Source organism: Megascapheus bottae, chromosome 8, assembly GCF_031878675.1.
Source record: "Megascapheus bottae isolate mThoBot1 chromosome 8, mThoBot2.hap1, whole genome shotgun sequence".
NCBI lineage: Eukaryota > Metazoa > Chordata > Mammalia > Rodentia > Geomyidae > Megascapheus > Megascapheus bottae.
Window position 1 is genome coordinate 31,750,810 of NC_143516.1, and position 274,115 is coordinate 32,024,924.

Sequence of the window (274,115 nt, forward strand, 5' to 3'; positions counted from 1 at the left end):
CATATTTTAAATCCTCTCAGCCACATGTGAAAAAAGACAAAAATACTTAAAATGACTATAGTCAAAATGCTCATGTTTCCTCAGGGTCTGTTCATCCAGGGGCATATCCTGGGATACAGCAGACAACTGTAAGAGTTCAAGCTAAGATATACCTAGCAACAGAGCCACTTAGCCAACACAGTTGTTTGGTTAACCTGAATACCATAAGGTCACAGAAGTCCCTGATGTGACACCTGGACAAGGATGCTTCATACTTGACTTCTGAGAACTTACGCAAGTTGTTTTTGCTGAGGTTACACAACTCAGCACCAGGTAAGCATGAGGGAAATCTGGCTTAGCACATAGCCCAAAGGCCCTAAGTAGAAAGTAGGGAATTGTTTGAGTCAAGGTAACCAAGACATCATACTAAATCAACTATGAAGAAAAAAAGCCCTGAGGGAGACTAAAATTCTGTATGAAGGGTGAGGAATAGGTGAACATCAGACACAGAAGGTCAAGCTGGGAGCCAGAAGGGGCCTAGACTCATATGACAAGGAAATAGAAGAAATGAAGGAACGCAGGAGAAACTGGAAAGGGAAACATAGGGTTGGGAGGTAGAAAGGAGGTAGGAAAGATAGAAAGAATTGTTGGACCAATGATAGAAAAAAAGATACTTTGTCTTGAGGAGAAAATAAAAAGAACATGACATCTTTCTTATTCATATTCCAATGTCTCGAATAATTGAGAATTGAGGAATTTAGTTGTTCAAGTCTGAATTATATATGCATCTCTTGTATACTCTTAACTCACACTAAGTACAGTACTGACAGAACATAATGAAATTTCTTTATTAGATATGTGATATAAAAATAGAGCACAATGTTGTACCCGAATTCCTAGAACCCCGAAAAGACCACCAGAGGCCACAGTCGAAGCTAAAAAGCAAGGGTCGTTTATTTACGAGTCTAGACTCGGGCCTCTGCGTACTCATAGCCGGCAACGCTGGAAGGCCCTGAGCAAGAACTTTACACAGCTTTTATAGGGGAATTACAATTACCTGATTGGCTATTTGATAACTCAAACCACTGGTCGAATCAGAGCTCAGGTGTCTAATCACTGAGCACCAAGCTGTTACCACCTGGGGTTCAGGTACATGGGCCCTAATCAAGGGGGAAGAGGGTCATTCCCAGAACATGGGACAATCTTAGCACAACAACCCTGGGCCAGGAGTTTGGCCTAGTGGTAAGAGTGCTTGCCTAGTATGCCTGAAGACCAAGGTTCAATTGCTGAGCACCACATACATGGAAAAAGCCAGAAATCGTGCTGTGGCTCAAGTTGCAGAGTGCTAGCCTTGAGGAAAAACCCAAGGATAGTGCTCAGGCCCCTGAGTTGAAGCCCCAGGACTGGCAAAAAAAAAAAAAAAATAGAACACCCCAATTTGATTTTAATAAGACTAATCTATTAAATATGGGTACCAAACAGTTCATGGTTGAAATAATCTAAACAGGGTATCAAGTTGACATGAGAAAAAGAGAAGGATGATCAAATAGAAGGAAAGAGAGAAGAAAGCATTATAGACACGGCAGAATACAGACAGAAAAAAATCAGAATAGGAAACTATCTCATGCCATTCTAGCTGAATTTTTGACTTCAAAAACCGTATCTCAATATTATTTTTTAGAAGCAAGTATTTCATTAGAAGCAAGTGTTTGGGGGTCTTCACAAAATCATGGTGAAGTCCCATGGTTTTCCAAATTTTCATGTCTTCATCAAATTAAGATTACATTGTCAATTACAATTACATTGTGTTAGAGCCTTTCAGGCTTCCAAGGAAAAGCGGGCACATTATAGATCAATAGTTATAATGCCAGATCTCCTAGATTTAAAAACCAAATTAGTACCCCCCAAAGGGAGTAACCCCACTCACTCATGTAACTCCAATAACTGTTACAGCTTCTTTGCATCTCTACAGCCTTTTGCATGGAAATTACTTTCTCCCTCTAAGCCTATAAGGCCTCCATTTCCTCATGGCTTCCATCTCTTTCTGGATTCTTATCTAATCCAAACCCTTCATGTCTATCCTGATACTCTGCATTCAGACTCTCAAGAGAGAGCCACTGCTTGGATTAGAGAGACACTATCCAGAAAGAACATTCTGTTGCTGGGTTTGTCTTCTAAGACACACTCAAGATCAATGTCCCCACCTCCAGATGATGCCTTTAGATCAATTTTTGTCCATTATCTGTGGAACAAATCATGAGTAATTGCCTGCAATAAATTTCCTTAGGAGAAGCAATGGCCAGCCAGAGACTCTGAACATGATGTCCTCTGTCTTGCAGAATGAATAAGCTCTTCAACTAGAAGGAAGCAACTAGTGTAGAATCTTAGCTGTGCTCAACAGCTATAATGAGTTATAGCAAAGGAATACTGCTTGGAATTATGCATTCTCTGTACTATCCATTTTTCAAATGGTACACACCAAACTTGATTAATAACAATCTTAATAAATAGCAGGAGGCAAAATAAAATGAGATAAAATGGTGTGGTTGGCTCTATATGCACAAGAACATAAGCAAGAATGAATAATGAATGAAGAGAAAATGTGGGCTAACATAAGGAAGGCAAGGAGTAAGAACAGTAGGCAAAAAATATACGCCAAGAATTAATAGATCCAGGGAAAACTAAAGAAGAAAACCCGAGGGACAAATGTGGCAAAGAAAAATACTTGACCCAAAAGTTACAGAAGAATGGGCTCACTGCATGAGGCCAGATACCAAGACATCATGATTTTCCTATTGCTACCTTTGTGCTTCACCAACCTCAGAGTCAAACTGGAGTAATATGAGTCACATCCCTTACCCAGGCACTTCTCAGTCTTTTATCCATTGCTGCTTTTCCCAGCTGAGTCCATTTCTCTTACAGAAGAATGTCTCATTAGGCATGTGTTAATTAGGGGGGAAGCATGTTAACCTCTTACTTCTTTGCAATACTCAGGGATCAAGGACATGCTAGACATAGCTTCAGGTATAAGAAAAGGTACAGGGGCTGGGAGTTTGGCCTAGTGGTAGAGTGCTTGCCTAGCATGCATGAAGACCCCTGGATGGATTCCTCAGTGCCACATACATAGAAAAAGCGAGAAGGGGTGCTGTGGCTCAGGTGGTAGAGCTCTAGCCTTGAGAAAGCCCAAAGACAGTGCTCAGGCCCTGACTGAAAAAAAGTCAGAATAGGAAACTATTTCATGCCATGACCGGCAAAAAAAAAAAAAAAGATACAACACAAAAGCTTTCTTTGACCTTTACTTTCTGATTCACCACCTTGTCCCTTCAGGCCTTTTCAAATCTGGCATAACCAGATACTCTTATCAGCCACCTTCAAAATGAAAGCATCCAATACAGTCGTAGGAGTTCAGTGGTCCTAATTAGAATAAGGGTGGGGTGCTCAACAGGCACTTCCTTAAGAAAAGATTTTACACAGTATCACTTCAAGAATTTACTGATCCAACCTCTAAAAATAAAGAGATTTAATCTTTTTACTATAGTTTTCCCCCAAAATGTCTGAGTAACTATATTTAGTGAATGGGCAACTTGACCTTATCTTTATCTCACCTCTACAAGAGGCATAGATAAGAAGTATCTCAGTTGGAGTTCATCGAAGCACAAAATTATGAGAATCTATTTGAAAAACCATGAAAGCAAAGAAGTGATTGGGGAATGGCTGAAGGGGTAGAGCCCCTGCCTAGCAAGCCCAAGGCTCCATTTTCAAACCCTCCTATATGAAAAGTTGCTTGATGGCCGGGAGTTTGGCCTAGTGGTAGAGTGCTTGCCCAGTATGCATGAAGACCTGGGCTCGATTCCTCAGTACCACATACATAGAAAAAACCCAGAAGTGGTGCTGAGGCTCAAGTGGTAGAGCTCTAGCCTTGAGAAGGTTCAAGGACAGTGCTCAGGACTAGCAAAAAAAAATGTTGCTTGATGAACTGGGGGTTTTATTTCCACCCTAGTATAAGAAGAGCTGATAAAAGAGTCTCAGCAGTGTGGGTGTTCATAGTAACATCTAAATCTGTGATTTTCCTCCACAGCAGATGCCAGCAGCTGTCTGAAGGCTAGGCAGCTGAGTTCTAAATCTAATACTCACCTCCAACCCAAACACTCTGGGCAGGTCCTGATATAGTGCAGGATTTAAGGTTTGCATTGCTGCCATACTTATAAGAGAGGGTGTTCTTTTCTGGCTTATAATAACATACCAAGACATTCTGAAATCTTTTGCAATACATTCTTCTGCCTTTGATAAGGTATATCTTATCCCTATAAATACAACATACTCTGTCCTAGTTCCAATATGCCCAAGAGGTTAAAAAAATTGTTTAATTGGGTATTTGAAATCGGATAGGGAAGGGGGAAATCAAGATGAGTGGGGGGAGGGAAATGGGGACCATGACATGAGAGAGGGTATCAATATTTGTGAAGTAATGTACCTTCTATCTGGTGAATATAATGTAACCCTTCTATTCATTAGAATAAAAATATATGAAAAAATTGTGCATATTGATTACAAAAGTAACACAGAAAGGTTTATGATCAAAATTATGCTAATTGATTATAGCAAGAAACAAAGCCCTTGCCTGTTCTTCCTACCTTCAGTTCACATTCAAATCAACAGAGCAGAAATCAGACTGAAAGTCATCCTCCAAACACAAATAACATTTTGGTAGAATTCCTTTTGCCTCTTCTCTGTATGTTTTAAAAATGCAACTGCACTGTAACTTACTAACAATCTCGAGCACTTCACTTTTTATTTATTTTTTTAGAATCCTTGGATAACCTTCTATAATCATTTGCATCTAATTTTTATTCATCTTTCCTTGCTAATCTTTAGTTTCTCTCAATAATAACATTCATAAATATATGGCTTGTACAACTCAATTTTGCCTCAATTTTGAAGTTCCTCCAAATGAAACCACACTTTTGTGGGGTTTTGGGGGGTTTTTTTTGTTGTTTTTTTTTTTGTGTGTGTGAGATTCACACACATGATACGTTTTACTCTAATCCGTCCCTTAGGCACAGCTTCATAGTATTTCAACATTCAAAGAACTGCAATTAATGATCCATTCTATTGTTGTTGGGAATATGGGTGGTCTTCAGCTCTTTGCTATGATAGGCAATCCCTTTTTTTTTCTTTTTTTGGCCAATCCTGAGGCTTGATCTTAGGGCCTGGACACAGTCCCTGAGATTATTTTGCTCAAGGCTAGAGCTCTATCACTTGCCCCACAGCACCTTTCCAGCCTTTTCTATTTATATGCTACTGAGGAATAGAACCCAAGGCTTAATGCATGCCAGGCAAGTACTCTACTAATAATCCACATTCTCAGACAGGTAATGTCTTTATGAATATGCTTACATGTATCTTCTTTTGTACATAAGAACATTTTATCATAATATTAACATATTCATGGTTCAGTCCTTGGACCCACAACCTTATTCATATTCATTCTTCTGGATGAGTGCTCTAACATCCAACATAATAGGTTTAAGTATTTATGATCAGTAGGTCACTAATTTCCTCATTTCATTTTGAACTAATAACTCCTTTGAAGAAAGAAAACAAAGAAGCAAACAAAACCAAGTAAAAAAAAATCAAATTCTATGAAGAAACATGCTTATGAGCTCAAGGCCCCAACATTTTTTGGAAGTCTAACAAAAATCTTGGAGTGAAATGTGGATAAACCTTTGCCTCTTGGGGAAAAAAAAAGTCTAACATGATTGTTCTGTAATAGTTAAAAAGTGGAGAAGTTTTTTGTTTGGGGTTTTCTTGGTTGGTTGTGGGACTTGAATTCTGGTCCTGGACACTGTCCCTGAGCTCTTACCCCTTGAGCTACAGTCCCACTCCAGGTTTTCTAGTAGTTAACTGGAGCTTACAGTCTCATGGTCTTTAGTGTCTGGCCTGGCTCTAAACTGCGATCCTCAGAGTTCAGCCTCCTGAGTAGCCACCATGCCTGACTAAAAAACCTGGAGAAATTTTGAGATGTATGTTAGAAAAAGCTAAGACTGACATAAAGTGAATTGTTGGTAGAAATATTGACATTATAGGTGATCTTGGTAAGAGATTAGAAACAAAAGAGGATATATAAATCATCACCAGAAAAACATTGGAAATATGGATGCAAGAGCATTTAGCTCAGGTCTTAAGTAGGTATCATTTTTGAGTGATACTTGCTTGTTGTACATGGTTATTACATTGAATCTCTTTTATATGTAATTTCTTCAGTTACTTTCATGAAGTAATGTCCAATTTTATCAAAATAATTTTCAGTATCTATGAAGTTGGACATTTGTTCTTGTCAATATAGTGTCTCACTTCTATTGATTTCTATATATTTAAATATCCTGGCATCCTGAGGGTGCCTCCCATTTGATTATAGTAAATAATCTTTTTTTTCTTTATTTTATTGTTGGGATAATGTACAGAGGGGTTACGGTTACATTTGTCGGGTAGTAAGTACATTACTTCTTGAAAATTGATACCCCTTCTCATGTTTTTGTCCCTCTTTCCCTTTTCTCACCCCCTCCCAATCAACTTGTTTTCCCCCTTTCCTTCCCTGTTTCAAAAAAACAAATAAACATACATACAATATACCAAGTAACAAAGTCAGATACAGTAACAACATGAGATTAACCATAAGGGCAAAAACAAAAAAAAGAGAGAGAAGAGAAATAGTACATTAAGAGCAACAATCACACAAGATACACCTCTTGTTTCCATACCCTAGAGTTCATTTTATTTATTCTTCTCCTATATGACCTTATATACATACATTTTGAGCTATTGTAATCCTCTGCTAGGTGAGTCCTAAGTTTGTACTACTGATTATGACAAATGAGCCTATGTTTCTTTGGGTCTGACTTACTTCACTTAATAGAATTTTTTCCCAAGTCAGTAAATAATCTTTTTAATGTATTTTTGGATCCAATTGGCAAGTTTTGCCTCTGTGTTTATCAAGGATATGAGCTTTGTCTGGTTTGGATATCAGAGTAATTCATGTTGACCTTCTAGGGTGGCTTTGGAGGAATCCTTTCCCCTCCAATTTGACATATTTAAGTTGAACTAGTATTAGTTCTTCTTTAATGTCCAACAGAATTAGAAATAAACCTAGCTGGTCCTGGGATTTTAATGGGAGACAATTTATTACTAAGTCATCTAATTGTTATCACTTTGTTCAAACTTTTTTCTTCAAGAGTCACTCTGTAATTCATGTGTATCCAGGAATATGCTCAATTTTCCCTAGTTTATCAAATACGATGGCATATAATTCTCCACAACAATCCCCAATGATTTTTTCCATCTCTGTAATATCAATTGCAATGCATGCTTTTTTTATAGTTGTTATTATATATTTTAGTCCTCATTCTTGTTTTCTTAGTCTATGTAGGGGCTTTTCAATTTTATCTTTTTAAAGAGACACTTCTTTTGTATTTTCTTTGTTATCAATTTTATTTCTTCTCTAATCTATATCATGTCTTCCCTTTTACCACTTTAGGATTTGGTTTATTCTTTTCCATTTTTTAATTCTTTGAGGTACAGTGAGTGGTTATTTATTTAAGATCTTTCTGTTCTTTTTATGTTAGTGTTGAATGATAATAAACTTTTTTCCTTGTATTCCTTTTGTGGGATAAATACAGATAAATTTTGGTATGCAGTACTTCTGTTTTCATTTTTCAAACGAATGCTTTGATTTCTTGTTTAATTTCTTTCTTAATCCATTACTGTCCTAAAGAAAGTTGTTTAATTTCATATGATTGTATGGCTTTCGAAGATTTTCCTGGTATTGATTTTTAGTTTCATCGCATGGCAATCAAAATTTTAAACAAATGTCAACAAATCTGCCCACTGAGAAATTCGGTATTCATTCCAGTCTTCTTAGACTGGAATATTCCAGACTTTGCTTGCATCTGTCTTCTTAATTACTGCAAGCAGTCTGCCTGCTCTGCTTGTTTTCTCTGACTAGTGGACACTTCTGCACTAAATAGCACCCAAAGTCTAAGTTCGATATGCCTTTTCTGTTTCAGCATTAGAGGTTTCTCCAAACTCAGAGTTTTTGCCAGCCAGAATGACTCAAAACAACACTCATAGTATTTCAAGAATGATCCACTATACTGTAGTTGGGCAGCTGTTGCCAGAGTGTCTTACCCAACCCTGTGATCCTTTTCCTGAGATTGTATGTGTCCAGAGGCCTCATCTACAGATACTGGCCGGTGATCACAGAGTACAAGATTCCGTGTGACTTGAAGGCCTTACCATGGCAAAATTAGTTCCAAGCTCCTAGGAAATTTCTTAGCAAACATTTTTCTCCACTTCTTTGTGAATATTTGTTCTCTGTTATATTGTCTGGGGTGGGGAGACAATCGGATGAGCAGACCTTGGCTGGCAATAACATCCATACTCATAACCCACAACCTATTAAGACTAGTGTACCACTGGGGCAGGACCAGAGCCCAAGTTGCTATGGGTTGATTGATGCTGAGGTAAATGCATGACTTGAGACCACTGGGGATGTTTACTAGGATATAAGTCCATTCATGGTTACTCTCCTGACACCAGATAAAGTTCAAAGGCTTATGAACAGCAACTAGCCTAGGGAGTTTAGTATAAATTTCTGATTATTTGTTCATGTATACAGGAATACAGTTGGTCTTTGTAGTAATTTGTATCCTACAACCTCATTAAACTCACTTCTTGGTCCTCATTTTTTGTAGACTTCATAGGATTTATTTTCTCTATAAGGTTCCATCCTCTCTATATTTTTTTAAAAGCTCTCTTTTTCTTCTTTTCAGATCTGAGTATTTTATTTGATTTTTTTAGATTATTGTTTGCCTAGAATTGGCAGTAAAGTATTGAATACAAATGAATTGTAAAAGCAAAAGCATTTGTCCTGTGGGTGGAGCACAAACACTTATCACTTAACGTAGGATGTTAGCAAAATTCTTGATGAAATTTCTCTATGTAGCAATGTGAGGTTATTTCCTTTTCCTGATGTATTGAAAATTTTTATTTATAAAAATGGATGTTAAATTTTGTCAAATGGGGGGTTGTACCTTTTGAGATGATTGTGTGAATTTCACTTTCATTTTATTCTCTTATGGAAAATAAATATTTATATCTCCAAAAAAACCCTGTAACTACTAGTATGATTTTGTTTGGTCATAAGACCTATGAAGAGGTAATATGTTACTGGAATTCCTGAGGGTGTGTCTTTATCAAACAAGGCTGGTGCCCTTCAAGGAAGAAATACAAGTCACACTCTGAGATAATATGACACAATGGGAGGGGAACCATTTGGAAGACAAAAGAAATGCTTCAAGAGACCCTGTCATATTCTTGATCTTGGATTTCCCGGCCTCTAGGACTGTGAGAAATAAATTTCTGTTATTAAACTGTCCAATCCATGCTATTTTGTTATGGCCACCAGAAACTACTAATAGTCTATTAATACACTGACTTGGATTCAATTTATTGTGTTACAATTTCTTGAACCTTTGCATGCACCAGCTGGCCATGATGAATTTTATTTGTTGTTTGACTAAATTGGCTAATGTGTTGCTAAGAATATTTTTACTTTTATGGGCAGATACTGGTTTCTAATTTTCTCCTCTTACAATATTTTTGTCTGGTTTTTGGTATCCAAATAATAATATCCTCAACAATATTATGGAAACTTTTGTAGAGAAATTACATTATTTTCTTCTTAAACTACTTTAAACTAGTGAAAACATCTGGGGCTGGAATTTTCTTTGTGGAAAAACTTACAATGTAATTTCACTTTTTGAATAAATTCTGAGGCATTCAGGTTATCTGTTTCTTTCTGTGTGATCCATGGTAGTGTGTATCTTTCAAGGAATTTGAACATTTGTCTAAACATTCAACTGTGTTAGCATCAGTATTAACTGTAAAATATAGATACAAATATAATTGTAATTCACCTTTTATGAGATTGCTAAGGATGTATATTCTACTGCTATTGATTAAAATATTTTATGTCAATTGGCTTATATTGGCTGGTGTCATTCTGGTCTTTTATGCACTTTCAAATTTTTATCCTATCAGTTTTTGAATAAGCAGTAAACATCTTCCTAACTACAGTAGAAGCTTATTCATTTCTTTTTACAATACTAATAGTTTTTGTATACACACTTTGAAGTTCTCAATGAGATACAATATTACTGAGAAATGATTTTTATCTCTCATGATAGTCCTTGCCCTCAAATCTACTTTATTTGAACCAATATACCCAATCCAGGTTTCTTTTCAATATTGTTGTATTTTTAGATGTCAAGTAGAATATTTGTAAATCACACATAATCAGGTTATTTCCCCTCATTTATTCTGTTGATCTTTGCTTCATGGTTGAGATATTTAGGCCATTTACATTTAAAGTTATTGATGTGGTTCAGTGTAAACCTATCTTGTTGCTATTCATATTTTTTCATTATTGTCTTCTTTTGAATTCTTTATTCCATTTGCTCTTCTTTGTTGGCTTATTTTCTGAAATTTTTATTTTTATTTCTGTAATTATCAATGATTTATAGGATCTATCTATAAATTATTACATCAAATAACACACTGCTACTTAACATATGGTATGATAATATGCTTACCATATGTTATGGCAATATACTTTATTTATCTCTATGTTTGAACTAATATATGTTAGTGTTCTTATGTCATATTTTACATGTATCATAAATCAAAAATATATAGTATTCTTTTCAATATGTGTAAACATAAAATAACAAAATATTTTTCTGATGGCCACATAGTTATCATTTCTAGTACTCTTTTCATTTATCTATATAAATACAAGTTTTTAGCCAATATAATTTTTCTATTGTGGGATGGCTTCTGTTACAAATATACATGAAACTGTGTTTTTCATTCATAAAACTCTCCAATAACTTTTAATAATCACATATCCTGCTAGATTCTATGTAATCAAGTCTGATGATCCCTTTCTGGCTTCAATTCTTCATCATTTATACATCAGCTCTTCATTAAGCATATTAGCTTTCTCCTAAGTACATACTCCTACCAAAGCTTTTATACTTGCAATATCCTTTATCTGGGCAGCCCTTTGATGTTCTACTGTCATATTTAATGGAAATCTCTTCTTACACAATATTTCATTTAAGGTCATACACACATACAAACGCTCACACACCCACACCCCCCCCACACACACGCACTCACACACATATCTTATGATTTACATATTTTATCTTGCTTCATTTCTTTCCAGAGCACTTAATACTACTTGAAATTATATCTTTGTTGATTGTGTATTATCTTTTTCAGAAAGAAAACTACCTTCTAATAAGTACCCAAGTTTATTTTGATAGCCATCGTTATCCTACATTAAACAAATTCTGAAATAAATGATCCAGAGTAGATTAGATTCTGGAAATAATTCAAGAGTAATCACAACTAACCTATTCTAAAAGAGCAGTTCCTTTTTTTTTTATTAAGCTAACTGAATTAGCTTTGCATTCCAAAGCTATAATTAAGGCCCTGCCTTGGGGCAATAAAGGGCAAAGAACAAAGGACAAGAAAGGTTCTTTTCTTCATAATTACTCCTTCATCCTTCCTTAGGCCTCTCATTTGTTGGATATATAAAGATACTAAAAAAGAGGAAGGGGAAAGGAGAATTAAGTGTTCTGTTTCCAGGGTGAAAAAAAGCTACCTCTTTTTTTTTTCTTCAATCATCATGACCCAATATGTCCAAGCAGATTTTAGAGTTTAAGGAATTGGAGATGGATAAAGTCTATAGAGCGACTCCATTTTTGACTACGCAAAATGTTTATCCACTCAAAAAAAATCACTATAGTTGTCAGGTGTTCAGAAATGACCAGAAACTTGCTTATTGGAACAGCACCAAGTTTCATTGTGAACAGCATCTTCTTTCATTTTTCCACACACTCAGCACCTTGCTAAGAAAAATGAATCTAATTGAAAATGACATAATTAGTCCCTAATCTGCAATTAATGCATTTAACTTACATTGTTTTCAGTCACTATTTTCCGTGACTTACAGAGGTGAATTTATATGAATTTTGTCTAACGCAAACAACTTCTTCTTTCATATTTTTCACCCTCTGCAGAATGTTCATACTTAATACTAGAGGAGGAACTGCTTAGTAAATTTGAGGTAGGATACCATAAGCAAAATTATTTTCTAATTTTCTTCTGCCACATTACAGTCTCACAATTTATGTACTTCAAGAATAACATGAAAATTAACTTCAGGAAATAAATATACCCCTCTAATATTAGAATACATAATTTCTTTAAGATGAAGTACTGCTATGTTACCCAGACTGGTTTTGAACTTTGAACCTCCTAACAGCCTTCCAAAGTAGATAGGATTACAAGGAGGACTGTGACAAGCTCAGTTTTTTCTCCCTATGCTGTAGGTCTATGATTAAGAATTCAAAAAAGTTTGTCTACTTGTATAAAATTACCTAAGACCATCCCTTTGCAATCTGCAATTTCCTCATATTATTCTGAAGATGAAAAGAAGTAATTTATGCGAAATAATAACAACCATTTAACAAATGTACTACTAATTGATAATTTATCATATTCAACTTACTTAGACTTAAATTATCCAGAATATCACAAAATGGTTCTCCAGACAACTTTCCAATTTTCACAAACTCAGATGAAGATAAAAGACAAGTCATTAATCTACAACTGAAAATTTGGTTGTGGTTTTAGAAGTAATTATTTCTTTTATTTTCTCATTTTATTCTATGATGATAGTGATGAAAGATATCTTTCATTCATCTAACAAGTATGAATTGAGAATCAGTTATAAAACAAGTTCTGGAATATAACAGTGAACAGCACTGACCGTTCTCTATCCTTCTTGAACTTGTGAAAGGTTAAATAAATGCTTGACTTAGAACTAGTGAATCATAAGGGGAAATGAATAAAACAAGCCGGTCTTTAAGTGCTAATCTGGTGAGAAAGATTATTTTAAAGAAATAGGATGGTTCTATTCTTTATCTACATACACAAGATGTCATTACTTTAGAGATTCTGACATTTTGAGCAGTTAAAATTCAAACTGAGTGAGGCACAGGGAACTCACATATATAATCCTAGCTGGTCAGGAGGCTGAGACCTGAGGATTATTGTTGAAAGTCAAGGCCAAGTCCTGGGCAGGAAAGTCAGTGAGACTCTTATTTTCAATTAACCACCAGAAAACTAAAGTGGAGCATTGTCTTAAAGTAGTAGAGTGCTGTTAAATTGGAAGAAAAAAAAAAAAAGAAGAAGAGCTCAGGGACAGCACATAGGCCCTGAGTTGAAGTCCCACAACCAAAAAATAAAAATTCAAACTTATGTAGGTGGATATCATCTTAAGAAATAGCTAGATTGTGAAGTTTAAATTATCTTGGGAAGTGCTTTAAGTTACCTTTGACCCTAAAAATATTAAGTATGTATTATTGTATTTTTTTTTTCCTGATACTGGAGTTTGAACTCAAAGTTTTGTGTTTGTTAAGTAAGTGTTCTACTGTTTGAGCCACATTTCTAGTACTTTTTGCTCTTGTTATTTTTATGTTTCACTTTTTAACATTTTTTATTAGGATAAAATAATTGTACAGAGGAGTTTTATTGTGGTAGTGATTACATGAGTGTAATATACTATAGTTAGTTCATCCCATTTGTATTAATCTTTGTTGGCCCATCTCCTTTTTGTTCCATCCTTCTCTCATCTCATCCCTCATCCTTCATCTTTTTTAAAACAGTTTTGGTAGGTTTCATTATACTATTTTTGCAAATGTATTTAATGAACTTCCATGATATTCTCTGTATCATCCTGTTCTTTCCCGCCCCCTTCACCCTTTATAGCATTTGTTTTCTAAGTCTGGATTCCACATATGAGCAAAATTTTATTTTTGTGAGTTTGACTTACCTTGCTTAACATAACATTTTCCAGTTCTGCCCATTTTCCTACAAACAGTATTTTATTCCTTTTGGCTGAAATACTTCTTTGTGTATATTTTCATTCTCCATTCATTTGTTGCTGGGCACCAGGGCGGCTCCATATCTTAACAACTACAGATAGTGCTACTGTAAACATGGGTGTGTCCCTACATCTCTTGTATATTGCTTTACATTCCTTTGGCTAATAGGCCTGTGAGTTCCATAGCAGCACATATGCTGATTTTTCAAGAAATTAAAAAATAGATCTTGCTTTTTGCCCAGGATAGTCTGAATCATGATCTTAATATTCATGTTCTGCTTTCTAGTGTGACTAGGATGACAAATATCCACTACAATTTTCAGCTCTTTTCTTTCTCCAATGGAGATGATGTTTCACAACCCTTTTGCCTGTCCTGTCCAGGAATGGCGATCTTTCCCATTTTAGCCTCCTGTGTGCTAGGATTATAGGCATAAACCACCGGGAACTACCTGATATATATCATAATATTGATTTGACCTTTTTTAAATTTGATTTTTTAGAGGGGTTAATCATGACGTTTTTGTGTATGTGTGTAACGTACTTTAATTATAACTGATTCTTGTACTTTTGGAAAATAACAAAGATTAAATAACTCACCTATGTTTGTTGTTTTAGGAAATGACTTAACTGTAAAAATAAAATAGTGACCTTTCCCATATGATTTACATAACTCTTCCAGATGCTTCTCTATTTACCTATGATGAAAGCAGACTCAGATACTCTTGACCTCATAAATTATTAGCTAAACTGCTTATTCCATTGAGTGATGGGAACAAAATGTTTGCTAACCAAATTTTGATTAAGGCTAGCTTTTTCCCCAAGGTCCCTAAGGTTTGGCTCTTCACCAACTTGAGGAGCCACATAGCCCTCTTAGATAGCCCCTGCAGAGCACAAACGTTTCTTACAAGCAAAACATTCTCTGAAGTAATGAAAGATCACATTCTCATTCTGTCTCTCTTCCCATGGGCCCTCATACAGTCTTTCTAGCCTTATTTACTTCTCTCTGGAAGAGAAAAGCCAAACCTATGAGCCTGGCTCTTTGCTCACTTTTTCCCAATATTGTTACAGTCTTTTATAAGGGAGTGTCTCTTTATTCAACTGCAATTTCCTATTTGTCACTGTCCCCTGAAAACCAAGCTAGTACCTCTGAGTAAGTGAAATACAATCGATTGGTTATTGCGTTTAAAGGGTTAATGCCTCCTCAGCTACTCAACAGATAAAATATTTGCTTGGCCAATTGGAACCAAAAATATGCACTTTCAAACACTGCAATCACAGAGCAAGATGTTCACATTGTGAGAGCTTGAGGACCAAAGTATTCGTCATAAGAGTTTTCTGTCTCAAGCTCAGGTGAAAATACATGCTCACTGAGAGGAAAAGCTGTTACAAACACTGTCATGACTTTCCTGATGGCTTTCCTCCATTCCTTTTGCTTCCCTTTGTGGTCCTAGACACATATCATTGAATTAAGTTATACCAAGCATAAGAGTGACACATCTTCTTTACATGCCGAAACTCTACAAAAGGAAGGGAAACGAAAAGGGAGAAAAATATAATAAAATCTCATCTATCTGGAATCCTTAGAGGATGTGACATTTTGAAATGTTGAAGATTTGCTCACTTAAATCTCTTTATAGAAATCTCTCTGAATTTCATTACATATATACTACTGCTCTCTTAAAGTGCTCTAAGTATAACTTAACCTTTTCTTGGATGAGACATAACTGTTCTTGTTTTTAAAGTAATGTGTGCTGTAATGCAAAGCAATAATGACTGCTTGGCCTATGGTAGTACAGAGTGCTGCATTATGTGTGCTCTCTTTTTCTTTTTCTCATGCCTACTGTCCCATTCTTCTTGCACAATTCCAAAGTTTTTTTTTCTTTTTTATTGTAATTAATTGAGGGGTTACAATTATATTTGCCAGATAGAAAGTGCATTACTTCTCACACATTGGTACCCCTTCTCATATTTTTGTCCAAAATGTTTTTATTGCATCTTCCTATAATAGGAACTCCTCTACTTCTCAATGCTGCTTTTTTATATAGGTGTTAGATGTGGTGGTGGGAGGGGAAGGTAGGGATAGAGATTTCTACTTCTACAATTTTCTTGAACGTCCTGTCTGAGACAGGACTTCAGAATTATTATTTCAGAATTGAAATACTGTCTCTGGTTAAGTTGCATTGCCTTTAGTGTTTTTTAGTTTGTTGCTCTTACTGTCAGGGCTCTCTTTATTTCAGGACTACAGCTATATTCCAAATTTTGAAAAGTAAAATATACTTATTTAGTGATGGGGATATGTCCTGAGAAATAGATTGGTAGGTAGTTTAGTTCTGTGCAAGCTTTATAAAGGTACTTACCTAAATGAAAGATAAAGGTAGTCACTCAATTTGGATTTTTGATGTAATCTTTGTTCTTTTCTATCAGTATTAGTAATTTAACTCAGGACTTCATGTACAACCACTTGTTCCTCATCCCCAGCCTTGGTTGTAATCTTGATGTATGATGTGAGAAGATGCCACTGGTATAAGATAGAATATTAATTTTACAGTAAAAATTAGTTTTATATAAGTACTCTAAAATAATAGTAAGAGAATACTATACTAAGTACATAAACCAGTAGCATAGTTATTTGACGTACCTACACGTGTTCAAGTGTTATGTACTACAGTGTTATATTATACTTTTATACCTTTGATATTACAAGACAGTGTTAGCTCCAGCCTCTCACCACTACAAACATGTGAGTAAAATGTGTTATGCTGAGATACACAATGGTGATGGGAATTTTCCAACTCTACTGTACCTTTCAGAACAATCACAGTATGTGTGCTCTGCTGTTGACTGGAACTTCATCACTGTGTAAACAAATGGTCTTTGTGTTCAAATGCTTTGTTAAATGCAAATTTTGTATTTGGAAGGCTAGGCTTGGATGATGCGCCCAGATGGTGTATGTGTATCTCACCGGAGAGCCAGTTTGCTGCCAACATGATAGCTGGTGAGAAAGGCTGAAGTTCCATCTCTCCCAGTCATATAGAGACAGATGCCAGAGTGACTGATTCACATAACCATTACAGCTCAAAGAAGTGTTTTCATAACCAAGAGCAGTGATCCTCAAAGTTTGAAATGCAAAGTATGGACATAGACTTACTGCATCTGAAACTGGAGGGGAGACAGACATGGAAGTAAAGAATTCTGATGTCTGTTTTCATCAGCCTTCCTGGGGATTTTAAAGAACCAGTGGTCTTGAGCATTTATTAAATATAAACATTTCTAGATCCTGTCTCTGGAAGTTCTGGTGTATTAGATGTATATTAGAGCTCTGCAATCTGTATTTACCCACCCTTCTTGATGAATCTTCTATAAAGAAAAAGTTGGAAACAGTCCTATGGCCCTATTGTTTAAACTTCTGACGCTATCACCTCACCTTTAATTAGCCCCAGTATTGGAAACACTACTATAAACTATCCCTACTTCTGTTAATTCAATAAGTCTCCAGTCAGCATTTATGTGAGCTAGGCATAAGCTTAAACATCTGCAATCCAGCCTCTATGGCAGTCGTAGATGCTAGTAATGCCTGGCCTCTATAAAGAATGTTGTATTCTACCAAGAGTTCTTGAACTCTCATTTAGCTATACTCATACTTGAAACTACAGAGAGACCAAAATGTGCCTCTAGAGACATAGCCAATTTGGTATGCAAAATGCAAAGTTTAGTTTTAATTGGTCACAACTACGGTACATATAACCTTTGCTATAGCAAGAATAAAACCCAGCATTCTTTTTTTTTTCCCTAAGCCATATTGGCCGAGTTAATGTCCTCTCACTCATGCATGCAAATCCTCACACCTTGGCCTAGTATGCGGTTACTAATTACCACATCATAACTACACAATGGATTCTTGAAATGTATTGTCCTCACTGTCAAGGTTTTTTTTTTAATGTTTCCTAAGGCCAGTCACAGTGGTTCAGGAGATAAACATCTAGAAGACCATGGATAGAAACTGGCCCAGATAGAATGTTGAGGTGATCATCTCAATCAAGAGCTGGACAGTACATACTTGTAATTCCAGCTGCGTGCAAGGCATAGATGGGAAAATCATAGTCTGGGGGTAGATTTTGCATTTAGAAAAGAATTGAGTGGGGAAGGAGGAAAAAAAGTCCATGTCAATAAGAAATTTTAGGGCAGAGAAGTGATGATAATGTCTTGGATTTCAGTGTTGGAGTTGATAAGGAAGATCTAAAGAAAAGACAGGTTCACAGGATATTTAGAAGGGAAAACCAATTAAATTTCATGATGAATTAGATGTGAACTTGAGAGAAAAAAAAAAACCTCAGAGATGTCATCTAGGGTTTTAGATTGTTCAGCAAAAGCAAATCAAAAACAAAACTGTATGAGCCACTAAAACTTCGTAGAAAAAGACCAAGATTAGGAAAGAATCTTAACTTCTGTAGCTATTAGGATGCAAGGAATATAAATTAACTGCCTAAAAGCATAAAACTGGAGGAGCAAAACTAAGAAGAGATTAGCAAATGGAAAAACTCCAAAACACAAAGCTCAGAAACCAGGTTAGGAACTCAAGTAGTTCCAAAAATTGAAAAAAATAGAAAGTAAAGAAGTACCTGTAACAGAAAATGCTCTGATTCTTCAGTGTGAAGGTGATTCCACATCTCCACAGTTACTCTTTCCAGTCCTAGGTGTGCCTTCTGCTGCAGTAGTTCTGGGGTTCTGGCCAGACTGTTTGTCACTCGTTGTGGCAAAATTGTCTCTCAAGACATGGGCAGAAAGAAATACTTTTGATGGTATTGAGATGTCTTCTGGAGAAAAAATGACTATATTTATGTGCTTACATTTTGTACTCAACGCATTAACTGAGACCTAAAAGTTTTGACATATTCCCAGATGTTTTTTTTCATCCTCTAGAAATTCAAAATTAGATTTTTCTCACTCTCAGCATCCATCTATTTGCTATTGCCACACTTCAATTCAGCACAATGTAAGTAGCACTTATATGAAGTTTCTTTTTAAAAAAAAATCAGTTGTGAAAAAGTAATCAGTGAAGAATTTGGACGAGGACAAAGTGAAAGACCTTTCCCAAATAAGCATCCCTCATAGAATCATCAACATTTCTTAAAAAGAATCATCTGTCTAGCATACCAAACCCACAGGAGCACAGGAACAATATTGGTATCAGAGCTTTGAATAAATGTTGAACATCTTTCTCCTTTGTATTACTTATGAGGCAAAGAAACTATTAGAAAAATTTCATTTCTTTTGCTTAGACTGGCCACTTGGCATTGGTAAAAATGAGGAATAGGCTCTTCTTGATTCAGTAAGAGAAAACTGAGCCTTTCCTTTCACCAAGACTGGAAAACTTCTCCAAAACAGAAATGGGAGTGCTGGAAAAATGCGAAGAAGCAAATGACCATAGAGAAATTGAAACTGAGATGTCTGGACCTGAGGCAGGGCTCCAATGATAGATAACCTAGATAACAAGCCTAAGGCCTTGGAACTCAATGCCAGTTCCACCCCTGCAAAAAAAAAAATGAGATAGACACACACACACACACACACACAAAGCAAAAGAAGAACATATCTTCTATATATGCACTGTATGAATCAATGGGTGAAAACAGCATTAGTTATAAAGACAGTGACAGCTGAGAAGATGTGAATTTCCAGGGCTGCATCTTTAGGAAATGGCCACATTTAAAAGTCAGGAACAGAATAAATAGATATAAAATAAGAATCATTGTTGAAACAGCAGAGCTGTTGAAAATCAAGATGTTGTTGGGCCACTGAAATCAAGGGAAGAAAAAGAGTAACAAACATTGCTGAATACTGTTGAGAGGGGAAATTTAATGAAGATTAAAGAGTATCTCAGGAATTTACAACTGGAAGCTTGAGAACGTGCGAAGCTTGGGAATCAGAGCTATTTCAATTGAGTGACAGGGCCAGGAGCTGTATTAGAGTAGATCAAAAGATAAGAAATTGTGGAGAGCTGGTATCCATAAGAACTATTTGGAAAAATGTAGGAAATGTAGCAGCAAAGAGAGAGGACAGGGCTGTACCTGAGGAACAGGTTTGTTTCATTTTAGTTGAAACTTCATTGCATTTAAAATCAAAAGGAGAAAGTCAGAAGGCAAGACTACATACACACAAGAAAAACAAATAATGGTTATTGTAATATTACAGAGCAGGTGAGACTTTGGAAAGCATAGCATGGGTGGTACCATTAGCCTCAGTCGGGAGGGTGCAACTCTTCTAGTGGAACAAGATGTGAGAAGAGAGGAGAATGCTATCCTCCACTCTGTGGAATGTAAAGAGGACCTATATTGAGGGCAAAGGTGCTAGGATGGGGTGTTTGAAGCTTGCTTAGGATTTTGACATTTTGGGCTAGGCCATTCTAAAGTTTATGGTCCTTATTCATTACATGTCAGTTGCCCACCCCCTCAACTTATGATTGTGGAAATTGGCTGTAGGCATTGGGAAATACGGCCACAGTGTGAAGAGCCTACTTGTCACAAAGGAGAATCACTAGACTAGACGTTGTAAAGAAAATGTAAACAGTCTGAAAATGTTGTGCACAGCAGAAAGGAAAATGGAGCAAATAGCCCCAGTAAGCTAGCCAGGCGGTGGTGGCTGGGTTGAGGGTGGAGAGAAATCCTGGTAGAATCAATCTGCCATGTTGTACTTTTTCCATTGAGGCCTTGCTGCCAGGGTGATACTAAAAAGTAGATGCATGTGTTCCTTTGGGATGGAGGTTCTGCCAAAGAAATGTGAACAAAAAGAGAAAAGGAGACATTGGCAAGAAGTTTGTTCAAATTGCTGAGATGTTAGCTGAAATTATGAACCCAAAATCTAAGGAGGATAGATGTAGAGATTTAAAAACAAAAACACAATTTATTGAAAACAACAGTGAGATAACTTTAAAGGCTAGAAATGAAGCTGTGATCAAACCTGTTTGAGATACTACAACATACACAAAACAAACCTATTTCAAAAATAAGTATATATCATCCCTTTTCACTGAGTGAAGAAAATAGGAATAAAGAGAAAATAGTATATTCCCTTTATGTTTGTAGCCTAATTTCAACTAATTGTTTCTACAGCACGCAGTTTCCCATTAACAAGGCTTGAAAAGGGCTGCAAAGAACTTTTGATCCTTACGTTTCAGATTTCCACATCCTTTCTTTGCTGTAGGTAATTTAAAGGAGTATGGTTTTTGTGAACTGATAGGAGTCTGCTTTTATTTAAGGATTGGGCAACTAACACCTCCTATGAGATTACTGGAAGTCAGTGCCTAGTCGTTATTTTTTGAGGGGGGGAAACAAAGACAGTACTGTTCAAGAAGAAATTGGCACATCTGTTTTGAGATATGGGAAGAACTAATGACCCAGTGTCTTCTAACAAGATATATTCCTGTGGAGAGCAAAACAAAAGTATTTCATATAAAATATGAAATATTTGGCCGGGAGTTTGGCCTAGTGGTAGAGTGCTTGCCTAGCATGCATGAAGACCTGGGTTCGATTCCTTAGTACCACATACATAGAAAAAGCCAGAAGTGGTGCTGAGGCTCAAGTGGTAAGAGTTCTAGCCTTGAGAAGAATCCAAGGACAGTCCTCAGGCCCTGAGCTTAAGCTCAAGACTGGAAAAAAAAATGAAATATCCCTGAGCTTAAGCTCAAGACTGGAAAAAAAAATGAAATATTTTTCATTTAAAATAAAAAGGATATGGGCGGGAAAACTGGAAGTGACATTGTCCAAAAAGAAATGTACTTGTTACTTCATGCATATAACTGCAACCCCTCTGTACCTTACCTTTATAATGACAATTTAATTTTTTAAAAGAAGGACTAATAATACAATTCCTCTAAAGACCAATTATTGTTGTATAAGCCAAACCTGAATATTTAGTTATGTTACATTTACTTGTTTAATCACTGTATGTTAGTTTAAGTGATGTTCTGTGACTGTTTCTGAATCAAGAATAACTAAGTTTCTTATTTTTCCTTAATATTTCTTTACCTCAGTTTTAATGAAAATGTTTTCTGAAATATTTCTCTATACTAAGAAAAATAAATGACCATCTTGTAAATGATTTGGCACTAGGGGAAAGTAAAAAAAATATGATCACAAGAATCAGAAGAACCTCTTTTATTTCCCACTGGTTACAACTTGTTTTAAAAATGAGAGCATTTAGAATTTTCACAAAAGCATTACACATCCCCATCTGCTTTCAAGGTCAGGCAGGAAAAAGAGCTATTACTCACTACAAATAGGATTTTCCCCCTTGTTTTATTTATTTTTTTTAATATGAGGAGAGGTAATTCAGAAATAATGTTTATTTGAATATACTGAAAAACAGCATAACATTTCTATTTAAACTTCCAATGTTTTCTTTTTGCTGGCCTATATATTTAATTTTTTAATAATATTTATAGCTTCTATTTATGATTAAAATATAAAGGAATAAAAAAGTCAAAAGGTAAAAATTCAGAAGAAGACAAATTTAATGTAAGAAATGAACACTATATAAAGACAGAAAAAATTAAAATTTCTCAGGAATCCCAGGCATTATTTACTGAAAGCTTGTAAGATGAATGTTTTTAGTTTGATAGGATTAACTGAGAATAGAAGTCAAATATACATTGGGCTACACATTTGACAATCTAACCTGTTAAATAATTCATGATTCCTTTTTGGAAAACAGTAATGAATTCTTTAAAATATTATAAAAATTCTAGTTAAGGAACTGGAAGATATATGAACACCAATTTTATCCATTTGGCCTACTGTTATTGTAGTGGGATTCTGAAGCTAAATTCTCCAAGGAATAATAAACATTGACTAATGGTAAATAGTATTTACCTTAACAACAATTCATTCTCATGCTTTATTGTAGACCATCTAGTACACATTGGGTATCTATTTTTTTTTTAAATTTTCTTCTTTACTTTCCTTCCTATCCTTCTACCTTCCTTCCTTTTCCTTCTTTCTTCCTTTCTTTAAGTCTATTGTACAAAATCTCATTGTGATGTTACCATACAAGCATATAACATAATGTACTTGGATCAAATTCATGTCTTTTATCACTTTTGTCACAATTTTAATTGTCTATATTTTCTATTTTCACACATGCATATAAACTATATTCACATCCCCTTTACCCTCTCCTTCTGCCCTTCCCCCTTCTTACTGCTTTCCCTCAAAACAAAAGGTCTCCTCCCTTTCTTTCAATCTTCACAACTTTTTTTAGTTACAAGTAGTCCCCAGCATTTCACAGAAGAAGAAATTAAGGCTGAGTGCTTACTCCAAGGGTGTCATAGCTAGTGTTAAAAATAGGTCTTCTAGTTCACTTCCCTGCATCGTTTTGTCTAAGTCTAAAAGCTGCTGCCAGAAATAAGTGGAGTTCTACTGGAAACATCACAGTTACTATAGCACAGTGAGGTAGAATTACTTAACAGTAATTTTCCATATTGAAAATATGGATAGTATCACTTACCTATGCTTTCCTTAATAGGAGCAAGCATACAATATGGAAATGATTCATAGCTTTAAAATATTCCCTCAGGAATAAAAAAGGGAAAAAATATTCCCTTGGTTTGATTCTTCCAAAAAAAGTATTATTGCTTAAGCTGAAAAGCTGTGGCATTTTCTTCTGCTTAAAAAAAAAGATTTTGGTTTTATACTTTTTTTACTTATTACTTTTGTACTTTTAATATTTAATAATGCTATTTAATATGATGTCAACTTAATTTTATTACTTTTATATTTCTTCCAGTCTAAGATATTCTATAGTATGGGAGAAAAGTTCTTATAAGCAGAATGTTTTTGTAATAGTTTTATTGAAGTACAGTTCAAACATCATAAAACCACTGAAAGTATACAATGCAACATAATAGTTATGTTTAAATAGTCACCACTCTTCCCACCCACCACACAAAGGAAAACATATTCTCTTAGCAGTGACCCTCCACTTTTTCATCACTTCATCTAAAGACTGTCTATAGAAGTACATATTCAAGACATTGCATACTAATACATCATGCCCTATCATGGTCTTCTGTGATTGGCATCTTTAATTTAGTATAGTACTTTCAAGACTTGTCCATGCTATAGGATGTGTCTGTATGGCATTCTATTCTTTCTTGCCGAATACTTTTTCACATATAGTTTATTTACTCATTCATCAATCGGTGGATATTTGTGTTGTACCACTTGGCTATTATGAATGATGATAATGTGAGCTTCTCAGGACTAATTTACATATACATTCTCTCCTATCCCCCCCCCCGTTTTAGATATATCTCTATAAGTAGAAATTTTAGATCATATGGTAACTCACATTTATTCTTTGAGGAACTGCTTTCCAAAGCAGCTGCACCATTTTACATTTCTTCCAACAGTGAATTAGGTGAAAAACACTTTCAAAGGAGTAAAATACTGATACTACACATATTTAGTAAATTGTCCCTAATGGAACAGTATATCTTGTTGGTAACTGCAGAGTTTCACAAGCTTAAACTCCTTTACTTCCTTCCACAAATTCTACAAACATCTATTTCAAAAAATAAATTAGCTCTAGGATTATTTATTATTTTTTATACTGTCTGTTTAATTTTAGGCACAATGTTACTTTTTTTTTTTTTTTGTGGGTCACGGGGCTTGAACTCAGCCTGAGTGCTGGCCTTGAGCTCTTCAGCTCAAGACTACCGCCCTACCCCTGGGCCAGGACATTGTCCCTAAGCTCTTCAGCTCAAGGCTACAGCCCTATCCTTGAGCCAAGCCCCACCTCCCACAGTCTAGAGGTTAACTGGAGATAAGAGTTTCAGGTCCTTTTGTGCCTGGGCTAGCTTTGAACCGCGATCCTCATATTTCAGCCTCCTGAGTAGTTAGGATTACAGGAGTGAGCCACCATGCCCTGCTAATGTTACTTTCTTGATCAAGACTGGATTTTAATATTTAGAATGTTACACGGAGGGGATTTGATTTTTTCCTGTCATTTTTCATTTGATTTTTTAAAATTTTCATTACTGATAAAGATATGATAACATCATAATAGTAGATACTATTAAAATATTTAATGTTTGGAGGAATAATAATGTCAGAGAATGTTCAGAAATTGTTTCTAATTTAAGAGCCAGATTCAGCCTCTCAAATATATCACATTTGAAGCTGAGGAATTTATATAAACTGTATACAAGACATTGTCATTTCTAGCCAATTAAATCTAATCTCATTCCTATAGTTCAGACCAGTCTTGAGTATAGCAAATGAACAGACCATCATCCAAACATTTTGCAGACATAATTTGTTCTGGTAAGTCTCTTCAACACACAGATATTCTACCTCTGTCTTTTAGTGAATCTTTATATTATAAGGGAGTATTCTAAATGAACTTGAAAAATAAGTACAATAGATGAAGAACCATAAGTGAATTCCTGTCCATCTACAGAGACCTAGGACTAAGACAAAATTAGGTCCTCAAGATAAGGAACACATCACAGGTGGTACAGTGCATCACAGTGCATTTATTTTGCCATAAAATCAAAAAGCCAAGAGATGTCCTGCCATTATTATAGCTTCTCCGAAATAGGAACAAGCACATGTGATTTTATTTCACTCTACTTCATGAAAAAAATCTCAATGTAGGGAGAATAATATCATATATATATATATATACACACACACGTATATATCTGAGTTTGTTTTGTCTGGAAAAGCATCTGATTGTTTATAAGACAGAATGGAGAGAAAAAGTATTTCCTAAAGAAAAAGCTATTTCCTTTAAAAGTATACCTAATATATTTTAGAAGAAAAACTAAAGGAGGAAAATTGTATCTTTCTCTGTTCATAGAAAAAAGTTTCTTTCTTTGATTCATTCTATTGCAATAGCATATTCTCAAGTAATAAAATCCGAACATTTTATATACACAGGGCCACAGGGGTGGCCATTTGAATTTTCTGTACAGCTTTTTGACCCATGCTCTTGATTTCTTAAATCTTCAAACAGTGAGCCTTAATGTCATTCTCACTCTGAGACTTTGCCATTCACATTAAGAACTGTTAGGCTGCTTAATTGGGAAACTTTTCGGTCTGATATAGTGGGAAGAACCAGTGTAGAACCTCACCCTACTAAACCTGAGCTGTTCCAACCTGCCAATTCCCTGTCCTCTAGTAGATATTACTCAGATGACAGAAGTTGAAAAGTGAAAACTATTACATAGTCCTCTCTCTCTCTCTCTCTCTCTCTCTCTCTCTCTCTCTCTCTCTCTCTCTCTCTCTCTCTCTCCCCCTCCCCCCCTCCCTTCCTCTCTCTCTCTCTCTCCCTCTCTTTTCAGCACTTTTCTGGGTCTTCTTTAAGAATCCTATAGAGACTATTTTTTCACCACTCCCTGAACAACTTTACTTTAGCAGGATTTAAATTGTTTGAGTGTGAGAAGCACAAGTTATACCATTTAGTCTAAGAATCACAACAATGTTGCAAGTGAACAATGAGAATCATAAAAGAGGATGGGTGATTTTTGTCAATCATGACTACACAGCCAAGGGCAAGTATGTCCAAGATAATCAAACTTGCTCAGATGCCTTGGGACAACCACTTCCGGGCTATGTCCTTCCATCCTTTAATTGTATTTTTTAAAAAGAAAAACACGAAGCAATTTGCAATAATAAGTCATAAGCAAGCCACTAGCGATGTTCCTCAAAGAAAAGAAAAGGCTACACGGTGAAGGAAAACTATAACACAGTGACCATGAAAGCTGATCATAGAAACTTTCTGAAACTGTCATCTTACCTCTTCCAAATAAAATTTTGTCTTCAACTCCAACCTCTCAGATAAATAAAATGCTTTCTAGTCAACTGTGATTTTGATTACTAACATTATAGCGTTTTCCCAATCTTTGAGACAAGCAAGTAAAAGAAACCAGTTATAACCCTGTTTGTATGCGCAAAAAGTTCTGAAAAGCCAACTCACAAATACTTATGGAATACAATGCTATAAGTTGAAGATTGCTGATAATTTGTAAAATGAATAGTCAGTACAAAACTTTATCTTCCCACAGGACCCTGGCAGAGACAAAGGGAACAGGAGCATTCAGACCTATTGTGTCCCTTTTCCTCCCAAAATGTGACCTGAGTTTTAGGAAAATAATCTGCTGCTCTTCTAGCACTTCCAAAGTAAACTGAAGAGAGGTAAAAAAATAAGGAGGACATTGACAGGATTGTAGACTCCAACTTGAGTCCTAACCTCACTGGTAGCAGCTTTTAAAACTTCAGTTGAGCAGGGTCATGCTGCAATCCTAGCTAATCAGGAGATTGACATCTGAGAATAGCAGTTCAAAGCTAGACCGGGCACTAAAGACTGTGATAACCTTATTATCTCCAATTAACCACTAGAAAACCAGAAGTGGTGCTGTTGCTCAGCCTTCAGCTGAAGAGCGCAGGGACAGCACCCAGGCCCAGAGTTCAAGCCTGACGACCAACTAAAAAAAACAAACAAACAAACTTCAGTTGATCTTATCTAAACTCTGTATAAATTTCAGTTGCTCACTGAAGTATTGAAATTTAAAGATTAATGTTCACATTCATTTTCTGCATATTACATCTTATTTTCATCGTTAATTATGTGGCATTGAGATTTGAACTCAAGGCCTTGTACCACTCATCCAAGTCTGCACATTACAATGTTTAAAACTGAAGCAAAAATGTATTCTTACCTAGCATGTGACAGTAACTAAATGTTCTAGCTACATGCCAGTAGTTCACTCCTAGTAACTGTAGCTACTCAGGAGGTTGAGATCTGAGGATTGTGGTTTGAAGTCAGACTAGGCAAGTAAGTTCATGATACTCTTATCTCCATTAAAAAGCAAAATCTAGAAATGGAAGTTGTGGCTCAAGTGGTAGAATGCTAGCCTTAACCATCAAAGCTCAGGCCTAGCCCCCAGGCCCTGAGTTAATCTCCAATCCCCAGTACCAGTACAACAATAAAAAAAAAATCAATAGGAAGCTATTTATCAGAAAGCTAACTTTTTAGAAAATTTCAGTGATTATGTATTTTATTTCTTTAACAGAATTACTGCTTATTTTTAAACCATAAAACAAAAATCTGTAAAAAATCTTCACAAAAAGTACTTTTAGAAACTGCCTAGGAAATGTTTTTGTGCTCTAATTTTTGACACCTTATTATTTTTACAGAATTAATTCACTAGTTTTTAATGAAATTTTGCTATTTTCCCTTTGTAACCCTGCTCAAAACTGTTATGTCATTTTAAACATGTATATGCAGAAGTTAAACATATCCACTGTTGGGCTGGGAGTTTGGCCTAGTGGTTAAAGTGCTTGCCTAGCATGCATGAAGACCCGGGTTCGATTCCTCGGTACCACATACATAGAAAAAAAGCCGGAAGTGGTGCTGAGGCTTAAGTGGTAGAGCTCTAGCCTTGAGAAAGTCCAAGGACAGTGCTCAGGCCCTGAGCTCAAGCCCAGGACTGGCAAAAAAAAAAAAAAAAAAAAAAACCATACATATCCACTGTTAAGCATTTAGAAAAAAGTGATATCCAAGCAACCAAATAAATTGAATATTTCATTTCACTTTTGGAATGCAACTATATATATATATTTATATATACACACATATATACACATATACACATTCAACCATATAGATATGTACACACACACACACACACATATATATATAAATATATATATATATTTGCCAGTCGGGTATGGAACTCAGGTCCTTGGACTTTCTCAAGGCTAGAGCTCTACCATTTGAGCCATAGCTCCATCTGACTTTTTCTATATATGGGGTACCAAGGAATTGAACCCAGGTCTTGGTGCATGCTAGGCAAGCACGATACCACTAGGCCATAATCCCAGCCCCTACGACCATCTTTTTTTAATGACTTCATGCTAAAGATTTTGTGGAGACAAAAATACCAATAAAATCCTGGGTGCGTGGCTTACTCCTGTAATCCTAGCTACTCAGGAGGCTGAGATCTGAGGATTGTGGTTTAAATCCAACCCTGGTACTAAAGTCCATGAGACTGATCTCCAGTTAACCACCAGAAAACTGGAACTGGTAGCTGTGGCTCAAAGTGGTGGAGTACTAACCTTGAGTTGAATTGCTCAGGGGCAGTGCCCAAGCCCAGAGTTCAAGCCCCATGACTGACCAAGAAAAAAAAAATCTATAAATTATCAGAGAAATAAGTATTGGAAAAAGGTCATTGGGGTAACAATTACAAATAACTTGCAAAATGTGCAATATTTCAGAAGCACTGTCTGACTTAGGGAGACAAGAAGAGAGATTAAGAAAATTAATATTACCAAGTTCAACTTTACATTACAATGTTCATCATGAAAAAGTAACGCTTTTATCACAATTATTGTATTCATGAATGCTTCTTCAGGTAGATAAGCCTGAGAGTCTGGACTGGAAAGATAGAGTTAAGATTTTATAATTTATGAAAACCAAAATCATGTACCTTTATTTTTTAAAGGTTATCTCACGGGCCAGGGCCAGGAGTTTGGCCTAGTGGTAGAGTGCTTGCCTTGCATGAACGAAGACCCAGGTTCAACTCCTCTGTATCACATACATACAAAAAGCCAGAAGTGGTCCTGAGGCTCAAATGGTAAAGCTCTAGCCTTGAGAAAGTTCACAGTCAGTGCTCAGGCCCTGAGCTCAAGTGCAGGACCAGCCAAAAAAAAAAAAATTATCTCAGGGTAAAATATGTTTTTCTAACAGTAATATGAAATGTTTAGTGGCACTCCATTGAAGTGTACAATAAAACCCAGTTTCACTTGCTTCTTGGTCTCACCTCCCCCTCATCATCCATACAGGGCTTTGTGTGTTTATCATAGAGAGATTCGCATAGTTAAGAAGGTTTGATAGATTTGTCTCTTAAAATTACTTCTCCATGATTTTAAATTTCTCTAGCTAAATATGGGCAGTCTCATAGCTCCCATTCAACCTCACATAGATAGGCATCCTTGAGTACGCATCTACAATCCTCACCAAAGCTAATTTCTTATAAAATAAATTGTTAAAACCAGGCATCATGCACAATACACTTTAATTTTATTACAACGAGGTAGTAAGAAAAGAATACTAAAATTAGCTTGATAAGGTGAACCCAATCAAAAAATACCATCTTTCTAAGAGATTTCAAAATAATACAGCAAAAGAGAAGTCACCATTAAATATACTTTGAGTATTTCCACTACAGGCAATAGCTTAAACGCTGAAACAGGTTTTGCAACAAACTTAAAGAATTAGGTTGTAACTTACCTTCATCACCAATTTAACATGTACTTTAAGTGGGTTATTTTTACGGTTCCAGAATACACAGTACTAGTAACTTTAAAAGTTTATAAAGTATTTCTGAGTCTATAATACTCCCATCTTTAAAATACATTTTAATTAAAAAATAATTTTAGAATGATTTACATTTTTAAAAAGTAATGGTTTAGTAATTGACTTCCTAGGTAATTAGCCCCGATTTGTATGTGATGGAGCGATTCAATTTTAAGAGCGCTGTTGGAAAAAAAAAAAAACTTTCACAGACTAAGCTGCACCCTACCAATGGAGTTCAAAACAGAATTTACCTTTCCGTCATTAAAAAAAAAAATCATTACTGTTTTCTTTTCATTCCTAAATTTATTACCCTGCTTGGATATACTGCACTCTTCTGGACATAGAATTTCATAGCAGGTTATCAGAAATAACCAGAAAACAGCCAGCTACATCTGACCATAATTCCCTAGTAACAAGAACTTTTTGGCTCCTTTTACCCAAAGCCCATACACCACACCTAATAAGGAAAGGCTGAAGTCTCAGTTTCCCACTTGGTGCGCTCTTTTCTCACACTGCCTAATACCTGGAAACAACCGGATCATCGTGAAGTCACCTGCCTACAAGGTTCCGGCCATTCCCTTTGACCCAGGGCAAGATGCAGAAAGTCCCAGTACAACCACGTTCCCGGAGCCCAGTGACAGGGAGAACAGGGCAAGCCACCACACAACTGCTCCCCCCCCCCCCCATGCCAAAGGCCGGTCAACGCTTGGCTCTCCGCAGAGTCCCGGGGATGGAGCAACAGGAGAAGGAAGAAACCATCTATCCCTCGTCCACCCCCCCCCCACTCCCCCGCCACCTCACTCCCCACCGGGTCTCCGAGTCCTTCCTGCCTCCGTGATCCGCGGGGGCCTGCCTGTCGATGTCATGAGAGGTGGAGCCAGTCTCCCTGGCATTCTTGGCGCTATCCTCTACCGTAAGCCTGCCGGGAACAAGCCTCTCCATTGGATCGCTGCAAGTAGTCGGCTCCAAGACTTTAATATCCAGAGTCCAATTTATTGCTTGAAGCTCGGTCAGCATTTTAAAAACAAAACAAACAAACAAAAAACACCAAAAAAAAAAAACCCTACCAACAAGTCTCTTCTTCTTTGAATGGAAAATTTCTCCAACTGCGACGAGGTAAATACGTTTCGGAAGCGCGTGTGTGTGTGTGGGGAAGGGGCAGGGGGGTGCCACAACTTCTTTTTTTTTTTTCTTGTGTTCTGAAGGGGTGGAGGGCCGGGGAGGCGTCGGTGCAGAGTGTCCAAGCTCTCCCCCGATTCATGGAAACCTCCGAGGAGCTCCCAAGATCTGGGGATCACGGATCATCCGTGATCTGGGGTTGTTCCTGAGCACCGGGGGGAGGGGGTGGATCCTGACATTGGGTTCAGGAAGAAAAAAAAAAGGTAAAAGTAACCGGAGAAAACGTGCGTTTCGGAAGGACCGGGTATCACGCGGTCCCGGCCTTCACCCGACCCTTCCCAGGAGGCTCCGACCGCGAGGCGCGCGGGTCCGAGACAGCCGGGTCAGCCCACTCCAGAGGTCCCCGAGGTCGGTCCGGGGTAAACTCCCCGACCCCGTCCGCTTCCCCTCTGCCCAGTGTCTCCGCCAAGGCATCACAGCCCCACTCACCGCGGCTTCTGCCCCGCCATGCCACGCAGCACCGCACCACGCGCCCGGGGACCCGCGACCTCCCTGCCCCGTCCCCCCCCCATCCCGGCGGCCAGGCCCCCGCGAGGCTGCGCTTCCCGTAAACTCCCCGCCCCGCGCGGCCCCCACCCCGCCTCGGCTCCACCCCCGCGGGACCCTGGGCGCTGAAACATTGGCCCGGCCGAGCTGTCACTCTCCGGATGCGTCACCGCCCCCGTTTCCGACCGCCCTGAGACCGGCAGTGCTATTAGAGCTCGCGGGGCCGCTGAGGAGGTTATTGTGCCATCCGGCTCGCCACCGCTGCCTACTCGCCCGCGGGTCGGCGCGCTCGCCCACCTGAGCCGCGGTCGGGGGGCTGCGGGGCCACGCGCGCTCAGCCGCCACCTGAAAGGGAGAGAGGCAGCGAAGGGGAGGAGGGGTCCTCGGCTCGGAGATGGGGAACGGGCGAAGTTGACAAGCCCTCCACCCTCCCACCCGCGCCGCGCTCTTCCTGCCCCCGAGGTGCGCTGCCCTTCCCGGAGGTGTCCGCGCGCGGTCCTGGCCCGAGCGTGCGCGGGACACCCCGCCCCTCCCCGGGACTCGAAAACTTCGCCCCAAGTCCAACGTGGGCTCGGAGGGCGGTGCCGAGAGCCGGACTCCCGGACTCTCGGTGCCCGGGGCTGAGGCGGCGAGGGGCGGGCTGTCCCGGGGGCTCGCCCAGGCCATGGGAGGGCGGAGACCCGCTGGAAACTTTTATCATCCTCCTCGTCATTACGACGCGTGACTGTTTTTTTTTTTTCCTCTCCCGCAGGGGCCGCAGCCGGCTGTGTGTCGCGCGTGCCTGTGGGCCAAGAGAGCCACCACGGTGAGGAGGTCCGGAGGGGAGCTGTTTACCCCGGGAAGACCCGCAGCCCAGCCCAGCGGGTTGGGCGGCCTGGATGCGCAGGACCCGGCCCCGCAGCCGCTGACGCCCGGCGGCGGCGGCGAAGTTTGGCTGCTGAGCGGCTCGGCTCCGGGCCACTGGACAGCCGGCCACCCCGCGGCCGAGGCGGCGGGAGCGATGCCCGTCGGGGGCCTGTTGCCGCTGTTCAGCAGCCCCGGGGGCGGCGGCCTGGGCGGGGGGCTCGGGGGAGGCGGCGGCGGCAGGAAAGGGTCGGGCCCCGCCGCCTTCCGCCTGACGGAGAAGTTCGTGCTGCTGCTGGTGTTCAGCGCCTTCATCACGCTCTGCTTCGGGGCGATCTTCTTCCTGCCCGACTCCTCCAAGCTGCTCAGCGGGGTCCTGTTCCACTCCAGTCCTGCCTTGCCTCCCGCCGCCGACCGCAAGCCCGGGCCCGGGGCGCGCGCCGAGGACGCCGAGGAGGGGCGGATCTGGCACCGCGAGGAAGGCGCACCGGGGGACCCAGTGGTCTCCCTCCAGGACAACTTGGCCAGGATCCGCGAGAACCATGAGCGGGCTCTCAGGGAAGCCAAGGAGACCCTACAGAAGCTGCCCGAGGAGATCCAGAGAGACATCCTGCTGGAGAAGGAGAAGGTGGCCCAGGACCAGGACCAGCAGCGGGACCGGGAACAGTTCGGGGGGCTGCCAAAGGTGGACTTCCAGCCCCCCATAGGGGTGGAGAATAGGGAGCCCGCCGACGCCGCCATCTGTGAGAAGAGGGCAAAGATCAAAGAGGTGAGTGCGCCCTGCCAGGCTTCATACCTGTGGGTGCTGGTTTTCAGGGAGGAGAGTCACATCTGTGAAACTGCTTCAAGACCACAACCTCCTTGTAATGCAGGAAAGACGGAGGTGCCCCTCTCCCACCAGGTACTATGCCAGCTTCCCCACCCCCCTCTTTTCCCCCATCAGTATAGATGTGGCTAATGAAGATCCGAGGGTGAAACCCCTTGTCTTTAACTTCAAGGGCTTAAAAACCATATGTGATAGGTGTGAATACACGAAGAGGTAATACACTAGCCCCTTTCACTGGCTGCTGCAGGGTTAAATGGTTCCTGAGAGCAGTAACAAGGAAGGGACTCAACAAGCTCCACCCCCCCTCACCCCCCAAACTCTTGGGGTGGCTTAAAAACGAAGCTGTATTGTGAACACAAACATCAATCATGCATGATGTAAAGGTTCTATCAGCAAGCCTGTGAACCCAGCGTTCAGTCATGTGGCCCCATTCTGCCAGGTGTTATTGTGAGTGTACTTATAAACTGTGAAGGTGAAACTTGAGAACTTCCCATCATAAGACGGATACTATGATTTTTTTTAAATGAAGATTCTTTTTTTTTTTTTTGAAATCTCGTATTTCTAGTGCAATCAGAAAGAGGGTATTCCTGTGCAGCAACAGGTTTGCCTTCACAGCAGGACGATAACAAAGTTAATCTAGGGCAAACATGGACTTTGATAAGTCCTCTGTAATTTCTTTCTGGTTATTTTCAGTAATACTTGTAACATGTGATTAGTTCATGACCAGCTTAGAACTGAAAGGGACCTTGAAAATCCTTTTCGGCTGTCATTTCAAATATGAAAGTTAAAGGGCCTTGCACTCCAGAGCAAGTTAGGGATCTTGAACCAGGAAGCCTGGCTTTCCCCCAGTCACCTGTCAGCTGGCTGTCTGTGGACATACCTCCTTCCAGGGCTGCTCCCCAGTGTGAAACTGTGCCAGCCTGGGTTTTACCCAGAATCTCGAGCTGTAGGAATTTTATTAAAAGCATGTTGTTCCAAATCTGATTCCATTTTCTAAAATACATTATGAATAGAAATAATGTTTTTTTAGCTACTTTTAAAAGTAATTACACTGAGTCTGATATTTTTGTTTTGCTATCCGGGTCAGTAAGCTGGAAAGGACGCATCCAGATCAGATTTGCAGGGAATAAACAGAACATTGAGGCTACCCGGAGGTACTTAGCTTACGTGGCTGCAGTATGGATTGTCACGTGATTTGTAACTTTAACATAAGGCCAGATGGATTTAGTTTTTGCTGTAATGCGTGCATGTTGGCTTTCTTCCACATACCCTAGGAAGATATCTTCATCTTCAGCTATACAGCTTCCTTTAATGGTCCTTTAGCCTTTCTGCTTCCTTGAGACTATTCCTGAAGCATAGAACTCTCCCAGACTTGGAGGGGGAAAAGACAGGGAGGAGGGTGGGAAGGGGTTTGGGTTCCACTCTTGTGAACTTCTCACTAGTAGTTTCCTTTCTCAATGAAATCTTGTCAGCACTACCAGATCTGGAGGATTGAACCAAACTGCATTTCTTTCCAAATATCCTTCCATACTCACTTTAGGCTCATTATCCAACCTAGAAATTAAGCATAACTAATCTAGACCTACCAATGTTTCCTTTAAATTTGAACAGTGTAATTGTTCAAAGCATGTCTTTCAATTTGTATAGGCTGCTGGGTAGTGCAAACTGCACTTGTTTGAGAGAGATTTTGAACCCTGAAGATGCACGGATGTTACAAAGCTTCTGACAGTGACCATTAATGATTTAAAGTGCACTAAGAACAGAAGCAGCAAGGCAGTGGAAGTCCATTCAGGACATTAACAGTGTGCATGTCCATCCTTATTAGATCCACCTTATCTGTGTCTCTGAATCAAAAGAATTTAATTTACCGTGCAAAGGAAATTTATGTAGCCTCTGATACAAGTGTATTGCCAACATCTTAGCCTTTACATGTTTTGCAACTTCTCAGTGTTGCAGAAAGTGGTGGAACTAAAATGTGTCTTTTAGAAAATTCAGTGTTATTGTGAGTACCCAAAAGAGCCAGCATAATTAGCTTCAGTAGTTAAGCAGGGGCCTGTGGGAAGAAATGGGTTATGATTTCTGTCAATTCAAGCAGACAGTTCTTTGTAAACCAAAGGAAGTAACTTATACTTTGCTGACAGATGAGGCATTTGGTTTTTCTTAGAAAGAGTGGTTGCCCATTGTGAATAAAGCATCTACTATAGCTTCATGCACATATTCATCTTCAGGTGTCACAATGGGTTCCTTGCTGTGGACCAAGGATCTTAACCTGGGTTTCGTTAGTTCGTGTGTGTGTATTTTCTAGCGCTCTTTATTCTAAAGTTATTTTATTGTAAAGGTGACATACAGTTATGTCAGTAATATGGTCGTGAGTACATTTCTTCTTGAACAGTGTTATCCCCTCCCTCATTTCTCCTATTTCCCCCACACACTCCCTCACCCCCCCAAGTTGTAAAGTTCATTTCCAATATCATATCTAGTGAGTACCACTGTCCTACCATTTCTGTGATTTCCCTTCCCTTTCCCAAATCAGATAAGCATATATACAAGACAAAGGGTACAGAAAACAGAAGCCATGACAACAGGGAATAAACCAAAGGAACAGAAAGAAAAAAGAAGTAACTGCATACAGGACACACACGCACCCCTCTTGTTTCCATTTCTTGGAGATCATTTTGATAAGCATCATTTTATATAGTTATATGCACAAAGCTATTGAGCTATTTTGATCCTCTACTAAAAGTATCCTGGACATATTATAGTTATCACAAATGAAGGAAACCATACATCCTATGTTTCTTTGGGTCTGGCTTGCTTCACTTAATACAATTTTCTTTACCATACCTGAAGGCACCAATATGTTTATAGTTAAAATTTAAAATATAAAGAGGACTTCAAACTTTTGTTTTATAACTTTGGTTCAAAAACACTTAATACTGTTTTTCATAATGCTGATGTAATTATTCGTGTTGTTGGTGCTGTAGTATATTTGTAATAAATTTGTGTCTTCGGGAGATAGTCTGTTAATTAGAATAGGACATTGCCTGAAGTCCTTCACAAAAAGGTACTGTAATTTCCACTACAAATTTGATGGATGGTAAATCTTGGATATAAAATTTCCTCACTCTGCTATTGTAGAAATACTATAAATACATTTAGTTTGTAATTCCCCAGAAATTTATAAAACAAAGTTCATGTTTATTTCCATGAATTTGATCTTGAAATTATACTAAAGTTGTCCTTAGCTTAAAAAAAAACTGTTAGGATAATGAAGGACAGAAGTTAAAATAGCACCATAGAATTCCTAGAAAAGTCATTCCTTTCCTCTGTGCTTCTTTAAAAAGTTAAATAGTGGCTAGGAGTGTGGCCTACTGTATGCAGGAAGATCTGGATTCCATTTCTTAGTACCTCATAAACAGAAAAATCCAGAAGTGGTACTGTGGCTCAAGTGACAGAGCTCTAGCCTTGAGCAAAAGTACTCAGGACTGTGTCCAGGCCCTGAGTTCAAGCCACAGGACTGTCAAAAAAAAAAAAAAAGTAGTTTTGTTTGTTTGTTTGTTTGTTTTTAAAGTGGGTGTAGTGAACACACTGGGTCTGCCATGTCCTTTAGTATTAGAGCCCTAATCCAATTTAGAAGATACACATGTTTTGCCCATTTCCTGGAAATATGGCAAATTCTGATTAATCCAGGCTGAATTCATGTTGACCCTTCTCAGTTCCCACTGACATGAGAAGAGGTGGCCATTGTGGAGGCTGTCAGCTTTGTCTTTGTCCTGTCAGGTCTTAGGACCTTTTCGGCTTGTGGAGTCACATATGTCCTTCTAAGTTTCTCAAAAGAAGATTTTGGTTTTAAAAAAAAAGTTTCCCAGGCCTGGAGCTTGAACTCAGGGCGGGGCACTGTCCTTGAACTTTTGTGCTGAAATCTAGTGCTCTACCACTTGAGCCTCAGCTCCATAATGCCACTTCCAGCTTTTTGCTGGTTCTTTGGAGGTCAGAGGCTCATGGATTTTCTTGCCCGTGATGGCTTTGAACTGCCTTCCTCAGACTTCAGCCTCCTGAGTAGCTAGGGTTGGTATGAGCCATTGGTGCCCAGCTACATTTTTATTTCAGACTTATTTGTGATAATCATAGATTTAAAGAAAGATTCCATATTGATGACGAATGGTTAAAATATATTTTATTACAATTTACACTAGCTCTAATTAATATTAATGGTTTACTCTTCTGGTAGAGGTCAGGCTGGGGGTGCGGGGGAGGTTGTTGTAATCCACCTTGACAGACCAAAGGAAACAGATTACCGATATGGGTAGTTCTGTTGTAGAAAATAGTATTTACGGACTTATAAAAGCAACAACTGGAAGTTTTGGCTTAAGAAGCTGGAACTCCTTCAGATTGGTTGTTTCCCCTGCTCTGCTGTGAATCACTGTGTTCACAGTGCTCAGGGCAGACTTCTCACTGGGGGCTCAGGGGCCTCCCTTAGAGCAGGAAGACTGTGAAGTGTTTGTAAAGGGTTTTCTTCAACACACAGATGAGTATATTACCTATGTACTACTTATTTCATAAGCTGTGGTGGTATATTCGTTTACTAAAGTGAGTTTTAAGTCTGTGTCTCAAGGCAGAGGAAAGGAATATTAAGAGCAGTGTGGAAGATGAAGACATAAGTGGGTGGTGTAGAGTAGAGTTGCACGGGAGTCAGCTAAGACCCCCATCCCCGTGGTGTGCCTTTGAAATTCTTTGTACCCTATTTTATAGACATGTATGTTTTTGTCATAGATGAGTTTTATTTTTTCAGAAGAGGAGCCATATCCAGATGCTAGTAGCTCATACCTGTACTCCTCAGTACTCAGAAGACTGAAATCTGAGAATTGCTATTTAGAACAAGTCCTTGATAATTCTTATCTCCAGTTAACCAGCCCCCACAAAGCTGAAGTGGAGTAGTGGCTCAAATTGTAAAGTGCCAGCATTGAGCAAAAAAGCTGAGGGACAATATTCAGTCCTTCATTTCAAGTCCCCTAGGTCTGACAGGAAAGGTGGAGGGGGCAGGGAGGAGAGAAAACGAAGAAAGAAGAAAAGAGCAGTCACTATGGGCTCCCAAGATCCGGTGACATGACTGGTAAAATGGCTTAAGTAGATAAAAATGAAAAGCAACCAATGTCTTGGAGTTCAAATGAAGGTACTCTTTCTTTGGGGAAAATAAGTTCTGAATTTACCCTCAGTGTTCTTAGTCTAGTACCTCACTTGGGATTTAGTCACTCAACCACATATAACACAGCTTATTCAGTGTGCAGTAAAGACAACCAAGACACTAAAAACATTTGTCTGGAAATCACCTCACCAGTTAGTATGAGAGCTGGGTTGAAAGCAGAAGTCCCATCCGTGAATGACCCTCATACTCAACTTGCCTCCTACATAAAATTGCAAAGCATATTAATCGAAAGTTCATGTTCCTTATTGACAAGCCCTAATGTAAGATGAGTACAAAACATATGTGATGTAATTCTCAATTGTTACACATTGAACCTCATGTTGGTTTTTAAATTAATTGTGATTAGTTTTTAAAACTCTCTCTACTGGCACGATTTAGCAAGCTACTTATTTTTTAAAACCACCCAGGGAAAGTTTGATGTGACTTTTTTTTTTCTCTTATGAAGATCTCTGCAGGAAATAGAGACATTTGTAATCATCAATTGCACATTCTTTATGAAGAAAAGTGGGTAAAAGGAAAAGGGAAATATAAAATGGCTTCTGTGCCTGGAGAAGAAAGTATAATAATTTGGAAGAGTTCTTTCAAGGTATAAACATTATGTCCTCTTCTATCACTGTATTGTGGAGAAATGGAAGAATTAACCACTGTTTTTTTGTGACTACATACCCTTAAAAATCACACAATGAGCCATGCTCTTCACTCCAGTAGGTCCTGGGGAGTTTTAAGTTTCCTTGTCAGTCTCTGTCCCATCCATTTGGAGCAAAATTAGCTGGGTGTGAATCTGTCCTCCCTGAGCACTATCTCTGTGGCCTTCCATATATTGCTTAATCTCTCAGAGCTTCAGTTTTCTCAGATGTAAAATATTGCCCACAGTGTCAGTTCCTACATGTTAAGGCATTTAGAAAGGCTTCAGGCATTCAGTGGTTATACATAAAATACTATTTGTCTTATGTGTTTCTGGTCACTACCTAGACACCAAGCATAGAGTACATTGTTCCTATACTGTTTGATAACCCAGGGAAGTGCATAATGAAGTCTGTCAAAAGGCATTTATAAAAATAGATAAAATTCTATTTTGATGCTTACAGAGAAGCATTTATAGTTCATCAGCATGAGCTCTGTAGATAGCTATTGTTTTTATTGTGCTTCAATTAAGGATGGTTTTCTTAGATTTTTACCAAATTGGCCCAAACCATAGCTGTCATTAAAATTATACATTTGGGCCGGGAGTTTGGCCTAGTGGTAGAGTGCTTGCCCATCATGCACGAAGACCTGGGTTCGACTCCTCGGTACCACATACTTAGAAAAAAGCTGGAAGTGGTGCTGAGGCTCAAGTGGTAGAGCTCTAGCTTTAAGAAAGTCCAAGGACAGTGCTCAGGCTCTGAGCTCAAGTCCAGGACTGGCAAAAAAAAAAATTATACATTTGACTGCATATACTTCTTTAGCTTCTTTACTTTAAAATATGTATGAAACAATTTGTTTTTTGACAGCCAAATGTTCTAGTTCCTGAAGTACCATCTTTGAGTAGTTATAGTCAAGTTATCTCTTTAAGCATTGAAATTCTTCCTCCCAAGTATGGAGGAAGGAGGGAGGAAAGGACTAGGTGTGGAAGATGAATTTTAACCTGTTTTTTCTTTGGAGGAATGTTTTTAAAAAGTGAGATGGTTTTTAGACTTGGTAAAACTTATAGAGTTAGTATATATTCTATAATCACATAACAGCCTACCACCTGATGGTCAGTGCTCATATTAAAATGTCATATTTTATAGCTCTTGGTATTGTTTTGAGAATTTTATGTTAAATTCAGATGCATTAGGATATCAGGACCAGAAGTACCTCCAAGACTCTTCAGACTGGTACTTACCTTACATATGAGGAATAAAGTATGACCCTGTGAGCTGTAGTTGTGCAACATACAACTGAAGGAACAGTGCTATATGCTGCATAGCACCCCCCATCTCTGATTGGCCTGTGATGATCTTGACTCTAATGGAATGTGCTTTGGAGACTGACTGGCTGAACCTACTCCACTTAGTTCTGAATAGCAAGCCAAGAGCCAGCAGCCCTCCTGAGAACATCCTCCTGCTGAGAATATCCTAGCTTGGGAAGGTATTGTCTATTAAAGCAAGACTGACAGAGTAGTTCACTAGGAAGCATGTGGTGTCTCTACCCCCACAGGGGCTTGATAAAGATTCCTGTGATCATTATGTACTTGAAAGAAAACCAAAGGAGATTAATGCTTAAGAGCATTTAGGAATCATGGCCCTCCTTTTGGTCAGGGGAACTGCACAGTTGCTTTAGGTATACATCAGAGAGCCCAGCCATCCTGCACAGAATCCAGACAGAGATGATAAAATTAAAGAGCACATGCAGCCTTTGCATTTACTTGAGTTTTGAAACCAGACTGAATGGCATTCTTGCCCCCACTTCCTCTCTTCCAGTGCATTTGTTTCTGTGGCTCATAAATTGCTCAAAAATCCTGGTGCTTGATTATTTGTTCTGCTTTTCCATCCTGCACACATGCACTCAGATGATAATGTACTAACTTCCTTTTGTATTTTAACATATGTCTATGTGGGTCTATTAGATTGTGACATCTTCAGGCCCTCCCTGAAGGGTGCTTAGTGCCAGAAGTTGGTGTGAGAAAGGGGGGCACAAGGATGAGAAGAAACGTAAGGACAGACAGTTGGCTCTGAGAGGGTGCCTGGCACATAGCAGTGTTGCATCACTGCCAGATACGTACATGCGCTAGGGTTTATGGAAAAGGATGTGGAAATAATTGTGAATTGCTGTGGTTGAGACATAAAATCAACACATCCAAAGACTAGGAGCTATTGATGGAATCTCCACATCTGCCTGATCTTTACTCATTAAATGGCCTTTTCCAGGACCCCTGAGACCACTTGATCCTCAGGGACACAAAGATCTCATACAGGAAGTGGCAATTCTACTTCCCTGTCCTATGTTTGGGAAATGGCTATCTGACCCCAGTTCCTCTTTCTTGGGAATTTATATGTAGACGCTACAAAAAAGGATGCACACTTTATGTCTATGTGCATACAACAGGACAAACTCATGAAATGACTAATGTAACACAGTGTGCACAATATCTCAGAATCTCATTTTCAGTTGCATGAAATTTCACCCTTTCATGGACATGTAGCTTCTTGAAGGCTGATGTGAAAAGTTTATCATTAAAGCTGCTTACATGTCTGTCATTCCTCCTACTCGGGAGGTAGTGACTGGAGGATCAGGGTTCAAGGTCAGCCTAGGCAATGTGGCTCAAGTGGTAGTGCACCGGTCTAATAATACTGAGATGCCAAATTCAAACCCCAGTATAGGCAAAGTAGAAAACAAAGGGTGCTCAGCTGATAAGATTGTACTTTGAGATTTGTGTTAGCAACGGAGAAAATAGATTAATAAAGAAGCTAGGATCTTCCATTGTTTTTATCTATTTATTGGTATTAATTTTTTAGTTGAACAAAGAGGTTTCAATTCTGCAAGTCAAGTCATAAATACAGTGCATCTTCCATCATTCTCCCACATCTTTCATTGGGTTTCAGTATTTTAAACTGTTTCCAACCTTGGAAATACAACTTTGAAAGTACTGAAGAGAAAAAAAGAAAAAACTATTTTCTCATTCCTGTTTCTCAATCACAGGTTAGGACAGCAACTGCTCCTCTTCTTCAGCACCTTTGTTTTTTTTCTATAATTGTAACCATACTATGTACATATGGTTTTTTTCATTATCTTTTACTTTGTTATTTTATGATATAAAACCGAGGCATAATCCATTTCCTTGACCCAGAGCATTTAGACTTTTTTTTTGAGGGGAGGTACTGAACCCACAATCTCAAGCTTACTAGACAGACATCGTGGCTTAAGCCATGATGCCCCAGGTACTTTTTGCTTGATATTTTTTATTTTGTTTTTCCCTTCAGGTTAGGTTATATGCTTTTGCCCAGGCCAGACTTACATCACAGTCCTCTTATCTTTGGGTCCCAAGCACACAGTTGTGTGCTGTCATTTCAAGTTTGTTTGTTGAAATGAGAGTCTTCCTCAGGCTGACTTGAACCAAAATCTTTTCTTTCTACTTTCCCAGAAGCTGGGGCTTGTTTTATTTTTATATATGCAAGATTAAGTTAAACACCTGGGTCTAGTAAATTTATCTCACTTTTTATTGCTTTACTGCAATTTAAAGTTACTCTTAAATTCCTAGAAGGGAAAATGAGTAGGCTAGAGTATCCTAAGTGTATCTTGATGTATACATTTCCAAAAATCATTTATATTTCCAGCTGTGATGCTGAGGGTTTATGAATTTCACAGGTAGAAACAGTGTCTTGTATTTTTAATCTGCATGGCCTTGATTAACATTTTCTCTTGGGTTGTTTGCCTATTTGTATTTATTTTCTTTTGAGTTGCATGGTTTTAAAAGAACAGGATTGAGGAGAAGGCAGAGCACAGAAGCTTAGGGAATGAAATACCAGAAAAGATATATCCAGCAAGTGGGCTGGACAGATTCACATGAACTTCTGGGGGAGGCAAAATCTTGAAGACAACAGATAGATTTTCATTAAGTAATTAAGTAATATTTATTTATTTATTTTTAAAATATATTTTTATTGTAATTAATAGAAGGGTTACATTATATTCACCAGATAGAAGGTGCATTACTTCACAAACATACAACAATTTATTTCTTTACTCGTTAGACAACCAAAAATCTATTGTGCTCTCTTACCAAGGAACTCCAGGGTCCTGTATTCTCCCAGCTAAGACCAGACAGCATCTGCAGGACACAGTTTTAACCCCTCTGTGACCTGGGAAGACCTTCTTTAGATCATTGTTGTGTTTTATAATTGTAGTTGAAGGTTAAAAATACTCCAAATAGAATTTCAGATATGATTTTAATGATGCCAGACCATGGAAAGTCTTATAAAGCCGAATTCCTGTATGTTAGAGACCATCAGTGATTTGAATTGAAGAAATATGCATTTTTGTTTAAGGTATCTTATTTTATTTATTGCTAGTCCTGGGGCTTGAACTTCAGTGCCTGAGCACTGTCCTTGAGCTTTCTCAAGGCTAGAGCTCTACCAGTTGAGCCACAGCACCTCTTCTGGCTTTATCTATGTTTGTGGTACTGATGAATTGAACCTGGGTCTTCATGCTCTACCACTGGGCCAAACTCCCTAGGGTTTTTTTTGTTTTGTTTTGTTTTTGTTTTTGTTTTCATGGGGCTTGAACTCTTGGGTGTGGGTGCTGTCCCTGAGCTCTTCAGCTCAAGGCTACCATCCTACGCCTTGGGCCACAACCCCACTTCCCATTTCCTAATGGTTAATTGGAGTCTCATGTTCTTTAGTGCCTGGGCTGGCTTTGAACCATGATCCTCAGATCTCAGCCTCCCGAGTAACTAGGATTACAGGTATGGGCCTCTGTGCCCAGTTTCTTGTTTTTAAGTAAACTAAAAATCTAAGTTTTTGTGCAGTTTGAGTTCTTTCTGTTTTTACTTTGGACCAACATCTTCAAACCAAGTATTTTAGCCATGATTTTTAGGATAGTTAAGAACTACACATATGAAAATATATTGCTCTTCTGACCTTGGATCATTCATAAAAATCTGCCAAATGCCAGATTTTAAATTTGGCTTTGAGACTGTGTTAACATGATGAATAACGATTGACATAAATGTACTATATTATTTTATAAATTGTGGTTTGAGAAGATGATAATTTTAGAATATTTAAGATGCTGCTCTCTGAGGCTACTTATTTTTTTTTTTTTAGTCAATTGCAGGTTTTCAGCTCATAATTAGAATGCCTGGGCAGTCCATTTTGTGATTTAAGGCATTAGTAGCCCAAGTCAGCAATTTTATAGGCAGTAAAGGAGGCTTTATGTGTTAAAAAATGATATTTTCGAATTGGTGCTTGTTCAATAAGTTGTATACATTCACTCAATGAAACATTTTGGCGAGTCTTCCTCTTGGGATTACTTAACATAGAATACGTAATGAAGAACTCGGGAGCTTGGATGATAGGATTGAGGAGAATAAAAATGAAGCTGATTTATTAACTACTGTTGAAATCTGCATTAGCAGAGTGAATAAAATTATATTTATTAGGTATTCTATGAGTAATAAGATAAAGGCATATAGAATAGGATAGAAGTACTTATTTTTGTCTCCAAGACTACAGAATTTCTGTGACACAGGCTTTTTTGTCACTGTCAGTCTCTTCAAGACCTATCATACTGAAATCAAGAAAAGAGCTTTCCTTATTCATTCATATATCCACCAGGCTGGCTAGTTTTGGTCTTTGCCCAAAATAGGGCCTACTATTTGTTAGGTACCTATGCTGCTTTTAAGTAGACATACCAGGAATTTAACAGGTTGAGTGACTTCCTTTTTAGAGATAATGTTTTCCCAGCTTGCTAGGCTAGCACTTTCCCACTTGAGACATACTTCCAGCCCTGGCTTTTGCTTGACACTTAGAAGATTTTTGTCTAGCAAACTTTTATGCTCAGGCTGGCCTAGAACATTAATCTTCCCAGTGTCAGCTTCCTCAGTAGGTAGAATTACCAAGCTTGAGCTGCCAGTGTCCAGTTTAAACAGTCATGTATTCTGAAAGGGTATCCACTCACCTTTGAAGATTGCTTCATACATATATATTCATGGGCTACAAACCTTTTTAAGGATACTTGATTTTTTTTTAACAGCCAGAAATCTTAAGAATCTATCTAGTGACTAAAAAGAATAATGAATGTAGAAAATGACCTTTTCCATTTTTAAAGTTATTTTTCACAATGATTTATAAAATGAAAACTGTATTTATATGGCTTGTAAACTGGCTGTGGAAGTAGTTCTTTTGAGCAAATTTAACATTGCTGGAATAAAGGTAGATAATTGTGAAATTCCTTTAAAGGTCAACACTTCCTTGAATAAAAAAAGTTCAGTTCTGTTAAAAAGTCAATCTGCCTTGTGTTTATACGCACCATTTTATTTTGTAGGTGTGTGATTTTGAAATTAGATAAAGTCTATTTCTGTTCATTTGTTACCTGGAGTATTGGACTATAGTTAATAGGAGTTTTCATTTTTCCCATATTTCACTTTTATATATAACACACCTAATTAAAGTTTTCTTACCTTTTTTTTTCCCTTAACATTCCAGCAATTATTTTTGAAACAACAGTTCCACATGGAGACGAAAAATCTTGGGTTAGGCATTATTTTCCAGGGTGTCCTAAATGAGTTAGGTGTGATAGGTTGAGAATAAAGGAAAACCTCACTATTTTGTTTCCCATATTAATGTGTCTTCTGAAATTGCTGTCTCATATAAATAATCCTGTGGCAAAGACTCTGGATTTTATGCATCTTGAAAACAGTCCCTTTCCAAACCATTCTGCAGATTACTGTTAATTAATTAAACCTTCCTAAAAATATAACTTCTGTTCTGTTGCCCAACTCAGGGTTTTACTGACTGTACAGCTCAGCAGTTCAGCTCTATGTACACATCACAATTATTGGAGGGCATATTTAAGAAAAAAAAAGATTACATGCTCCACCCTGGAGGTTCTTACATAGTAGGTCTGGTGGCTCCAGAAGTTGCTTTATATGCTTATTCCTCTTTTCTTCTTTCTTTTGATAATACTATAGTTTGAAATCAGGGCCTCTTGCTTCCAGCTGGTGCTATACCACTTGACCCAGAGAGTCTCTAGCCTTGCTTTTTTGCTTGTTAATTGGAGACAGTCTCCAGTTAATTGGGCTGGTTTAAAACCACTAGTCTAATCTCAGCCTCCTGAATAGCTAGGATTATAGTCCTGAGCCACCAGTGTCTGACTCACAAGTTTTTTTTTGTTTTTGTTTTTTTGTTTGTCAGTCCTAGGCTTTTAGCTCAGGGCCTGAGCACTGTCCTTGGGCTTTCTCAAAGCTAGAGCTCTACCACTGGAGCCACAGCACTACTTCTAGCTTTTCTATGTATGTGGTACCAAGGAATTTGAACCTGTGTCTTTATGCATGCTAGGCAAGCACTCTACTACTAGGCCAAACACCTGGCCCCCACAAGTTGTATTTTTAACATACTCAGGTAATGCTGATACAGCAGGTCCAGTGATCTGTTGGAAGGACATTGCTGTAGAAGAAGTCACAATTCCTTAGCCTGAAATCCATCACTTTCAGCACATCTGCCCCATTTACTTCTTGGGTCACATGTCCTATTACCTTCAGGAAAGATCTGTGATCGGCTGGACTTCTACTTACTGTCTCCAAAACACAGGATTTAGGATTTTGCCATGTTTACTTCATCCTTCTTAAAAGCAGTATCCTCTTGCGTGCACAAAATTTGTGTTCTCAGGAAATCTCTATATTCTCTACATTCTCTGAGTTCTACCGTGATCTTTCTTCTCCAAGGTCTCATGCCATTTTTAAAGTTTGTCTTTGTTTATAATTTCAAGGGCCTATGTGTCACCTTCCTGTGGATTCCAAATGGAGACACATTTTTCTGTCTCATAGGTTCAGGGTCCCTAATTTGACAGCAGGATGTGATTCATCTTACATGTAACCAAAACATAGAAAAACTTAAGTATACAGCCAAATTTTTTTCACATTCTAGTTAGGCTATGATACCATATGGCAGAGTAGAAACACTTGTGAGTTCTCCTTTCCATTCCAGTGAAATGAAGTTAATAATTCTCATTTTTTCAAAGCTATTATATGCACATACAGTAGAAAATATGTGAGACTCTCTCAGCACAATGCCTGGCTTGTGGCATTATTTAATAATATCACTTGTTTATTAGCAGCTAGGAACTGGTAGGAGTAATAAGCTTGAACTTTTATTAAGAAAAAGTGCTGGTAAGTAAACTGGACACAGGAAGGTATTTCCAAGAAAGAATGGGAAGTTTTGACTACAGCATTGCTTCATTGGCCCATGTCTTGTCTTTTCCATTGTTACTTGGCTCTTGCCAAAATCCTGCTTCCTGTGTCAGGAAAGCGAGTGTTATTTGCCTTTTTCAGTTGTTTTCCTACTAATGTGACACTCATCCTTAGGAAAACTAGAGAGAGGGTGTGGAAGAAGCAGTCTACTATGCATTCATCAGTGTCCAGTTATCTTTAACCCCCCTGGCCTGGTGCTACACAAGCATTGACTGTCATTGAGGACAGGAAAGAAAACAGAAAGGTAAAGTCTAGAGAAACACCTTGAGGGCATTGGAAGAACGATTTTGTGAACTGAAAAACTAAAAGTGTTTCTGTTATATGTATAAATTTAGCTCAATTATGAGGCATATGGTGCTTTCATTTTAGGACGTATCTACAGCCTTTGTGATGATATACATTGGATTTTGGAGTTGCCACAGCTTCAACTGTGTTGGCAGCAGAGATTCTTGCTGCATTTAAAACAAGATTTGAAGAGTGAAATGGAAAACTATGTTAATAATTTGTTCTTGGTTGCTTTTAATCTGCTCTTTATTAACTTTGTACTTTATGCTTGGAGGATTAGATTTGGAAACAGAATATCAGCTGATGTTCTTCAAGCTTACTTTTTTCCATTGGAACACTATATACTTAAAGACTTTCTGAAAACATTTTGGCTAACTTCAGCCTTAACATAAGAAATGATGTCTAAGCTGGGATCATGCCTGTAATCCGAACTGCTCAGTAGCCTGAGATCTGAAGAGAGCCAATGAGGCTCTTTATCTACAATTATCTACCCCCCCCCAAAAAAAAAGCCAGAAGTAGAACTATTGGTTACGTGGTAGAGAACTAGCCTTGAGGAAAAGAAAAGAAAAACACCTGGCAGTGTGCAGAACCTGAATTCAATCTTAGCACTAGCAAACACACAGAGAAAGCACTAGCAAACACACAGAGAAAGCACTAGCAAACACACAGAGAAGCATTTGAATTCTTGAGAGTTGAGCTTAAATAGCTGAAAAGTTTTTACTCTGACATTTTTTTTCCACTTTGAAATTACTTTATAATTCAAAGCAGATATTGTTTAATAAAAATGGATTAATAAAGAGAAGCAAAGGTTTTCTTTTCTGGGCACAAGTGGTGTACTTTGATTTCCTTTATTCCAGTTTTATTTAATTCCCCAGATCTATATTTTTCAGTCTTAGAATTTAGAATCTGCTTGCTTGTAGTTGTTGTCATAAAGAAAATAAAAGCTGAAATAAAAGGATATGCCTAGTTCCCTTGCTTTGTTAAGTCTTACTAGAATTGATTATTTTTCTTTTTGTTAAAGAGAGTTCTGTTTCAAGATATATCTTTATATTGTATATCTGGAAACATGGAAATATAGATATCTGTATTTTACTCAACTGTAGCATACTACAGTGAATGGAAATATGGTGATTTAAAAGCAGTTGCTTAGGGGAAGAGGGATAGGTCATCACTTATTTTTTTCATATATTTTTCATTGTAATTAATAGAAGGGTCACATTATATTTGCCAGATAGAAGGTGCATTACTTCACAAACATTGATACCCTTTCTCATGTCTTGGTCCCCATTTCCCTCCTCCCATCCCCACCCCTCATCTTGTTTTCCCCCCTTCCCTGTCCTATTTCAAATAACCAAATACTCATCTCTTTTGCTGTCACTTGGTTAACTCATACTGTTACTTGCTTTTCTTTGTAATATTCCAATGAACTGTATGAGCTTGAGAGTCTGGAATTCCATGTGTTTGCTTCTGTGGTAGTAGTTCTCCACCCACCTGTGATCAGGAGAATTACACTCTAGGTTTTCTTAAGGAAAACAGTAAGAATTCAGACATTTAGAAGGAATTTCTTTGAGGGCTAAGAAGAAGCTTGAGAAACCATATACCACGTATTGCTCTGAATTAACCAGTTGTGGATTTCTTGTTAGGAAAACAACTCGATATAGGTATTCTTTTTCCTTTGCTGGTCATGAGGCTTGAACTCAGGGCCTGGGCACTGTCCTTGAGCTCTTTCCCTCAAGGCTAGTGCTCTATAGCATTAAGCCACAGGGCCACTTCCGGTTTTTGAGTTAAGATTAATTGGTGGTGAGTCTCATGGGGACATTTCTGCCCAGCCTGTCTTTGAAGCTTGATCCTCAGCTCTCAGCCTTCTGAGTAGGTAGGAGTACAGGCATGAGCCACTGGTACCCAGCATGGTTGTAGATATTCTTGATAAATGAAAGTTTTGATATGAATTTGTACTTTTGACTGATATGCCGAATATGTACGAATAATTAGGTATTAATTTTTGTGTTCACACTGTAGCTTAATTTAGAACAAGCTTATTTCTTTTCATTTTATTTTCCTGTTTGTTTAATCCCATCCCATTCTTTTGTGTTTTCTCCCAGAGAGAGGGGGGAGGGAAGGAAGGAAAAAGAGGTGGGGGGGAAGAGAGAGAAAGAGAGAGAGACTGTAAGATTGCTAATGACACAAAAGTAACAGACTAGTAGACCTGGGATTATATGCATTATTTATGTCAGATCACTAGTCATTTTACCAATCAAGAATTGACTACAGTTATCAACAGGAACTGGACAGCACTCTGGCTTCCAGGAACCTCAAGAGGGAATTCCAGGCATTAAGACTTGCACAAAGACAGATTACCTTTCCCTTGACCTGCTGGGCACTTTCTGCATTTTAGAATTCCTGAGAGAGAGAGCTGTCTAGCTACATGATTGGTTAGCATATTGGTGGGCCTCTGGCTCTCCACAGAGTTGCTCAAAAGTCATCTCAGGAAGCAGTGCCTTTGATTAATTTGAAATCTCACGTAGCACTCTGATGTCGCTTGTGTTCCCCCAAAACACTGGGCGATTTTTGCAAAGGAACTTTTAGCAGATGATAGGAAGGTGGCAAAAAACCTGGCATGGGGGTGGGGAGGGGTGGAATAGATTTCCATCTCAAGATGGAAGTCCTTCATGCTGGATTCCCTTGCAGATGCCAGGGGACACAAGCACTTTAATTGCCATAAAAGACAGTGTCTGCTATGTGTAGTATATGCTAATGTTTCATTTTTATACAAGAAGACCCCAACATAGATATTTCTCTTTTAAGCAGAATTTTACCTTAATATTCAAAACATAAATATTACTTCTGGACTGACTCTTAGACCTCAGATTTTAATTTGGAGATATAATTGATTGAAGGTCCTAAAAATTATAGTAATACCTGATGCTTTTCTCTCCTTTTTCTCTAGGTTTAAAATAGAGACAGCTGGTAAGACCACATATGTAATAAAAAGTACAAAAGGGCAGCTTCTCAGCTATGTGTTACAATATACTGTTTCTCTTAATATAGTTTTCTTTCTTGTTTCTTTAACTGGTTTTCTGTGTAGTTTGAGTTATATATATGAAAACAACCAATCGCTAGATTTTTTTTTTATTGTAATGTGTAAAGGGGTTACAATTTTATTTGCCAGATAGTAGGTGCATTACTTCTCACACATTGATACCCCTTCTCATGTTTTTGTCCCCATGTGGCTAGATTTTTAATATCTCATTTTTGCATAGATTTTTCTTCCTTTTTTCTCTTCCTTTCCTTTCCATTCCGTTCCCGTTCCCTTTCCCTTTCCTTTTCCCTTTCCCTTCCCTTTTCCCTTCCATTTCCTTTCTTTCTCTCTCCTCTCCCTCTCCCTCTCCCTCTCTCTCTCCCTTTCACTCTCCCTCTCCTTCTTTCTTTCTTTCTGTCAGTCCTGGGCTTGAGCTCAGGGCCTGAGCACTGTCCTTGGGCTTTCTCAAGGCTAGAGCCACAGTACCACTTAAACCACAGCACCACTTCTGACATTTTGTATGTATATAATACTGAGAAATCGAACCCTGGTGTTCGTGCATGCTAAGCAAGCACTCTACCATTAGGCCAAATTTCCATCCCTGATTTTTTTCCTTTTATTGACAATTTTGATTCTAGACCTGAAGAACAATATTCAAGCAAGTACAGCAGGCTTTTCCTTGAGTGTTTTCTTGTTTGGCATTATACTAACCATTTGGCATGTAGTGTTTAATTTTAAGAAAAGCACTGTGAGTTTGAGCATATCTCTCCCATCTTACACATAGGAAATGAAGATGGAAAAGGGTCAAGTGAATTGGCCCAGGTCACATAGCTTCTTTGTGGCCTCACCTGGCTTCTGAACCTGAGGCCATGCATCCATGCATCCTCCTCAGTACTGACCTCTGCAGCTCGCCTCAGCATCCTCCAGGGTATTGCCAACCTTTTTTTTTTTTTTTTTTTTTTTTTTTTTGTGGGTCATTGGGCTTGAACTTGGCCTGGGTGCTGTCCCTGAGCTCTACAACTTAAGGCTACAGCCTGACCCCTGGGCCTGGGCATTGTCCCTGAGCTCTTCAGCTCAAGACTACCACCCTACCCTTGAGCCAAGCCTCACTTCCCCTTCCCTCAAGGTTAGTTGGAGATAAGAGTCTCAGGTCCTTTTGTGCCCCAAGCTGGCTTTGAATCCTCAGATCTCAGCCTCCTGAGTAGCTGGAATTACAGGAATTAGTCACCACGCCCAGCTGTATTGCCAACTTTGAGTAAAGAACTGTGTCTTCTCTTGGAGTCACTCCTCTGCCTGGTAAGGACAGAAGGGAAGCCTGGCAATGAAGGTTGGCACTGTTTTTATCCCAGCTTGTGCCAAACACCACACTTTAATTAGGAAAGTAAAATCTCTGTTAAGGTTGTCTGGAAAAGCCTCTCTTCCAGAGTAATAAGGTGTTGAATATCAAGTATTTTGTTTATTAGTTCATATTCATATGTACTTGCATAGAAAATGGGTGGGTATATGTGTATATAATTATTAAAATAATGCTTTAAGCATTAATAAAAGTAATTGGGAAGTGTGGAAACTTGTTTAAATCAGAGTGAAGGGAATAATTAAGGAACTGAAAGAAACTAAACCTAGATTTAGTACTTTCTCTCCCCCAGAGCGTCCATAAAGTATGACCATGTTAGAAACAAAATTCAAAATTTAACTTCAAGGGAGGTATGTTATCCAAAACAGTTCTGTGAGTTTCATAGATTGTTAGTGACTCAATACTTAAGTTTTTGTATAAAAGGACTGAGGATGTGACTCAGTGAATGCAATGTGCTTGCCTGCTGTTTGTGTGACCTTAGGTTCAATCCCAAGCACTGTAAAAATATGTATGTGTGGGGGGGGGTTGTAAATAAGTGACAAGAAAGTCTATATCTTAGTGTTCCTAAGAAACACATTTAGATATGATAACTTTTCAATGTGTACAAAAGTTAATGTAGTAATCATTATAGCAAGTGATTTTTAAGAACTTAATACAATTTTGCTTTGATACATCAGATTAAGAATCATTTCCATTAATGCTTCTACAAATATTAACAAGTGGCACTGTGTACACTGGAGAGTCAGCAGTTAAGCAAGACAGATGTAACCACTGCCACCATTGAGTCTGAAGGGTGAAAGTGAAGGGTGCAAGGGCAGGGGAATTTCAAGGCTGCTGTAGGAATGTTTGCTGGGACAGTTAAGTGAGATATAGAAAAACTCCATGTATGATACTCTGACAGATTTGAGGGATTTGGTTTCAGAAAGAAGTGAAGAATTAAAGAGCCCTGAGAGAGAATGGATTTTACTAGTGACAGTACAAGAGGGAGGAAGGGTAAAGGACAGGGAATGCAGAGGCCCTGAGGGGTAGCCAAGGTAAGAGCCATGGGGTACAGCTGAGAATACTGCTGTATGAAATGGGCCATGTCAGGGAGGCAGAGCAGGGATGCTACCAGGTCTTCAGAGGCTCTCCTGATATCATAGAGAGACTTGTGGAGTGGAGTTAGAGGGAAATCATACTGAATTTTCTTAAGACTTAATATTGAGGACATATTAGAATGCTTAGCAGTGACTAAATGAGAGGTGATGATGCCTCAATGTACAATAGAGTAGCAGAGATGGAAAAAATAACCAAATCCTTGTGTAATTAAAAAAATAAGTACTTAAAGTAAGGAAGGGAATACAGTGAAAGAAAGATGCTAGATTTCTCGGTCTAAGCAAGAGTTTAAGTGATGAACAGGGTCCTAGATGAAGCAAAGGATATAGAGGTCATGATATAGGGTACAATGTATGAGAGGAGAAGGATGTTTAAATGGAGAATGTCTCTGACAGACACTAGTCTACAATACTTCAGAGATGGTTGGACAGGAGAGGCCAGTGTTGAGACCATCTGGTTGAGAAAGCAGACAAGACCCTTGTGGGATGGAATGTCTCGTTAGATGAGACAGCAGCCTGGAGGCCTGAGGAACATCGGCATCAAGTCAGACAGGTGCCAGAGGAGGAAAAATCAGGGACCCAGAAAGAGAACTAGTAGAGTGTGGTACCCTGGAGCATTTTCAGATTTTTAATAATTTAAGGAGTGAAATTCAGCAGTGTCAACTGATGCATGAGGCAAGTTAAGACTGAGAGCTGTCCTTTAGATTTGGTAAGGAGCACACTGAAGGTGACGCCAATTGGGACAGATTCGACAGAGTAGCTGGGCACGTTGCAGTGTAGCTCCAAAGCACAGAGAACCCTTGCAAGAAGGTCAGTCCTCTGTGGATGGGACTGGAGGGATGGGGGTGGTAGCCAGAGGTAACGAGGAGACTTAGAAGAGTGGCGAAGGTATGCAGGGCCTTGCTGAGCTCACAGTTCAGGAGTAGCCATGGAGTTGAGATGGCACCCTCTGCTCACTAGTTTGACTTTTCTTTGTAATGGGATTCAGCCATTCTGCTACATCTGAAGAAAGCAGACAAGTAAATTGACTTCACCTTGGCATTATACGAGGTATTTGGAACATAGGGAAAGCACATAATTTCCCAGTGCTTTTTAGAGAATGCAACCTTTGTAAGAATGTAAATCCATTCAGTTTTTGCTAAACAAGAAGACCAGAAATGTGTATTGTAAATTTTAAAGTTGGAGGGAACAGGGACAACTCTTCATGTCAGGAAGTGTGTAGGAGCCCTTATAGGTCCTGGAATGACAAACCTCAAACCAAATCTTTGTCTCTAGACATGGCTGCCTTATTCTTTCCTCTGCGCACACACTCTATGAATTAACCCTAGAGTTTACATGACCAATGAGTTTAAGCACTAATAGAGTTTCTAATAAGCTCCATTCCTAGAATGGAGAATCTGACCCAACTTTAGTCAGGTATCTAATCAGCCATGGCCATGTGCTAGAGTATCAACTTCTGCTATAGTGTCACCATGGCCCAGGGGAGGGCTCCTCCCAACATCTCTGCTGCATCCAGACATCTGATTTGCTGCATGTGTCTTATGGAAAATTTCTCTGGCCCCACTTGTTAGTGGGTTTGTGCTATTTTTACTACAGAAAATTCTGCCCTCTTGAAATGATCACTCACCAGCAATTAGCATGGTCATATTGTTCCATCACTTGTGTTATAAACATGCTTGCAAAATACCAGTTTGGGAACCAAACTTGCCCTGAGATGCCCATCACTTAACAGCCTATAATGTGATAAAGTCACACCCATACCCCCATTGTGGTGGGAGAGATTATCCCAACTATCTAATTTATCTTTTGAAATCCTGCCAATCTGTCAAGACTAGATTTAAACCTTATTAGTTTCATATATTTTTACCTATTCTTTTTTTCTGCCAGCACGAAATCACTTCTTTGTGTTTTTTTTTATGACTCTTGCTTTTAAATCTTTGTATTTTTTTCTTTTCTACTGTTCAAGGCAGCACATATAAAAGGAATAAGATGAAAAAAACTCAAGGCTTTGCCACTTATTAGCAGTCTAACCCTGTGTATGTTCACAGGGCTTTGAGCTTCTCTCTCATCTATAAAACTGATGATAATGCCTACCTTCATGGCCATTGAAAGTAGGAGCCTGTAGGTGAATTGATGCCAGAGTATTTGTATGTTACGAAACTTAGGAACGTATTGATGATTTAAGGGACCAGTTCATGAGTTTGAAAGACCAGCCTTCTAAGCCCTTTTCTGCCATTGTAGTAATTCATGGAAAGGCAGTAGGAAATTACTTATCTTGAGCATGTTTTGTGGTGTGGGTTTTCTGTCACTGTGGCAACAATTTACCACAAACACACTGGATAAAAACAATATAAATTGCTCTCTTACATAGATCAGAAAAGGAGTGGGTTCGTTGGTTTCTCCTAAAGCTAAAGAGCAACATGCCAGCTAGCCTGGGCTCTAAGCTTGAGGTTCCCATGGAGAATCTGCTTGCAAACTCATTTACACTTTGATAGAAAGAGGGGCGGGGAGAGAGGAGAATGTTTAGCATCTCTCTTTTTTTTTTTTTTTTTTTTTTTTTGCCAGTCCTGGGCTTGAGCTCAGGGCCTGTGCACTGTCCTTGGACTTTCTCAAGGCTAGAGCTCTACCACTTGAGCCTCAGCACCATTTCCGGCTTTTTTTTTTTTCTGTGTATGTGGTACCAAGGAATCGAACCCGGGTCTTTGTGCATGCTAGGCAAGCACTTTAACCACTAGGCCAAACTCCCGGCCCTTAGCATCTCTTTTAGTAGCTTTTGTGTCGTACAATAGAATCCAGAAAATAAGAAACGTTCATGGATTAGTATTTCATCATGTTAAATGCCTTTGTTTCCTTCAAGTTTTAATATATGTAGAAGGGAAGTAAGTATCTCTCCTTTTTGAAGCATCAACATCACATCAAATATTGTTCAGCTGAATCTCAGGCTTTCCCTGCTGTTGTATCTGTGGGCCCCAAATGAAGGATGATCTCCATTTTTAAGGGCCCAGTTCATAGTACTGGAACTAACTGAAGAATTCAGACTCATCTCTTTTATATTAAAAGTCCACCTATTTGTTTTCAAATGACTTAATTCTAGCTGCCAAATACACTTTGCTATGTAGAATAGCATACTCACAGGTCTCAGGATTAGAGCATTGACAGCTTTACATTGTTAACTCACATCGCTAACCTCTTGTGGACACAACATATATGCAGCATGTGCCTCCAGGCATGGCCACTCCACAGACATTGGTGACTATGCAGGTTGTCATTGTGACTTATATTCAGCAAACAGAACTGGTCACTTAAGGGGTACTATGTGGGGCCTGGAGTTTAGCCTAGTGGTTAAGAGTGCTTACCTAGCACGCATGAAGTCCTGGGTTTGACTCCTTGGTACCATATACACAGAAAAAGCCAAAAGTGGTGCTGTGGCTGAAGAGGTAGAGCTCTAGCCTTGAGAAAGTCCAAGAATAGTGCTTAGGCTCTGAGTTCAAGGCCTGAGGACTGGCAGGGAAAAAAAGAGGTACTATGTGCCTGTGGTTATAAAAAAAAACTGACCCAAATAAAAAGAAAGGTTTATAGTAGTTTTGTAGTTTCAACCATTATTACTGTATATGCAAATAGGAAAGAAAAGGCTAGTGATATCTACATAAGGAATATTGACATATTGCAAGCACAATGTTCAAATCCATTTTTTTTTCATTTCTTAGGACTTTTATTGAAGTCTTCCTAAGTACCTTGGATAAAGTATCTTGTTTTAAGCTTACTATTTTTTCTTGTACTTTACAAATAACCGTTTTGAACTCAGCAGAAGCATTTATGATGTCATTATTAAAAGACTACTAAGACGAATTCTCTTTGCAAACATAAATGTTAGGAACACAAACTCAAGCCTGGCTCTCTGGATTTGATTTCCCTGTCTGCCACTCAACATGTCTGATGATCTGTACACTTGTTTTCTTACCCATCAGATGGGGAGAATGTAAAGAGATAGAATTGGGCATTAAATTAAATGCATTGTGGAAGAGTTTACATATACATGGAAAGTGATTGAAATTGTGACTAGTATACATTTTCTGCAAATATTAGGTTTATTACCCTATTTGAACAGTGTGTTTGAATCTAGCTGTTGGGGCTGTTTTGACCCCCCAGAGTATATTTGACAGTGTCCTTAGGATGAGATAAAGGCATCCAATGTTTGGAGATAGTATTCAGCAGTACTTAGGGTTACTCCTCACGCCGCTTTAGCAAAACGCAAAGAAGAATCACAACATCAGTAGTGGTAATGAGAAGCCCTGTTCTTACACAGCATCTTTTTTAAAAATAGTTTTAATAATAACTCAGTAGGCAAATAAGACCTTTGCCTGTCAAGAGTGAGCAAACAGTGCTCCTACTTGAAGTCACTCAAGCTTGAAGTCACAAGGCTCTTCTGCAGGAAAATGAAAGGTAGGAAAACCTTATTCCTAGTGGCTACAGAAAAGAACTTGTGGATCTGTGCACCAATTTTTCAAGGCTAGAACTCTATCACTTGAGCCACAGCACCACTTCTGGCCTTTTCTGTGTATGTGTTACCAAGGAATTGAACCCAGTTCTTCATGCATGCTAGGCAAGCACTCTACCAAGAGGCCAAACTCCAAGCCTTTTGTGTGCACCCATTTTTATGTGTAACATAGATGGGGGGAAGTGTACATCATATCTAGAATACATATTTAAGGTCAGAAATGTTCTACTTCCATGAAAAATTGCATAGGATTTCTAGTTTTATTGATTTTCTAATCCTCTAGTAAGGTTTTTTTTCTACAGATCACAAGGGAAAGAGTTTGTTCGGTTTGAGATATGGCTGTTGCTCAGTCTGTTGCATTGTAGTGATAGCCAAGAAAATTACCCATAATAGTAACCTAGCTCAAACATAGATTGCAATGTCGGATTTGCAAGGTCTGAAACATCTTGCTGGTATTATTTTTATTCCTCAATATTACATAAGGCTTTTGTGTTTACTGTCTTCACTCCCTCCCATTGTATAGGCATACCTGATGATTTAGGATGTTGTTTCAAATACTGATTTTTCCACCATTACTCACCCCTGTCATTTTATTATTCTGTTTCCCCTTTGCCTGTGCTTCAACTTTAACTGCTTCAGTTACCATTTACACTGTCCAAGACATTGCTTATCAGTTCTTTTTTGTGTCAGTACTGGAGCTTGATCTCAGAGCCTCTGAGTCTTGCTTAGCTTTTGTGGTCATAGCTGGCAGTGTATCAATTGAGTCATACCTCTGATTCAGCTTTTTGCTGTTTAATTGGAAATGAAGTCTTGTGGGACTTTTGCTCCACTTGGCTTTAAATTATGAGCTTACATCTCAGCCTCTTAAGTAGCAAGAATTACAAGTATGAGCTGCCAGCCCAGCTGTTTAACCATCACAGAATTTGTCCTTTAAATGATTGGTCCGTTGATCACTAGCACCTCCAGTGCCACAGGGTACAGGGAATGGATTAGACCAATATGCAAGAAGGGAAGAAAAGAATCAAACACATTCTTGTATCTTCTCTTACATTGTCTACTTGGAGAAACTGAGAATCACAAGCCACAAACACAACAGTACTCTGCCTCTGAATAGTGTCATGAATTAAGCAGAACACTGGCATTTTAGACATCATTAGGTACTCAAAAACTCCTGTGTTTCATTACGTGGTGCTGTGGCACAGTGCTGGTATAAAATATCTGAGTTCATGACCTTATTGTAATCAAAATACTTTTGTCCTGTGGTGTTTAACAAATCCTTGGCATCTGTAAATATCAGCAAGAGGAAGGTGTTAATTGCACAGGGGCTGATCTCTACTGTTTTTTTTTTGGGGGGGGGAGTCACTGTATTGTGACTTGGAATGTATAGAATCAAAGGAAACAAAGACATACTACAAGGAAGGGAAAACAAACTTTTATTCGAATCCAATTTTCCATATGGTAATATCAGAGCTGGAAACTGGGAAAAACAGTTTTCAGTATTGTGTAATATGATCTTTGTTAGAATTTTACAGATTTGTTTTTGTGACACTCTAACATGGTGGAAGCATGATAAGTACTTCTTCACAGACTGTGATTGAAGAAGGAGCAGGTCTAAATGTAATTAGCATCTTTCAAGGCTTTGGGCAAAGTCCAACTTGTTTGCTGTGATCTCAGGCTATTGGAAGGGAGAACCTCCTCAGTCAGCAGCCACCTTGACAGGGGCTGACTGGGTTGCATGTTTGAGCAGCACTTCAAAGATCCAGCTTCACAGCAGCTGGAAACTAGTGAAGGCCTTCCTCCAATTTTGAAATGACTGTTACCCAATCTTGTTTCACCACTTCATAATTCAGTGCTTTGTGCTGAAGTTATGTTGGAAAATACATGGAAAATGCTTCCATTTCTTCATCAAGAATTAGTTGATTGGGAGAAAAGGGGCCTTGGATTACAATGCTACATTATAGAAATAGTATCTATAAGCAGAATTGTCTTGGTAGCAAGCATAACAGAACTCAAATAAATAACTTGCCTGTTTAAGTATATACGATAACATTTAATAGTGATAGTTTGCCAGGGGCAAAGAGGGGCTTTAGGATCATAGTAGATAGTTCCTTTCTAAGAGGTGGCTGGTTGCCAGGAGTCCATTCGAAAGAATTTGAGATCTAAGTCTGTTTTCTAGAGATCATCAACCAAGCATCATATTGTAATCATGAGTCTAAGTAGATCAGGGGCCAGGATGCAAAGGTTCAGGTCAGGATGGTGAAGAAAAGCAGTTGATCCAGTCACTTAGCCACACAGCCCTGCACTAAGCCCTTGGAGACAGATGCTGAGGGCAGTAGAGGCCTGGGAACTTAACTATCCGGAAGATTGGGCAGGTATAAATGTTTCAGCCTAAGCACAAAGGAGTGGGTGTTCCTTTTGATCTGTGATCCTAATACCAAGACAGGTTCTACCCTGTTGACCTGAGTCTCTAGAAATTTGCCTTTTACCTGGCTGACAAAAATGTGTCTAGCTTCCTGTGTGAGAGTGTGTTCTGCAGTTGCTGATCCTATAGTAGAATCCATTGCCTAGTGTAAACATTTGTCAGCCATGTACTGATCCATTTGATTTCAGGACCTCAGTTCCCTGACAGTAAAACTCTTAAGAGACTATCATTGCTGGGTGAGTTTCTGATGTAGGACCAAGGAAACAGGCAGGAAGGACAGATCTCTCATAAATTCTGACAGCACATTCTGGTAGAAGGAAAAACATTCTGGTTCCAAGGAGTATTTTAAAAGAAGGATATTTTAAGTCAAGTTAGGGGACCTAAGCCAAGGACAGTATTTTATATTCAGTACCGGAAAGGTGTTTTCTGTCAATGCTGGAAGGTCATGCTTCTGTTTGGAACAATAGGCTATGAATTCTGATATTGTACAAACCATGAAAATGCAAAGTATGAGAGAGAAAGTATATATGGAAATTGATAGTGGAAGATCACAAATAAACTGACCTATTTTTGAAAAGATTTGGTGTGATTATTATAAAACTTGGGAGGATACTGTTGTATCCTTTCACACACACACACACACACACACACACACACACACACACACACACAGAGAGGGATAGAAATTTGAAAGTAGAGAAAAACGATAACTCAGCTAAAATACTGTATAAACATACCTAATTTTAATTGCAATTAAGCACTTATTAGTTTTAAATGATCAGTTTCATTAACCCAATGCACCATATTTAATAAAAATGCTACTTTCAGAAGGTCTTTTAAGGTAGAACACTTTTTAGAAAGCCAGATCTGCCATAGGCATGTGTCCCATTTGGTTCAAGGAAGAAGGAGGGAAAACAAGGCCACCCACAGACTTTAGTAAGCTGGTCATGAGCTAGCGCCTTATCCTGCAGCCACCACTAGCTGTGGAGAGGCTGAGAAAGCACTTTCTGGCTTTTATGGCTTCTGCCTTGGTGCCACTAAAGGAGTAGATCACTTGGATATAGGGTAGCCTAGTCTGTACCATCTGCATGCTGGAATATTTATTCATATCTTTCTCTACTTCTCTGACTGTTTTACATCTTTGTATAGTCTGTTTGAACAGAAAAATAATTTGACCTCTCCTGGAAAACTTGGCATTTTTTCTTCTTCTTAAATTTATGAGATCTTTGCCAGTTTTTAAGCTGAAGAAAATTGGAAGTCATTGCTCTCCATGCAAGAACTAACCAATTGAGAGTCCATTTTAACAGGCCGCTGGATCTGGCATATAATTAATGTTGGGCATTTTCCATTCAGCAACAGCAAAATGAATGATGATTTCTTTTTTCAAATAAGGCTTTATCAGAACTTAAAATTCTCCCAGAATCGTAGAGCCCAGGAAATCCTTGCTATTGCTTACAAGAGAGCTTAGATAATCTTCAATCCACAGAAGCTATGGTTTATAGCGTGATCATAATACAAGTAGATTAGAAGTTACTGTTTGCCCTAATATGATTCTGTGTCATGTAACATCTAAAATGATGCTTTCTTATTTTCAGTAGTCTTAATAACATACTAGAAATCTTAAATGAAACTCTAGTGGAGTTTTAAGCTAATGCTTACAATATTATTAGCATATAATCAAAGATATGGCACAGTATGCTCCCCTGCATTTTTTTTTGTTCGTTGTAGGACTTGAACTCGGGGCCTAGGCACTGTCCCTGAGCTCTTCAGCTCAAGGCTACTACTGCTCTACCCCTTGAACCATAGCGCCATATCCAGTTTTCTAATGGTTAATTGGAGTCTCGCAGACTTTAATGCCCAGGCTGGCTTTGAACCATGATCCTCAGATCTCAGTCTCCTGAGTAGCTAAGATTATATAGGTGTAAGCCACCGCTCCCAGCCAGTGTCTTTTTTTTTTTTTCTGCCAGTCCTGGGCTGGGCTCAGGGCCTGAGCACTGTCCCTAGATTTTCTCAAGGCTAGGGCTCTACCACGTGAGCCACAGCACCACATCTGGCTTTTGCTACATATGTGGTACCAAGGAATCGAACCCAGGTCTTCGTGCATGCTAGGCAAGCACTCTACCACTAGGCCAAACTCCCGGCCCCAGCCAGTGTCTTTTTCTAAACAGTCACAAAATGAAATTAGGTTATGTTTCTTCCTTTATCCACAAGATTCTCAACAACAACAACAACAAACAAAAAGGGCTTAGCTTTTTTTTAATATAATTTTTATTGTAATTAATAGAAGGGTTACATTATATTCACCAGATAGAAGGTGCATTACATCACAAATATTGATACTCTTTCTCATGTTTTGGTCCCTATTTCCCTCCCCCACTCCTGCCCCTCATCCTGTTTTCCCTCATTCCCTATCCTATTTCAAATAACCAGATAAACATATATACAATATATCAGATAACAAGGTAAAATGCTGTAACAATATGAGATAACCAAGGGACAGAAAAAGAGATGAGAGATAACATAGTACATTAAGGACAGCAATCACTCATTATATGGCTTTTGTTTCTATATCCTAGAGGTCCTTTCATTTAGTGTCATCCTATATGGCCTTATGTATCTAGGTTTTGCTCTATTGGAAATCTCTGCTAGGAAATTGGCTTTTTAAAAAATCTTAGTGTGTCTGTGTCTGTGTGTGTCTCGTGTGCTAGTACTCAGGCTTGAATTCAAGGCCTCATACACACTTGGTTTGTTCACTCAAAGCCACTCTGCCACTTGAGCCATACCTCCAGTTATGGAATTTTGATGGTTAATTGGAGATAAGAGTTTCATGAACGTCTCATCTCTTTCTGGGCTAGCTTTTGAACCTTGATTCTCAAATCTCAGCACCCCTGAGTAACTAGGGTTCCGGGCATGAGCCACTAGAACCTAACTGGAAATTAATTTTGCATGTTTCTGAGAGTCTCACTTTAGAAGTTGAACTTCACTAGAATAATTAGGTAATAGAAAAACAAAAGGATGTACACCAACAATACAAAAATTAATTCACTATTTGGAAGCATGTTTGGAAGACAAATGTTTTCCATATTCCAGAGCTTACATATTTTGGGTCAGGACATTATACCAGACAATGTATCAGATATCAGAACCAGCCTTGATCCTTTGCTAATAGATATGGCCCTGGTAAAATGATTTAACCTTTGAATCATCTATCTGTACGAATTGGACTTTCAATGAGTCACTGCCTTCCTTGATGGATAGTTGTGATGGACAGAGACTTGTACTTCTTGATATATAACGTTCAGTACATTAGCTATGTCTTCTACAAGGATGGTAAAAAAAAAGTGTCACTGTTACAGTAAAACTGAATGGTCATAGAATGGCATGCATGAGATAAACATGTTTAGGATGGCATTTTTATTGGAAATATTATAGAAAAACCTTTTGAAATGAAATAGCCCACAAAGTAGTACTTTGTTTTGCACAAATAAGTTACTGTCTCCTAAGACTCTAAAGGCAGCATCATGGTATCCTAGCAGAGGAACCACATTTTCTGTCTGTCCCTAGAACAGCTCTAGAGTTTCAGGTTCCTCTCATGTAGAGAAGAGCTCTCTTAGCCTTTGCTTGAGGACCAGAGAAGCTGGTATCATTGTCTTCAAAGTTCAACTGGCTAGCCTTACCTTGACCACAGACTAATCTAATAAATATAGGTTTAGTTTAATTAAAAATCAGTCAGATAAGAAAAGAGCAGAAGCCCTGATGCTGAACCTTTAAACTAAAATGACAGTGTTAGCATAGAGACCAGAGTCACTAACTACAAAACAGATCCTTAAAGTAGGAAATAATGAAAGTGATACACCCTCAGTAGATGAAAAACTGTTTTATGTAGAGAAAATGTTGTGAAACTAACTTTGGAATTTCTGTCCTGTCAGAAGGCAGAAGTTGTGCTTACATATTAGTTAAGTGCTTCCCCTTTGCTTTTTTTGTGTGTGTGCTTTTGTTGGATTTTTTTTTAACTATGTACCACCTTCCATGTGGTAATGTCATTATGGTTTTGTAAAATAACATCAGAATTTGATCATCAATAAACCATTATATACACATGATCTAATATTTTGAGCAGTAACTACAAATATTGGCTTTTGCTAGGAGACGAGGTAGTAACAGGATAATCTGTCCTCCTTAAGTAGAGATTAGTAGAATTCTCGGTTTTAAAAAAAATACAGAACTGACTTTGTCAGGCATCTAACTCTTTGTAGAGAAATTGTCTCAAATTTCAGTGAGGGATTGATGCTCAATAACCTGTTAAAATTCATCGGGAGCATTAAATAATTATTCCTTTATATATCTCCTGCTGTCTTTTAACAAAAAGGTATTTTAAAATTGGCTGGGGAGGAATTGAAGACACTCAGATCTGAAGAAAACTGACATGCTCATTAAAGGTGAAGTGGCAGCCTCCAGTAGAAATTAACAAACCCACTTCACTCATGGCAACAAGAAACAGGATGTCAAGATGAGACTAAAGAAAACCCAATAGAGGTTACCAAGATGGTAGTCAAAACAAAGCCTCACATTTTACCATAGTTGAAGGAAACTGGTGGTGTATTCTATAGCTTGGCACCCAGGAAAAGATTCACTGTTCTTCATAAATCCAATGAGTGGAGTCAAATTCTGTGCTAAGTAACATATATACCAGATGGAGAGGCTTTGGGAAAGAGTTAGAGTAAGGGTTAATATAAAGGGATTGATTGATGGTTATGAGAGCTGTAGGTCAAGGCAAGCAGGAGTGGGCTGAGCTGGAGACTCTTTCCTTGTATCAGTTCATAGTTGATGTGATCTGTGTTATTCGTGTGTGTGTGTGTGTGTGTGTGTGTGTGTGTGTGTGTGTGTAAGTATATATGCTGGTACTGGGATTTGAACTCAGAGTTCAGCCTCAATCTGAGCTCATTAATTGGATATAAGAAAGTTTTGAATTTTTCTGCTCAGCTAACCATATTTTGAGATCTCAGCCTCTTGACTAGCTAGGATTATAGGTATGAGCCTCTACAGCCTGAGAAATTTGTGTTATTTTGATGTTAGGCCTGACCACAATTCTTATAGACTGTACTAGGTCTCAGCTTCCTTATTGATAAAAATGTGGACTATAATACCCCATATAGGGCACGGTGAGGGTTAAGTATGATGAATTGTATCAAACCCGTTCACAGTACAGCGTCGTAGGTGTTTGACAATTAAAATTCATTCACTTCTTCCTTACAGCCTCCAATGCCAAAGCCCACAATGATGACAGCTCATGCTGTTCAATTTGTAGAGCAGAGCATTTAAAATTCTAAATGCTTTCTAAAATGTGAAAACGAGTACTCATCCAGGAAGAAGAGAATTGCTGAAAAGTTGGTGAATAATGCTCTCTATATCTCTGATCTCAAGGATTCTCAAGGACTTTGCTAATTTATGACAAAGAGATAGAGGGCCCACCTACCACACGCCCAAGCAATCCTAGGCAACTCTGGGCCAGCTTGTACTAGAGTGTGTTGTAAGTTTTGTCATTGGCCTATGAGAAGCTGCATGCCATGGAAATAAAAATAGACATCAGTGCCAGGTGCTGTGCTCACGCCTATAATCCTAGCTACTCAGGAGGCTGAGATCTGAGGATCACAGTTCCAAGCCAGCTCAGGCATTGAAGACCATCAGACTCTTATCTCTAATTTAACAGCCCGAAAATTGGAAGTGTGCTGTGGCTCCAGAGGTAGGGTGGTAGTCTTGAGCTAAAGAGCTCAGGGACAATGCCCAGGCCCAGAGTTCAAGCCCCATACCCTCTCCCCCAAAATAGACATCAGTGCTAGACCTGTGCCTATTAGTGAGGAGTTGGGGTATGATGCACACTGCTGGGATTTGGCTAACTATGGCTCATACTGTTTCCTTTTAATCATACTATTCATGAATTTCTTTATCATTGCACTGGGGATTGATTTCAGAGCCTATACTTACTTAAATAAGCACTCTATCCCTTGAGTCATGATCCTAGGGTTTTTGTTTTGTTTTTGCCAGTCCTGAGGCTTGAATTCAGGGCCTGGGCACTGTCCTTGGGCTTTCTCAAGGCTAGTGCTCTATCACTTGAGCCACAGCACCATTTCTGGCTTTTTTCTATGTATGATGTATCAAAGGTTCGAACTGGGGTCTTCATGCATGCTAGGCAAGCACTCTACTGCTAGGCCAAACTCCCAGCCCATGATCCTAGTTTTTTAACATTTTAGTTTTACAGATAGGATGTCATAGGAACATTGTCTGAGGCTGGCTTCAGACATTCTTCCTACACTGTGTTCAGCTTTTCTCAAGGCCTTCATTCTAGTCTTGGCACACTATTGTCATTTCCAGTCATTCTATCCCTGCCTGGCCTTTCAGTTTGAGATCTGTTTTTTGATTGCAAAAGTAAGGTAGAAGCCTGAGAACTGGCAGTAGGGATCAAGCCCATGATTGGATGTATCCTAACCTTCTAATCTAGATGAAATACATCACTCTCAGTTAAACTGGATTTCAGATAAACCACAAATACTTTCTTAGTATAAGTGTGCCCCATGCAATCATTCTGTTTCCCAAACCTCCTTTCTCCCAATTTGTAAATCTCAGCCTGGCACCAATAGGTACTAAGTAAGAATTGCCATTGCAACATTAGGATTAAAAACCCCTGGGAATAGAACACCTGAGTAGCCTTAGGCAAAAGAAAAGAGGACTAACACATTTCAGCATTGAAGGAGAAATTGAGCAAAGCATATGGAAAAGTGTTTTAATTTGATAAAGGGACATGATCCTTGTAGGGAGAGGTCTTCTCTGTACAAGGAAATGACATCTAGAAGGCAACTGGAGGTGGGGCTGCCTCAGTGAAAGTCATTCCCAGGACTCTCTTAGGTATTGGTTCCTGCCAAGAGAAAGAATCCTAAATGTTCTCAGGTATAATTGTGGCAGATTCTAGACCTGTAGTCCTCTGAATATGGAGTCACACTAGGCTCTGGATTCTGTCACCTCTAGTTGACATTGGCCTCTTTTCTATCCTTTTCCATTAATTTCTCTCTTCTTACATATCCTGGCCCACTCAGCATTCACTCAATGCCCATTTTCCCTTCCCACTGCCCTCTCTCTGTCCTTTTCTACTTAACTTCCAAAGCCTGGGAGGACTCTGAGAAGGTGGGTGTGGCTGTAGTTAGCCAGGCTTGCTGAGGTCTACTTCTCTGGTGCATTGCCAGCTTTGATCTCACCAGGTGGCCAGGAAGATTCATATTTCTCTCTCTCTCTCTTCCTCCCCCCCCTTTCCCCCCCTTACTTTGTTAAAATCAGTTTTGGAATCAAAGCAGAACTGAACAGAAAGTTCCTGTGTGCTTCATGTTTCCTCTCCCCATGTAGACAACTTCTCTGTCAGTCTTTCCTACTGTCAGCACTTATACTTATTACAGATGTTCTTTTTCTAAGAATGTGCAGACAAAGGGCTTAAGGGGTCCCACTGTCAGACAGCAGTGTTCAGGCTTATATACTATACCTTGCCTGTGGCTGTGCCTGGGATAGTGCTCCCTCTGGTCTTCTGTCTTCATTCCCAAAGATAATGGTAGCATTACATAAGGCAAGGCAAGATGGCTGGCTATATTGCTGCTCTACCTTCACCTACTTCCAAGCTTCCCTCCAGTGGAGAAGTCTGGAGAAAACACTGAATTAATTCCCTCAAGTTACTTCTCATCTTGTTCCCTTAATCCTTTTCTAGTTCCACCAAAGGCTGATAAGATGAGATTACATCTCAAAGCTCTAGAAGTCACTTTTATACAGCAGTCAAGTGACTTCTGGAAAAATTTGGCAGAAACTACTTGTCAGGCTTTGAAGTCAGTGTTTTCAAAGCCATCAACCCTAAGTATGATACTAAAAGAAACAGCACTGTCAGCTTTAACAAGCAGTAACTTAGGTGGCTCTCCCTTTTTGAGCCTTTGTACAGGAACCAGAGACAGCCCCATGGGTCCTCTGCAGCAGTAGGCCCTGAGTTTGGCTGGACCACAGATCTTGCCTTCAGCACCACACTTCAAGAAGACTTAAAAGTGAACTGAAGACAGATGGCTCTGTTTATTGGTCTCCATAAGCTTTTCCTCTTAGCATAGACTGAGATTCATTAACTACAAAGTCCACGGGCATCCACCTCAAATTTTTACACATCTATTTAATTTTAGAATACACTGAGCATATTTTTAGGCATTTAGCGCCCACCTGCTTTACATAGCCTGTGAAACCTTGCGGTCTAAAGACTCCAAGCTGCTATATTCTGATTTCTTCCCACTATGCTCCATCACTTAGTGCAAGGCCCTCAACCCAAGGGCAATCCTGACCCTGTTCCACACACTAGCCTCTTGCTCTATGCCTCTGATGATGGAAATAGATCCTGATCTTCTTGACAGTAGTGGACAATCATGCCTTTGAGTTAAAGTTTTATTTGTGAGTTTCAGTTTCTTCATCTGACAAATCATGCCAATAAAACATATTTCAATACCATATAGAATGGAGGCATTTATTCAGATACCCTACCAATAGCCCAGTCTTGGTAACTGTTAAAGTAGGAATAGTAATTTTTTTCATTATTTAGAGAGTACTTTATTAGTTTCTATAATCAAACCCACGTAGATAAGACCTTATATATTTAATACAGTGTGTTTACCCCTGTAAAAATGAAAAAAAATTGTTTAATTTTTCTAGACCAATATGGCTATTAATTTCTGTACAACACCAACTCAACAAGGTAAACTAGGATACTTTTTCCAAAGTTAACAGCACAGCTAAAGCTTCCAAAAAAGTAATAGTAATTTTTTTAAGTAAACAGAACAGTTAATGAAAAATACTCGTGCCTATAATTTAACTACTTGGGAGGCTGAGATAGAGAGGATCATGGTTGAGGCCAGCCCTGGCAGAAAAGTGCACAAGACCCGGGGGGTGGTGGCACACATTTGTAATCCTAGTTATTATAAGAATCCCAGAGAGGTGGATCCTAGTCCACATAGATGCTTGGGCAGGAAGTAAGACCCTGTTTCAAAAGCAGTGCAGTATAAAAGAGGGCTGGAAATATGGTTCAGTAGTATAGAACTTTTTTTTTAAATATATTTTTATTGTAATTAATAAAATGGTTACATGATATTTGCCAGATAGAAGGTGCATTAATTCACTTACATTGATACTCTTTCATATGTCTTGGTACCCATTACCCTCCCCCCACCCCCCCAAGTAGTATAGAACTTTAATGGCTCAGAATCCTGAGTTCAAATCTCAGTACCTTAAAAAAATAACAATACCATGTCCTGCAACATGTAATGACATGAATACAGTTGTATTGCTATTATTAAGGACTTTTAGTGAGAAATAGACCTTAAATACTACCTATAATTTTATGTAGTAATTCTTTCTAGATATTTTAGTGTGTAGAACCAGATTTGTAGGTCATGTCTATATTTTGATTACTTTTTTTTTGTTGCTGGTTGTGGGGCTTTAACTCTGATCCTGGATTGAGCTCTTCAGCTCAAGACTATTTCTCTACTCCTTGAGCTACTATGCCACTTTCTGTTTTCTGGTGGTTAATTGGGGATAAGACTCTCATGGAGTTTTGTGGCCAGGCTGGCTAAGATCCTTAGATCTCAGCCTCCTAGGATTACAGTCGTGATTACTTTTATTCAAAGATAAGGGACTGAATAAATTCTAGCTATTTGAGTAGGCCATCTTGTGTGTTTTTTAATTAAATCATTGAAAAACACATAACTAATTTAAGAGAGAGAAGATTGGCTTTGAAAACGTTGCTTTTACATGGTCTTTTGATTGGTAATAGGTAAGAATCAGAGTTATTTAACACATACACATGAATCCAATTAGATTGATTGTATTAAAGTAAGTGAAAGTTTTTCAAAATCTAAGCATAACTGAAGAATTTCATATTTTCCTGTAGCTATTTTAAATACATTTCTTGATTAAGAAACATTGACATGTTTAAAATGATAACCTTGAATATTTGTCTGATAAATAACCATGATTTACACAAAGTAGAAGCTTGTACAAAAATGTGAACTGTAAATTTGCTTATCTAATCTGTTAAGAGAATGAAATAGATTCCTCTAAGAATGACCTATCAATCCAGGATAAACTAAATTTCCATTGTTGGAAACTGACTTTTTTTTTATCAAGTATGATACTTATATTAAATAGGATTAAATGGATTCAGAAAAATTTCACTTATAAATACAAATGTATATCATTTTCATGCATTCTAATTTACTTATACCGGCCTTGTAATTATCATCCTATTAAGTAGTGAATCTGAATGTTTTAACCTTTAAATCTAAAATGATCTCTTTTGTAGCAAAAACTTCTCAACTCTAATTACAAGTTCATTTTCCCTCAGATGATGAAACATGCTTGGAATAATTACAAACGTTATGCCTGGGGATTGAATGAACTGAAACCTATATCAAAAGAGGGCCATTCAAGCAGTTTGTTTGGTGAGTAGTGTGTACTTATATTTCTTAGTGACTTCATCTCCTTTTCAGTTGCCTGAACTTGTAGGTGGCAGAGAAGTTTGTGTGATACAGGCCCTCCGTGTTGCTGGGAAACTCACACCTGATGAAGTTACCTTCTGGTACTGTATGGTGTGTCCTTCAGATAGAACGGTGGATGCATGTCAGAGTAACCTACATAACTTCATGCAGGTTACTAAACACTTTTTTTCTTATTTTTGTATTGTAATTAATAGAAGGGTTACATTATATTGCCAAATAGAAGGTGCATTACTTCACAGACATTGATACCCTTTCTCATGTTTAGGAACCCATTTCCCTCCCGCCACCCCCACCCTTCTTCTTGTTTTCCTCCCTTCCCTATCCTATTTCAAATAACCAAATAAACATATATACAATATATCAGATATGAAATAACCAAGGGACAGCAAAAGAGATGAAAGATAACACAGTACATTAAGGACTTCTGAAGAGTCCAGTGTAGTGGGTATAGGGTGTAGCCTCAGGATTTCTAGCTCCACAAATAGAAAATTAGTCAGTTGCATTTAACTGTACTTAACAGGTAAAAGCTTTGTGTTTTGTTTGTTTGTTTATTTGTAGTGGAGTTTGAATTCCAGGCCTCACACTTGCTAAGCAAGTGCACTCCCACTTGAATTTGTGCCCTCAACCCTTTTTGCTTTGGGTTGTTTTTCACATAGGGTCTTTTCTTCTGTCTTTTCCAGCTTCAGAACATAATTTTTCAACGTCCACCAGCCAAGCAGTTGAGATTACAGATTAAGTGCCTCCCACCTCACTTGTTTTGTTGAGATAGAAGTTCCCTAACTCCTTACCCAGGCTGACTTCAAATTCAGATCCTTCTACCTCTGCCTCCCAAGACAAGGGAGGCTGTGTCTAGATAAACTGGTTGAGGCAAATGGCTGGCTATGTTTTGTCATTCATTCCTTGGTTGGTAGGTTCTGATGTTTGTACCCAAATGACATAGTGAGTATGGATTAGGCCAGTTACTTCAGCTTCCATCTATCTGTTCTTGCATGCTGAGCTGATCCTGACAGCAACCTTCTGTGATTACTGCTGTGGAGATATTAATTGATGTTCCTGTTCTGGAAGAAAAGTAAATAGAAAATTTGTTGGATTCCTTGGTCAGAGACCTACTTAGTACCCTTTGTGCTTAACTTGATTTCTTTCTCACCTAACCCTTAGGGATGTTTTGTTTTGAGATACTAGGGTTTGAACTCAAGGTCATGCTTGTTAGGTAGGTACTCTGTCACTAAGCCACCTCCAGCCCTTATTTTGAACAGGTTCTTTTTAGAAATAGGGCCTCGCTTCCTGCCTCGATTTGTACTTAAGCTCCCCATCAAAGGTGGATGACAAACAGACATCTGCTGCATCCTTCTTCCATCTGTTAAGATGGAATGTCATAGATTTTTCTCTCTTGGAACTGTAATCCTCCCATTCTTAAGCCTCCCAAGTCACTAGAATTTACCAATACACAACAAGCCTTGAGATTTTGATACAAATAACACTATAAAAGGAATTCAGTTTTGTCCTGGGACAGCTGCATTCACCAATAGAAATCATGACTTTTTATCACTTTAAGTAACCATATTTAATAATTCATATTCCTACAACAGTTTTAGCTGATATTCATTGAGTACTTATTGTGTGCCACGTGCTACACAGTGCCATACATTGTTTCACCAAATTTTTATATCACCGTAACAACAAAAGATGGGGGCCGAGAGAGTAGCCTAGTGGTAGAGTGCTTAGCTAGCATGCACTGAGCCCTGGGTTTGATTTCTCAGTACCACATACACAGAAAAGGATGAAAGTGATGCCATGGCACAAGTGGGAGAGTGGCTAGCTTTGAGAAGTGCTCAAGGACAAGTGCCCAGGCCCTGAGTTCAAGCCCTGGACTGGAAAAAAAAAAAAGATGGGAAACATTAAAAGTAGGATATCATGATGTAGTCTATGTAATTACTATGGTAATTTTTAGTTTGGTATCTATTTTGTTTCTTTTCCTTGAGAAAGAGTTTTAGATTATATTTAAATGTAACTTATTTATAAGTTAAGAATTACATTTTGTCTTTCTTAGGTGTGGCCAAAGTATTTATTAAAAATATTTTTAATATTTTTAGGCAATATCAAAGGAGCAACTATAGTAGATGCCTTGGATACGCTTTTCATTATGGGAATGAAAGATGAATTTCAGGAAGCAAAATCATGGATTGAAAAAAATTTAGATTTTAATGTGGTAAGTTTCTAATTGAGTTCTTGAATTTTTATCTGACATGAGGGTTTCTGACATGTTAGGGTAAATTATTATATTGCAGTGATTTTAAAAACTACCAAAAAATGTATATTTACTAAAATCTACCTCTGACAAATAGTCTTATTAAAGTTCCCCGACAATCCTAAGAGATGAATATTATTTATTGTTTTTAAACCTTTTCCTATTAAACATTGAAGCCCTGGGGTCATGGTGTAGACCACAGGGCTGTGTTGGACCTTCATTCTAACAGGTATAGGTGGCTCTTTGCTTAGATAACTTCATACAGTGCATGAAGTCCACAACAGTAATAAACTTTTAAGCTCTCCTGTAAGTAAAGCTTCACATTTGTTAAACATGTATATACACACATACATGTATGTATATATGAAATTTAAAATTTTTTGTTGTGGCCAAGCGTGGTGGCTGACACCTGTAAACCTAGCTACTCAGGAGGCTGAGATCAAAGGATCAAGGTTTAAAGCCATCCCTGGCATAAAAGGAACTGACACTCTTATCTCCAGTTAACCTCTAGAAAATGGGAAATGGGGCTTGGCTCAATGGTAGTGCAGTAGTTATGAGCTATAGAGCCCAGGGACAATACCCAGGCCCATAGGTAGGGCAGTATACTTGAGCTGAAGAGCCCAGGGACCAAGCCCAGGCTGAGGTCAAACTCCATGACCCACAAAAAATACTTTTTTGTTATGTGCAATCATTTTTAGAAAATGCCTGGAGACCCTGTTAACTCACACCCTGTTTACTCATTACTGAGGATAGCGGATACTTCTTATACTTCTTGATAATTTTTATTGAGAAGCACTGTGTCTCCTCTAATCTAATTTAGTAGCCATCATTTTGTCTCAGGTTGGCAAAGAACCTAATCTAAGAAAACAATTAGTCTTTTACTTAATGGTATTATTTTTTTTTTCTTTATTAACGTTGATTTTTACATCATATTTTAAATGACAGGTTTAACATACAAGTGTTCAAGAAGGGAATCTATTTACAATCACTGGGACTTAGTATTTAGAACTTAATCAAAATTAGGCTAAGGGTTTGTATGTCATAGAAACATGTTAATTTTAGAAAATAAAACATGTCTATAGAGTCATAGGTTTTTATATCTATATAGTTATGTTTATATTTCCATTACCATGTCCATAGCTTTGGGTATGCAGTTATTGCTATTGTACTCTTTGGATTTAATAGCCACATATTAAGGATACTATGTACCTTTTGTTCCTTAGGTCTTGACTTGTCTCACTCATCATGATTCGCTCTAGATTCTTCCACTTCCCTGCGAATGCCATTATTTATTTTGTCTGGTGGCTATGTAGAATTCCATTGTGTATATATACCACATTTTCTGTATCCATTCATCTGTAGTAGGGCATCTGGATTGTTTCCATTGCCTGGCTATTGTAAATAGTGCAGAGATGAACATAGCTGAGCAGGTGTCCTTATCATATCTTGGGTTATGATGTTCAGGATAGATGCCCAGAAGTGGTATGGCGGGATCATAGGGAAGGTCTGTTTTCAGTTCATTAAGAAACCTCCACACTGCTTTCCAGAGTAGGGTAGGGTAGTGTAGTATGGTTCCTTTTTCTCCACAATCCCACCAGCAATTGTCATTGTCTGAGTTCAAAATCTTAGCCATTCTTGTTGCGGTAAGGTGGTATCTTAGGGTTGTTTTTATTTGCATTTCCTTTATGACCATGGATGATGAACATTTTCTCATATGCTTTTCTGCCATTTTGATCTCTTCTTCTGATAAGTCTCTCTTTAGTTCCCTTGCCCATTTAGTGAATGGTTTATTGGGTTTGGAGGGGATTAATTTTTTGAGTTCCCTGTAGATACTGGATATTAAGCATTTGTCAGATGTATTATTGGTGAATATCTTTTCCGAATTGGTTGGCTGTCTCTCTACTTTTGCGACTATGTTTTTATCTGTACAGAAACGTTTTATTTTTAGGTAGTCCCATTTATTGATTCTCTCTCCTATCTGTTGTGACCCTGGGATTCTGTTCAGAAATCTTTTGCCTGTGCCTATGAGTTCCAGTGTCTCTCCTACTTTATCATGTAGCAGTTTCACGGTTTCCGGTCTGACGTTGAGGCCTTTGATCCACTTTGAGTTAATGCTTGTGCATGGCGAAAGGCTAGGGTCAATTTTTAGTTTTCTGCATGTGGCTGCCCAGTTTTGCCAGCACCAATAATTGAATAGACTGTGTTTGTTCCACTGTATATCTTTGGCTCCTTTGTCAAATACAAGTTACATATAGGTATGTGGTTCTATTTCTGGGTCTTCTATTCTGTTCCACTGATCTTCTGGTCTGTTTTTGTGCCAATACCAAGCAGTTTTTGTTACTGTGGCTCTATAGTAGAGCTTGAAGTCTGGTATTGTAATTCCTCCAGCATTGCTCTTTTTGCCTAGAATTGTTTTGGCTATTCTAGGTCTTTTCTTGTTCCATATGAATCTTTGAATTATATCTTCTATTTCAGTAAAGAATGTCTTTGGGATTTTGATGGGGATTGCATTGAATTTATATATCACTTTTGGCAGTATAGCCATTTTCACTATGTTGGTTCTCCCTAGCCATGAGCATGGGATGTCCTCTTTAATTTTTCTTTAGGCTTTTATAGTTTTCATTGAATAATTCCTTTACATCTTTGGTTAAGTATATTCCTAAGTATTTTATTCTTTTGGGGGTTATTGCAAATAGGATCATTTTCTTGATTTGGCCTTCTGTTTGTGTATTGTTAGTGTACAAGAAGGCTACTGACTTCTGAAGGTTAATTTTGTATCCTGCTACTTTGCTAAAGTAGTTTATTAATTCTAGAAGTTTGGGAGTGGAATTTGTTTGGTCACTCAAGTAGAGGATCATGTCATCTGCGAATAGGGATAGTTTAATTTCTTCTTTCCCTATGTGGATGCCTTTGATGTCCTTTTCTTGCCTTATTGCACTGGCTAAGGGTTACAGCACTATATTGAAAAGAAGTGGAGAGAGTGGTCATCCCTGTCTAGTTCATGATTTTAAGGTGAATGGTTCCAGTCTTTCACCATTTAGTGTAATACTGGCTGTAGGTTTTTCATATATGGCTTTTACTATTTTGAAGAATGTACCTCTTATTCCTGTTTTTTCTAGTGCTTTCAACATGAATGGATGTTGTATTTTGTCAAATGCCTTCTCTGCATCCAGAGAAATTATCATATGATTCTCATCTTTAGCTCTATTAATGTGATGTATTACATTGATTGATTTGCGAATGTTGAACCAGCCTTGCATCTGTGGGATGAAGCCTACTTGATCATAGTTTATGATTCTTTTAATTTGTTTCTGGATTCTGTTCTATTTTATTGAGGAGTTTTGCATCTATGTTCATTAGAGAGATAGATCTGTAGTTTTCTTTTTTTGTTGGGTCTTCACTGGTTTGGGGATGAGAGTAATATTAGCTTCATAAAATGAGTTTGGTATTGCTTATTCTGTTTCTATTTCTCGGAAGAGTTTCAAGAGTATAGGTGTAATTTCATCTTTAAACATCTTGTAGAATTTCGCAGTGAAACCATCTGGACCTGGGCTCTTTTTGGTTGGCATTTCCCTGATTGCTTCTACAATTTCATTGTAAGAGATTGGTTTGTTCAATTTGTTTACCTCATCATTGTTCGGTGTGGGGAGCCTATATTTATTTAAGAAATCATCCATTTCTACTAGATTTTCGTGTTTCTTTGAATATAGGCCCTGGTAGTACTTATTCATTATGGACTGAATTTCTTGGAAATCAGTTGTGATTATTCCTGTGGGGCCTCTAATCTTGTTTATTTGAGTCTCCCCTTTCCTTTTTTTGATTTATCTTGCCAGGGTACTGTCTATTTTGTTGACTCTTTCAAAGAACCAACTTTTTCATTTATCAATTTTGTGTATAGTAGATTAAGATCTCTGATATTTCTGATTTTATTTTTGTTATTTTTGTCCTTCTAGTTGTTTTAGGATTAACTTTTTCTTGCTCCTCTAAGTGTTTCAGTTTTTTTTTTTAGGTTATTTACATGCTCCTCTGTCTTTTTAATATGCGCGCCTAGTGCAATAAATTTGCCTCTTAGAACTGCCTTTGCTGTGTCCCATAAGTTCCTTTGTGATGTTTCTTGATTGTCATTACATTCAAGGAAGTTTTTAATTTCTTTTCTGATTTGATCTGTTACCCAGGAGTTATTCAGAAGTGTGTTGTTCAGTTTCCAAGTGATTGAATGTTTTTTTGACTTTGACTGCATTGTTTAGAATTAGTCTGACTCCACTGTGGTCTGATAGGATGCATGGGATTATATCAGTCCTCTTGTATCTGCTTAGGTTTCCTGTATGAACTATTACATGATCAGTTTTGGAGTGTGTTCCATGTGCTGCTGAGAAAAATGTAAAAAGTTTCGCTGTTGGGTGGAAGACTCTGTGTATATCTGTTAAGCCCAGCTAGGCTATGGTGTCGTTTAAATCCATGGTGTCCTTGCTTAACTTTTGTTGAGTTGACCTGTCGTTTTTTGAGAGTGGTGTATTTAGGTCTCCCACTATGATTATGTTTGAGTCTATCTTGTTCTGTAATTCAAAGAGAGTTTGTTTGACGAATTTGGGTGTTCCCATGTTGGGGGAGTAAATGTTTATAACTGTATCATTATGAGCATGGATTGTACCCTTTACTAATATGTAATGGCCATCACTATCTTTATGTACTGATTTTACTGAAAAGTTAATTTTGTTGGAGATTAAGATTGCTACTCCTGCTTTTTTGCATGGTGCATTGGAGTGGAAAATTTGTTTCCATCCTTTCACTTGGAATTTGTTTCTGTCTTTGGCGGTAAGGTGAGTCTCTTGGAGACAACATATGGATGGGTGGTGTTTCTTAATCCAGTCTGCTGCTCTGTGTCTTTTGATTGGATTGTTCAGCCCGTTCACATCTAGGGAAATTATGGAGAAGTAGTCAGTGTCCATTGTCATTATTTATTTTTATTTCTGAGTTTCTAGCTTCTGTCTCTTCCCCCCTTTTGTGTTTAGTGAATTATAGATATTTGCTTCTTGATAGGGGTTCTTAATGTTCTACAATTTGTTCTCAATTATTTAATTTTTTTGTAACGCTGCTTTAGTGTGCACGCATTCATAAGGCTTCTCTTTGGAGTGAAATATTCTTGTTTCTCCTCAAACGTAAATGCTAGCTTTGCTGGATATATCAGTCTGGGTTGGCAGTTGTTGGTCATCAGGACATCAATGTTATTTTTCCAAGCTTTTCTTGCATTTAGGGTTTGCATGGAGAGATCTGCTGTAATTCGAATTTTTTTTTCCCGTTGTAGTATAGCTCTTTCTTTCTTTTTGCAGCATTTAAGATCAATTCCTTGGTATTCGGGTCTAGTGTCATTACTATGATATGTCTAGATGAGTTCCTTCTAGGATCTTGCCTGTTTGGAGTCCTGAAACCTTCAATAATGTATTTTCCCTTTTGAGGTTGGGGAAGTTCTCTGCTATGATTTTGGTGAATAAGGGTTGCATTCCTTTGTCCTGAAATTCGGCCCCCTCATCAATCCCTATTATAGAAAGGTTAGACTTCTTTGCTGCATCTGCCAGGTCCTGGAGTTCTCTCTGGTGGATTCTGACTAATCTTTCCAAGGTGGTATTTCTCTATTCTAGTTCTTGTGTTTTATCTTCCATTCCTCATGTTCTATTCTCCATCTCCGTCAATCTGCTGCTTAATGCCTCCATTTTTGCTTGAAGTGTGGACACTGAGCTGATCATGTCTGCTGAGAGGATATTGAAATTTTCTTCCACTTCTCTTTTGAATTGGAAAAAAGTTGCTTGGAAATTTCTTGCTGTTGTTTTTAGAATTCAGCCTTCACTTCCAAAATCATCTCCTTGATTTGAGTCATATTTCATGTCTCTTTAGGTGTCATTTCTTGGGATGGTGACATCTCTCTCACCCCTTCGCTCTTGTTTCCTTTTGGGCTTTGTGTGGGACTTTGATTATTTATGTATGTTGTAATTCGTCTTTGTGCTCTCCTAGGCATGGAGAACTATTGTTGGTCTGTGGTCAGTAGGTGGCAGTCTTTACTTGGATTGGGAGCGGTGGTTCTGAGAATCTGTGTATACTTGTAGTTCTTAGCTAAATTGATTCCGCTGCTGACTCCGTCAGAGTTTGCAGTTTTTGCAGGTGTTCGGCTTGTTCCCAGAGGCTGTGTGCCGCTGCATGACTAGCTCTCAGCCCAACCAGTGGCCTCACAGTGGGCTGTGGGAGGGGTCTGCGCGCTTCAGTCTCAGCACGCTGGGCGGGTGGTTGGTTTTCCTGCGCTGTTTCCAGGGGCGGACCCCTGGCCAAGGGTCTGGAGTTTGGGAGTTTCCAGGAGCTCTCAGCTGGACCAGCTGGTGTCTGCTCTGTTCCCAGGGGCGGAGCCCAGCTGAGGACATGGGCTCCAAGGGCGGAGCCCCGCCTTTCTGCTTCTCAGAAGGTGAGCTCAGCTACTGGTCTGCCCTTCAGTTCCTTGCTTTGTTTCCGCTACTTTGGCAGAGAGTCTGTGACTGTGGGGGCCTCTTGGTGCTGTCTTGCTGGGGATTCCCAGCCGGAGGGTGCCCGGCTCAAGATTTGAGTGGGACAGATGCTGACTCCTTGACTCCTGCACACCCCACCCGCTGTTGGAAGGCAGGGTCTCAGCGCCCCCCACTCTCCAGATCCAGTGGCCTGGGTGAGGAACCTTTTGGGCGGGTGAGTTGGGACACCTCTGCCCCCTTTGGTGGGACGCTGGGCCTTAGCGCCGCCCGCCTGGTCAATGGCCTGGGGGAGGGGGCTGTTGAGGGAAGGGACAGAATTCTAAATTCCTTGCCCCCCTGCAGTTCCAGTCCTTCTCGGGTAGGGTGGAGGGATCTGAGTTAAGTTCTATAGCTCACCACCAGCTCTGCTTTCCAGATGGGTTTGGGGACATGCTGGGCTACCTGCTGGCCTACCCACTGGGCTACTCACTCCTCTGCCTTTGGCTGTGAGCTCTGCGGTGCTGGAGAATCGTTCACTTCCCTCAGATCTCAGCCGCCACCTGTGGTCTGTGTCTTGGTTCCGCTGCTTGCTGGTCTGGTCTTTGCTGGTTCCTGCATTTGGCTTCTGCCACTTGTTGGCCCAGTCTATGCTGGTTTGTGCAGCGATCTGGGTTGCCCGGCCAGGCGCCCTCCCCAGCGGCTTTCCTGGCTTGGAGCCAGCGGCCAGGGGTGGGGGAGGGGTCCTCGCGTTCCGAATTCTTTGAGAAAGTTGGATGTAATCTTTATCTGGATTTCTTTTCCGGTTTGAGTCCTTCTCTGTTGCATCTTGAGTTTGTTGTTGTGGATTTGTTAAGGTACTTAGCTCGTGGGATTGCCCGGTTCTCTCTTTTTGTGAGAGAGAGCTAGGCAGCGTCCCTATTGTCTAGGCGCCATCTTCCTCTCGGTATCATTTTTTTATCTACGATTACATTGCTGAAATCCTAGGAAGCCTCTTGTCTATCTGGTAAATATTCAATTTTACCTATAAATCCCCATCACCAGGCACAAGAAATATGTTGAAAACAGATAAGGAAGGGGGTTCCACCCACTCTTCAGCTGCAATCCTCTTGTTCTTCCACAGACTAGAGAGAACACCAGTGTCAAACCATTCAAGATTAGTAAAGCTGTCTTTTGCCTATTGCTATGGATATATACATACATACAATGCGTATATATATGAATAAAAAGGTTTTTTATTTGTTCCCACTCCTCTTATTGCTAAGACTATCATATTTGGTACGTCTTTGGACAAACAGATGAGTTGATTACTGAATGTAGAATATAAGGGAAACAGTATTCTATACCAAAGGGGTGTGAGACGTCATTGCTTTTATTTTAAACATAGCAGAAAAATTACAAGGGAATGGTAATCCATTCAAGTTCACAGAGCTCTGTGATTGGAATGACTTCTTCTAGTTCTGCTGTTACTGATAGAAATAAATTTGAAAAGTTAAAGCAATGGCAAAAACAATTCTTTTGTCAAGCTTATCCTCTCAGTAATACATTTTACTTTTGTTCTTCTTTTTTTGTTTTTTTATATAATTTTTATTGTAATTAATAGAAGGGTTACATTACATTCGCCAGATGGAAGGTGCATTACTTCACATACATTGATACCCTTTCTCACACCCACCCACATCTTGTTTTCCCCCCTTTCCTATCCAATTTCAAATAACCAAATACGCATATATCCAATATATCAGATAACAAAGTGAAATACTGTAACAATATGAGATAACCAAGGGACAGCAAAAGAGATGAGAGATAACATAGTACATTAAGGACAACAATCACTCATTATATGGCTTTTGTTTCTATATCCTAAAGGTCCTTTCATTTAGCATCATATTGTATGGCCTTATATATCTAGGTTTTGCTCTATTGCAAATCTCTGCTAGAAGAGTCCAAGGTTTCTACTGATTATGGAAAATGATGGAAACCATTGAGCCTATGTTCCTTTGAGTCTGGCTTACTTCACTTAATATGATTTTTTCTAAGTCTTTCCATTTCCTAACAAATGGGGAGATGTCATTGTTTCTGACAGCAGCATAGAATTCCATTGTGTACAAATACCACATCTTGTTGATCCACTCATCAACTGAGGGACATCTGGGTTGGTTCCATATCTTTGCTATGGTAAATAGTGTTGCAATGTACATCCTTGTGCTAGTGGATTTAGTATGTCCTTGTTTCTGGACGGTTGGGTAAATGCCAAGTAGTAGAATTGCTGGGTCATAGGGGAGCTCTATGTTTAGTCTTTTGAGGAACTGCCATACTGCTTTCCATAGTGGCTGAACAAGTTTGCACTCCCACCAACAGTGTAGTAGTGATCCCTCCTGGCCACATCCCCTCCAGAATTTGTTATTATTTTTTTGATCCTGTCCATTCTAACTGGAGTGAGGTGGAATCTTAGAGTTGTTTTGATTTGCATTTCTTTTATGACCAGAGATGTCGAGCATTTCTTCATGTGTCTATAGGCCATTCTTATTTCTTCTTCAGAGAAGACTCTTTAAGTCTTTTTGTGCTAGAAATGAACCCTATGCTTTGCAAATGCTAGACACAGGATCTCAGCTATATCCCAGTCTGCTTAATAATATTTCCCTCTTTCTTGTTATTATAAATAGACTATAGGATAGTCTCCGCTACCTGTATGTGAAAACTTGCAGTCTTATCCTAGAGATCTATTCTCTCTCCTACTTTTTTCTAATGTCTCCCTCCCTGGGTGTAGTGGAAATTGCCTATGATACTTGGGAAGTGGAGGCAAATGATTAACAAATTTGAGGCCAGGCTGAGAAAAGATCACATGACCCTATCTCAAAAACAAAACCAAACAAAACTGAAGTGCTAGGGAACCTAGCTTTAACTGGTAAAGTTTAATCCTCAAAAGGATGTGTTAGTAGTGGAATAACAAGTGGATTCATTTAAAATTGAATCAGAGGAGTCAAGATAGTAGAGTTTAGTTCTAAACCTAGTTGATGCCAGATCCCTTATTAATTCATGGGTTGATTGGACTAACAATCATAACATTGTTCCAGAATTTCCCGAATTCTGCATTCATTGAGCTTTCATTGAACATGAAAGCTAGGCATGGAGTGGTTGTCTTATTTAAAAGGATTAAAAACAAAAGTTTCTCAGGCTAATAAATAAGAGTGGTACTGCGGCTTCAGTGGTAGAGTGCTAGCCTTGAACCGAGGAGCTCAGGGACAGCATTCAGGCCCAGAGTTCAAGTCCCATGACCAACCAAAAAAAGAAAAAAGGTAATAAACAAGATGTTACTATAACACAAAGCTGATTACTGACCTCTCTCTGACCACAAAGTGACATAAATGTGTTCTCTGGGCCATGGGGACCTTCAAGAAAGCAGCATAACTGTACTAAGGGATATTACTCTGTGTTGAAGACAAGAACAATGACAATGCTATACTTTTTAAAATATATTTCTAAATTGAAGTCATATGTGTATATATATCATGTTTTCCTTTTGGAAGTTATCAATGTGGTCTAAATGTGATAATGCCTGCCATATTAAAAATGGTAAAATATTCAAGAAAGGTATATTGATTTGTTCTTCTTACCATTGTGCTACAGAGTTATTTGCTTACTCCCCTCTAGTTGGTCATCATATACCACTTGTGAAAATTAGCCTTATATCTTCCAATTATGCTCAGCGATTCAGTGATTATTTGAAGAACTGCAGACTTCTTCAAATGCAACCTTTCCCCCCCATTTATCTGATAATAAACAGAAAGAAAAAGCATTTCATTTTTATGGATAGCATACAATACTCCATTTTAGATGCATTATTGTTTATATTTAAATTAATATATTTTCCTGAGAAGCCTTTTAATTACCAATCCAAGGGTATTGTGAAAAAACACATAAAATAGGTAACGTATCCAAATTTATGGCAGTGAGGAATAAAATGAAATTAAAGTGAAATACTGTTATTTAGGGTTCTGTCCTATGGTGTTTTTCAATAGAAATAAATTACAGTGAAGAGCAAATTTATTTATATGCAAAATATTCAATTTACATTACTTGAAAGTATAAAGTATACACTTTTCGTTGGTTTACACTGTCATTAACTAAACTCATTTTCTTTTCAGGAAAGCATAACAAGTTGATTGATTTTGCATATTTTGTAGCACAAAGTTCAAATGGCTTTAATAACTAGCTTAATAAAGCTCTGAGATAATGTGCTTTCCAGAGTAGGAACAAAAGCTGCATTGATGGAGCTCGGTATTCATTCCAGGCATGGTAGAGTAGAGGCCCATAGATGTTGAAGAAAACTCTTAAGAATAACTTCTGTAATAGATGAGTTTTCTGATTGTAACTAAAACAGTGTAAGGCCCATTTGTGTTTATTGATTACTCATTCATTTGTTATTTGCAAAATGCTTTCTAAGGACTAGTTACTTATACTGGTGGAGCTTCTACCAGCAAGAATAAGTCAGAGCTGGGTTAACTAAGGGAACAAAGGAATACCTGATACATACTAGTCATCTAAGGGGAAAAAAAGGAGTGCCTGATACATACTAGTTATAGTTAATTCTTATGTTGCCAATATAGAGTAAATGGTATTTTTCCCTATTTTTAGATGCAAGTGTTTTCATTTTTCCAAGATTATCAAGTAAGAACTATCTTTTAAACAAGGTCTGTCTGGCCACCTCAACTACCCTTTGTCTGTTGAAGTGTTAAGAAATAACACAGGTAGCCTGAGCAATCAAGTCCTCTGAAGTTAGGCACATATTCTTAGTATCATCATGTTCATTAGAGTTGGTCATTTGTTACATATTCAGTAACGCTTGTGAAGTTGTAAGAGTCATTAACCACATTATCCTACTTCTTGACTGAGGATAGCCTATTCAGCTGGAAGCAACCTGACATGGTACAGAGGGAAGTGTGCTGTATCCTATTTTAGTTAAAAGTAATCTACATTGACACATCTACCTGTTTTTTCCTAATGTACTTCTAGATAGCTTTGTACTGGCTCCTACTATAGGAAGATCAATATTGTAAGGACAGATAAATGACTGAGGGTTTGCATGTAGACATTCCTTAATTCAATTGTGAGTTCTGGCTCTTAAAAAAATTATATTGGGGGCCAGGAGTTTGGCCTAGTGCTTGCTTAGCATGCACGAATACTCAGGTTCGATTCCTCAGTACCACATAGATAGAAAAAAGCCGGAAGTGGTGCTGAGGCTCAAGTGGCAGAGTGCTAGCCTTGAGAAAATCCAAGGACAGTGCTCAGGCCCTGAGCCCAAGCCCAAGACTGGCAAAAAAAAAAAAATTATATTGTACACCTAAGCCCTCCACTAGGGAAAGTACTGAGGACTGTCTTCAGTAACAAATTTTATAGAATGCTTAGAACATTCTTCCAGATAACAATTTCTTATATGAACTTTATAAATGTTATATTAAAACTATTTTTAACATGAATTATTGAATACTAGCTAAAGTACTGCCTTGGTAAGGAAGGCAAGAACTGGAGAAGAATTAAGGATAGATGGTTAGCTAGCTGCTAACACTAAGTAGTAGGATGCTGAAATGTGAGCTTCGTCTAGTACCTGGATTGAACCTTTGTAGTGATTATCATATGTTTGAGTAATAGAAGTAGTGGCAGCAGAAGTTATTTTCTGCTATTTTAATTAAAAGAACTAGATTGTATACTTATCTAGTAGGAATGCACCATATTTTTCATAGATGAAGCTAAACAAATTATAATCCCTCTGAAAGAAGTTAATTTGACTTCAAGAAGCAACTGTGTGGATCTCGTCACATGCCTGAATGTCTACTTGGTTTGGATCTAGAAGTCCATGACATGAAAGAAGTAACGTTTACTACTGACAAAGGTCTTATTTACAGCAACATCACATCCCAGTGGGTATAGAAAATAGATATAATTGTTCTGTTGAATGGGGTTATTCAATATTTTGTAAAACTAAAGAATACTTTTTATGAGTACTACTGTGGGTTTTGACTCCTAAGAGAGATATCTTCTATGGTTATGATTAGTGATAGATTATTCTGTAACTATGACTTGCGGTAGATTAGACTAATGCTTGAGAGACTTTCTGGACCTGCATAGTGAAACTACCCTAAAGATGGCCAAGATGACCATTTGCCTATCCAGGTAACCCAGAGAACTTGCACTATCTGCAATCAAGAGACTTACAAGGTTATTTAATGGTAAAACTAAAAGCTGCTAGAACACATTTTTTACACTGAGTCACAATACTGCAGGGTAAATCTGTTAAAAGGACAAGATCACTTGTTGTCCTTGAAATAGCAATACAGTACACACTTTGAAGTACACAAATACAGCATATGTTAATCCTAAACTAAGGCAACGCTCAGGCAGTTCCTGTCTTGGAAAAGTGGCTTTGAAAAGTCTCATGTTTTCCACATACTTCTCAGTAAGGTAAGAATAGTTATCATGAATAGTGGTAGTGCAGCATTGTTAGTAAACATGGTTGCACATGGGATTGTAGTGAGACAGTTGCGACTGATTTAAAACCCAGTCATCACATTGATATGTGGTGGGACAACTGTTACTAAGTCTTGCTTGTTTCTCCGGTCTGATTAACAAGCTCAAAATCCTAAATGTGTGGCTCATTGCTTAGGGTTTGGCCCAAGAAAATTAAAAGAATAATTTTTGATTTTATTGTGCTTTCAGTTTACCCTGGAAACCGGATGCTCAAGATAGAATTTATATTTCTGAAAAGTTCTTCTCTAGGTGCTCTTTTTCATGTCAGTCAGATATATTGTGAGATATAGAATCATCACAATTACAGCACTTGGAAGGCAGAGGCAGAAGGATGGAGGGTTGGATTATGTTGCAAGTTCTAAACCAGCCTGGGCTTCATAGTGAGACTCTTAACTAAGGCAAAACCAAAACCACACAAACACAAAAAAGATAACAAGCAAAATTTTAGAGCAGATTTTATTTTAAATAACTATACAAAGGCTTGACATTCCAAATAAACAAATGATCTGTTCAATGTCTCAGCAGTTCCTCAAGCAAAAGGAAACTGTAGCTGATTTCCTGCCAAACCTCTCTTACTCTTCTGGTAAGACCTGTTGTTTTGCTTGCTCAGGTCTTTCAAAAACCATTGTTTGTAGAACATAAATTAGAAGTTTCCCTTAAATTGTTTAAAATATATTTTTTTATCTAATGGGAGAAGGAGGGCCTTGTAGGCACCCTTATTGAAGCAGATTTTAAAATATTTGCTTTTCTGTCTCTCAGAGGGTGAGTCTTTGTGTCTGTGAGCTCAGGATAAGCTGATAGGAACACAGACTATAAATTTGTACTTTGTTCCATTTTAGAAGTCTTTATCCCTTTAATCTCATGCTTTTGCATACTTGTACATTTGTGTATTATTTGTATCATTTTTATTGCATATATTTGTATCTGTGGAAATATTAAGACAATGGATAAAGTTAAGGTACACATTCTGTTTGAGGAGCCTGAGTGTCAAATACTAATAGATGTGAAAACCCAAAGCATAATTTTTTCATGGTTTGTGTTACCTCCTGATCGCTGGTATAAATTTAGTCTATAAATTTACCTATTTTGTTAAATTTGAAGGCTATATTTTACATCTTTATTTTTTCATTCTGTGGTCACTTCTGGAGATCAAAAGGAAAGAACATAATATCTCTACTGTTGATTAATTTTTGTGATAGAACTTTAGCCAGAAATTCGCAACTTGCACTGATAACATTCAGTAATAGGTGCATGCAGTTTTGTCTAAAGGTAAAAAATGTGTTCTCAAACTGACAGTCAGACTCTATTAGAAAGCCACTGACAATTTGGGGCATATTCCTGTAATGTCATCTGAAAGCTTTAAGGGGAAAGTTAATTTCACTTCAAGATAAGCACTGCAAAATTCTCAGTATTACACTCAACTAGCTCAGATTTCAATATAACAGGCTGCTCCATGTACATGCTAGCTTCTCCTTCCCATCCCTTCTGATGTTGTTAAGGAGAATAAGTGGAAAACTTTAGGACCCCTTAAAAAACACTGCATGCCAATGGAATAGAACTGAGGACCCAGATATTAAACCACAGACCTATGGCCACCTAATCTTTGATAAGGGAGCTAAAAAAAATAGAATGGAAGAAAGACAGCCTCTTCAACAAATGGTGCTGGCAGAACTGGTTAAGCACCTGCAGAAAACTAAAGTTGGACCCTTCTTTGTCACCCTGAACTAGAATTAACTCCAAATGGATCAAAGACCTTCAGGTAAAAGCCAACACACTGAAAACTTTACAAGAAGGAATAGGAGATACACTAGGCTTCCTTGGCACAGGTCGAAACTTTCTCAATAAGGACCAAGAAACACAACAAATCAGAGAAAGGCTGGATAAGTGGGACTGCATTAAACTGAAGAGCTTCTGTATGGCAAAGGACCAACAAGATGTGGTATTTATACACAATGGAATTCTATGCTGCTGTCAGAAAGAACGACATTGCCCCATTTGTAAGGAAATGGAAAGACTTAGAAAAAATCATATTAAGTGAAGTAAGCCAGACTCAAAGGAACATAGGCTCAATGGTTTCCCTCATTTGTCATCATCAGTAAAAACCTTGGGCTCTCCTAGCAGAGATTTACAATAGAACAAAATCTGGAGACATAGGCCAAATATGACACTAAATGTAAGGACCTCCAGGATAAGGAAACAAAAGCCATATAAAGAGTGATTGTTGTCCTTAATGTACTATGTTATCTCTCATCTCTTTTGCCATCTCTTAGTTATCTCAGATTGTTACAGTATTTCACCTTGTTATCTGATATATTTTATATGTGCTTAATTGGTTATTTGAAATTGGATAGGGAAAGGGGGAAATCAAATGAGGTGGGGAGAGGGGGTGGGAAATGGGGACCATGTTATGAGAAAGGGTATCAATGTTTGTGAAGTTATGCACCTTCTATCTGGCGAATATAATGTAACCCTTCTATTAATCACAATAAAAATAATAATAAAATGCTTTAAAAACAAAAAAACGCTGTATGAATAATAACAGGAGAAATGTATTCTTTAAAATTTTAACCCGATTATTTTAATGAAAATTGAACCAAAGTGTATAAAGTTGGATGAAAATTCTTATACAAGTTTTTTTAAAGTCTGGAGATGATATAAACAATATCAAGCACCAAAGAAGTTAATCTGGTTACTATATTAAAAAGAAAATATATTTTTGCAGTGCTGAGGATGGAAGTCAGAACCCTTTTGCTCTACTACTTGAGCTATGACCCAAGTCCTTTTGTTTTCAGGGTTTTCTCCCCAGATATGTTTTCATGCTTTTTCACTGGCCAGATACAAACTTCAGTCCTCCTACCTACCTCTGTCTCCAGAGTAGAGTGGATTATAATCATGTTCTACTGTGTTTTTTGAGATAAACCCTCACAAGTATTTTTACCTCCGCTGTCCTCAAACCACATTCCTCCTTTCTCTGCTTCCTGAGTAACTGGGATTTCAGATGTTTCTCACTCTCCTGGATTCCTCAAAAGAACATTTTTAGACATTGGGAAATATGATCCTCAGGAGGATCAAGAAAAGTGAACATTCTGGTTCTAAATTTTGTGGCTGAATGTTATTCTCCAGTTTGCAATATTGTGATGGAAGGTGGACCTGAGTTTATTTAGGCTGTGCTAATACTCCGTGCCAATGTATCTGTTGAGTACCTTCTTTTTCCCAGATACTGTGCTAGGACTTGACATTCAGCATCTCATAGTCCTTACTTGTAATAAGGACTCGTAGTAAGTAAGAATGCTTTATTCCTCTTCACTAAGGATAAAGCCAAGCCTCAGAGAATTAGTGAGTACTTAGAATTCACATTAAAGAAGCTGCTGCACCCAGCCTTCCATTCCATGTCTTTCTAATTGTAGATATGTGGGTGATTATATTCTACAAATCAGTTACAGTAAGAGAGTTCTAATCTTCTTAGACCTTTCTAGGTAATGGCCTGTAAGGAGTGACCTACAGTGTCCCAGGTTTTATCCTCTGCTCTAAAAGATAATATAGCCTAGAATATTAAAAGAGTTCATGTTCAAGTTTCTAAATAATTTAGCTTTGTAAAAAAAAAAGGAAGGCAAAAGAATTATATGCTGAGAATTCAAATGTAGTTCTGGGAAGGTGGTGACTAGTAAAAATTACTGATGGTGATGTTGTGACATTCTTGATTGAGGCTTTTAAAAACAAGGACACTGCAATCACTGGGAACTTGCGTGAATCATTAACAAGCCAGATTGGCTTTCTACTCTGGTTCTGTAGACTATTAGATCCATGACATTCAAAAGTCATATTAGCTGACCTTGAACATAGCACCTTGCAAGGTTATCTTTCAATACCTTAAAGACAAAGTAAGATAAATAGAATTCAAGTTCTAGAATACACACCAAGCTGGATCAATATAGTTGATTGAATAACAGCATCCAGTACGTGACTGATGCCTAGCTAAGCATATTTCTGATGTTATTTGGGATGGTTCAGTCCTCTACCTTGTGATAATTTTTTTTATCAAATCTCTATAGAGTATTCTGATTACCTAAAATTTTCAGGAGAAAGGGAGACTACATATATAATTAAGACATGGCCAAAATAAGAATATAACATAATCCCAACAAGCTTTAATAATCAGATATGTGGGAACTGTTCTCAGCTTAAAAACTAAAAGAAAGACATAAAAATTGAGAGGAATGTAATGTGGATTTAAATACATTTGATTTAAATACATTATTAACTATTAGAATAAAAAATGTAGTTGTGTGAACTAAAGTAAATGAGTATATTCTCTCTGCCTTTTCTTATCAGTGATAAGAAAAGAGAAATGAAGTATATCTGTGAGATACTTCAAAGGTAAATTATATCTTCACCGGGGTACTTTTAATTAGAGTGTATGAGGTGTATGTTCCAAAATTTGAAGTACAATTAACAATTACCACATCGTCTTGAACTAGTACTTTTCTCTCTAAACTTATTTTCATATTCTTTCTTTTGCAGGAAATGTTTTGCAATGTTTTACTTATGCAATTATCTAGATTTAATTATTGATTCCTTATGCTTTTATAGAGAGAACATGTTAGAATCAAATAATTGAATCTTCTTTTTTTTCTGGCAATATTTTTCCCATTAATATGTAAACTCAGAGCCAGGTGTGGTGGCTCATGCTTGTAATCCTAGCTACTCAGGAGGCTGAGATCTGAGGATCAAGGTTCAAAACCAGCCTGGGCACAAAAGAACCAGAGACTTTTATCTCCAATTAACCTCTAGGAAATGAGAAGTGGGAGCTTGGATCAAGGATAGGGCAGTAGTCTTGAACTGCATTGCTCAGGGACAGTGTGCAGGCCCAGGGGTAGGGCAGTAACCTTGAGCTGAAGAGCTCAGAGTCACGCCCAGGCCAAGTTCAAGCTCCATGACCCACCAAAAAAAAAAAAAGTAGACTCAGAATGTGAGGACCTGGTCAGTCTACACTGTTAAATCTCCTGTACTAGGGCCAGGACCTGACTGACACAGAATAGTTGCTTAGGAAATGTTTAAGAAATATTTGTAAAAAGAAAATGATATCTTAGATGGTTGTGACTAAGTTCATAGGCCAGATATTAGTGCCCTATACTTTGTTCTTAGCCCTGTGATTGTCAGTGAATGGTTTGATGTCATTCAAGAGTGATCGTTACTGAGAAGGTCAAATGAACATGCAGAAAAAAACAACAATAACCCAATAACTAAGATGGAAATGTACTTGATACCTACCCATTGTTAGTGATGCTAATTATTTAGTGGTTAAATTAGTAAAGTTGGACTTAGTAGTCAAATACTGTAAAATAAAGTATTGCCATAATTACTAATTACTTGATACAGCTTTTTGACTGGTAATGAAGAGGTGTGGTGTTTAACCTGTGAAATATTGTAGGTGCCAGAATCGCCAAGTCCTGAATCGGTTATCAGAATATTTAAGTTCAAATCCTGATTCTGCTACTTAATACTTGTCTGACCTTCAAAAAGTGACATTAACCACTATAAGTCTGTTTCTCCATCTGTAAAATAAGCAAAGAATAGTGATTCATAAGAACAGTATCAGACAGTAAAAGACACAGTCCTATAAAGAGATCAGCACAGAACGGGGTACATTATAAACAGTAATAAAAGCAAGCTGCTACTTACATAGGGACTGTTTTAATAAGGCACAGAATATATCATCATCATCATCATCATCATCATATCTATAGAAAGGCAAAATGTCATCTCAGAAAGGATAACCCTTCAAAGCCACTGGCAGAAACCAGTACTAGAACTCAAGTGCCCCAACTTGGGTTCTATTGGCATTCTATCTATGTTTCTTTAGCATAATGTGAAAAGATTGCTAGACTAGGGTTGAACTGCCAGCCACAGTACAGCCTGATTGGCCTTTCAGAAAGAAAAAGAAGGCAAATGAATAAAGACTACAGAATGGGGGTAAATGCCATGGTCTTATTGCATATGGGCACAGAATGCCAATCACTGGGCCTGCTGTTGAATACCAGAGAGAAAAGCTTTATATTATAAATATTTTGTTACTTTTATTTTGAAAAGCAAAAAATACATTATCTGTTTCAGAATATTTTGACATCATTTACAAGGAGAATTTCAGTTAGATGTAGATAGGTATATAAAATTTCAACAGGCTTTAAATATGTAGTGCATCTTCTGGTGATGAGAGTTCTTTGCATTATATTCTGTCATTATGTTTGAGCCTCATTTGTTCTGTTTCCATAGAATGCTGAGATTTCTGTTTTCGAAGTGAATATACGCTTCGTTGGTGGACTGCTCTCAGCCTACTATCTATCTGGAGAAGAGGTAAGATGAGAAGTTGACTATATATGTGAATTATAAACTGTCTTCAAATTACACTCTTTTATAAGATAGGCCTTTTGTGGTATATATTTAGAAGGAACTCATTACATTTTTTTCATAGATTGATGGACCTTTAGCTTAATTGAGTTTTTCATAGGAAGTTCTAGTGACATGTCCAAGCTGGGAAGTTTGGTGGTACATATTGTTAGGGGTGTTAAGTAATGCTTTTTTTTTTTCAAAATCCTGGCTCTATTATGGTATGAATATAGCTATAAATTATGCTTGTGGGCAAATTAAAGATATTTGGGATGGCAGCAGAATTGTGGGTGGGTTTCTTCTTTTAAAAATTATTTTACCAAGCTGGGCACAGTGGCTCACACTTGTAATCCTAGCTATTCAGGAGGCTGAGATCTGAGGATCATGGTTCAAAGCCAGCCAAGCCAGCTGAAGCTCAAAAAAACAAAGAGCATAAGACTCTTATTTTCAAGTAAGCACTAGAAAAGGAGAAGTGGGGCTGTGGCTCCAGGGGTAGGGCAGTAGCCTTCAGGTAAAGAGCTCTGGAGCAACACCCAAGCCCAGGGGTAGGGCTTTAGCCTTTAGATGAAGCGCTCAAAAACAGTGCCCAGGCCCAGAGTTCAAGCCCCATAACCCACCAGAAAAAAAATTATTTTAAAGTTGACATAATGTTAGCATAATAAAAACTTGCCAAATAAAACCTTGGAAAATAAGATACAGTACAGTACTTTATGGCGTTAGGAATGGGTGCAACTTTGGGCTTCCCAGAGCTCAGCTCTCTACAGACTATGTTCCTGTCTAAAATACTTTGTTCTTTTTGTGAGACAAGGCCTAATTGATTATCTGCTGCTTGGAGCAGAGTCGGAATTGTTCATTTAGCTGTTTTGTTTTTTTTTATTGGTAGATTAATAAAGGGTTTTGATATCATGATTATAAGGGGCACTGATACTATATGTTTTGAAAGTTTGCACAACTTTATGGCTTACATTAATTATTTACTGAGAGTAACTGGAATGCACCTCACCTTTAATACTGACAGTGTTAAAAGTTGACATCAAGGAAAAAACATTCATGTATTTCAATTGCGTGTCAACCAGATTTGTGTTAGGCTGAGCACCCAGTCTTGTGGGCAGAGTAGATCTTAGCTGGTTTAGTATGTCATGTATTTCTGGTCTTCAAACAGATTTAAGCTGAGTAGTAAATGTTTAATGAGAAAAGCTGTTTGACTTTGTTCCTGTCTCTCATATGCTTCCCTAATCATAACAAAACGTCCTTTAGACGCTTACATTTTCTCAATTTACATTTTATGGTACCATGTATCATTTCAAAGTATATACATGGCTTCATATTCCCCCATGTCACCCTGTCTTAAGCATTTTATTCTGTTCTTCATATGAATTCTGTCACCTTGAAGCTAGGCGTCCAGTTTTCTCAGTCCCAGATAACTTTGTTCAATTCTAGAAAAACATTAGCATTGCCAGTCATTAAGCCAAAGAATCTATATTTTTGAAGTCATGCTTAAAATTAATGCTCTTCTAGTTTCTCCCTTTAAAGTATTTGTTTCTAAGCATCTTTTGGTTGGACATGACTTGCTAGGATTCCCTTGGTTTGAATTTTCACCATAAATTTTGTGTATGCGAGACATTTGGAGGAAAAAAGGACTGCATTCTTTTGTGTCTGAGCACTATTGGGCCTGGGACACACAAATAGGAAACAAATACACATTTCTTCTAAATATGCATCATATTTAATTAGGCGAGTTCTTTTTTTTGCTAGTAATGTTTATAAGTTTATATATATATATGTATGTGTGTGTGTTTCTATTCAGTTGTATACTTATTCATGTATATTTATACATTTCCCTAAATATAATGTTCATTGACACTGTATTTTGTCTATAGTCAGATTATTCTAATTCTTTATTAGAGACTTTTAATTCCACATTTAATAACAAGTAATTCCATATTTAACCAGCTTTTAACTAAGACTAGTGAAAAACATATCAGTTATTCCTCTTATATTTTTCTATATCACTGTGTAAAAATTGTTATATTATCAATTAACTATATTTTAACTTTTAGGAAAAGAGGTAATTAAAGTACCTTGTATGGTTTTCTGTGTTTCTGTAGGGAACATTTTAGTTTGAGTTCATAAGAATTCATCATTTTAGTCTATTTTTTCCCTGACAGTTCCCTTAATATGAGTTTGGATTATTTCCACTATTACTGTATTTTGAATAATTTGTTTATTATCAGCCAATAAATTTAGTCAGTGAATATTTATTCTCCAAAATAGGGATCCCAAATGAAAGGTGATTAGTACTAGATTGGTTTAACAACGTCTTTTGCCTCTTTCTCTGACACTTTATCACTAACAAGAGTTTCATTTTTCCAATTCATATGTGAGAATTGACTTTCAGGAATATGATCAGGAAACACTATTTATTCCAGGTCTGTGCTTCAGCTATTTGTTTCATATCAAAATATGACCAGGTATTAAACAGAAAAAACAACTTGTCCAGAGTATTTCTAACTTGGTTTGGGACAGCATAGAGCAAAGAATTTACTGTGGTAATCTACAAAAATTCATCTTCCTAAATTACCTCACAGAAAAGCTACTCAACTGACATAATATAGCACTCTGATTTCATCACTAAGACTCAAGAGTATTTTAGGAAGGTATTTTAAATGTGTATATAAATCCACATTGATATCTCAGATTTTGGAAATTTATGTTGCAAAAGCAAAGAAGTAGCACCCTGAGATCTGTGTTCCCTACCTCAGGAAGTTACAGCCAGAAACACAGAAAAAAAGTCAGGAATGTCAGAAGAGTTCTAACCTATCAAAAACTACCATAGACACATGAAATGCCTGTAGTTAGCTTTGATCACAGACATACATTCAAAAGTATAAAATGTCTGAGCTCAGTTTAAATCTTTTGTAGAACCGTTAAAATCTCAGGCCCCAACATTTTCAAAGTCTAAGTAAGAAATTCAAACCAACACAGAATTACAAACAGATTTTATAGATATAAGAGGAATACTAAATAGGTATGATCAGCATTAGCAATTGCAGATAGCATTGCATTGCTTATAATGAGCTCAAAGGGAATGAAAATCTTACTATGCACCGTAAATACTGAAGCTTCTAGAATATTAGTACCCAAATATGATGAACTTACTAGTTTCTTTTGATATGGTAGGCTAAATCTGTATCTCTTTGAGCACCAAAAGACTATATTCTACATTTTTTGTTAGAAATTCCCAATGCATGGAGAAAGAAACTAATTTAATTGAATTTATCCTTGCACTTTCCACATTTAATTAACTATAACTGTCCTATTTTTTAACTGCAACATCTGCTAGCACTGAGTTGAAATTTCTCCCAGAACAATTTTGGGGGAAATAACACTATAGAATAAGAGTAACCAAAGCAAAAATAATGTTGAAAATTTGCAAGTAGAAATGAGTAAAACAAACTTTAGACACAGCAAGAAAAGGGCTCATATGAATATACCATGTGATATGACAAAGAATTTAATAAAACATAGTGAGACTCTATTTCAAGGTAACTTGTGCTTAGCCTAGGAAGTGCAAGCCCTGAGATCAAACCCCAATACTGCCAATAATAGCCAAGCACCATGAAAATGGAAAATTCTAAAAAATACTTAAAAGTTCTTTAATTGACTTGAAAACCTACTCATTCATGAATTTTTAATTAATTAAAAGATCACAAAGTATTCAATACTTAAAGTTAAAATTCTGCTTTAATATAAGCATTTGAAAGGAAAAACATAACCAGCCTCCTGGAAGGTGAACTAATTGAATTCACAATTTACCTTCATTGAAAAAAAAAAATAGGGGATCTGGGTGGAGAAGAAACACCAAGAATGGATTCTTTCAATAAATTAGATCATTTTGCCCAATAACCCCCCCCTTATTTTTGTCATTTTCTTAACACCAAAATACTACTCTTCCTAGAGCCCCTAAAAATCCTCTACTATTCCAAGCACTGGTAGAAAATATTGTAGAGGAAAACTTGTTAAGAAAAGAAACAATATCACCAAATATCATGGCTACCAAGAGAGAACTATGGAGGAGGGTGAAGATTAAGAGGATGAGATTAAGAGCATAAGATAAGAATGTGGGGGTTTGTGATTTTGCTTTGCATAGCAGAAATCAATCATTAAAAGTTTGTTTAGTGATACATAATCATAAAATTCAGAAATGTTTTAGAAAATTAAGGTTTATTGGTATTATTATCTTTTAGACTCTAACACAATCTAGTATAAGGAGAGCCATCTTCCAAACCATCCCTCTTCCCTTATTCTGCAAAAAGAAAGGGGGAAAAGTTGAGATAGAATCAATGTGTGTGAATATATATTCATATAATATATACATTATATGTGTTATGAATATATTCATATAATATATTTATGTAAATAGATATCTATATAAATATCTATATAAATAAATCTATGTAAATATATTAACCTAAGCCTATATTTCATTAATTTTGAAAGCTAAGGAAAAGGGGAATATAATAAAAATAAGAACAGGGATTGTAAAATGAAAGAAGAGCTGTACTTGGAAAATTTTCTGTTTCTCTCATGAACATCTTTAGTGAGACACCATCTATCAGAGGTTAAGAATGACATTATTTATCTTTTTGGAGGCAGAAAGGATTGATGAGGAGAGTTTAAGTGTCCCCTACAGGGAAATTCACACAGGTTTATTTGTTTCTGTGATATCCCTACCTGAACAAAGCTGAGTGGGACTGGTCAGATGGGGCAGTGAGATGGATAAAGTAGTAGTATATGTGCCCACAGACACAATCACAATTTGAGACCTTTTCACCATATTTCAGTTGAAAATCACCTGTATGTCAGACATTGTTCTTGAAAAAAAAGCTTCTGTTTTAATGAAATAAAACTCATAGACTAGATTAAACTAGGTACTTAAACATCTCTGTAAGAACAACCATGTTGATGGTCGTATTTTGTTTTGAATAAGGCAGGACAATAAAACAGAACACTGTGTTGCAGGTGTATATTGGACTGATTGGCCATTGTACTTCTGGCATTTTCTCCCTTTAGTTACTTCCTCCTTTTGACAATAACAGAAGATGAGATCATGCCACACTGTCTTCTTCGAAACCCTTTTTCCCATATCTGTGGCCGTGAAAGCTGTGTCTTTCTGATGTGTTTCACAAGTCCCCTGTACACTGCCCTTATCTTTTCTGTTTTTTTTTTTACCTTACCGTCCTCCATGCCTTCCTCTTTCACTGTAGTAATCTCCTCTATCCCACCAAATAACCAGACATATCTTTGTGCACACAGACCCCTTTACCTGCAATAGATTTCACCCCTCTCTTTATGTACCTACTACCTTTTTTGTAAGATCCCCACATGGCAGAACAGAGCCACCCCCACCAGTCAGTGAGAGCCAAGCACTCCTTGCATGCACTGATTATACTACTCTAGTAGTGTATAGTAGTTTACTGTTTACAGTCTATGAGTGATCTTATTCCCTCACTCTCTTTTTCCCTAGTAAAATTTATATAGCTCAAAAATGAAGACTCAATTTCTACTGCTTTGTATCCTTTTCCTTAGCACAGTATGCCTCACAGTAGAAAATGTTTACTGAATGATGACTGACGGAACTCTTCATTTGCTTTTCTGCAACCTTGCTGGAATCCCAACAGAAAATACTCAGAGATGTTTGAAATAAAATCTGTGTGTTGATGGCATGCATAAGAACCTGGCCTGGGAGGTTAGGGATGATTAGAGGGTAGAAAGGAAGGAATATAAGATTTTTGAAAACATGCATTATCTCTAGCTATCCCATAATCCCCTGTGACTCCATCTGCCTTCCACCCCGCAGACCCCCTCTAACCCAGCAGCCCCCCAATCTCTCTTTTAATCTGTTCTATGCATGCAAGAAGGAGATTAGAGTTTTCAAACCCAGCGAGCTAGAGACTCTATCTAAATTAAATCATTATTAAATGTAATAGGTCATTTATGGTGAACCTTTTAAATTGAATTGACATTGTTGGGGCATTTTCTGAAATTACAAACCTAGAAAGAAATTATTTTAAAAAGTAAATATGAAAAGGTATCCTATATATTTACTTTCACTTGAGGGAACCACCCAGCTAAAATTGTCTAAACCATTTAATTACACATTCATGGTCATTTCTTCTAAAAGAACACTCTTAATTATGTTTATCAATTGCTGCTATTGTTTGTTTATATTATCTTGTGCTAATGTGTTTAGCATTATTATTATGCACATTTAGACCTATTCTTTCCTGTCATTTTAATATTAATTTATGTTTTGGTATTCTTATTTAAAAACCTAGCATTTAAGAAGTCTTAGTATTTGGTAAAATATATTCTCCAAACAGTAATTTTGTGTATAAATAAATCTACATAATTACAATCAACTGACACATTGAATAATCCATTATGATTGGCAAATTTAATTTGTACTTTAAAAGAGACATGACAATATCTGAAATTGACTCACAAGCAGCTTGGTCAAAATGAAATTGCCCCAAAAGGAATTATAGAAATCTAACCTACTCTTAATTCAGGGTTTTAAATATCTGTCTCCTTCTATATAAGCATTATCTTGTATTGATATTTATTTTTAAAAATCATAAAACTTTTATTGCCTGTGAGATCTTCATCTCACCAACTCCGGAAGTGCTTCTACAGTTTCCTAGTAACTCCAGCTCTAAAACTTGTTCAGACTAATGATAAATGGTAGAAGTTAGTTCTTCCCATAACCTGTTTCCAAATGAGTGCTTGTCACCTAATGGAAAATGCAAGGTAGAAAACTATTTCCTTTTATTGTTTTTCAGTAGTGGGGTTTGAACTCAGGGCCTCATACTTGGTAGACTGACATGATACCACTGGCCATAGCTGTAGCTTCTTTTTTACTGATTATTTTTGAGATAAAGTCTCTTGTTCCATCCCATTGCACACCTGATGTGCCACTGTACCCGGCTTCTCTTCATGGAGATCAGATCTCAAGGACTTTTCTTCAGACCAGGCAGGTTTAATGCCATAATCCATCACAATCTCAGCCTTGAATATGGATGACAGGTGCATGCCACAGATTGAGATTATGAACTTTTTCTCACAGGCTGGTTTAGAGCCATTCTCCAACTCAAAAGTAGCTAGGATCACAGGTGTACATGAGCCAACTAGAGAAACTTGCTTTAAATGATTGCTTTTAGTTTAGCACCATTCCTTGCACACATTAGCAAACTGCAATTTCAGATTGGTGAGATTATAGCTTAGTTACGATGTGGTAGCTACCCCCAAATCTCAGAGCATTAGAACAGTATTCTCACTACCCTCCCTTCAGATGGAAAGTTGCTGTGAGGACAATGGAGGGGCAACAAAAGAGGACTCATAAAATCCTACACTGTCTTTTAATGACTTTGAAAAGAGCTCATTCACTTCAGTACATCAGCACCAACACAGTATGGGTAGAAAGTAGTTGTTTGGGTAGGTGTATACATCATCACTGAATTAGCTACTCACTTCAGCATTTGTTTACAAATTTCTCTAAGAAATATTTTCTAAATACTTCTCTTTGGACTTTCCGAATTTCAAACAGTGAAGCTGATAACTTCACATAGCATAAAGTAGCCTGTAAAAAGGAATGTCTGTTACAACCACTGCAGTTGTCGGCAGGAAGAGAATCATACTCTTCAGCAGCACCCTGTTGTGTGGACCAGACATTAAAGATCTGGCGCCTTTCCTCACGCCATTTTCTCTATTCGTATGCCCTAGATCAGTCACTGCACATTTCGCAAAAGACAAATGAAAAAGATGAGGGTAACATGTTCTATATTTCAGTTTATGAGGGATAAATTTAGCGGTTCACAGTACTTCAGGTTTTGTTTTTCCCCTTTATTATATTGACATGGATTTCTCCTATTGGAGTTTTGTCTATGACTGTGTATTTTCAACAGAAGTTTTTTTTTTCTTTATTCTAAAAACATCTTTGAATATTTGTTTACTTTATTTTTTTATTTAGTGTTTCTCTTTAGTTTAACGAAGTAGTTGTAATTTAACCAAGCAGTTTTTTCAATAAAGTGTATTTTGATCAATGCCACCCCTTTCATCATTCTTCCCATCCTTCCCAACTCCACCTCTGAAGTTTGTAGGTTACGCTTTGAATTTTATGACTATTCGACCCTCCTTTTCTTTCTTCATTATTCTGCCCACCTGCCCTTTATCTTACCCATTCCCCTTTTGAGTACTCATTTCCTGGTGTTTATTTTGTTGGCCTTCTAGTCAGCCTTCCTAAGGACTTACGTACCATTTGAGTTCTCTCCTGAGAATCATATTTTGGTTAATACACATAATTTATACTTGTATACCACCCCAAACTATTTACTTATATAATTGTAAATTAATTCTAACTTTCACATATGAGAGAAAACATGCATCTTTTGTCTCTTTGGGCCTGACTTACTTCATTTAACATGATTTTGTTTCCAGATTCTTCCATTTCTTTGCAAATGATGCAATATTCTTTCTATTGTATGAATAAAACTCCATTGTATATTCATACACACACACACACACACACACACACACACACACACACACACACACACACGTATATCATGCTTTCTTTATCCATTTGTCCATTAAGAGGCATCTGGGCTGATTCCATATGTTGGATATGGTGAATAGTGCTGCAGTGAGCTGTGGTATGCTGGTGGCTTTACTATTTGTAATCTTTTGAATAATGCCCATGAGTGGAATTGCTGTATTATAGAGTAGTTCTATATTTACTTTTGTGAGGAATCTCCATACTGTTTTCCAGAATACTTGAACAAGTTTACACTTCTACCAGCAGTGTATTAGGATGTCTCATCACCAGCATTTGTTAGTATTTGTTTTCTTGATAATGGCCTTTATAGCTAGAATAAAGTGGAATCTCATTGCTGTTTTGATTTGCATTTCTTTTATGACCAGAGATACCAAACATTTCTTCATTTACCATTTTTACTTCTCCTTTTGAGAATTATATTTAGCTGTCTACCCCATTTGTTAAGTTGTTGATTCTCAGGAGATTTAGTTTTTTAAGTTCTCTGTGTATTCTAGAAATTAGATATTTTCCTGCTAGATAATTGGCAAAAAGTTTCTGCTTTGTAGCCTGTCTTTTTAGCTTGTTAACTGTGTCGTATGCTATGCAGAAACTTTAGTTTGATCCAGTCCCATTTGTGAATTCTTTCTTTGATCTGTTGTACTTCTGGAACTTTATTCAGAAAGTCTTAAACTGTGCTGAGGACTTCTCATGTTTCTCCTACACTATCCTATCACAGTTTCATGGTGTCAGGTCTTACAATGAGGTCTGATCCATCTTTTGATTGAAACTGGTGAAAAGTGAGAGATATGAATCCAGCTTCATTTTTCTGCATGTGGATATCCATTTTCCCAGCCCCAATGGAAAAGAGGCTCTCATTCTTCCACCTGTTTTTTGGCTCCTTTCTCAAATATTAGATAGCTGTAAGTCTGTGGGTTTATTTTTCACTCTTCTGTCTGTTTAATTTGTCTTCTGTTTTTGTGCTAGTACCAAACTTTTCATTAACTGTGGCTCTATAGTATATGTTGATGTTTGAAATTGCAGACCTGTAGGACCCAGTTTTTCTACCTAAGATTGCTTTTGTGATTTGAGGCCTTTTGTGGTTCCATATGAGTTTCCTTTTCCTATCTCAATGAAGAATAATGTTGAGATTTTGATGAGTATTGGATTTGTAGATTGCTTTAGGTAGTATTGTTATTTTTATGATATTAATTCTGCCAATCCAGGAACATGAAAAGTCCCACTTCCTTATGCCTTCTTCAATTTCCCTCTTCAAATTTTTTATAATTTTAGTTGCTGAGATCCTTTTTGGCCTTGGTTACATTGATTCCTAGGTATTTTTTGTACTGTTGCAACTGGAGTATTTTCTTTATTTCCGTCTTGATCTTCTCATGGTTGGCATACAGGAAGGCTATTGATTTTTGTGGATTGATTTTATATTCCACTACTTTGCCAAAGTTTTTAACCTAGTAGCTTAGGGGAGGAGTCATCTGTAAAGAAGGATAGTTTTACTTCTTCTGTAATCTGAATTTTAATATTTTACACTAACATGGTATTAGGATTATTAAACAGTTGTCTCTTTAAGGACTGAGAAGGTGGCTCCATGGTAGAGGATGTGCTCAGTGTATATAAGACTTTCAGTCAGTGCTGAGGGGCACCCACATAACAACAACAGAGTAATTTCTTTAATTTTTCTATCATGTACTTCTAATCGGGTGAAAAGTACATTGTCTTGTTCAATTTAGGTTTGACCTTTTGATCAAGGAACTAGCATTTAGGCTGAGTTTCTGGTAAAAGTTGAATAATAATAATTCAGAGTTTAAACCTGAAGAATTAATTTTGGTTGACTTTTCCGTCTTAATTATTAGCTCTTGATTATTAGCTTGTTTATGCTTTATGATTTATTTACTCTTATTCAGTAAACATGTACTGATCATTTATTACATGCTAGCCTAGACTTAGTCTAAGACTTAGACTAAGTCTAGGCTAGTCTTAGACTCGAGAGAATTCAACAGTGAGCAAATACAGTGACTGTATTCATGAAATTTTCATGCTGGGGGATATAATATTAAGTATATTCCCTGGATAATTTCAGACAATGATAAATGCAGTAAAGAAAATATAGCTGTATGGTAAAGAATGATGGGGGAAGAGGAAGATAGGGAGCCAATGACTCAAGATTGAACACAATCAATGACAATAAAGAACCAAACTTTGAAGATTTGGGAAAAACAAATTCTTAACAAAACCTTCCCCAAATGTTTATAGTTATTTTCCATTATTTGAGTTGAAGGAGAGGAAGAAAGCAGTGGTGGGTACTGATTAAGGTAGTGATAACATCATTTTTGTAAGTTAATCTTGTGCATACAGGATCAGTACTGGAGTAGTTGTGTGATCTCATTATTATAGATATACTGAAATGTTCTAAGTCAGTAAGTCTTAATCATGCAAAAAACAATTGACTGGAATTTAGACCCTGCTCTGTATATTTCAAAACCATGATTTTGTCCATGTACTAGAACCATAACCAGTGTCACTACAGTTGTCACCACTATTTTCCTTTCTTCTTTGTTCTGTTGCTCTGTTGAACATCTAAACCTCATAAAATAAGGCAGCAGTGATCTTCTGCACTTATAAAATCTTTCTGAGCAAAAAGATTAATCAAGTTATAAAAACTAAATCGTGGTACAATCAGAAGACTTGTGAGTTAATAACATTTTATTGAAATTTTATTTAAAATTATTTATGCATAATACTTAAGCCTCTTCCAAAACAGAGACAGAATTCTTGTGTTTATCCATGTCATTCATTAAGTTGCAAACATTCTCTTTTTTCTCCATGCTTTAATTATTCTTCATTCCTCCCCTCTCTTTTCCAATAAAATGCATTTAATTGTCCAAAGCCATACATATAGCAATATACATATATATATATATATATAGAGAGAGAGAGAGAGAGAGAGAGAGAGAGAAACATATCTGTCTTCACATTTGTGTGTCACTCTGATAACTAAAATTTAATCCATCCACCTTTTTATTTGCTTATCTGTATGTCATTCATATTGAGGATAAATTAATTGAGAATGCCGAAAGGTATAGATACATACAATTTAGAATGTTCAACATTGAGTCTTACTTCCTGATAAAGAAACATGAAAGGGAACAGTACTTTGTCATTTCAATTGAAATGACAAAATTTGGCTTTATCAGTACACATAAATTGTGGAGGCTTACCAGTGCAATTGGTATGCTTTTATGTAATTAGAGAATTCCAAAAAGCATTTAGAAATAGCTCATAAATCTAACATATGCTGACAGCACTTTAATAAATTTCTCTAGACTGTGAAGAAAAATTTGGAGTCCAGTCTATTTTTTTTATTGTATTTTGTTCACTTAGAAAAAGTGAGAAAAGAAAGTTCCGATTTATTGACATATATTAAAAGCAACAGTAAAAATATGTTTAAAATTTGTACTCACTGTAATTATTAATAATTTGTACTGAATCAACATTTTATAGAATCACTTTAGTTATGTTCCAAACTAATAATCCAGAGAGATGGTATCTGCCAGAAGTTTTGCATAGGACTTCATCCCACAGTGGAATTTAAAGAAGCCCCTCAAATAATGGGGTTTAGCTAGTACTGAGCTATATCGACCATTTCTGTACTTTCAAGTATTACTCAGCCAACATCTCTGACCTATATTGCATATCCAAGGACCTTTACTTATCCATTCCATTTCCCCCTCCTGTTTCCAGACAATGCAAAATCATGGACTGCACACTTCTTTTTTTCTGTTCCAATTTTATTATTATTTTTGAAAGATTTTATTAACACTGATTTTTACATCATATTTCAAATGTCATCTTTAACAAACAAGTATTCAAGAAGGGAGTCTCTATATGCAATCACTGGTCATAGATTTAAGAACACAATTAAAATTAAGCTTAGAGTTTGAATGTCATAGATACATATCAATCTATATAACATTATGTCTGTAAAATATATATCCCATGATATATTTTTATGTCTATATAGTTATGTCTATATCTCAAAGATCATGTCAATAAACTTTGGCACACAAATATTGAGTCATGGCTCTTGTACTGTTTGGATCTAATATCCACATATCAAGGAAACCAGGCACCTTTTATTCCTTTGGTCTTGACTTACCTCACTCAACATGATTCTCTCTAATTTCATCCACTTCCCAGCAAATGCCATTATTTTATCTTGGTGGACTGCAGTTTTTGAATAACCAAAGTAAAAAAATTTAACACGTACACTCCTTCCTTTCCCTCTGTTTTTTATTCTATTAAAATATAAGACCTAAACACTATGCTAAATACTAAATTTGATGAGAGTAAAGCAGAAAACCTCCTCGGATATTTCTAATGGGAATGTAATTTTTTACAATTGTTCTAAACTATTAACTATATAAGAACATCCTTCGTAACAGTATTTATTTGGGCTAGGTTGAGGTTTAATGGGAGAGTTCTTGCCTTGCTTGTCCTAGATACTGGGTTTGATCTTTAGCATAAGAGGGGAAAAAAGTAGTTTCTGCTATTAGGTAATCTCCTAAGGAAATAATGTAAAGTATATGATACCTAAAGCAATTAATGGTATATTTTATGTTTACTCACTAAGAAAGCATCCCAATAATAATAGAATGGTGAGGCAGATCGCAGAATACTGGCAGCAATCATTTATGCTTGCTAATTTGTTTAGCATCATGAACGTAATAAATTAAGAAAATAGGATACAAAGCCCTCTCTGTAATGTGATTTCAGCTATAAGAGATAGATGAAAATAGAGAACTATTTCCAAAATATAAATAATATTCTGATTGGTAAATGATCTTTCCTATACCTCTGTATTTTTCTATGCTTTTCAAAATTCCCATGGCAAAATAGTAATATTGTTATGTTTTGAAAAATATTAAAGGAAAATCATAGCAGATTTGTATAGAAAAAAATAATTAACTAAACTTTTGCCCCTAATTTTACTCAGGATTCAGTTGTTGTAGCTTTTCTGAAGATCTGGCCTGTAAAGTCTTGAAAGTCACCTTTTTTTTTTTCCTTTTCTGACAGCTGTTTTATAAAGAAAATGACTTTACTTAATGATAATTGAATTTCCTTCTTTATAGTCAATTTATAGATTTCCATTTCGGAAGGTTGCTTATTTACATCAACATTGACTAGCTGTTCATATTATCATTCGTTCACATGGAAATGGAGGTGACACAATGTTTCAGCAAACAGATTGGTCATAAATCCTTGCAGTCTCAGATCCAACTGCTTAGGCCTTGTATTAGCAAAAGCAGTTTAAAAGGACAGAGGCAGCTTAAAATAAGATTTTTCTGTAACACACAGACACCAACCCAAATGTGATACGATACAGTATATTTGGAATATTTTATGTTCTTGGAAAAAATATACATATGAAATTCCTTTGCATTTTCCTCAAGCAACTATTTTTAAGAGTGGGATTATTTTCAATAAGCATGTAAACTCCCAAAGTTGATGTGTGCACAATACTACTATAGGAAGAATTTGGGAATACTGAGGTACCGGAGCCATCTGTGACTCTTGTCTGTTCCTGTTAGATATATGAAAGTATTAGGGAAGAAATAGCAGAGAGCCTTTTTCCTGTTTTTATGAACAGTAAATGTCCCTTAAGAAATTTCAGAAAGAATGTGTGCTTACATGAGGAAGAAGAAAGTGAGAAAAAAAAGCTGTTCATTAATGATCCAGGGGAAATAAGAGGAAATATGGTCTAAGTGATAAAGGAAGTAACTGTAAAAAGGGAAGACAAAATCTTCTAGAAACCTATGGAGGCTTCTCAAATCAAACTCCAGGTATACCTTTCAATGGAAACTGAGGTAACTAGGATGTTTCTTCAAGCTGGTAATATTTCTGTAGTTAGAAATTCAAAACATGTGATTGTAGAACTATGTGGAATGAAACAGTAGTGCTTGATGATAGGCACAGAAGTATTGAGACATTTTGTAAATATTTACTTCAAAATGGGGGAATCTTTGCATATGATTTTAAAAATAAAATATCAGTAGCATCATCATTCATTCTGCCCCCTCTTCACACTGTATGGGCCTCTCCATTCCAGTTGTGGGTTATTAACTACTTGCCTGAAAATCTGAAATTAGAATAAACTTTTATGTAATGACCTGAGCCTCTCAGTAGTTATAGTCACATTTAAGAGGATGTTACCAAAATTTTTGTCTATTGGTAAAAGAATTGTAATCAAAGGACTACTTAAATAGCTATTCAGTAATAGATGCTGGAGACTTCTACCTAATGACCCTACGCACCGTCTGTTACAGGATAGAAAGAACATTGTCCCTAGAATCTGGAGCCCTGGTTCCTCAGAATCTGTTTGGTTATTGTCTTACTGCATCAGCTAAAGCAAACCCTTTGATCAATGGTATAAAATAATATGGTATGAAATAAAGGTCTTTTAAATATCTTCTTTAAATTCAGTCTTTTAGAACTGTAATACATCAATTTCAAGTTTATGAATGGATATGGTTAGAGAAGCTTCCTTCCCATAATTACAAATTTCTTAACATGTTTTTAGGTGTAAATATAATGACTCCTTCTGGCGAAATGTGCAGTTATGCTTGTTCTGTACATAGATGGTGTGGATGTGTTAACTCCTGGAAGTAATAAAGAAATTAGAAACTTGGGCATCTTTGGATCTCAGAGGAGATGTTATAAAAGAGAAGTACGTCAAGGGAAAATAATGAAATTAATAGATATAGAACCAGTGATGATTATGGATATTGATTGATTGAATAGTCTCAGTATTAACTCCTATCTGATCTTAAATTTGAGTCCAGAGTGCTTCCTTTACAAGTATACTCTCATTCTACTGACTAGCTCAATGGGAATTATATCAGCCATGGAAGAATAAGAAAATGCTTGTTTAGCTTTTCTTTTAGAAGAACATAGGTACAATATTGTCAACATACTAGAATTGTTCTTTCTATAAACCCTTCCAATCCATCTACCAGAAAATAAGACATAGACAACTGAAAGACAATATACTGAAAGGTCTGAAATTGGCACATCTATAGAGCAAGCAGGGCTTGCTTTGGCAGCAGATATACCAAAATTGAAGTGATATGGATATTAGCACTGCCCCTGCAAGGACAACGTAAGGACAGATGTCCATTAGTGTTTACCTAGTCCCAGAGGGGTTGAAGGCCAATGGGGAATGACTGCTAATGAATGACCTGCGGATTGTTTTCCAAAATGATAAAAGTGATCAATTTAATGTGAGTATCCTAAATCCACTGAAAGTGAATGAATTGTATGCTAATGGTGTTAGAATACAGTTCTGAATTTTATTAAAATATTAGTATGAATGTAGGAGATATTTTATCTTAAAAATATATGAATATGTATGTATACCTATACATATGTATGTTTTTCTCTTGATAAAATGACCCAGGAACAATGATGAACTAAGTAGCTATTAACATCCATATTATGCAGATTCTAGCTTGAATTCTTATCTCCCACTAACCAGGGCTTCTTGGAGAAATGACTGAACTGGAAGTATATGAGATTAGTCTGAAGCATCTCAACAAATCGGGTAACAGAGAAGCTAACAAAGGCAGTAGAGTAATGTCAAAGGAGGCTTCCACTGGCCAACGATAAGAATTTTGAGTTTTACTGAATAGTAGAAATGTGCAATTTTAAGACTTATTAGTACATTTGCGGCCACAGCTTATAAGGATAATCGATCATCTTACAGAAATCATCTTTCCTATATGAACTCTATCACCAGTAACCAAATAGATTAGCAAAAGGTCTCTCAATAAAATCATTCTTACTTGTAAATGAAAGTGGAATAGTAAAAACAGAAAACATCCATTTTTATAAACCATATTGAATTAGTAAATCTAGGCCATAATCATCAATAGAAGTTAATGTCTCTAGAGGAAAGAAAAATAATATATATACCTCCTAAGAGATCATATCACCTATAGTCTTGCCAAAACTATCAGTTCTCTGGATTCATCTTCCAATTTGTCAGAAACACAGAAGAATATGCCAACTTCTACACATATGCAGTCAAGAAAACACAATGTGTGTCTCCTGCAGTTCAGATGACCTGAGTTTGTCCAGATAACTAAATAAAGATGAAAGTATTAAAAGGCATTTGTTCTTTTAAGTGATAAGAAAATTTACTATCTAATGATTACAGACTGGGTTATTTTTTATAAAGAAATAAAAGTTAATAAATGCCAAAATGAGGAAAGAGAACTACTATTGTGACAGGCACAATGGGATTTCATCTAAGATGGCTGGCAAAACTGTCTTCATGTTTGGAATGTATGTCTTATGACATTACACTGGGCTGTACATTGTGTGTGTTTGCACTGGGGATGGGAGGACTTGTCTGTTTATTTATAATTTAACTGTATTTTTTCCGTAAATAATTTAAAATGTATACGGAAGAATAATCAAGCTTAATGGAAAAATGGACAATCTTAAGATTTATTTTTCTCCCAGACATTTAATGTATTAAGTTAGCTTAATGTGTAAAAACTAAGGATTACACTTTTAATATACACCATGCCTCATTGTACTAACTCTTCTTTTCTTTTCTTTTTTTTGCCAGTTCTGTGGTTTGAACTCAGGGCTTGGACACTGTCCTTGGACACTTTTTTGCTCTAGGCTACCACATTGCCACTTGAGTCACAGCACCACTTCTGGCATTTTCTGACCCGGGAATTGAACCCAGGGCTTCGTGCACACTAAGCCATTCTCCCAGCTTTGTACGAATTATTTCTTGATTACAGTATTTTGAATGGATCTCATTACTGAAAAAGTTTTTTATCAGAAAAAAAAAAACAAAACAAAAAAACCTCTTAACAGTACCTGATAGTACTATTGCTAAGAAAGGGTTATATTACCTTTGAACCATCACAAATAGATAAAAATAGCTGCTTTGCATGTTAATGACTCTTTGACACTAGAAACTGTTGTGTGCTGATTTGGGACTTAGTCTTATGAAGAGGGAAAAAAACTAATAAATGTTGTGCTGCAAGCCAATAATTAGATTCTCAATGTGGTATAAAGTGCTCACAGGAGGTTCATTCTTGGCCTCATAAATTTGACCACATCTTTTCATTCTAATGCTGTTAAGTGACTTAGAGACACGACTTGACAGTAAAATAAGCTCCTAAACCTCGGTGGCAGGCACATAAAACCTGGTGTTATGCAGCGATGATGTGCCATTCATTTAGGAATTGGCTGTCCCATTTGCTTTTAAATATAACAAGTAGAAGTTTGTTATTAAATTGCAAATTCAGCACCACATGGTTTTAAATTCCTTGTGCTATTTACAAAACTTAAAGCTTATTAGCAACTGTTACTATTTTTAATGCAAAAAAGATCACACCTGTATATTATGCACATGTTTACAGTATGATTTCCAATCTGGTTCCTACTCTAGTTGAATTATCCAACTCTGCAGTTCAGTGGTTCTCCAACTCAGTGTGCGTCAGATTCCTGGAGAGAGTTTGTTAAACACAGATTTGTAGTCTCCTGTCTCAGAGCTTCAAGTCCTGTAGATCTAAGGAAGGCTTAAAAACTTGCACTCCTTCCAATTCCCTGGTTGATGCTGATGTTGCCTGTGTTGACCACTGGCACTAATGACTTTAAAAGAAACTACTGACCTAATAACTTTAAAAGCTTTTCTATAACTAACTGGATATCTTTTATTGAAAATTAAACTAAGAAAATAGACAACAGGATTTAGCTATTGCCATTGTTTAGGAAATCATATTCTAAATTACTAGGTCAGGAGTTAAGGAAAACATCCCTTCTATTACAGATTGTAGTACAACCTTTTTAGTAAAATCTGACCATTTTTAACATAGGATAAATGGAGTATTAAACATTGGAGTTTTTATTTGTAATAGATTAAAAATCCAATTAAACAAAGCAAGTAAATCAGATAGAAGGATCCTGTTAAAATCCTTGAAGAATATGTGACACCAATTTCAGTCATTAATATGTAATGAACAGTTTATTTTTTAATGAGTTTTTGTTCCTTCCTTTCTGGTTGGAGTGACTAAAATTAGGACCAGAATAATATCTTTATTTTATTGTTTTATATCAGATAAATTAATTAATTAATTGTTTAGGTTCAGATTCAGTGTTCATCATTGTGTTACTACATTTTACTGTTGACATCATTGTCTCCAAACTGTACCCTGTGAGTAACAGCCAGTATGTCTTCTTGTCTGGTCTACTGTCTTTCCATCTTGGCTGTTTTGTTTTTTTTCACTCACAACCTTTGAGACTTACTTTTAAAACACAGTACTACTGTCCGAATTTTTTTTCTATTGGAGCTGTTTGGTAGTTCTATGGATTGAATTCAGGGCCTTACTGTTTTTATTCAAATAACCTAAGCTACTAAGAAATGATGTATGTGTTATGTACATAAATCATGTTGAGTAGAGTCTACTTTAATACTTGAATTTAAGATCTTCTAAAGCATGTTAATGATAACTTTCTCTACAGCTTAGTACACTTCTCTTCCTTATGTCTGTGATACATTTGCCAATTTGTTATGGTAAGTCTCTTGGCAAAGATTTGTCTACTTATCTAGTGCAGTACCTATAACAGCTTTTCGTTTGTCTTCATTTTCTTGTTGAAGAAGAAATGGTGGTCATTTCTTGATCCTTGACTAGGTGTCTTACAATAGTACAAATAGGACTCCTTGGACATCGTTCATGTTGCACTTCAAAAGTGAGAGTTCGTGGGGCTGGGAGTTTGGCCTAGTGGTTAAAGTGCTTGCCTAGCATGCATGAAGACCCGGGTTCGATTCCTCGGTACCACATATAGAAAAAAAGCCGGAAGTGGTGCTGAGGCTTAAGTGATAGAGCTCTAGCCTTGAGAAAGTCCAAGGACAGTGCTCAGGCCCTGAGTTCAAGCCCAGGACTGGCAAAAAAAAAAAAAAGACTAAAAAAAAAAAGTGAGAGTTCGTATGAGTCAGTGGCCACAGCTGTCTTGTTGACTTATGTACCCCACGTGTGTAGATTGGTATCTAGTACATAAGCAGCCAATAAATATTTGCTGAATAAATGAATTGACATTTTTAAAGGTCAGAATTATAAAAGAGGCTCCATTTTTCAGGCTGCAATTTAGAAATTTTAAATTTTGTTGAAATGTGTGTGATAGTTTTTTTTAAAGCACTCCAAAAATTGTAACAAAACAAAGTAAAAACAGATATGGACATGTCCAAATGAATCCCTCTTGTAACACTCTTCAATTTATGGTAATAAAAAACTGGGCAGGGATGAGGGGAGCTTTTCACCTGGTTCCACAAAATAAGCAAAGAGAAAAGGAATCTGATCTTCAGTTCATAAGACATTCTGAAATGCTATGAAGTTTACATTGAATTATATATCAGTCATTTTCTAAAAGATAATTCTGTGGCCTAACATATTTGATGCTGAAAGAATTTACAGTTTTGGAGGTTCAAACAATTTATCCTTTTATTATTGCTCATGCATACAGATTTTATATTTGAACATTAAATTTTCAGTTCTGTCTCGTGTTGATTAAAAATTTACATATAAAAAACAAAGCAAAAGACTTTATTAATAAAAGAGGAACCTTAGTGGGTAACAGAAATTGTAGTTCTTGTTTAGTATTATCTAGATGTATGTATTGAAAAAGGGAAGTCTCCAAAATTGGTTCAACATAATGATTTTGAAATTCATCAGGAAAAGAAACATTGACTTATGTGACATTTTAATATTTTGTTGATTATTGCTGCTAATTCTGGGTATTGTTTCTTTGAACTGAGATTATGATTAGAATTTAATACTATATTAAAAGAAATGAAATGTTATTATGAGATATGATATATGAAAATCCTTAAGACCTCTTACTGTAAATAAGTAATATTTAAGATGCTTTTAAGCAAAGCAGCATAACTCAGACATCTGCAAAGTCCAGACGTGTGTATTTATTTTATATTTCCCTCTGGCTGCTTTGACTCTGCAGATATAGTGTATGAATAAATCAGTGCCCTCTGACCAGAAACTGCACACTGCAGCATTTAATCTGAGGAAAGAGCTATATATGTTTAGCATACATATAATAATAAGTATTCATAGAGATGCTCATCTCACAACTCTTTTAATCTTAAAGCAATGAAAAACTAAATATGAATAAATAGTGTATTGATGGCCTAAGTTTAGTAGTATTTTTATACTAGTAAACTACTCTATATACATATATGTGTATGTGTGTATGCTACTACATATATGTGTGTACTACTATATAAGGTGTATATATATATATATATATAAACTGAGATATCATTATGTATACATACATATATACTGTACCATATATAGTTTGGCTTAAAATAGTTTTTTAATATTACAGAAATTTGGCAAACTGTCCGAATCCAGCCTGAGTTTTTTTTGTACAATCATTGCTTTTACATTTAAAAAAAATATTATCAAGGGAAAATAAACACAAGAAGGAGACTCTGTAACTAGCAGACCTAAAAACATTTTCCATTTAAGTCTTCATAGAAAAATGTTTTCTGGCTTTTGATATAAAATCTTGTATATCAGGCAGATTAAATTGATGACTTAAACATTACACAATAATATATATGGAATGGTGCTGCTTAAAATGTGAGATCAGTACCATTTAATGTGAATGCTTATGATATTGAGTAGTTGGATTTATTGCATTAACAGTAGATAGGATTAATGACATCCTATATTTTTGAACTATCTAGTTTTATGGTTTTTGATAATGAGAATATATTCATAAAATAATAATAAATGAGTGAAATAAAAATGAATTAAATATTTCTAATAAAAAGTTTTAAATTTAGTGAAGAGAACTTACTTGACTTGAAAGGTGAAAAGTGTGTTTATCTACTTTTTAGACAACAAAACTGAGGCCAAGAGAGGTTAGTGAATTTGCCTGAAAGGATTCAGTGTAACACAAAATTAGCATTGCTGCCAAATTTTCCTTTTGACAGTGCTGTCATTTGATAAGTTAAAATGTTCATCCATCAGCTTTCCAAAAATTGTGGTCCTTGGGCCCAAAAGTAATTTAGAGGCATCAGGTGTAATACATGGTAAAGCAGGGCTAAGCGGAAATAAAAATCACCAGCCTAATGGGATTGATTATATTCATACTAGACAGATTTACATTTATTTAGAATGAAAACGGGAGTAAGTTACTTTATGCATTACAAAAATAAGACAAATATACTTGAAGGTATTTGTGTACTTTATAAGCTTGTGAAATGATACTATGAAAAAAAAACAGGAATTGTTTGCTTTTTTGTACCTGTAGAATATTCAGATTAATTAATAAGTCATTCAGATTCAGACATGTGACACTGAAGGGTCTGAAGGCTTGTCTTTGAGCCTTGTGCAGAGAGCTGTTAACCAAAGTTGGGGACTTAAAAGTGAATACACTACCATAGTGAGAGGACTTTATTGTAATGAACTAATAGCTAATAACAGAAAGGAGTAGGACTGTAGATAAAAAAGCTCAGCAGTTTTTACACCATTTAGTGTGTGGACCAAAAGCCTAATATCCTTCTATTATTCTTGAGGGAACCACTATCTTACAGTGAAGAATGATGATGGTAACTATTACTGCTCTGAGAAGCAGTTGTTCATTTAGTCACAACCATCTTGTTATTTGGGAGAGTGATTCCCTATTCCCAGGCTCCAGAGGGATTCCACAGACCTTCCAGGTGATGGTAGGAAACTAGATCACCTGGCCCAGCTCTGTCTGCAGAGCCAAGTCATCAAATGAGGAAAACTTAACCTCATAGGTAAGATTTAGTTGACTGAAAAAAACTCACAAGCAAACAAAAAAATATTCACTAGCATAATATGCTTTATAATTTAAAACTGTTGAGGGATTAAAATGTAATCACATACATGAGGCTGCCTTTTTTCTTCTTATTGAAACAATATTGCCAGGCCCACATTTCATATATTTCCAATGGCTTTTGATAGATATCTGTCTAAAAAATTAATAGTAAATACAACAGTATTAAATACAGCCATCTCAATTTTAATACTGTGAGAGTATACATTAACTTTTATATGGTGAATTATACAAGTCCTATTAGAAATCGAAACCCAAGCCAGGCATTTTGGCTCATGTCTATGATCCCAGCTTCAAGGAATTGCAGGTCGAGGGCAACCTAGACATAAATCAGTCCCTATTTTAAAAAATAAGTTGCATGTGATGGTTCACATCTATAGTCCCACCTAGTTTGGAAGTTAAGGTAGGATGATTGTGATCTGAGGTCAACCCCCTATCAAAAATAATAATAGTTAATTAGTCTAAAGCAAAATGTGCTCTTGGGTATGGATCGAATAGTAGAGTGCAGTACAGTGAATTCAAACCCCAGTTCTGTCAAAAGAAAAGGAAAACTATATCCATTTAGAGCACATATTTTCCATTTTTCTTCAACACATACTATATTCTTCAAAGCAAAAATATTTTCCTTTTTATTTGAAATAAATGGCCAGAAAACATTTGTTATATAACATTAAGAATCTATGGCATTTGGCATATTTTTCTTAAGGTCGTTTGGTGATTAGCCCAATTTTAAAATATACATTGAGATGCCATGAGCAACTTAACAAGCTGTCTTTAGGGACTGTGTTGTGCCTTGGGTTTTTATGCTGGTATTTATCATCCTTTCTATTATTTATTATTCCTATAAATTATTTTAGAGTTTAGAAAGTCACAACAGGCTTCAATTCCTATAGCGGGGTCTCAGTATTCTCAGGTCCTACCCAGCAGCTGTGGAAATCATATGATTTGATGATCACTAACACAGTGTAATTCCTAGATACTTTTCCATCCTCCCCACCAATTTGACTCCTTGTGTGAAGGAGGAGGCTATGATGATTTGGAAGGAAGACTTGAGCTCTGGGTCCTAACACATACCTAGAAGCAAACTTACATCAGGATAGAGTTAGCAAAGATGGACTTGAGTCCTTTCAGACCCCACTCAGCACTTTACCTCTTCGTGAAAGGAAAGAGGCTGTCGGTATCTTAGCAGTTTTAGAGATTGAGCTCTAGTGCTATGAAAACATGCTTTTAGAGGTGGCCTGGAGGTAGAATCCTATGCCAATCACAGGTGTGGTATTTTGTTTTCACTGACCTGGCAATAGGATCTGTTCCTTACCAGGGATTATGGAGTCCTCTGTTTCTTCTGCTGTCAGGGCTTTCCTCCTTCCTGAACTTTCTGTGGGACCACATCAAATTCTTCATGTTCTACAACTGATCCTGTGTCTGTCTTCCATCCAGGCATCGCGGCAGGGTGTCCCAAGACTCTGAGTCACAATTGTTCCTTGTTTTCCAGTCTGTACTGTCTTGGTCTCAAACTGTATGTTCTCTCTCACAGATGAGGAGAATGGTAGAATACATTTCTTCACTGATGCTAGCCTTCCCTAGCAAAGCAGTCATTGTCTCACCGAACTCCTTTGAAATTATCCTGAAGCTAAAATTACCAGTCTGTTACTAGGACCATCTGGTTTACTTTGTGATTGAGCCTTCAGCCTTTTTTTCCCCTCCCAGAAGCCAGAGAGGATGGATCAACCTCTCTCCTTCCCTGTACCCTTCCTCTTGTTTCTCTCTTCAGAATATAGTTTATGCTGTGTTATCTGATACTTCTCATTCATAAAATGAAGATAGTAGATTTTTTTTGTCACCATTGTGATATGTCTCCTCCTATTTCTTTTGGAAAAAACAAAAGCAAGGAACTCTTGTGGTTTAATTAAGGGTGGGAACACACAATGCTGTCCTCATTTAATTATTTGAAGGCAAAAAGTTTGATTACAGTTATTATATAGAATAAGAACAGGAAACTTAACTATTAAGAATGAAATTAATAAAGTGATCTAACAAATAATGTGATCTGATAGCAAATAATTCTTTTAAAAAGCACTTCAGTTTTGATTTTTGTTTTCTTTTTATGGGAAAAGAGTAAGGGGGAAAATATGTGCATACACATATGAAGCCACAGGATGGAAAGGCTCCTGTGGGTGAAAAAAATTCTAAAACTCAAGGGTGTCAGAAAATTGTTGGGCAGTAGATACACTCAGAAAACCACAAGAGCATTTAACTAGTAGAGCAAAGCAAAGCCTCTCTGAACCAGTTTCTGTATCTTTCTGTGTCTATTTATCAGAGTTATGGAACTAGATGGCTTTAAATTGCTTCTCCAGTTTTTGGTTTCTACTTTATTAACTAGTTTTAAGTATTTTTATTCTGATATTTAAGCCTTTTAAAGTTCTACCTAAATTGGAAGGCCATAGTAGCTTAATAATTAACTACTGATAGATTCAATTTGATCACACATATTGTGTGTAAGTTAGTACAACTAGTGATATGTAAACTATTGTACATATTTTAAGCAGAAGTTATTTATCATATGGCATCCTCACTGGCTGAAGGCTTTATGAAGTAAAAATGAATAGGTAAATTCTGCTTGTACAAATAAGGAATTAATGTTTGATCTTTTACCAGTAGTTTTTTCGACATAAGCATTTGAATAAAGGCTTTGATATTGGTTGTGCATTTCAAACAGCAATTGTCTGAATGGAAAATATTCCTCTCCAGAACCATTTCTTATTCATTTCTTCTTTCCTTATTCTTCACTCTGGCATATGTATTATTCTTATACCGTTCTTCAAGGAACTATAAACTAGAAAGACAAAGAAGCCATATATCTTGTTTGTGGCCCTGTCAAAACCTATGCATACAGGTAATGTGAAAAGATAAATGTTTTTATTTGATAGATTTTAATTTTTGAAGTTTTTTAAACAACATGATCAAAAATAGCAATAAGACTGTGATGATGTTACTTAAGTGTAATGAAAAGATACAATTTTGGTGTGGTTATTTTGAAGTGCCTAACTTTAGGCCATTAAAGTTCTCATTTAAAGTTATCTTTTAGTTACATGCTTGAAGGATTATTTTTAAAGCTATTTTATCACATTTTACTACCTTTCTTTCAGCAAATTATATCAGTTTGGACTTTTGCTGTAAATGCAATTACAATGTCTAGAATGCAAAATATTTTTCAAGATGTTTGTTGGATCCTAACATGTAGGCCTGTCTGAAATGGATTTTTATACATAATACATTTTTTTCTTTCAAAAATAAGAAATACCAAGGGATTACATTTTATGAACTGTCATCTTTCATGTTGTCCTTTTAATATAAATTCTTCCCACCAAATAGAGAAACATATAAACTTTAGAAACTAAGGTTGGTAAGAATGTGATAGCACATTAACACTTTATTGGGGGAGGGGGCAATACCATTCCTGGGGCTTGAACTCAGGGCCTGAGCACTGTCCTTGGGATTCTTTTCTCTGCCACTTGAGCCACTGCACATTTCCGGCTTTTTCTGTGGACATGGTACCCAGTAATTGAACCCAAGTCTTTGCACATGCTAGACAAGCACTCTACCACTAGGCTACCTTCCCAGCCCCACATTAACACTTTCTTAAGTTCTTAAAATAGTGTTAATTTCGCATCTTTTCCAGATGTAATTTATTACTAATTTTTGACTCTGGAGAACTAGTTTTTCCAGTCATAAATGAAAAGCACAAATTTGTTCACCCTGTTCTCTCATTTTATTGGGAAAACTGAGAAATGGAAAGTTTCCCTTACATCTGATAATGAAGCAGAGATAGGGCCAGGTTTTAGACCCATACAAAAGTATCATTTAGTGTGCTTTCGGTAGTATTCTTTAAAGCACATCATTTAAGATGTACTAGATCCCCTTTAAAATTGCCCTTTAGGATGATTTGTGACATGTCTCCATTCTCTTAACAAGGGTAATTTTAAATCTGCAGTTTTATTACATGTGCATTATTTTTGGAAGAAAGATGTACTGTTTTAGAGTTCAGATTCTTCCTCTAGGTAACATTTCTTCAATTCTCAGGAGGAGATAACCAATTAAGCATTGAGAATTAAAAGTGATTGAGGTTCATATATGACTGTATTTAAAACATCAATGGGATAATTAATGTTACTCTCCAATGCTATCTTGTAATTGTTACCTTTATGCCCAATTTTGGGACTCCAGAATATTTGACTTAATTACTTGCAAATGATAGCAACTAGAATATGACATAGCACTTTGCACATACTATAATATCAAGGCTTTATCATTATTGTGCCCCAGAAATGTTCATCTTTGATTGATTTATTCATTTATTACATGAACATTTTAAGAACCAGTTGCTATCTTGATGGATACTGAGAATACATATACAACAAAAAAGGTAAAATCCATGCCCTTGTCCTGTTGATGTATAGTAGGGCTGTCAAACAATAGATAAGTAGGCATAGACTATAACTAGGATGTGATAAATAATGGGGCAGAAGTAAGGCAAAGTAAGGATGTCGGTAAAGTGTTTGTAGGGTTATAAGGGAAAGACCTCTTTCTCTGTACATCTTTTCAATAATTTCCTGTAGATAGCAGTGAGCCAAAAGATCATGAAAGCCTGAACAGTGGGAATGCTGGGGTGATACCAATATGTTTAAGTATAAAATGACCTGATCTGGGTTGGCTATGAATAATAAATGTTGAAGGAAAGTTGAGGAAAGGAGGTCTTTTGTATACATTTAGAAGGAAACACTTCAAGATCTCCATCAGGTACCACCCCTTTCAAACACTGCTTTGTAAGATACCAGCTGTTAGTGTTGAAGCTCTTGGAGCCAAACAAAGATCCTGGGACTTGAATTGGCATAAGCCTTGGATGAATGAGCCCCCATATAGGGAGAAATAAAGGTGTTTTAAAATGAGAAAATTGTGTGGCCAACATTGCTAAGGTGGGGTGTCACTGAATAAATGCTCAGAACATGAAGTCTCAAAAGCTAGAATCAAAGCAGTCTTTGGTTATTGAAAGTTCAGAACAGTTTCACAACAGAAGGAATCACCATGATTCCTTGAACATAGTTCATGGTTTAAGAAGACAGAAAATTTTTAATCAGTTATGGATTAATAAAAAGCAGAAAATTCATGTGTAGCCATATAGGAGAACCTTTTTATACCTGACGGTGAGATCATGATTTATGCTCATCATTGAGAATGAATGGTACATAGGCCATTTCGCTTTAATTAAGGTATTCGATGACTAAATGGCAATAAACCAAATGTCAAAATGCCTGTTCCTAAATCCAAAAGTTGAGACAATAACATCTATGGAAGTGGGAATGTTTTCCAGGGATATTAAATGATTGAGCTAAGTTGGATGTGTTAAATTTCAAAAGACAGGAAACTGAGTAGTAATGTATGCACACAGGTAAAAGTACAGAACTAAAGCAATTAAGGGAGAATGGAATTTGAGAATGTAAGCAGATTATGAAAACTGAAGCTAAGCTCTTGAGAATGAAAGCTTCTGATTAAGAATGTATGTATAAATGTGGAAGACAAGGAGGTTAGGGGCGGGAGAGGGAAAGACCAAGAGTGAGGAAAGGAAAAAAAGAAGGTAAGGCGGGGGTGGAGGGAGTGGGTGCGATTAAATATGAACCTAAATAGGTAAAAAGCACCAAAGAGCAGTCAAATGAAACCCTGAACAAGAAAGAATTTCAGGCAGTGAATAGGGAAAGTTACTGGGGAAATACCATTAACATTAGCACCATAAAAACAGCAATTAACCTTTTAGAGTGATAACTATCTGGCCCCAAGGTCTGTAAATATGATAACATTTCTTTCTACCACCTTTAAAAAGTGAATGCTGTTGTTATCTCTTTTATAGACAAGGGAATTTAGGTACAGAGAGATTAAGCAACATGCCCAAAGATTACTCACTTTAAAGAAGTAAAGCTGAGATTCAAAAACAGGCATTGTGCCTTCAAAGCCCGAGCCTTTAACTCTCCTGCCATATGCTTATATCCAAGATGATGTTTTAATTACATAGTTTGCCTACTGTCTTATGTAAGTGTCTTGAAAAAGAGTTAATTAACAGTTTTAAAAGTTGGGTGAAAAACAGAAAGTCAACAGATGGCTGGGAAGTGATTGGATAAATCCTTACAGAAGACAACTTGTAATTCTCTAGGGGAAGACAGAGAAAAGAAAGGAAATGCATACTTTTGATCTTTGTGGCTTTTCTCCTCTCTTGGCATTCACTATTTATTATTGATACAGAAAAAAGCCCCCTTTGGTGAGAATAACAGTAGTAAATTGTGGAGTAAGTGGCATTTCTATTATTTACAACCTTCTGTATACTACAAATATATATGCATCTGAATGTATGTACAAGTTTACCAGAATTGATTATCAAGAGTTTTGTATTGAAACTCATTTATTTCTTATCCATTACTAAATGAAAGATTCTGCAACAATAGGGGATGTTTTTGGTATTACTGGATTATCTTCAGTCTCAGAGCCTAAAGACTCCGGATTTTCTGTAGAGGCTTGACTCTCAGTAAGAGATCCACTAGATCTCCTGGAGAAGGTACATTTGATTTCCTGGACAACCACACTAATGAATGCTTCCCCTGCTGGCTGAGGAAGCAACTTGCCTCTGTTTACCACCTTCTTTGGGTCTCCTCTATCCTTTGTAAATTCCTTGTCCACCAGACTAAACCAGTACAGTATTAAGGGAAAAGGACAAACCACCTGCGTGGTACTCCAGCTGTTGCAGAGAAAGCAGTAACAGTACTTTCTTCAACGGTTAAGGCAGCACTTTTTCTTTGGACTTAAACTTGAGTGGATATCATCTGATCACTCTTTTTCTTTTGCCCAACTGATTTGGTTGTTCATAACTTTATTTTCCTACTTTAACAGAGTGAAATCCTTAATCTTGCATTTCTGATTTCCCATGATTTGTGCCCAAGCTGTAGATGCTCATTGACTTTTACCAGTATTCTCTGCTTAATGAGATATCTGCAGGGCCACCTCCCTTCTTCTGTGCTTAAACTGATCTTCCTGGTCCTCTCCAGTCTACAGGATTACTCATTCTAGTTCAACACTGCATATACTGTTCATGTGAATTCTGCCTTCATGTGGAGTCTCAGGTCCTGAGTCCATCTGAACATCTGTAACATTTAGTCTCTAGTTCTCATTTTATCTGTTGTAGACATTTATGTGCACATGCTGTTTTCACTACCACACTCTTCTTTTCCCATCTCACCTATACTTAATGTCAGAGAAAGTGGAAGCTGCAAAACTGAGAGTATATCTTATTAGAACATGTTCCTTGTCCCCTAATAAATAACAGTGCTCTAAGTTATGGCTAGGGATAAGGCAACATCTTGTTCTTAGCCCAAGACTACTTCTTCGAACGTTGAAATCACCAAAATTGCCTGTAAAACTTTTAAAAACCTGATTCAGGAGCCCAGAATAATAGAAATTTAAATGGAGTAGAACCCACTCACTTGTAGTGTTAAGATCTCCCCATATGATTCTGAACTACAACCAAAATTGGAAATCATTTCTCACAGTATAATGTTCTATGCCCCAGTTATTACTTTGGAGGTAATTCAGTTAAGACACTTTTATTATTTTAGGTAAAGAAATTCACAAGAAGAGTGGTAAATGTGAGGTAATAGTATAGAGCATTTTATTTTTCTTGCAACAGTAGCTTACTTAACTGTTTAACTTTTCAGATATTTCGAAAGAAAGCAGTGGAACTTGGGGTAAAATTGCTACCTGCATTTCATACTCCCTCTGGAATACCTTGGGCATTGCTGAATATGAAAAGGTAAAACTCTTCATTTTCAACAACATATTTTAAGGTGAAATATTCAAGTTTGTGTCCTAACAAGTACACACTAGATGGATAATGCTGATATGAAGCTAGTAACCTGACCTGTGGGATGTCTTGGGAATCTATCCTGTCTTGAGAAGCTTGTGTCGTATAATTTGAGATGAGTCCCCTTCCTGGGCTAGTGTGATCTAATAGAATCATACAAATCAGACATGATCTTAGGTTTGTTTTTTTTTTCATGATGATGATGAAAATCACTAGTTCCATTCTTCTCCACAAACACCAGGAGAATCCCATTGTCTTCTAATTTGTCACAAATATGTTTTACTTCCAAGGAAACAATTTTCAATGACCATTTAGTTCAGTTAAGCTGCTGGTGTTACTGTATAAGCAGAATATTTGAACTGGTCAAAACCTCCAGAAGAAGAGCTGACAGTAAGAGAGCCTACCCGACCCATGGTTGTTAGAAGGAAGGAAACATGTATTGATCCAGAACTAACTCAACCGTCTCCTCCATGCTTAGTGGCAAAATCTGATATCCTAGAGTCCATGAAACTGTAGACTCAATTTTTTTTAATGTATAGCAAATGAACTTCTCCCAGGGAAATGTTTGAGTCTTCATTAATAGCTTAAGCATTTCACTAATAAAAATTTTGTGTGAAGCTGCCTTCTTAACTCCTTTCTCCTCACAAATTATTTCTGGTAGCCAGGCACCAGTGGCTTGTACCTATAATCCTAGTTACTCAGGAACCTGACATTTACACATCACTATCCAAAGGCAAGCCAGGCAGGAAAGTCTATGAGACTTTTTCCTCCAAGTAAGCATCCAAAAATCTGGAAGTGGAGCTGTGGCTCAAGTGGCAGAGTACTAGCCTTGAGCAGAGAAGTTCAGGGACAGCACCCAGGTACTGAGTTCAGGCCCCAGGATCAGTACAAAAAAAAACAAAATAAAACCAAAAACCACTTGATTGTTACATGGATTTTTTTCCAATAATGATTAGGCTGAACATAGTTATTGTGTTCATCCATATAATTTATAGATTCTTTACATGTATTACTGCATATAATCTCACAACACCTCATCAGTTAGCTCAATATTGTTATCTTTATTTTGTTCTTAGGAAACTAGAGTCATAGATTAAGTATGTAGCCTAGCATCATTTAAGAAATAAACAGGAGAGCTAGAATATATCCTTAGATTTTTATATGCATTCCCACAGATGAAATGCCTTTCTTGTTTTAGAAACATCAAAAGCATAAGTAAGTTAGTTTGCCAGGATTAAGACTCTCTTTTGTATTGATTTTAGTGACATTCTATCCTAAAATTAAATCATGAAAAATCATAGGAATTTATGGTTCCTTGCTTTCTTTTTTCTTTAATAAATAGATTTATGCCCTGCCCTTCCTTAGTCTTCTATACATCTTTACCTTAAAATCACCCTGTACCTGTTCATGAGTGTGCATATCTGGGGATAGGTAAAGGTATTGATGCAGAGGAGTAGAGAGAGTTGTACCGCTGGGCCATCTCAAATTGAACCAAGAGTGTTGTATAATACAATGGCTCAGGCTCTGTTTGTCCAGTAGAGCTTCCAAGGCTTTCTTTATCAGCTTGAAGATGTCTGCATGCACTCCAAGGTTTTGAGGCAGGCCTGAGTCTGCTGACCATTGCTTGGGTATTTTGGGGGGTCATGAGTTTTCACATCTGGCTCACAGAGGCCTTCTCTTTTACCTCCCTTATCTTCAGACTTTATAGATAGCATTCTGACCAAGATACTGCTCTCTTACCTAAAATCCGGTCACAAAAACATTGCATACAATTAACTCATTTTTCCACACTTTCTATCTGAGAAAACAAATGTGATACTATTATGGTCATAACAATGCACTAAACTAATTGGTTCTCAAGTCCCTGTTTTTAGAGCTCCTACAGCAACTTAAGATTTGTTTTTGGAACCATCATTTAAACTCTCCAAGCTTAGCTGTACACTGGGAGGCAGGCTGGCTCAGTTGTTCTTATGCATGCCCACTCTTTGCATAAATCAATTTAGTTATTGTGAAATGGTGATATCACTTAGTTCTGGTCTCTCTTGGAATAAGTATAAGAATATGATAATTGCATTTTACAAAATGTTTATTCCTTACTGCCAAGTGAACTTTTCCTTAGTGCAATTCATTCTTATTGTATTATGGAATATTTTTAGTACATAAAGGACTATTTTCTTATTAATTGATTATCTGTCCATGCCTGTTGAGAAATCATCACTATAGCATTTATTTTTATTATATCTTACTTTTTCCTATTTACAAGTTTTTGTTTAATTTTAAAGATTATATTGATCATATTAGGTAGAAATGATGATCATTTTCAAGTATGAATTATGTGGTATTTTCAGGTTAAACTAGTAAAGATATATAATGGTTTGGGATCTTATAGGAACATTTTCAATTTCCTTCTGGAAATTGGCACTGTTTTTGATGGTGTATTTTCTCATTCTGACTTACCAGATAGCAGTGACATACCCAAATTTGCAGATAAGCCTTGCCAAAATAAATAGTAATGTTTATCCACTAAAACTTATCCTAACCTTTGTCCAATCATATATATTTATTAGATAATCTCTAGTCATCTGTGAAGCTGACTTATCTGAAGTTTTTCCCCCATAGGGGAAGAAAATGGTATTTCCTTCTTATCTGTAGTATTTTCATTGTTATCTACAGTATTGATTTTTAATTCTTATCTATAGTTTTGATTTTCAAGATGAGCTACTGAACCCATGATCTCTGTATTTTCACAATATATACTTTTGTTTATTTGAAATAGGAGAGAGAAGAGGGGAAAACAAGATGATTAGGAGGGAATGGAGGGAGGTAAATGGGAACAAAAACATGAGAAGGGGTATCAGTGTGTGAGAAGTAATACACCTACTATCTGGCAAATGTAACTGTAACCCCTCTATACATTACAATTTTTTTAAAGGAAGGAATAGGGGAATGTGGGCATGGAGTATGTCTCTTAATTTCTTAAGGCTGTCACCAGTGAAAGTTTCCAAGAGGAGGGGAAGTGTATCTGGAAAGTCCTATTTTCTTAATTACTTTCTCAGAATAAGAGCATGTTTGTAGAAGGATGGGAGGTGGTGCTGGGGACACTTTTTAGAATAGAAATGTATTCACTCTTGACTTGCTTTGAAACTCAGCATTGTGATCAGAACATGCTGGCTGAAATATCATAATTCTGCTCTTTCCTCTCTATTTCAAAAGTAGTTGTGAGTGCTGCTCTTTGAGAACATCTATATGTTAACACAGATATGAACTTACCGGTCTTATCTGTTCACATTCCTCTAGTTGTCAGGTTGTTGTCTGAAAATAATTGGTTTCTTCACTGTTTCTTGGTTGAAAATAAGCATTTATTTGAGTCCCTGCTAAGATGACAGTTTCATTCTAAGTTCTGAGAAGCTTTCCTATTTCTTTTCATTTTATTCACAATGTAGCTGGGAGTCTCTTTCTCTCAAGAAACTCACAGCATTGTTGGTAAAACAAAATACACATACTATATATCATATTATACACTATCCCATGTAATTGAAAAATGGAGGAATGTCTATGCTGAGGAAAGATAATACTCATTGGGCTGAATTTAAAGTAAGTGGTATTTTCAATTGGAAGATTCATGAATTTGGAGACAAAAATACCAATAAGATAGATTCAGCTTCCATATTCATATAAGCCTCAAATACGCAGATTACCCATGTATAAATACACATATGCTACCTTAGAAAATATACAGAGTGCCTAAATAACTTATATATGTACAGAGCTACCTTAGGAGCTCTGTCTCCAGAGTCTATCCAGAGAAAAAGAACTTGTCTTTTTTTTCACCACCTCTATGAGAAATTCCCAATTCAAAAGATACCATTTAATTTGTAAGAAGTTGGAATTGTGCGATAGGGAAGGGGGGAAAACCAAGACGGGTGGGGGGTGTGGGGGGGGAGGGAAATGGGTACCAAGACATGTGAAAGGGTATCAATGTATGTGAATTAATGCACCTGCTATCTGGCAAATATCATGTAACCCTTTTACTAATTACAATTAAAAAAAAAGAAGTTGGAATTGTGACTTAATTACCTTACTTGCTCACCAAGACAGTCATGAAATGAGGATACCACCCTCCAATTATGTAGTATCTCTGTTGAATGATCTCTGTTGAATGAAAAACCACAGCCTTCCTAAGAGATTACATTTGGATATAGCTCAATGTTTCTAATGTAAAAATGTCAACATCTGATGTTTGATTTTGTTATTACTATTAGCAAGAGGACCTATGGTTTTCTTTTTCTCCAGCTTGCAGCAGAAAAATCACCTGTGTATATAAAATTAAGCATTTCACCATTTCCATATTCTTAGCAATAGCTTGAGCCTAGGTGTAGAGTATATTTCTGTTAGTTCTTCAGGTTTCTCAAATGTGTTCTTAACTTAAATAATGTAGTTAATGTTCCCATTATTCATTTCTATCACAAGGCATGCAGTCTGAGTATTCCTAATAGTTATTCTGTCCTTCTTGATAAATGAGTTTGATTTAGCTGTATATTATTTTTTATATCACTTATTTCTTTTTGTGGCTTTTCCTGAGCTGACATTTGCCTAGTGGTTACATTAAATCAGTGGAACTGCCCACAATGTGAGCTTTGTTTGTCCACCGTCAAAAGATGTGCTGGGACCTGACTCATCTCCATTCAGGCTCCCATTAGCCAGCCAACTGATGAATGAGGTACACCTCTGTCACCTGGTAAAGCTTTACTTGATGACTATTCTAATTATTTATGAAAAATGTACATTGTCATTGGTTACATAGCAATTCTTATTATAAAATTGGAAATCCCTTTATCTGAAACAGGGCATTAATTAAGAATAGTACAGAAATAGCTTCATGTTTTTTCATGATTTTCCTCCTCTTAGTCCCTAGACATTTCTTACATGAACCATATATTATGTATATTTTAGCAAAAGATGATGACCCCCCTGTATTGAGTTTCATAATGTTGATGGTATAAAATGCTGAGAATTGAAGTGTTGGTTACCTTTAAAATGTATTTGGTTGGTTGTAATAGACATAAACTAAGACAGTTTAATAGGTTAAATATCTTTAGCATATTTTCCTGACTTTTCCCTATGTTTTTGACAATTGGCACATAAATTATTTATTAAATCTGAACCATCTCTCAAAGTTTCTAATTTCAGACTGAAAGAAGTATATTATATTTTTTAACTGAAGCAGAATAAAAATCCATACTTTAACATCATAGAGATATTAAAAATATCAATAAACATTTTCTGAGCATAAGCAGATCAAACTGATTTAATGATCCACTAGTATTATAAGAAGCAAAAATATTGCTTAATTATCCTAAAAATGTTCTGTAGTAGTGATATAAGCTGAGCATAAAATCAGCCTCATCTTAAGAGTTTATGTTTTATTTATATGTTTCATGGATCTGTTAAGGATTAAGACAAGTTCTTCCAACTCCAGAAAAGTAAAAGGAGAAATAGAAGTTTATTCCAAGTATATTTTAAGCTAACCTTATTTTTATGAATTTTTCTCCCCTAAATTGGATGTGAACTTGGGAGGGAGTTGGCAGTATTAGTTTGAACTCTGGGTTTGTGCTTTCTAGGCAGGTACTCTACCACATGAGTCATGGCCCCAGCTTTTTTTAATGCTTCAGATCCACTGCTACATTTTCTTTCTCATTTAAATACCCTTTTATTATCTCTAAGAAGTTGTGCAAAGGCATTTCAATTTAACGTCCATTTATTAGCACAATGCATCTTGACTAACGTTATCCCTTCCATCATTCTTCCTGATCTCTCCCAACTCCACCTATCCCCTCAAATTACCCGTTTTCATCTTCACATTTTCACATTGAATATCATGGCTGCATTCAACCACCCATCCTTTGTCTGTCTGTCTGTCATGATTCTCCTAAACCTCTCTCTCTTGTCTCACAACACATTTCACCCTCCTGATATTCATTTTATTCAGCTATACGTTTGAAGAAGTTACACTACTGAATTCTTGCTATGTTAGTGTACTGAATATGTTAGTCAGCATATATATATGACCCTGTATATATTTTTATATATGTTCATAATTTACATCTGTCTTCGAATATGGGAGAAATCATGTATCCTTTGTCTGTCTGAGCTTAACTTACTAATGTTTTATATTTACCCCCAGGCCTACTTTAGACCATGATCCTCCTATTCATACTTTGCATGTAGCCAGGATGGCAGGCCTGTCACCACACCTAGTTTTATTAATTGAGTGGAATTCTGTAAGGTTTTGCCTGAGTCAGGCTTTAGCCACAATCTTTCCAATCTCATCCTCCTTTGCTTCCTGAATAACTATGACTATAAGCATTGGCATCATTCCTCACATGTTCAATATTTGGTTATATTGGGTTTTCTTTTGTCTGTTTTAATTCATTTGGACGTTCATGCTTCTCAGGATGCAAATAAGCATACTTTAGGATTTTAGTATCACAGAGTTAACTATTATCAGACATTAGAAGATTATTATTGTACCCATCACGGTTTGGTTCTCACAACACCAATATTCAGGAGTTGAAAGTCAGAAAGAAATTAGGTTCTAATAAATAAGCTGCTGATCAGGAAAATGGTTGAGCTCTTGTCCCGATGTCCATATCAAAGAATTTATGTAAGTACAGTGAGGAGTGAAAATGGAAATGAGGTCGTGGGCAGAAAGCCCTTGTGCTGCATTGTCTATCTTCAGGGGCTGATTCTATCTTTCTCATCATTCCCAGACATGTCTAAGGTTTTAAAAAACCTCCTTTATATGGACACATTACCTTCATAAAAATTAATTTCTCCTTTGATTAGAGAATGGGATTAGCAGACACTTGGCTTATACTTGTTATTTGAAGACCACCAAGTATTCCTAAAACTGAAGCAAGGTAATTAATTAGGAAGGTACAGGGACCAGGATTTTTTTCTTTATATTCTCTTTTCTGGACTAGTAGACTCTAATTGTATTTCAGCCATTTAAAGATTTTGTTTTTGCCTTCCTTTTAGACAGAAGGAGAACCCAAAGAATGCCTTTACAGTGGGTAATGTTGCAAAGTAAAATTAATCTAGAGCAACATAAAATGATCTTTATCACTGTGACATTACCCTGGTTAAAGCTGCTGTTCATTGATTGACATTGTCAGGAAAGATTTCAGACTTCGGTAATTTATTTTCTTCACTGAATTTCTCTTCCTATTAATATATTTACAATAATAGCAACAATAACATAATAATAATAATAGCCTGATAACCCTCACAAGGCTGCTGTAGAAATCTAATTAATTAATACATTAAAGTAGCATTGCAGAATTCTGTAAGAGAAATAAATGTACATCGGAGTCATTCTTAATTTAGGGTCTTTTTTGCAATAGTTGAATTTAAATGGCACCTATAAATGGATGAAAATGAAGCAGTTAAAGATGAGCCATCTCAAAATACACGGAATTGGTATATTGATCATTTTAAGCTGAAATCACCTCAGGAGCTGTTAGCTGCACACCATTTGACCTGTCTTCTACATGTAGCAGGCTGTAATGATTTCTTTTAGAAGAAGCATCCTCACCCGTACAAAGTGAGAAAGTCGCTTTAATCACCAGAGACTGGTAATTGGGGCTGTGATGGACCCAAATAAACTCCTTGAACAACTCTTCTCTTCTACTGGCTTGCTTTTCTGTCCTCAGGTATCTCTTACTGACATCCCTAGAAATTGATTACCCTGATGCAAATGCATTTGTCTTGTCATTCCTTCACAAAATGATTGATCTCTGAAAAGTATAAAAGTATCTTGCTTTAGTCATTGTGTTGGACTTCACTGTCATGTGATCCCCTATAGCCATAAAATTAAGAATATTCTTGTGCTTTTCTCATGTTAATCAACCCTTATTAATTTGGTTCAAATTAGATCCAGTCAAAGAGTATAAAACATGAAAAAGCAGAAGCCCGGTGCTGGTGGCTCACACCTGTAATTCTAGCTACTCAGGAAGCTGTGATCTGAGAATTGCGTTCAAAGTCAACCCAAAGTCAACCCAGGCATGAAAGTCCATGAAACTTACTTCCAATTAATCACCTGAAAACTGGAAATGGGGTAGAGCACTAGCCTTGAGCTGAAGAGCTCAGGGGCAGCACCCAGGCCCAGAGTTCAAGCCCTACGACTGACATGAGAGAGAGAGAGAGAGAGAGAGAGAGAGAGAGAGAGAGAGAGAGAGAGAGAGAGAGAGAGCGAGCAAGAGAGAGAGCACCAAGAATATGGAGCTGACAACTGCTTTTTCTCTTACAGTCTTAAGCTCAACTCATTTCCCTAAGCCAAAAAAGAGATAATATTTGTAGAACTGACCACATATATGAAGAAAGTGTCTCTGGGTGGTCTTTGGAGGATGTTAGCATCATGTTCAAATTTTCAATATTTTTAACTTATTTTGGATCCAGCATATATAGGATCAAAATTGAATTTGTTCCCTAAAATCACATTGATTGATGAATTGTCTCTTCTAGAAATTACAGCTGTTCAGTGTATAAGATTTAAACAGAGTCCAAGGCAATCAAATATCACATTCATTTTCCAAGTCTAGCATGCTAACTAGTGCTTAATTAGCATGGCAAAAACCCAGTCTTTGAAAACAGTAGATTCTGCTGTCATATCCAGATATGCCTATTTCCTAATTATTAGACTACACTACTTATTCCATATCTATTTGCTGTGGTCACTTTGTATCCGTGATTTTCCAACCTTTCCAGTGCTTTAGAACAATTAGAATTTAATATATATGTATATGTTTGTATTTATATATATTATTATTACTTATTTCTTCAACCCCTCAGATAAGACTTTAAGAACCTTTGTCATAAAAGATGACTATGCCATCTTTCTACCTCAAGTTGCTCAGCCAAACAGCCAACTTCACTGTTTGAGGGAGGCGAGACAGAGGCACTATGTATCTCTTGTCATTAATATACTTTTGTTTATAATGATGCAGAACTTCCACTGACTCCAAGAATTAATTTCTAAAAAAGAAGTTTACATGTCCATTTTCCTCTCGTATATTTTTTTAATCCAGTGAAACTGAAAAACAAACTTTGAGACATCCTAGCAAAAAGAAAAAGGAAATACATTTTTAATTAACTTCAGGGAAACAAAAAACAAAGCCATCCTTGTGGCTCTAGGGAAGGTGGTTTAATTATAAGCTACTGAGGACATGGTCCTATATTTAAGGCAATTATAAGAGCCAAAGCAGAGATATCCATCTTCCCTCAAAATAAGAAGAAACAAAGGCCTTCTGATGTTATTTAATCCTTTCACTTTAGCCAAAGTAACATATTTATTTTTTGCAAATGAACAATACCAGTAGCAGCATTTAATTTAAATGAACTTTGTATATAGCTTCCTTTATAGATATACAAGGACCAAGCAGTTCTGAACAAAGAATGTTTTGATGTTCTTAGTTATGCCTTGTGAGGCCTTAGGAATTTGGAGAGCCTCGGGAAGCTTTCTTCCTTTCTTCCCATCTCTCTGGTCATGATTGAAGTTAACACCCAGGTAAATGGATTTTTAAAGTGTCCTTTATTCTCCCGAGGAAGCCAAAGACTATATCTACCTCTAAACACAAGCTCTGGCCTTCCTCATTTCTTCCCCACCCTACCTTCCAACTGCCGGAATTCCCATCTGCAAAGAGCCCCCTGTTGTGCTTTTGGTATAGCTGAGGTCAAAAAGCAATAAAAGAATCCAGTGGATTCATTGGTGGTTCTCTCATCCATAGACTAGATTTTTTTTTGTTGTTTCCTAAAGATCCTACCTTTTAGGATGAACTGCAACATATGAGTAATTAAAGAAGTTTATCAGAGGTGCTATATAGACAATTTAAAGACACTGTATATATTCCTGAAAATACAGCTTGCAACATGTGAGTAGTCTGTTTCAGGCCTTCCTTACCTTTCAATTTTGTCTTACTTCACAGTCTAAGGCACTAGATTATTAAGTGTGACCTCTACTCTCCCCCACTACTAAAGCCCTCAACTCACCAGGAAATTTTTATATAAGGACAATTACAGCTTTTAACATAACAAACTCAAAACTTTTTCAAATGCATAGACCTAGTATTTTACAATTTAGTTTTATTCATCTGTTCACACCATTGGTAGACAATCTTTTCAACTTAAAATTTACCCTGTGTACAGAAGTTAGACAAGAGCCAAGTCAGAATGTATGAATTCATACACTGGCTTGACCTACCAGCAAAGGAATAGGAACTCACTTCCCTGGGTTTTTAATGATCCAGCAGTCAATTTTCCTAGGATTGATTTCAAGATGAGGTTATGTTGCCAGTATGAGGCAAATGTTTCAGCTACCTCATTAATAAAATATAAAAGTTGATGGAGTAGTTTGAATAGATATTTGAAAAATCAGTCCAGGTGTCTGAGCATTTTAGCAGTCCTGCTAATTGTTAGTCATTGTAAATATTCAGTGAACTACATGCAGTCCTTGAGTAGAAGTTGGAAGGTCACTTAGATGATAGCCTGTCATGTTTTAAAGGCCTCACAGTCTCAGTGGTGCATTAGCCATTCCACTTCCTGTCTGTGCAGTAATAGCTGTGGTTGATCTCTTCTGGAAAATGGGATGAACAGTAATTGATTGCAGTCTCTTATTAACTAGAGAAGGAAAAGTGATAGAGCAATACTAAGAATTAATTATCATTTACGAATCTGGAAATTAATGTGCAGCTGGGCATGAGTACAGGCAGTGCAATTGGGTGATTTAGCAATCATGACAAATTATCTTCATCTGTAAGGTGGAGTGTTGTTAGAGTTCCTTTATGTTGGTTTTAGTAGTAGCTCCAGTTTTAGGAAGACTATAAATGCAGTACTGCCCTTTTATCCTGAAAATGTCTACTGAAGCCCAGCATTATTAATTAAATCTCACTATATCCCTCTTTGCTATGTCATACCACCATTTTATGGAACATTTGTACCAAACAGTGATTACTGGTAATTGACCTGTATATGTTGAATAATCTTAAGATGCAACTGAGAGTTTAATGTACCTTGTAAATTGAGAGGCTTCCAATTAAGTCAAGTTCTTAAGATAATCACTTTCAAAACTAATCAAGTAATAAGACATTAGTAAAGCTCTTATTGACTTAATTGTGACAAATTAATAAACAGCCCCAGTGCAATTACTATAATGGCTTTATCAGTGAACAATTTTTTAAAAAATTAAGCAGAAATCTTATCTGCTACACACATATACACACCCAAAAGAAATTTCCATAAACCATTTTAAGGTGGCTCTCATTTCTAATAGGTATGTTTCCGAAATTGCCCAGAGAGCTTGCATTTTTTTTTTGTGGGTCACGGGATTTGAACTCAGCCTGGACTCTGTCCCTGAGCTCTTTAGCTCAAGGCTACCACCCTACCTTTGAGCCAAGCCCCACTTTCCTTTTTCTAGAGGCTAATTGGAGATAAGAGTCTCAGGTCCTTTTGTGCTCAGACTGGCTTTGAACCTTGATCCTCAGATCTCAGCCTCCGGAGTAGCTAGGTAGCATGAGCCACCGAGACTCGCTGGATTTTTTTTCTTTTATTTCTCACTTTAAAATCTTAACATTTGTATTTTAATAGTCTACTTGACTAATCCTCAAATTATATATTTTTACAATGCCTCAGGGATGGGGAAAAAAACAAATATTATGTGTTCTGTGCTCTCTCATCACTGCTTTGCCATGCCCTGTATCTTCCCTCTTCTCATACTAGTTCCCCTGGAACTGTCAGCTCACTGCTTTTTTATTCTCAGTAGGTACTCTGCAAATGGACATTGGAAAATGAGCTACCCAATGCAGATTGTCCATGATTTTTAAATAGCTGATAGTGCCAATTCTTGTTGCTGTGCTGATTGTTTTTAAGAGAGATCAACAGAAATCACAGGATTATAAATCAAAGCACATCAAATTGTGTGTTTAAGATGCTGTGTTTTATTGAATATAACTATATTGCTTAAAGTGTAATCCTACATCTACAAACCTTCTGTAATTCTTTTTTTTTTTAATCAGTGGGAATGTGATTAAAAGCCTGATGCCATAGTTCAAGAATATAATCTTAGCTACTTGGGAGGTAGCGATCTGAGGGTCTCAGTCTGAAGACACCACAGGCACAAACCTTTGTGAGGCTCCATCTTAGCCAATGGTTAAGTGTAGTAGCTACAAGCCTGTCCTCCCTAGTGCCACTGAAAAACACAAGTAGGAAGATCATAGCACAGCTTCCCCCTGGCATAAAGAAGAAATAACCAAGACAGAAAGAGCCTAGATGTATATACATAGCTGCCCAGCAAGATTGGGTTACTTAAGTTCAGTCACCATTGTTGCCAAAAAGGAAAAGAAAAAAAAAAGAATGAATGAATGCATGAATGAATCACTATGAAACTTCAGGACCACCCCCCCCCAAAGGTCATTGCCCGCTTCGAATCCTTTCAGATCTGAATCATCATAAAGCTTCCTAACCATGCCTGAGTATCAAGAAAGAACACATTTCCAAATGAAAAAGTGTGTGATATATGCACACATTTGTAATTCTAACAGCCCTCCATGTGTTCAATTTATACCACACAGACATCCGCAAACAAGGAAGCATTATAGAGCCGTGAGGGTAATTGTTATCATCTGGGACAACAAAGAAATGTGAACAATGAAACTACCCAGCTGAAGGATTATTTTAAATTATTGGAATACCCTAAAATGAAACTAGACTATGGGCTAGCATTGCAGTAATTTCTCCCATTATCTGATACAAAATTGTGATTCTTAGATTTAATAGGAAAAAAGAAATGTAAACATTGTATTAAGTGAATTTCTTTTGGCTGTTTATTTACATGTGAATTGTGACTGGCTATTTAACAAGATAGAGATTACTGTCATACAAATGTATCACCAGTACTCTTTAAACTCTTCTGCTTGTTCTGTCATCAAAAAAATATTTTTGTACACAAAAGCATGTGTCCTTATATATAAATTATATATGCATATTGTTCTGTATTGATCCTGTGTGAATTTTAAACTCAAAATAATAAATTGTAAATGGATATGGTATAGCTAAAGAAATAAAGTAGCTATAAATTATTATAAAGACAGGAATATTTTTAGTGAGAGCCAAATGAGTATATATATTCTTAGAAAGTTCTTTTTAAAAAAATTTCAGCTGTATTAGTGAGTTATTTAAAAGTGTTGTTCTATGTCGCTTCTTTCAAAACTGACTTCTAAACATCTGTTTCAAATGGAAAAGAAACAACTGAGTTAAGATGATCAATATTGGTTGGTCCTCTTAAACATCTTCATTTTAAATGCCATTGTCTACTTTTAGAAAATATTTTCTATAGTCCTGTTAGTAAATTTCAGTTTTTCCTGATATCATCATAATCAATAGACAGGTATTTGGTTTGTGTATAACTTAAATATGTTAAAAAACTATTTAAAGCCCTGGTGCCAGTGGCTCACACCTGTATAATCCTAGCTATTGAAGAGGCTGAGAGCTGAGAATCAGGGTTTAAAACCCTAAGAAAGTCTTCGAGATTCATCTCCAGTTAACCACCTGAAAACTGGAAGTGGAGCTCGAAGTGGTAGAGCACTAGCCTAGAGCAAAAGAGCTCAGGGACAGTGACCAAGTCCTAAGTTCAAGCCCCATGTCCAATCAAAAAAAAGCTATATATAATTTTAAATATATTGTTATATATGTGCATGTACATATTTTAATGTATTCAGAAACCCTTAAAATACTTCACCTAGAAGATTCTTTTTTAAGGTAGAAATTTCCTTCCTTAACTTTGGTACATGTATGAGTTTTGAAGATGAACTACTTCCACAAATATTTTCATGAACATCCAGTTTCAGAATGACCTTTTTTCTTAGACTGAGTTTCATTCTCAAATGCAGACTTGCTTTATTCATGTTAAATTATCAGTATCATCTTGAAGTAGTAGGCCAATTATGTTTTTTTTCTTTCTGTGTTTTCAAATTAAATGGTATTCCACCTACCACTTAACAACCACCTCTGATCACAAAAATATATGAATACACTTGGGGACACCTTTCTCTTTGTGAAGTAGCCACTCTTAATTAAATACTTTATCCCAAGACGATCAGAATAATCTCCATTTGGCCTAAAACATCACAGTCACTCTCCAGCTCTCTACATAGATACAATCTACTGGGAGTAGGTTTCAGAATCACTCATAAACTACATGTATCAGAATACAATGGGAGAATAAGTGAAGATACTTTGCCAGCTTCCCATTTTGGAGTATACAGAAGCCATTCCTATCACTTGTAACTGTGTAAGGGGAACTAGACAAGCCATTCATATCACTGTGCAAGAAGCATCTTGGAAAAGGAGCAGTGGATATCTGAATACTTAACTTAATAAAGCTTTTTTTCTTTCAGATAAAAAAATTTAGAAATAACAGCTTTGATAAATTCTTCCTGCTCCCTAATTAAAAGTCTTGTACTTGACTTCAAAGACAGCTGCCATAAACAATAAATATCTAAATGTCATTTATCTTTATGCTCAAACCAATTTCTTACCATTTGGCAACTTATAATAGGCACATTGTCTCATTATATTAAGTGGGCTTTGATCTTGTTTAGGTTATTCTTGAGAACATTTTTTAATTGGCTTAGAGAAAAATTCTCTTATTTTGAACCAGAAGTAAATATTATAAGACTTCCTCCTTTTGTGATATATTATCTTTTATTTGTGTTCATTTCTTACTGTTCAACTGTGGTCTTATGTTCAAGAGAGTATTGATTAGATCAAGACCTTTTCTTAGGTTATCACATGAAAGAGCTGAGAAAGTTCTTGAACACACAATCCCTTTTGTCTTTGGCAGACAATGAAATGGCACATAGCATCAATCTATACTAGAGGAATGATCTTTCTAAATAGACAATATAATTTGATGCCAACATTCAAGACTTTTGCCAGATTCCAAAGGATTCAAATTACAGAATTCGCCATTCTGAGTTTCAGCATCTTTTTTAAGTTTGAAAAAGATGTTTCAAAATAAATGGAATTCACAGAATATGCATATCATTATATTGAGTTATCAGTCCTGAAGAATTGTGCTTGCTTTTGTGAAGGTAATAAAAATTAGGTCTATTTCCAAACTCAAGTTGCTGCAAAACGTATCTATTATTATGCTGATTCCCAAAGGGAAAGAGTACAAGGGGCAGATGGAGGAGCAGGGACAATTGTGAGTGTACAGCATCTAGACAAGCTAATGTTATCACTTATGCTTCCAAAATTCCCTGTCTTTAAAGGAGTTTTGAATATCTGATATGTTATTGTCTCCTTAATTTGATGTCATTTAATCTACTAGGATAAAGATTGCCATCCTAGGACTGTTGGAACTTTTTAAAAGAAGTGATTTTATTATACTCTTAAGCTTTTCCCAATACGTAGAGGAATGTCAAAGAAAAGAAAATGATATTTATACATCACTGGGACTATTGGATACCAAATGTTTATATATTTGTACTATCTCTGTAATTGCTTCTATGTTTATTTTAAAAGCAAAAAGCAAAACAGGCACCTGTGGCTTATGCTTTAATCCTTCTTACTCCAGAGACTCACAGTTCCGAGCCAGTCCAGAGGGAAAGTAGCCCATAGCATCTTATCTCCAATTAACCATCAAAAAGTCTATGTGGAATTGTATGACTCAAGGGGAGAGTGCTGCCTCAGAGACAGCACCAAGGCCCTGAGTTTAAGTTCTGGAATTTGCACACATGTGCATGTACACACACACACACACACACACACACACACACACACACACACACGTCAATTCCCAAATGTCAGAATGAATTTTATATATCTCCCAGAACTAAATTTCACTAGTAATGCTAGTTACAATACAAGATCATCACCCATTCTTATGCCTACTCTCACTATACAAAGCTAAGAATAAAATGTAAAGTTTGACAGTCTCCTCTCCAAAGAGTTAGAAATGAGAAAGTGTTTTAAATACCATCTTTCTTATCTAGTTGAAAAAGCTAGGATTATATAAATCTTTTCCTTCATCCTCTAAAATAAAAAAAATCCTGAGTTCTTTAAAACATCTTTTATTAGAACCAATTTTCTTTCCTCCATGCCCTCTTCATGACTCACTACTTTTCACCTTTCTCCCCAATTTTGTGATAATTTCCTCAAAACTTTACAACTGTATTTAATAGGAGCCTTTCAGAATGAGCGTGCAAATATTTCTCTGTAGGTCTCACTTCCTAGTATCAGGCTCTCAGAGCGATGGAGCAGCCTTTAGCTTTTCCCTCTTGCCTTGTCCACTTCCCAAGATCCCTCTTGTCTTGCTTTCCCTATCACACAGCCCTCTCTTTAGCTCACTTCTCCACCTCTCTTTCTCACCCACCACAGCAGTTACTGACATCTCTACCTAGGAGACTCTTCTAAATGAAGCATCTCAGAAACTAATTCTTGAATTCTACAATTGCACCCGGGTCGCCTTCCCCGAATGGAGAATTTGTGAATGAACTGCAACCTCCTTTGGAGAGCTTATCTTCGGGCTCCCTTTCCCTCCCACTAGATCTTTCTCTTGCTGATTCTCCAGTTTTGCCCATCAATCTGTTTCTCTGCTCTTCTTTGCCCATCACGTCCCTTCAGGCACTCTTCACAGTTCTCTAAAGAAATAAAAAACCAACAGGAGGCACAGAGATATATATGAGAAGAGATTTATTATGCGAACTGGCTTATCCTGTTATGGAAGCTGAGAAGTCTAGCAATCTGCCATCCACAAATTGGAAAGCCTGGATATTTGGACATGCAGCTCAGGCTAAGTTCGAAAGGTCTGAGAATCAAGGAAGCTGCTGATATGGGTCCTGAAGTGCAAAAGAACCTGGAGCTCCCAAATCTAAAGACAAGAGAAGATGCAATTCCTGGATAAAAATGACAGAATTTACCCTTCCTCCAGTTTTTTGGTCTATACAAGGCCCCCAGAGGTTGAGGTTGTGCCAACCACATTGCTGAGGCGCTATCAGCTTTACATAGTTTTCTGATTCAAAGGATGATCTCTTCCAGAAACAGACACCTTCACTGACACACTTAGAATTGCTTTCTGGTAGTCTAGGCATCTCTTATCCCAGACAAGTGGCTACCTACAGTGATCACAAACCCATTGTCACTAACCTCCACCAGAAACAGTACTTCTGCCTGCATCTACTTTGCTGCCTTGCTGTTTACAGCATCCCTGATTTTTGCCCTTGTGGGGTAGCCTTGCTTGTGTCTATCCTTCACCAAGCTGTGAAATCAGTGGCAAGGGTATAGGTTGTGTTCTAGAGTCTAGTTGATCGTTGATATCATTGCTCAGCAGAAAAGGACTGACTGTGACATTAGACACACACTGGTGTGAATCTGGCCACATGACAAACAGTTCTCAGAGTATCAAGGAACCATTTACCTTAAGAGTTGCTGTTTAGTCTTGTGCTTCTAGTATGTATCACTGTTAATACTAGAGTAGGTCCGCAGGGGCATGTAAGTGGAGGGTCTATACTGCATACATACTTTCAAAACTCTGAATCAAGTATGTCCAGAGCCCCTGACATTATAAAACAATTGCCACTCCTCATTTACCCAATCATCCAGAAACAAGGACATACTAAATCCACCAGCACAACAATGTTCATTGCAGCACTGTTTACCATAGCAAAGATATGGAATCAACCTAGATGTCCCTCAGTTGATGAGTGGATCAACAAGGTGTGGTATTTGTACACAATGGAATTCTATGCTGCTGTCAGAAAGAATGACATTGCCCCATTTGTTAGGAAATGGAAAGACGTAGAAAAAATCATATTAAGTGAAGTAAGCCAGGCTCAAAGGAAACTTAGGCTCAATGGTTTCCCTCATTTGTCATAATCAGTAGAAACCTTGGGCTCTACTAGCAGAGATTTGCAATAGAGCAAAACCTTGATACAAAAGGCCATATAGTAGGATGCTAAATGAAAGGATCTCTGGGATATAGAAACATAAGCCATATAATGAATGATTGTTGTTCTTAAGGTACTATGTTATCTCTCATCTCTTTTGCTGTCCCTTGGTTATCTCATATTGTTACAGTATCTCACTTTGTTACCTGATATATTGGATATGTTTGTATTTGGTTATTTGAAATTGGATAGGGAAGGGGGGGAAAACAAGATGAGGGGTGGGAGTGGGGGGGAGGAAAATGGGGACCAAGACATGTGAAAGGGTATCAATGTATGGGAATTAATACACCATCTATCTGGCAAATATCATGTTACCCTTCTATTAATTACAATAAAAAATATATGAAAAAATAAAAAAAACGATTGCCACTCCTTAATCCAAACCTTCACTAGATGCTAGATAGTTTCTAAATTTAATTTGTCAAAAAAAATCTATGCCGTTTCCCTTATAATCTTTGATTATAGTAATAAACCTTAGTTCAAAAACTCTGTGACCATCCTTAAACTCTTTTTCCTTTAATCTGGTCTGTCACTAAATCTTGTCTCCTATAATTCCATGATATGTTTGACACATCTCTCAGCCAAGTTTGTGTCTACTTTCCTGCTTTTATTTCATCACCCTGGCCTCAGCCCCTATCTCCATATCAGAGCACACATACCCCACATGTGTATCTATCTTCTCAAAACATATATGTGTATTCTCCACACTTTCTTCCTTCAGTTGAGAATATTTAATTGCATCTCAAAAGCTGTAGGACTTCTTAATAAATAAGCATTGAATTCTCAAATCCCTAATTTCATGCATATTTAGCCTCTGGGATGGAATAACCTTTTACCCCTCCTGTTACCATATTTTAGGCAGTATTAAGGCTTGAACTGATGGCCTTATTGTTAAGCAATCCTCCGGCCAGTTCTGCCATTCTCCCAACCCTTTCATATTTGTTAATTTTTGAATGGGGTCTCAAAAACTTGAGACCTGGGCTGACGTGCATTATGACATTTCCACTTAGGTTTTTCATAAAGGCCAAACCTAGCCTTTCATTGGCTTATTAACTTTTTGCCTGGATAGGCATTGAAATATGGTTCTCCAAATCTCTAACTCTTAAGTGGTTAGAATTACAGTCATTAGCCCCAATATCTGGTATTTATTAAAATCCAGTAGTATTACTGAATTTCTAAGGTTTCTTCAGTTCCTTTTACTCCATCGTGGGGGTCTTTTCCCCACTTTGAATGTGTTAACCACCTGTGTTCTCTTAACACTCAAGTTCTCTACTAGAAATATGGACAGTACCACTGAGTCATGGGTTTTGAAAATTTCTGCGTAGTTGAATTTGTTGGTTTTTGTTTACTCTGAGTGCAGACTAAACAAGCTATATCCCTAACTGGGTTGAATGTACAAAGACAATTCTCAGCAGACCTTAAACTTATGTTCTTCTGTTTTACATAAAGCAAAAAGAAAATCAGCCAGGCTCCAGTGGCTCACACCTGTAATCCTAGCTACTCAGGAAACAGATCTGAGGATCATGCTTCAGAGTCAGTCCAGGCAAGAAAGTCTGTGAGACTCTTATCTCCATTTAACCACCAGAAAATCAGAAGTGGAGCTGTGGCTCAAAGGAATAGAGTGCTAGCCTTGAGCTCTAAGCAGCTCAGGGACAGTGCCCAGGCCCCACAACCAATAACACCAACAAAAATCATCTAAGTGTAAGAAAAAAAATAATTTGTAGTCAATCTCTTATCATGTACAAATAGCCACTAATGATTGACTAAACATTACCAAAGGAATTTTTCACCATACAAGGCCTTGAGCTCAAGACCCAATTCTTCCAAAAATAATAAACATCTTTTGTACACCTTAAATACATCTGATTATATTTTAAAAGCAAACCTATAGACAAGTACTGGTAGCTGCTCCGGAAGTTAAGATCTGAAAATGGCAGTTTAGAGCCCCTTGCCTCCAGTTAAACAGGAAAAAAGTCAAAAGTTAGAGGAGTGGCTCAAATGAATTGAGTGCCATTTAGAGCATGAAACCCTGAGTTCAAGCCCCAGCACCAGCACATGCACAGAAAAAGATAGAATATTCCTTCGGGAAAAGACCATAATTTTCTAGTTATGAAGGCATTTTAATTCAATGGTGGGTAAAAGTATAGTTTTATTAAGGAAAATAAGGAAAGAAGTAGGTTGAGGGTGGGTGAAAACGGTGGAGGGGGTGATAAGATCAAAATGTAGTGATGTAATATGTAAGATGTGTTGTATTCATAAGTCACATTGTCAGATGCCCCCCCAATTCAATACATACCCTAAAAAATTAAGAAAACTAAGGAAAAGGGTGGGTTGGGAGGGATGGGTGAGAATGTTGAAAAGGGTGACATTGCTCAAGACGCACTGTAATCATAAGCTGCTTTGTTGAATGGCAACTCCTTTGTACAATTTACAAAGGAGTTTATTTTTATTACTTAAAAGATAATAAAAAATGTTTTGAAAAGGAGAGGGGAAGATTCCCACATGTATTTGGAATTAATTTGAAGTAAATGATTTATTATTCATTTATACTAGTAACTAATGAAAATGCTATGTTTTGAGAAACATGAAATATTAACCTCAATATAGCACAGTAGCAGAATTTAAAACATTGCTTTTATGTTTGCTTCTTTTTAATCAAGAATCAAGCAGTCAGGCATAGTTGGTATACAACTCTAATCCTACTGAGTAGGAAGCTAAAGGAGAATAATCATAAGTTTAGCTCTAGCATGGACTACAATAACAAAAAGGGATTAAGCTTACAGTTTCTCAGTGAAATGCTGAACACAAAAGGCCAGGAAGTGAGGGTAGTGGTAGAATAAAACATACTTACATGTTGACACAATGCAATGAGTCATTTTAAATGACTATATACATTCATTTTTGGTCCATCACTTTTACTTAGATTTTTAATTCTTAAATGATTAATAAAATTGGTAATTTTCTCAATTTCTATTGACTTTTGTGGCTAGGAAAGGTATTTAGTTTGTGGGAAATTTTGAGATACATAATCCTAGAATGCTTTCTGAATGTCAAGATGTCTTTTGTATTCTATTAACTTATTTCATGATGCATATTTAAATGGCAAGTCTAGATGGTTGGGTTTTTTTTTAATTGTTGGTGTAATGTATAGAGAGGTTATAGTTACATTCGCCAGATAGTAGGTTCATTACATCCCACACATTGATACCCCTTCTCGTGCTTTTGTCCCCATTTCCTCCCTCCACCCCCTCCCAATCATCTTGTTTTCCCCCCTTCCCTTTCCTATTTCAAATAAACAAATAAATATATATACAATATACCAGGTAACAAAGTCAGATATAATAACAATATGAAATTAACCAAAGGGCAACAAGACAAGAGAAATAACATAGTACATTAAGAACAAAAATCACACAAGGTGAAGCTCTTGTTCCATATCCTAAAGATCCTTTCATTTTGTCTCATCCTATATGAATTTATGTACCTAGGTTTTGAGCTATTGTAATCCTCTGCTAGGAAAGTCCTAGATGTGTACTAATTATTTCAAATGAAGGAAATAGATGGTTGAGTTTTTCTTTGTAAAGATATTTGGTTGAAAATATATTTGGGACTAATAGAGATTATGATTTGACAAAAAAAATGATTGCTTGTTCATACGTATAATCTTCTGCTCAGGAAGTTGAGATACGAGGATCAAAAGATCCTATCTTCAGTTAATCAGCAAAATGCCCAACCATAGTCTGGCTCTAGTTGTAGAGCACCATCTATCTAAGCTAACTAAGAGTTGGAGTCCCTGAATTCCCCTGATATGCAAATGCATATAACACACACACACACACACACACACACACACACACACACAACTAGCACAAATATCCCCCTCCCCCACAACTACCACACATACACACATATCCTAGATTGATACCACAAAGTGTGACATTTAAGTTATTACAATATAGTAATACAATAGTCTCTCAGAACCAGGTCATTTTCACAAGTTCATATTTCAACATTGTTTCACTTGACTATGTTAAACTATATGCTAGGAAGTATAATTTTTCTCATCTCTTTTTCATACTTAATATACAAAAATGCATCCATCAAAAATGTAAATTTCAGTGACTTTTGAGAAGAATACAGCTTGATCAAGATACACAACTTTCCATCATCACAAAACATTCCATATGTTCCATATGACCTTGTGTGTTCCTTTCCTTCATCTCACCCCCAGGCAACCACTAAAACTCAACTGTCACCATAAATTAGTTACTTTTACCCTTCCTAAAATTACACTTAAAGGCAATCCTATAGGTATGCATTCTTTTATGTCTGGTTTATTTTAACAGAAAAGTATTTGAGGTTTATTCATGTTATGCAGTGTATAATAGCACATTTCAATTTTTCCATATATTTTTTCATATATTTTTATTGTAATTAATAGAAGGGTAACATGATATTTCCCAGATAGATGGTGCATTAATTCCCATACATTGATACCCTTTCACATGTCTTGTTCCCCATTTCCCTCCCTCCCAACCCCACCCCTCATCTTGTTTTCCACCCTTCCCTATCCAATTTCAAATAACCAAATACAAATATATCCAATATATCAGGTAACAAAGTGAGATACTGTAACAATATGAGATAACTAAGGGACAGCAAAAGAGATGAGAGATAACATAGTACCTTAAGGACAACAATCATTCATTGTATGTCTTATGTTTCTATATCCCAGAGATCCTTTCATTCAGCGTCATACTATAAGGTGTTTTGTATCTACCTTTTGCTCTATTGCAAATCTCTGCTAGTAGAGCCCAAGGTTTCTACTGATTATGATAAATGAGGGAAACCATTGAGCCTAAGTTCCTTTGAGTCTGGCTTACTTCACTTAATATGAATTTTTCTAAGTCTTTCCATTTCCTAACAAATGGGGCAATGTCATTCATTCTGACAGCAGCATAGAATTTCATTGTGTACAAATACCACACCTTGTTGATCCACTCATCAACTGAGGGACATCTAGGTTGATTCCATATCTTTGCTATGGTAAATAGTGCTGCAATGAACATTGTTGTGCTGGTGGATTTAGTATGTCCTTGTTTCTGGATGACTGGGTAAATGCCAAGTAGTGGAATTGCTGGGTCATAGGGGAGCTCTATGTTTAGTCTTTTGAGGAACTGCCATACTGCTTTCCATAGTGGTTGGACGAGTTTGCACTCCCACCAACAGTGTAGCAGTGATCCCTCCTGGCCACATCCCCTCCAGCATCTGTTGTTATTAGTTTTCTTGATCCTGGCCATTCTAGCTGGAGTGAGGTGGAATCTTAGAGTTGTTTTGATTTGCATTTCTTTATGACCAGAGATGTTGAGCATTTCTTCATGTGTCTATAGGCCATTTTTGTTTCTTCTTCAGAGAAGACTCTCTTTAAGTCTTTGGCCCATCTTTTAATGGGATAGTTGTTACTTTGGAGATTAGTTTGGGAGTGATTCAATTTTTTGAGCTGGTGATATATTTTAGATATGAGGCCTTTGTCCGTTGTATGGTTGGTGAAGATCTTCTCCCACTCTGTAGGCTTCCTAATTAATTTACTAGCTATGTCCTTTGCCATACAGAAGCTGTGCAGTTTAATGCAGTCCCACTTATCCAGCCTTTCTCTGATTTGTTGTGATTCTTGGTCCTTATTAAGAAAGTTTTGACCTGTGCCAAGGAGGCCTAGTGTATCTCCTATTCCTTCTTGTAAAGTTTTTAGTGTGTCAGCTTTTACCTCCAGGCCTTTGATCCATTTGGAGTTAATTTTGGTTCAGGGTGACAAAGAAGGATCCAACTTTAATTTTCTGCAGGTGCTTAACCAGTTCTGCCAGCACCACTTGTTGAAGAGGCTATCTTTCTTCCATTCTATTTTTTGGCTCCCTTGTCAAAGATTAGGTGGCCATATGTCTATGGTTTAATATCTGGGTCTTCAGTTCTGTTCCATTGGTCTTCAGGCCTGTTCTTGTGCCAGTACCAAGCTGGTTTGATAATTATAGCTCTGTAATAGAGTCTAAAGTTCGGTATTGAAATTCCTCCTGCGCTGTTCTTTCTGCTAAGAAGTGTTTTTGCTATACACGGTCTTTTTTTTTCCATATGAAATTTTGGATTGCCTCTTCTATTTCTTTAAAGAATGACATTGGGATATTGATGGGCATTGTGTTGAATTTGTAGATAGCCCTTGGCAAGATTGTCATTTTCACGATATTGATTCTTTCAATCCAGGAGCATGGGAGGTTTTTCCATTTCCTCAGTTCTGCTTTAATTTCCTTTTTCAGGATTTTAAAGTTTTCATCAAAAAGGTCCTTTACATTCTTAGTTAAGGTAATTCCTAGGTACTTTATTTTCTTTGAGGCTATTGCAAAAGGAGTTGCTTTCCTGATTGTTGCCTCATTCCTCTCACTGTTGGCATAGAGGAAGGCAGTTGATTTTTGAGGGTTAATTTTATACCCTGCTACCCTTCCAAAGTTTTGAATCAGCTCAAGGAGCTTGGGAGTAGAGTCTATAGGATTCTTTAAATACAGGATCATGTCATCTGCAAAGAGGGAAAGTTTTACTTCCTCTTTCCCTATTTGGATCCCCTTTATGCTTGCTTCTTGCCTTATTGCACTGGTTAGAAATTCTAATACTATGTTGTAATTAATAGAAGGGTTACATTATATTCGCCAGATAGAAGGTGCATTAATCCACATACATTGATACCCTTTCTCATGTCTTGGTCCCCATTTCCTTCCCTCCCGCCCCCACCCCTCATCTTGTTTTCCCCCCTTCCCTATCCAATTTCAAATAACCAAATACAAATATATCCAGTATATAAGATAACAAAGTGAGATACTGTAACAATGCTTTGTATTTCTTTGTATATGATTTGGACACCTGGTGCTGTTTCCACTTTTGAGTGATCTTGAATAGATTTGATTATGTAAGTTCATGGTCAAGTCTTTATCTTAAAATTTTATATATTAATTTCTCTGAGATTAGTGCATAGGTGTGGAATTGTTGAGTCATATCACTTTTCGTTTACAACAGTCTAAATTTATGTTCATTTGTATTTAACCTTTTCTCTTCCACATTTAACCATTTTTTATTGGTACATCAAGCTTGTGGTTTGTCCTGTTTCATTAGTACATTTTCCTTTAATGTTTTAACTGTGTTCAAATAGTTGTTTAAATTGCAACTAAACCCAACATTTTATCCAGTAAGGGTTAGTCTCTACTAAATGTCCTTCCTGAATGTCGTCATGGTTTACTATTTCTTCGCATATCTCATCAGTTTTGGCCAAGAACTCAGTACTAAAGGTAAGCTTACAGCTCTTAGTACTTTCTTCTGTGGATTGCTGCCTTTGCTCAGCAAAGCAGTCAGCTCTCTTGATCTAGCCATAAACTGTATCCCCTGCTGTGCGCAGCAGCTGGTTCTCCTGCTCAATACTTCCCATTTCCAGCTGTTGTTGTTTTTTTAACCTGGCATCCAGGGAAACTTCACAGTACCTGTGTCATTTAGCATTCAGCCAAGGACTTGGGTAGAGTTCATGTAGGGCATCACTAAGCATTGTTCTTTGACATTTTAAATGGGTCAGGATTTAGCAGGCTGTCTTTTGAGATAGTTGAGGTTTCTCAATCTCCAGCAGTAAAAAGCAACAGACTCACAAATATCACCCAGTACAGTTCCATCTTTCACAGGCAAGTGTTTCTGTACTTTCTGACAGTTATTTTCTTGGTGATCTTTTGGGACCGTCCAGGTGTCTGTCTTTAGTGTTTTCCAGAGACATGGGCACAGATTATTTTCAGATTTTACAGATCCTAATCCTATGGCTCAGTAGTAGGCAGGATTCCACACTGTATTTTCTGCTGTTCTGCCAGCATTTTACTCTGTCCAGTGTCACCTTAAAGTAAAACTGCAGTTTTCTGAAATAAGAAAAGAGCCTAGAACACAATTCTTACACCTAACAGTTGCTGTCTTTCTATAGTTAATGTTCTTTTCATTTTATGTCTGCTTTTGGTCTTTTCCTAATGCCTTCAAATTAGTGTGTGTGTGTGTGAGAGAGAGAGAGAGAGAGAGAGAGAGAGAGAGAGAGAGAGAGAGAGAGAGAGAGAGAGAGAGAGATATTCAGGTTTTATCATCACAACATACTTCACTATCTGTTGAACCATTTCCTTTGTCTTTCTTGGGAATAAGAAGTCCCTCCATTTTGTTAATTTTGGTGTGTGTTTTTGAATGTCCTCTTATAAGATGGTCTTTAATGAGTATGTAATATTAGACCTAATTTTTAACCTGTTTCCCATTGTTAGATACCACACTTTTTTCAGTGTTCTAGTAGCATGAAAGTGTTGTACTATACAAACCATGCAAATATATAAACATTTCTTTGGGGGATAAAATTAGAGCATTTTCTAATTACAATAAAAAATAAATGAAATAAGCAAAAGCACTGCTTACACACAAGTAAGTAGTGAAAATAATGGATACAAATTAAATATATCCTGACTGCATGATTTAAATGTATATGTGTTTATGTATGCATCAATATGTACCAGCACTCAATAATCATGAGCTAATGAAAAAGTGCAAAACAATAAAGATAATTTTTAAATGTAACCAAAAAGTTATACCATTTTCTTTAGGTCAGTTACTGGAAATGGAGTAAAATGAGTCAATATGAATATTAAGACCTTTGGCCAAAAATTCCTGAATAAAATTGTACTTATTTTCAGTGTCACCTGAAACAGGAAACCTAAGTTTTCTTATTTTCCACCATTCACTATTGGCTCATGTCTGTAATTCAAATTACTTTGGAGGTAAAAAGTCCATGACACTCAATCTCATCAGAAGGAAGATAGACACTATGCATATATGCATATGAACTTAGAAACTACCAGAAGGTCTAAAATAGGCAGGTAGTGGGAAGCAAGACTATAGTACTCAAAATAATAATAACCCATACAAAAACAGGATTTGAGGTATGGCTCAGAGGTAGCATGCTAAACTAGGAGGCATGATTCCCTGAATTCAATTCCCAATAACATGAAGAAAAAGGAAAAAAGATTACTTGTCTTATTCTAAAAGAACTGATGATTTTATAAGGTAAAAAATTATTCCTGAATTTTTTGTAAAATATTTTTTCACATTATGCTTACATTAACAAGAGTCATACTTGTAATTTGATTATGTAACCAAACAGTAGAATTCATAGGAGTTTAGAGTTACATAATTTAATTACCAAGCTTTTATTTAGATAAATAAGATAATTTTTTTTAATTTTTCTGGTGATAATTCACTTATTGTTTGCTTCCTGGGTACTAAAAAAATTCTGAGACTTTACTTTATTCAAAGCATGTCAACATTGTTTCTATTGCAATATCTCTTTGTATTTTTCACTGGGGATTTATTTTGAAGAAAAATACCATAATGAGTCAGTTTTGCATATCTGTCTGTCTGCCCCTCTCCCCCTCCTTCTCCCCCCCCTCCTTCTCCCTCTCCCACTCCATCTCTCCCTCTTTCTCCCTTGCACCAGTCCTGGAGTTTGTGAATACAAGATCTAGACGCTGGCTCTGAGCTTCCTAAGATCTCAGCCTCCTGAGTAGTAGGATCATAGGCATGAGCCACCAGTTCCTGGCTATTTGCTCCTTTTTAATGTCATCCTGTCTCAAGTAAATAAATATGAAGTGGTAATATTTCAATTTTCCAGCTAATAAATTCCCTTTGCTTTCCTAGACCCAAGAAATTGTCTAATTTTAACTGCTGTCCTATTTAGGAGCATAGAAAATGCCATGGTATATGTGAGAAGAACAGAGTAGGATTTGAGAAGTATCTTATACCACCTGTGTATGTAGTAGCTGAGCAAGTACCACTTGACCTTGCCAAGTTCCCCTCTCTATTGATAATCAGTGAGTTTGGACTGCATACCAACATATCAGGAAAATTAACAATATCTCACATACCTTGGCATTTTTGAGGGCATCAGTTTTCATCATTCTTGTATGTGTTTAATTATTACATTTATTTGTAAAGTTTTGTGTCTGATTGGGCTATCCTTGAGCTTGAACTTGACCTACACACCGTCTCTGAGCTTTTGTGCTCAAGACTAGTGCTCTATCACTTGGGCTACAGCTCCAATTCTAGCTTTTTAATGGTTAGTCAGAGATAAGGGGTACTGTGGAGTTTTTTTTTTTTTCTGCCCCAGCTGCCTTTGAGCTTGCCATCCTCAGATCTCAGCCTCCTGCTTAGCTAGGATACAGGTATGAGCCATCAGTACCCACCTTAGGACTGGAATTGTTAGCATTGTGCCACCATTTTTAATATACTGCTGGATGAGTGTGTGTGTGTGTGTGTGTGTGTGTGTGTGTATGTGTGTGTGTTGGTTTTGCTATTGGGTATTGAATCTAGGGTCTTATACACTCTAGGCAAGTGCTCCACCATTAACCCCTATTTACAGGTAATTCTAATGAGAAAAGAACCAAGATGCATGCCAATGGATTCTAGATGAAAGTAATTTTTAATTAAATTACAGATTAATCAAACTCTTCAAACTTGCCAAATCTCTTCAAACTTCCTGACTTATTAAATATTTACTCTTTTGAATTAAACTTTAAGCTGTATATTATGTTTAATTCATAGATTTAATTCATCATTTGGATCAACAGCTAAGAAAACCATAATGTCCTGCTCTGTTATCTATAGTGAAATAATTGTTGTATCAAACAGGTTTGGGCCTAAGAACCATTTATGAGGTAGGCTTTTGGAGATCATTCTTTTTTTTTCTTTCATATATTTTTATTGTAATTAATAAAAGGGTTACATTATATTCACTAGATAGAAGGTGCATTACTTCACAAACATTGATACCCTTTCTCATGTCTTGGTCCCCATTTCCCTCCCTCCAAACCCCCATCTTGTTTTCCCCCCTTCCCTATCCGATTTCAAATAACCAAATATGCATATATCCAATATATCAGATAACGAAGTGAAATACTATATCAATATGAGATAGCCAAGGGATGAGAGATAACATAGTACATTAAGGACAACAATCATTCATTATATGGCTTTTGTTTCTATATCCTGGAAGTCTTTTCATTTAGCATCATTCTAGATGGCCTTAAATATCTAGGTTTTGTTCTATTGTAAATCTCTGTTAGGAGAGCCCAAGTTTTCTACTGATTATGAAAAATGAGGGAAACCATTGAGCCTATGTTTTTGGAAGTCATTCTAAATGGAATATTTGGTAAAAGTCTTGTTCCAGTAGGGAATCATTTAAGAAAATATTTTTTACTATGTGGACAAAAGCAAATGAATTTTTGCCAGGCATGATGATTTACACCAGAAATCCCAGACACTTAAGAGAAGGAAATTGGGGAGATTCTTAATTCTAGTCCAGCTTAAGCAAAATGCTAGTGAGATCCCATCTCAACCAACAAACTGTAATATAACTAACTATTCAGAAGGAAAAATTTAGGCCCTAGGCAGAAGGCTGAGACCCTATCTGAAAAATAGCTAAAGCAAAAAGCTTGAATGCATGGCTCTAATGGCACACTGTCTGCCTACGGAAGTCTGAGGCCCTGAGTTCATACCCGGGACCAGTATAGTAAATAAGCAAATCATTAATTAACTTATGGAAATAGTTAATCCAAAATGACAAATAGTCAATTCTTTCACAACTTTGCAGAAAAATATGATGTCTGTACTCAAGTAGGTTAAGATTATATTAGCATTGGGGAGAGAAACCACCAAACAAGGTTTAGCTTGCCTTTGTAGTAAATATATGTGTTATTGCTTTCTGTGACTCTATGTAATAAGCTTTTTGAAGTATACTTGTTGGTTTGTTTGTTTGTTGTGCTGGTCCTGGAGCTTGAACTCAGGGTCTGGGTACTATCCCTGAGCCTCTTAGGCTAGCACTCTACAGAAATGCAATTCTTAGATCTCAGCTTCCTAAGTAGGTAGGATTATCTACATGGGTCACCAGTACTCAGCTTGAAGTATTTTTTTAAAGTTATCTTTTTTTCTAGAAAATTTCTTTAGGAGTTTTCTTAAAATGCTGCCTATTTGGTGGTTATTTAGGCAATTTAATTGCTTTAAGGAAGTTGGCTGCTAACACTTGCAGGGTTTTTTTACGTTTTAGTAAAGTTTTATTTTAGTATAATTTAGTTAAAGTAGTGAAAAATAGAAAAAGAGAGGAAAACATTTTCTGCTTCCTTTGCAGAAAAATGGGAGCTAAACCTTCAACGTCTCTAAATCTTATCTTTGTTTCATTACTACTTGTGCTGTAATTTCAGTCTCCAAGTGAACATTTGGTGAATTTATTTTTATTGAGTACACATCTCTAAAATTGACAAGAAAAAAAACAAAAAAGGGAAAGGAAAACAGATTTCTTTTGGTTAGCTAAATGTCAGTTGCTTAATCTAAGAAAGATAAAAATACATTTTCTGGGCTAAATTTTGTAGTTTTGAAGCCTAGTTTGTATGTTTTGTCCATTTGAAAGTCTACGGGGGGGGGCTGGCAGAGGTTACTTTGTTTTATTTATTTTTTATTGTAATATATAGAGAGGTTACAGTTATATTCTCCAGATAGAGGGTACATTACTTCTCACACACTGATACCCCTTCTCATGTTTTTGTCCCCATTTCCCTCCCTCCAAACCCTTCCCAATCATCTTGTTTTCCCCCTTCCCTTTCCTATTTCAAGTAAACAAATAAACCTATATACAATATACCAGGTAACAAAATCAGATACTGTAACAATATGAGATTAACCAAAGGGCAACAAAAGAGAAGAGAAATAACATAGTTTATTAAGAACAACAATCACATAATATAAAGCTTTTGTTTTATATATTAGGAAATTACTACCTTCAAGAATTAAAAGGGTTTGCCCAAGGCCATACCTGAAAATTCTCTACATGCATAAATAAAATGTGGAATGATTATTTGGCTTGTTCTCTTATTTACTTTTCACTTCTCTGCTGTCTGTATCCTTCTGGATAAAGTGCTGTCCACTATTTTAAATGCAACCACTCTTGTCTCCTCACTTAATGGGAAATATTGACAAAACTACTAGACCTTCACAAGGAAGAAATGAATCAGTGAACTTTAGCAGGAAAATCAGAAAGAGAAAGAAATGCTAAAAAGAAATTAATGTTTAAAATAATTAACTATCCATAGCCATGTTAAGTTATTGAACACGTGAAAATAATGTATTATTTTAAACAGAAATCATATAAGTCAGGCACTGGTGGCTCATTTCTGAAATCTTTGCTACTTAGGAAGCTGAGACCTAAAGATTGTGATTTGAAGTTAGCCCAGGCAGGAAAGTCCATGAATCTCTTATCTCTAAATAACCACCAAAAAGCCAGACATAGAATTGTGGCCCAAGTGGTACAGTGCTAACAAAAAGAAAAAAAAAAGGTTCAAAAACAATAAAAGCTCAAGGACAGAGCCTTGTTGCTGAGTTCAAGCCCTAGGACCAGTTGGGGGGAAAGAAGAAAAGCAAAAAAAAAAAAAAAGAAGAAGAAAGTACATTGTAATGAAAAGCAGAAGTATGTATAGGAGAAAATGTAAATTGTATACTTATTTATGCATGCTACTATTTATTTATTTATTTTTACTCTTAATCCTAATACAGATAAACTGTTATCCAGACACCTAAGTTTTAAAAATATTTTGAGTGAGGAAAAAGTGCTTTCCAAATAGGGAATCGAACCCAGAACATCTTCAAAACAGAGGGAAATGTGGGGAATCTTACTCAGTAAAAATTAGCAGCCAGATATAGTGGCTCATGCCTGCAATCCTAGCTACTCAGGAGGCTGAGATCTGAGGATCATAGTTCAAAGCCAGCCCAGACACTAAAGTCCCTAGGACTTTTATCTCCACTTAGCCACCAGAAAACTGGAAATGGTGCTGTGGCTCAAAGTAGGGTGGTAGCCTTTAACTGAAGAGCTCAGGGACAGCGCCCAGGCCCAGAGTTCAAGTCCCATGACTGACCAAGAAAAAACAACAAAAATTAGCATGACATCAAAGACTAAAATCTACAGACTACAAGGAGCCTCATTAGCACAGTAGATAGCGTGTCAGTCTCATAAAATCTACAGACTACAAATTGAGAGGGGGAAAAAAAACTGTAAAACAGGCCAGATAATACAAATCTTCTTAATGCATAAAGGCTCTGTGAAAATGTCATGGTTAATGTGGTTTGATGGTAACATTTTTAGCTTCTTTTTTCAAGAGGAAGGGCCACCTGTTCATCAGTAGAGAACAGTTTTAATAAAATATGATTACCTATTATATAGAATATTATTATGCAACTGGCAAACATGATTAAAGCTGCCTGCGGTGACCTCCTGATTGAGACAGGCGTATTGCACAGTAATCCATCTCTTATTAAAATTAACAAAGTTTTTATCTGTATGTCTTCATCAGTCTTCCATCCCTGTGAAAAAAATACCTAAAGTTGGTACTGATCACTTTCAGAAGCTCTGACCTATCAGTGGGTAGCTTCTTTGCTTTGGGCCTCTGGGAAAGCAGAACATCATGGTGGCAGGACTATTTGACTGAGGAAGCTACTCATCTCCAGGCAGGCAGTAAGCAGAGAGACACAGGAAGGAACCAGGGACAAGATGCATCAACAGGGTATAAGATATACCACCAGTGACCTACATCTTCCAACCAGATCCCACATTCTTGTTTCTGTCTTCTAATAGCACCATCAAATTATTATTCAGAGAAATTAAGCCAATGATTAAGTCACTTCTCATGATCAGAGCTGATTCTTGTATTGAGGACCAAGCCCTTAAACACAGCCTTTAGGGGAACACTTCATGTCTAAACCCTAACATTTCAGCCTTAGCCTTTAAAAGCCTATATCCATCTCGTAACGCAAAATGCATTTATTTAGTCAATCTCTAAGAAGCCCCAAAGCCTCGGAGGGAGAAAGAGAGACAGAGAAAGTTCATAAGAGGGTACTAAGAAAAAGAAAAAAAAAGCATTGGCCATTAAATATATTGACACAAAACAGCATTAAGATCTTACTTTTTCCATAGTAGATCAAATTTTAAAAATTTGACAAATGCCTCATCAGTGAGTAACATGTGTACAGAAAATATGTATTGGCACCAATTTTAAATGCCCAGACTGGGCTTTCTCCCTGTAATTGTGAATAATGGTTATTACTATTAAATCTGAAAGACAGAATCACAGTTGTGTAGTATTTGTTTATTAAATTTTAAATACATATTTTATTGCATGGAATTCACTTTTAGGTGCTGAAGACCAACTCATGCAACAGCCTTGTTTCCAGTTGCCAGATTAGAAACAAAAGAGAAAGGTTGAAGTCATTGTACCCTCACACAGTGGGCTACTGGGTGATTTTAATAAGTCATAGCAACAAGGCACTTGACTTTTTCATGTAACATTGTATTATTTTTGTAAACAAATGCCTGACAGAATTGGCTTAAGAGATGAATTATTTATGTTGGCTCATAGGTTCACAGGTATTAGTCATGGCAGGCAGCGCATGACATTTCTGATCCTTTTGACTTATAGAAGCCTGGAAGCAGAGGGGAGGAAGAAGGGATGAGGGCAAGATATAATCCATAACCCATAAGAACATGCCATCCTAAGGGCCTTCTGCTTCCAACGAGGTTCTACCTCCTTCCTTTCATAACCAGATTCACCCCCACCCCACAACAATAATGCCAGTATGTAGTGAATTGATTAAGCATTCATTAAGCCAAGCTCTCATGTTCTAATCATTTTTAGAAACACCCTGGCAGACTTATGCTCTGGGCTTTTCCACTCTCTTAGGCATATCTCAATCCAATCAAGTTCACAATTAAGATTAACCATCTTACACTAGCAGCTTTTAGGGAAAGATTTCATTAAAATTGTTGATGGTGTTTACTCTGAAATGATCCATGGGATCTGTAGTATAAGGCAGACTTGTTTCTTTTATATAATCTTTTGTATCTCTTTAAGTTTTCCCTGTGCATGTTATTTTTCTATTTGTGTGATTTCTGAAAAGCCAGTGCCAAAAAGATGTTTCTCATATTGGATAAATTTATCTTTATGATAAAATAAGAAAGAAAATTTTAAATGCTCAGATTGGGCTTTCTCCCTATAATTGTGAATGATAGTTATTATAGTACAGTCAGAAAGACAGACTCACACTTGTCTTCATCATTCTGCTTGCTATCTCACCTTCTTTTTTTTTTCAATGCCATCACTTTTCACCCAGCAGCTAGAGGTAAAACACAGGCAATCCTTTGTTTCTATCTTTTGTTTTCCCCAAATCCAATTCTTCCTGACAACTCTTTATCTCCAAGACATAGCCATATCCCTTTCTTTTTTTCATATATTTTTATTGTAATTAATAGAAGGGTTACATGATATTCACCAGATAGAAGGTGCATTAATTCACATACATTGATACCCTTTCTCATGTCTTGGTCACCAGTTCCCTCCCCCCCACCCCACCCCTCATCTTGTTTTCCCCCCTTCCCTATCCAATTTCAAGTAACCAAATACAAATATATCCAATATATCAGATACTGTATATGAGATACTGTAACAATATGAGATAACCAAGGGACAGCAAAAGAGATGAGAGATAACATAGTACCTTAAGGACAACAATCATTCATTATATGGCTTATGTTTCTATATCCTAGAGGTCCTTTCATTTAGCATCATACTATATGGCCTTATGTTTCTAGGTTTTGCTCTATTGCAAATCTCTGCTAGGAGAGCCCAAGGTTTTTACTGATTATGACAAATGAGGGAAACTATTGAGCCTAAGTTCCTTTGAGTCTGGCTTACTTCACTTAATATGAATTTTTCTAAGTCTTTCCATTTCCTTACAAATGGGGCAATGTCATTCATTCTGACAGCAGCATAGAATTCCATTGTGTACAAATACCACACCTTGTTGATCCACTCATCAACTGAGGGACATCTAGGTTGATTCCGTATCTTTGCTATGGTAAATAGTGCTGCAATGAACATTGTTGTGCTGGTGGATTTAGGATGTCCTTGTTTCTGGATGACTGGGTAAATGCCAAGTAGTGGAATTGCTGGGTCATAGGGGAGCTCTATGTTTAGTCTTTTGAGGAACTGCCATACTGCTTTCCATAGCGGTTGGACGAGTTTGCACTCCCATCAACAGTGTAGTAGTGATCCCTCCTGGCCACATCCCCTCCAGCATCTGTTGTTATTAGTTTTCTTGATCCTGGCCATTCTAACTGGAGTGAGGTGGAATCTTAGAGTTGTTTTGATTTGCATTTCTTTTATGACCAGAGATGTTGAGCATTTCTTCATGTGTCTATAGGCCATTTTTATTTCTTCTTCAGAGAAGACTCTCTTTAAGTCTTTGGCCCATCTTTTAATGGAATAGTTGTTACTTTGGAGATTAGTTTGGGAGTGATTCAATTTTTTGAGCTGGTGATATATTTTAGATATGAGGCCTTTGTCCGTTGTATGGTTGGTGAAGATCTTCTCCCACTCTGTAGGCTTCCTAATTTACTAGCTATGTCCTTTGCCATACAGAAGCTGTGCAGTTTAATGCAGTCCCACTTATCCAGCCTTTCTCTGATTTGTTGTGATTCTTGGTCCTTATTAAGAAAGTTTTGACCTGTGCCAAGGAGGCCTAGTGTATCTCCTATTCCTTCTTGTAAAGTTTTTAGTGTGTCAGCTTTTACCTCCAGGTCTTTGATCCATTTGGAGTTAATTTTGGTTCAGGGTGACAAAGAAGGATCCAACTTTAATTTTCTGCAGGTGCTTAACCAGTTCTGCCAGCACCACTTGTTGAAGAGGCTATCTTTCTTCCATTCTATTTTTTGGCTCCCTTGTCAAAGATTAGGTGGCCATAGGTCCGTGGTTTAATATCTGGGTCCTCAGTTCTATTCCACTGGTCTTCAGGCCTGTTCTTAGCCACATCCCTTTCTATCTGTCCATCTCTACTGGACTAGCCCAGACCTCCACCATATGTCTCTTGTCTGGGCTACCATTTACTTATTTACTTCCTGTCTTGCTTTCATGTAGTCTTTCTTTCTATAGCCTAGAAAGTCAATTTTAAAAAGTTGAACCAGATGCTATCCTCCTCTTCCCCATTCCCTTACACATAGAATAAATCCAAAAGCTTGGGTTACCAAAAAGGGCTACTGGGTCCCCTCACTGTCTCCCAGCCATACCTGCTAGCTTTCCATTGTCACACATGGTAGCGTCTTTGGGCATTTCGAGGCATTATCCTTGGGTCTGTGCTGAAGGGGTCATGCAGGTGTTTCTGGTATCAGCTTGAAGATGCCCTTTACCATGTGATCTTCCCAACAAGTTGATCTAAAGGAACTGCCCATCCATCTCCATCATGTCCTGTTTCATTTTCTTCTTAGCACTTCACATTCCAAGGTATGTGTGCCATTTTTCACATTGACATTTTTACTATTAACTGAAGTAGGTAATCTGAAATTTTGAGAATGTATATTTTCCTCATGGGATCTAAGAAAGCATTTTCATTTCAAATGAGGGGGGAAAATGGCCCAGAAAAATCATTATTGTTCTTAAATTGACATTCAAGGGAACAGAAGACATTCCTCATGCACATAAGATACTTTGTACCAAGACTAGACCTATTTTGTCAAACTCTGGAATACTCACCATTTCACTTCACATCAGTCCTTTCAAGCCAGATGAGTGTGGAGGAAGGGGATTATTCCTTAGTCTAGTATAATTTGTCCAAAGCTTAACCTTTCTTTTTCATACTCTTCTCTTAGAGACTCTCAGATTACTAGTCCTATCTCTCCCCTGTGGTGAAGAACCAATGTTCGGGGCCTAATTATCAACATAAAAATCCAAACTCCATTAGCAGGAAATAAAGAAAAGGCTCTGTTTTTCTTTTCTTAAAGGCAAAAATAAAAATGCTTCTTGCTCCCGATTGTAAAAACTTACTGCTTTCATTTTATCTCTTTATCATGTTTTCTAAAAAAAGATTAACCAAAATTACGAATAGCTAAAAACGTTCAAAACTGACATTATATTTCCTTAAAGATAAAACAATGAGGATAAACTTCAGTGCATACATAGTAACACCATCTTTTGCTTTTTGGATTTTGTAAAGCAAAGCTTTTTTTTCCCGTACAATTCGTTATGTCTGTCACCCTACATTATGAATATTTCTTCTACAAAATATGTAGTTTTATCATGGAATTCTACTAGCCAGTCCCTCAGTCCTTTAAACAGTTTTTAAATATTAATATTATCAGCTACCAAAAGTTCAAGATTATTCTTACCGTGTACAAGTTGTTGGAATTTAATTATATTTTCAATCTTTTTCTAATAATACAAAGAATCTAATTATTGAAAATGTGAAAACATGTAAGTTGTCAATTCACATGAGATATTTTAACTATGAGTAATAAACCTTACTTAGAGTAGTTCATGAATTTAATAGAAACTATTAAAGATTACTGTAATGTGTTTGAAATGATTAACTGCTGTCACATGTAATTTCAGTAGTTATCAAATTATGTAAATCTTGATTTGGAGAAGAGGTAGTGGTAAAGAAACAGACTCTCTCCTTACTAATTTTCTAGTTAGGAAGGAAAGCTATGCATGAGACATTAAATATCACAGGCATCAAAATGTAGCTGTTTATACACACACTGTATTTTCTATAAGGGTGTTGCTGGGGGCCAAAACAGAGCATTCATTGATTTCATTTTGGTAGTTCATTTTCTGTCTTTATTGTTGAGTTTTCCTCTTTCTTCTTCACTGTCCTCTTGATTTTGTTATCACAGCCCATCTTCTGCTTTTAAAAGTGTGCAGCCTGATGGGTGCCGGTGCCTCATGCCTCTAATCCTAGCTCCTCAGAAGGCGGAGATCTGGAATTGGTTCAAAGCCAGCCTGGGCAGGAAAGATTTGAGACTCTTATCTCCAATAAACTACTCCAAAAAAGCTGCAAGTGGTGCTGTGGCTCTAGATCACTAGGCTTGATCAAAAGAAACTGAGGGACAGCAGCCATGGTAGCTTTCGTTTCCAGTATCTTTTTACTTCAGCCATATACACACTTATCTATGTGTGGTTTCTTACATAAAAGTTCAAGTCTTAAGAAAAACTACTATTCTAAATTGTAAGGTGGTATAATGAACTGTCCTATTTCTCTTGGTTGGTTGGATTTACATTAGATGCTAAAAGATTTATCTAAGCTTACATAATGCACAGTTAAAAGAGCACTCTAATTATTGACCCTAATTATCTAAACATTATCTGGTTCTTGAGTTTTCTTGTGATTAACCTACAATCTCTTGGGAATTTGAATAGCAATTAGAATATTTACATTTTCTCACTATAGATTCTTTAATTTAGCACTCATTTTACAGATCTTGCCTTAGATGCAATTTATTGCCCATTCTGAAGTGTAGTGGTAACTAATTTACTAGTGGTGACTAATTTATCACACATATCTTCAATTCCCAAATGGTTTAAGAAAAGACCTTCAGTGAGAACCTACTGAATTGGATAATAAGACATCAATGTGCATTATACAGCATTTCATGGTATTTAATACAAATTTAGTTTTTTAATTTTTATTGTAAAGGTGATGTACCAAGGGGTTACAGTTATGTACGTCAGATAAAAGTACATTTCTTTTTATTGTTGTTTGTTTGGGTTTGGTTTTGTTTTGTTTTGTTTGCCCAAGGCTACCACTCTACCACAGCACCACTTCTGGCTTTTTCTACTTATGTGGTACTGAGGAATTGAACTCAGGTCTTTGTGCATGCTAGGGCAAACCCTGTACCACTAAGCCACATTTCAAGCCCTTAAAAGTACATTTCTGTTTGAATCATGCCACCCCTACCCTTTTTTTCTCCCAGTTGTTTCTCTTCCAACTGTCCTCCTCACCCCAAGTTGTATAGTTCATTTCCAACATAGTGTCTAGTGAGTATCACTGCTGAATTCGTTCACCCTTTGCCCCACCATTTCTGTGCTTCCCCTCCTAAATCAGATAAAATAAAACACAAGACAAAAGCATTTAGAACCCATTTAATTTCTTAGCTAAAGACCTCTCAGGCATGCCCATAGGAAGGGCAGAAATGGCTCACCAGAAATTATTTATTCTCCACTCACTTGAGAGTCTCTACCTCTAAATTTTATAGAAGCCCCACCTTGGCCTTAAAAACATGTGAATATGTTTCCTTTAGTTTCTGATGTTTATATAACATTAGTAATCAGCATGTAGTGAGCACTCAGTCCACTACAGACTGGCTCTGTCTTGATCACTGATTTTGTCACTGCTCATTTTTTACTCTGCTAAACAGTCATTTAAAAGTATTCTGATACTCAGAATTTCTTCCAAAGATCAGTAGTTTTGGGTATAATTGACAGTAAGCTCTTCTTTTCAGCAGCCCTAAGATGAATGATGCCAGCCGTTCTACTTTCATGGACCAGGTAGTATAGTTTCTCTGATTACAAGAGGGAGCCCAGACATGATCAAAGCATAAAGAATGCATATATGAGAATCTCCCAGTGCAGCCCATTAGCTTGTTCAATTAGTATATATTAATAACTCTAATTTTGAAATATAACCTAACAAAATATTATCAACAGACTAGTTTTAGTTGGCCAGATTTTGTTTCATTGACCATATAGAAAAAAAAATAAAAAAACTGCCATCATTATTTCATTCAAAGAAAAAAGATTAAAAACTTACCCAAATCAGAAGAACATAAATTCAAAATTAAACAGTCATTTTAATTGAATAAAATTTAGACTATAGAAGAATTAACCACCCTTTTCTTACTTTCCTTTTTTGATTGCACGTTAACAATTACAAATCATAATTTCAAACCATTTCAAGCATATGACAGTAATCCAAAATATTATGCTGAAGAATGTTTTTCTTAAGTCACCTGTCAGAGGTCACCTAATACACTGTGACAGTAAATATGGGATCCAATTATTTAAAATTAAGTGTAGAGTGGGAGCCATTGACACGACTCTTGGTTTTGTATATTAATTGTATTAAATTCTGCATGAGTTGGGCACCTCTCTTCCTTGGTAGTGTTGTAAATTTTGGGACTGACTATACTAGTATGTAAAGCAAGGTCTCTCACCCTGAGCATCTAGCATCTAGTGGAGTAAGTACTCCTGGCTACTTGTATTTGAGCAAAAGACAATAAAAGAGAAATTGGCAAAGGTGGGAAGCCTGGAGACAGTACAGAGTTCATAATAGCTTGTGATCCACAGACCCATAGAGTGAAAGGCAAGCAGATACAGAGGTGAACAAATATAGCCCCTTTTCATTACTGTGTTAGCATGATATGATGTGTTAAGCTCCTAGAATAATTGAATATTTCTCTAAAAAATCACAATAAGAGGGAATTTTAATGAAGTTTCTGGAAAATGTAATGAGTAAGTTACAATATCTGAAGATGGACTGTGCTGTTTCTGTTCCATTTTGAGGCTTATTAGATAAGTTTGTTGAGATGGAAATTTATGGATGGAATTGCCCCCTCTCCAGTTTTGAAAAACCTGATATAGTGACTTAGAGAAAATAGATTTAACATATCCCAAGAGTTCTAGAAGCCCTAACATGTGGCAGGACATCATATGCTCACGTTATGACTCTGTAAATAATGGGCACTTATACCTCTAATGCATATTCCCAAATCTGTCCTCATTATCAGCTTAGGCAATTAAACTATCATCTTCCAGCTGAAAGCTATGTAGACTTTTTTTTTTTCAGAAAACGAGCTTTGCAAAGAAAACTATACACATCACTGAACTGATTGGAGTTGCAGGGTGGTGGGAGAGAAATACATTAATGTCAGTTTATCAGTAGGCCATGTTTAAGTAAATCAGAATATATTCAGACTGATAATGTACACTCAACAATGGTGATGATATATATTGACTGATAGAGCAAATGCAATATATATTTAAAGCAACGTGTGGAGAATAATCTTTTTTCTTAAATAAAGCAAGTGCGAATGCATACATATATACCTAAATAAGCCAAAATAAATTTTCCTCACTTGGGCTAGACTTTTTGATGGCATTTCTTGAACTTATGGTAAGATATGACAGTTTGCTTCAATAACTGCTTTCATTGTATCTAGTTACTTTATGAGAGTTGCAAGGAGATCTTTCTGCTCTCCAGAAAGAACAGAAAAAATAATTATAGCATGTTGGGACCCTACAGACACTCTGTATAGACATAGAGAATGTTATTTTCTCTTTTTGTAATAAATCCTGGGCTCCCACCATTCCAGAGAAAACTAGGTGCAAAGACAGTAGAATTCAGACTAAACTAAAATAATAAGTGTTGAGTTTCAACTCTGTCTAAAATAACTGTCAATGATGAGATTGAGCAAGATATGGCTAATTTTAAGCATTACTCAGTCATTGATTTGAAAGTTGAATTTTGAAAATTCTTCGCTACTTTAACCATTCACTGACCACTGCTTAGAGGCTGTGGCTGTCAATTGTGAATTAAATCAGTCGATGGACACCCTGTGTTAACCACCTCTTCCCTAAGGACAGGCTGTGCCTCAGTTGGATATTGTATGCATGAGCTGTGGTAGAACCTTATGCCCCCCTAGTATTGTTTGTCCAACTCAAAATGAGTTCTGTTATGCTGAACTTGAAAGCCACACACCGTGAACTCCTTTTTAGGACAAAGCATTTGTAAGAGAAGCTGAAATTACTTTATCTCAAAAATCAATTAGCTTTGGGAATACAGCTAAATGAAACAATCATTCATGAAATTTCTAATTATTCTTTTCTACTTTGTGCTAACCTCTAAAAAGAATAATATCAGATCATTTGCTCTTTTGAATTAAACATCCCTGTCTGCTATTCCTTTTGCATATATGAGTAAGGCTTTACAATTAAAGCATATAGAATATGATGGCTGGGGTTTTTTTAAAAAAATTAACAAATCCATCACCCCAAGGAGTAAACTGTATTGTGGACTGCACACTTGCAGGGAGTTGTTCACCAATGTGCTAATCAGGAATTACTCGGGCAAGTATTGTCAAGAAAAGAAATTATTCTTGATACTTTAATGAAAATTCTTTTCCCATGTTGTATAGACTAGCAATCAGCAAGGAAAGGTAAATTGAAGTCGTAGCTAATCAAGACTGCAAAAGTACTTAATGCTTTGTTTAGATATCCATTGGCGACTATACAAACTGTTTCAATCTTAGAAATTTTGTAACTTGATTGTTAGGTTGCCAAATATTCTTGATAATGATCCAGATTTTACCTAAGTAATCACTATAACATATGACTCCAATTACCTCGATTCAAGATTATTTTGATAGAGTGCACCATAAATCCAGAACAATCCTTCTGCTACTTTAATCATTATAGGCTCTAGGAAAAGGACTTAGCAGTTCTGCCCTGGGAATCAGATGTGAAGGGAATGGCACCATTAGTGCTGTGGTTCCTTCCTTTAGCTCCATTAACCATTCCCAGGAGATGGAGGGAAAAGCCTGTAAAGCTTACCATAGCTATGAGGTCAGAAAATAATTATACTTTCTTGCTTCTGACTACAGTGGGCTAAAGAAGCTCATCACAATGGTACATTCAAATTATAATCTCGAAAGAAACAAAATAGCATTTTTTATTTTCAAAACAATCATAGTGACCCCATTCCTTGAAAATGATATTTCTAATTTCAGGGGCTGAAAGTTATTTTGCCATGTTACATTTTATTTTCAAGTAGTTATTACTTTTGGCAAATATTGACATTTTAAACTAAATTTAAAAGTAAAACATGCATATTAAAATGGAAGAACTAAGGGGTGGGTTGCGGGGAGGGTAACTGGTACCAAAATATGTGAAAGGGTATCAATGTATGTGAATTAATGCACCTTCTATCTGGCAAATATCATGTAACCCTTTTATTAATTACAATAAAAAATATATAAAAAATAAAATGGAAGAACTAAGGACAGTAATGGAAACAAATAAATAAAGCTGGAATGATACAGCAATTAACTGTTGCAAGATTCTTTAAAGCAAACACTTGGTGGCTGCCCAGATCATGCTAAATGATTTTTGTGTATACATTTCTGTACTCCCACTCCTCATTTCAGCTTAAAATGCAGTCATTATAACAAAATTGAAAATATTAAAATACTCTGTTCTTTCATCTCATAAAACCGGATAATAAAAATTATTATTTTGTCTTCAAAATAATTTCCTAGAATATTGCAGTGCCCTTTAAAATATTGGGATGATGGAAGTAAACTTAAAAGCATTTTCACTTCCAGAGATTAGTTCTGTGGGCATTGGCTTGGCTCTTGGTAATGGAATGGCCAGAATACCCTTTATCCTAGGCCAAACAGCAAAGCCCTCTCTGGACTGGTTTTCCTTGGTCATAGACATATCATCCTAACATTGAATGCCCACCATCCGAATCAGTATTTGAGCTTTACAAATATGTAGATTCATCAGTAGACAGAATTTAGAAACAAAAATAGCTTAGAAACCATGCTGTTACACTGTTGGACTTTATATTCCCAATCCATCTTGGTGAGGGATGTACCTGCTTCCAAGAGTTTGTACATTGGAAGTCTGAATGGGTACCCCTACCTTAATGCATTTAGAATTCTCATATTGCAGGGTATATAACAAATCTGACCCACCACGGTCATGTGATTCTTCTGTACTGTTAAATTTCATTATGATAGCAAGAGAGAAAAACTGTATGGTACTTTAATTAATATCTCTTTTTATTTATGGGCCACAGCCTGAAAGATTTGTATAGATGCCTACCACAGTAATGTCCAGAAAGGAAGATCCGTAGTCACTAAAGGGAACAAAAAAATGAATAATTCTGTGATTCCAGTTTTTGTGTGCGACCTGTTTGATTTTGGCTCTGCTTTCCTGCCTACGGATAGCCATTTCCTTGACACGCATTGTCGCAGCTGTCACACATGTCATAATCTGTCATGCGTGCCCATGTTCTTTACAAATCTTTTCTATGGATCTTTGCAACTTTGCCTATGTGGCTACAAGTGAACTTAAGTCATACCTACATGGAGGGGGCCCTGATTTCTTGGGCTATTTCTTTAGGCCATAGTTAAGAGCCAGTAGAACCATTTATCTTGTAGATAATTTTACTGAAATACATTAATTCTGTATGTAGGTCAAAGGCAGAATGTAAGTTAGATGGTAACAAAAGCCATGTATCTAAGCCCAGCTTACTTTCTCCTAGCATGATATGTGCTTTCCATGTTTGTGATCCTCATGTAATTGAACAATGAAAGAAAAGAACACTGTTCTTCTGATGTGAAGCACATAAGAAAAGAAGAGGGAATATGCAGCTTTCATGGCTTAATTTGCAACATTTTAAAAATGTTCATTATCTCACTAGTTTTTTTTCTGCTTCACTACATAAACATCAGGAAGCACATGAATATAAAATAAATTTGACTTGTTTTTTTTCTTGCTGTTTATATACTATAAAGAATGAACCTGGTGCTTTATACTTGCTGGTCAAGTACTTTACCACTTGTACTGCACCCTAGCCCTTTTAAAAAAAAATTATTCTGGTAATTTATTTAAGGTTTTTAAACATCTTGATCCAAGTATGATTTATATACAATAAAATGTATATTTGTCTGCATTGTCATGAGGATATTAAATTTCTATTAGCATGCATCAATTGTACAAAATGCTTTCATTGATAATTCTGTAGTTGTATACAGTAGGCTTTGACCAAGTTCAGGGCTCTCACTACATGCCCACCTCATACTGTTTCATTGTGTGTATAATGTACTCACCCTTCAGTGCCCTCTCTTCTGCCTTTACTTCCCCTGCCTTTACTACCCACCCCAGGAAGTTCTTCCTTTACCCTCAGTTCTCCATTCATATTATTACTACTATCATTTTTAGCTTTGTTTTGTTGTTGTGTCAGGGACTTGCTATCCTCGCTCCCACATGGGATTGTCTAACCTCTGCCTCTCAAGTAGCTGTTATAAAAGACCAGTGCCACAAGTGCCTGGCTTTAATTTTATTTACTGCATTTATGTTACTTAGCTGTCACATCTGAGTGTGCCACTGAACATGCCACTCTCTTAAACTGAAAAAAAAAATAGTCCCTGAAAATCGGAAGATGGACTAGACTTTTTCAGCCTGCCCTGTTTTCTTCCTTGCCTAGGATGAAGTCATCATCTCCTCTTACCCCAGTCCTGTCATATGCTGCAACTTTGTTTTTAGTATTTCTCCATAACCTAGAAATTTGTAATTTTGCTTAACAAGTTATTGGCTTTATTCAGTGATGGAGTGCTTGCATTAAAATTTTGATACATAATGACATATTAATGGCCAATTACCATGTGCATTCCCTATGTGAATAAAATTTGAAAGTACCTGTTCATCTTATTTATATGACTCAAGATTGTGTTTATGCCAACTATGAAAATAAATCTTATTCTTATTTCTAGAAGCTAAAGTTTAGGATACATTTTTTACAAATTCATGTATGATTTTCAGTTCTGCATAGGATTTTTCTGTGTGTTTTCATTAGGTATACTGTATACCTGTTTTCCAGTACAATTTTACCTTGAAAATGGACAAAGAAAACGAGCCCTGATTTTAGGATTGTCTGTCCAGTTTTCCTATTTTTTGGTATTGTTTTTTTCATATATTTTTATTGTAATTAATAGAAGGGTTACATTATATTCACCAGATAGAAGAAGGTGCATTACTTCACAAACATTGATAGCCTTTCTCATGTCTTGGTGCCCATTTCCCTCCCCTCTCCCCCCGCTCATCTTGATTTCCCCCTTCCCTATCCAATTTCAAATAATCAATTAGGCATATATAAAATATATCAGATAACAACGTGAAATATTGTAACAATATGAGATAACCAAGGGACAGCAAAAGAGATGAGAGATAACATAGTATATTAAGGACAACAATCACTCATTATATGGCTTTTGTTTCTATATCCTGGAGGTCCTTTCATTTAGCATCATACCATATGGCCATATGTATCTAGGTTTTGTTCTATTGTGAATCCCTGCTAGGAGAGCCCAAGGTTTCTACTGATTATGACAAATGAGCGAAACCATTGAGCCTAAGTTCCTTTGAGTCTGGCTTACTTCACTTCGTATGATTTTTTTCTAAGTCTTTCCATTTCCTAACAAATGGGGCAATGTCATTCATTCTGACAGCAGCATAGAATTCCATTGTGTATAAATACCACGTCTTGTTGATCCACTCATCAACTGAGGGACATCTAGGTTGATTCCATATCTTTGCTATGGTAAATAGTGCTGCAATGAACATTGTTGTGCTGGTGGATTTAGTATGTCCTTGTTTCTGGATGTTTGGGTAATGCCAAGTAGTGGAATTGCTGGGTCATAGGGGAGTTCTATATTTAGTCTTTTGAGGAACTACCATACTGCTTTCCATAGTGGTTGAATGAGTTTGCACTCCCACCAACTATATAGTAGTGATCCCTCCTGGCCACATCCCCTCCAGCATCTGCTGTTATTAGATTTCTTGATCCTGGCCATTTTAACTAGAGTGAAGTGGAATCCTAGAGTTGTTTTGATTTGCATTTCTTTTATGACCAGATGTTGAGCATTTCTTCATGTGTCTATAGGCCATTTTTGTTTCTTCTTCAGAGAAGACTCTCTTTAAGTCTGGCCATCTTTTAATGGGATGGTTGTTTCTTTGGAGATTAGTTTTGGAGTGATTCAATTTTTTGAGCTGGTGATATATTTTAGATATGAGACCTTTGTCCATTGTATGGTTAGTAAAGATCTTCTCCCACCCTGTAGGCTTTCTAGTTAATTTGCTAGCTCTGTCTTTTGCCCTACAGAAGCTGTGCAGTTTAATGCAGTCCCACTTATCCAGCCTTTCTCTAATTTGTTGTGTTTCTTGGTCCTTATTAAGAAAGTTTCAACCTATGCCAAGGAGACCTAGTTTATCTCCTATTCCTTCTTGTAAAGTTTTCAATGTATCGGCTTTTACTTCGAGGTCTTTGATCCATTTGGAGTTAATCCTAGTGCAGGGTGATAAAAGCAAGTCTGAGGAAATGGAAAAACCTCCCATGCTCCTGGATTGGAAGAATCAACATCGTGAAAATGGCAGTCTTGCCAAGGGCTATCTACAAATTCAACGCAATACCCATCAATATCCCAATGTCATTCTTTAAAGAAATAGAAGAGGCAATCCAAAATTTCATATGGAAAAAGAAAAGACTGTGTATAGCAAAAACACTTCTTAGCAGAAAGAACAGCGCAGGAGGAATTTCAATACCAAACTTTAGACTCTATTACAGAGCTATAATTATCAAAACAGCTTGGTCCTGGCACAAGAACAGAGCTGAGGACCAGTGGATTAGAACTGAGGACCCAGATATTAACCCATAGACCTATGGCCACGTAATCTTTGATAAGGGAGTAAAAGAAATAGAATGTAAGAAAGACAGCCTCTTGAACAAATGGTGCTGGCAGAACTGGTTAAGCACCTGCAGAAAAACTGAAGTTGTATTCTTTGGTCTCCTCCTCAAAGAAGTGTTCTATGATACTGCAGTGTTAGTGTGTCCTGGTGTTAGGTGCTGGTGGCACTCCTCTCACACTTACCTTGCCATTGACTGTGTTCTATTGGAATTACATATGCTTAGATCATTCTTAACCAGTGAACTATAAAATCTTGAGGAAAAGGAAGATGTGTTGTCATAACCATTCTTGTAGCCCAACACCATAGGTATTTATTACAAATTGCACATAATAAATGCTCATCTGAACTAAAACCAAAATGGGTGTTGTGGATATCCGAGAGAGAATTGGTTCATTGGGAGAATAATTGACTTTATTTTCCACTTAAATTACCACATGACCTGACATTTTTAAATGCTTCTCTAGAAATAAACTAGCCAAGAGTTTGAGTCTGACCATGTCCTAGGAGTCATTTTGTATAAGTACCTTTGTGTGTATATATATTTATAAAGACCAGCTTGGGATTTTTTGTTTGTTTTGTTGCATAGCTGGGATTGAACTCAGGATTTCATACTTGTTAGGAAGACCAGCTCTTTTTTAAAAAAATTATTTCTCCAAGATGAGTCATCAGACAATATTTGAAGCTTATGCTTTTGAGTGTTTGACATCTATCTAATGTCACTTTTTGTATTCTTGAGTATAGATTGATAAGACAGGAAATGAGTTAAAACTAGGTGTACTACTGTGAAGATAAACATAAATGTGAGGTGTAAAATATGAGGGAGGAAATAGAAAAGGGTGATATATTTAATGGATCTTGAAGTGTATCTGGTATATAATGTGAACGTCTATCATTTCATAGACTGTCAGGCTGAAATTAGAAGTGTTTGTAGTGTTGGATTAGAGAATAAGGAGACTGTTTTGGTCTGATTTTGTTTCATCCTCTACAGGGAGCAGTTATATAGCCCTGAATATAAAGCAGCTACTTCCCCAGATATTAATCTACAAGACAACTTGAAGCACACAACTTATTCCTAACTTGTCAACATTAATTTTCATTAATAGTCTAAGCCTAAAACCAATAGCTCAAGAAAACAAGGATTTGTTGCATAGTAACAAGTGTGAACTATTAAATTCAATGCATATCCTATAAAATTTAGAATGTTAAGGGAAGAGATGGGGGAGAATGATGAAAGGGGGTGACATTGATCAAGATGCTTTGTGTTCATAACTGCTTTGTTGAATGGTGACTCCTTTGTTACCATTGATTTATTTTAAAAAGTGAACTAATATATGGGCCGGGAGTTTGGCCTAGTGGTAGAGTGCTCGCCTAGCCTGCACGAAGACCCGGGTTCGATTCCTCAGTACCACATACATAGAAAAAAGCTGGAAGTGGTGCTGAGGCTCAAGTGGTAGAGCTCTAGCCTTGAGAAAGTCCAAGTACAGTGCTCAGGCCCTGAGCTCAAGCCCAAGACTAGCAAAAACAAAGTGAACTAATATAGAAATTAACGGTTTTCTACTCAACTACTGTAACTGAGTCAAAGAGTACAGTTCTAAATAATAATGACCTAGTTATTTTGCTTGTATTAAGTTATTTTGTTTGTATTAAGACAACCAACCACCTGTACCAGCAGATATACCAAAAAGCACCTCTTTTATTAGTGAAATTTTGGTTTTTCTCTATTTGGAATATTATGTATGTGTTATTTACTTGTTGTTTACATTTAGAAAGAAAAGCATTTTTGTTTGTGAAAACAATTGAGTATTTGTAACTTGTTCCTAAGACTTTTATACTACAATGAAATGTGTTCTTTTCTTGTGAACTTAGTTACTCAATGAAGATAAAGTATAAAATTATATAAAATAGGCTTTATAACCAAAAGGTGTGTATTTATATAAAATTTCCTTTTTAAATGAAAATATAATTTTTTAAACACTAAACTTGGGAGATGTATCTTAGTAAACTTGGAAAGTTTCATATTAACAATATATATAGGTTCCCCATCTTGTATGAAGCAAATCTGATCTTTTTAAGTTCTTTTCCTTTATAGTAGTGGTGATACCTTATACCAAAACTACTTACTTTCTGTCTTTAAAAAATGTTTAGATTATGACAAACAGGATATTGAAAATGGTTAAAAACAAAGTAATGTGAAAATATTACAACCAAATGAACACTTCATGTTACAAGGGTTTTGCTTGGATGATATGCCTTTCATTTATTTTCGGGACTTAGAATGAGACTTTGTTTGTAATCATCTTTGAAGAGCTTGTAAATAAAATCTCTGCCTACTTCCAAAAAAGTGAACTATTAGCTGAGATGCTATTACTAAAAGGGTGAGCTTTCACTTCTGCTATTTAAACCTATGAAAAAAATACTTTATTGGATGCATGACTCTCGCTTGTCTTCTTTTTAGTGGTATTGGGAGAAACTGGCCCTGGGCCTCTGGAGGCAGCAGTATTTTGGCAGAATTTGGAACCCTACATCTGGAGTTCATGCACTTGAGCCACTTATCAGGAAACCCCATCTTTGCTGAAAAGGTAAGATTTTCCTGAAAACAGCACTGGTGAGCACAGTGTTCTGCCCTTAATAATACTGGACATGAAAAAATAACAAGGTTGAAACATATCTCCTTGGGAATTTTTAACATTACACATTTCCCTTAAACCACAAACCCAACCTTTCCATGACACCATCTAACTCAAGGTGAGACGACCTGGCTTTCACATGAGTCTCTATGCCTTAACTAAGTTTCACTTCATCTATGATTCCATTTACTTTGCCTGAAATATATAGAATATATATACTACATATATCATTACTGTACAATAATAATATGAAATGAAGGTTGAATTGATTTCTGATTTTCAAGAAACAAACCCATTGAGATTTGAATACATTCATATTCACCCTATCTTTCATTCAACTTTAAAACTCCTCCTTTTTCAGCAAAATTCCTCAAAAGAGTAGCTATTCTCCTGCACTCTACCCATTTGGGCTTCACTCCTGGCCACACTTATCTCAGTGACCAGAGAACACAACATTGCCAAAACTACTTATCTGTACTCCTACAGTCTCTGCTGCCCTGCCAGCATTTGACAGGGTTGGTCAGTTCCTTTATGAAAACAGTGCTCTGCAACTGGTTGCAGGCATATAAAACTCCCTTAGCTTACCTCCATCCCTGCTACATGTGTGGATGCTTCCTTCTTTGTTTCCTTTGTTAGGTCCTTCCCAACATCCAGCCTACAAATATTGGAAGGCCCTACGACTGAAATCTTAGTTCTTCCTTTTTTTATATCCCTCATTGTCTCCTTCAGTCTCTACATATACCACTGGCTTGATAATCCTCACTATACCATTAACTCCAAATATGTAAGTCCTATCCTTTCACCTGTCCCTGAAATTGTAACTCAGACTATCCAACATTTATCCAGCATCCACTAATATGTCTAATAGACGAGATCTCCACTAATATGTCTCAAACTCAGCTCCCAGACCAGTTTTATTCTAGGCTTCAAGTACAGGTCTCATCTCTGTCTACAGTGGCTCAAGTCAAAGTGATATCAATCACTGAATCAGAGTGATATCAAGCCTTCCTCTTATTAAATCTGTCATAAGATTCTTTGATTCTGTCTTACTGTCTATGTTGTCACCCTGGTCCAGGGCCCACCATCTTCTCTCACCTAGACTTTGTAGCAGCCAACTTCATAAGTCTTCCCTGATTTTAAGGGTAGAAAGCCTCTACTGTGGCCCAGGAGGCCTGTGTCCTGGACCCTGGTTCATACTTTTCTTTGCTCTCTGGTCTTTCTCCTTATGCTGCTTTCCTCACCTCTCACCATAGTGGCTTTACCAAACCCATTTTCTTCTCAGGATGTTTTTCTACTCATTCCTCCCTCTGCTTAAGTTATTCTCCCTCCAAATTTCTCCATGACCCATTCCCTGACATCCTAAAATTCTCTTCAACTACATCAGCCTTTCCAGACCACCTTAATACAATTAGCTTTTCCCCTTACTCGCTGTCCTGATACTAGTTCTCTCAGTCAGGTCAAATTCTAAAATATATATGCACAAACTGAGTGACCTAAACCACAAAATTAGTATTTCTCACAGTTCCAGAGGCTGAGAAATCTCAGACCAAGATTTAGACAAGGTAGGTTTCAGTCTAAGGTCTCTTTGTTTGTAAGTGGGCCCTATCCTTCACGTATTTAAATGACAGATTGTTTGTGCCTGAGGAAAGAAGAGTTCTCATGAGTCTCTTTTCATAAGGTCACTAATCCTAAATACTTCCAGAAGGCCCCATCTCCAGGTACCAACACAATGAAGGTTAGAGCTTCAAAACAGGAATTTAGGAAAGAAATACTTTCTCTTGACATACTACTTTTATTTCTTAATTTTCTCTATCATCACATTGTAATGCAACATTCCAAAACAACAGTAATTTGTTTTACCCTTAATTCCTAGTATAGAGTCTCGATATAATAGATCATCAGTGTAACTATATTCATTTCCTGCTGTTATTTTATAATAATAAGCTGATGAAAGTGATCTTTGTTCTAACTTTACATAATTTATGTCCATTTTTTCTAAATTGTAAAAATATATTTAAGAAAGAGTGTCATGATGTTTTTCTTATATTTTCATAATAACATTTCTTTTATTTTGTAGGTAATGAATATTCGAAAAGTATTAAACAAGCTGGAAAAACCAGAAGGCCTTTATCCTAACTATCTGAACCCCAGTAGTGGACAGTGGGGTCAACGTAAGTAAAAAAAAAAAATCAGTATTTCTTTAGCACTTAGTAGTACCAATACTGTGCTAGTGACAGAAAAAAGAAACACAGATCATATGGAAGAATGTTAAGAAAAATAAGAAGGACTGGTTTCTTTGGGCATAAAACAAATTATACTACCAGAAACGAAACAGGTTATTTCAGTGTGTAACTCTTTTTTGTGTGTATACCAGTCCTTGGGCTTGGACTCAGAGCCTGTGTGCTGTCCCTGAGATTTTTTGCTCAAAGCTATCACTCTCATTTGAACCACATCTTCACTTCTGGCTTTTTGTTGGAGATCAGAGTCTCATAGACTTGACTTCCTTGGGCTGCACTTTTCAAAAATTAGCTTCTTGAGTAGCTAGGATTATAGGCATGAACCACCCACTAGTGCCAAGCTCAGTGTATAAGTTTAAGTGTGGTGATATAGAAGCATTTAGTAGAGAAAAGAAAGTGATCTAAAATAGTATGGTAATTGCAATGGAAGGCCGAACTATTGAGAGTTGACCCTCATAAAGTTTGCCAATGACCTAACTGAGGTCTACACATTCCTGGAAGACCTTTCAGGGGATCCACATGTTTGTGATAATCCTGAGATATTCTACCTTGTTCACCACAAGAGCCATGATGGGTGGAACAGCTACAGTATCCGTTAAAAGCAAGGCAGACACCAAATTATACTAACATTCACTGTACTCTGCCACTTTCATTGATGAGAGTTCTTAATGAAGCAGTAAAATGATTATTGATTCTAGCAAATGTCAGCCTTGAGTACACTTCACTGTAATATTTTATGCAATGAAATGAAAGTACACACAGTGTACCTTGGCTACATGATGAAAAATAATAGCTGCCTAGAGGAAAAGCTGTAGTGTGAATGAATTGAAACAGTATTGTTATTGATTATCACTGATTCTTGGCTGTAATTGAGATTATTGTCTTTGTTTTATGGGTTACTGTCTTGAAAGAATAACTAAAGTCAAACTGGTTATTCAGACTTTAGTAATGGGTAGACATGTTTTCAAAAAGGAGCATGTCACTTCTAGGAAAAGTGACAGTATTTGTACCCAAGGTGATAAAACTGGAATTTCTGAAGAACTAAAATTATAGAGAACTTGTAAATGCCACCATTAGCTAGACTCCAGTAATTTTCTGATGAGATTGGTGTGGTGATATTAACAAATGTATGATTTAAAAAAAAATATTGTTTAATGAAATGTGCCAACATTTGGAGGATCTGCATAACAAAAAAACTATTTTACAAATAACCACTATTACAAACTCATGCATTAAAAAAAATTCACTCAAAGTACAAGGTAATCAGAATATGTAACAGGACAAAAATTTATTTGTGTAATCTGTAATTGTGCATTGCAGCTTCTGTCTTTGAAAAAATGTTAACCTTTAAATCTTCACTGTCAAGTTTTGTTGCTGTATTAAAAAAAAATACACCATTATCTGAAAGGACTATTAAAATACCCTTCCTCTGGAAAGCAGTATCACAGTGCCTCAAGCTAAACATAGAGCTCCCCTATGACCCAGCAATTCTACTACTTGGCATTTACCCAATCATCCAGAAACAAGGACATACTAAATCCACTAGCACAACAATGTTCATTGCAGCACTTTTTACCATAGCAAAGATATGGAACCAACCTAGATGTCCCTCAGTTGATGAATGGATCAACAAGATGTGGTATTTGTACACAATGGAATTCTATGCTGCTGTCAGAAAGAATGACATCGCCCCATTTGTTAGGAAATGGAAAGACTTAGAAAAAAATCATATTAAGTGAAGTAAGCCAGACTCAAAGGAACATGGGCTCAATGGTTTCCCTCATTTGTCATAATCAGTAGAAACCTTGGGCTCTACTAGCAGAGATTTGCAATAGAACAAAACCTTGATACATAAGGCCATATAGTATGACGCTAATTGAAAGGACCTCTAGGATATAGAAACAAAAGCTATATAATGAATGATTGTTGTCCTTAAGGTACTATGTTATCTCTCATCTCTTTTGCTGTCTCTTGGTTATCTCATATTGTTACAATATCTCACTTTGTTATCTGATATATTGGATATATTTGTATTTGGTTATTTGAAATTGGATAGGGAAGGGGGGAAAACAAGATGGGGGGTTTGGGGGGACCAAGACATGTGAAATGTTATTAATGTATGTGAATTAATGCACCTTCTATCTGGCAAATATCATGTAACCCTTTTATTAATTACAATTAAAAAAAACAAAAATAAATAAATAAAATACCCTTCCTCTTAACAAATGTCAGCCTGAGTGAGGGCAACTTTTTCTTGTATATTTTATCTAACACAGTATATATCAAGGGATCAAAATTATACTGTGTATGAGAATCCAGATCTCTGGTAGTAAACATTAAGGAGGTTCACAAAAATGTAAGAATGTCAGTCTCCCCATTGATTGTTTTTGTTTTATGAAATATGTTCTCGTGAAAATATTACATAATAGTCATAAAATTATTACTCTTAATGAATCAGAAATCAAAAATTTGTTTTAATTGTTTCAATTTTTCCAGTATAGAAAATATAATTATTACTTACATGAAAGGGATGCTCAGCATTCCACCAAAAACTCTTAGAATCGATAGATACTTTCAGCAAAGCAGTAAGATACAAGATCAACATAAAAAAAAATCCATAGCTTTTCAATATACCAGCAACAAACTGGCTGAGAACTCAATTAAGAAACTAAGCCTATTCACAATCACCTCAAAAAAGGGATGCCTAGAATAAGCAAGAAGATGAAAGATTTTTTACAGTAAAAACTGTGTAAAACTGAGACAGAAATTGGAGATATTAGAAAATAGAAAGACTGCCATGTTCATGGATTGGTAGAATTGACACTATGAAAATGGCTATTCTGCCAAAAGCCATCTACAGAGTCAGTGAAATCCCTATCAAAATTCCAAAAACGAGGCCTGGAGTTTGGCCTAGTGGTAGAGTGCTTGCCTAGCATGCACAAAGACCCAGGTTCGATTCCTCAGTACCACATACATAGAAAAAAGCTGGAAGTGGTGCTGAGGCTCAAGTGGTAGAGCTCTAACCTTGAGAAAGCCCAAGGACAATGCTTAGGCCCTGAGCTCAAGCCCAGGACTGGCAAAAATAATAATAATAATTCCAAAAGCATTCTTTACATGAATGTAAAAATGAATACTAAATTTCATGTGACAGCATAAAAAATTCCAGCAATTCTAGATATATCACAATACCTGGCTTCAAATTATATTGCAGAACCATTAGAAGAAAAAAACGTATGGTATTAGCACAAAAAAAAATGTAGACTAATGAAATAGAAGTTTCAGAAATAAGCCCCCATAGCACTTAATTTTTTTATGGAAGTGCCTCTTCAACAAATAATGCTATGAAAACTAGACATCCACATGTAGAAGACTGAAACTAGGTCTCTGTTTCTTACTTTATATAAAAGGATGGCTCAAAAATGTATCAATGTCTCATACCTGCATTCTTAACTACTAAAAAAGCTGAGGTTATGGTTTAAATCCAGTCCTGGCAGAAAAGCCCATGAGACTTGACAAAACAACACCATAATTGAAACTCAAGTGTCAGAGGACTGTTTAAGCAAGCAAGCCAAGCAAACAAGATGGTGCTGAATTCAGATCTTGATGTTGGCAAATAATATTATTAATAAATAATGAACAAGAAACATGCAACTTTTACAATAGAAAAGTGCTGAAAAAACACTTGAAGTTATAGTATGAAATGGCTTTATGAGGAGGACTCTAATCAATTTGGAAATAAAAACAAGAGTTAACAACCAGGTCGCATCAAATTAAAAGTCTTCTGCATAGCAAAGGAAACAATTACAAGAGTGAAGAATGCCTGCAGAATGAAGAAAATACAGACTACTTGTGGGATTAATACCCAGAATAATGAAAAGCTGAGAAATTAAACACCAAAAAAGCCCTCCATTAATTAAAGAGCAAATTAATTTAATGCACAGCTCTCAGAAGAAGTGCAAATCATACCATTCTTGAGATTCTGGGTTCAACCAAGTCAAAACAGAAAATAAGCAATAACAAGTCAAGAAAATAAATAACAATTGCTGATGAGGACAGGGGAAAAAGAACTTTAAACTTTGTTAGTAGGGATGTAAATTAGTTCATCCATTGTAGAAATCAGTATGGAGGTTCCTCAGAAAACTAAAAATAGAACTACCACTACTGGGTCGGGAGGTTGGCCTAGTGGTTAAAGTGCTTGCCTAGCATGCATGAAGACCCGGGTTCGATTCCTCGGTACCACATACATAGAAAAAAGCCGGAAGTGTTGCTGAGGCTCAAGTGGTAGAGCTCTAGCCTGGAGAAAACTCAAGGACAGTGCTCAGGCCCTGAGCTCAAGCACAGGACAGGCAAAAAAAAAAAAAAAAAAAAAGAACTACCACTACTGTATGATCCTCATATACCACTATTGCACTACTGTATGATCCTCATATACCACTATTGGACATAGACATGAATAAATAAAGTCAGCATACAAAAGAAAAACTTGCAAACCCATATTTATAACAGCACTATTCATAGTAGCCAATACATGAAACCAGGCTAGGTGCTTACCAATTGGGAATAGATAAAGGAAATAGAGTATATATTTACAATAGTGTATATAAAGTTATTATATAAAGAATAAAATTATGTCATTGCAGGAAAATGGATAGAACAGTATATGTTCCAGACTCAGAAAAATACCAAATGTTTTCTCTCTGGTGCTAATGTAGACTTGAAAAAAATGACTTGAAAGAGGAAGTGCTTTTTTGAAGGAGAGGGATTAGAACTATTAGGACAGAGTAGAGCAAAATGAAAGAGTGATGGGAATGAATGTGAAAAGTATCCAAATGAAACTTTTTTGTTCAATTAGAATATAGTAGTGACATTTTTTAAATAATGACAGAAAATATTCATAAATAAGTACTTTAGGGTGTTCATTTTAAGAGTATGAAGGGTACTCGAAACTATAAAGGACCACTAGTGTATCAGTATATAAGATGGTGTATATAATCCTTTTAAAAGGGAGACCGTTTTTTTGAGTTCTCATGAAATATTTAAAAAGTAGAGGACAAGTCTCTTTGATTTACTGTTTTCTTGTTTAGTTCAGGATTATGTTTCTTGAATTGGGATGAAAAGAGCCAATTAAACTGGAACATTCCAGCTGTACCTTCTAGGTCAGTTGTATACTATGTATTTGGCTGTGTTTTCCTGGTACAAAGTGTCCTTTATATTTAGATTACATATGGGACAATTTCTTAGTACAAAACAAACAAGGCTGATGAGTCTCATGTTCTCCTTTCCCATCCTCCATCCACCTGAACCCAACTTTAACATACTTATTTTTTCCCACCACAACCCATTTGGTCTCACGTAGGTCTTTGCTTGTATTTTCTCCTTGGCTTTTTTCTCATCTTTCTCTTCCAAAGCCCAGCTCAGGTGCCATTTCTCCTAGAGAAGTCTTTTTCTTCAAGGCAGTGATGGAAGCTTAATACCCCTTTTCTGCTCCCAGCACGTGAGGTACTTGTCTTCCTGGTGACTCACCTTAGTTTCACGCTTTCTAGGGATACAGAGCTTTGCAGGGTGATAATCTTGCATTAATCATATTTGTTAGCCCAGTACCTACTATGTTGCCACCTGCTTGTTGTTTGCTTACTTGGAATTGGTGATGACTCATATGCTTTTTATCTGATCTTTCTTTCTTTTAATAGTAGTTCTTTTTATTCTCTTGTAAAAGTTGGCTCTGTGTTTCATTTGCAGCCAAGAGTCAGCATCTCTTTTCCTGGCCCCTGATCACATAAACAGATTTTTGTGATGATTTATGCTATATTCTATGCTCCATGTCTATATAGAGAGCTATTACCACATATTTATTTGTGTAGTGTATGTGTTATGTCTGTATTTACAGTATTCTAATGCTAGTAAATTATTTTTTTTAATTTTTTTATTAAGTAGTTGTACAAAGGTATTTCAATTTCACAAGTCAGATTTGCAAGAAGAAATTTATTTTATTTTTTATTATCTTTAAATAGTTGTACAAAGTAGTTGCCATTTGGGCCAGGAGTATAATATGGCCTAGTGGTAGAGTGCTCGCCTAGCATCCATTAACCCATGGGTTTGATTCCTCGGTACCACATACACAGAAAAAAACAGAAGTGGTGCTGTGGCTCAAGTGGTGGAGCACTTTTTGAGAAAAGCCTAAGGACACAGTGCTCAGGCCCTGAGTCCAAGCCCCAGGACTGGCAAAAAAAAAAAAAAAAGTAGTTGACATTTTACAAAACAGTATATAAATAACAATGTGTCTTTGTCAGTGTCAACCCTTTCAACATTCTCCCTTCACCCCAGCTTATTGCTTCCCCCACTGAAAAGAGAAATTTAGATACAGATAGTCTACAAAAATTAAGAAATAAAGATATTGAACTTTTAAGTACCTTCTATTTGAATTCTTTTTCTACTTGTTTTATTTCTTGTCTCTGTGTGCATGGGTAGGTCATGGGGCTTGAATTTGGCCTGGGCATTGTCCCTGAGCTCTTCAGCTCAAGGCTACCACCCTACACTTGATCCAAGTCCCACCTCCAGTTTTCTGGTGGTTAACTGGAGATTAGAGTCTCAGGTCCTTTTGTGCCCGGGCTGGTTTTGAACCTTGATCCTTAAATCTCAGCCTCCTGAATAGCTAGGATTACAGGAGTGAGCCAATGCACCCAGCTTCTTCTGTTTATTTTAACATACTAGGGATCCTTTTATTGGACCTATTCTTACCACAAATAATAACACCTTTAGTGGAAAGTATTATATTTAAATGACTTACAGCCACATATTGTAGTGCACAGCTGGAATCCCAGCACTCAGGAAACTGAGATGGAAGAATGGCAGCTGAAGGCCAGATGGCACTACAGAATTAGTTCCATTTCAGCTTTGGCTAGGTAATGAGCCACTGCCTCAAAAAAAAGTGGTTACAATGCAAATTACTATTAGACCAGTTAGGCATTAAAAAGTACCATGTATATTCTTTCTACATTAGGTGGTCCTATTTTTTTAAGTTAGCCTTCTCTCCCATATCAGTATAAATGTTTGTATGGAACTTGTTGCTAGGACAAACTGGCATCTACCTCTAGTCTTGGGGGAAGCTTAGTGGGTGAGATGCTAAATTCTATGTTTTTTTAAATATGTTTCATTCTGTTTTCCTTTATTTTCAGTTTTCCCACAATTTTTATAGGCAGGAAATTTAAAAATAAGCTAACTACCATTTACCAAATTAATTAAACAAAATAAGTTGTTACATAACGGTTTTTCCTCTTTAAATCTCCAGATGCTACCAAATGTGCTTCTTCCATCCATTAGAGATTCGTAACCCAAGGGAAAAACAAATCAAGCGGCTTCCAGCTATTAAGTTTTCTACTCTCATTGCTCTAACTCTGAAGGACATGTCTGGATCATGGCTTTCGTTCCCTATTACTCCATTTAATCCTTGTTATTTTGACAGTAACCGGACAGTGATTTGCTTTACCATGCATCACTTGCGTTTGTCTGCTACAATCATCATTAAAACTACAGGCCTTATTGATGAGATAGACCCCCTCTCTTTTGATCATAAATGTCAGAGGATTTTTATTGTTGTTGTTATTTAGGAAACTGTAAAGGTCATTTCAAATATTGCTATTTTAAAATCAGGCTCATCTTTTAAAAACGCTTTATCCTATACAAATTAATTAAATTCTGTGATAAGAAAACTGCATATTTAAGTACTTAAAATATGGCCCTACTAACTTGAATAGGTAATAGTCATTATTGAAGTTGACTTAGAAGAAGTTTAATCATCAAGGTGCTATCCAAGGGGCAGTGTGAACCAGAAAGTATGTTCAGCCTGGTCTCTGCTCTCACTCCTGGGTCATGATTTTGTGGGGGAAACAGAAAACAGTTCTACCACATTATAAAAATTGTGTGCTAGCAAAAGGCACACTGTGACAGGAAACTCTGAAGGGTGTCAGGGAAAGCATGTACCATTTCATCACTGATATGAGATACATGCATTTTAAGCAAAGAGAACATGGCCCAGAGAATCTGTGGCATGGAACATGGAACTTGATCTCAGAAACAAAAAGAAATGCCATCTAGCAGGTGGGCAGAGATAATTGGAGCTTGATACAGAGATGGCTTGGATTCTTGCAAGCCTCCCTGTTTCCAAATACTTAGGATTGAGAGACTGCAATAAGGGTTGCTTCAGTTCACATGGTGAGAGGTCAATCTGAATATGAAGTCTAGACTGAAGTGCACTATCACTGGAGCTTTCTGTACTGATGAAAAACACCTGTTGTCTGCCTTCCCTGCCCAGTACAATAGGTGAGGACCATATGGAGCTACTGAGCACTACTATAGCTGCGAGACTGGATTTGTCTGTTTAATTTTAATAAATTGAAATGAAAGTAGTGTGTATTATCAAAACGGAAGCAGGAAATGAGCTCATGGGTTGTTGCAAACACGGAGACAGGAGGTAATAGTTACTTGAGCCTGGATTATATTGGTGAGAACAAAGAAGAAGAGATGGCTTCAAGAGATATGTGGAAAATAAAATTCAGAGTTTGTGAATTCATTATGGCAGAATGAAGGGTAGCAAAAGGATTAAAATAGCTACCTAAGGTCTTTTGTTGTGTTGTTTTTTTGTGCTAGGAAATCGAAGCCAAGCCAGGGCCTTATATGGGGGAGACATGCGCTCCCCCACAGAACTGCATTCCCAGCATCACACACTTGCCTGATTTCTCCTGTGCATAGATGGGAAAATGGAAACCTGAGCAAATGATGAAGTGGAAGGGGAAATGGTAACTCGGGTCCTAGCAAGTTGAATTTAGATGTCCACATAGATAGCCAAGTGGTGTTGTTGGGCAGGCATCCGAAAAACAGTTAATAGCTATGTGTTAAACATACTGATTTATGCAATGAAATATAATCTACTTTTAATAGATAAAATTAGTTTTGAGTTACAAAACTTAAAAGGTTGTTTTGTGAATGCTCAAAAATCTCTGGATTCTAACAATGATGTTTTAAATACAGTGTCTTTCTGGCTGTATAAGCATACAGACTTGAAATATATTTTCTAAAAATATAAGCTGTTGAGGGTGGAAGATGTGTAGGAAAGATTCAAATGTGAGACCCGTGTGCATTGTGAAGCCAATGATTCTGTACTAGAATATCATTTAGCTTCCCTGTCTTGATTGTCTTGCTTTTGAAATGGGAATACCCACCTGTGCTTGCACGATTGTTGGTAGTTTGTGCAGTGGACCTGGTATTAAAAAATGGCCCTGTAGATGAACTGTGCAAACAAAATATTAGGAGGAGAAACTCTTGCTATCCCTACTCCATCTGTTATTGACCCTTCAAACTGACAACACTAGAAAACTTATCAAATAATAATACTAAAAGCAAGGAGATGAGAAAGCCCCTGTTTTAATACAAGCCACTTGGTATACAGATTTGTTAGTGATCTTCATTTTGACAGTTTTATATTATTCAGAACCAAAATAAATAAAAATGTATTTAAATGTGTATTCTGTGAAATAACTTAATTTGATACGTTTTACTAGTGAATCCACTTTTTAGAATTAGAGACAATTATGTATCTTTTATCATCATGTTTACAAAAATTCCCTGGTTATTAAGAAAATATCACATTAGTTCACAGACCATCTGCTTATCTCAGAAGATCTTTGTGAAAATAGGGCGTTTGGTAGAATTTAAATATAACATTGAGTTGCCCTTGACATGGGATTTTGCATCCTAGTTGCTAATGTGATTTTGCTATGTTGTCTGAATTAAATGCTGAGTCATTCTGAAATTCATTTGGCTCTCTTTTCAGATCATGTATCAGTTGGAGGGCTTGGAGACAGCTTTTATGAATATTTGCTCAAGGCATGGTTAATGTCTGACAAGACAGATCTAGAAGCTAAGAAGATGTATTTTGATGCTGTACAGGTAACCCAGTATTTAGAGCATCTTTGTCACTCACCTGTAACTTAGTGCTTGCTTGTTAATCAAGTTTAATGGAAGAAAAGTAGCATCGTACATGAGTGGGTTACAAAGTATTGCCCTTTCTGTAGAGTTCAGTATTTGCCAATATAATGGTAGCAGTGGTACTTATATATGTTTACAGTTGTGAGTTTCTGATGTAGTCTAATCCTCACATGAGTCACGTATCTGAAAGAGAGGTATAGTAATGAACCACATAGTGACGCAGTCACCACAGATCTTGGCAATGAGAGCAGTCCCAGAAGATTGTAATGACAGCTGACATCACAGTCACTTTAGTCTATGTAAGTCCATCTTCTCACGTTCCCACAATGGAATGGTCATCACAGTATCACACTTAGCATCTATACCCATCATTAAGAAACATATGCTCGTACTCTTTCAGGAATATGAGTATTCTCCTTACAACTACATAAAATTATAGGAGAAAAATCCTGACTTTTTTTCTGAAAGTTGACTGCAGGAAAATTGCCCAGGATTTATTGACAGTGCAAATGGCTACTGCCATTTGAAGCATACTTATTTCCAGAGATGTATGAACAGTGCTGTATGGAAATCCGCATATAAAAATCTGAATCAAATAGTTCATTCATACGTTTTGAAGATCTTTTATAGTTCAGGAAAGATGGGAGGAAACATATAATGAATTACAAAACAGTAATGTTATATAGATACCTTAAATGAAATGGTAGATATTTTGTTCTCACACTACTTTATTCGCCCAGTTTGATGAACATCAAATTGTTCATCTTCAGGGAGGAATCAGAATGTAAGCTGTAAAATGTGATTCAACATTTGTGACTTTTTGCTTCAACATTATGTGTTTATTTTTTTAAAAGAATCTGTAACCAGGCACCAGTGGCCCAAACCTGTAATCTTAGCTATTCAGGAGACTGAGATCTGAGGATCGTGATTCAAAACTAGCCCAGTCAGAAAAGTTCCCACGAGACTCCATTTAACTACTCAAAACCCAAAGTAGAGCTGTGACTCAAAATGACAGACCACTAGCCTTGAGCAAAAATGCTCAGGGACACTGCCCAAGCCCAGAGTTATTTAAGTATTTATTTATAGGCAATAACTTAAAATATAGTAGAAACTATTTCCCAAAGCCTAAATGGTCATAAAAATAACCTCCAAATAAAAAAATTAAAATCAAGGTTGAACATAGTGGCTTATACTTTTAATCCCTACTACAACGTAGACATGAAAAGAAAGACTGTAGTCTGAAGCCAGGCCAAGCAAAACTACAAATAAACTACAAATAATAAAGTCAAAAGGACTGGGAGCATGGCTTATGTGGTAGAGTACCAGCTTGGCAAATGTGAAGTCTACAAGCTAAACCTCCAATAATTCAAATTTTTAAAAAATTATATATATAGTATATATGTATACTATATATATGTATATATATATATACATATATATATGGGCTGAGTGTGGCCTAGTGGTAGAATGCTTGCCTAGCAAGCATGAAGCCCTGTGTTCAATTCTCTGGTACCACATACACAGAAAAGGCCAGAAGTGGTGCTGTGGTAGAGCAGAAGCCTTGAGAAAGCCCAAGGACAATTGTCAGACCCTAAGTTCAAGCTCCAGGACTGCCCCTCCAAAAAATATGTATATATATATATATATATATATATATATATATATATATATATTTGAAACTAAATTAAAATAATTTTATATAAAATATTTTACCCAGCTTTTCAGGAATAATTTTTAACAGAATCAGATGTTTTAAATTACTAAGAAACTTATGTGTATAACTCCAATGCACTATTTCAGTATTACATATTTAACATATGTACACACACACCAATGTGTGTGGGGGGTGTGTGTGTGTGTGTGTGTGTGTGTATCAAGGCTTCTTGAATAATGAATGTTACAAAATTATGGCTAAATCCTCAGAAAATTAACCCCCTTGATTGCGCAGAATTTTTTTATGATCAACAGTATTAGTTAAATTAAGGGGAAAAAATAGAAATTTATAGCCCTAAATATTTATAGCCCTATTTATTCTCTTTCTTAACAAGAGAAACTGACATGTGCCTATGTATTTAATTAAATATAAATGTAGCTGTCTTTGATCTGGTTAACTAGGTTGAATTTTCCATTGCTTTCCTTCCTTGGTCAATTGAAAGCTTCCAGAAGCAAAGACATCTCTTGTTATTACTCATATATAGGAGTCATGATTCTTTAGGACATGGCCTCAGGACACAGCCTTTCTTAGGGCATATTATGAACATCAAACATAAGGATATGAACCCTGTGGCCTTTGATTTCATGTAGTAATCCTAGAAAAGTCATTTCTGTAAGGTTTATTTTCCTCCTTGCTGTGAGGATCCAAGTTTGTTTCTAGGGAATTCTTGCTATTACAATTTCCATGATTTCATGCTCCAGTCATCAAACTGCAAAGATTTTTAAATATTTTAATCTTAAATGGCCCTTCTAATATATAATGTTCCAAGAAAACCAGTTCTAAAATATCCTATGAAATTCCCTCTCCCCTGTTTCTAGAACTACACTCATGCAACTTTTAGTATATTCTGTTTAGACAAGTCATTGACAGGAAAATCCATTAAAGCAAACGAAGTCAAAGTGTTTCCTGTCTCCCTTAATAGCAAAAACATTTTCAACCCATTGTTTAGTTTTAACTTAGAGAGCAGCACTAGAACAACTGAATTTACAATTTTGAGAAATAATGTTTTATAGAGCAAAGTTTCTTTTTGCTAGCTGTACTTTTTTATTAGCCAAAGTTAATTGCACAAAAAATACAATTGTTTTATTCCTGAGCATGCTTATAATATACTATAATCACATTCACCCCTTCCATCACCCATTTCAACCCCCTATTTTGATATACTCACCCTTTTTTGTTTTGTTTTTTGTTCTAAATTAAATAATTTATTAACATTGATTTTTACATCATATTTCAAATATCATGTTTAACAAATAAGTATTCAAGAAAGGAATCTCTATATACAATCACTGGCACTTAGATTTTAGAACATAATTAAAATTAAGCTGAGCATTTGTATGTCATAGGTATATATTAATGTATGTAATAAAACATTAAGTCTATAGAATATATAGCCCAGATTTTTATGTCTATGTAGTTATATTTATATCTCCAAGACCATGTCTATAACATTGGGTACCCAAATATTGAGTGATCGATCTTGTACTGTTTGGATCTAATATCCACATATTAAGGATACCATGCGCCTTTTGTTCCTTTGGTCTTGAATATACTCACCCTTTTTTTTTAACAGTTTCTAATGGGTCTCATTTTGCTGTTTACATATATACGCATAGTTATGCGTATATATGTAAATACCATATGGGTATATTTACATATACACATGCATATATATAATACTTCAATCATATTCATATTCTGTCACCCGGTACTTTAAATGAACAAGTGACAGTGATTCATATGTGTGGTTTCAACTAACCTAGGGATCTGAGGCAGAAAGATCACTTAAATCCAGGAGTTAAAGGAATCCAGCAAGATTCTATTCTTCCCCTGCCACCCACACATACATAAGCAAAATGTCATCATCAGGGGGTGATGCCTTAAATTATTTTTGTTCCAGACAGTTTTGGCTTCTGGTGGATTGCAAAGCCTTTACTCCCCAAGTGGTATGTTATCTTTGGTTGGTTCACAAAGTAATTTGAGCTTTCACCTGATTTTTCAAGAGCCTATCTGGAGATCTCATTAGAATTCCAATGACTTCATCAAATTAATAATTTTCAAATGTAGAAAGATTTAGTCTTTCTTGCTAATCTTTTGTGTAAGCTTGACATAACAATTTATTAAATTAATATGTATCTATGACATACAAACCCTCACCCTAATTTTAATTATGTTCCAAAATCTAAGTGCCAGTGATTGTATATAGAGATTCCCTTATTGAATACTTGTTTGTTAAATACGTCATTTGAAATATGATGTAAAAATCAATGTTAATAAATTCTTCAATAAAAAAGCAGAAAAAAATTTATTAGAGCCACTAAAGACTATTTTTCCTTTTCTCCATTTAGTTAAATTTTCCCATTTCCACCCAAAACCATTGTTTGAAGGTTTTGGAATTTCAATTTATTTTTGGAAGTAGCAAGTTGGTCAAAATCATGCCAAAGATAATAGAGTACTTTATTCAGCATCCACAACACGGTAATAATGTTTCTCTAATCTATCTTCAGAAGCAATTACTCTTGCCATGTAGAAAGAATAATTTTTTGGGTGATACACAAGTATTTGCTTGAAGGACTTTATTGCAATTGTGTTATGAAAAGTATAAATAGCTAAGATATTCAGTTGCATTAAATAAAAATGAAATATTCATATAAGTATACCATCAATAAAATTAACTATGTTAATGAGCATAGTATGTTCATTTATTTCTTGTGGTCTTACTTTCATTTGTTTCATTTCTAGTAAAAGCAGGAAAGGTTTTATCTGCCTGTATATTTTCATTTATTTTCTCTCCACTATCTCCAGATTTGCTTCCTGAACGTCCTTTTTTGAAAATTGTATTTTATTTCAGGATAATATATAGAGGGGTCACAGTTACATTTGTCAGATAGTGGGTGCATTACATCTAGAACCTTAATACCCCTTCTCATGTCTTTGTCCCCCTTTGCCTTCCCCCACCCCCCAATCAACTTGTCTGAAAGTCCTTTATTAACAGCAGTGACAAATATAGACACAATCAGTGTCTATATGCAATGTAGGGAGCATTTTCCAATCAGACATTAATACTAGGCTTCATTTTTGCTTTTAAAAATACAGTCCTTTTATATTTCCATATCTAGTGGTGACTGTTCTTAAAAAATAGAGATATAAGAAAAACTTTATAATTCCCTCGTAAGAACAATCTGTTCTCCCAGATAAAAGGATATTTATTCTTCTTTAAACATTGCTATGCACAATTACTGCAGTAGAGTAATTAGAGAAGAAACTTGTTTGAAGCTCTTGTGCCCATATTGGAGATGGAAATAATGATGACCAGCGGCTTTTTATCAGGTGTCAAATTCAGTGCCAACTATTGTGGTATTTTCCCAGTTAATCATGTTATATCCATTTTATGGATAAGGATTCTGACATTTAGGGGTAAGTAAGCGAATTGTGCAGAGTTCACCAGTTGTAGCGGAGCTGGAATCTGAAGCTGTAAGAACCCTTTTTGACATGGTTTTGCTGCTTCTCAAGTCTAAGGGAATGAAGGCAGAGTAGTCCCACTCTCCTGGATCATATGCCGAGACGCACCACTGGGCACCCTACAGCTTGCAGTGTGGATATTAAAATGTGCTAACCCAACAATTACAACTGCACCAGTACCAGTCTTTGAGAAGCAGGTGGCTGTTAGGTTGTTTTGCCACGGACCAAAACAATCCAACTGGGTTGGCCCACCAAATAGAAACTCTTAACCAAACTCAAAAGGGATAAATTAGAGCAACAAAAGGCAGTAACATAATATGTCTGGTTAAATTGGATTTGCAACCCCAGACTCAAGTTGAGAGCCGGATTTGTTGGGTTTTTTTTTCTTATAATAATACCATAGCATTTATTAGATTCTTGAGAAGAAATTGCGGATTGTTAAAACTCAGTATTCTTTTCAGGCCATTGAGACTCACTTGATCCGCAAGTCCAGCGGGGGCCTGACGTACATTGCAGAGTGGAAAGGAGGGCTGCTGGAGCACAAGATGGGTCACCTAACCTGCTTTGCAGGAGGCATGTTTGCACTGGGAGCAGACGGAGCTCCTGAAACCTTGACCCAGCACTACCTTGAACTTGGGGCTGAAATTGCCCGCACCTGCCATGAATCTTACAACCGCACCTGTGAGTCCGTGTGACCCTTTGTAGTCCATTCCCCCTGCTTCAATTTCAGTAAGGAACTTGGTCATTGAAAGAATATGTACTGTGCCTGATGAAACTGGAATACCATAGTTCAGATCTTCAAGTAACTTGTATTTATGCTCTAAAAGGCACTGCCTTTTATCTCTAAACCCTTTGTTTGCCAGGTCATAAAAATCCACACACAAAAGAGTTAAGCAGTCTAGACAGTCTAGGTTACTGACCCCTACTTTAGCTATATAGCACTGAAGAAAAGCCTCTGTCCCAGTATAAAAAGAAACTATTTTATAAACCATTATTAATCTTTCCCCATCCTTATATCATGTTTATATCCTTATATCTTATTTGTAAAATAAACATTTGAATATTTAAATAGTTCTCCTTTTCTAACATGGGCATAGAATTCTCAACCACTGAGTTTGTAGCTAAATAATATTTTTACCAAACTCTTGTGCTCATACTTATAATCCTTAGCTATCAGAAGACTGAGATCTGAGGATCATGGTTCAAAACAGCCCAGGCACAAGAGTCTGTGAGATTTTTATCTCTGATTAACTACCAAAAATCCAGGCTGGTAGAGTACCAGCCTTGAATAAAAATGCTAAGGAGGGCACAGCCTACCTAACCACTGAGTTCAAGCCCCTGTACTAGCACAAAATAATAATAATAATAATAATTTATGAATAAATTTATGAATAATAGTGTGGTTTTTGAAGGCTTGTGCTCATCTGAACATTGCTCAGGAAATGGTGCTTAAACAGGAAAAAATAAAGGATTATTGCCATTACCTAAAATAGATTCTTTCAGATGACTAAATTTTAAAGTATATTTAATACTGTGTTTTATATGATGCTGTTAAAATGATTGTTTGGTCATCTGACTTTAATGTGGTTAAGTACTTATCTAGCTTCATGGAACTTAAAAGACTACATATTGTATAGTTCAGTAACCCTTTTTCCCCTATTGCATGTTCATTAGTTATGAAACTGGGACCAGAAGCTTTCAGATTTGATGGTGGTGTTGAAGCCATTGCTACCAGGCAAAATGAAAAATATTACATCCTACGGCCAGAAGTTATTGAGACGTACATGTACATGTGGCGACTGACTCATGATCCAAAGTATAGGAAATGGGCCTGGGAAGCTGTGGAGGTGATGTTTTTAGTTTGCATTTATTATTTTTAACAGATAGATAGCATAGTACAAACCGTTCTGTGATTATCTATGAATCCAGCATAACAACTTTTCTGTGATTTTTAGAGCTTTCCTTGTACTTGTACATGTACATGCATATAAATTAAGTCATGTCTCAGCCAGTCTACAGAAGGTAAGATTTCTATGGGACATCTGCTTTTCTTTTATTTGCACACTTTTCTTGTTACCTGGACCTCATCATTTTCAGATATGACATTCTGACTTACTGAGAGTGATTCATCTTTCCCCCTTGCTCCTCCCTCACAGGTTTCCACTCTCGTTTCCAGACTCTCTTTGACATGTTGATGTTGCCTGTATCTTTGTGTCCTATTCTCAAGTTCAGACCAAATTCAAGCAAACAGCCTGAGTAGCAAGGGTCACTCTTAGAAATAGCTTGGAATTCACTGTTGGAAATCTCTTTGAATCAGCAATTCTTCCTCATCTCTTAGATGGAAGAGTTTTTGTCTTCATACAAGTGCTTCTCACTGAGATTTAACTCATGCTGCCATAGGCTGCCATGTTCGTACCCCAAAGTGCAGTCATTTAGGTTCAGCTTTGTCTTTCATGGTATGTTTAGATCTCAAGCACTACAAACATTCTTGTCTGTTCTTACTATGAGCACCATCAAAAAACCATTCCGAAAATAAATGTAGAATTGTTTCTGTTTAGGTATAATAAATTGTCTAATCTTTAGCTTTTCAATCGGGCCTATTTGGTGTTTTTGAGCTTTCTGCCTAAAACTGTCATGGACTTTTAAACAGTTTAAATCCTGATTTTAGCAATGTAATAATAAAGGTTATTAACAAATCAGTTTTCCTAATTTTTCCTCCTCTTCTCTGTCACCCAGGCCCTGGAAAGTCACTGCAAGGTGAATGGTGGCTACTCAGGCCTGCGGGATGTTTACTTCCTTCATGAGAATTATGATGATGTCCAGCAAAGTTTCTTCCTAGCAGAAACACTAAAGTAAGCAAATGATTCTCAAAGTATAAGACTGAAATACCTGAATCCACCTCCTTTGTACACATTCAAATTACTCCAAGAATGACATTCTACATGCATGACAGAAATTGCTTACAGGAGTTCCCAGTCATTAAGATATCTTGATGACTTGGGACAGTTTTATTTGATTCTCATATGATACCACCCAAGCACAGAGCAAATTCTTTGACATGATTAAGTGTGTATACATCCCCCTGAGTTCCGATCGACTTGACGACTGTCAAGTCCATCCGTGAGATCAGCTATGACCTCAAGCCTTACATATTCATGTTTCTCTTACAGGTATTTGTACTTAATATTTTCTGATGATGATCTCCTTCCTCTGGAACACTGGATCTTCAACACTGAGGCACATCTTCTCCCCATACTCCGTGCAGACAAAAAGAGAGTAGAAGAGAAATAAAAGACATTTGTGTTTCATTTCATTCTGTTTCATTCCTTCCATTCTATACGTTAATCATTCCTTTTTTCAGTGATCAGACACAGGATGGACTTTCATCACTTAAGTCTATGATTATTCTAAGTTCTAAAACTGTTTTGCAGTCTTTTTTGTTAAATATCATACGCATCAATTGGACCCACATTCCTTGCTCTTTTTGTTATTAAGCCAGTGGGTCCATGGTTTTGTTTCTGTGTGTGTGTGTATGTCTGTGTGTGTGTATGTGTGTGTTTCTTTAAATCTATTATCTCGGGAATTCATGAAGATATGGTATCACTTTCATGAAACTGAGTAGTGTATGCCAGTAACTTCTTAATTACAATTTGATTTGACTGCAAAACTCTTTCCTCCTCTATGAGGAGATGATGTCTGCTTTAAGCTGTAATGTTTTGCCATGTTGCAAAAAGCCATAATAATAAATTATTAAAACAGCTTTTTTTTCCTTTTTGAATTTATGTTGATCTGGTTTGTCTATCCACTAGAGACAGATCTTATAACTGTGACAGCCTCCTTATGCGGGTCTATTATTCTTTGATAGAATGTCTTCTCAAATATTTCATTCACATTGTGATTCAAACTACAGAGTCATCCAAAAGACTCCTGTTGACCTCATTTCTTTAGAACTGCAGTAAGTTTTGGTTGGTTAATTATATTAGTGTTTCTTAATCTATGTGTTTGTTCTCTGCTTGTACTCTAAATGGCCTGGGTCATTTGTGGATCACAGCTGCTGCTTAGTTTCCTCCCCTCCCCTGCATGACATGAAGTGAGCTCTCAGGTTTTACAGAGCTCTGTGTCATGGACATACATTCTTAAAGGGGAACTGTAACTTTTAATGTACTAAATTTTGCTTTTAATGGAATATGGAAAGAGATTTGATCTCTAAAGAGAGGGTGAGAATGAGCTCTAAGCTCATTTGTTTGTATTTCAGCATTACTTTTTTTTTTTTTCATCAAAAAGCATTCCATTTGATTGAGGTTTTTCAGATTGGAAAAGGACCCTTTCTCTAAACGTTGTAAATTATTTCACTTCAGTTTCTGAGAGCAAGATTGCACTCTGTGAAAGGAACTTTGCCAGCTTATCTGTTTGCAGTCAGTTAAGGAAAATCTAATAAACTCCTGGGTCAAATAAGAACAGAATGTGTTTGGTATGGTTACATTCAACATGAAAGTTCCAGCTTAGAAGTCCTGTGTGGCAAGGGACAGTCTCAGTCATCTGTGATTGGATCTGTTCAGATCAAAATAATCATGTGATTCTCCTAAACTTCGTTTCAACAACTAATAACTTTCTTAAGAACAGACTTAGGTACATCTTATGTTTTCTCATCACATTGGATCTCTATATGAAAGGGCTGAAGTGAAATGATGATGATGTGTTGTGTTATACAAGGTATAAAGACTTTGACAACCTCAATTTTCACCCAAGGATGATGAGACAGCTCAGTGAGCCAGTGGATTAGACAAAGCATGGAAAGTTTCTGTGTTCATAGTTTTAGTTTAGCAGTCTAATAGCAACAATTTCACATGATCAAACCTAATCTTTTTTTAAGACAATTATCTTCTTAGCTCTTAATAGACAATAGTTTTAGCTATTTCAGCCTTCAGAAGTGTTTCAAAAGATTTCTTTTGTCTAAGAGGATTATCTCATTTAGCCTGGTTTTGTTTTCAGTATTGTACATTGGGATATGTCAAAGAGAAATTAGTAAAATTGGTAAATGAGTGAGATCCTCAGTCCATCACTGTGCCCTATTGACATGTCTCTGACACAGAATAACTTCCACAGCCTATCTTGCGTTAGCCAATGAAATGTGTGCATTACAAGAGTCTTCTCCCCTACAGCTTGGCAGCAAAATATAAGAAGTCTTCCTATAGGAATTAGATTATAATTTTCACATGAACGTCCACGAACTGGAAAATTTGATTTCCTGTGCATTTCAGTTTGGCTTGAAGGAGCACATGAAGCTGATAAATATTTCTGCAACAGAAAGTGTTAAAAATCAGCTGTGAGTACATGCTACACTGTATTGTATCTTTTTTTATCCTGGTCTAAGTAGACACGTTGCTGTATCACATGTTCACATATTGCTTTGCTGGTGAGAATTGTTTCTTCTTCAGTTCTGGAACTTAAATTTCTTAACCTAATTCCAAAACACCAAAAATATAAACAGGAGATTAATATTATAGTATTGTAATTTAAGCTTAAACTTTGTGTTACTTTAAACAACTGGTCTCTAGGTAGATACTTCCATTAATTTTCAACAAAACTGTGCAGTTGAATTTACATGTGTACCTTACCTACATCCTTATTAAAGATGAAATTTCAGATAGCACCTGGTTTTGTGTTCACACAATATTTCTATATACTTTGTGCAGTTACTATTACACGTATAAATTGTCATCCATTTTATAGAACTCAGTAACTTCTTTTCATGTGCATTACCCATTTTTACATTGACTGTTTTTATTTGTTGATAAATCCATTCTGTCATTTCCAACTTTATATAAAACTCTAATGTTACAGGAAACATAATAGATTGACACATAATTTTTAAAAATTATATTTGTAAAGTTTCTCTATTGTGAATAAAGTCTTTTAATATATCTCCTCATGTGTCATATTTTTCTCCCTTTATGTAAAAGCACATATGTCTAAAAGGTGATTATAGGGAGCTGCATATGAAAATATTAGATCCTGGCTGGGAGTTTGGCCTAGTGGTAGAGTGCTTGTCTAGCTAGCACGAAGACCCAGGTTCGATTCCTCAGCACCACATACATAGAAAAAAAAAGCCAGAAGTGGTGCTGAAGCTCAAGTGGTAGAGCTCTAGCCTTGAGAAAATCCAAGGACAGTGCTCAGGACCTGAGCTCAAGCCCTGGACTGGCAAAAAAAAAAAAAAGAAAAAAGAAAATATTAGATCCTATAGTTATATACTACAACTAGAATTTTTTAATTCTTTTCAGATTTATTACCATATTAAACAATAAGTATCCTTCTAGTTACAGACAAATTCTAGAAAATAGATAATAAATAATTGCTATTTGTAGTAGTCAAAGGACTTTATTAATAAGTTACATCAACCTATCTAATGCTTTTTCCTTAGTTGTTATTCACCTACACTTTATGGATTTCTATTTTTTTGTTTTATTTTATTGTCGGGGTGATGTTTAGAGGGGTTACAGTTACATTCATCAGATAGTAGGTGCATGACTTCTCTCACATTGATGCCCCTCATGTTTTTGTCCAACTTTCCCTTCCCCCAACCCTCCCAATCATCTTGTTTCTCCCCCTTCCCTTCCCTATTTTAAATAAACAAATAAACATATGCAATATACCAGGTAACAGTTAGATACAGTAACCACATGAGATTAACCATTAGCGGAAAAAAAGAGAAAAGAAATAACAGTACATTAAGAAGAACAATCACAAAGATAAACCTCTTGTTTCCGTATCCTAGAGTTGGTTTTGTTTAGTTTCATCCTATATGACCATATGTACCTAGGTTTTGAGCTCCTGTGATCCTCTGCTAGGAGAATCTTAGATGTGTACTAATAATTACAAATGAGCGAAACCATGGAGCCTATGTTCCTTTGGGTCTGGCTTACTTCACTTAATATGATTTTGTTCGTTTCTTTAGGAATGGAGCGATGTCATTCTTTCTGATTGCAGCATAGAATTCCATTGTGTATAAGTACCACATCTTCTTGATCCCAATGAGGAGATCTTGACAATAAATATTCCCAAAGTAAAGTTTAATTGCAAATGATTGCACATGCAGCTTTTGTTTAGTCATACTGCTTCATCAGAGATCCACCTAAGTTCAAGATCAGGACAGGCAGGGTAGAGGGAGTAGTGCTGTAAGTGCTGCTCATAAGTTTACAATTCAAAAGAGAAAGATCAGGCTATTCTCATGGCACTCACCCCTGAAACAAGACAAAACCACATGGAATATGCTAAACTACCAGTTCCATCCTGCTGCATGCTTACAGTTGGAGGAATAGTGTGGTCAGAGAGGCTGATTAGAAAAGATAGGACCTAAGCTGCAGGAGAACCTTCAGTGTTGTTGAAACAGTCAAAAGTTAATGATGACTTACGATATTCTTTTCTTAGACATTTGCAGTGCTGTCCCTGGCTATCCAGAACTTTTTTGTCCAATATATCTCTAGCCCATTCATGTCTCTAGAGTCACCTTATCAGAGTGGCTTCTTTGACAAATCAGTATAAGATTCCTATAATCCTTTTTTTCTTACCCAATTTTATTTTCTAAAAATTTGTTTTGGATGAAGGAAATCTGAGACAGAGATGGGTGGATGGATGGATGGATGGATGGTGAATGGATAGATCGATCCCTTGATCTTCCCTCAGCCTCCATAATACTGCGACTAGGAGCATGTACCACTGTGTCCAGCTCCTACTACTGTTTTATATGATTGAATTTCACAGTCCCTGTCTCATACAAAAAATAAGCCTCGATAGCTTCAAGCAAAGAATTAGGTGTTTTTTTTTTTAACTTAATGTACAAAGCCTTCTGAAGTCAATTATTTATATCCCACATGGCATTAGTTGTGTTAACTCTAATGGTAATAGATACTAAATTTTATTTTAAGATCATGACTCTTATTCATACTAAACAGCCATTCACACAGAAATGGCAGTGTGTCAACCAAAACACTGATGATATAGAAAATAGCTTAAATTTTTAAAGTAAAAATTGTTTTTCGTGTAGGTATGAAGTTTACTTTCCTCACTCATACCTAAGGGATGGAAGTGGCAGAAGGAATCTTACTTAAACCCTTTCACTGATTTAATGGTCCAAACACTGATTTTTTTTTCCAAGCTCATTTCATCCACACTAGCCAATATATGAGTCATAATTTTTAAAAAGAAATATTTTCCAGCCTTCAGATGATACACATTTAAAATAGTAGAACTACATGAGAGTATGGACATTTAGATCAACTCTTATTTTAAATAGGAAAGTGGAATTTTCTCAGGAACTATTTTTTTCTCCTTATTCCATGCTAATCTATAGAGAGATATGACAACGCTTTATGCTAATTAAGGAAATCATAGTCATGTCTGAGTTCTCTAACATAGAGCAGTTAAGTGCTTATAAATGAGTCTACGCCTATAATCTTAGCTATTCAGGAGGCTGCGATCTGAGGATTGAGGTTCAAAGCAAGCCAGGGCACTAAAGTCCATGAGACTCTTATCTCCAATTAACCACTAGAAAACCGAAGTGGTGCTGTGGCTCAAGGGGTAAGGAAGTAGCCTTGAGCTGAAGAGCTCAGGGACAACGCCCAGGTCCAGCGTGCAAGCCCCTCAACCAACCAAAAGAAAAGGAAAAGAAAAATGAATCCACTTCCTAGTCTGTCTCTGGTGATGTTGGTTTTAACAGAATTTCTTTAAGGCTTTGATAAACTTTAGATTCCAGACTTCACCAAAACTTAACAAACCAAAATTTCAGTGGGCAAAGGTTACTCATATCCTGGAGTATCCATACTTAATTAGCTCTTTGTGTTATTTCTGTGCATGTAAATTGAAAGCCATGATTTTAAGATATAGATAAATGGAAGTCTCAAAGCTACCAGTAGAATTAATTTGCAAGTCATGACGTACACACACTTTTTCTTTCACAAAGATATAAGTACAATTTGACAACTTTTATCATTTTAGAAACATCCATCTTTTTTACAAGGGCATGTCTGAGCAATAAGCCATACACTTTAAATCTTTTAGAAATATATTCATATTGCATGTTTGAGCCTTAAAATAAACTGTATTACTGTCTTTTTTTTTTTTTTGCCAGTCTTGAACTAAACGCCTGAGCACTGTCCTTGGGCTTCCTCAAGGGTAGCACTCTACCACTTGAGCCATAGCACTACTTCCACTTTTTTGTGTATTTGTGGTACCAAGGAATTAAACCCAGGGCTTCTTGCATACTAGGGAAGCACTCTACCACTAGGGCATGCTCCCAGTCCCTGCCATATATTTTTTAATACGAGATAAGTGACACTAAAATGACCATTTTTGTTCTCTCTCCTATACATTGAATTTCAAACATTTTTTTCTTTATTGTGGGTACTTCAAAAAAAGTGTTAACTTCAGTTATCCTCTGTTGTTTTATGCAGATTATTTCATTTGCTTTTTTTTTCTCCCTATAGCTGCATTTCATGACATTTTTTAGTTGTTTCTTCTGTTCTTGCCTATGTCAGCATGTCTGTTGCCTGCAGAGACTTTATAGAATTGCTAGTTTGGTTGTGTGTCATGTAATATATAGACTATTCTTGGAAATAACAAGAAAAGCACCTTCATTTATCTACCATCCCCACCCCTGCCCAGGGCTTTTACATTCATTTCTATGCTAATCACCAAAGATTTGTTGGCTTGCCATTATTTTGATGACTTTGAGTCCCCTTAAAATATGCCATTACTTACTGAATAAATTAACTTAAATTTGTGTCACAGATCCATTTAATTCCCCCATGGATGCAAATTACCATGAAACATTAAGAAACAGTAATAGCTTTAAAAACAGTACAGCTTTAAAATATATATATAAACTTCTACATACTAGATATTTTGGCCTTAGGCTAGGAGTACATCTTAATTCACAACTCTACAAACAGGGCCACAAAATGCTCTGCTGTTTCAAATTGCGTTTTCCAAAATGACTGGCACCTGAGAGTTTCACCTGGTTGTTTTCTAGCTTAGGAAACATGAAATCTGTGAATTGTTTGTTCTTGACCTTCCACCTCTTGGAATTCTCGGTGAGAAACAGAAACTTGTGATTAGAAATCATCTCTTAGAATCAGAATGTGAGGCCTGAACACCAGCTTATGAGTCAGGCACATAACTATGGGCGGCTCCCTTTCCTGAGGAGACAGCTTTGGCTAGTATGAAACCTGAAAGGGTAAGTTACTTCTTTTCTTGTGCAAATTCACTTCTGCCATACAGTACAGTACTTTAGGCTCACTGTTAAATTAACTGTGGCTGCATTTTCTTACTAGTCCTATTTCTTTTCCATTTTGCTTTTGCCAAACTGATAACTGTTTCTTACATCATATTTGTATACCCCATTGAAATGTTTGGTCCTTCCAGTTTTGCTTTTGTATGTGACAAAGTATAGATGGGGAGAAAAGTGGGTGCAGATAGGTCAGTAGGAAGACACCTTGACTATGAATCAAGACATCTGGGTTCTGAACTCAGCTGTTACTAATCCCTGTGTGAAGTGGACCAAGCACTTAATGTCTTCAAGTCTCAGTTTCTTGAAATGAGCCCACCTATAAAAGATGCTGACACATTGGCCGGGAATTTGGCCTAGTGGTTAAAGTGCTTGCCTAGCATGCACAAAGGCCCGGGTTCCATTCCTTGATACCACATACATAGAAAAAAGCCGGAAGTGGTGCTGAGGCTCAAGTGGTAGAGCTCTAACCTTGATAAAGTCCAAGGACAGTGCTCAGTTCCTGAGCTCAAGCCCAGGACTGGCAAAAAAAAAAAAAAAAAAAAGATGCTGAAACAAGAAATTCAGAACCCACACCAAGAATCACCCATCTGTCATAGACTACTACCCCAAATTTGGAGACCTCAAAACATGAGCATTTTCTTCATATGTACAATAGATGGAATCATATCTACTTTTCACAAAACTCAAATACCTAACCTAAAACAGAAAATTCTCAAATATCTAAAACTTTTTCAATGGCAACATAACACAAATGGAAATTCCATACCATGGAAGTTTACTTCATGCACAAAATGTTTTAAACTATTTACAGTTTTTAAATTTTTAATATTTAAAATATTTGTCTATTTTTGTTTTATTATATTTTATGTTTATTATATTTTTATTATCTATTGTTTTTAAGTATATAAAGTGTATGTGAAACAAATAAACTCAATATCTAAACATGAATCCTGTTACCCCCCAAAGAATATTTTACAAATAATCGAAATCTAAGTCGTGAATATACCAGGTTCCAAGCATTTAAGGTAGGGATACTCAGCCTTTGTATGTATAACTTCTTAGGTCTATACCTGAGAGGATTGTGCCTTCAGTCAATGAAGTACAGCCTCTCTTTTCAGCTCTTACATTGTTAAGAGCTCTCATCTCTGTTGAGAAACCTCCATTTCATTTTGTTATGACAACACATTTGCTATTGTTTTGCTGGCTGTTTCCAAGGACTCCAGGCTTTTTTGGATGCCTTCCTTCAATCAGGCTACCTCATACACATGTGATTACTCATATTTTAAGGTCAGAGTTTAGCTCTTACTTGCAGACATGAAAAGACAGCAGTAGCTAAGCTTTTTTTCTTTATGTATTTTCAAAAACTAATTGAATTGTTTCCACTTACTTTTTTTTCTTTTTTATTGAAATGTATTACAATTACTATTTTTTATCAAAGAAGAGAGGGGGCTTTCTTTTTACTGTTTATGACAGAAAAGAAATAGGGGTCAACTTTGTTTAATCTCAGTATCTGACTTTGTTACCTGATATATTGTGTATACGTTTATTTGTTTATTTGAAATAGGAAAGGGAATGGAGGAAAACAAGATGATTGTGAGGGAGTGAAGGGGGAAAAATGGGGACAAAAACATGAGAGGGGGTATCAATGTATGAGAAGTAATGCACCTTCGATCTGGCGAACATAACTATAACCCCTCTATACACTACAATAAAAATCAAAAAATAGAGGTCAAATTGCATACTTGATACATTGCTAAGAAAATTGTTATCAATTGTGTCTTTATTGTATAAAATTAGTCCTTTACAAATAAAACAGCAATAGTTGAGAATGTGTTGGAATGAATTTTTCATCCTAGAATATCTTTGGAAACCACCATTATCAAATTTATAATCTAAGAAGGATTAGTCAAAATAACTATTTTGAAAGGGTTGGTATTGCTTCCAGATTCAATTTATATGTTTAACTATCACTGGTAGTGAACTTAAAATGAATCACTTTCCAAGAAAAGTGAGTAAACAACTTTTTTAATGTTAATTTGTTTATTTATGCCTGACTGCACTTAGATGGTAAAAGTGTAGGTATCAAAAAAAAAAGATTATTTAGAGACAGTGAAGTAGTTGTTCCTTTAGTTTCACTGCTGTAAGCCCCATTAGTGTTAATTGGAGATTTGCATGTGCATTGAGGGAATAATATACCTCATTATTCTTAACAGCTACTGACTTTTTTTTCTGTCAGTTCAATTTCTTTTCTTTTTCATATTTTTATTGTAATTAATGGAAGGGTTACATTATATTAACCAGATAGAAGGTGCATTCTTCACATACATTGATACCCTTTCTCTTGGTCCCCATTTCCCTCCCCCTACCCCCACCCCTCATCTTGTTTTCCTCCCTTCCCTATCCAACTTCAAATAACCAAATACGCATATATACAATATATCAAATAACAAGGTGAGATACTGTAACAATATGAGATAACCAAGGGACAGCAAAAAAGATGAGAGATAACAGTATATTAAGGACAACATTCACTCATTATATGGCTTTTGTTTCTATATCCTGGAGGTCCTTTCATTTAGCATCATTCTAAATGGCCTTTTGAATCTACATTTTGTTCTATTGTAAATCTCTGCTAGGAGAGCCCAAGGTTTCTACTGATTATGACAAATGAGGGAAACCTTTGAGCCTATGTTCCTTTGAGTCTGGCTTACTTCACTTAATATGATTTTTTCTAAGTCTTTCCATTTCCTTACATATTGGGCGATGTCATTCTTTCTGACAGCAGCATAGAATTCCATTGTGTACAAATACCACATCTTGTTGATCCATTCATCAACTGAGGGACATCTAGGTTGGTTCCATATCTTTGCTATGGTAAATAGTGCTGCAATGACATTGTTGTGCTGGCGGATTTAGTATGTCCTTGTTTCTGGATGATTGGGTAAATGCCAAGTAGTGGAATTGCTGGGTCATAGGGGAGCTCTATGTTTAGTCTTTTGAGGAACTGCCATACTGCTTTCCATAGTGGTTGAAGGAGTTTGCACTCCCACCAACAGTGTAGTAGTGATCCCTCCTGGCCACATCCCCTCCAGCATCTGTTGTTATTCAATTTCTTCATCCTGGCCATTCTAACTGGAGTGAGGTGGAATCTTAGAGTTCTTTTGATTTGCATTTCTTTTATGGCCAGAGATGTCGAGCACTTCTTCATGTGTCTACAGTCCATTCTTATTTCTTCTTCAGAGAAGACTCTCTTTAAGTCTTTGGCCCATCTTTTAATGGGATGGTTGTTATTTTGGAGATTACTTTTGGAGGGATTCAATTTTTTGAGCTGTTGATATATTTTAGATATGAGGCCTTTGTCCATTGTATGGTTAGTGAAGATCTTCTCCCACTCTGTAGGCTTTCTAGTTAATTTGCTATGTCCTTTGCCAAACAGAAGCTCTTCAGTTTAATGCAGTCCCACTTATCCAGACTTTCCTTGATTTGTTGTGTTTCTTGATCCTTATTAAGAAAGTTTCGACCTGTGCCAAGGAGACCTAGTATATCTCCTATTCCTTCTTTTAAAGTTTTCAATGTATTGGCTTTTACCTCGAGGTCTTTGATCCATTTGGAGTTAATTCTGGTGCAGGGTGACAAAGAAGGATCCAACTTTAGTTTTCTGCAGATCCTTAACCAAGTAAACAGCTTTTTATTGAGAACCCACTTACACACATTTTTCCACCTTCCCCTGACCCTTAGATTCTATAAAACTGTGGTCAAGACTTACATCCAATTAATACTTTCCTTTTCTCTCCTCACAAGTAGGTAAGAAGTAGATTCTGAAAAGAGTCTTGCAGTTGTGCCTCAGATTTCTGCTTCACAAAGGACCCAGGCAGAGTTATTTTTCTTTCCCCACATATCACATATTCTAAGCCGTGGGTCTTCCGTATTCTGTCTGAAAAGGCTATTCAAATCCATTTTCTAACTCTGCTTGGAAATTGTCTACTCCCATTCTATAATTTGGATCTTACTGCCTCACAAAGACCCATATGTTAAAGTCATCCTTACCAGCCAGTGGTGCAATGAGCAGGGGGCAGAATCTTTAACGGGGAGGTCTAGTAGGAAGAAAGGTAACTGCGGACTACTCCTGAGAGGAATATTGGGATTGCTTCCCCTCTTCTGTCTCTGTCATTTTTTTCTGTCATGCTCTGTCATTCTCTTTTCATTTTCTCTCTGTCTCTTTTTCTCTTTTTCCCTCTCCTGCTCTCTTCCTCCTTGCCATCATGAGGGATATGGCCTCCCCCACCATGTACTACCACTGTGACGACGCCATGGACTGAAACTTCCAAAATGTATTAGCCAAAATAAGATGTCTTTATATGTTAATGATCTCAGGTATGCTGTCACAGAGAAAAGCTAACACAATATGTACATACATCTCAATTTATGCATTTGTGCTCTGTCTTTCTGCCTTATCACAATTTGTACTTGATTCTTCTAGAACTCCAAAGTACTTTGTGGCAAATTTCCTTTTTTACAAATACTTTTGTTAAATACCTACATGTTTCTATCACTATCCTAGAGAGTAGGCAATTTCGTGGTAAGAAAGTTAGACTTGTTTTCATAGAGCTTAATATTGAAAAGGAAATTTTCAGGGGAAGGTGGATGACCTGCTTGTTCATTAATGTAAGGCAAAGTTTACTATGGTACTTGCCATCTATAGCTGTATGTCCTTATCAGATCAGTTTCCTCTCCCAAAGCTTCATTTACCTACAGCCAACCATAGTCCAAAAACAGTACAAGGTCAATTCCAAAAGTAAACTCTGGGTTTGAAACTGGACACCATTCTGAGTTATATAATGAATTTTTCACTATTCTGCTTCTTCTACATTTGGTGCTTAGTGATTAATATTGATACTTTCAGGCATCTACTAGGAGGGTTTTAGAAAGTGTTCCCCAGAGATAAGAGGAACTACTACTGTATTGTTTTGACACAACTTCACTTTTCCATACTTCACATAGGAGGCATTTAGTGATTGATGAAGAATTAACATTGTTAAAAACAGACACAAAGAACAATGAAATGTCATTTTCAGGGAAATGGATAAGGCTGAAGAATAAGCAAAAGAAGTCAGGCTCAGAAGGACAAAAATCACATCATTTATCTTATGTGGAATGTAGACCTAAAGTATTTATAGACCTATACCTGTATAGATGTGTATGTAGCTGTGTATATGTAAATATGTAAATATGAATATATGTATATGTATAGATATGTGAATGTGTACATGCACACACATGCACACAGGACTGCTTGAAGGACTATGAAGGGGAGAAAGATGGATGAATAATGAGTGAGGTGAACAATGCCAAATTACATTGTATCTATGTATGAAGAGGACACAAGGCAGCCCACTGAAAGCTGTTGATAATGGGAAAGGGGAAAGAGGAAAACAAAGCAGTAGCAGCAGCTGATGCAATCAGCATGCAAAATACACATGTCTGAAAAACCATGGAGAAAGTCTGGGTCTTGAACTCGGCCTGGGCACTGTCCTTGTGCATTCTTTTTTTTCATATAATTTTTATTGTAATTAATAGAAGGGTTACATTACATTCACCAGATGGAAGGTGCATTACTTCACATACATTGATACCCTTTCTCATGTCTTGGTCCCCATTTCCCTCCCCACCCACCCTAAGGCTAGCACTTTACCACTGGAGCCACAGAACCACTTCTGGCTTCTTTCTGTGTACGTGGTACCCAGGATTTGAACCCAGGGCTTCATGCATGCTGGGCAAGCATTCTACCACTAAGCCATGCTCCCAGCCCAAGAAAATGTCTTTTATTCAATCAATATTCACTAATAAAAAGAAAAGAAACATGGGGAGAAAATTATTTTTCCTCAAAATATAATAATTTTAACCTTAAGTATGCCAGCAACAAGATACCACCCTGGCTAAGTCCTAGTAACTCAGTGTGGGACTTGTAGCATCTAAGTTGAAAACAGACTCTGTTTTTAGGGAATCATCTTATATTTACCCTAACTACAAAAGACCTAATTATAACCTGTCATTAGAGAAACTTTATCACTGTACTTGCAAAATTAAACTCACCAAAGAAGTAATCTACCGAGGTGTGAGCTGTGTTCCTCTATTGTATTGCAATCCTTGTGGGCTACAAGCTAAGGTGAAGACAAACACACAAGTGCTGTCAACTCTACTAAAAGTTGTCTTGTTTTTGGCAGGGTCTGCCCATCTGAGCACAAGATCTCCTGCCTTCATAAAACACTTGCTGAACACTGTCAGTAATAAAAGAATTCTCTAGTACTTGCAACCTCTTTGTCAGCCTCTCTAGTATTGAGATGAAGGATTCTAGCACTAAAATAAATCCTTTAGTAATTATGTTGTTTTCTGAAAAAAATTACAGCTTCCTTCTTCCAGGTTGACCTTTCTTCAACCATTCTAACTGCTGACAAAAATGACTGATTAGAATTTCACCCCCAGACACCTTATCTTCTTGCTTCTAACCTCTACTGCAGGTGATAATAAGAATAGAGAGAGACAAAAAAAGGTTCTCAGAAAAACTAATAAGATCCTGAAAATATGAAAGTGACTTTTGTCACTATTATAAATCAATACACAGAATTTTCTTAAACACCAGATAAAAACCATATAATACATCAATATCACAATTAAGCAGTAGATAAACAATGAATTTTTATAAGATTCTAAGTTTATGTTGCTGCATTTGAAATATATATATATATACATATATGTAGGATAGATTGCTTTATTCTTTCTGGTCTCCTTCCACAATGATGATTACATTAAGGGAAGCTTCAAATTTTCCACATTGTATGTCTAGGCTTTTAACCTCTCCCAAAGATCAGATTAAAAACTGCCAAACCAAAAAGCATTCTTGGCTCAGGTACATAGCTCATTCTTTAAATAGGAGTTTCAGCATTGTCCTGCAGGAGCAAAGACTTCTCTAGAGCTTGTAGCTATTGATTGACTGCAGAGCATATTCTATTTAAAATGAATTGTGAATGCCTTCTAAAATAAATGTTTTATTCTACTTTGAGCTAAAGAGCATAAAGGGAAAAAAAATAAAACACACCACTTCTCCCTCCCCCTGGAAATAACATGTTTCATTATATTTCTGTCTGGGATATTTCTGTTCTTTTTTTTAAGCTGGAAATAAAAAAAATCCATTTAGCAATGAAATTGTATTTTTCCCCCTTTGAGATGAAAATCCAAGACCAAGTGCCATTTACCACTGCACTAGGCCAGGGTCACTTGGTGGCTCCCTGATACACATTAGAAACTGCCTTGTGACCTTCACTTAAACTGCTCACAGGCCCCACATCTGAAAGGAGGCCATGGATAAGAATTTCCTAGAGAGAAATTCTTTCACTGTTCTCTAAGCTTGTTACCTCCTCGATCCTTATAAGTGGTCTATGGGCCAAAACAAACAAACAAACAAACTACTATGTCTCTCAGTAGGAAGGAACTTAAGCCAGTGAATGGAGCCATAGCTGATAGCAGAGCTGAGAGTGCAAGTCAGGCAGGATGGACATTCAGAAGTCTACAATAGCAATATGCTATTTGTGTATGCTAATGGTATATCTGAAAGATTTTTTTCTAACAGAATATGTCTGAAGAAAGTATATACCTGAATAGGTATATCTGGAAAGATGTAAGGGAGAGATCATGCTAGACAGACCAGAAATAAGGGCTAGAGGAGGAAGTGGGGCCACAATGAAGGTAGGAGCTGAGTACTGTTAGAATAGCCCAACAGGAGCAAAAGTCATGAAGGAGAGGAAACAGTCTCTTGCTTCCTCATCTTCTATTAATACCTCCCATTAGTTAAGACTACCCGAAAACAAGACAAAGTAGTCCTGAAGATGTAGTTTCTGAGATTCAACACTGGGTTCCTTTACAAAGAACAGATGAGAGAAAACAAGAAAACATCTGGCTTTAGCCAAAGTTAATCATGACTTGCTGTTTAAAATTCTGAGCTACAGCAAAAAATATTGGATGTATTTTTGAGGCAATACAAGCTCTTTCATATATCAGCAGTAAGTCCAATATTGAGATGCTACAACCTCTTATCCACGTAAGTTTTTAAAATGAGGTTTAACAAGCACTTCCAAAAAGATATTCCTTCAGAAAAAAGGAAATCATTGAGGCCAGGAAGCACTTGCTCTCAAAGAAAAGCCACAGAAGGCATGTCTTTGGAAATGATTGTCTTTAACAGCAGTGATTAAACTTTGGTCACCTTGCTTTGAATCACAACTTTCCTAATTCCCAATTCTCATGTGACTGATAGCAATATTTCACTCAGCCTTCATCTGCCAACATGTATACATCAGCCCAGTTTTATATTCTACTTAATGGAGTATAAAAATGATGAAAGCTAAATGATTATGCCAGACACAGAACCTGAACTTTTTTTTTTTTACAAAGACATTGACTATTAACTTAATAGTAGTCATCAGCCGAGAATTCCATAATGTGAAAAAGAAATTACTTGAAGATGCTTTCAGAGCCTTAGTTTTGTATTCCACCACTGGAATGTGTGGCAATGCCAACCCTTCAAACCCAGTTCAGGTATCACCACTGATGCCTCTGTCTCCCTCCTTTTTGTTCTGTTAGCATCTATGTCAGCCTTAATGAATTTTACTTATTAAATAATGCTGGAATTATTTACTGCCTATCTGCCCCTCTCTTTTAGTCATTTATGCCAGAATAACTTTTCAGAATCAGTTTATAAGTTAAACAAATATAAGTAAATCAGCACTATAATTTGATTTAAAAAATGAATGCCCCAATCAACGATGAGTTATCATAGCCAAGTTGGATAATTTTGTCATAGAATCAGATTGTTCTGCAGCCTTCTCTGAACTAATTTTTTTTTTCAAAAATTGAATTGGGGGCGAGGAGTTTGGCCTAGTGGTAGAGTGCTTGCCTAGCATGCACAAAGATCCAGGTTCAAGTCCTCGGTACCACATATATAGGAAAGAGTCTGAAGTGGTGCTGTGGCTCAAGTAATAAGGTTCTAGCCTTGAGAAAACCCAAGGACAGTGCTCAGGCCCTGAGCTCAAGCCCAGGACTGGCATGCATAAATAAATAAATAAATAAATAAATAAAAGAGAATTGGGACTTTTTTCTCAATTTTTGCTGTTTTCACCCATATGTTGCTACTCTATTCAATTTTTTAAGTTAAATAATAGATAATTTAGGACATTGGAAAAATTTTTCAGGAGATAAACTATGACAATTTTAAGTCATAAATGTATTGACTAAAAATCATATCTAATTTGTGTTTGTTATTTTTTTTTTGCCAATCCTGGGGCTTGAACTCAGGGCCTGAACACTGTCCTTGGATTGTCCTCAAGGCTACCACTAAGCCACAGCACCACTTCTGGCTTTTTTTCTATCTATATGATACAGAGGAATCAAACCCAGGGCTTCATGCATGCTAGGCGAGCACTTTACCACTGGGCCAAACTCCAGGCCCTGTGTTTGTTATTTTAATATAAACAAGTATGCCTATTTATCTTTGGCTCTAGCTCATAATACAATTGTGATTCTTTTTCCTTTTGAGTTCATCCCATATCAACTGGTAACACACAGTCTTTTTGTTGTTGGCTGTGAGGCTTGAACTTAAGGCCTGGGATTGATCCCTGAATTTTTTCTCTCAAGATCAGTGCTCTACCACTTTGAACCACAGCTCCATTTCTGGTTTTCTGGTAGTTAATTGAAGATAAGAGTCTTACAGACTTTCCTGTCCAGGATAACTTTGAACATCAATCTCAGATCTCAGCCCCCTGAGTAGCTAGGATTACAGACGTGAGCCACCAACACTCAGCCAAATCCATTCTTTTAGACATTCCACAGATATGTGTCTATTGACTGACTAGAGTCTTTCTTTATGGAATTCCCTAGATTTCGCATGAATGCACTAGTTTCAACTGGATTCTACTGAGCTTAGATGTTTTTTTTCAAAATGGGAAATAATTGTCATCACTCCCCACTCTTCTCTCTGACATGTCTCTTTAATATCTAGTTCTTCTTAATCTCCTACTCTTCTTCCCCAAATGCTCCACAGAAGACTCTCTATGCATAGACTATACACCATAATAGGTATCACTTTCATTCTTATTTTCTGTCCAAGTCTGAGAATTCCATTTAGCCAGCACTCTTAAGGGCCCTCCACGTCTGAGTTTTATGTTACATTATTGCTAGAGGTGCTGGCAAGCTCTCAATTGTGCTTGAGTAGTTTAGTTATCTTCCAAAGACTTGTAACACTAGCCTTATAGACAGTCCTAGAAAAGTGTTAACTGGCTATTTCCGCTGTATTCTGAAGAAGACGTGAAATCTAATTTGGTATATAATAACATTAATAGTCTATAATCAGTTTATAATAAGACATTAGTTAAACAAACAAGTAATTGGCTTGCTTAACATGTAATTAATGAAATTATTAATTCAAGTCTGAATGTAATTGATACTTAAAAAGGCCTCTTTTTGGTGCTATTTCTAGGATCAAGATTACCAGACTAAAATGAAGAAATGAGTTGTTGATTCATTTGTTTTCTCACTTAATAAAAAGGGTTTTACACATACTATGTACCCCTAAGTATTTGCATAGGGTGGCAATATAATGCTTTTGAAAGTGTATCATTTGACTGATGCAAAAACAAGAGGAATTTGGGATCATGATGATGGAAAAAAATCATTTTTTAGTTTCTATAAAATAAATTATTTGCTACAAAATCACACATCACCTTTAATTCAGAATTTTAAAAGGATCAATGTAAATAATATGACCAGGTCCCATTGTGGATTTCTTGTCACATGTCTTCACATGCATTATTTCATTGGATCATTCTTTTAGAGATTATATCGATTATATTCATATATATTATTGTACATATTTAAAAGTAAGTAATATGATTCTGGCACATTTATAGGGTACATCGCAAAGGACATAGAAACACACACACACACACACACACACACACACACACACACAATGCTGGTACTGTGTAGAGTAAATAATGGTAATTGAAGGAACATGGGTGCGCTCTAAGAACATTAGACTGCACATACATTCTTTTCAGTGATTAGGGTCCAAACTCTAATCAGATTCTCAAAAGACTATTCTGTAAGCTGAAAAAAAAAAGACTCTGTGAGACAGATAATTCCATTAACAAGTTCATGGTAGTGCAGATAACTAAAAGCTCCCTGTGCATACAACTCTTGCCCTATTTGGATCTAGAAAACTCTACTTCAATTGCTTATTACTCTTCCATGGTCCCACTTAATTTACAGTGAACATAGTAAACCTCCTTTTTTGTTTATTAAATCATTTTTATTAGAGATCCATAGGAAGAGATGCAAATGTGAACAGGGAAGTTGCTACAGGCAGGGATAGTTGTGTATTGTCTGCTAGACCAGGTGTGTTCACCAAAGGGCCATGGCCCATCTGCATGCTGATAAGAAAAAAATTAAATGTACATTTTCCTTGTTGTAGGATGGGTTGAATATCCAAAACAAACTAAAATAATGCCATGCTCATTCCAGCACTGAGATATTTGCCAATACCTACTTCTTTTGTGTGAAATTATATTGACATAATTTATTTTCATTATGTCTGTATTCTCAGTGCTGTTCACAGAACATGCATTGGTTTCCTGAATGTCATCAGCCTAGGCCTGATTTGTGTTTGTGTTCTGATTTTGCTCATCATCATATTCCCCCCAAATACTCTGCCTTTATAGTTATATATGCAATCGATCTTTGTGTAGCGATTTATATCCAACTAGATGTCACAAGCTTAGGAAATGCTAAATTAATCCCATTACTCTCTTTTGTGGGAAAGAAATGCTTGCTGTTGACCAAATACCAGCCTAACTGGCTGTTCACTGATTGGGTTAATATGTTCCAAAATAGTATTCTGGGCAGTTACAATGTTCATTAAAACATTAATTTCAGAAACACTGTGAACCAAGATGTATGAGAATAAATATGAATGCTTCCTTTCACCCAGCAGTCATATAATGTATAACTTTTTATTACCAAGCTATTGAGCTGACAATGAAAATTATCCTTAATGTCAACATAAAGGAGGTCAGCTAATAAAAGAAACAAAAAGAGAAACAAACAGAAACCAGAACTACAAGCATAACAAGGAAAGAATCGGGTGAATGAGCGTTCAGGGCAAATCTGTTCTGTAGAAACTGATAGCTAAAAGTGTGCATTCTTAAGACTGGTGGAACCTCACCAGTGGATCCAGTTCTGCCTGCATGATGCATGATTCCTGTATTACAAACCATCTCTATCGAGAACAGAATAGAAAAATCTCCTGCAGCAGTACATTGCATTCCTACAGCTCAGTGCATTTCCTATGCCAAGAGTAGCCTCTCAGGTAAAGTGCCATTTTCTTGCTCCACTAGCTTCTCCTCACACGCTCCCAGGATCTGTTCACCCTGGCACCTCCAACTCACATCTAAACAGCCCCAGCTGTTCCCTTCTGTCATTTCCTAGAGAGCAAATCCTTTGAGGAAGGCTGGAAGCCAACTCTAGCTTTGACAGGTGTCTGATTTGGAGAGATCACAGCATCTAGAATAGGCTTACCAGCTTGTGCTGTTTGCAGGCTTGTCTGGGTCACTGCTGAGGACCATGGAGCTTGGTTCTCTGTGACAAATAGCAGGGCTACCTCAGAAGAACAACACCCATGATAAACCAGTCACCCAGAAAAAAAAATAAATAACTGAACAAGGCACAGCCCTGTGTTCACAGACATAACTCTGGTATGTGTACAGTGTGGGAACAGCCTAAAGGGGTAATGAAGATAATATAATCTATAGGCATCTCTTGAGCTGTGAACAGTGCTCCTTACCCAGACAGGCCATGAGTTCTGTAGGGGGAAGGCAAGATGACCAGCCTTGTAGTGTGAGCCCAGCCATTATCTCTTATGATATCAAATTCATTGAATTCATTCATCAGCTACTAATTATCTACTATGCCAGTCACATGTTTGTAGACAGTGGACACAAAAGGGCAAGTTCCTTGATCCTGGGAAGGTTATATTCTAGAAGATAATAAGTAACATGCAAGGGCTAATTAAGACTAACAAGATCTATAGAACAATTTAAATGTAGAACAAGGAAAGATACTCAGGAACTCATGGAATGGCTGAATGGGTACTATACAAGTTGTAATACTATGCTCTGGTGTTCTGCAAGGGTCTAACTGAGAACAGGACTTTTGAGAAAATGCATTAAGAATATACAGAATGTCCAGAAGTAAGCAGTTAGTACATTATTTTTAAGATACTACTTATTAAGCAGTTAAGATACTGCTTCGGACAGAGGAACTATCCTATTTTTAAGCAAAATTACTTAAAATAAAATGAGGTGTGGAAAGTCAAGAAACAGTAAGAGGCAACGTGACATCAGGGAAGTGGACAAGAGAATTAATGAAAGAAGAGGAAGCTGACTGGAGACCGGACCCAAACACCTCCCCTTGGCCCTTATTTCCTCCTTTGTAAGGCCCTGTGAGAAGATGGTAGCAAGTGAGAAGCTCTTGCATGGGGCACAATGAGCTCTTCATAAATGCCCATGCTTTGTAGCAACAGCAACTTTATTTAGGATCCACATATAAGTGAGGTCATGTGATATTCATCCTTCGGTGCCTCGCTGAGTTCCTTTTAATGGTTTTGCATCCTTTACCCATAGGCCCCTACTCTAGGAGGGGCTCAACATAGGCTTTTTACCTCTTTTGCCACAAATGACAAAGCCATCAGGATGAAAAATGGAAATTGTACAGAGTGAATGCTTGAATGTTTCAAGGGTTGGTTTGTTTTGATGAATTTCAACTTTTTTTCAAGTCTACTTCAGTCTGTTGGCAATTGGTGGAGACAATACAGCCTTGAGGCCCAACATCAACAGAGTCCAGGGTAGAAGCGCTTCTGTCCACAAGACATTCCCCTTGCCATACCACCCCCCCTCACTTTATCCTTCATCCTTCATACTCTTATGATTACCTAGACACTAAACTGAGGGGGAAGGTTTTACCTGACTGCGTGGGTCTGTCCTATGGGTCCTCTCGATTGTGTACCACTGAGCAAAGGTAAGCGCTCCCACCATTTTTTTTTATAGGAGGAAAGAGGATATGGCCCACAAGATTCTTGGGGATAAGAAAGGAGCACCACAAAGAGAACTGGAAGAAGGCCTCCACAGAATATGAATGCTTACTTAGCTTCAGAGGCTCTGGAGGTGTGCCTTTCCCGCCCTTTGGGAGATGAAAAGCTAGTCACATTTTCACACTTCTCCCTTATAACCAATAAGAAGGAACTAAGAGAGGGAGGTGTCCTCTTTCTACATTGGACAAAGTGCGGGAGTTTGAACAGCAGTCTACTCCAGCCCAACTTCTGAAATCATGATTTCTTATGACAAACAGCTTCTTCCTTCATACCCTTTCAAGGGCCAAACACAGAGAGGTCGTATAAATTCCTTCCCAGAAACACTGTAGGCTGTGCTTTCTCTACAGCCTTATTTAAGGTCAAATGGATGCCCAAGAATAACCTGGATAAATAAAAACCAAGAAGTTCAGAAAGGGCAGGAGCCCCCTGGCCACAGTAGAGCCCTATCAAGAGACAATAATACGTTCTCCTACTGTCAGCCAGAAGTTGCCCCATTCACCCTTCCCTTATAAGAATTAGGGATCACTACTACACTGTTGGTGGGAGTGTAAACTCATTCAACCACTACAGAAAGCAGAATGGCGGTTCCTCAAAAGACTAAACATAGAGCTCCCCTATGACCCAAAAATTCCACTACTTGGCATTTACCCAGTTGTCCAGAAACAAGGACATACTAAAGCCACTAGCACAAAGATGTTCATTGCAGCACTATTTACCATAGCGAAGATATGGAACCAACCCAGATGCCCCTCAGTAGATGATTAGATCAAGAAGATGTGGTACTTATACACAATGGAATTCTACGCTGCCATAAGAATGACATCACTCCATTTGTAAGGAAATGGAAAGACTTGGAAAAAATCAGACCCAAAGGTACACAGGCTCAATGGTTTCCTTCGTTTCTAATAATTACTACACACCTAGGACTCTCCTAGCAGAGGATTACAATAGCTCAAAACCTAGATACATAAAGTCATATAGGATGAGGCTAAATGAAAGGATCTCTAGGATATGGAAACAAGAGCTTTATCTTGCGTGATTGTTGTTCTTAATGTACTATATGTTATTTCTCTTCTCTTTTGTTGCCCTTTGGTTAATCTCATATTGTTTCTTTATCTGACTTTGTTACCTGGTATATTGTATATAGGTTTGTTTGTTTATTTGAAATAGGAAAGGGAAGGGGGAAAGCAAGATGATTGGAAGAGTGTGGGGGGAGGCATAGGGGGACAAAAACACAAGAAGGGGTACCAATGTGTGAGGAGTAATCCACCTACTACCTGGCAAATGTAACTATAACCTCTCTATATATTACCCTGACAATAAAAAAGAAAAGAAAAGAAAAAAAGAAAGCCTAGGAACCCAACAACTGATGAAGGAATTTTTTTAATGTGGTGCCTACATACACAAAGGAATATTCTTCACCATGAAAAAAATGAGATGGTGTTGTGGGTAGGGAAATATATGGACTAGAGATCATCACGTTGATCAGCATAAACCAAATTACTTAGCAGACCAAGTTCTCTATGGCAGGACTCTGCCATATGCTAGGCTCCCAGAATACTGGGAACGGAGGGTCCTCAGAGGTCACTGCATCCAGATGTGGATACCACAAGCCTGAGGGACTAGTCTTTTCAGCTGTCTGCTGTCCTGTCCCTTGTGGACATAGTAGCTGGGCAATGTGGCTGGATATGGAAGGATGCGTGTTAATTCTTATAGCTCTGCCTGGGACCTATGTTGGTCTAATCTCCCAGATTTGGACTGAAGATGATGACATCAAGGCAGAGAGAGTGGGGCAGAGAGAGAGGAGGAGAAGGAGGGTGGGGATTGAAAATGGAGAGAATTGTGACAGTGTTGACTTGACTGTAGGTTCCCTAGTTTACCTCTCTCTCCCTCTCTCTCTCTCTCTCTCTCTCTCTCTCTCTCTCTCTCTCTCTCTCTCTCTCTCTCTCTTTCGCTCCCTCTCTTTCTTGTAGCATTGGTTGGCCTTGAATTCACAAAATAACCCCAATTAATCTTGAACTCCTGATCCTCCTGCCTCAGATTCCCATGTGATAGGATTACAGGTGTGTACCACCATGCCTGGCTTTTATGTTTTTAATAGAAGGCCGGCATCTTTGATGAGCATACAAAGCTGGACATGTGCATTGGGAACTAGTAGGCAGGACCTACTAGTGCCTGGGAAAGGAAGTCTGGGATCAGGCCTTGCAGGATCAGTGTCATCTCTCTGGATTTCTCGCTTCTTAAATTATCTGTCATCACTCAGAGCCTCCCAACTCCACTCCTATTTTCTAAATTAGATTTTTTTATTATGAGATATTTCATACACAGAGAAAGCAATAAACAATAATATAACAAAAAATAGCTGCCTGGTCCCTCGTTGTTGTACAGCAGGGTATGGAGAAGAGTGTGGGACTCCTGCCGATGAAACTCATGTGGGTTTTTGTGTTTGAGGGCTTTATATTATCTTTGTTTCTGTATTTTTAATTATTACAGACGCCAGCCATCTCAAGTGTTCTGTACTATAGATACAAGAACTACTTCTTCTTCCCTGTGATTTGGCCCCTGTTCTCTAACTCGTCCTCATTCTCCCCCACTCTCCGTCAGAACCCCAGTTCAACTCTGTGTCTATGAAATCAACTTTTTGAGCTTCCACACCTGAATGAGATCATGCCATATTATCCTTCTTTGCCTGGCTTGTTGCACTGAATACAATGTCCTCCAGTTCCATACATGTTGTTGAAAATGACAGAATCCTTTCTTTAGGATAAGTATATCCATTCCACTGTGCATATGAGCTGTCTTTTCTTTATCCACTTACCCTCCATGGACCAGTTGTCTGATTCCATATCCTGGCTACTACAAACACTGGTGCAATAACTTCGGACTATAGATGTCTCCTTGACACACCGATGACTCTTACCTGTGATTACTAAGGCAAGCCTTCTAAGCAGAATTAGTAACCCTAACTTCAACAACCCATTTTAAAAAGTGTTAGGGAGGGGGCATCAAAATAGACCTAAGAGTGTGTTGTGGGAGTCAGTGCCTAATTAATAACAGTGATGAGAGGAAGAGAGAAGAGTCAGAGTCACAAGGCTTAGCAAATACTTTTGAAGATGAGAAAATTTGTAATAAGGCCAACAGGGAGACCAGCTGAGGAGGGATGTTGAGGACAAGTGCAAAACAACTTACATAAGTGGGTGGGACTGGACTAGGCAAGGTTTTGCAAGCCAAGAGGACACAGTTAGGGTTCTCCATGAGGAAACTGGAGTTGCTGGGAGAATCCAGGGGCTGGGCTGATGTGGAGGATAAAAGAGCAGCTGCAAAGCTCCCTCCTCGTAAACAAGGCCAGTATCATGGTGTCCACCAAAAGTATCACCAGGAACAAAAGGCTGCCAGGTCCCAGTGCGAGGGATGCCACAAGAAATAACCTTCTTGAATGGACTAGATCTCCAGGGAAGCGTCTTGACCTGGATACTCTATTTCTGGCCTGGAAAGAAGGCTGCCAGAATATGGGAGGCTTCGTATTTGAAAATAATGTCAGCAATCTCTGGAGGGGAGGTTGGAAGCAAAGTCTCTGAAAAGCTCACAGATGGCAAGCACAGACTATGCTGCCTTGGCATCATCCGTTTTTGTCCTTTTAGTTTTCACTTCTAGATTCCAGCTTCCATGGCCTAGGAAGCAAGCTGGGTCAGGCTGAGGAAGAGAGACTGGAAGGTTTAGCAAGGAAAACTGGAAATCTCCTATTACTAAACAGAGGCAATGCCTCTGGCTATTGCCAAGAGCTTATCTAACAGCTACAGGTTAACTGCAGGTGCTCATAGCTACTCCTGTTCCCCTCACATCCCTCATCCACAGAGGAGGGCACTTCCTTCTCTCCTGTTCTAGCTGGCTAGCAAAGGCTTCCTGAAGGCCGAGTCTTCTTTATTCCCTTATTCGGTTGTTATGGCTTAATCATAACAGGAAAAACACTACTGAGGACAAAACAAAACAAAAAGGTATTCTTCTCCCATTGTTCATATTGCTGATGATGATATTTTAAAAAATAATAATAACTTGTTGTGGGGCACATCACATCAAGGAAATGAATTGCTGTAAAAGGCCTACCTCGTGGTCCAGTGCTCACTTCCTGGTTTTGGAAATCCAACCTGCCAGTCACCTCGTTTGGGAGGTTTGGCTATGGTTTGTGATGTAAAATAAGGCCTCTTGGCCCACACCTACCTCCCCCTGTCCTGCCTACCTTTATGCTGATAGACTCCTGCATCCTATTTTAGCCCAATGTACTTCTGGAATAAACGACTCTTGCTGTGACAGTCTCCCTGGTGCGTCTGTGTCTTCCTCTGGAGAGGGAGGGCTGGGTGAAGGTGGCCAGTTGGCCCTAACCTTTCTGGGTCTCCTCTTAGTCAGGGCGTGTTCTCCTTGCCCCTCCTGCGGGTCAGGAGGCAAGGAGAGCTAAAAACCCCGACAATTTGTAAGCCAGACTCTGGTGACTCATGTCTGAGGACCTAGTATTCTAGCTACTTAGGAGACAGAGATCTGAGAATTGAGGGCCAAAGGCAGCTCCAACAGGAAAATCCATGAGATTCTTACCTCTAACAAACCACCTGAAAACCAGAAGTAGAGCTGTGGCTCAAAGTGGCAGAGCAACAAAGCTCAGGGGCAGCACCAAGCTCTGAGTTCAAGACCCCAAATCAGTAATTAACTGAGTAATAAATTAATTCAAAAACTTATCTATGTGACACCTTGAGGTGTTCAATGTTTATGTTGACAGCATGTGTTTGTTTTGATTTTTGACCAGGGTCTCACTATGTAGATCATGCTGACTTCAAACTGAATCTACCTGCTTTACTTTCCAAATTCTGGGATTACAGGTATATGCCACTACATCTGACTCCACTGATAACCTGGATGGTTGCCATTCCAAGTCATTGTCTGTACCTCCACCCAACACCCAACACATATCTCTATAAGCCACATGAGAAGCCATACACGGCACAAACTCTTTGGAAAAACTCTAGAGAAGGAGTAGAAGGATGACAGCAGTAAGTTCTACTCGGATTTTGCCCACTTCTCAAGTCTCACCCCTCTGTATCTCCTTGTTCTCAAGTACTGACTGAACCACAGTTGACTAACTGTGCCTCTTGGCTCAATATCAGGGTCTGCAGTGAGGCAGGAAGGAAGACCCACTGGGAATGGTGGGGAGCAGTACTGGCAGGGCTGGCAGTTATTAAGGCGGGCATGAGGCCCAGCCTGGCCACAGATGCTGTGAGCATTTGGTGAAAGCTGGATGCTGGGCATGCTTTGAGGTCCATGATCTCAACAAGACCTGCTCCAGGCTCCTGAAAGCTGAACTCCTGCCAGTGCTGAGATCGGCTCTTGGAAAAGATCACTGGCATCTACTGAGGCAAAGGTTAGGCTAGGAGAAATTCCTAACTGCAGTTCTGAGGTTTCTTCTCAAGGTTTCAAATGATGCCAAGTCTTGGCTTTGGGGCCTCCCCATAAGAGATCCCTCTTGGGCTAACTCTGTCCTCACAAGCCATGTAAAGAATAGAGGTGAGGCTCTCAGTACCCAAGTGACAGCTGTGCCCATACATCTGACCCATCCCCGTGCACACACAGGCGGGTAGATCCCCTGGTATCTCTAAGTCTTTCACAGAAACATGGTGTTGTGCTTTGTACCACAACATTCCAGGGTAATTTGGCTCAACATCACAGAGTGTTGGCAATATTTAACCGCCTTGTAAAAATATATTGGCAAAGGTTTTGGCTATGAGATTGTTATTTTCTTTTTTTGTTAACCGCAGTGTTTGGGCTGTAGTTAAGTGTGTGTATCACTTATTTAAAGTTCATGCTATTAATTAATAAATGCCTCTTTTGATCCTGCCTGTCATCTCTTTCCAAACAAAATAGTTTCTTTTACTCTCAAACAAAGAAATCCCAGTGGAGGAAAGCCCACTTGTTGGCTGTATACTTGAACATGCTAGCAGCTACTAGCTGTACCTTCCCTTCACCACCCTTTTGTATACTTACTGGGCCTCTGGTAAGCAGTTTCCAAGATATGTCATTTCCCCCAACTTTCTAAGGAGTCCTTTCGCCTAGCCCAAGCCAAGTGTTCCAGGAACAAATTCCAGAGTTTTCTCAAAGCAGAAATGGTATTTTACCATCATGACAGTCTTGACGTTTTTGTTTTTGTTTTTTTTTTCACCACACAACCATCTCAAGCTCTGTGTTAGCCCATCACATAATCTGTGTCTTTCTATGTATGCCACACAACCCCTATGTAAGTTTCAACTGGGAACCCTAGGCCAGTGACCATAGAATGCCTGGGCATTGTTGGAGCTTGAGTTTCTGGCTCATGGCACTTTCTATTCAGTTCACTTTAAAATCTATAACCACTTAAGTCTCACCTCTATAACAGCAATGAAGGTACACTGGTCCTCTCAAAGATGCTAGAATAGATTATGTATTGGCTGGGAACAAGTGTAAGCATCTCCTCTTCTGTTGGGGCATTTTAAGCTCCAAAGAGAAGGATGATCTGCGATCCCACTCTTTATATAATCAGCTTGTCCTTAAGTGACTTAACCTCATGTCTGCTCTACATAAATTAGAGTCCAGACAATTCTTCAGGAGGATACCAGAAGCATAAACTCAGGGTATGGGTTAAGTCAATAGGTGTTCAGAATGACTAAACACTATCATAAAAATGAACTCACCTTCAATCATTTCCACCTAAAGAGCAACTTCTGAAGGTACTCCATCAATTTGGGCATGGTATGGCCCCTTCTTTAGACATCATGGGACTGTCTGCAATAATCAGACTCTGGAGGAAGGTGTGAACTGTAAACTTAGTTGTGTAAAGATGTAATTCAGAGGGTGGTAATAAGGCTACAGTAATAGAAATGAGTGGGTCATTATCCTTTTAAAAAGCAAAATTAGCACACTAACAGTGATTATATTTATCTTTATCCAGGGTCACTGATAGAAGGCCCAGGACAACATGGAATAAAGAAACAGTTTCAGAATTCTATTCCAAATCAGAAATGAAACTTATTTTCTAAGTTTTCACTGCAATAGTATTTATAATAGTAAAAAAGCAAAAGCAACCTGCATTATAAGGAATAAGAGAAAGAGCTAAAATTATAGTACATCAATAAGTCAGAATGTTAATATACAGAATATATAAGGAATTCAAAAAGCTGAATGCCAAGAAAACAAATTATCCAGTTACAAAAGGGAAAAGAAGTAAACACACACTTCTCAAAAGACATACAAATGGCGAATAAGTACATGAAAAGTTGCTCAATCTTACTAAACTTCAGAGAAATGCAAATCAAAATCACAATGAAATATCATCTCACCCCAATTAGAATGGCCATTGACAAAGATGCAAAAAAAAACAACAACAAAAAAAAAAAACAAAGGAAGGAAGAAAGGAGAAAAGAAAGCCAAATTCAATCATGAAAAACCATCTCCAACCATCAAACATATTTTTCCTTTTTAGACTTATAGCAATTACACGCAATTTCCTTGTTCCCAGTTTCTTAATTTTACCAGTTTTTTTCAGTGCTGTGGTTTGAACTCAGGGCTTCAGGGTCTAACGCTTTCTTGTTTGCTTGCTCAGCTGGCATTCTACTACTTAAACCACATTTCCAGCCCTTCATTTTGCCAGTCATTTTGGAAATAACATCTTGGGAATTTTTTCTGACTAGACAAGTTTATAACTTCAATTTTCCAGCTCAGTTTCCTGAGTAGCTAGGATTTCAGGTGGGGCCCCATCAGCTCTCACCTCTATTTTACCATTCTTACCTTGTGGTGTCTGTGGGTGGTCTATCAAAATCTAGATTAGTGGGAAGCTGAAAAACAAAACAAAAAAAGGAAAGAGGATCTCCAATAACAGAGAGCTAGCTGTGTCCCAAGAAGGGAAAGCTAAGGTGCAAATGTCAGATTGTGTACTTTGTTGTGATAACTGTTGTATTACTTTGAGTACTTACTGGCATATTAAAGGAGTTAAAGGTCACTTTGATTACTGGCATGTTAAAAGAGTTAAAAGTTGCTTCCTGGAAAAAGGTAAAATCACAGTGCAGAATTCCTAACATCAGCATTGATGGGGAGAATATTGTCTTTTTCATATATCTGCTAATCACATCATCTAATTTCAACCTTCTGATATTAAAACATTACTTGTGTAGCTAAGTGATGATAAAACATGCTTGGGGGGAAAAACAGGCAGATAACGTAGAGTAGTGTTTAGTTCCCAGTGAAAGAGTAAGGAGGATCAATTGCCAGAAGAAAAGAGAAAGGGGTGGCAGTGGGGCTGAGTCACTTTAAATGAAAATTTAAATTAATTTAAAAATCTAATTTAAGGCAAAATAGAGCAGCAGATGTAGGGATGTAGGGGGAGTTGAAATTCCTCCTTGGATTGCATTCCCTAAACTTTCCCATACTTTCATTCAGCCTGAACACAATTCTGTTTATAACAAGTAGCAGAACTGGATTAATTAAGAAATAAAGCACTGCAGACAGTTCATTCCTAGCGACTACTGGTATACCACATGAATCAGAGAAATGTTTGCCATCATTATTATTTTATTTATCTCCAACGTTAATGACATCTCTTTTGGTATGGCCAGCCTAATGATCTTTATGCCTCAGAATCAAGTATTCTTTTTTTTTTGCCAGTCCTGGGCTTGAGCTCAGGGCTTGAGCACTGTCCTTGGACTTTCTCAAGGCTAGAGCTCTACCACTTGAGCCTCAGCACCACTTCTGGCTTTTTGCTATGTATGTGGGGTACCAAGGAATCGAACCCGGGTCTTCATGCATGCTAGGCAAGCACTTTAACCACTAGGCCAAACTCCCGGCCCCTCAAGTATTCTTAAATTATAATTTTTTTCTATTTTGAGTAGTTGTGCAAATGAAATGCCATATAACAAAGCGGTTTAATGCATCTTGATTAGTGTTATCTACTTCAAAATTCTTACAACCTGCCCCCCTCCCTCCTTCAACTCACCCCAGCCTTTACTTTGGTTAGTTTTGTGGTATATGCAAGGAGTTCTTGGCTGCATTCTGCCCCTCCCCCCACTTCCTCCTTCATTTGTCTTTCCCTCTCCCCTTGGCCCTACCCCTCTCTTTGATATACCCATTTCTTGGTGTTAATTTTGTTGAGCTTTGACATAATCTTTCCAAAAGACTATGTTCTTTAAGCTCTCTCTAGGGCCCCTTAATTCATCTGTTAGCACTTGCAGTGTGATTACTTATAGATTTATATGCACATTCCAGCCACCACCTATGAGGGAAACGATGCAACCTTTATTTCTCTTGGTCTGGCTTACTGCATTAATAAATTCCTTCCATTTTCTTATGAATGGTGCAGTATCATTCTAACAGATGAGTAAAAGTCAATTGTGTGCATATATCTCATTTATTCTTATGACAAATACATCTTATCACACTCCTCCTATGAGTTGGGAGCTACCTTTCTTCTGAGGAGGTGCTTTTAGAGAATTTTCTGGCTTAGAGATAATCTAGACATCAAGACCCAAGCTCCAGTGACAATCCAGATGGCTTGTACAAGACTCTGAAAAGTTCATAGTGAGATAGTTCCCAGCCAGAAATGAGAGGGTAAAATGGTAGCCTTTGGGCTGTCTCAGGACAATTTTGCAACTAGCAGGCCCCAGGGATTCCTGCTATGAATCCCGTGCTTTTTATGGAGTGCACCTAACTCCCTGGAGATGTATGAAGAACAAATCAGGATCCCACACCCCCTCACCACCTGATCCTGCTGGCTTGTCTACAGCTAGCTAGGGACACCTGCCAGAACACTTCACATTTTAATCACAGATGCTGTCTGGCTCCACCTTCACCTTGTATAAAACTTCTTCACACACTGGGCTTTCTCTTTAGTGATCTCCCTTCAAGGCATTTGTATTTAAAAAAAAATCTAAACAACAGCTTGATTGAAATCTGTTTTATGTGTCACAAATGAAAAACAAATCATAAGTACCAGCAGGAGAAACCAGTTGAGAGCACTCTAGTACAAAAGAGCTTGTGTTAGGAAAAAGTAAAATTCTCACTAGCCGCAACAGCAGTAATCATTTCAAACATTTACTGAATGTTTATCAGGTGCCATGCCCTGGGTTACTGTGCTGTATTGATTATTTGCTAGGGTTTTCATAAGCTACCACAATGACTTGAATAACAGAAATGTGTTCTCCTACAGTTCTGGGTGCTGGAAGCCCACAATTTGGATGACCAGCTGGTAGTTGGCCCAGGAGCAGCTTCTCTAGACCAGAAGTCTCCAGTCAGAGTACACCAGAAACTTTGGCCCTCTTCTACCATAAAACTTTCAGCCTCTCTGCCCGAGGAGGGGGAAGGAACTGGTGGCATTCACAGGGTGGGAGGAGGTGACTGGGAGGAGGCAGCAAGGCATTAGCCATATATCTAGGAAGCTGGCAGAGAGGGAATTTATTGATTCAGAATTAGAGCCACTCATCTATCCATTGAGAATTAGGGCTGCTCATGAGCTTATCTTCATAAATAAGTAGGCTTGGCTCCTTCTGAGGCGAGGGCTCTAAGGGAGATATTTCATGCCTCTGTCCTGTCTCTCTGTGGGATTTTTTGTGAGTTTTTTTGTTTCAGTCCTTAGCATTCCTGGCTTACATTTGTGTCAGTACCATCTATCTCTATCTTCATGCTTGCATGCCATTTCCTCTGAGTGGATATCTCTTTGAGTCCCCCCCCCTCTCCTTTTTTGCCATTCCTGGGGCTTGAACTCAGGGCCTGAGCACTGTTCTTGGACTTTTTCCTCAAGGCTAGCACTCTACTACTTAAGCCACAGCACCACTTCTGGCTTTTTTCTCCATATGTGGTACCAAGGAATTGAACCCAGGTCTTCATGCATACTAGACAAGCACGCTACCACTAGGCCAAACTTCTGGCCCTCTGAGTCCCCTTTTTGTATGACTGTATTTTGGACTGAGGTCTTACCTAATGACTTCACCTCAGCTAAAGCATCTGCCAAAACTCTAGTACCAGGAGAAATAAACCTAGAGAACCGGCTAGGGGTTAGGACTTTTGAGGGGATGCAAGTCAGCCCCAAAGTCCCCAGCAGCATCCTCATTGCTCTCCCCCAGGCTGGAGTTACGACTGTCATTAGAAAAAGAGACACTGGGAAGACGCTGCTGCTGCTGCACGATCGCGACCGGGAGCATCTGAGTAATAGCTCATCAAGTCTACAATTAAAAATGGCCTCTAACAAAACATGGGAAAGAAACAGAATGGAAAGAGTAAAAAAGTTGAAGAAGCAGAGCCTGAAGTACTTGTTGTGGAAAAAGTACTGGTTCCACAAAAGCCAGAAAAACAACTTTGTAGTAATCAGAATGTTACCCAACTGTATATTATTTACTTTATTGTAAATAATGGTGAACAGTGGTCAATAAATAGTTTTATATTCCTTTAAAAAAGAAAAAGAAAGAAAAGAGGCCACTGAAGCGTAGAGGCTTTGCCTAACTTTCCTGAAGTAATCACTCCAAAGGTCAAAGCAAACCCAACTATTGTATTCCTTACCTGGTATTTCTTTTTTTTTTTCTTTCTTTCTAGTAACATATTTATTTTTTTCTCATATACTTACCTGGTATTTCTAAAGAACTTTCCTTGCTTGTAATTTTCCTGGTCATGGATTGCATGCTATAATCACAGGAAAATCAGCTACTTATCACTGAACATCTATTGCAAGTAATATCTCATGCAATCATCCAAGCAACTTTACGAATGGCTTCTCTTTATTCAAAGTCACAAGTAAGCAAATTGAGGGTCAAAGAAGTGAAAAACATGGGAAACCCTGGCTAGCAAAACAAAAAGGCCAGAGTCAGGCTTCTAGTTGTTCCACACTCCACCCACAGCACTTGAGTGTGAAGATGTCATGTCTGCACTGTGCTATGTAGTCCTTCACAGAGACGTGGAAGACTGTTAGGCTATCATATAATGACATTAAAAAAAATATATCGCGTTCAAGTCATCCCTATCCCTGATACTCTGTTTGCAAACGTGTGCCCAGAACAAACCTCAATTCCAAAGAATCAGAATTAGCCAAGGAAAGGCATAGGAAAATATCAAATGTTTGTATGATTACATGGCCCCATTTTCCCATGCTGTATAAATGTGTGAGGACTTCTCAGCCAGAACCGAGGGACTTTTCTAGACATGGACATTTTTTCTTTTGTGCCTGTGCTCAGCTGTGTGTGCAGAGAAGAGAAAACAGCTTCTGTGTATTCAGCCTAATAATGGGTCTTAACAAAGGAAGAAGCTATTTCACTCATACTTAGGTAAGACTTTTTAAACTTTGTAAAAAAAAAAAGTGTCTACTTCGTTCTACATTTGTAGCCATGGCAGAGTCAGAGTTAGACTGAAGTGTACATGTGCGGAATGCAAAAAGAACGTTCTATTAGGCTGTGAGATGCTGAAGAGGAGAATTAGTGTTTGACAAGTGTCCAGCACAAATGGTCATTGATTAGGAGGAAGCTTTGGCAAAATAATAAGATTTTCTGGAGGCTCCAAATCATGGTAAGTTTTCAGTTTTTTTGCCACTCACAAAAAGCAGGGGGAAAAAGAGGCAGATCCCGATTCCCTAGAGTTTTGCAGTTTGCGACTCTCAGAGCATGGGTAGCTTCACAGTGCCATCATGTGGTTACTTCCAGACCTGCTCAAAAACACAGCAATGCTGGCTTGGCTGTATGGTTATAGTTCAGGAAGTGACCATGTAGAAGCTGGGAGAGCTTAGAAAAGGTAGGTCTGGAAACCTGCCGGGAGACAGCAGGTAGGGTGAGGAAAACCTAGCCCAACCCATAACTCTTGTCCATATGGACTAGCAGAGAAGAAATTTATCCAGTGCGGATTAGGGCCACACTAGTGGATTTAGATTCACAAATAAGCCTCTCATGCCTGAAAAAGGACTAATAAGAGTAAGATTAGCCCATAGTCTTATGGAGTGAATGGGACAGAGAGCTGAAACCGACCCAGTAAGAAAGCTTCCTGCTCATCTTAGGAGAAGCTGGGGATTCCAGATGCCCCATTTAGATCCAGCCCATCCTTACCAGTGTGATTCCCCCAGGAAAAAGACAACTCCTGCCAATACATTCCACTTCTCAGTAAAAGAAGGACTCTTGCCCACACAGAGAAAGTGAGGTCCAGGTTTATATCACTGAGGGTCCTAAAGTAAATAAGGTGGGGAGGAGGATTAGCAGATTATAGGTTTTAGAGAATTAACTGAAACTGAATCAAATGTGAACAGCAAAGCCCTTTCCCTCTGAGCCTGCTTATAGAGGAGTCCGCCACTGCTCCTTCCCTTTTAGAACCCCTTGTGGATGGTGGACAGGGAGTGTCGTTGTGGGAAAGAGGGAAGTTCTGTGTGTACCTGAACAAGTCTGCTCTGGGAATGCTGCCAGATGACCAACTCAAAGCAGGAAGGCTATGAGGTTGTTAGGGATGGAAACTCCCCAGTGTAAGTGGGAACAACCCTCAGGGAACCTAACAGTTACTCATCAAACCAAAGCTATTGTAAAGATGAGGATGATGGCTGAAGTTATTGTTTCATTTCCTGGATTGTCACTAGAGATAACCATCTGGTTTCCTGCAAGTCTGACTTATTCAGCAGGATGAATTGCTTGGGTTTTTTATTCTACATAATAGGGTTGGTTTCCAAGAATGATTCTCTACTGTAGATTATGGGTCAAAGTTTCTGTCATTGTATGCTGTCTTGGCCATTTGTATTCTCAGTTTCTCAGCACTGAGAGGTTATGATTCAAGGATCTGCCTAGAAACCAGTGGTCAGTTCTGAGAGACCTCATCTTGAGTCAGACAAGCAATAGAAAGCCAATGTACCCCATCTGTATTTGTCAATTTCTATCACTGTGACAAGGCCAAAAAAAAAAAAAAAAGAAAGAAAAGAAAAACCAGCTGGTTGCTGTGGCTCACACCTGCAATCCTAGCTACTCAAGAGGCTAAGATCAAGATTCAAAGCCAGCTGGGGCACAAAAGGACCTGAGACTCATATCTCCAATTAACCTCTAGAAAAGGGGAAGTGGGGCTTGGCTCAAGGGTAGGGCGGTAGCCTCGAGCTGAAAAGCTCAGGACAATGCCCAGGCTCAGGGGTAGGATGGCAGCCTTGAGCTGAAGAGCTCAGAGACAGCACCCAGGCTGAGTTCAAGCCCCATGACCCACAAAACAACAACAACAAACATGTAACATAGACAGAAATAGCTCAACCAAAGGAAGATTTATTCTAGGGATGTGGATGTGGCTCAAGGGTTAGCAAGCATGAAACTCTGACTTCAAGCTCCAGTACACAAAACCAAAAGCAGGAACAAAAACATATTTGGATCATAGTTTCTGCCAATCAAGTGCTTTTTTTTTTAACAGAGCCAATGTATATGGCAGAGGTTGCTCACATCATAGCAAACAGGAAAGCAAGAAATCGACTAGGAAGAAACCAGGGCAAGAAGTTATTTCTAAAGGCAAATCCCCAATGACGCAGGTCCTCCCGATAGGCTCCACCAAATAAACTTTGCAGCACCTCCCCAAATACTCCTTTTCCTGCTCGTCAGTATGTGGCTGAAGCAGCCCTAGGTTTTGTTGCCCTGGTCATGAGGAAGAATGTAGCAGAGATACACTTCAGATCACTGGTGTTGGTGTGGTGGTTTGAGGGTAACCCATTTTGTGAGAAGCCAGGGGAGATCAGAGACATGAAACAAAGCCTGCCACTGCCTCTAATCGTGTCCTATTAGGGTTTGGGAAATAGGCTCTATATTATGAAGCTATTTACAAATTTCTAAAAATACAAGAACCAGGATATGGATACCATATCTCCCGGAGAGAACCCAAGGTAGACAGCCTTAGTGGAGGCCCACAGAGCGAGTACCATCATGAATGGATTCTGTCTGCCTGCCTGACTCATGCAGTTCTCTTCCAGGAACCCAAGCCAGTTGGAAGCTAGAGGTCAGCAGAGCAGGAGAGTGGGCCAGAGTGCAGGTTCACCTAACGTTATGATGTTTATGGACCTTCGCTTCCCCTTTGCACTCCCTGAACTTTCAGTAGAACAAGTTGTAAATGTCAAATAAATCAGACTTTGAGTGCCTGTGTCACCGGCGAGGCAAACAAAATATCAGATATTCCTCAACTTATGATGGCTAATAAGATAGCATTAAGTTGAAAATATTATAAGCAGAAGATGCACTTAATATACCTAATTTACTGGATGTCATAGCTTATCCTAGCTTACTTTACATGTGTCCAGAACACAGTTGCTAGCCACCATTGGGCATCAACAGAGCCTGGGAAAAGACCATCATTCAAAACTGGTTGTACAGTTTCCAATATGAATGTGTGTCTCTTTTACACCATTTTAAAGCTAAAAACCAAACAAAACACACGTTTGGAAAACTCAAGGACCATTTATAGAGGCCTGTACCTCCCATCTAGATCCCTGAGAGAGCCTCCCCCCCTCCCCATTCCCTAACAGGCCAAGAAGTGGCAGCTGCTCAGCAGTGGCTCCTATGTAGCAAACAGAGAAGTGAAACAATGTTTCACTGAGGTGGGCATGCACATACCAGGCAGCAAGATCGTGGAGGTAAAAGAACAAAAGTTTATCTCCCCAAGACATTTCTACCACTTCTGACAGGACACAGTATTGTCTAGAGGGAGATGTCCAAACCATCTCTAACAGAGCCAATCCATCTCTAAGAACAGACTTTGGCTGAGTGATGGTTGATGAGAAGGCAATATCACCTGTGGGAGCTGTGGGCTTCCAGGTCCCTTTGAAGCCATGTGGCCACTCCTCCCCTCTTTGAATACTTCCACAGAGTACAGCATCAGACAGGACTAGAATAATAAATATTATTTCATTTGAATATTCTCCAGTAGAAGAGAAACCAACAATAACAACAACAAAAGTCAACTTACTCCAGCCCATCCAAGCTAAAAATTATGTTTTCAGAGCAAGTCTCATCCACAACTCTTTCCTGTTCTCTTGGTTGTAGTTTTTTTTAAGGGCCCTTAAAAAAAGATAAATTTATCCTCTTAATCATTTTAAGTGTACAGTTGAGTAGCGTTAAGTACATTCACATTGTTGTAAAAACCAATCTGCAGAACTCTTTCATCTTGTGAAATTGAAATTCTATGCTCATTAAATAATTTCCCATTTTCATCTGGCTTTTACTACCCTAGCTCACACTCATATAAATGGACCATACATTATGTGTCCTTTTGTGGCTGGCTTATTTTATATATGATAACATCCCAGTGGCTCGTCCAAGTCATTGCATGTATTTACATTTTTTATTCTTTTTAAACCTCAGTAATATTCCCTTGTATAATCACATCCTATGCATTCATTAGTTGTAGAATAGTTAGATACTTCTTCACTACTATGAACAATGCTGTGAACAAGGGTGTGTAAGCATCTCCTGCTTTCAACTCTTTTAGGCCTATACTCAGGAGAACTATGCATACCTCTTTCATTTATCTCCATGGAACTCTTTTTGGAGATTCATTTGATTGTTCTGAAAAGAACAATGTATAAATTTTTGTGTGTCCCATAAGCTAAGAAAAGGAAGGGTCTAGAATTGGATATCACAGCTCTGATCGTCAGGTTTTTCAAGTGTGGGGATAGGGAATAATGGGTTTGAAATCAGGACCTTTTATTTGTTATACTTCTTTGCCATGGTCCTAGCACTTTTTTCCTTTAGTTATTGTTCAGATTCAATCCCACTTTTTGTCAGGCTCAGCCTGGAATGCGACTTAACTATCTATGTCTACATATATCTAGGATTACAGATACAATCTACCATGCCAGTTTGTGGAGATGGAGTCCCGATAACTTCTTGCTCAGACAGGCTTTGTACTGTGACCCTCCCATTTCTACCTTCTGTGTTGCTATAGTTTATAGTTTATAGTTATGAGACCCCATACTTAACACTTGAGTCTCTATGTCAATAATGTACTCCCTAAGTAACTTTGGCCAGGTTCTTTGATATTCCTTCTCCCATAACGGAATCCTTATAGTTTGTGTTTCTTAGGGATGCTCTAACATAGTACCAATAACTGAGTGACTTAAACAATAAATATGTATTTTTTTCACTGGATGTTATTAAGGTGGCAACACAGATAGTTCCTTCTGCGAGCCAAAACAGAGCCTCTCATCCTTGTTCTTTCATGGTATCTGGTAGCTACTGGAAATTCTTAATGTCTTAGTGTCGTTGGTTTACTAGTCCCCAGCCCAGACATCTTCCCCTTGTGAGTTTGTGTCTGTGTCTCCATGTGGCATTCCCTTTTCTGTGTGGGTATAAACTGCCCATCATCTTACAAGGACAGTAGAAATTGGATTAAAAACCATTCCTACTTCTGGGAAACCTTATCTTCACTTGATTATATCTGCAAAGACCCAATTTCTATATAAAGCCACAGTCTACAGATTCTGAGGTTCAGCCATGAATGTATCCTTTGAGGAAGAGACATGATTCCACACACTGCGTGCCTTGCAGAATTGCTGTGGGAATTAAATGTACTTTGTAAATGCTGAAGTATCACCCTGGGTGGTATCACCATGGCCTGCACTGAGCTGATGCCCAGCTCACGTATCTTCTGAATATACAGTGACTTCCTTCTCCCTGTGCTGCTTAATTTGGAGGGCTGTGTCTGTTCTTAACTGTTGAGGGCTGGCTGCTCGGGCTCCAATGGAGACGACATGAACTATCAATTGTTCAATGTTCAGTGTACGTCCCCATCTCTGAGAGGAGAAAGAACGTGAACCGTGGGCTTCAGTGGATCAGGTCTGGTAATTAGGATTGCTGTCGTTCATTGTTGTGTCTGTAAAGCACACACCCTTTGCTGTTTTATGTGACACTCCTTGTCCTGAAAGAGACAAGAGTGTTTCCAGGAGCCAGACCATCTGGCCACAAGGTCACTGTGTCCCTAAGCCTATTCAGTAGTCACCACATCCACCACTCATCAGAGGGGACCAGGATGCCTAACTGATAATATTTTCTTCAGATGTTCTCCCATGACCTGCACAATCCTTTCCAAACTAAGGGCTCACAACAGATTTCCCGGGACGTTACTGCTGAAAATGACTTACCTCTTCATCCAATGTCCTGTACTCCCTGCCATGTGGGGAATACTTCTAGGAGAGATAAACCTTAAGGGAAAATTATTTGTTCTGAAAAAAAAATGCATTCTGTCATTCCTTTAAGGAAATAATGTGATGAAAGTAATGTAAGATTTCTTTTCAATGTTTCCTAAGCCCATCCCTGGAAACGGTATGGCTGGAGTTGATTCACGCAGTCACTCTGTGGAAGATGGGACAGTGGGCCCTGAGGAGAACCTCTCATGGAGTTTGGGCAGAGAGGTCCAGGATCTCCATACATCCTACAGCATGCAGGCTGCTCTGGGAGTGCCAGCCCCACCCTCCACCATGAGCTGAAAGCAACCAGAGGAGGAAAGGGACAAACTCAGCAATACTGATATTTTAGTGCTGGGACAGGACCACCTGGTGATTTATTTACAGAGACAACTTTCCTAAAGGGGAAAGCCAGGGCAATTTGACTGGGCAGGTTGTTCAACCATAAGGCACTGTCAGTTTTGTTTTTTTTTTAAGTGTGGTCTATTTTATGCTTTCAGTGCCTACTTTGTTTTAATGAGCTATGGGTTTCTAGTAAAAGATTTGTTCATCTGAACAAATCTAAACAAGGGACTTGAGACATGAATGGTTGCCTTCTTTTCTTTCCCTGCTACCTACCCTTGGCCAGATAAAGTAGTCCTTCCTGGCTTACTTCCACATATCCAGGCAGGCTGAACACTAGGGTGGCTTATCTCCAGTTGTAAAAGCCTGCTTAATGCTACTAATAGCATAAGTAATTTTGTTGGAAAGCCCGGGGAGGATTCATCCATTTATAACCTAGTGAATCAATTCTTGCTTTAATAGAAAAGATGGTGCCAGTGCACAAGAAAGAGTCATGTGTAAATCCTAGCAGGGCCTGGATGCCAAGACTCTGAAAGGGAAGGAGAGACCCTCCTTGGCCTCCCTCTTACCCATTATCCCACTGGGTGTGTGGGAAAGGAGTCTCTGTGCTCCTGGAAGAAGTAGAGACTGCAACAATGAGAAGGAAGGTGAGGGAATCTAGACACCAGCATTGTGTTGCCACAGGCTGAATGATGCGGATGAGATGATGCCGATTATAAGGACTGAAAGAAAGTGGAGAGCTAGCTTCAGAGGAGGGGGGACGGGAATGGCTAAGAAAGAAAAAAGAAAGAAAGAAAGAAGTGCTCTGTGCCTGTAGGAAAGTAGATAGGGCCTATTGCTTCCTCCTGTGCATTTGTTCTGTTTGATGAGGCTGGTCCTGGCTGAAGTGAGTTTTGCTGCTTCTCTCAGGAGCTTTCATTGTCCTAGGAAAATGGAGAACCATTTCCACTGAAGAAGAAAATCTGACCAGTCAGTCCAGTGGCATGAGAAATGTCAAAACTTGACAATTGGCTGCTTTCTTGCATCCACACCCAGGCAACAGCTCACAGTCACAGATTTCACTACTTGATACCTTCTCTTCTAGCTCATTCTAGTACTGTCCTCCTCCTCAAGCCCACATAGTTCCATTCACTCTCCTCTTCCAGTCCTTGAACTTTCTCCTTCCCAGGCCTTGGCCTTGGGCAGACCCAGCTGAGCACAGGGGTTCTTACCTGAAACCCCAAGATAAAGGAGGCTCCAGATTTCTCTCCCATCTCACACTACTGTGACCAATTCTTCCCTTACTGTAACTGGAATTGGTAGCTCCAAACTTACAAAAAATACTATTATTTACTTAAAGACTTTGAACACAAGTCTGCTTCTCATAACTGCTCATTCTCCAAATTTTGGGGAGAGATTTATAAAATTGTGGCCTGACTTGGCGGGGGAGGAAATGAACTATCCATTCACTTCATTTTATTTATTTTGTGCTAGTACTAGCACTGGAACTTAGGGCTGTACAATTTCACTTGGCTGTTTTACCCAAAGCTGCTGGCTCTACCATTTGAGCCACACCTCTATTTCCAGCTTTTTGCTGGTTAGTTGGAGATAAATATCTCATGGACTTTCCTACTCCAGCTGCTTTGAACTGCAATCCTCTGAACCTAGTTTCCTGGTTGGTGAGGATTATAAGCATGAACCAACAGTGCCATTATTTTTAATGGGTCAGTGAATATCTGCAATGATGGTTTGTTTGCTTGTCTTTTTGTTCACTCCCACCTTAACTATGCAATGTTATAGGCAAGTGAAATACTTTCGGGAATTGCTTAGAATCTTTTCCCACCCAGAAAGAAACTAGTTTCATATTTTCTCCTACTCATGCGAATCTACTTTCTATCTCTACTGTAAAAAAAAAGTGTGTCAGATATATCCTTTAAAAGGCCTGCTTTTCCCACCAGTAACCCTATAAGTAGGAAATTCTGTTTCACAGAGCACTCACAGTTACAGATTTCCAGATGCTAATGGAATGCCCAAAGAACATAGAGTCAAGTGTAACAATCCCCAGAAACACTGGGGGAGGCTGGAGGACTTGACACTTGACTCCCTACAAAGAGGAGACTCTCTGGGGTTCTCTTGAAGCCTCTCAGGCACAGGAACAAAAAGACTGATTTACTTTTAGTCATCCCTGTGTTTCATTCACTTTACCGCTCAGTTGCACACTATGAACAAAACTGAAAGGAGAAAATAAGGAAGTTGCTTCTGTTTCAAGATCTGCGCATCCGAAAGAATCACAGAGAGAATGGAATAGTGAGAATCCCCAGAACCTGTGGGGCTTTCTCTGTATAGGACAAGTAGGGCTCTCTAAATGAGCTAAAGATCTTGAGATAGGGAGCTCTTTTTGGATTTTCTAGATGAGCCCAATATAATTATAAGAACTGTCATAAGTGAAAGAGATGAGGAAGATAGAAGGTAAGGGTGGTATGATGGCTAACTGGCTACTGCTGGCTTTAAAGAAAGAAAACAGCCATGAGCCAAGAAAGCAGATGGCCTCTAGATGCTGGAAAAGATGAGGACATGGAGTCTTCTAAACAGCCTCCAGAATGCAACCTTTCAGTAGCCTGTATTTTAGCTTGATGAGCCTCAGCGAGTTTAGACTTCTCACCTCAGCATGTAGTGTTCAGCCTGGGAATTAGTGATAAATTATTTTAGCAGAAAGAGAAGAGTAAGCCGGATGAGGTAGTTCACGCCTGTAATCCTAGCTACTCAGGAGGCTGACATGTGAGGATCTCAGCTCAAAGCTATCCCAGGCACTAAAGAATTTGAGACTCTTCTCTCCAATTAACCTCTAGAAAATGGGAAATGGGCTGTTGCTCAAGGGGTAGGGTGGTAGCCAGAAAGAAAGAAAAGAAAAGAAAAGGAAAGGAAAGGAAATAGAAAAAGTAATACAAGAAGGAAAATGGGGGAGAAAGTGTTCTTGGAGGTACAGCTCAAGTGGTAGAGTACCTAAGTTCAGACCCTGGTACCCACCAAACACACATGAACCATGTTCTCTAAAAATCATTGAATGACAAATCCCATTCAAGTAGCATCCACATCTCCTTTCATCCTTCAACAATCACATTAACACTGGTAGCATTCTACTAGAAAGGAAAAGCAAGCCTCTTGAGGGCAGCATCTCATTTGTTCACTGCTAGATCCTCAGCACCTGGAATGCATCTACCTCATGGCAATTGCTCAATTAATGTTACTGAATGGACTCATCAGAAAAGAACTCTCTGAATCAATTTTGTAAGTGGAATACAACCGGCTGGCACAAGTACTTTCTCGCTACTAGTCCTGGGGCTTAGACTTGGGGCTTTGTGTGCAGCCCTTGAGCTTTTTGTCCCCTCAAGGTCTGTGCTCTACTACTTGAACCACAGCTCCACTTCCAGCTTTTCTTTTTTTTTTCTTTGGTCAGTTGTGGGGCTTGAACTCCATGTCTGGGCATTGTCCCTGAGCTCTTCAACTCAAGGCAACTGCTCTACTACTTTGTGCCACAGCACCACTTCCAGTTTTCTGGTGTTAATTGGAAACATGAGTCTCACGGACTTTCATGCCTGGGGTTGGCTTTGAACCTCAATCCTCAGAACTCACCCTCCTGAGTAGCAAGAATTACAGGTGTGAGCCAACAGCCCCAGCCATTTTCAGCTTTTTTGATGATTAATTGGAGATAAGAGTCCATGCAAACTGAAGGGAAAAAAAGAGTCCATGCACTTTTCTGCCTAGCTTGGCTTTGAACTGTGATCCTCACATTTCAGTCTCTCAAATAGCTAGGATTTATAGGCATGAACCACCAATGCCTGGTGGCACAGTGACCCTTATATGACTCTGTGTGTGTGTGTGTGTGTGTGTGTGTGTGTGTGTGTGTGTGTGTGTGGTACTGAGGCTTGAACTCAGGGCTTCATCATCTCTCTCAGCTTTTCCTTTGAGCCATACCTGCACTTCCAGTTTCTTGCTGGTTAACTAGAGATAAGTCTCATAAATAGATATGTCTTCCCAGACTGACTTTGAACAGCATTTCTCAGGTCTCCATCTCCAGGGTAGCTAGGATTGTAGATATGAGCCATTGACACCTGCCATCTTTTGTGCATCTCTATTTTCTCCAACCTATTCCAAATAGCCAACTTCTCTGGACACATCAATGAACAAGTCCCAGTTCCAGGGACAAAGGTTGGGCTGGAGAGCAAGCAGTATGCAGAGCCTGGAGGTTAGTGTGTCTTCCTGCTCACACTCATCTTGCATCATTCTTCCCATTTGGCCATGACCCCCTCCATCCTCAGGGCCTGCACGCTGCTGCTTCTCATGGCTTGAAAATGCAATATTTCCCACTTGCCTCCACCATTTCTCCTGCCCACCATAACTCTTCATCCTTCATCCCGCTCATCCTTCTCTTCCCTCCCAAGTCATTTCCTCAAGAAACCCTCCTATGATCTGCACTACCAGAGTCACTGATCTCACACCATACGAAACCTTTCACAGCATTATATGTGTATCCTTTCACAAAATGTGGCAGTAGGCAAGCTTCTGTGGCATAAATGAATTCACTGCAGGCTAAATGATTCTCCTAAATTTACACCACTGCAACTGCTGGATGTACAAACAGCTGCCATGATTTCCTCTCTCTACTCCACACAGCCCCTCTCAGGGTTCTCCTTTCAGATACTTCTATTGGGATGTCTGAAAAATGGAAAAGTAGACACTTAGGAAGCTAGAGCAGTGACTTCTATAGAGCCAAACTGAAAGAAAGGCATAGACTCAGAGAAAGACCCTGGCAAACAGATATGAGAGGCAGAGCCTTGGCTTGGAGACAGTGTTGTTTGGTCCAGAAAGAGAAGTAGAGCTGCCAACAGCAATAAAGCCCACAGAGCTTGACAGATCCCTGACAGACTACCCAGCAAGCAGCTGGCATTCATTCACTGGACTTTACCATCACATTTGTGCTTAGGGACAAGAAGGAGATCCAAAGTGAGTTAGCAAATCATGAGTCCCATAGCAGTAGTCCATTACAGACCAAATGTGTTCCCTAAAATATTTACCTTAAAGTTGTGGCTTTCGGTGCCATTGAGTTTATATATAGCACTTTTAGGGACTAAAGTCTAATTTGTTAGAATTGGCTGTCTGTAAGAAGCAAGAGGGGGGGGAGAGAGAGCTCTCCGCAGACACGCATTGAGGGTGTGATAATAAGAGAACACCGTTGTCGTCAAGCCAGAAACAGAGCCTTGATCTAATTCCATCATTCTGATACCCTGATCTTAGAATTCCAGCCTCTAGAACTATGAAGATTAAATTTCTGCTGTTCAATGCCACCAAGTCCATGGTGGCAACTAGCCTGATAAGGGCAGCATTGCTGTGTTTGTATTCCTAGTTTATTTTGTGAATCTGTTCTTGTTTTGGATATTATAGCAAAATCAGTTTTTGTGGAAGGTGGTATAGTCGATATCCTCTCTTTGCCCACCTAACAGTAGTGACCTCTTTCTTTTCATATCATCAACACTCTGGTTTTCTTTTTAAAAGGAAAATTCTGGACACCTCCCCCGAGCACCCAACCCTGTCATTGTAGCAATAGTAGAGAGCTTCCACCTACTCTATGTCTTCTCTTGTAGAAAAATGGTCACACAGCCATACACTCGTGCACCTGTAATCCTAGCTACTCAGGAGGCTGAGACCTGAGGCTCACAGCTCAAAGCCAGCCAGGACACAAAAGTCCATAAGACTCTTATCTCCAGTTAACCTCCCAAGACTGGAAGTGGCATTATGGCTTAAGCTGTAGCCTTGAGCTGAACAGCTCAGGGACAGGACCCAGGCCCAGAGTTCAAGCCCTATGACAAAAGAAAGAAAGAAAGAAAGAAAGAAAGAAAGAAAGAAAGAAAGAAAGAAAGAGTCAAATGATTCAACCCACACAAATTTGAAAATTGAACACAATGACTCAGGAACTGAAACTTTGTTGATGCTAGTACCTAGAGAAAAAAAAAACATACTGCCCAATAAGACTTACATGACTTTTGGTTGGTTCCTTACATTTTATTAAAGTTCACATGTGTGAACTGAACTAACTTTTCTTAATTTTTGACTAGTCATACTATCAAATCTGTACTTCTGACATTTTTCTACCAATGAATTGTCTATATAATTATGCAATTAAATGTGTATATATGTATTATTATTCTGTCTATTTTAGCCTTTCTCTTGAAAGTCTACATCAGAGATCTGGAGCCAGTCGGTGAATCTGAGGGAGCTGTAAAGACATATTACCATAACTTTTGGAGTAACATTTGTGAATTGAGGCCACCCAGTTCTCTCTTCCAGGTTCAGTACATTTATACTTTCCTATTTTGACGGGAAGAAATGGAGGATTGGGAGATTCTTGTTACACATCAGTGATGAATATTTAAGAACATTCACTCACTCACTGAAATAGCCCTGACATTTTAAATTGTGTCTTTTTTTAAAGAACACTTTAATTTTCAATGTATTTCAATGTGAAGCATATCATTGTTACAAAAGAACTCTACTAATGTGTCAGTAAAGTTTATAGAATACTAAGAAGGTCACATGGTTTTCTGTGTGGCAAAGCCCAGAGTGGGATATCTTCACTACCCACACAACAGACAAGGGCCTCATATCTAAAATATAACAACAGCTCAAAAAATTAAATCTTTCAAAAACAAATCCTCAAAGAAACAACTATCCATTTAAAAGGTGGGCCAAAGACATAAAGAGAAACTTCTCTGAAGAGGAAATAAGAATGGCCTATAGACATGAAGAAATGCTCGACATCTCTGGTCATAAAAGAAATGCAAATCAAAACAACTTTGAGATTCCAGCCTCACTCCAGTTAGAATGGCCATGATCAAGAAATCTAATAACAACAGATGCTGGCAAGGATGTGGCCAGGAGGGATCACTACTACACTGTCGGTGAGAATGTAAACTCATTCAACAACTAGGGAATATATTCTCTAAAGAATATATCTTGAGTATTCTTTTGTTACCTTGATCTTCTGTTTAACATTGTTTTTTTAGATTTCCTAAAGTAATAGGTAATTTAAAATGGGTAATGATACCTGTTCACTTATTTTTGGGTAACTATGTGAGATTCCATTTTATCAATATGCAGTATTACAGAAGTTTGCATATATACAGTGAGATAGGTGAGGTAGCTAACTTTATCATCAGAAAGTTTATTTCATTGACAGGTTGACAGGTCTGAGATCATGATGACAGCATCAGTTCAGTCCTGGAGGTGGAGCATGGAGGGCTTCACATCATGGCAGACCGTGGACAAAAACATGATTTCATTTGACCACACCATGAACAGGAATATAAAGAGAGATCTCAGGCGTGGCTGGTCTCATAAAAGTCAATTCAGAAGAACTCAGGGGCTCACATGAGAAATACCTCTCAATCCAATGATCTGAAGACTTTCCACCATGTCCTCCCTTCTAAAGTTCTATGACTTCCCAATACAAGCCTTTAATCATAATGGACCTTTAGAGGACACAAACATTATGAAACAATAGCATACGCCATAATCAATCTACTCATTTACAATTCGTTTGAAATGCATGCTCATAAGACCCATGCTACCTAGTGTATATGTGCCAAAGTGTAGAATTGCTATACCACAAGTTAGTTGCAAGTTTAACTTTCCTAGGAAGTAAAACAATTTTTGGATATGGTCGTTCTAGTTTATATTCCCACAGACACGGTATAGTGTTTCTACTATTCCATACTCTGGGAATGAGGAAAACCAAAAAAAAAAAAAAAAGAGCAGGATTGTGGGGGGGGGCAGGGGATGCAAAGTCCACACAACATGGTGAATCTGCCTATGAGTACCCGTAAGATCTACATGAGTATAAGTGAACCCTCTCATGGAAGGAGTGTTGGATCCATCTGTTAGAAGCTGCAGTTGCCAGCATTCAAGATGGTACTCAATGATTTTTCCTAGTATTCTAATCCTTATGCATTATACTCCTACAATAAACACAGCTGATCTATCTAAGCAATTAAATAAATGATAGACTAATTTTGAGGCAAGATAATAAAAGATGTCTCAGATTTTGCCTGTCTTTCTTTTGGATCATTTTCTCTGGGATGCACTGGCTGCCATGTTTAAAGATGTTCCATCCAGGTGCAGGCAATAGCTAACAACTTGGTAGTCATGGAAGTGAGTCATCTTAAGAGCAGGTTTTCCTCCCCAGCCACATCACTAGATACTATAGCCCAACTAACTTCTTCTCTGCCCCCTCAGGAGAACGCCTGGGCAAGAATCTCCCAGCTAAGGGTTGAAAATATGGCTTTATTGGTAAGGCACTTGCTTAGTAAGCATGAAATATGCTCTTTGACTGTCTACTGTTCTGTTCTACTGGCCTATCCAACTCTTCCTCCAGCAACATATTTTTAATTCTGTAGTCAGGTAAGTGTCAATATCCAATAGTATAGATGTTCCATCATTCTTTTTACTCTTTTTTTTGCATACAAATTTTCAAATCAGCCTGCCAAACTCCACAAGAACCACAATTGGGGTTTTATTTTATTGGAATTTTATCAGATTTATAAAGCAGTTTGAGAGAATTGGATTCTTTGTAAAAGAATCTCTCTCAAAAGAGAATCTTCTATCCATACCAGATAGCTTCCATTTATTTAAACATTCTTTTGTGTGTCTAGAGAAAACTTCAAGAGAAGTTTTATCAGTTTATGCATAAATGGATTATACATTTTTTGTATTTATTTTCGGCTCTATTCAATCTTTATGCCATTGTAAGTGGTATTTTAATATAGTTGTTGCATAAGTACTTGTTTGTATAAATACAATTGGCACACATACATATATATAGTATTTTATTTCCAGAAAGTCTTACAAACTTCTTATTATAGTTATTTGTCTATTATTTTCTTCATAGACAGTCACATCACCTGAAAACTTTCCTTCTTCAATCCTTAAATTATTTTCTTTTTCATGTCTACTACATAATAATGGGCTCCTTGTCTTGTTTTTGATCTTGAGAGAGTGCATTAAACATTTTAGTTGTAATATGACATCAATTATGAGTTTTTTGCAGCTGAAGCAGTTTACTTTGCCAACCCCATGCCACACACTTTCTAGGACAACCAGCTGTAAGTAACTGGTTATCATAGGTTCTGAATGCCCACCTACTTACCTAGTCAGTACATCTCCAAAGAGCCAATTTTTATAGTTCTCCGAAGGGCTGAATGAGCTTTGGCTAAGGCTAGGTTACCTCCTAGCTTTCTCCACCCAGAACTACTTCCTTTCTTTCCCATAGATGCAGACACTACTAACAGTCTTCCAACAAACTTCCTGCATGTTAATCTCCATCTCAGTCTTCTTGGCAACTTCAGCTATTAGTTTGGCAAGTCTAGACTAATGTCCAGTTTTTCTAAAGATGTTTTTTTTAATCATCTCCCTATCTCAAAACCTCAACTTTTTTCTGCATCACTTGAGATGATCACATAGTTTTCTACCAAATTTATTTTAATGCAGTGGCCAACAAATTAAAAGTAAATCCAGGGGCTGGGAGTTTGGCCTAGAGTTAGAGTGCTTGCCTTGCATGCACCAAGACCTGGGTTCGATTCCTCGGTACCATATACATAGAAAAAAAAAAGCTGGAAGTGGTGCTGAAGCTCAAGTGGTAGAGCACTAGCCTTGAGAAAGTCCAAGGACAGTGCTCAGGCCCTGAGCTCAAGCCCAGGACTGGCAAAAAAAAAAAAAAAAAAAAGTAAATCCAATTAGTATATGATCTATGTATTGGCAAAGCTTCTCATTCCATTGGCCAATTTGAAGCAAACTTACAAAAGTAGCCAGGCATTCCCCTTCTTCATTTACTTATTTCTTTTAATTCTTAATCGACACATAATAATTATACACACAAAACATACAGTCTGATCATTTTTGATACATGTGTGCAATGAACAATGATCAGGGTGCTGTGGTTTGGCTAAGCTTTAATTGTGTCCAGCCCAGGGTCCATGTGTTGAAATTGAATTCCCACAGTGAGTTACTAAGAGGATGAAAACTTAATATATCCATTTTATCTGGGCTTAAAATCTTATTGACTTTTTTGTTTTTTTTTCTTTTGTTTTTTGATTTTGGTTTTGGTTTTGCTGTCCTGGGCTTGAGCTCAGGGCCTGAGCACTGTCCTTGGACTTTCTCAAGGATAGAGCTCTACCACTTGAGCCTCAGCACCACTTCAGCTTTTTTCTATGTATGTGGTACTGAGGAATTGAACCTGAGTCTTCATACATGCTAGGCAAGCACTCTACCACTGGGCCAAACTCCCCGCCCTTGACTTTTTTCTTATATTGATTCTTGGATATTGGTAGTTTTATCTACCTTTTCATTCTTGATTATATTTAATTGAAGAGCCTCTTCCTTTTTTTCCCCATAATTTACCCAGAGATTTTTTTTTGTGGGTTTTAGGGCTTGAACTCTGCCTGGCGCTGTCCCTGTGCTCCTCAGCTCAAGGCTACCATCCTACCCCTGGGCCTAAGCATTGTCCCTGAGCTCTTCAACTCAAGGCTACCACCCTATCCTTGAGCCAAGTCCCACTTCCCCGTTCTAGAGGTTAATTGGAGATAAGAGTCTCAGGTCCTATTGTGTCTGGGCTGGCTTTGAACCTTGATCTCCAAATCTCAGTCTCCTGAGTAGCTAGGATTACAGGTGTGAGCCTCCTCACCTGGCTGAGATTTATTGTTTTGACTTTTCAAATAACCCAGGACTGTGTTGACTTGGCTTGTGTCTGCTTTGTATTTAATTATAATCTGATTGAATTTCATTCTCCCTCCCTCTCCCTCTCCATATCCCTCCTTTCTTTTGTTTTGTTTACTATGGTTCTGGGGAATCAAACCCAGGGCCTTAGGAAAGCTTTTTTTTTGCCAGTCCCAGGGCTTAAACTCAGGGCCTCAGCACTGTCCTTGGGCTTTCTCAAGTCTAGAGCTCTACCACTTGAGCCACAGCACTAATTCTACCTTTTTATATGTGTGTGGTACCAAAGAATCAAACCTGGGTCTTTGTGCATGCTAGGCAGGCATTCTTACCACTAGACCAAACTCCCAGCCCCATTTTTTTTTGCCAGTCCTGGGGTTTGAACTCAGGGCTTTCTCAAGTTTAGCGCTTTACCACTTCAGCTGCAGCACCATTTCTAGCTTTTTCTCTGTATGTGGTACTGAGGAATGGAGCCCAGGTCTTCGTACATGCTAGGCAAGCACTCTACTACCAGGTCAAATTCCTGGCCCCAGGCCTTAGGCATGCTAAGCAAGCACTCTATCTCTGACCTACGTCCTCCTTTCCTTTCTCTTGGTCTTATATTTTTGTTGTCTTGTTGTAGATTTTTTCATGTGTACGTGCAATTCATGAATTTTGAGACTTTCTTTGGTGGAATCTAAGTGGTATGATTTGGATCTTGAATGTTATCCAAGACTTATGCTGAAAGCTTGGTTGCTGGCCTGTGAAAACAGTGGAAGCTTTTACAGACAAATCCCAGTGGAGGCCATTTGGTCATTGTCCTCTGTCCTCTAGAAAGTCCACAGTCAAAGCACCAGTAGATTCATGTCTTGAGAGAGGCCACTTTCTGGTACATAGATGGGACCTTCTGTCTGTCTCCTAGGTTGCTGGGAGTGGCAAACAAAAGTTTACTTGGCTCTAATCCCTTTAAGAGGACTCTTCCCTCCTAACCTAATCACCTCCCAAAAGTGTGTTATCTTAAGAGTTAGAATATCAACACATAACATAGAGCTCTTCAGAATTTATTGATCTTGTCTAATTGAAAGCTTGTATATTTTGACCATTTTCTATAACTTTTCTAACTTTTCTTTAGAGATAGCCTGTGTATCTTCCCAATACTTTGATTTTTAATCTTTTTGTGGTTTTATGTTTAGCTACATTTCTCATAGAGCACAGAGCATAATCGTCTTTGAGGTAACAAGATTTACCTCAAATTTCAAAAGGTATTGTGATTACTCTTGTATTTCTATCTTTTTCCAAGCACTGTAGCGTATGTTTCTGTGCATCTTACTTTATTTCCTTTTTCTTTCATTCTTAGCTTTTTCATCTTCTAGACTGATTAATGTTTATTTTGTCTCGTTTTCTCATCATATTTTCTTCATACATTATTTTGAAGTTTCATTGTTTCTAGCTGTTTAATGACAACCCAAGTTATGAAACATGCATATTTTAATCTGCAATTCATTTTCTCATCCTAAATAATAATAGAAGCCTAGAAAATACTTTATTCCTTACCCCTCCGCATTCTATAAACTACCTTCATCTAGTATTTTCATTTTACCTTGCTTTTCTCACACAAATAAGAAATTATTATTACTTTATACAATTATGTGCTTGCTTTAATCAATATATTTAGCAACACATTTGCTCCACATCCCTTCTTGCATTTTTGATTTTGAACTGGTATCATTTTGTCTTCTTTTGAAGTGCCTAGAAGCTTCAGAATTTCCCTTCATAAGAATTATTTAATGGCATATGGACACAATATTTTAAAAAAGAATTATTTAATGGTAACTAGTAGCTCTCTCAGTTTTTATTTGCTTGATGCCAGCTGCTTCTGCCAGTCTTTCATCAACCAATTCAGCATATCAAAGGTTGGGACCAAACTGGGCACGGTGGTTCACACCTGTAATCCTAGCTACTCAGGAGGCAGAGATCTGAGAACTGTGGTTCAAAGCCCGCTCAGGCACAAAAGTTCATGAGACTCTTATCTCACATTAACCATTAGAAAACCGGAAGTGGTGCTATGTTCAAAGGACTGGGTGGTAGCCTTGAGCTGAAGAGTTCAAAGACAATGTCCAGGGCCAGGGTTCAAGCCCCATGACCAAAAGAAACCAAAAGTTTGCTGCCATAAGTACAGCACAAGTTCAGAATACACACCCATATGAGACAACATCAGGTTCCATAGCCTCCTGAGAATTGGTCTTTACCACTTCCTTTGGCACCAAAGACAAGTTTCCTCACTGGCCTTTTTGTGCTCAGGTGTTTATATCCTATAGCCCTGGACTGAAGTTGTGGTCTCTGGGAGCTGGTTTAATGGGACTGCCTCAGATGGATTTGTCCTTGGGAACAGCCCGCAGCTATGTCTCCTGCCACCAGGATGGCTTGGTGGTCAGCCGGTGGGGTTGTGCAAAGGTGGTTCATTGATCTGAAGAGGTCTCAAGGTCACAGATTTAGCGGAACCTACAGCACAGCCCACTTTGAACTTGTTGACTTCCAGGGTTGCTGCTTTGAACTCTCCTTCAGAAGACTCTCATCTTCTTTTTCCCTCTCAGAACACCAGCACATTAGGAAAACAAATAAACCAAGAAGGATGAAGGAAAAGCCATTCTGAATGACATACCCACCCTACCACTCCATAAGTATAAATGTAAAACTCTGACATTTTAATCAACTAAAGGAATTCATAACGAACTAGTAAAACAATCTAGAAAAGCTTATTGAAACTCATTGAATTTAAAAACCAGTACAAGAACTGAGCTGTAGGTCATAATTCACAACACTAATTCATGGACCGTTCTCTTAAGAAAACTGCTAATTCTCAAATCTGCAATGGTTTTATCACCACTTTCCCACACCAAAGTATCCACAACTGAGCATGCACAAGCAGAATCAAGTAAAACTTACTATGCTCCTGTTCTGCCATTCAATGTAAAATCAGAGGTTGGCAATATTTATGAGAAAACTGTCTTTCCTGTCTGATTGGACTGTCTGTCCCCTGAAATTTTCAACTCCTAAGTGTTGTTTAAAAATGAAGGGAGGGCCGGGAGTTTGGCCTAGTGGTAGAGTGCTTGCCTAGCATGCACAAAGACCTGGGTTTGATTTTTTGGTACCACATACTTAGAAAAAAAGCTGAGGTTCAACTAGTAGAGTTGTAGCCTTGAGAAAGTCCAAGGACAGTGCTCAGGCCCTGAGCTCAAGCCCAGAATTGGCAACTAAAATAAAATAGAATAAAAATGAAGGGAGAATTCTGTGCACATCTGGATCCCAGTCTAATCCATTTTCTAAGCAACTCAATGAAATACGATGTAACTTAAAGCCAGGGTGATTAATAGCATTCATCTCAAGTGCCAACTTCCAATTGTTGGTAGCAACTTCCAAGGGTTAGTAGCAACTTCTTGTATCCCTGTGTGAAAAGAATGAGCAGTCTCTCTTCTCATTCAAAGGAAAAGAGATTTGTGCCCACGAGAAGTATCATCCACAGATAGGGTAGGCAAGAGACAAACTGGGAATAGCTAAGTAAGTAAACAGAAAATAGAATAAGAAAAAAATGCAATAAATAAAAGACAACATTTACAACTGTAATTACCTTTACCTGCAAAAATGTAGAATGGATGTACATGAATTCTCCAGATGGGAAATCAAGCAGATGTTGTGGCAGCAAATGACAACTGCAATCATCTCATGGGGATGTATCTACATCAGACCCCTAAACAAGAGCTCCTGTCCTCTGGCTATGTCAGCCTAAAAAAAGTTACCATGGTTTGCTGACAATTAACATTGCAAACTGTCTCATTTGCACCCTCAGTCTGATAAGGAGGGGGAAAGAACTCAGCAGAAAGATGTGCATAAGGGACTAAAATTGATTCTGCAGTTATTAGACTCTGGCTAACAACATAAATTTATTCTTTATTATGAGAGCAGTGACATATATTCTGATATGGAATGTCATTAAAACTCACAAAGAAACTTGCATTTGCTTTCCAACTAGAATGAAATAAAGGAAAGAAATGTTTTCTATGGGGAGCAACCTTAAAAATCACACTCTCAAAATGAGGTGTGATTATGCAAAAAAAGAAATCTAATCAAGTTAGATGGAAATGGGATTTTACACATTTGTCTGCTTTACTTGGAATATTTGAGTAGAGATTGTTTTTTGTTTTCCCACATTTAACTATGGTTTCATTGCCAGTTTGAGGATAAAGAATAGTTTTACCCTTATAGCTGTCCTGGTCTTAATTTTCTAGTACTCTACAGTTTTCCTATGTTAAGATGTATCTACCACACAGCACCATAGAGGACTGTGTTCTAGATAGATTAGGTTATGAAAAGCAAAAGGGGCTCCACAGATAGACATACCTATGGAGAGAATAAAGAAGAATGCTAATTACTTCCAGGCTGCTCAGATTCTGCAGGCAAAGGTATTCAGAGAAGAATCTAGTTTCCAGTTTTATCAGGAATTGTTGTAGAGGAAAAAGTGAGAGAGGAGGAGAAAGGAAAAGAGAAAAGGAACGGCGGGCTTTAAAGTTAACGGAACACGGTTCTAAGTTCTTACTGGATATTCAAGCACAAGTTTCAAAGACTTGTTGCAAAGCTTATAGAATAAGAATTCTGGTTTGGTTGAGTCAGTTCAATGTTTCTTAAACTACATTGTTAATCATTTTCCTAGATTTTGGTTCATCAAATCTCATTGATTTGTGTTAAGATATAAATCAGTGAGATTACTCCCAATTTATTTATTATTTTGTCAGTTATGGGGCTTGAAATCTGGGCTTGGGTGCTGTCCCTGAGCTCTTCAGCTCAAGGCTAGCACTCTATCACTTGAACCACAGTGCCACTTCTCATTTTCTGGCAGTTACTTGTGGATAAAAGTCTCATGTTCTTTAGTGCCCATGCTGGCTTTGAACCTAGATCCTCAGACCTCAGCCTCCTGAATAGCTAGTATTATAGGAGTGAGCCTCGGCGCCCAGCTCCCATTTTATTTTAATTGTGTTTGATAGGAACAACATTCATTACTTTCTCCCCTATGACAATCCTGTGGCCACTTTTCTTCTTGTAATTCCAGTTCTTACTTCCGAGCCAGTTTCCTGGATGTATTTGATACTGTTAAGACATATTTTTCGGATGACAACTAGATTGTGGGCATTTATTTTTGTTCCCTGCATGAGATGACATTTGCACAACTGTGATACAGAACTTTCTTAAAAGAAACTTCATTTTTTTCCCAGATTTACCTGTAGCTCTAAGAAAATCACCTAATTTCTAGTTAACATTTGAAATTACTGGCAATCTACAACCATTCCACTCTTACCATTTTAAACTCTCAAACCCTTGTAAGCCTGTGTTCTTACATCCTATTTTATGTGCTAAAAATATTCTACCTAAAGATGATTAGAAATTTAAAAATGAATAAATAAAAATATTCCATAGGCTTCCGCACTTTTAGGACTTTAGGTCTCACTTGTTAAGTGGATTTTGACAAAGTCTAGAGTACTACTAACATTTACAATAGAGACTGCAGGCCTCACAACTAAAGCTGCTGTGTTTGTGTGTGTGAATTAGATCTAGAAATCTACATATTGCATTTTTTAAAGTCACCGTCTGTTCAACTTTTCTGTGAATAAAAAACTTCCTAAAACATCTATTTTTAATGCAGGCAGGTTGAAAAAGCAAAAAAACAAAAAACAAAATCCTTGCCTGGTGATTCTTATGTTGAGTCCACTTGAGAACCTCCGAGAATGTCTACTACTAACAGCCTAAGAGCCTTGTCTTGGCCACAGTATTTTTCCTTCTTTCTCCCTCTAGTGGGCTAGAGTAAAATGTACACACTACAAAAGAAGTTGGCAAGAAATCAAATTATAACCCTCATAAAGACAAATAATATACATTCCGAAAGAAGTACTAAGGATCCCACAAAACTAAGCCTATTCCCTAATAGAGTGAGAAAGCCCTGCCATATCTGATTCCCAGCTGGCCTTGGGAGGGAAGGGAACCCACATTGGTACTAGCAATGTGACACAGACAGAACTTTCTTAACACTCATTCCCAGCTCATTGTCTTCAAGTGTCCTTCCAGACACACTGGTATACAAATTTTAGGCCAAACAATTGTGTTTCATAGATCAATTCTGACCACAAACCCTAATACATCAAATTTAAAACAAGTAATCATAGAGGTCAGAGAAGTGGGATTTAACTGATATGGCATGCACACACTATGGGAGAAATAAAGACAGCTTCTAATCCATCTTCCATATGCAGACACTTTAGGTGTAAATAGAGGGGGGGAGAATTGGGTATACATGGTCATTAACTGGTCCTAGGTGTCACCACAGCATACGAATTAAAATTAATAATATTTACAAAGAATGATGCATAAGTACTAACTCTTCAAGCACTTTCAAAGCATTAACAAAATTTGTTTAATTGCAATAAATAGTCCCTCTGCTTGTAAGTAAATAGGAGCTATAGGGAACTGGGATCCCTGGAATTTTTATGTAAAATGAATTATGCACCTATGCACTTTTCTGAAGCAAAGCGTTTATTGCTTCCAACAGATACCTAAGCCTAAGAAAGCTAAAACCAACTGCTGTGCTGAAAAGAGACTGCATTCATTTGGAATATACAAATTAATCATTGTTATCAAAAGACCTCTAAAGTGATGAAATAAGCTGAACTATTAGGGACTTTATTTGATCTCTTAATTGGGCTATTAGTTTGTTCATGACTTAACATATTTTCAAGTATTATTAGATTTGCCAGACAGAGAAAAAGATCTTCAGTATCCAAGCATAACTTTCTTTCTATATCCATTATCATTTAGATGAACCCCTTGTAAGCAATGATTTCAGCATGACCCATTTTAATAGCATATAAAACCATTATAATTTTAATAGAGTATGAAAAGGTCTTTATACCCCTAGGTAAAATTTTATAAATAAATGTCAATTTTTTAATTATAATTACTGCACAAAGTTAAGGCCAATGGGCTAGTTATAATCATTACTGCCTTGACTTAAAAATTTAGGAGATACCATCCTAAGTTTCTTCATAATCCATTTCTAACAATTACATAAAATAGTAAGGATCTGTGAAAGAAGTTTGAAGGTGAACTTTGACATTGTCAAGCTCTTTGCATAGTTAACGTATGAGAAGTCTTTAACACAGTTTCTAAGAAGAACTGGATTAGAGGTAATCTTGCTGTAATTAGAGGGGTTGTTAACCAGAAAATTAAACCATATTAAAGAAAAATATAGACGTAGAAGATGGCAGACTCAGACACTCAGCACCAGTGTCTCCACCAGCCAGAAATACAAAGCTCAGATACATGACTAGAAAGAAAAGTGAGCAATTTAGAAAAGCAGGAGAGGATGCCAGTAAAAGAAGAGCCAGTTTGTGGCTAGAGAAAAATCAACCAATATTGAACTTTAGATCTATAAAAGAAGTGATGGGAAAGCATTGCTCAATGGAACCCTGGAGCAGCTGAATAGGAACAAACTTGCAGAACAAGATCTGCTCTAGTCCATCCCCATATCTGCCCACAGACCACAAACATATTTATGTCCCCAGAGCAACCACAGGCTGGTATGCAAACCAAGCAATGCCCTCAGGCCAGCAAGCCTTGGTCTAGTCCGTCAGAAGCCAACTCTGGTTGGTTGAGAATCCACCCCGGGGCAAAGAGCAGACCCAGGTTGGCCAAACCCTGCTGATTTCATCCTAAAGTAGTATATCAGTGTGTGAAGGCCTGCTAGGCAGGCACCACTCTGCAAAACAAACATTACCCATGATGCTGTGCAGAAAACTGCAAAGCCAGAGCTGCTGCTGGGTTCCCTGAACAGAGCAAAATATGGACCATAGGAGCGGATCTGTTTGACAGAACACATCCTGACCCTCCAGCTGCTCACAGAGGCACTCCACCCCAACCGCCCCATCCCTACCAAAACCCTTGCCCGGGGCCATAGCTCTCTTACCCACCAAGCAACCCACATGCTACTCAGCCAGACATCCCTTCCCACCCCAGTCCACTCCACACCTTTGCTCCTTAGCCCAGAACACATCAACCCACAGTTTCCACACAAGGAAAACTCCAGCCATCTGGCATCCCGAGGGAATCCAGGAAAAAACACAACAAAAGAATCACAGACACAACTCTGAGGACCAGAGACTTGAAGAGCAACTCCTGCACTGATGGAACCCAGGTAAGATGTACTACTCTCGTCAAAGAAGATGTGCTGAGGGCCGAGAGTTTGGCCTAGTGGTTAAAGTGCTTGCCTAGCATGCATGAAGACCCGGGTTCGATTCCTCGGTACCACATATATAGAAAAAAGCTGGAAGTGGTGCTGAGGCTCAAAGTGGTAGAGCTCTAGCCTTGAGAAAGTCCAAGGACAGTGCTCAGGCCCTGAGCTCAAGCCCCAGGACTGGCAAAAAAAAAAAAGAAGAAGAAGATGTGTTGAATTCTACTTTTTAAAACTTTATTTTTTGTTTTAATTTTTTTATTTTTACTATGCTGTTTTTTTCCCTGACTGCAGCATCCTTGTTTGTAATACTTAAACTATATTTGCATGTACTAGTATTTTTGTATCTTTATTCCATATCTTTCACCTTGTCTTCCTTCCCCTCATTCCTTATTGTTACAACTTACTTTTAAACTTGTGTACTTATAACAACTTGAAACCTTTAAGTGTACCCTAAAGAACACTAGTTCCTTTTGTATATGTTTATTAGGAGTGTAGACAATGTCATCCATTGTTTTTTACTTCATTTAGCTGTCTGATTTGGTTTGGAATTGGTGAATTTGTTACTACAGCAACATGTCCTCATTCCACTGGGATCATCACACCAACACTGCTGCTATCTAATTCTGCCTGAACACTGAGAATATATCAACAGAAAGACTACTGGTGATTAAAACTTCCAACCCATCAATGGATTCAGTTCTGTTCGATGTATGTGAAAATTGCATTGTGAAATTCACAAAGAACTACTTTAAAAGGTGAATATGGTGGGGGTTAAGCAAGTAAGATAAGGAGTAAATTTGGATTAAGTACATTAAATGCATGTATATCAAATATACAAATTGCATAATGAAATTTCCGCTTTAAAAGGTATGCAACTGTATGTATTTATTTCTTTAGTGTAACTGACTTCCCAAGCACATTCTGACACAAACATACTCTACATACTGGGAATAGTGATGAAATTCTGAGTATAAATAGCAGGGGCTTTATAAAAGGAGCTGGCATTGTTGGGTCAGCAGGAACTAAATTCCCCCAAAAGGCCTGTCTTTAGGCAGGATTTGCCCTTTGAAAGCCATTTCTGGCTTCTGTCTGGTCAATAAGGTTGGAAATTCAGGAAACTACCCCTTGGGTGTTTCTATAATGATCACATCCCCACAGAGACAGAGCAGTAATGACCCTAGGTGATGGGTGTGTTAATTCACTCTAGAAAAGAGTGCACCAAAAAGAGACAAATAGTATGCTTAGAAAGGATGATAAATAGAACTCAATTCTGCTAAGTACTGCAGCAGTCAGCAAAGCAGAGTCTGGTATTGCATCGGCAGTTTAGATCTTCATGCTTTCATTGAGAAAACAACTTTGCCTTGCACTCAATCGACTTAGCCTTCCAATCTTTTTAGCAGGTAGCCAGATTTAAGTGATAGAACTGATGGGTTAATTTGTGCCTAAATACCACATAATTACTTGATTGACAGAAATATCTTAGAAGCCTGCACTAGAAGGAGTAGAGGTATATGCTACTCTACATTTGTTTTTTACAATGCTGAAGTTAGTTTTGATTGACGAATTTCCAAGAACTAGTTAAAATTAGCGAAATGGCACTCAAACCTAAACCCTATACTGCTTATATATCTAAAGCTCATTTAAACAGCATGCTCTTTCATTAAAATGTAGTAAATTTTCTGCATCCAAATCACAAAGCCTCTACAACAAGATACCACTTCATATTCACATTCAACAAAATGACTTTTTTTTAAAGGCATTGAGAAATTTAATTCTCATCTGTCACTGGTATAGGGCAGCCATATTAGAAAACAGTCTGGATTATTAAGTAGCTACCATATGATGCAAAAAATTCCACCTGAAAGCATAAACTCAGGAGAATTATGAGCATATATGCCCACAATTAATACTAAATGTTGATTATTACATACTGGTCAAAAAGTGGAAGCAAACAAAATATCAGCAGATAAATGGGTAAACAAAATGTATTATATCAATGTGCTGACATTCTTGGGCATAAAAGGAATGACATGACAAACATGGATGATTCTTCAAACATGCTAACTGAAATGGGTAAGATATAAAGGACTACAGATTGAATTTGCCACTTCTATGAAATGTCCAGAGCAGGCAGATCTAGAGACAAAGTAGATTACCGGTTGACAGAATCTGTAAGGGTGTGGGAGAGGGCAAGGATGTTGTGAGTGACAGCTAAATTGGTACAGAAGATATTTTGTGGCAATAAAATATTCTAAAGCTGGGCCGGGAGTTTGGCCTAGTGGTTAAAGTGCTTGCCTAGCATGCACAAAGACCCGGGTTCGATTCCTTTGTACCACATACATACAAAAAAGCTGGAAGTGGTGCTGAGGCTCAAGTGGTAGAGCTCTAGCCTTGAGAAAAGTCCAAGGACAGTGCTCAGGCCCTAAGCTCAAGCCCAGAACTGGCAAAAAAAATATTCTAAAGCTGGACATCAGTAATGAGTGTGTTGATCCTGGAATATACTGAAATCTGCATGAGTTGTTTAGTTTAAAAGGGGAATTTTAGAACACATGCATTTTACCTTAATAAATACATTACTTAAAAATAGGAAAACTAGCCAGGCACTGGTGGCTCACACCTGTAATCCTAGTTGAGGATTGTAGGTCAAAGCCCGCTCTTGTAGGAAAGGCTGTGAGACTCTTCTTGCCAACTAAGAACCAAAGAATCTGGAAGTGGAGCTGAAGAGCAAATGCCAGAGTGCTGGCCTTGAGCACAGAAGTTCAGGGCCAGGACCCAGAACATGAGTTTCAAAAACCAGGATCAGCACAAAAATTAAAAATTAACAAAACTTGATACTTGGACTTTTATTGTAGTTAGGGAGTGGCACTGGATTGTTTATGCTTCAATTTGAATTTTCCATAAGCTTCCAAGTGGAGACAGAACAGTGTATTTTTACTGCCTCTGTGATGATGAGAGCTCTAAGAACCTCATATTATGAACATCATACAGTATGCGTCCTGTGTGACTGGCTTATTTCACTTAGCATGTGCACAAAATTCAAATATTGCAATGTAAACCAACACAATGTGTGCATCCATTCCTCTGGGCATTGGAATTACTTCTACAGTTTGTAAGTCGTGCTATTCCAAGGTCTTGTTTCATAAATAAGATACTCTTTTTTTAACTTATTTGAAAAACTATCCTTAAGTAGTTGTACAAAGGAGGTGCTATATAACAAAGCAGTTTCTACATACAATGTGTCACCCTTTCAACCTTCTCACCTCGCCCCTTTCCATACTTTTCTTAGTTTTGTGGCATATAAAATGAATCTCGACTGCGTTCTCTCTACCTCCCCCATCCCTTCTTTCCCACTCCCTTTTTCCTCCTCCTACCCCAATGTACCCACTTCCTGGTGTTGTGTTTGTTGGGCTTTGACCTAGTCTTTCTAAAAGATTAGACTATTTGAGTTCTCCATAGAGAATGTTAATGCAGTTGTACCCACTTGCATACCAGCCTGTGCGTTACTTACAGATTTATATGTGCCTTCTATTACAAATGAGAGAAACCATGCAATCTTTATTTCTCTGGATCCAACTTACTTCACTTTTTTCAAAAGTCTTCTGTTTTGTTATGAATGGTACAATATCATTCTTTCTAATAGATGGACAATTCAGTGTTGAATAGGTATAAAGCAGCAGTGGTGAACAGGATGCTCTTTCTTTACTAGGTCATTATACTCATGCTAAAACCAAGTATGAACTGCAGGTGGCAGCAAATATCCAGATACTGAATAAAAGACAGGCAAATGCATAGCAGGTTTTTCTACCATTGCATTTCACTCCTTCAGAATAGAACCAACAATTTTCTTCAGGGTTTTGCTGTGGTTTGGGATATTGTTTGAGTATATTACCCTCAGGGGTTTAGTCATCAAAATTCAAGAATTAGTAGAAGATACCAAGAGGGTGGAGATTTAATCCAATATGTTTAGAAGGAGATATCATCAGGAGACTACGTGTGAACACCAGTTATCAAACACTAGAGAGGCAGGAGGCGGGATTAGGAAGAGAGAAAGACAGACAGAGATAGAGACAGACAACACAGATGTATTTCCTGCCATGTGCGGTAGACTTAAGGCCACCATCATATGTGGACCTTCAGCCTTGGACTTTCAAACTATAAAATCTTTTTTACCTTTTCGATTTGGGGATGGGGTAGGATGGGCAGTGTTGAACTCAGGGCCTCATGCTTGCTAAACAGGAACTCTACCACTGAGTTATACCTCCAGCCCGAGTTTCACACTGGTATTTTCAGATAGGTTCTTGGTTTTTGTTCGGGCCTGCTTCTGGACCAAGTCCTCCTATTTAGGGCTCCTGCAATAGTCAGATGACATGCATGCAGCCGTGCTTTCTTCCTCTTAGAGGGAGTCTCACAAACTTTGTGTCTGGGTTGGTCTGGAACTGTGATCCTCTTGGTCTCAGCTTCACCCATGGTTGAGAGGACAGGTACATGTCACCATACCCACCACTGCTTGAAAATGGATCTAACAAATCTAAAGGCTGGCCTCAAACCACAATCCTCCTGATGCCAAACACCCGAGTAGCTAACTGGGATTACAGTTACCATGTAGAGCTACCATGGAGAGCTGCATCTGCTTCTCCTTCTCTTCCTCCTCCTCCTCCTCCTCCTTCTTCTTCCTCTTTTCTTCTCCTCCTCCTCGTTCCTCTTCCTCCTCCTCCTCCTCCCTTTACTCCTTTCCCTTCTTCATCATGTAAGGTCTCTCTACATAGACTAGGATGGCCTTGAAGTTGAGATCCTCCTGCTTCAGCTTCCCTCCATAGTGTTAGGATTACAGACATGTACCCCCCCCACATCTGGATTGAAAATCTCCTTTTACTAAAATTCACCCAGTCTGTTATTGGCAACAGAAAATAAACTAAACTTATCTCCTATGTTCATGATAAGGGACACTTGAAGCATTTATTTGGATTTAACTACTCTGAATGAATGATAATGAATTAGTAGAACTAGCATTCCAAGTCTTGAAATTCTGATACGGCTTTCATAACCTTGCCTAAAAGTTTCATAATCTTGTCTCAGCCAACCACACAGTCATTATCTCATCACATGTTGACATCTTGAAAATAGGTGCTCATGGCTCATGAGGAATTGCCAAGATCTGCTCCTAGATCAAGAGCCAAAGGTGTAGTTGTCTATCTCCTATTCTTCTTGCTCCTCTGTCCTAATAAAAAGCCCAGCTTTGAATAAATCCACAGAACACCCAATTATCACATAGCTATATTTTCTTCCATACCCACCTCCTGGCCACCTATGACCACACAACAAACTTCTCACCTTTTGTTGACAGTTGGGATTGCTGGAGATCCAATATTCTACTTTCTTGATAAAGGCTTAGATTTTGCTTGTTTGCTTGTTTTTGGACCCCCCACCTCTCAGTAGAATTCTTTCAAGTAGGCTCTCCTTTTTCCTCTTATGTGAGGAAAAAATATTCTCTATTGAGTTAAATGATCCTACTTAGATTTATGTTGGCTGAAACATGGATAGATATGCTCTATGACAGATAGATGAATTACAAGTATATTTAGAGATAGGATCAATATATAAGTAGATTTTTTCATTGGGAAGGGCACTGTATTTTTTCATTAGCTTTGGGTCCATGAATCCTAAAGCAGGTATTGTCTGTACAACACTTAAACTAATGAGTTAGGAAGTCAACAAAGAAAAACTTAGGAGTTGGAATAGTGGGAGGGAATGCCGCTTAAAATAATAATTAAAAAACTGATTAAGGTACATCACAAAAATCCCTATGAATGGTAGAATCTCTATTCATAAACAGATTCAACTTATCAATTCTATATTAACTATATGTTATAATTATTATATGCTATAATAACTCATTTAAGAAATACTAGAGTCAATAGAACCCATATCTGATTATATTTTGTAGGAACATTTAGAGGTTTGTGAGAACAGCTAGAGACATGTGCCAAGCAAAATAGTATTTATTAACACCCAAGAGAAAAAAAGAACTTACAAAAGAAGTGGGAGTTGAAGAAATTATTTGAGAACAAGAGCACCCAGTGGGATGTATCTAAACAGGAGAGTGCGTGTGGGGAAGGTGGAGGTGCAGGTGTTATAACTAGGGCTAAATTTGTGTCCCTAATTTTTCTTCTGTACTCAGAGCAGGTTTCTTTCTTTATGAAGTGAAAAATGTGAAATGACTCTTGATGTTTATAATTAAGTTTCAGATTGAAAAATTAAGACAGGCTAACACAAGAGCAAAGGGAATGTCACAGTATGTAATTAATGGCTACATTGTGTGATTTGGAGGTCAAGTACTACAGAAATTGAGAAAGCAAAGCTATCGATCAGGGGGAAAACAGCTGGGGAAAGTGTCATAGAAGAGATAAAAATAGGTAGGAGAAAAAGGTTTAAATAAGGGCCTTTTAAACTGCAAGGAATGAGTCAAGCATCCCTGGAAAGGAAGATTAACTTTGGGAGAGACTGAGAAGGTATGTAGATTTGTGAGGTTGGTTCAATTTATAAGTGCCCTCAAAAACTCAGAATGGAAATGTTTTGAAGTTGAATAGGAGAAGCAAATCTTACTTCTTAGGGAACAAAGATTACTAATGCTTTCTCCCAATGCCATTAGAAGCCTGAATACTGAGTCTTGGCTCATAGACCAGCACCTAACTCCTTTCACTGTCCATCAAGCCTCATTCGCCAGTGTCTGGGGAAGCCCTTCCCAAGAAGGAGCTGACCCAGCCTCCATAAGGGATGGCCATGTCCAGAAAAGAAACTGGGAAACTGTTGGCTTTTGCAATTTGAAGAAAAGTGTATAATGTGGAAAAGTCTTGCAAAAAGTTAAAGAAGAGTTCTTGACATTAGCAACCTCAGTATGCCATCCTGAAACATGGCAGAAATGAAAATAGCCAGAGGTTGCTAACTTCCGTGACTACTGACTTAGAAGAAGCACGAGAGGCATGTGATAAAGCTCTGATGCTGCAGTTTCAAAAGAAAGAATAAGCTCTAATTTGGGGTTGTGGTTCAGCTTCTACTCTAGGCAAACGCTGAAACTATTCCCACTTCAATATCCTCTTTCAACCAAAAAGTAACTGGTTAAGGGAGCCAAAAGGAATGCATTCATCCTGTGTAAAAGCATCAAAAGGTCAGGATGAGCAATACATACTAAATTACACAAACAAAAGGAAAAAGACAATGCCAGGTACTGGTGGCTCATACCTATAATCCTAGCCTCTCAGGAGGCTGAGATCTGAGGATTGCCATTGGAAACCAGCCCAGACAGAAAAGTTCCTGTGAGACTCTAATATCCAACTAACCACTCAAAAACCAGAAGTGGAGTTGTGGTTAGTCGTCAACAAAAGAACTTAAGTCACAGCACCCAGGTCCTGAGTTCAAGTCCCACAAATGACCAAAAAAGAAAAGAACAGGAGAAGGAGGAGGAGAAGGTGATGGAGGAGGAGGAGGACGATGACAACGACGACAACTCATGGTAACCTTACACATGCTCAAAAATGAATGAATGCTACTCAGAATTGAAAATACTATTATGTAGTGGTCTTTTTCAAACACAGATTCTGGACCATAAATTCTGATCCTGCTCTACAGCAAACACTGGTCAAGAATACAGCAATGCCTGCTGATATTTGTTAATATTTGTGGTTGTTGCTACTGAATAAATAAAAGAGTAATAAATAAATAAATTAAAAAAGAGTAGATTTCGGAGATGCTCAATCCCATAATCATTCTACCCATGACATCTTAAAAAAATATTTTTCAAATGTATCCTTGTAGTCTGCAGTGATAGAGTCACTACTATTTTACATTTCATCTCAACACATTTGAGGCAGCTTCAGTTGCTATTGAAAACCTCTCCTGGGTATACTAGATTTATTCCTCTGAAGAGATGGATTTGCATTTCTGGAGTAAAGAATTCAGGATCCCTCTCAAGGAACAAAGTTCATTGTTTCCATCTTTCAGGAGAAGAGAGAAGATTAACCCTCCCTTCCCTATAAATGCCCAGATTTTTATTTTCAGGGTTCTTCCCTCATATCTGATATTTGTAGGATGTCATTTTTTAATCTAATTCTTGGGATTAAGAAGTAGAGTGAAGGAAAACTGAAAGAGTTACTTACTGTTCTTATCCAAAATTTTTCTGGACTCCTTCAGGATATTATTAAGAGGCAGTTTAAAACTGGAGAATTTCAAGTTTTTTCAACCTAGGAAAGGAGTGTGAACATGAGCATCTATGAGAAATAGGTCGCTGATTTTGGCAGACTGGAATCATATAGGACTGATTTTACCGGCAGGTTATATACTTAACAGTGGTGTTGATATGAATTTCACCCTTATTACTTCAGGCCAATAGGTGTATCTCCCCCTACTCCCCAGTTTGATATTCCCATGAGCTCTGTGTGAGGCAGATGTGACTATAGAAATTTGCACCAAGTGATTTTTGGAAGTTAGTGTAACAAACATGTGTGGGTTTTTCTCATTTTTTGGAAATACTTGGATTTTCCACTTCCTCTTCCCACATCTCAGAGTTCATTTTATTTTTCCCCTCAGTGAATGGGGGAGGAATATTTACAAAGAATATTTAGTATTCTTTTTTTATTGTGTATTCATTTCTTTTTTTATTAAAGAATTTATTAACATTGATTTTTACATCATATTTCAAATGATGTATTTAACAAACAAGTATTCAAGAAGGGAATCTATATACAATCACTGGCACTTAGATTTTAGAACATATTTAAAATTAGGCCGAGGGTTTGTACATCATAGATACATATTAGTCTATGTAATAAAACATTATGTCTATACAGTCATAGATTTTTAGGTCTATGTAGTTATGTTTATATTTCCAATACCATGTCCATAGCATTGGGTACGCAAATACTGAGTCCTCGCTCTTGTACTGTTTGGATCTAATAGCCACATATTAAGGATACCATGCACCTTTTGTTCCATTGGTCTTGGCATGTCTCACTCAACATGATTCTCTCTAGATTCATCCACTTCCCTGCAAATGCCATTATTTTGGGGGGGGGGTTGGGAGGACTACAGCCCAAGTCAACAGCCCAAGAAGGCTGAGAGCTTAAGACTGTAGCCCCGTTTACTTCTTTGTTCCAATCTTAAATACTTTTTAAAAACCAGGAAACTGCCAGGTGTTGCATTCACACAAAACAACAATCAAGTAAACAAGAAGGGATTAAGATAGCCCAAAGTCATGCTAATAGCTTATTTCCTTGCATACTCAGTTGTGCAGGTCCAAGGTCACTCTGACCCCATACTCGGTCCCCAACATCTCCCCCGTCTTTATTTTAAAAGAAGCGAACCGCCTGTCTTAGGTAGGGTGGATTGTTATGGGAGTCATGGGGAAGTTCTTCAGATCAAGCTGAAGGCCCTGTCTTAGGTGGGTCAGAGAAGCACCCCTGGACCAACAAAGGTCATCAGCAAGCTTTTTAAGTTGCTCAAAGAGGGAACATAGTGCTGGAACTGTTCAAACAACTCCTTGGCAATCTATGTTATTTCAGCGTCAAGTGATGGTGTCTGTTCAAGTCCAATAACTTGTCTATGAAGCCGAAACAAATCTAAAGACAAGTTTGTATGATGTCAAAGTCCATTTTTCTGGGGATCTGAAAGTCCAAAGTGCTCACACGCTGTCTCCACCTAGGAATGATGAGTCCAATAGCTCTTTACTGGAAACCAGCTGATGAACACATCCCAAAATCAACTTGTAAGGCCTGTAAGAACACCAAGGGTCCTCTGAGGAAACAGCTGTGGGGTGGTAGAATCTGGCAGGACAGAATGTTTAGCAGCAGCCTTATCTCTCAGCATCTCCAATGGAATGTCACACCTCCTGCTGGGTCACCTGCAAATTTCTGCACAGATTGGTTAAAGAAGCTTAACCTAGGGCCTGATTTTGGTGAATTCTCCCAATGCTTTCCTGGTTGCTTTACCTGAGCACACTCATTTTTGCAGGCTGGCACCCCATTAGTTTTTTTTTTAATTGTAATTAGTAAAGGGGTTACATGATATTTGCCAGATAGAAGGTGCATTAATTCACATACACTGATACCCTTTCACATGTCTTGGTACCCGTTTCCCTCCCCCCCCACACCCCCCACCCGTCTTGGTTTTCCCCCCTTCCATATCAAATTTCAAATATCCAAATACAAATAAATTCAATATATCAGATAACAAAGTGAGATACTATAACAATATGAGATAACCAAGGGACAGCAAAGGAGATGAGAGACAACGTAGTACATTAAGGACAACAATCATTCGTTATATGCAAATGCCATTATTTTATCTTGTCTGTTGGCTATGTGGAGTTCCATTGTATACCACATTTTCTGTATCCATTCATTTGCAGTAAGGCATCTGGATTGTTTCCATTGCCTGGCTATTGTGAATAGTACAGAGATGAACATAGCTGAGCAGGTGTCCTTATCATATCTTGGGCTATGATGTTCAGGATAGATGCCCAGGAGTGGTATGGTGAGATTGTAGGGAAGGTCAATTTTCAGTTCTTTTTTCCATTTATTTTTATTGTAATTAATAGAAGGGTTACATTATATTCACCAGATAGAAGGTGCTTTACTTCACATACATTGATACCCTTTCTCATGTCTTGGTCCCCATTTCCCTCCCCCCACCCCGCCTCTCATCTAGAATATTTAGTATTCTTAGACTTCACCTTCAAACACATTTCTTACCTGGTGAAGTTTGTATATAGTTCATCTTCTCTGAGACTTAGTGTTTATAAAAATGAGACTTTTAAGAGGTGATTAGATCATCAAGAGAGATGAATGACATTTGCTAGCATGGGTAAAGAAGTGGTTCCTTATCTTTGAAATACGATATTATAAATAGAGGCTTCCCTCCTACTTTCTCTCTTCCTTGAGTCTTCTTGCCTTCAGCTTTTCCTACATGTTATGATATAGAAAAGGTCTTCATCAGGTGTAGCCACACAACTTTAAATTACACCATCTTAGGCATAGAAATGCAAAACAGACTACAACAATGTTTTATTACTTTACTGGACATTATGATAATTGAGTCATAATGTCATAATGTATCAAATAATTAAAATCAGTCCCTTTTATAAGTGAGGAAATCTACTTAATTGCTGTTGAAACTAGACTGACAACCAAGCAATTAAGCCAGGCACTGAAGGCTTACGCGCTGAGAATGAGAGGATCACAGGCTGAGACCAGATTTCACCAGTTTATAAGACCCTCCCTTCTCCATTTGCAGCTGGGTGCAGCATACTCAGATGTATCTTACGTTATGTAAGAGGCTGAGATAAAAAGGATCTCAAAACTGAGCCGGATGGCTTATGACTGTAATCCTAGCTACTCAGGAGGCTGAGATCTGAGGATCAAGGTTTAAAGGCAACTGGGGCACAAAAGGACCTGAGACTCTTATCTCCAATTAACATCTAGAAAACGGGAAGTGGGGCTTGGCTCAAGCATGGGGTGGTAGCCTTGAACTGAAGACCCCAGGGACAGTGCCCAGGCTGAGTTCAAGCCCAATGATCCACAAAAAGGGGCGGGGGGAGGAATCTCAAAACTGTACTAGGCTGCTTAAGGCAGAAAAATGCAAGACTGTCTCCACTAAGGAAAGCAAAATATGATGGCACATGCTTATGATCTCAGCGACTAATGGAAGTGTAAAAGTAGTTAATACCAACCCAGCTATTACCAGGCAAGAAGGGAAACCCTATTCTAAAAATAACCAGTAGAAAAAGAAAAAGAGTAACAAGTATTGTGTCACCCAAGCAAATATAAGACCCATGTTCAAAGTTCAGCACCACCAAAAAAATTTTTTGAAAAGAAAAAGAAAAACCAAGCAAGCCATTATGTACGCATGCTATGATTGCTCTGAATAATTCATTTGACCTCCAGAGTTAAATTAATTATCTGTTAGCAAAGCCAGAACTTGGCTTACTGTGCAAGATCACAAGACTGTGAACACAGATAAGAAGACAAAGGGTCAAACACTAAGTAATAGCTGTCCAAATTATAATTTAACATGTTCCTTTTTAAATGTGTTTAGTTTTGCAAAAGCATTTCTCTTCTTAGTAGTATCGAGCTCATAACAATTTTTGAAAAGGATGCAAAACTCAAAAACAATTTTCTGTGACCTTCAATAATGAGCAGTTTGATGAAATGTATAGTTGGTATCTTACTGACATTTAGATGTTTGTGGCTCATGTCTCTATTTGTTTACACATAATTAATATAATTAAAATGACTACTTACGAACATTCTGCATCTTGGCAATAAATGTACAAACCCTTTCTTCTTTTTTCTAGTCATTGAATTTGGAATATCCACAAATTTAAACATCTTTTTAGACTGCCCTCATATTTTATTTTTATTTTATTTTTTTGCCAGTCCTTGGGCTTGAACTCAGGGCCTGGGCACTGTCCTTGAGTTTTCTCAAGGTTAGCACTCTACCACATGAGCCACAGCACCACTTCTGGATTTTTCTATGTATGTAGACCAAGGAATCAAACCTGGGTCTTCCTGCACTCTAGGCAAGCACTCTACCACTAAGCCACACTCCCAGCCCCTCTCTTCATATTTTAATAAGTGGCTCAATGAATGAATATTTTCCCCTCTTTAAAAAATATATGACGTTTTTGCTTCAGGAAACATGGTTGTGACTTCCTAGAATTAGAATCTCACTGAATCTTTTCTAACAAGTGAAAGCATATACCATTATGTACCACCTTTTAATTCCTGCTAATATTTTTTCTGTTCTGTTACTGAAAGGGCAAAATGGATGTGCAGTGATGAAAGGTCTACTATCAGCTTAGCCCTCCTGTCAGCCACAGTGTCATTCACTATGTTTTAGGAAATTCCTGGCCAACCTGGTTTAAATAATTAAATGTATTAATAGGAATATCAGGGAATCCTGATGTAGTCAATACATTGATTTGAAGTGAACACAAAGGAGCAACACACATGTGCATCTTATCATATAAAATAATGTTTATCCAAATGAACCAGCAACTAGAAACGGCAGGGTTTTTTTTTCTTTGCTGCTGTTTTCACTTTCTTTCCTTTTGTCATGTTTCTTCACTTCTTTGTCTTCCAGAGCATAAGGGGTTACAGAGGGTGAACAAATGCAACAGTGGCACTTATTAGACACTATGTTGAAAATGAACTATACAACTTGTAGGTGGGGCTGCAGGGCAAACACTGGAGGAGAGTGAGGGAAGGGGTAACATTGTCCAAAAAGAAGTGTGCTCTTTACCTGACTTATGTAACTGTAACCCCTCTGTACACACATCACAACAACAACAACAACAACAATAATAATAATTAAATAAAAGGTTGAAAGTGGATGTAGCTACTACTCATCAGTGTCACCATGTATCCTCAAGCATCATTCTTTTTCTCCACTCTGGTGTCATTAGTATTCTGGCTGTGTTGTGCGCTCAGATCCAGGCATTGGATACAGACTCCTCAAGGTCCTGAGCAGAAGGCAGGGATAAGACAAGTCTTAGCCATAGGAAGCTTTTACCAGAAGAGTCTCACCTTGCCTATTCTTGGGCAAGAATCATGTCTGTGGACCACACACTCAGTTCCTGGCAGGGGAACAGTAATAACATAAGTAACTCAGATGAGTTATGGCTGAACTGAGCTAGTGTTCACTCCAGAATCTCACCAGGGCAGAGGAGCACTGAGCACAATATCCTGTTAACGGAGATTTGATCCTTGAGTACAAGAGCCAAATGCATGTGTCCATGTGATCTTGTTAGCCTTTGGGAACTCTGGCCTTATTGGGACACGAGTGTAAGCACTTCTCAATATCATAGCTTCTAGTCACTTGTACCACCTGAACCTTCGTGAGAGGCACACTTTGTCCCTTCACTCCTAAGTCACCCTGAATGTCTATGAATGTGTCATTCTGTGGGGGATCATCTTCATTTACATCATATGGGAGCCAGCACAGCTATACTAACTCTAAGCACAGGAATGTGGAAAAATTCCACATTCCTGGCAATGAGTTAGTAAAGTCCACCTTCCAGTCAGTCATGCTATTCTGGATTCTGACTTGGAGAATCAGTCTACTCAAATTGTTTTCCTTGTCCTGAATCCTCAAATGTGACCTGAATTCTTAGTCCTGTGCAAATTGGAATTCATTCAGTTCATTTTAAACATCCTCAACGTGCCTGACACAGAAGAAGGGTCTGAGACTACAGAAATTAAGCCTGTAGTATTTGAGAAGTCCTATTCAAGACTTTGTGGAATTTAAGAACCTCAAAACTCTGATTTTTATTTTATTTTTTTATTTTAAAGGGATTGGCGTTCTCCTGCCCCCACCCAATCATTGTCCCTTGCAAAACAAACATGGGAAACAGCTGAATAAAATCAGCACTCTCTCTCCTGCAAAGTGGCCAAGCCAGCAGGCAGTTAGGTAAGCTCCAGAATTATGGATATGATCAGGAAATGATGTTAGATTCGAGAGTGTTGTGAAGGAAACAAAATTTGATATCTTAGTGGTAGTATCAAAAAGAATTTACGGGGCCAGGAGTTTGGCCTAGTGGTTAAAGTGCTTGCCTAGCATACATGAAGACCCGGGTTCGGTTCCTCAGTACCACATACATAGTAAAAAGCCGGAAGTGGTGCTGAGGCTCAAGTGGTAGAGCTCTAGCCTTGAGAAAGTCCAAGGACAGTGCTCAGGCCCTGAGCTCAAGCCCAGGACTGGCAAAAAAAAAAAAGAATTTGCCAGAACAATGACAGGCTAGAATATTTACAAATCCATAGAGTTCATTTTTAGTTGCGTGTGTGTGTGTGTGTGTGTGTGTGAGAGAGAGAGAGAGAGAGAGAGAGAGAGAGAGAGAGAGAGAGAGAGAGAGAGAGAGAGAGAGAGAGAAGGGAGAGGGGGAGAGAGAGAGAGAGAGAGAGAGAGAGAGAGAGAGAGAGAGAGAGAGAGAGAGAGAGAGAGAGAGAGAATATGGGAAAAGACAAGGAAGAGGGAGGAAGGGACATGGGGAAGGGACAGCATAGTGTATGTTTTATATGGAACCAAAACCTGCTAGATTCCATTTGCATTACCTCCTGGCAGGTCTGTTGTGCTAAACCTGCTTTTAGAGGTTATATTGTTCTTCTCTGATATGCTCTGCCTTTTCTTAATGATATTTTTCAAAGTCAAGATTTTCCCCATAGTAATAGTTCTCAGCCTTCCTGAAACATAGTAAAGTTTGTTTTTGCTGTAATTTATCTTTGTTTGTAAGCCTGATTTGCAGTAGAACCCATTTTAGGCATAAAATTTATTTCTCATGAATTCTTTTTTTGGTTTATGATCATTTTAGTATTAGTTGAAAGACAATTACGAATTATAAGCCAGGAGTATGGCCTAGTGGTAGAGTGCTCACCTAGCCCTGGGTTCAGTTCCTTGGTACACATACACAGAAAAAGCCAGAAGTGGTGCTGTGGCTCAAGTGGTAGAGTGCTAACCTTGAGAAAGCTCAAGGACAGTGCCCAGGCCCTGAGTTCAAGCCCAAGGACTGGCAAGAAAGAGAGAGAGAGAAAGAGAGAGAAAGAGAGAGAGAGAGAGAGAGAGAGAGAGAGAGAGAGAGAGAGAGAGAGAGAGAGAGAGACAGAGACAGAGACAGAGAGAGAGACAGAGAGAGACAGAGAGAGAGAGAGAGAGACAGAGAGAGAGAGAGATAGAGGGGGGGGAGAAAAAGAAAGAAAGAAAAAGAAAGAATTACAAGCCAGGCACAGTGGCTCATGCCTGTAATTATAGCTACTCAGAAGGCTGAGATCTGAAGATCAAGGTTCAAAGCAAGCCAGGCACAAAAGGACCTAAGACTCTTATCTCCAATTAACTTCTAAAAAATGGAAAGTGGTAGAGCAGTAACCTTTAGCTGAAGAGCTCAGGGATAGCGCCCAGGCTGAATTGAAGCCCCATGACCCACCAAAAAAAAAAAATAAGAATTACAAGACCTGGGATGGGGCACCTAGGTTTGAGGTCAACCGAGGCAAAAATTGGGGGGCACCATCTCAGGTGGGTATGGTGGTATACATCTGTAATCCTAGTTACTTAGAAGTATAAGTAGGAAGATTGCTGTTTGAGGCCAGCCCAGGTCAAAGCAGGAGACCCTGTTTGAAAAATAATTAAAACAACAAAGGACTGAGGAATGTTCCCAAGTAGTAAGGCACCTGCCTAGCAAGCAGCAGGAACTAAGATAAAACATCAGTAGCATTAGCACCAAAGGAAGAAGGAAGATGATCTTGCATTCATAATCAATTTCACTGTTATCCATCCTCAGTGTGAAAGGACAAAATCTGCTGATTCCTGTGCCCTGTCCTAATTCCTAGTTCATGATAGACTATTATTCAGTTCTGTCCTAGCATTTCTCAACTCGTAATTCTTTGTTCTTGTAGAAACCTTGCCTTATTGCACTGGCTAGGAATTCTAATACTGTGTTAAAGAGGAGTGGAGAGAGTGGGCATCCTTGTCTTGTTCCTGATTTTAGAGGGAATGGCTTTAGCTTTTCGCCTTTAAGTATAATACTAGCTGTGGATTTGTCATTCACAGCCTTTATTATATTGAGGAATTCCATGGATTCCTAGTTTCTCCAGAGCTTTTAGCAGAAAGGGGTATTGGATCTTGTCAAATGCCTTTTCTGCATCTATTGAGACAATCATGTGATTTTTGTCCCTGCTCCTGTTGACGTGTTGAATTATATTAATTGATTTGCATATGTTGAACCAGCTTTGCCTCCCTGTGATGAAACCTGTTTGATCATAGTGTATAATTTTTTTGATGAGTTGTTGTAGATGGTTGGCCAGTATTTTGTTGAGAAGTTTTGCATCGATGTTCATCAAAGATACAGGTCTATAGTTCTCTTTCTTTGATGAATCTCTGGTTTGGGGATGAGGGTTATACTGGCCTCATAAAATGAGTTTGGTAAAGAACCTTCATTTTCAATTTTGTTGAAGAGCTTGAGGAGTATTGGCATGAGCTCTGCTTTGAATACCTTATAGAATTCAGCTGTGAATCATCTGGCCCTGGGATTTTCTTAGGTGGAAGTTCTCTTATTGCCATTTCTATTTCAGTGCTTGAAATAGGCCTGTTTACTTGGGTTAGTTCTTCTTGGGTATGTTAATATTGGCCAGGAACTCATCCATTTCACCTAGATTCTCAAATTTGTTGGTGTAAAGGTTTGAGAAGTATTCCCTGATGATATTTGGATCTTGGTAATTTCTGTCATGATATTACCATTTTTGTCTGTGATTTTGTTTATTTCGATATGCTCCCTTCTTTATTTGGTAAGATTTGCTAAGGGTTTGTCAATTTTGTTAATTCTTTCAAAGAATCAACTCCTTGTTTTGTTGATTCTTTCTATATTTTTTTTGGATTCCAATTCATTTAATTCTGCTTTGATTTTAATAATTTGCTTCCTTCTACTGGGATTAGGGTTGGTTTGTTGCTCTTTTTCCAGGAGCTTAAGGTGACACATTAACTTGTTGGTTTGTGATTTTTCCAATTTATTATTGTAGGCATTCAGAGCTATAAATTTTCCTCTGAGTACTGCCTTTGCCGGGTCCCAAAGGAGCTGGTATTTTGTGTGCTCCTTTTTGTTAAATTTCATAAACTGTTGGATTTCTGTTCTGATCTCTTCGATGGCTCATTGGTGATTCAACAATGTGTTGTTCAATCTCCATGAGTTACAGGGTTTTCGTTGAGGACCTTTTTGATGAAAACTTTAAAACCCTGAAAAAGGAAATTAAAGCAGAACTGAGGAAATGGAAAAACCTCCTATGCTCCTGGATTGGAAGAATCAATATCGTGAAAATGACAATCTTGCCAAGGGCTATCTACAAATTCAACACAATACCCATCAATATCCCAATGTCATTCTTTAAAGAAATAGAAGAGGCAATCCAAAAATTCATATAGAATAATAAAAGACCCATATAGCAAAAACACTTCTTAGCAGAAAGAACAGTGCAGGAGAAATTTCAATACCAAACTTCAGACTCTATTACAGAGCTACAATTATCAAAACAGCTTGGTACTGGCACAAGAACAGGCCTGAAGACCAATGGAATAGAACTGAAGACCCAGATAATAAACCACAGACCTACAGCCACCTAATCTTTGACAAGGGAGCCAAAAAAATAGAATGGAAGAAAGACAGCCTCTTCAACAAGTGGTGCTGGCAGAACTGGTTAAGCACATGCAGAAAACTAAAGTTGGATCCTTCTTTATCACCCTGCACTAGAATTAACTCCAAATGGATCAAAGACCTGGAGGTAAAAGATGACACACTGAAAACTTTACAAGAAGGAATAGCAGATACACTAGACCTCCTTGGCACAGGTCGAAACTTTCTTAATAAGGATCAAGAATCACAACAAATCAGAGAAAGGCTGGATAAGTGGGACTGCATTAAACTGCAGAGCTTTTGTATTGCAAAGGACATAGCTAGTCAACTAATTAGGAAGCCTACAGAGTGGGAGAAAATCTTCACCAACCATACAACGGACAAAGGCTTCATATCTAAAATATATCAACAGCTCAAAAAATTGAATCACTCCAAAACTAATTTCCAAAGTAACAACCATCCCATTAAAAGATTGGCCAAAGACTTAAAGAGAGTCTTCTCTGAAGAAGAAACAAAAATGGCCTATAGACACATGAAGAAATGCTCAACATCTCTGGTCATAAAAGAAATGCAAATCAAAACAACTCTAAGATTCCACCTCACTCCAGTCAGAATGGCCAGGATCAAGAAAACTAATAACAACAGATGCTGGAGGGGATGTGGGCCAGGAGGGATCACTACTACACTGTTGGTGGGAGTGCAAAATCCTTCAACCACTATGGAAAGCAGTGTGGCAGTTCCTCAAAAGACTAAATATAGAGCTCCCCTATGACCCAGCAATTCTACTACTTGGCATTTACCCAATCATCCAGAAACAAGGACATACTAAATCCACTAGCACAACAATGTTCATTGCAGCACTATTTACCATAGCAAAGATATGGAATCAACCTAGATGTCCCTCAGTTGATGAGTGAATCAACAAGGTGTGGTATTTGTACACAATGGAATTCTATGCTGCTGTCAGAAAGAATGACATTGCCCCATTTGTTAGGAAATGGAAAGACTTAGAAAAGATCATATTAAGTGAAGTAAGCCAGACTCAAAGGAACTTAGGCTCAATGGTTTCCCTCATTTGTCATAATCAGTAGAAACCTTGGGCTTTCCTAGCAGAGATTTGCAATAGAACAACACCTTGATACAAAGGCCATATAGTATGACACTAAATGAAAGGATCTCTAGGATACAAAAACAAAAGCCATATAATGAATGATTGTTGTTCTTAAGGTACTATGTTATCTCTCATCTCTTTTGCTGTCCCTTGGTTATCTCACATTGTTACAGTATCTCACTTTGTTACCTGATATATCACATACATTTGTATTTGGTTATTTGAAATTGGATAGGGAAGGGGGGGGAAACAAGATGAGGGGTGGAGGTGGGAGGGAGGGAAATGGCAACCAAGACATGTGAAAGGGTATCAATGTATGGGAATTAATGCACCATCTATCTGGCAAATATCATGTAACCCTTCTATTAATTACAATAATAAATATATGAAAAAAATAAATCTCCTTCAGAATACCTGCAGAAAAAAAGAGCTAGAGGTGGTGTTCTAGCTCAAGTGGTAGAGTGCTAGCATTGAGCTCAAAGAGGCTTAGTACAAGTCCCAGGACCAACAAAATATTTTTTAAAAATTATGGGTCAGATATACACATACACACACACAGAGTACTAGGCATTTTGGCATATGAAACATATGTTATGCCTTACTCTTCAAATTTGTACTATAGTAGGATATATAAATGTGAGGAGATCTCCAAGATTAGAACCAAGGGAGCCGTTAGAACATCAGTAACTGACCTTTCTGGTTTTATGGGGAACATATATGAATTAACTTGGCTGAAGTTCTTTCATAGTAAATGAGGCAGATTCATCCGAAGGATGATTTGATGTTAACTGAAATACTTGGTTTGAAAATACATCATGAAGTGGAGACATAATATTGCAGTTACAATAGAGCCTGGAAAAATTATAACCAAGTTGGAGACAAGAGCTTCTCATGTTTGAAGAAAAGAAAGGTAAGGAGCTAATTAAGAGGTGGATGCATTCAGACGAAAATAGGCAGCTGGCTGATGTGAGCGCTGATCAAGTCACCTTAGAAGTGTATCAATATCTTCTCTACTCTAGCATCTCTCTGTCCAAGGGATCTCAAGAGAGTTAATTTCTGGGGGTAAAACCTTCAGTAAGTAAAGAGTAGGTATTGAATATTGGTGTATAAATATCCCCCACTTCTAATCTCTTTTTGAGATAATTCCATATACTGTAAGCTCATTAAAAACAATGGACGGGGGGGGGAGGTGCGGGGGGGGGAGGGAAATGGGTACCCAAGACATGTGAAAGGGTATCAATGTATGTGAATTAATGCACCTTCTATCTTGCAAATATCATGTAACCCTTTTACTAATTACAATAAAAAAATGGATCATCTTTGGTCTTCTCTGCCAGTTGTAATCTCATTCTTGCTGTCCCAAATACACTTGTCTGAGAGTATGCTTTTCAATTTAAGTTGAATTTAAAAAAATTGTTTATGATGATATGTAAAACCTTTTATTTAAATCTTTGCTTTCTTTTTAAAAAGTAAAATGAGCATCAGAAATCAGAGATAGGAAAGGAGGAAGGAAGAACAAATGAGATGAAGAATTCAAAGCTGATCTCTTTCACTAAGGTGGAATAAACATTTTTAGAAAAAGGAAGTAGCACTATTTAAGGGTGAATAAAACCAGTCATGAGATAGAGGTGAGAAAAAAAAAAAACAGTGTGAATCACTAGATGGAAGGTAAAATGGCGTCATTACCCTGACCCCATTATACCTTCAGATATACTTTTTCTAAATCTGGATTTTTCGCATTATCTCCTTTTCTTATACCCACACTTTGCACCCAGAATTCCTCTTCCTTAACCCCATTCCTCATCTACCAAGGTGACATTTAAAAAAGTCTTCAAGTGAGGAAATAAAAGCTTTAAGGAGGTCTATGCACAATGTTATCCCTAAATTCCTAACGGATGGGTTTCTTGAAGACCAACCAATGCCATGTATTCGATGCCAGGACAGGCATTCTACCTGAGGATAAAAGTACAGGGATGGGGAGTGGTTGGTGTGAGGAGGGAGGTACAAGTAAATATGCATCCAAACCTTTATAACACTGTCACTCCCATACTGAATCTCAGCCTAATACACAAGAACAATATGAATAATATGCTTTGACTTTATCCTTTTTCTTTCTACCTCTTCTTTCTACTGCATTTCTTCCAAAAAATGCAAAATAGGACCATATGGCAAAATTTACAATTCCAGATATCAATATCTTGAAGGCAGCCCCGGAGGCAAGTGTCAAAGGAGATGATCCTATTAGACAAATAAGCTGAGAAGAGTTTTCAAACCACTGACTCAGAATGCAAAGAAGGCACACTGACTTTTTCCTGGCAGTCAAGTTATAAT

At 37.6% G+C, this 274,115-nt stretch overlaps 1 protein-coding gene across 1 annotated transcript; it reads left to right on the forward strand.

Moving 5' to 3' along the window:
• The first annotated feature begins 31,182 nt into the window (after positions 1 to 31,182).
• Positions 31,183 to 193,851, forward strand: Man1a1 (mannosidase alpha class 1A member 1). Its single transcript, XM_090338209.1, has 13 exons — positions 31,183 to 31,465; positions 32,766 to 33,626; positions 70,896 to 70,992; positions 73,143 to 73,258; positions 92,566 to 92,646; positions 122,938 to 123,032; positions 172,970 to 173,093; positions 175,219 to 175,312; positions 185,208 to 185,323; positions 191,000 to 191,219; positions 192,213 to 192,385; positions 193,275 to 193,390; positions 193,709 to 193,851. Exons 1-13 carry the CDS (start codon positions 31,439 to 31,441, stop codon positions 193,827 to 193,829), a joined length of 2,241 nt encoding a protein of 746 aa, XP_090194335.1. The 5' UTR covers positions 31,183 to 31,438; the 3' UTR covers positions 193,830 to 193,851.
• Positions 193,852 to 274,115: the final 80,264 nt, after the last annotated feature.

Bases quoted from the DNA above. Each gene is read 5' to 3' on its own strand.
- Man1a1 (XM_090338209.1), top strand. From the start codon at position 31,439: ATGGAAAATTTCTCCAACTGCGACGAG. The intron at 73,259-92,565 runs GTAAGTTTCTAA...CTGTTTCCATAG, and splicing joins AAAATTTAGATTTTAATGTG to AATGCTGAGATTTCTGTTTT. The intron at 185,324-190,999 runs GTAACCCAGTAT...TATTCTTTTCAG, and splicing joins TGTATTTTGATGCTGTACAG to GCCATTGAGACTCACTTGAT.